General features: G+C 46.1%; 13 protein-coding genes and 1 long non-coding RNA gene across 34 annotated transcripts; 4 read left to right on the top strand and 10 right to left on the bottom strand.

The window, feature by feature from the left end:
- Positions 1–12,813: 12,813 nt before the first annotated feature.
- On the top strand, positions 12,814–15,262 carry LOC111834234 (uncharacterized). Its single transcript, XM_023793306.2, has 4 exons — positions 12,814–12,963; positions 13,892–14,233; positions 14,330–14,427; positions 14,808–15,262. The coding sequence occupies exons 1-4, from the start codon at positions 12,915–12,917 to the stop codon at positions 14,940–14,942; spliced, it is 624 nt and encodes a 207-aa protein (XP_023649074.1). The 5' UTR covers positions 12,814–12,914; the 3' UTR covers positions 14,943–15,262.
- Positions 15,263–15,852: 590 nt separating this feature from the next.
- LOC111834280 (trinucleotide repeat-containing gene 6C protein-like) lies at positions 15,853–43,621 on the bottom strand. 5 transcript variants are annotated; one of them, XM_072704646.1, is made up of 21 exons: positions 43,022–43,621; positions 38,587–38,689; positions 35,661–35,682; positions 32,951–33,244; positions 29,255–31,291; positions 28,029–28,232; positions 27,639–27,808; positions 27,489–27,566; positions 27,306–27,363; positions 27,043–27,188; positions 26,604–26,750; positions 25,863–25,982; positions 24,837–24,920; positions 24,497–24,719; positions 23,978–24,124; positions 23,714–23,893; positions 23,347–23,496; positions 21,649–21,852; positions 20,713–20,786; positions 20,460–20,599; positions 15,853–20,170 (listed from the first exon to the last, which is right to left on the bottom strand). In XM_072704646.1, the coding sequence occupies exons 2-21, from the start codon at positions 38,647–38,649 to the stop codon at positions 19,822–19,824; spliced, it is 4,890 nt and encodes a 1,629-aa protein (XP_072560747.1). In that variant the 5' UTR covers positions 38,650–38,689; positions 43,022–43,621; the 3' UTR covers positions 15,853–19,821. The 5 variants fall into 5 exon arrangements, with proteins under 5 accessions (XP_072560747.1, XP_072560748.1, XP_072560749.1 ...); XM_072704647.1 differs by having other exon boundaries at positions 20,713–20,783; XM_072704648.1 differs by having other exon boundaries at positions 27,648–27,808.
- A 16,075-nt stretch (positions 43,622–59,696) lies between these two features.
- On the bottom strand, positions 59,697–97,630 carry LOC111834036 (septin-9-like). Of its 7 annotated transcripts, XM_023792908.2 has the most exons (12): positions 97,219–97,630; positions 94,066–94,128; positions 82,021–82,470; positions 68,306–68,488; positions 67,439–67,567; positions 67,249–67,330; positions 66,953–67,090; positions 62,869–62,986; positions 62,542–62,637; positions 62,321–62,417; positions 61,591–61,642; positions 59,697–61,472 (listed from the first exon to the last, which is right to left on the bottom strand). In XM_023792908.2, the coding sequence occupies exons 1-12, from the start codon at positions 97,238–97,240 to the stop codon at positions 61,340–61,342; spliced, it is 1,563 nt and encodes a 520-aa protein (XP_023648676.1). In that variant the 5' UTR covers positions 97,241–97,630; the 3' UTR covers positions 59,697–61,339. The 7 variants fall into 7 exon arrangements, with proteins under 7 accessions (XP_023648676.1, XP_023648692.1, XP_023648682.1 ...); XM_023792924.2 differs by lacking the exons at positions 94,066–94,128; positions 97,219–97,630 and adding an exon at positions 92,806–93,008; XM_023792914.2 differs by lacking the exons at positions 94,066–94,128; positions 97,219–97,630 and adding an exon at positions 89,299–89,554.
- A 6,115-nt stretch (positions 97,631–103,745) lies between these two features.
- On the bottom strand, positions 103,746–115,361 carry LOC111834166 (uncharacterized). 5 transcript variants are annotated; one of them, XM_023793159.2, is made up of 12 exons: positions 115,050–115,361; positions 113,762–113,843; positions 113,575–113,667; positions 112,640–112,972; positions 110,619–110,933; positions 109,318–109,446; positions 109,062–109,103; positions 105,553–105,690; positions 104,880–105,182; positions 104,428–104,469; positions 104,179–104,273; positions 103,746–104,086 (listed from the first exon to the last, which is right to left on the bottom strand). In XM_023793159.2, the coding sequence occupies exons 3-12, from the start codon at positions 113,645–113,647 to the stop codon at positions 103,985–103,987; spliced, it is 1,572 nt and encodes a 523-aa protein (XP_023648927.1). In that variant the 5' UTR covers positions 113,648–113,667; positions 113,762–113,843; positions 115,050–115,361; the 3' UTR covers positions 103,746–103,984. The 5 variants fall into 5 exon arrangements, with proteins under 5 accessions (XP_023648927.1, XP_023648919.1, XP_023648936.1 ...); XM_023793151.2 differs by lacking the exon at positions 115,050–115,361 and adding an exon at positions 114,596–115,030; XM_023793168.2 differs by lacking the exon at positions 115,050–115,361 and adding an exon at positions 114,231–114,577.
- Positions 115,362–115,462: 101 nt separating this feature from the next.
- LOC111834197 (jupiter microtubule associated homolog 1-like) lies at positions 115,463–121,075 on the bottom strand. Its single transcript, XM_023793237.2, has 5 exons — positions 120,879–121,075; positions 119,091–119,233; positions 116,674–116,777; positions 116,293–116,320; positions 115,463–115,863 (listed from the first exon to the last, which is right to left on the bottom strand). Exons 1-5 carry the CDS (start codon positions 120,932–120,934, stop codon positions 115,724–115,726), a joined length of 471 nt encoding a protein of 156 aa, XP_023649005.2. The 5' UTR covers positions 120,935–121,075; the 3' UTR covers positions 115,463–115,723.
- Positions 121,076–121,662: 587 nt separating this feature from the next.
- Positions 121,663–125,514, bottom strand: LOC111834205 (small ubiquitin-related modifier 2-like). The gene is made up of 4 exons (XM_072704970.1): positions 125,357–125,514; positions 123,848–123,979; positions 122,708–122,779; positions 121,663–122,215 (listed from the first exon to the last, which is right to left on the bottom strand). Exons 1-4 carry the CDS (start codon positions 125,375–125,377, stop codon positions 122,153–122,155), a joined length of 288 nt encoding a protein of 95 aa, XP_072561071.1. The 5' UTR covers positions 125,378–125,514; the 3' UTR covers positions 121,663–122,152.
- A 292-nt stretch (positions 125,515–125,806) lies between these two features.
- Positions 125,807–131,305, top strand: nup85 (nucleoporin 85). The gene is made up of 19 exons (XM_023793142.2): positions 125,807–126,218; positions 126,658–126,751; positions 126,863–127,025; positions 127,271–127,341; positions 127,424–127,467; positions 127,569–127,638; positions 127,737–127,858; positions 128,344–128,478; positions 128,618–128,740; positions 128,832–128,963; positions 129,095–129,201; positions 129,578–129,661; positions 129,745–129,810; positions 129,947–130,098; positions 130,232–130,349; positions 130,426–130,526; positions 130,702–130,853; positions 130,945–131,040; positions 131,140–131,305. Exons 1-19 carry the CDS (start codon positions 126,186–126,188, stop codon positions 131,236–131,238), a joined length of 1,962 nt encoding a protein of 653 aa, XP_023648910.1. The 5' UTR covers positions 125,807–126,185; the 3' UTR covers positions 131,239–131,305.
- A 2,034-nt stretch (positions 131,306–133,339) lies between these two features.
- LOC111834191 (MIF4G domain-containing protein B) lies at positions 133,340–136,229 on the bottom strand. The gene is made up of 6 exons (XM_023793224.2): positions 136,097–136,229; positions 135,317–135,414; positions 135,080–135,189; positions 134,813–134,968; positions 134,391–134,483; positions 133,340–133,579 (listed from the first exon to the last, which is right to left on the bottom strand). Exons 2-6 carry the CDS (start codon positions 135,396–135,398, stop codon positions 133,352–133,354), a joined length of 669 nt encoding a protein of 222 aa, XP_023648992.1. The 5' UTR covers positions 135,399–135,414; positions 136,097–136,229; the 3' UTR covers positions 133,340–133,351.
- A 42-nt stretch (positions 136,230–136,271) lies between these two features.
- slc25a19 (solute carrier family 25 member 19) lies at positions 136,272–144,891 on the bottom strand. 2 transcript variants are annotated; one of them, XM_023793203.2, is made up of 7 exons: positions 144,541–144,888; positions 142,810–142,975; positions 141,982–142,137; positions 140,750–140,920; positions 139,601–139,781; positions 139,276–139,406; positions 136,272–138,635 (listed from the first exon to the last, which is right to left on the bottom strand). In XM_023793203.2, the coding sequence occupies exons 2-7, from the start codon at positions 142,939–142,941 to the stop codon at positions 138,456–138,458; spliced, it is 951 nt and encodes a 316-aa protein (XP_023648971.1). In that variant the 5' UTR covers positions 142,942–142,975; positions 144,541–144,888; the 3' UTR covers positions 136,272–138,455. The 2 variants fall into 2 exon arrangements, with proteins under 2 accessions (XP_023648971.1, XP_023648979.1); XM_023793211.2 differs by lacking the exon at positions 140,750–140,920 and having other exon boundaries at positions 144,541–144,891.
- Positions 144,892–148,312: 3,421 nt separating this feature from the next.
- grb2b (growth factor receptor-bound protein 2b) lies at positions 148,313–161,878 on the bottom strand. Of its 2 annotated transcripts, none has more exons than XM_023793253.2 (6): positions 161,713–161,878; positions 159,901–160,191; positions 151,509–151,606; positions 149,980–150,102; positions 149,424–149,592; positions 148,313–149,133 (listed from the first exon to the last, which is right to left on the bottom strand). In XM_023793253.2, exons 2-6 carry the CDS (start codon positions 159,976–159,978, stop codon positions 148,948–148,950), a joined length of 654 nt encoding a protein of 217 aa, XP_023649021.1. In that variant the 5' UTR covers positions 159,979–160,191; positions 161,713–161,878; the 3' UTR covers positions 148,313–148,947. The 2 variants fall into 2 exon arrangements, with proteins under 2 accessions (XP_023649021.1, XP_023649030.1); XM_023793262.2 differs by lacking the exon at positions 161,713–161,878 and adding an exon at positions 160,312–160,408.
- Positions 161,879–163,146: 1,268 nt separating this feature from the next.
- Positions 163,147–164,809, top strand: mchr1b (melanin-concentrating hormone receptor 1b). The gene is made up of 2 exons (XM_023793736.1): positions 163,147–163,269; positions 163,751–164,809. The coding sequence occupies exons 1-2, from the start codon at positions 163,215–163,217 to the stop codon at positions 164,791–164,793; spliced, it is 1,098 nt and encodes a 365-aa protein (XP_023649504.1). The 5' UTR covers positions 163,147–163,214; the 3' UTR covers positions 164,794–164,809.
- Positions 164,810–171,683: 6,874 nt separating this feature from the next.
- LOC111834304 (ubiquitin carboxyl-terminal hydrolase 43-like) lies at positions 171,684–211,113 on the bottom strand. Of its 3 annotated transcripts, XM_023793445.2 has the most exons (15): positions 209,819–211,112; positions 206,584–206,748; positions 196,903–197,006; positions 191,023–191,115; positions 187,714–187,849; positions 187,261–187,405; positions 184,442–184,604; positions 181,897–182,008; positions 180,185–180,288; positions 176,903–176,980; positions 176,441–176,558; positions 175,205–175,514; positions 174,968–175,126; positions 174,692–174,853; positions 171,684–174,082 (listed from the first exon to the last, which is right to left on the bottom strand). In XM_023793445.2, exons 1-15 carry the CDS (start codon positions 210,443–210,445, stop codon positions 173,277–173,279), a joined length of 3,282 nt encoding a protein of 1,093 aa, XP_023649213.1. In that variant the 5' UTR covers positions 210,446–211,112; the 3' UTR covers positions 171,684–173,276. The 3 variants fall into 3 exon arrangements, with proteins under 3 accessions (XP_023649213.1, XP_023649205.1, XP_072561003.1); XM_023793437.2 differs by having other exon boundaries at positions 174,968–175,514; positions 209,819–211,113; XM_072704902.1 differs by lacking the exons at positions 206,584–206,748; positions 209,819–211,112 and adding an exon at positions 205,427–205,543 and having other exon boundaries at positions 174,968–175,514.
- LOC140581622 (uncharacterized) lies at positions 206,097–208,457 on the top strand. The gene is made up of 3 exons (XR_011984723.1): positions 206,097–206,239; positions 206,592–206,799; positions 208,118–208,457. It is a non-coding gene; the product is annotated as an uncharacterized lncRNA (long non-coding RNA).
- A 21,547-nt stretch (positions 211,114–232,660) lies between the features above and the next one.
- LOC111833898 (netrin-1-like) lies at positions 232,661–267,571 on the bottom strand. Of its 3 annotated transcripts, none has more exons than XM_023792631.2 (7): positions 267,503–267,571; positions 263,269–264,313; positions 245,559–245,747; positions 240,052–240,201; positions 238,968–239,021; positions 237,118–237,192; positions 232,661–234,529 (listed from the first exon to the last, which is right to left on the bottom strand). In XM_023792631.2, the coding sequence occupies exons 2-7, from the start codon at positions 264,281–264,283 to the stop codon at positions 234,189–234,191; spliced, it is 1,824 nt and encodes a 607-aa protein (XP_023648399.1). In that variant the 5' UTR covers positions 264,284–264,313; positions 267,503–267,571; the 3' UTR covers positions 232,661–234,188. The 3 variants fall into 3 exon arrangements, with proteins under 3 accessions (XP_023648399.1, XP_023648390.1, XP_023648380.1); XM_023792622.2 differs by lacking the exon at positions 267,503–267,571 and adding an exon at positions 264,649–265,089; XM_023792612.2 differs by lacking the exon at positions 267,503–267,571 and adding an exon at positions 264,671–265,088.
- Between the last annotated feature and the right edge of the window lie 221 nt (positions 267,572–267,792).

Raw genomic sequence — 267,792 nt, 5'->3', positions numbered from 1 at the left:
CGCAGGGCTGCAGGGAGCTTATAGAGCCGCGGTTCTTAATCTTATTCGGGGGGGGGGGGGGGACTGTTGTATCCGTTTAGCAAAATTTGGTGGGATGTTTTTTTTTTTACCACCTAAGAAATGACTGCGACTGTAGTGGCAGGGTTAGTATGAGTAAATGGTAAAATTAATATGCATATACTTATGCAACTAAACCAATAAATTTTGCGAAGTAATAGTACGAATCTCCGCGAATACCATCAACATAACCAACACTGCTGTGTTTGTTTAGCTGTTTAAGTTCTTAAAGGTTACAGTCCTGCGGTTTGTGGAGATAAATGTCATTTTATCAACAAAATCAGTTTCAGGAGCAACTTTACAGGCAGAAGTTTGGGGGGGGAAATGCTGGGCTGGGCACTTTAAAAGAAAAAAAAAAGTGTTACATAGCTAAGAAAAAAAAGTTAAACTTAATCAATACAAGGTTTACGCTTAGCAACAGATGAAATCAACTGCAGCAGATACCAAGGTAATACACTTAACAGGGAAGAGTGGCAACTACAGGATTTCCACAACTAAAGGTAATTTTATTTGCCTCCTCTCTGCGTCTCCCTGCCTTGCATGGCTGTCTCATGGAGTGCATGATGAGGGGTGGGGGGTGTGGACTGTCGGGCTGTCCTCCCCTGTGCTGAGGTGCCCCAGAGCAGGGGGGGGGGGTGCGTGTAGCCGGCCTGCCTCACTCTCTCCACATCCCTCGAGAGTCATTTTAATTTGGCAGAAATGCTGACAGTGTGGAAGGCATTTTGACTCGTGGCGTTGCTTCCTGCACTAATGCATGTCATCAGAAGCATGTAGAGTGAGTGCTTCATCGTGATGGGGGACAGTGAGAGTCAGGCGCATGGACGAGGGATGGTGAGAGTCCAGCACAGAGATGAGGGGACGGTGAGAATCAGGCACAGAGATGTGGGGGGGGGACGGTGAGAATCAGGCACAGAGATGGGGGGGACGGTGAGAATCAGGGAGGGGGAGGGGGGGGGGGGGGCGGTGAGAGTCAGGCACATGGATGAGGGGTCCTGGAGTCAAATATCGCTTGATTATTATACATGATGCACTGAAGACTATGAAACAATCAAATATGAATAGTAACATTTAGATTGACATTTGACGTTGTATTATTATTATGAGTTTGTATCCATGTCCCACATGGACAGGTGGACTCTCACTGCCAATCTCACTGTCCCCCTGTTCATGTCCCTGACTCTCACCGTCTCCACATTGTGTTTGTCTTTGTTTACTGCTCATCTTCTGCTCAGTTAATTCAAAAGATATTTATCTGCGGATTCTACCTTGATCCAATTTATGCAGGTGGACGAGCATCATGCATTATGAAATGATCCAGCAACATTTCTGTAGTTCGGTTTGCTGACTGCGTGAAATGTCCTGTAAATATTCCCTGTGTCTCCCAAATCCTCCACGGTCTGCTTTCTACTTGGTTTGTATTTCTCCTTTGCTGGTTATTTTTGTCCTGCATGGGGTCAGATGAACAGTGCATGTATCCCTTCAATAAACAGCACTTGAGTCTACATGGGGAAAACATCAGGGACCCTGGCAGAGGAATGTCGGATTTTAGTATAAATAGCCTTTATTGAATTTGATGTGTAATTTTGCATTTTAAAACACCATGTCTCTCCCACTCAATCACAAGCTGTTTCCCTGAAGGAGCGCAGCCCTGAGACCAGACCAAGTAATGGCTAAACACATTTCTCACAAATATATATTTTGTGTAATACATTAACTATTTATATGATAATTTGACAAACTTGGCTTTAAATATTGTAGTAAATTCCTGTGATCATACACCTGCATCCTGCCTACATCATCACAGTCCACTTATCTCATCGTCACCTTGGAGCATGTTCTTGCAGGTGAGTACACTGGCAACCGAGGCCTTGCTCTGGGCCAGTCTGATATGAGCGATCCACCACCCTGGAAGGGCCCTATGGCTGCGGGCGTAGGTGTGCATGTGTGTGTGTGTGTGTGTGTGTGTGTGTGTGTGTGGTGGTGGGGGGGGGGGGGGAGCATAATTTACTCCTTAAGGCAAAACAGCTTCAAAGTGCGCGATTCCCTGGAGTGCAATGGCAAATGCTCGGAAGCTGGTGACGGCGACACAGAGCACCGAGCAGAAGCCGGAGTCCAGGATAACAAGGCCACCCCACCCCCCCACACTGCGCCTCATCCGACCCCAAAGTCTCCACCAGAGCTTGGGGAGGGGGAGGGACTGTGTGCCCCAGGTCAACCTGCCCCCCGATCCACGAGGCACTACCTCTACGTGTTTGGCAGCTGCGCCTCCTGTCGGTGATGATGTCCCCTTGACCTTGATGGTTCTTCGGGCACAGTTTCATTTTAATAGTTAATGAAATACAATATGCATTATTTTAACAGTATGAAGTGCTGTGATTTAAAATATATACATATTAAGTCAGGTAGTAACTTGATAAGTAATGTATAATGGACTCTGTAATAATGCAAAATAAAATGTGACATGCGACGCCTGCAAGGAGAGACCGCAACACCCGAGGCATCATCTGCAGCAAAACTGCAGCAGTTAGCTGCAGCAGTCAGACTTGCAGTGGCTTGGCAGTTGCCATGTTTTTCCTCAATGGATTTTAATGTTAACACAACCTTTTGACCTCCAGAATAAAGATGCGCCCCCGTTGTGTTAACCCTAACACTCTGCTGTGAATTCCTGTCATTTGGTATCACTTCGCCTTCCAGTCAGGCTCATTTAATGTAATGTCTCCATGTCGTTTGTGTTCTGCGACCTTATTAAAGGCATATCGAGTTCTTCTCAGCTTCTGTAAATGATAGGGAGAATCGATAAAACACTGATTTGCTGTGACAGTGTTTCTCAGTAAACATACAGGACAGTCACTTTCTGTGAGTGTGTTCATGAAATCGGATCTGGTTCGGGGAGTGGGATTTTCACCCAATATACAGAGACGTGTCACACCAGTGTGACAATCTGCCTCTTTCAGTTACTCTCTGAATATGTCATTGCTGTGACTCTATCACTCCGCTCACTGTTTAACTTGGTGTAGAGAAGAGGCTATTTCTCTATTCTGGGGGAACTAGGATGCCTTGCAGAGGTCTGCACATGTCCGTGTCGTACCCACCTGCCCGTCTGACCTGCACCCAGCCTGCTTGACGCAGGTCCATGGCTCTCGCACACACACCGAGAAGGATAAGTGCTGAAGTGATGTTGAGAGAGAGCTGGTGGTATGTCCTCCAGCCCATGACCAGGCATGTGGGACACTTTTATTGCGCTTGAATAATGTGCCCTGCTAATCTGCACCTCTGATTTACATGACTCACCTACACGAGCGAGGTGTGGACCTGGCAGAGTCCGAGATCTTCACCTGGACCGGATTCCATAATCAATAAACCCCAAGTGGTGTCAGCATCGATACGCTACATTCACAGGGCAGCCTTCGGGAGGCGTGATTCTCTAGCCGGACTGTGTTTTGTGAGAAGGGAATCTTTACCGAACCTCACTGACAGTGAAACATGCGAGAACAACTGTTATGGTTATAACTCTGCAAAGGGGCCGTTAGTGTACTGATGTTGTTTTTGCCTGATCTGGGGAATTGCATCATCATTTGTGCTGGAGGTTTAGAAGAGCGTAATTGTACAGGGTCAGTCTGGATTTAGGTAGGTTCTCTAAGTTTTATACACACAGCCAGACTGACAGCAAGCTGCCAACAGACCAGTGCCAAAAATGGAATGAATTCTGAAATCAGTAAGATTTCACATGCGATTTAAGAGTCATTTTGTTAGCAGGATTGTCAGTTTGACAAAAGAGAACCTCAGCTCCAACTTTCCCTGCTACATATAGACCACTAACTTTTTCAAAGGTGATTTTATGGTTATTGTTCAGATCAACATAACTCTTTTGTAATTTGTCTTTTTAGAGAGAGTCAAGACGTTTCCAGCTGATGCAGGACGAAGAAATCCGGGTCGATTCCCAGCTTGAGAGCAACACAAACTACATTTAGGGAACTCCATGCATCTATAATGCTCTACAGGTACAAATTGTGAATACAGACTGGCATACTTTAGATGGGCAATGTACACTTCTTTAATGAATGTAATTATGCTTCATTTTTGCACATAGTACAGATATATTTCTTCCCCCCCCCCCCCATGTATCCCAACTTGTTGACTCTTAAGACGCACAAGTATGCAGCTGAGAGACTGGGGTCTAAGCGCAGGGTCAGCCATTTATCTGCTGTCCCTGGAGCATTTCAGGGGCCCAAGGGCATTTCAGGGGGCCAAGCGCCTCACCCAAGGGCATTTCAGGGGGCCAAGCGCCTCTCCCAAGGGCATTTCAGGGGACCAAGCGCCTCGCCCGAGGGCATTTCAGGGGGCCAAGCGCCTCGCCCAAGGGCATTTCAGGGGCTGCCCCCTAGCAAGCGTAGTGTGGACATTTTTATATCGCGGATTTTCACCTATGGCTGATGGGTCTGGATCCCCCGCCTACGTTCCAGATCCATCAGCGGTAGGTGAATATCGGCGATATAGAAAGACCATATTCATAACCTTTTTTGTAGTTTAAGCCTTAAAATACCACTCCCACATGCTTTAAACACATGTGAACTTATTAAAACGCACTCTGTAAACACATATGATATGTGTATGTTGGACTAAGGATATGAGTGACATAAAATATGAGAATTTCTGGTATCATTCAAATGTTTCTAGTAATGCGTCATGCTGGTCTTAAATTTTTCTCATAATGGTCTTAAAAGGTCTTAAAAAGGTCTTAAATTTTACTTACTGAAACCCGCAAGAACCCTGTCTTAAGGGGCCTGGTTAGAAGCCTCCTGGCTCACTCTTGTGTGTATAATAAAATTTCGAGGACAGGATAAAAGGGTCACGTCACTGAAAGGATTACAAAACAAATCAGACAGAAAGAGGATGAAATGAAGTTCAGCTCCCCTGCATGGTGTGAGGTCACCGCTCTGCACACAGTGTGGACTGTGAAGGCACATCCTGCTCGACAGTTATTCCTTATCTGCAGCTTAAAAAGGTTCTGAGGTTGATTAACCTGCCTCTTTGCTGTTTATCAGGAAATGTACGTGATAACTGTAGGCAGCGTTTAACATCTGATTTCCTACGGTGTTTGCGGCTAACTGATCTTGCGGCTTTTTAATTAAGCGGGACTGCGCACCTTGCTGGGGTCATTGCCCGTCTGCCGGGCTCTGACGAGGGGTTTGGGATGAGGTCACGCACACGTTCCGCCATTCGCTCTCTCTGTTTTCCATTTTTACATCTAACCATTTCCCAGCCGCACTGCCTGTGTCTGTTCACAAGAAGAATGAACTCCATGGATTATCCTCCATGTATTTTAGATGTTTCCTACATACGTCAAAGTAGTAAAATCTCTGTTCATTGTGGTTGCACCTTGGAGGTAGTGTGATCCTGAGATGCTTGGCTGGATCAATATGGTTGAGTACAATCACTCTCCTTCACTCCTTTTGGAATAATACTTAGTTCTTTTATGATTCTGTCGTCACCCAGTAACAAGGTGTCTTGTTTAGTTTAGTGACCACCTAGCAGCTGCGTGCTTTATACAGACGGCAGCTACCTTGAGAAGGGGGGTGTGTATCAGGGCGAGAACAGATATTTTAGGTCCTGTGTTCAACACCGTTTGTTAAAGGGTAGATAATGAGCAAACGTGGTAAAGGGGATAAGGGAAAACCATCCCCAAGGCAGATAATGGAACGGGTGACTGGCCTGAGACTAAAGAAGGCTTGTAACACACAGTCTGACTGGGGGTAGATGACCAAAGGAGGGCACTCTAAACATACTGCAGCTAGAATGTTGTGAAACAATGCTGGAAAGCAGGGGAAATGGTTATTGTGGTAAGGGAATGTGCAGGCTAGAATATTACTATCAGTAATACTCTGAAGAGAGATAGGAAAGCTAGAGTGGGGCAGCGGAGAGGTAAAGTTAGCAGGGAGGAAAGGGGGCCGATCCGACTGCTGCTGTTTCTCTGCCTGAAGCTGGTGCTGAGGAGAGGAAAAAGCCTAATTCAGATCTCCTGTGTCCGGTCCTGCCTGAAGTGTCCCCTTCTCCACCACCGTCACCTGCACCTCATCCTCCTGCCTATGTTTCTCTTCCTTTGGGGAGAGCTGAGCCTCCTGCCCCTGATGCTGAAGAAGGGGGGGGCAGTGGGACTGATGCCACAGCCTTATGTGAAACAGGAAGACTTTCTCCACGCCGAGGATGAAGGTGGAAATGGGGGAAGACGATTTCGTTGTGACATCAGAGGCTTTGGGACTGTCGAAGAAAGATAACTTTGCCACTTGGTGGCTAATGGATGACACAATCCTGAGAGACTGTATCCCTGAAGGACAAGAACAGCCTGACAGATTGCATTGCACTGCTCAGTTTTCTGGACAAGGAGAACTGAGACAGACTGTTGTGCTTGATTTCCTCTATGTGGCAGAAGACAGGTCTGCTGCATCTGTCCATTTGTCAGCTGGCCAGGAACAGTGGTGTGTGGGAGGTTCGGTCCCCCATGTATCATATGGGAGAAAAGGGGTCATTAGAATGGAAGGATTTAGGACCCTGGGTCGCAGAGTCTGAGAAAGTGAGTGAGTGGTGTAGGTACAGAGAAAGAGGGATGTAGAAGGAGATAAAGAGAAAGTTGTTGATCCTCTGCCAGACTGGTTAGGGGAGGTACCAGATTGCTTGTGGGCAAAAGGGAAAAATGATTTTGGCCGAGTGGTGTCAGCTGAGCCGTTGGTGGTCCACCTCAAGTCTGACTCTCGGCCTCACAAGGCCCAGTATCCCTTATCTAGAGAAGCAGAGGAGGGAGTGAGAGAAGTACATGCAGATCTGATGAAAAGGGGGGCTATTAAGGAAATAGCCTATTCTCCACTTAATTATCCTATCTTACCTGTGAAAAAGGAGGTTTGTACAGGATTTGAAGGGTGTAAATGCAGCCATACACCCCAGAGCTCCTATTGTACCTAAACCAATTACGATTCTGGCTTCCATACCAGCGGAGGCTAAATGGTTCTCTGTCATTGACTTGGCTAATGCTTTCTTTTCTTTCCCAGTAGATCCAGATTCCCAGTACTGGTTCGCCTTCACCTTTCAGGGGAAGAGGTGGACTTGGACAGTGATGCCCCAGGGCTACGCAGAGTCACCTAGCATGAAAACCTTGAGTGTGGGTTGTGGACTGATGGTCATCAAGTGTTGACAATTTTCATTGTCATGACTCCGAGTATCTGCGAGACAGTTACACCTGATGCTTGTTAAGGCTGCAGCTGATTTGTTCCCTTTTAAAATGGCCAGGCTTTGGGGAAAATGGGGTTCGTGCTCAGGCGCCTGTTGCACATTGTCATTTGTTTTGTTTTTGTTATGGTTTTGTTTTGTATTTGATTTTCGTTTTCTGTATTTATTCTACACTACATGAACATGGCATGCCTGCACTACTGACTACTGACAACCATGTGTTATATATGTTGTGTAGCATTCTTTTTCTTTTATTCTTATTAAATTCTTTAATTATCTGGTAAGCTTGGGTCCCATGTCTTCTCTTGGATTTTCTTTTTCCTTTTCGTTACGGTTTTGAGCCAGATCGTAACACCTAGCATGTATGGACAGGAGCTGGCAAAAACATTTGGAGGGGTTCACTGTGCCTGGGGGTAGCACACTAGTACAGTATGTGGATGATTTGTTGCTTTGCTCTCACACTCGTGAGTCCTGTAAACAGGACACCATAGCTATGTTAGACTTCCTGGCAAAAAATGTGCACAAAGCCTACAAAGAAAAGCTGCAGCTCGTATCACAAAGGGTTAAATACCTTGGACACGTGTTATATGCGTTAAAGAGTTATAACTACAACTACTTTATTACCACACTTTAATTAAAGTAAGCGAATTAAAGTTTAAAGTAGAATCACTGTTGGTGTCCTCAATCCTTTAAATAAATATTTGACTGGGAGTCTTTTCAGTGTCAGCTCTGTGGTTAGCATGTTCATGTCACTGCCTCCTGGAACTGGCCTGTTTTGTGAATACCTCCTGTGTTTGGGGCGATCATGTGACCCTGATTTGATTGACATGATCATGTGACTGCCTCCTGCGGTCATATGACTTGCTCAAATGAAGGGTATAATTGCACAAATTCCTCCTGCATTTGCTGCGATCATATGACTGCCTCCTGTGATCATGTGACTGCCTCCTGTGATCATGTGACTGCCTCCTATGACCATGTGACTGCCTCCTGTGATCATGTGACTGCCTCCTGCGGTCATATGACTTGCTCAAATGAAGGGCATAATTGCACAAATTCCTCCTGCGTTTGGTGCGATCATATGACAGCCTCCTGTGATCATATGACTGCCTCCTGTGATCATGTGACTGCCTCCTGTGATCATGTGACTGCCTCCTTTGAATGGCATGATTGTAGAACTGCCTCCTGTGTTTGGTGCGATCATATGACTGCTTCCAGTGTTGAGAAGGGTACAGCTGCAAATGCCTATAGAGTGGAGCTCCACCGAAAATACGTCACCTCCACAGGAAACACGTGATCTTTAAGGGCGTACTCTGGTTAAGGTTAAGGTTAAGGTTAGTGAATTTAGTGTTTATTCGCTGTAACACAGAGTTGAGTCAGGTGTTTCCTGTGGAGGTGACATATTTCCGGTGGAGCTCCACTCTACAGGCGTCTGCAGCTAGACCCTCTTGCCAATGTTTGGAATGATCATGTGACTGCCTCCAGAGAGTGGTGTGATCATGTGACTGGTTCGATTGTGTAACTGCCCCCTTTGGTATGATCACATTACTGCCTCCTATGACTGACATGATCATGTGACTGCCTCCTATGATTGCCATGATCACTGCCACTGGTTTTTGTAAGAATTGTTTTTTTTCACAAGACAGGAGTATTTAGGTAGTAGAAGTATGTGGGGTGAGGGGGGGGGGGGGGGCTGGGCTTCAGTTCCACTTCGCACAGCTGCACTCATAACAGCGGGGACGTCACTGCAGCAGCCTCATGCGGCACCTGCACCTTCATACGCAGCAAGCAGGTGGCCATGATAATGACTGGCATCAAGTTACTGCTGCAGTCCGACACCAAAATTCATACAGATACAACGTATATCCAAACGCTGAATGATCTGGTGAAGTTTGTCTCCAGTGGCTACCCATACTTAAGCACCACTAGTGACGGTACAGAACACTAAGTGAGGACCCAAAGTGACTTGTGGCCAGATTTTCTGGAGAGCAGCCAAGACTTAAAACTCGTACCTTACGCTTGTGTCCCCAGCCTGAAATATGAAAACACTTCAGTTGTTCAAATACATGCTTGATTTATGCAGTCTTCAGAAAGCACCTGGATCACCTTAAATGAAGCATTAAAATGTAAATAATAGAGAGATACAGAAATCTTAACTTCTGGAGGGAACATTAATGAAATAACAACTAAGCTTGGATATCACACTCTGGATGATACCCCAGAGATCACTCCCTGGGAACACCCCAGAGATCACTCCCTGGGAACTCCCCAGAGATCTCTCTCTGAACAATACCTTGGACAGCACTTGGGCTGCTCTTACGAGAGCTAAAAGCAGAGATTAATATTACTCTGCTTATCTGCTATTGCGCTAAGACTCAATAGTTGTTTCAAATGGAAAGCAGAAAATCGGGTCATCAGCTCAGGAGCCACACATTCTCTGTATCTGGGACCCACAAGCATTTCAGCATGGACGAGGGTTTCCATGGAAGCGGCAGGACGTGTTGGGGCCACAGGGACGCAGCAGCAGCAGAGCTACCCATCCAAGCATCTCTAGAGACTTCCACAAGTACAGTGTGAAAGTAAGAGGCCTGGGGGTGGGGGGCAGTCATTCGGCCACGTGCCGGCGCAGGCTGGGGTTCTGGCTGTGCTGGTTGCAGCTCCGCGTCGAGGAAAATGTGAGGCTGCAGCCCGGAACCTTGCGGCGCTGCATCTGGCGCAGATGTACCGTCTTGAAGCGAGTGCCCTTGCAGCTGTATGGTTTGTGGCACAGCATGCACAGGACAGCACTCGGGTCGACCCCCTGGCCCGGCAGCTCTGGGAACCCCTACCTGGCACCACCCCTCACCCAGTCTGCCCTGTTTGAGCCACCCTCCCCTTCGCTGGCCCCCTCCACCTCTCGCTGGTAGTCGGAGCTTCATCCTGCTCCAGCTGGAGAATGCTCCTCAGTGCCAGCCCAGGTCTCACCTCATCCCGGCTGGGAGATGCTTGGCTGCTGCCCCCACTGTGGTTGCCGTTGTTGTAATGGTGGGAATGTGGATGGTGGCATCCCTGGGTGCTAGTCATTCCATTCAGGACCCTGCCCCCTTCCTCCTCCTCCTTCTCCTCCTCCTCTTTGTCGTCGAACACATCAGCCACGCTGATGACCTCCTTCTCAATTTTCACTGGCATGCTGGATTTGCGGGGCTTCTTCTTGGGTGTGGGGTCAACAGAATGTTCCTGGATGCCAGTACCAGGCAGCTTGTGGCTGACAAGCCCTGCCTCTGCCACTAGAGGATTGTGGGAGCCAGGGGCCGAGGCCTGCTGCTCAATGAGAGATGTGTTGTTAGAGGCCGGAGGGAGTATGGGGCTGGTGGGCAGGGAGACCGGTGAACTGACAAGATCCCCAGGGGACAACAGCGCACGATAGAATGGGGGTACCGGTTGTACTGGCTGGACTGATTTCAAGGACGGGAAGATCAGAGAACTTTGCAGGGGAGACTGCAGCATGGGCTCGAGCGATGGGGTAGTGAAGCCAAGAGGTGGCCGTCCCGGGCTGGTCAGAGTCAAACTGCTTTTGGTGCTGGAGATGACAGATGTGCCAGAGCCAACGCTGGAGCAGATGAGGTCCTCAGCATGGGCATGTGTAGTCGGGGGTTAGGGATGCCGCTGTGCCGGTTGCGGCTGCGCAGGGAGCTGAACGTCATGTTGCAGCCCTCGATAGTGCAGCGGTGCTTGATCTTCAGGTGCACAGCATTGTAGTGGATCTTCAGGGTTCCCTTGCCATAGAAGGTCTTGCCGCATGCGCTGCAGCACACTCGGCCCTTAAGAACATAAGAACTATACAAACGAGAGGAGGCCATTCGGCCCATCGAGCTCGCTTGGGGAGAACTTAACTAATAGCTCAGAGTTGTTAAAATCTTATCTAGCTCAGATTTAAAGGAACCCAAGGATTCAGCTTGCACTACGTTATCAGGAAGACTATTCCATACTCTGACTACATGCTGTCTAAAGAAGTGCTTCCTTAAATCCAGTTTGAAATGTTCTCCTGCTAATTTCCACCTATGGCCACGAGTTCTTGTATTTGAACTAATGCTGAAGTAACTATTTGGTTGAACAGCATCCAAACCTGTTAGAATCTTATAGACCTGGATCATGTCCCCCCTCAGTCTCCTTTGCTTGAGGCTGAACAGATTTAGCTCAACTAACCTTACCTAGTCCAGGTAATCTACCATTTTCTCTTTGATTATAGCCTCCATAACTTTACCAGTTATACAAGATATACTGATTGGCCTATAGTTTGACAAATTACTTATATCCCCTTTTTTGAAAATGGGCCAGATCTGAAGAGCCCTGGTTTAGAAAATGGATGTAGCCTATATACCAGGGGTCTCCAACTCCGGTCCTGGAGAGATACCATCCAGTAGGTTTTCTATCATACCGGCTTCTGATGAATCACACCTGGGCTCAGGTAAATACCAGGAACAGGTGTGGCTCATCAGAAGCCGGTATGATAGAACACCTACTGGATAGTATCTCTCCAGGACCAGAGTTGGAGACCCCTGCTGTAAAGATAGTAGGGCTGTAGGCCTTCCTTCACGGATATCTCAGCTCTGGACATCGTCCCTCACTTGACACCCCACCATGAAAAATATTTAGCAATATTGCCACCTTGTGGCAAATTCTATAAATTTAGTTCTGATTATGGGGTGGTGGACTCAGCCCCTCCCATCTATCTCAGGGGTGGCCAATCTTGTGCGGGTTTTCGCTGCAAAACACCGGCGTCTATTTCTGCGAGTTCAACCACTCGGCTCCGTGACTTGGGAGCACGGAAGTCTTCGTCTCCGTGGAGGTGACAGGTGGGCCATGTATGAGGAGAGATAGGCTTCAAGGTGTCACTAATTAGAGGACTGATTGGCTGAAGAGTCCTCACACCTGGGTTTATCCCAAAAACCTGCGTACACACCGGCCCTTCGCGGATAAGACTGGCCATCCCTGATCTATCTATTTACTATTTATCCTTATCGGGCTCCTGAGAGATTCAGCCCAATAAATAATAATGTTATTAATGTTAGTAATGTTCTCCCTTCACTGGTCTTTTCCGTCTGCATTTTCAGACTAAGAAGTTGTATTTTAACATAGTTGTCAACTTTGGTCAGCTGGCTGGCGTGCACACACATGCACACTCATTTACACGTATGTAACGATTTTATTGCCTCGTAAATAGTTCGTATGCTTTGCAAACTACCCCAACGCTTTTGATGTAGCTAATTTTAGGTTTATAACGGAATAATATATATATTTACCATAAGATTTCTTAGAACATAAGAAATTTACAAACGAGAGGGGGCCATTCGGCTCGTTTGCGTGAGAGTCGGAAAGCGGGAGCGTTGGCAAACATGTTTTAAACAATACAAAGGTTCCGCTAATATCACTAAAAATAAAACAATCAGATGGGAAACCACCTACCCTGGTGGTAAGAGGGGTGTCTCTGCCGCCCACTGAGTGACTGAGTATACAGCCGCACCAAAAACCGAGCTAGATGTCGTGCATCAGCGCTTCCTGCGTGAGAGAAGATCGCGAGCATACCGCCGCCTGCCCGGAGGTGCGGGCTCCTATCTGCAATACACGTATCATAATTATAAATAATTCATTTGAAAATGATGCTACATTTTGCTGAGTGGATATTTCTCATAATGCCTATTTTGGGTAAGTATTTGAGTGTTTTTCTCGTTGAGGTAAAACCAAAGCTTAAGTATCATTTAGGCAAATAGTAACAAAATATCTCTAAAATATATTAACTTCTGTGGCATTCTCAGATACGCTACGAAATTTTAAAATGAATGTTCTCCCCCTGCTTGTTCTCCCGGTCTTGTGCGTTCTTCCTCTGAGTACTTGCCTGAGAAATTGCCTCCCGAAATGCAATTGCATCAGATATATTTGACTTTAATGTCTTCAAGGTATTATTTACACTAGATTGTCAGCATTTAGAAGCAAAATACAATTTTGAAAACCAATAAGTTATTTATGCAATGCTTTGCAGTCACATTTTACAATTTTCACAAATACGTAACTCACTCATTTCTTGTTTAGACCTGAAGACTTTATTTTTTTGGTTCCACTTTACAATAAGGCTCCTGTCGTCACTTGCAAATGGCAGAAACTCAATAATAAAAAGAAAACTGTGTTATAAGTTAAAAAATTAAGTTTTAAATAGACTATTAATAATTTACAAAGTGTTACAACCTAATTAATAACCAGATTATAAAGCATTCATAAGCCCTTTATAAGGGTAGCCTTATTGTAAAGTGGGATCACAACTTCGCTTTTCACCAGCGGCAAGTCGACCACCCAGCTTTGAGTCTGTTACGAAAATCTGTTTACGTTTGTGTTTCGCCTCTTCCCAGTGCACAAGATTTTAGCCCACATATATTAATGTAAATAATGATAGTAATAATATTACATTTATATCAGATCCAAATAGTGTATATATTAAGGGGGGTGGGGGCACAGGGGGGGTCATGCATGTTGTCAAAGGCGCATTGCCCCCCCCCCCCCCCCACCGTCCCAGAACCCCCTCTGTGTCCTGTATAAGGGGTTAGAGGTATATCTCTCCTAATAGTCATCTCATGTTTAGGCTCCAGAGCTGTAATTTACATCCAGAGGCTAGAAGGCCAGTCGCTGGACATTCGCTGTGAGTCTGAACAGTCGGGGTCCACTGCCGTGGGCTTGTACCTGAAGCACAAGTTCCCCCACCCCGAGAGACACGTGGCCTCCATCTCAACCGACGGCAAGATGTCCGAGACCCCCCAGTACCTGGGCCGCGTGAATGCCCACGGGGGGCCGGGTGCCGGCCCGGTCAATATCACCGTGTCCCGGCTGCGGCACACAGACACCGGCGTCTATTTCTGCGAGTTCAACCACTCGGGCGTGACTGTGCTTGGGAGCACGGAAGTCTTCGTCTCCGTGGAAGTGACAGGTGGGCCATGTATGAGGAGAGATAGGCTTCAAGGTGACACCTATCTACAGAGCTGGGCTTGGGATTCGCAGTAATTATTTTTTTTTTACTTCGTAGGCTGCCACTGCTTGCGCTATCCTCTACTGCTGTACATCATTTGTGGGGCAGCGGTCTTCCTCTTCCTCACCGCCATGGGGTCTGGACTCATGAAGTTTGTGAGTACGCAGCTGATTTACTCTGCGGTACCGATACCTGGGCGTTCCTACACTACTCAAGGGGCCCGGTCGTGGAAAAATTATGTCTTCATGCTTGTGATGTCAAAGGCAGCATGTTTGATTGTTCAATCGAAATATGCTCATGGAAACTCCCAGAGGTGGACAGTTCAGCTCCAGAAAGTAAAGTTCAGATCTGATATAAATCCAGCCCAAGATTTTGATTCAGCCAACCAGTTGAGTATAAGGAGTCACAGTCACAGAGTACTCAGCTGGTTGGTTGGAATGAAATTTTGGTCTGGATTTTTACTTTCTGGACCTGAATTATCCACCTCCGGAAACTGCAGCAGTAGCGAAACGTGCATGACAAACTGTCTTTTTAGGGTAGAACGTGCTGCTGCAGGCAGCAAGCGGAGGCTCCCGTCTACGAGGACATGATGGGCATTCACAAGCGCCGCGTCCGCCGTGCTTCACAAAGCCACGGAGCCCAAGAGGCCAGAACACGTCCCCCTCTTTAAGCCTGAGGGGTTTCCCTTGTTAATTTGTAGTTATTTAATTATGTTCATTTAGTTCATTCATTTATAGCTTTCATATTTCATATTTTTATATTTCTTTCTCTCCTTGCTACTTGCTCATCATGTTCTTTGCCTCTCATACAACTTGCTCTCACCAAGGCCGTCTGACCCCCCCGGCTCCAGGAGTCTGTATGAAGACCATAGATAAAGGGGCTGCTTCCCTCAGGGGGGGCAGAGACAGACGCAGACTGACACTGAACCGGCCGTGTGAAACATCTTCCTGTAACATCTTCATTCTGTCTTAATAAACTGCTTAAGCTTAAGGAACCTGCCTCATCATTCGTCTAAAAGAACCTGAGGATTCGCTGAAGAAATTTATCAAGCCAGACTGGCATCCTATTACTTACATAGCCGAACCTCGGCTGCTTCATCTCTGAGGACATGGATGACTGCATGAGCCACATAACAGCTACCTTGAGTCGGCTGGATCAGGCTCCTCAGTCTCCTTGGGGAGGTCAGGTGACTGCTGCCTTGTTGAGGGTCACAGAGGCCAGATTCCCTTTAGACAGCAGGCTGTGTGTTTGTAGTTAGCATGCTAATGGACTGGGTCATCTGCATCTGTGTCCAGAATCAGACTTCTATAGTGTTTTTTTATTCTTCTATAGTTATTTTTATTAGGAGCTAGCATCACGTCAAGTTTTTTTCTTTAATAGCTAGATTGTTTTGTTACTGATTTTCCTCTATTTCTGTGTCTTTTCAGTCTTTCACTGACAGCACAATGAACTACTGGCTACAATAAAATCATCCGAATTCTCGTCAGCCCCGCCTTTCCAACGCTTTGCAGCCAACGTCAAATTTGAAACTGGCGAAAAGCAAAATCTGGGCGTCGACAAAAACGAACTGGGAAAACAAAAACAAAAAAACAGCTAATTTATTAATCGTTTGAGAGAAGTTCCACAGTTCATTAATCTCTTTGCTGCATGTTGACATGAACCACACCATTTTAGGTAATATGAAGAAAAACACTATTTTGATACAGTCAAAGTAAAAATTTAAAGGCGACCCTCCCCATTTCCCACAGAAAGTAGAGATATGACACTTTGATCACATGTGATAATACAAACAACCTCGGCACCATGTAGACGGAGACTCATTGGTTTTGGAATATACAGCATGGTAACCTAACATAGAGGCCAACAAGAGAAACTACAATGGAGCGGAAAGCGGGGCTAACATGCCGTTAGCATCTAGAAAGGCCCCGCCCCTCGAACCCTAACCGCTGTGCATAGATCGTGAGCTGTTTAACGTGACAAACCACACAGGTTTTTTTCCCTTTTTTTGAAGTGCATCCCAAAAAGACAATTCTGTCATTGAATTATCTGCCACATGAGGAAGAATGACAAAGGCGAGAAATATTAATGCACAAACTCCTAGTTTGACAGGAAGTACCTCATAATGAATTTAAAATGTACAGCCACCGAGTTTTCGCCAACTAGTGATTTAAAAATTTAAAGCAGTTTTATTACATAGATTTTATACAAAAGCAGTCACGTCACTTTTTAAATCCAATATTTGGTAAACATAACAATTTAGCATCTTTTATTCAGTTTCTTTACCTTTTTTTAAATTTTGATATTTTTTTAAATTATAAAAATTAATGGCGTGGAGTTTGTACTCTGGAACTTTTTCCTGAGACGTCCACTTTTTTCCTCTGTGCAAGCAATGCGGAATTTAAACTCCCCCCCCCACCCCCCCAAAAAAAAAAATGTACAGCTCAGAGAGGCTATTAAAGATGATTAACAGTAACACTGACATACGACATGAATCATTCCCAGAGTTCTGAAATTAGCACAATAACCTTCTTGTATAGTGTTTTTATTTGATGGAAGAGAACTTGTTTATTTTTCAACCGTTCCCGTCATAAAATCTCTTTCCTTGAATGTTAGAAATACCAAACGTTTGTAAACAACAGGTGGCCTTTGCAAAGATATGTTGAACAAACAAACAAAACACTAAGGTAGGCACCACTGAATGGAGTTTCATTACAAGCCTGGCTCCTACAGTCTTCTTGTCACGTGTCCTCAGACATGGAGAGCTGAAGTCCATCTAGTCTATTGCCACTTTTCACCAAAGTCCTTTTTTTTAAAAAAAAAAATTGATCTTTTGTGTATTCTTTTTGTAAAATGCATTCATCAGAGTCGCGACCTTTTCTGGAATTATTCTGCCAGGAAAGCCACAGCAAGGTAGAAGGTAAAACATCTGGCAGATTCTGCGAGAACGTCACTGTCCTTGAGTAAACAGAGACAAGCAAAGATGGCCGCCAAAACCCCCACCCCCCCCACCTCGAGTGCCGTGTGTCATTTGGGCCGGGGAGCCGATTGAGGGGAAGCACAGATTGAGTGCGGAGCCGGGCTCGAGGATCGCCGGTAAAGTCCGTCACACGAACACAGCGTGGCATCCACAGTCGATTCTCACGTCTCGAATAAGCACACACAAAAATGTGCAAACACTCACGTGACGTCAGTGTCATTCAGCATTTTTCCCCCAAAGATTTGTTAGTCTATTATTGTATTTTTTTTTATATATAAAAACCTGGAAGATTATGAATGAGAGAAAAAACTGTTAGAAAAACTTCACATTACAGTAATGTTGCTTTGTTAGATTCAAGTATGTTTTGTTTTTTTTAAATCAGTTTTTCTGTTGATATGTGTTTTCTTTTAATATGCGCGTAATGGGAAAAACCATTTTTGAGGCCCGTGCCCAACATGGGGGCAGGAGGGGGGCAACCTCGGGAGAAGGTCCTGCAAGACAAACGTTTGAGAAGGGCAACAGTGATTTCGGCGTTTGTGTTGCATGAAACCCAAGCTTCAGAATGCAGGCTATGAACCTCGCTTTGAAAATAGAGTCAGTGTTGATATCATTCCCTAAAGGTCCCCCACCCAAGACAACCCCCCACTACATTTCCTGGAGCCCTACAAACGTTCCGTGATGGGTGGGGCGTTACGGGTATGACACACTTTACAGAGAAAAACAAGGACAGTCACTAACTGCCTTCACCACTTTTGATATCAGTAAATCCAAAGTCACAGAAGGAAACACACAAGTGAGGTAGCAACGGCTGGGATTCTTTCTCCGGTCACCAGTAAGTGTGCAAGCCATCGAGATGTTCAGTGAAACGGTCATGCACTTCTGAAACCCTGCTTAACCACACGAGGGGAGTCACAGGAAGAAAATAAAACAGGAAATCAGTGTCACTGCTTTTCGAGAGATAAAGTTCGTTATTGGCGCTACCCTGCCATCGAGACGGAGCGGGTATTGTGGGGGTGCATTTCCTCAGGAGCGGCATCGCTCCTGAAGTGGGGGCACACGCTGATGACAGTTTGGCTTGTTGTCCCGTCCGAGGCGGGGCTGACCTTCAACAGGGGTCAGACAAGTGCTCGTCGTACATATCTTAACCATTGCATAGAGCAGCATTTCGCTACCTCCGGCCGGTCCACGTTTTTGCTCCCTCTCAGCTTCCTTACCAGACAGCAAAAACATAGACTGTCCGGGGGTCACTGGAGAAACACTGGCATAGAGACAGTGACATGCTGGACCCTCCTCTTTAAAAGTCTCTAAAACAGCACAGAGCAGAAACAAATTAAACCAGCTTCGGGGGTGGGGGTGTAAGAAATAGTGTGTAAGAAATCCAGTGACCAAAAACACTGGGGAAAAAAAAAGTCGACCACGACTGTCACATTTCACCGTGACTCTGTCACGTACATCCAAGTCCCCCACTAGCGCCCTCTATCTGCTCCCGGAAAAGCAAGCGAGACTGGGAGCAGAAGGCTGAAAAGCGCGTCGTGGGAACCTCCTCTGCCCATCAGCTGGGGCTGTGTTCCAGGGTAAGTGCTATGATGTAATTACAGGGGTAACGATTACCTCGTATTCATCGAAAAGCAGAAATGGCCGAAGGCGTTGCAGGTTCGTGGAGAAGCCTGCAGAGTCTGTATTAACACGAATCTTCGGATCTTCCTTCGAGGATATTGGTGAAGACTCTGGAATATATTGCACATGAACCGAAGGTGACATTTCTTGAGGAATATGGCAGCATGTGAGCTGATGGGAAAGTAACGGCCAACAGCAGTGTGTCCACCAGCAAGGTGCTGGCACTGCAGTGGGATTTTTTTTGTTTGTTTTTTTTTTTTTAACAGATCAGCAAGGCAGTGATTAACATCAACGGGCCCTCAGCCAAACCGACGGCATCCGGAGAATATCCTTATGGGAGCGACATATGCAAATCGAATAAACATTCAGAACAGACGCCGGTGTCAGTGCTCGAGAGTCATGGACACAAAGACCTCCGGGCCTGCGGGGGGCGATGTTGTCCTTTGGGTTCCATACAACGATTGTTGCCTCAGACGAAACTGTGCGATTTGTCCAAGAGTCTCTCAAGTCTCAAGTCAGTATAAAATCGTATGAAAGACCAAAAGCGTGAGATCATTTAAGGCCAATACTGCGGCACAGAAATAAACAATAGAACAGGCTGAGTGTTTTGGAACAATTTCTATTGTTTCCTGCTGTGTGAGGGAAGGAGGTCAAAGGTTGGTTTTTAACAGCAGTTCAGATCAGTTCTTCAAACGAAAAAAAAACAAATAAAAGACCATAAACTACCACAGGTCAGGCTGATCAGGGAAAGCCAAGGGAAAATTACAGGCCTCAGCGAGGTCACATCACATCCTCTGATGACGTCATGGAAGGAATGGCTGGCTGTGCAACAGACTGCTGACCAATCAGAGGGATACTGCTCACCAATCAGATGAGGGTGGCAACCAATCAGAAGAGGCCCGGTGATCCTACTATTAGCCGACCACCTTCCTCTGAAGCTGACTTGATCTGACTCCTACAAGGACTCTCCACTCAGCAGGTCCCCAGGAAGCAGCGTACTGATTGGAGCAGGGCTGCCAATGAGCCCGCCATCCTCCCGCCTGGGGCTTCCCCATAGGCTGGAATACTGGGAGGGGGCCCCTCCCCACAGAAGGTCTGTGCCAGATCCGCCACTTCCGCTGTCAGAAGCCTCGACCCGGCCGTCACTCCATTGGCCCGTGCTGTGCGATGGCCCCGCCCCCGCCAGCCCTAGCCGCCCCTGATTGGACGCTGGTGGTGTGAGCGAGCGGCCTTGTGCAAAGAAGCGATTCACCTCCTCCTCACCGGCAAATTCGGCCAGGATGGTGGTGTTCCCCAGAACACACCTGCATTAGCAGACAAAGACGAGATAATTCGTTTAATTGAACAGCTCTGTGAAAAGGGGTAAAACACACATACAACCAGATAAACCACACAAAAAACATTAATATGCAGGTATCTTCATTATCATTAATGAATAATGTAATTGAATTGAAATGAATGTTTTGTGCTGAAGTGCTTTGTGCTCAAAAGCACCCTGTTCTCCTAGTTCTCTTTGAAATATCTGTGAAAGTTTCCTCCAAATATAACATTGGGCCAATAGCAGGGCAGGAAGACGGGGTGGGCGTGGCCTACATGTGCAGGGACTTCTGGGCCTTGGCGGCCTCCTCGGAGGAGCTGTAGCGCACGACGGCGCTGCCCTGACTCAGGCTGAGGTGGAAGGTCAGCAGAGGACCGTGCTGCAGGCAGAGTGTGCGCAGGGTGGAGCCGTCGATCTGCGGAGCAGACGGGAGACAGCCCACCGGGGGGAGGAGACGGTGAGACCGAGCACTCGCTGAGCTGCCATCTTATTATCCGCCTGACTGGAGAAGGGGGGGGGGTAGCGTACCTGGGGGGTCAGGTTCCTCAACACCAACCAGCTGCTTGTTCTGGACGAGCTGTCTGAACCCCAGCTGCTACCTGCTGGGGGAGGGAACACAGCTCCGCTCAGAGTGGCACCCCCCACCACGCTCTCTGATGCCCCCCCCACCCGCCACGCTCGCTGATGCCCCCCCCCACCCGCCACGCTCGCTAACAGGCCCCCCCACCTACTGTGCTTGCAGACACCCCCCCACCCTCTGCCACGCTTGCCAACAGCACCCCCCCCCACCCACCATCACTGACAGCCCCCTCCCTCGTCGGCAGCCCCCACCACCTGCGCTTACTGACGGCGCCCCCCCACCCAGATCTGGTAAGCCACAGGAGTTTCAATCCAGGCATGCATTTGACCACACCTACAAGGCTCGGCCCCCCCTCGCTGAAACTAACACCTCCACCCCCCCAGCCAGGCTACCCTGGAGGTGTTGAGCAAACAAAGCTGCGCCCAGCAGCCATGCCAGCCCAAACACACCACTGTAAATGCACTGCATGTGTATGTGTATGTGCTGCATTAATACTTCACTGCAGTGTCAGTGCATTTATCTCACTAAGCGATTCGCTTGTGCTGGACTGGGAGCCCCAGGTAGTTAATGAAAACAGACTAGTTAACACATAACTAAGACAGAGTCAGGACTTCTCAGCCATACACTATGGGCTGTTTAGTGGATATTGACAAGAAGGTGTTCATTGAAACTGCACACTGCAAACCCTACGCTGTACACACATACTCATACAACTTAACCTGATTAAGGATTTCACCTGAAGTATTTCTCTAAAACACATGCTTCTCCTTAACTAGCTGTAAGTTATGCGTTGCTGTTTTAAACCCCTTCACAGTTAAGCAAAAAAAAAAAAAAAAGAAAATCATCATGGCTGCTGAGTGGGAGGTGTCCTCCTGGGGGCATACCTGAGTAGGAGGTGGTGCTCCATCCCACCGGCAGGCCCAGACCGCTGCCCCCCCATGCAGAGGAGGGCTTGGCATTAGCCAGGCCTGGAGGGGGGCGCGGGGGGGCTGTCGTGTTCCTGGGCACCTGCAGCCCCTTCCACAGCTCATGGGACAGCGAGGCCTTGGGTGGCACAGTGGACCAGCTGGGCTTGTCTGACATTTTCCCTGGGGGTGGGGGAGGAGCGGCAGGTTAAGGGGGCTTATCTAGGAGACATGAAAGCACCTGCAGGTCTTCTGAAATGGGGGGGGGGGGGGTTGGGGTGACGGAAGTCAAAACTCAGTTTCTCTTTATATACAGTGGTACCTCAGAAATCGAAATTAATCCGTTCAGAACTCCAGATCAAATCCTAAAAGGTTCGAGTTCTGATCGAATTTTCCCCATAAGAAATAATGGAAAACCAATTAATTGGTTCCCGGCCCCAAAAAATTACACCGAAATATGTTTGTTTTTTTTTGAACCGGATAAAACAAGAAGAGCATATACTGTACTAAACACATCTAAGCACATTTATCAAAACAGTAATTTTTAAAGTAAGAAAATAAATGTATCCAAACAATGTGTAAAGTTAAAAAAAAACAATGTGTCCTGCCCCGATCGCCCGCTCCTTCCGTGTGCCACGCCCCCTGTTACCCCCGTGTGGAATCCCCGTCTGATCAGCTGTTTCTGCTTGTTGTCATTAGTCCTCTGTATTTCGTCCGTGTTTCAGTTTGTTTCCCCAGTCCGGTCATTGTATTGTCCGTCTGCGTTTTGCCTGCCTTACCTGTAATTAAACCCCGTATTCCCCGATACCCTGACGTCTGCGCCATTGTCTCCGTTCCGTCCTCGCTCGGCACAACAATATTATTATAATTAAATGTATTAATGGTTTATTATTAATGATATTAAAATAATTAATAAGATTTTTTTTATTTTAAATGTATTTTATTATATAATAATTACTGTCTATCATTGTCTAAATGTATTTTTACTGTCTAAATATATGTATTCAGTTAGTGTAAACATGCACGATGCTATCACAGCGAATGCGAGGCTGAGACTGAAGCATTACCCTTTGTTTCCGCTAAGAGACATGCCGCGTGACTCATTTCCCCGCACGTACAAGTTATCTTAGGTCGGCGTTCATGGTTTGACTTCTGAGATTCAGATCGAGTTCTAGGTAATTTTTTTTTGCGAACCGGTTGTTTCAACTTAATAAATCTGAGTTCCAATGAGTTCGAGAACTGAGGTACCACTGTATTTCAATCTGCCTTTGAATTAACTAGGTTTCTGTGTGGCTTAATTAGTGTCCATTACTGTTTGTTTTAAAGATACATTTTTATTTAGTTCTTACATAATTCAGTTTAAGTTTGAGTAATTTTACTTTTAGGGATTGACTGATAGTTGCAGAGCAGTTTTTTGTGTTTGAGTTTTAGAGAATGCTACAAGAATAAAAAGTATACAAAATGGTTTTTGACATTTGTTTTTATTTCAGTTAGTTTTGGAAGCAATATGAGTAGTTTTAATTTAATTGTAGTTTTCGTTTTATTTAAAAAATTTAAGTTTATGAAAACGTTTGCTTCTAGTTTTAGTTTAAGGATAATAACTCTGATGCAGAGTAACACATAGCGACAGTCGGTTTAGTGATGGGACCCCCCCCCCCCAGGTCCGGACCCCCTCACCTGCGCTTGCATCCCTCAGCAAGTATCGATTGACATCGTGGATGCTGGTGTTGACGGTGGGCGCCATGGCGACGCTCCCCGGGGTGGCATCCGGGTCCGTCTCGGGGTCCACACTCTGCAGCCCTTTCCAGGGCACCCCGGGGCAGAACTCTGGGGGGGTGGGATTTGATAGGAGGCGGGGCTGTAACACAGCACCACACAGCGACACCCACATCCTCACCCACACCCACACCCACATCCACTCCCACATCCACACCCACACCCACACCCACACCCACATCCACACCCACATCCACACCCACACCCACATCCACATCCACACCCACACCCACACCCACACCCACACCCACATAATGGCGCTGCCTACCTGGTGGCCAGTTGACACTGGTCCCATTGGAGATCTTGTCACCGGTGCCCTTGACCTGAGCCCAGCCCTCAGAGGTCACCAGGGAGCTGGTGGGGGACTCGGCGCTGGGGTGCAGGTTGTAGCTGAAGGAGCTGTCCATCGTGGGCTTCCCCTGGGGGGGGCCCAGCTTGGACATAGAGCCTGCAGAAACATTGGTCATTTGTGGTTGTGTGTGCAGATCTAGGCGTGTGCTACATGTCCGTGTGCGTCTTCAGACTCTCATACCGTATTTACTGAAGCCTGGGTCCGAGACACCTTCCCGAGGACTGGGGTGCGTCCACTGGGACAGGCGAGACTGCGGCTGGGAGGGGTCCTTCACACACAGGCTGTCCGCCTCCATGCCGGTGACATTCATGTTCAGGTTCAGTCCGGCTGAAGGAAACACAGAATTAGGACCCATGGGGGGTATTTTATAGGCACTGCCACTCGTAAGGGAGGAGAATGGGGAAGACATTCAGGGGCCCAGACATTACAGGGAGCCCATGGGTGTGTGATTGTGGATTATGGTATTTTTTGGGGGTTTCAAACACTAGGGGGTGCCCATGAGCATGTGACTGTGGCCCTGTTCACGGGCTCATTAGGGCAGCAGCTGGGAGGTAAACAAACCGGTAACCTATGGTGACAATCATGGTGACTTACACGGGAGTGTTTTTCACAGCCTATCACGGCTCCCAACCTGGAGGTATAAAGGACTTCCTATCTTTCCTCTGTGGTATTGGTGGTAAGAATAAATGAGCGGCTCACCAAGAGAGTAGGGGGCGTAGGAGCTGGGAGCGGACTGCGGCTCTTTGGTCTGCATGTCGGCGAGGCCCGGAGCCGGGTGGTGGCCTGCAAAGCCATCCAGGGCTGATTTGGGGGCACCGGGGTGGGAGGGAGTCGGCGCCTGCTGCTTCTTCAGCAGGGCCTGGGCCAGCTGCCGCTGCTGCTGCTGGATCTGTTGCTGCATGCTGCTGATTGTACGTGCAACCTGGGGAACAGGTGCGCAGTGTGAGGGGAGGGGCATGGCGAGAGGGGCGGGGCATGAGGGGTGTGGCGTGAGAAGATGGGCGTGGCTTGTGGGGCAGGCGCAGGCGAGGCAGCTCACCTGTTGCTCCTGCTGCCTGGCCGGGCCGGACGCAGTGCGGTGGGTTTGCAGCATCTGCTGCTGGATCTGCAGACGCTGGTAAGTCTGCAGGAGTCACACGCAGGTGAGCAGCTGTGCATATATGCATCTGACAGCTCCATCTAATCTCCTTCATACTGTTTGAATTTTATTAATAGTGTGTTCTCCACAGAAAAGTTATCACCCCCCCCTTAAAGGATACATACCCCATGATTTTCTGTTTTTACCAAATATCTACCAGGGCTCCAGAGTGACGGCAATTTGGTCACACATGTGACCTAAAATCTGTCAAGTGCGATTAATTTTTTTTCATTGGTCGCAGTGGTGCTCTCTCTTTTTTCAGGGTCAGAGCCAATCAGAGGCAGAGAAGGGGTGGGTCTCTGCCACTTTAGACCAGTGTTTCTGAAACTATACACGTTTTAAAAAGGTGTAATTTTATTTACCAAGCATTTAACTGCAGACCTCAGCCTAATTATACTACACACACCTTTTAAAAACTGTACAGTTTCAGAAACACTGGTATAAGAAACACATCCTGTATCATGACAAGTTGTGTGACCGCCAGGGCAGCGTGGCAGCAGCAAACCAAAGCTTTTTCTGTATCTGGGAGCAGCAGACACTTATGAGTCATGTGAGTTTTTGAAATTTTGTTTGTGCTGCGATTCAAATAAGGGTAAACATTTACCTACCCCTTTATTCCTCTTTACAATCATTTACATAAACTATACATATCATACGGGAAGTGACGAAAAGAACCCTTAAAATGTATCTCTGTGGCGCTATAGGAACTGTGAAAAATGTGGGTGCACCTACATTTTGTGGCAGTGCACCTAAATGGAAAAGTTAGGTTCACCAGTGCAACCAGTACAAAAGGTTAGTCTGGAGCCCTGTGTACCACATCTGTAACCACTGTGGACAGATGTTTCCCTGACAATGAGGTGACCGATAACCTCCCCCCCGCACCAAGGACCCATCGGCCCTCATCTGCGGCCCTGACCGGTGACTCACCAGCTGTAGCTGGTATAACTGGTTGAGAAGGTTCGTGTGCTGGGGGTTGGCTGGGGAGCCCAGTAGCCCAGGGTTCAGACCGACGCTCTTGGCCGCTAACTGCAGGAGCTGCGCTTGGACCTGTGGAGATGTGGGCCCAGAGACACATCACGTAACTTCCTAGCCGACACATCACTGACACACCACTGACACAAAGTGAAATGTCTACAATGTCATTGCAGAGAAAAACAATCACTCGTATCCAGGCAACGGTCCAGCCGGAAGTCCTGAGGTTAGCACTTTAGCAAAGCTGTCACCTCCAGCATCTGTACCCAGAAATGCGTCTCGCACGTTGCTCTCTTGAGATGACTTCGTGCAGCTCTCTCTAGAAAATGTTTTGTTTTTTTTTTCCATTGTGCATGCTTGCTGATTATGAGCTCGTTCTGTGTGTGTGTGGATCATGTATATATTACATTGTGAGGACCACATGTCCCCACGATGTGATTAAGAAACTGAAATTCTGATGTTGCGGAGAAACTCAATTTTATAAAAGTCTGCGACTGCAATCAAAAAAACTGAAAATGCCAAAAGTCTTGTATTTTGTTTGGTTACTTATGATTAAGGTTAGGGCTGGGTGGGGGTTAAGGTTGTCAGATATGAATACAAAAGTGCGTGTATGTCTCCCCCTGATGGTATGAATACAAACGTGTGTGTGTGTGCGCGTGTGTGTGTGTGTCACCCCTGTTGGTATTCGAGGCTGACCTGAGGGGAGAGAAGCTGAGGCACTTGAGCACGGTGACCAGTCTGGGAGGAGCTGAGGGGCGTGGCCAGTGAGAGAGGGGGTGGAGCTTGATGCTGCGAATGGGCAGAGCGAGCTAATGCTGCCCCACTGCTGCCAAATACGCCACCCTGCATTTTTGTGTGTGTTTGGAGGGGGGGGTTAGCAAACACGTTAAAGTTGCTCATGATTCATTATCATTTTATATTTTTAGAGAACAGACATGGACCATATGCAGAAGTAGTATATTTAAGCAGTAATTTTTAAGTTATGATCTACGTTAAGTGCTTCGAATTAACGTAATGAATCTGCCCACTCAGCTGCAAATTCAGACGTAATGGGTCACAGAACAGTGTGACGTACGGTAACTGTGTGGTAAATCACAGAGCAAAGAGGCTACTGGCAGGAGACTACGACACCCACATTATCTCCGAAAGCAGGACGGTCTGGCGGGGGATCTTTGGGCAGGAGTGCCGTCCGTCCAGGCTTGGGAACCGGCCCGTTGCTGTAATCGGATCCACCCACCAGGCCTCGCTTGTCCAGGGCAGTCTTCTTTTCCAGCAGGACACCTGGGGGACGAAAGGAAAACGTATATAAACCTGGGGAAATCCATCCATTTATCAGGGCTTAATGTAATAAAAGATGAGAGCTGCACTACATGACCATAGCCAGCAGGGGGCACTCACTCATTGCTTGGTCCAGATTCATGCCAGTGCTCTTGAGCGCCTCCTCTGCCGGGTCCCTCTGAAAACACAAAGGACAAGATCAATCGATGGCTTATTCCATAGTAACGGTATGTAATCCAAGACAAACAGGCATCTCTGGTGGTTCTGACGGCATCATCAGCAGAGCAGGCAAGACTCGCTTACTGGAAATCCCATGTCCGTCAGCTGTTTGATCAGGTGACTCATGATCCAGGAGTCGTCCTGCTTATTTGCCGCTTTTCCCTGCCAATGGGAGGAAACCAGTCAGTCCGTCGACCAATAGCATGACAGTGATTTTGGTAAGAGCCCTCCCACCTCAGTCACCTTCTGTGGCACCTTTCTGGGCAGGTTTCCCCAGGAGCTGCTCTCCTGCTTGGCGGCGGTGCCACTCCACACGTCCACGTCCTTGGCCTCCCACGGGCCACCGGCCGAGGTCGGCTCTTCCGTGCTACGACCCCCCCAGCCTTCTTGCATAGGTTTGGGAGCTTGGCGGAAGGAGAAGAGGCAGTGAGACAGTAAATCCTCTGGAGAGCCAAGACACTAAAGTTAAGCTTCATCATGACCACTAGGGGGCATTAATATATTATAAGTGTGCTAGCTACCCAACTTAATATAAAAAGTTGAGTCTAACAATCTAAAACATGAAAACATGGCATCAAGATTTAAATATGCTCTGTCTACGCATGGCAGAGCGTGTCTGAGTACCTGGCTTGCGGCTGGCCGGTCCTGGGGGTACACCCCCTCTGCTGAAAGGCCCGGCCCCCTCGGGGCCCTCCGATCCCCAGCCCCCACAGCCAGCGGGGGGTTTGCCCCAAGCCGACGTCCCGTTGTCCACGGAGACGGAGGGGCAGGTTGGCTGCCCCCATGTGGATTCGGTTTTGGGGGGCACGGTCGGCTGCTCCGGCCACGCTACGGGACAGAGGTAACCATAAACAGATTTATTCGGGAGACTCGACAGAATCCAACAAAACCCAACTAGGTAAGTCCAAGATATCCCCTGGTTCAACAAATGGGACTTAAGTTTTGAACAGGTTAAAATTTTAGCTCTCTAGGAATGATTTTAAGGGTTTCAGAGCCAAAAACCAAACCGAAGCTAAATTCATACGATAAAAATTAGCGGTTAGCGATTATTATTACCTTCGGTTAAACTATTTTTGTGGTTTATCGGATTAGCGTTATCCAATTAAACTTTGGAGTTAGCCGATTAGTGGTTACAAAAGGTAACTTTTCAGTTAGCTGTGCCCAACACTGGCTATGAGGTAAGAATCACTCCTGTCTGCTGGATGGGTCACAAACAAACTGCACAAAGTTTAGCTTAAGGGGGCCGAGAAATACTAAACCAAGCTCTTAAAATCCCTAAAATTTGCACGCAACTTTTTTTTTTCTTTCCATTCTCCCAATTTGCTATTTTGGGCTCTTGAATTAATGAAGTTGTGTTCAGTTTTGGTTATTTGTGTCCCAAAGCCAGAAGCTTAAGTCTTGGGATTGTGTAGGTGAAAAATTGTTTGTGGTCCTTCCAGAGCTCCATAAAATGCATGTAATACTGATATTAAAATGCACAATGAGCAACTGAGTATTGATCATGAGCAATAACATTTTCCTTAAGTGAATTTACTATCACTTTGATCTGATAATTTGCTATGATTTTGCCAATGATGAGATCAAATGCAATACTCAAAACCTACAGCAGGGGGCACCAAACTATTCCAATAATAGCAACCAGTAACTACATATACGGCTTCCTAAAATTACACATTACAATCTGTAAATGTGCTCTGTTTCCATGGGGGGCTTTTACAAACGAAATTATTCTTGATTTTTCAGCCTCACTGCCTTCCCTTATAACTCACATATTCATTTCAGAAATACACACATCTGGGACCCCAGAATGAACTGGGCTCTATTATAATTCTAACATGTGCTGCCCTTACCTGCAGCTGCCATGGGGGGCCTGCCTGGTGCTCCTGGCTGCTGAGGCCTGCTTGGATTGGCTGGACCGCTGACAGGGGCGGGGCGGCCGTGGCAGGGGGCGGGTAACTGGCTGTGTCGCGAGACGCTGTGATGGGATTGGCTGCCATTGCCGGTGGGGGCAGAGCTCTGCTCCTGGTTGCCTGGAGGCTTGTTTTTGTCCCACAGGTTGATGGCCTTGCTGTAGATGTTGGGGTTGCCCCAGGCTGACGTGCCGTCGTCGATCTCCATCTTGTGACGGATGGAGGGGGAGCGGGGCTCCTCCCAGCCGGTGGGCTGCCCCGCAGCCGCCTCCCGCTGTGCTAAGGCTCTGCTGCCCCCACTGCCCCCGATCCAGCTGCCCGGCTTCACCGAGGTCGGGCCCCCCCTGCCTCCTGCTCTGCCTCCCCCTTCCTGGGATTTGCCTCCCCAGGTCTGCTCGGGGGACGGCAGCTGTTCCCCCCAGGCTCCGCCCACCTCCTGAGAGCCTGCCCCCCAGCCCAGGGAGCTCTCTTTCCAGCCGTCTCCTTCACCCTCCCAGGCCGGCTTTGCCGGACCGCTCTTACCCTCTTTGGACTCCCCACCCAGCGCCCCTCCTCTGCCGGCCCAGCCATGGGGGGGTGTGGCCTGGGGGCCGTCGCTCCAGCCCTGGACCGGCTTGGCCTTCCCCTGATAGCTGTGCCAGCTGCCAGTCATTTCCTCTCCAGCTCCGGCTGAGCTGCCCGCCCAGCCTGACGGCCCCGCGTGTACCTTTCTGTCGGTGTGCGGCTCGACCCGGCTGGGCCTGGGGTGCGGGTCGGGACCCCCCCAGCCCGTAGCCGTGGAGACCCCAGGCCCAGCTATTTCGCTCCTTTGCTCCGCCTCCGCTGCACGCCCGGTGGGGGGCTTGGGGTCGGAACCTTCTGCGCCCCCCTCCTCCGTCTCCCACACCGTGTGCTGTCTCACTGGCGTCTGGCCCCAGCCCGTGTTGCATAGCACGCGGGGATCCAGGTCCTGGGCAGGCACCGGGGGGTCCACCTCCTTCGTGGAGGGCTTCTTCCTGTGCCGGGGGGGGCCCTCGTGGCTGTCACTGCTGCCCTCGCTGGAGGGCGTCCCGGCTCCGCAGCCCCAGGACCCAGTGTGCTCCTGCTGGGGGCTCCCTGCCGACTCTGGCCCTTTAGCCTTGCTGGAGCTCTGGTCCCAGCCAGGTGTAGCCGCCCCCCTGTCGCTCCCACGGCCCCAGGCAGTTGTGCCCAGGTCCCAGGATGAGCCGCTCTCCTGATTGGCCGGTGTGGAGCCTGTGGTCCCACCCTCCCAGTCCGGAGCAGTGCGGACGGGGTTTGACGAGCCCCAGCTGCTGCGGATCGGCCCGTTGGCATTACAGTTCTGTGGTTTGCCTCCGGTGGGCATGTTCACGGAGGGGGAGGGCGGCTTCTCCAGACCATCAGGTGTCATTGTTCCTCCCCAGGAGCCAACGCCACCATTTCCTGCAGCATTACAACTGGCCCCACCCAACTGTGTGTTGGCCCCGCCCATATGCGCCATAGACCCTCCCACTGGGCCACAGAGCCCGGGGGGTGGGGCGTTCCCACTTAGTGACCCGCCGGCGCCATCCTGACCCAGCACGGGCCAGGCAGACGGGTTGGCACTCGGGTTCAGGTTCATGGCAGAGGAGCTCCAGCTGGGTTGGCCCCTCCCTCCTGTAGGCGGGGTCTCATGATTCCCATCTCCACCAATGGCAGCTGGACAGTGGGCAGGCCCAATGTCCCAGGCTTTGCCAGCCACCTCCAGGCCGGCGGTGCTGGTGACAGGGTGGTTGCCTGGGTAACAGGCTTGGGGGGAGCCCTCGGCGCCCCCGCTCATGCTGCTGCCTCCCTCGGCAGTGCTGTCGGCGTCCGCGGCTTGCTTCGAAAGGGCGTGGCCGTCGGCGCGTGAGACGCGGGGCCACGCCTCAGCGTCTCGGTCGTCCACGATCAGCTGGTCCCAGCTGGCGCTACCGGTGGGCGAGCCCCCGCCACGGGAATCCTCATACTGGGACGACACTGCGGCACAGAGAGATGGGGAGGGCAGGTCAGCTTCTCGAACCCTGGGTGAAACAGCAGTATGATAATTAGGTCAGAGCTGTACTTCTGTAAGCCATGCGCTGCTACACCCTAAGGCCTGGGGATAGAGACTGCGGTGGATGTTGCCGCCGCTGAGCGTTTCATTAGCCCGGTGGCAGCTCCGCAGCCCGGCACAGTCCTGCCGTGTCCCACCGCACCCCGACCCAGCAGCGGCCCCGATCAGATCCAGGGCTTCTTCATGGCCTGGAGATCGACCTCGGTCAACTGACCACTTGGGGCTTTTAAATTACAGCTGATACGTTTAGCAGTGGTATTAAAGGAACGCGGGGCTTCCACTGAGCCACTCACGGGGCACGGAGCCAGCAGCAGGGGCGTGTGTGTGTGTGTGTGTGTGTGTGTGTGCACGCGCAATTCCTGCTCTCCACACAAAACCCATTTTCAGCAAGAACAAGGAGGAATGGGGGCAGGTGGCTCAGCCACCTCCCCCCTCGCTGTTTACGAAGGACGCCATTTTGCAAAGCCGGGCCTTTCTGTCTCTCCTCCCTCCCTCCCTGTCTCCCTCCTGCACCCCCCCCTTTTTCTCTCTCTCTTGCACAGCGTCTCTGAAGAGCAGAAAAACACGCTGCAGGAGACATGAATCGTTACCAAACAGCATCTGGCTTCTTTAATCTTTCACAGCCTCATTGAGTCAGACAGGCTCAGCGGAGGGACTCTGCAAGCGAATGGGGCCAGAACAGTCCCATGCCACCCCCCCCTCCCTGGCCCCAGAAACACAGGACAGGTACATGGGGCTCCATCTGAGGGCACCACCCCTTGCTAGACCCCTAAGCTATACCCCACCCATTGTTTATAACTGTAGCAGCACTGTTGTGAGCAATGTATAAAATACACAGAAACACACACACACACACTCACAGACCCTCAGACACACACACTCATAGACACTCACAGACACATGCAGACACAGCAACACACAACGAGACTCACAGACACACACAAACGCACACACGCAAACGCACACACACAGTGATACATAACACTCACAGACGCATGCAGACACTCACAGACGCATGCAGACACTCACAGACGCATGCAGACACTCACAGACGCATGCAGACACTCACAGACGCATGCAGACACAAACAGACGCATGCAGACACTAAGAGTCTGTGCCCAGAACCCCACCATTACAATGAAACATACACTGACACAGTCTGTCAAGTTGCTGCAGAGAGCCAGACAGACATTAAACATGCCCCACATGCCGCATCGCGGCATTCCCTCTCATCCGCCGGGCGCCGAGATGAATAACTGTTTACCCCCATGTCTGCTAAGAGCCCCTCAAGCATAATGGCTCCAGTTTCTCTGATCAAAGTCCTGGTTCTGTTTCATTGGGTCTGAGATGGCACACCCTGCCCCCCCTCCGGACCCCCTATCTGGCTGGTCTCCATCAGAGTCTGGCTGGTGGTCACCGGCAGGTGGGCAGAGCCAGCGCTGGGACCTGGGCCATACACTCGCTATGATGGGAGCTTTAGGAAACCTATCCTCATGGGATAGTGCGGAAACACATGGAATCAGTGTGAACCAGTGTCAGCCACCCACCAATGAAACCTGTTAAAAGCATGAATGTAGAGTGACCTGCGTGCTGATTGGTGGACAGGGCTTGGGAGGCGGTCCCAAGGGGCGGGCTCCCGGCCGGCAGTGGCTGGCCCCTCCTTAGCAGCTGTTTGTGCTCTTGCTGGCGGAAGCGGGGCGGCAGCTCTCGCGGCGGGTGGCGGGAGGCCGGCGTCGGCGGCGGCTGCTGCTGGGGGGCACAGGGGGGGGGACGCTTGCCATCGCCTCCGCTGCTGGTGCCCGGGGTCACCGAGGGGGGTGCGGGGGCTGGCTCGGTGGGGGGTGCGGCGGCACACCGGGGTTTGGCCGACTCGGGCGCTGCGGAGACACGGACACGGCTAAGGGGCAGTTCGCAGGAATCAGCTGGACGCCGGCTTTTTACGGTATTAACAAAAGCAACGCTGTTCTGGTATTTTGAAATTTTGGCTAAAAATCAATGAGTGGGGGTGTGGGATTCCCAACACAATACAACTCGTAGAGTGGCACCCCGCAATAAATTTTCACCACACGGCTAATTTTGTCACCAAAATTTCAAAATACTGCGGTATACAAAACACCGCATCATGTCCAAAATACCATATTACCGATACAGGACCCAAACCTACTCCCCAGCACGAATTCCCTCTCTGCCAGTACTCCCTCTGAAATTCCTTTAAACCCCAAGAAGCATCTCTCAGATTGTCCACAATCCAGCCCCCCACCCCCAAAAAAGCACCTGACAGTCACCTGTCAGATGAACAAGACGGGGGGGTTGAGAAAAGTCAAGGTGTGTCCCTGGTGACAGGAAATGGGCCGTGATCTGCCACGCTGCTAACCCGGATGTTACTGCCAGGGACGACTCGGACCCGGTGCCAGCCGGGACGGGCTTCCCTCTGGTGTTTCTCCCATGGTGCCCCTTGGCTGCCCGTCGGCAGCAATCCTGCGCTAATTCAGTCAGCGAACCCAAGGCGTAACTGAGCTTAAGCTTCAGAGCTCCTACTTGGAACGACTACAACTGTTTGAGTTTAGCCCCCATGACGTAGATCTTTCTGGAAGCTCACAGGAGAGCCATCTGCCTAGCCCTCCTACACTCTGAATATATCGACTCGGGTGCATTATTCAGTAAATGTAGCAGGAGAGCAACATGCAGTCAGTGTCTGCAGCCACATGCAAATCTGCAGCAGAACTATCTCCCGGTGGTTCTACTCGCTGAAGCAATACACTATTTATTTTCCACTGATGGACCCCTGAAACACCAGCGACTTTCTGCCATATCTAGAGACTTCAGATCAGACTGTGATGCATGAAATGCGACAGGAGGGGCCACAATGACATGCTGTGCATTAAGCCAAATGACCGCGGCTTGGCTTTGGGGTAACGTTTCCTGGATGCAGTGCCCTCTGGTGGCGCCTTCTCTCTGCATGTCGTTTATCAGCCTCGCGCTTACAGAGGTCACATTAGAGTGACAGGTCCCCCGACCTGCTGAACGACATGCCTGCGCCTACGAAAATGGATGGCGTCGCACGTTGTGACCGCGGACGAGCTCAGCAGTGGAACCGGGCCAGCGGCCCAGATGCGTCCCGAGTCACTGAGGGCCTCTGTGCTCTGCAGTGACTCACAAAGGAAGCTCTGTGACATGCCGGCTTCTGTTCTCATGTTGAGTCTAAGCAAGGCGCGAACGCCGTCTTTAAAGGGCTCTCACCGTACAGCTCTTAATGACCTCTTAGCCTACATGAGAGCAGATAAAAACTGAACTTATTTTTTTTTTTTTTTAAAAAGGCATTTGTGGTTATTTAAAATGTTACAGGAAATAAAGCACACAGAAAGGCACATAAACAGACTATACGCCATTTCTGAATGTGTCAAATGTCATCCTAACTAGTCTCCTGACCACACCCACTAAACATGCCCACTGGCCACACCCACTGGCCACACCCACTGGCCACACCTACTCACTCTATCAACACCCCGATCCTCAGACAGACAGGCCTCCAGCAGTTGCTCTAATGGGATTTATAGCTACCTGTCGTCCCCAGGCGTGAGCTCTAGGCCCATCTGTCTCTCTGACAGCCTCGCTGAGAATCCGCCACGGGCTTTAGGAGGAGATTAATGCTCCTCACGCACGTAAACCCCCCTCCCCTTCCTGTTTCAGAGCAGGGAGGGCCTCTCCCCAGAGCTTTGGGTTCTTACAGCACCCCAAACCCCCACCTAAAAGAAGACTCTGCATGTCCGCTGAGTTGGCTTGGATATGCAAAAAAAGACGACTTGCAGATCATCACCACAGCATGTCCGTTTGACACCGGCCTCCGCCACCCGGTTAGAAACCAAACGAATACTCTGCACAAGCTCCATGTTGGCTTGTGGTCTCTGGTAATTCTGGCATGGACACTCACACCGCAGTGAAGCCATTTGGTACATTGCCAACCCAAAACACACTTCATCGGCCAGGGAACTTAATGTGGAAACACCATGACATCAGGAATATTTTACAGGTGGTTAAATAAGTCACAGGACTCTGATTTAAAACAGCTGAGTGTGCTACTAACCCCAGAATGCACTTGGGCTGCCTTAGGCCAACAATGCCAATAAAATCAACCAATAGAATTGTCGCACTGCAAGGACTGGTCTAGATCTGAGGGACTTTCTTCACTATTGACCCTTTTCACACAGAAGACATGAAGATTTAGGATTTTCTTCATGCCCCTGAAGCATTTAATGACACGCGAAGATCCGTCGGGCAGGCGGCTGCACTCACCCTGGTGCTTCGGTTCTGCCGCCTGGAAGGGAAGCAGAGAGACGTCAGCAGCTGAGGACGCACATGGTCGCAAGCAGAGAACATGGGAGTCAAGGATGGGGCGAGTAGTCATACCTTCAAATATGAGTGTGCTCAGTGCCCCGTTTTAACCCAGGATAGTGCGAGCCCCAGTGTGAGCACGCTCAGTGCCCCGTTTTAACCCAGGATAGTGCGAGCCCCAGTGTGAGCACGCTCAGTGCCCCGTTTTACCCCAGGGTGGTCGAGCCCCAGTGTGAGCACGCTCAGTGCCCCGTTTTAACCCAGGGTGGTGCGAGCCCCAGTGTGAGCACGCTCAGTGCCCCGTTTTAACCCGGGGTGGTCGAGCCCCAGTGTGAGCACGCTCAGTGCCCCGTTTTAACCCAGGGTGGTCGAGCCCCAGTGTGAGCACGCTCAGTGCCCCGTTTTAACCCAGGGTGGTCGAGCCCCAGTGTGAGCACGCTCAGTGCCCCGTTTTAACCCAGGGTGGTCGAGCCCCAGTGTGAGCACGCTCAGTGCCCCGTTTTAACCCAGGGTGGTCGAGCCCCAGTGTGAGCACGCTCAGTGCCCCGTTTTAACCCAGGGTGGTCGAGCCCCAGTGTGAGCACGCTCAGTGCCCCGTTTTAACCCAGGGTGGTCGAGCCCCAGTGTGAGCACGCTCAGTGCCCCGTTTTACCCCAGGGTGGTCGAGCCCCAGTGTGAGCACGCTCAGTGCCCCGTTTTACCCAGGGTGGTCGAGCCCCAGTGTGAGCACGCTCAGTGCCCCGTTTTAACCCAGGGTGGTGCGAGCCCCAGTGTGAGCACGCTCAGTGCCCCGTTTTAACCCAGGGTGGTGCGAGCCCCAGTGTGAGCACGCTCAGTGCCCCGTTTTAACCCAGGGTGGTGCGAGCCCCAGTGTGAGCACGCTCAGTGCCCCGTTTTAACCCAGGGTGGTCGAGCCCCAGTGTGAGCACGCTCAGTGCCCCGTTTTACCCAGGGTGGTGCGAGCCCCAGTGTGAGCACGCTCAGTGCCCCGTTTTAACCCAGGGTGGTCGAGCCCCAGTGTGAGCACGCTCAGTGCCCCGTTTTACCCAGGGTGGTGCGAGCCCCAGTGTGAGCACGCTCAGTGCCCCGTTTTAACCCAGGGTGGTCGAGCCCCAGTGTGAGCACGCTCAGTGCCCCGTTTTAACCCAGGGTGGTCGAGCCCCAGTGTGAGCACGCTCAGTGCCCCGTTTTACCCCAGGGTGGTCGAGCCCCAGTGTGAGCACGCTGATGCTGGTATTTGCTGCTCAACAAAAACATCTAAAATCGATAAGCTAAAAACAACAGGTAAAAACACGTATTGCTTGAGGAGTAACTGAATTATCACACTGACACAAATCCAATTAACACATCAAAGTTAAACAGCAGACACTGAGCTCGGTGTTGCGTCCAAATAATGGAAACATACAAAACACTATACAATGCCTGAAAAGTTAACTTTAGCACATTGTTCATGATTTCTTTGGATAAACCCTGTCAGTTAAGTTCATCCATCTGCAGTCATGCAGTGTGGTCCCTGTGTGTTTATGCATTAAAGCGACTGCACAGTTAAACAGATCTTAATATGCAGTAAAACTGTACAGTGCTCACCAGCAACCAGAAATGGCCATGAACTACGCATCCCAAAGCTTATTCAGCTCATGTGCCTAAGTGTCATTCCGATTATGGTTGCCACTTACAACTATTTTTCTATGAATTAATCTATTGACTATTTTGCCAATTGATCGATAAATCCAAACGATCAATTTTCCTCTAGAAAATCAAATAGATTTAGGTTTAATTTTATTTTGACAATAACAAACTGTATGTTATTGCAGGGCTTTAGATAAAGGACGCCGACTTGTCTGCAGTATACGGACTTTACTTATGGCCACAATTCAATAAGCACAGGCCTATTAGTAGTACGACTAAAATAATAATGGGATGCGTACTGTGAGATCCAAAAGGTAATAATTTGTATAAATAAAGCAGGTTACATGCGACCGTTTTGGTAAATCATGGAAGCGATAAGCACTTCAGTCAGGAAAGGAACAGCTCAGCAATCAGAAGATCTTTTATAAGAGGGGATATTGTACGTGGATAAACATGGTAAACGGATCTTGGGGGTGTGGCGCTACTTAATGCTGATTAAAGTCCGACACGTTTTTGTTTTCATATTTATTTATAGTTTAGGATAACAACACTGGTCCCAGTACAAGCCCAATACACACGAACACACACTGGCACCGTCAATCCATGTAGAATAAGTCCAGATTTTAGTCTAAAATTTTTCTGAAATATTTATTCAATGGAGATTCTAAAGTAGCAGGCAGATAACTTTATGGCTTTAATGATGAGTGTATTTAGCAGCTAGAATGACAAACGATATTTAAAAGCTCTCCATAGCCTACTAATGGTAAATTAATAACCATGAACAGACAACACTTACTGTAGGGTGGTTTTGCTTATTCTGGCGATCGAGGATAGTGGCAGGGCGCCCCTTCTGCTGCTCATGTGAAGGCTATGCCATCGAACTTCACACAGTGTAAAACCACCTTTTCATTTCGTGATAATTTGAATTTTAAATTATGTAGTGATTTTAAAGGAAAACATTTGTTATAAAACATTTGTTGAAACGTTTTAGACATCATAATGGTAATTTCATTATAATAATAATAATTAAAAAAAAAAAAAAAAAACGGTTTAAAATATTAATGTCGACGCATTTTTAGCGTCATCGAACACGTCGGCTAATTGCGGCAGCCGGAATTCTGATGCTTCTCAAAGTAACAGGCGGACAGTGATGACGTTCCCGTCTGCTCCTGACTCCAGAGATCAGGCCAGATCAGGACAGCTAGCTAACGACAGGACCAGAGGGGGGTGGGGGGGTTTGGGGGATGGGTTACTGCACCTTTTTCTGAGTGGCTTCCTTCTTTTTCTTTTCGTCTTGTTTCTTCTTTTTCTTTTCTTCCATCAAATGGTTCTCGTCATGTATTTTTGGATCCCTTTCTTGCCTGGAAGAAAAAAGAAAATCGGTTTTCAGAGCGGTCTGAATGAAGGTCACACTGCTTTAACACACACAGTTCATAATAAATCTGGTCCCCACAATGTAATGTACATCTGACCCACACACACACTCCCAGACTGTGTGTGTCGTGAATGCTATAAGGAGACTTCAAAAGGTATAAAGAAAGATTTCTGAAGCTCTATTCTCCGCAACGTATAAAGAAACGGGGTCTTAGGAGACCTCAGGAGGCGAGGGAATGGACAGCAGAGGTCACCTTCAGCTTCCTAAAGCCGCGCCAACAGCCATCACAGGAAACGCAGAGAGAGCGGTGATGTGATCGGCAGTGTTTCAGGATGAAAATGCTAGGAAGCTGCATGCTGGCCCCTCTGAGGACTGGCTATTTTAAGCTGCTAAGTTTTCAACTATGAGGTAAAAGAAGCTATACAGAGAGACTGAAAAGGCCCTGGTGCCTCACCAGCGGCCAGGGGCCACTTTTCTAGATGTTTATGTCTCCGGCCAGAGGAGCAGAGACCAGACGCAGCATGCCGAAGCAACACCTGCGCACAACGGCGAAGCAGCCCAGAGACGGCTCACCGAGAGAGCAGGTCTCCCCACGGGGACGGGACACACCTCTCCATGCACATGCCGTCTCTAAAAGTGGCCATAAATTTCAAACAAAATCACTGTTTCGGCTGTGCAGGGTGCCCAAGGCAAACTTTTTCATTGGTTCTGATCCCACCCCCTGTCCACGATTGGCTGATATAAACGTTACGACGTGGGGCTGTTCAGCAGGACCAATTATGCAGTTACCAGAATGCTTTGCACGATTTACAAAACTGTAAATTAATCTGTGTATTTGTACATTTTTATTAACAGTACAACAACTACGGAATGTGCCATGGAATGCTTGTGTTTTGTTTGCATGTAGCCGTGAGTGTCGTGTAAATTGTTGGCTTGCCAATCTGTGCTGCTGCTAGTATTAAACCAATAATGGCTGTTAATGAAGAGAGCAAGTTCCATTTAAAAGAGCTGTCACCTCCTTTATTAAAGTGACTCACGCACTTGCCACAATACACTTATTTGCCCTCTCTATGTGGGTCTGCTGCATCGAAAAAAAGATCCTGCGCACTCTAGGGTTGCGGCATGATGTAGACGAACGAGGTGGTGACGTCGTTTGAAGTATGCAAAGGATCGTTCTCACAGATGCACTTGATTTCTTTTTGTCTAGACGTCATTTGAAGTCTGCAGCCCAAAGGAAACACAAATTCCAGAGCAAACATTACACGGCTATGACATTTACTACTGACATAATGAATGCGTGAATACACATATTAATTTACACTATTAAGATACGTGCGATGCAGTGCAAAGCGTGACTGTGATGACATAATTAGTGCTGCAGACCAACCTCACTGCATCATATTATGTCAGCCAATCGTGGACAGGGGGTGGGATCAGAATGAATGAAAAGTATGCCTCAGAGACCCTGCACAGACGGTGATCAGTGCTCATACGACGTCGATTTCGTTTGAAATATATAGCCATCTTAACACAGGAACCAAGCGTGACTGCTTCAGTACGCTGATGCCCTGGAGATCTGAGGCAAACAGGAAGTGGAAGTTAATTAAGTGGCTCTTTGAATCTCTCCGGCCAAACCTGCCTGAACTGCTTTGCCGGGAAGAGGAGCTGCATGATAAAAAGCCAGTGACTGGAATCACAAAAATGTTTGCGTAAATGAAAATATAAGCGTAACATGCTATGATTCTTATACCCAATGCAGAATTTAATCTCAGGCAAAGAAAAATACTAAAAATATAGCATAAATAATACTATAAATATAGCATAATTGTGAAATCAAGTTGTTTTTTTATTTTATATAACACTTTTGCCGGCATGGCTTCCAAAAATAGTGATAGGAGATGTTGAGTCTGTGATACCCATAGTGGAGATGGTGGTAGATGGGAAGGTGTCATCATTCCCATGAGTGGTTTGACCCGCTTCCTGTTTGACCCATTGCATTACTGGTTAAACCGGGATGCGACTGGCTGCCCACGGAAGTCCCGTCCACCACAGACTTCAGAACTTTACTTCACAGTACTTAAGTTCTAAAGTCATGAAGTCCATACCAACTTTACTGATGGGCACAAAAGCAAAAGAATCGAGAAGATAAACCTAAATGTAGGTTTAGGAGGGTAAAAAACACCTCTGGAGGCACAAGGCCAGTTGCCCAGCCCCTCTGAGCACGTTGACCTGATTCGAGGCAGAAAGATGCACGAGAATAAAATTAGAACTGGCATGGAGGGTTTTTCCCGTCAGCCCTCCGTGAGGACGGCCGGGGACAGGCAGCGGTGCCGCACCTGTCCGTCAGTTTGAGTCAGGTTCCTGACAAACACAGAGGCAGAGGTCAGTTACCTCGCCGAGTGGTCATGGCACAGAGATGCTGTCACACTGGGGGCAATGAGCGAGATCTAGGAGCCCTGCGGCCGAGGCAGCGGCTGCGGTGCACGACGGCTGCAGTGCACAACGGCCTTCGACTTTAATTAGCAGAACACACTGTCGGCCATGTCCTCCTGTGTCACTGTGCCGCTTAAGTGTGACGATGGGCACAGAACAGCAGCACCAGCCACAAGCTAAAATCAACGGTGAACAAAATAAGCTTGCTGGAAAAATATCAAAACCCCCAAGCTAAACTGCAGCCAATTTTACCACATGGTAAAAAGATATTTGGTCTATTAATAGATAGGACGGCACTGTTCAAAATGCGTAGTTTTTATATTTAAAATATTCACGTAGATGTTTGTGGAGTTTGCATGTTCTCCACATGTACGTGTTTCTTTCTGCAGTCCAAAGGCAGTTAAGCTGACTTGCACTGCTAAATTGCTCGTAATGTCTTAAACACCTGGATAAGATGTCAGAAGATGCTTGGATTGACGTATGTAAATATGAGTATTTGAAAATGCCACTTAATGCATTCTTATTCACCAGCATTGTACAATTACACAATCAGTTCTACAGGGAAAATAAGAACCCTATTTCAGGCAGGCATCACTGCGTATTCGTTGGGGAAGAAAGAGAAAGATCCCGCGTCATAGCGGGGTTCACCTGTGACGTAATCCGATTAATCGGGGTGCTGCCTGGGTCACAAGCAAACGGTCCCGATAATGGCAGATTTGCTGTCAATGTATAAAGCGTCTGCTAATCAACAGAGACCTTTTAACACTGACACTTCAATCCATGCATGAGCTTGGTAAATGTGCCACCGCTTGATTCACACAAAAGTGCGCAAACCGTTATTTACCACAAATATGGAAAAATAACACCACGCACTTTATAAACCGCTCATTACATGTCATTTTCATGAAACTAAATTCTCTCTGGGGACTTGTTTAAAATAGTTTATGCAAGCATAATAACCCATAACCAGAAATTGTTTAATTGGCCACACAGGGGACGCGTCGTCTACTGTCGTTTTGCTTATTTTGAATTAGCTGAGTTTTGTTTTGAATAATTTATGAACTAGATAATTTTGGAAAGTCTTTAAATTTAAACATCTGCCTGAAACGTCCTGCACAATTAGCAAGTATAATCCCAAGATCTGTAGCTTTTTCGTGACGTTTCCCCTGAAGGTCACTGGAAAAATCTGCCAGACACCAAACAATTTCACTGCGTCAGCAAGCAGTATTTTTGGCCAGCTAAATATATGACCGAATCGTATTGTAATTATTCGATGCTCGCTGAAATGTCCGTCATTTGCCTTTTCCTGTGTTATGCATCAAAATTTATCTTTTATGCGCCGTACTAGTCTTACTAAGAGAATCTGGCCAATCCTCTTATCAATAAATAGGTTTGTATTAATACATCAATTATTTTAATGCAAATAGCACATCTGGACGACGCACGAAAAAGACTTAATAATCCAATTATAACGTCCTTTGTTAATGACAGACTAGATTAAAATAGGTAACTAGACATCCGCATCAGACCACATGACAACTTTGTTCCTAAATCACACATCAGAGAACTCAAATGCTGCATGGGATGAATTGCTATTAAACTGAAAACGTAAATACTACAATAATCAACAATAATGTGGATTAGTTATCCCTATCTAGTAACACAATTGACGGTAGGAATCGTTTGCCTTACTTGAACTAGTTGCATTATTTACGGTCGCAAGGCACGCTGGCAAACAAATGAAACGTTATAATAACCATTGCAATTCTGCCGACAATTTGAATCGCCAAGAGTGCTGTTAAAGTCGTTATCGAGTTTATGGATGCATATTAATTAATCAACCATCGTCATCAAAACCCTTGACAAATAAATGCGTGGTCATTACCTTATTCAGCGTGTCTGTTGCAGCTTTCAGTCGCGAAGGAGCGCGTATTACCCGTAATGACAGATGAAGAATTCAGCCGTAGTCCCTTTCGTACTATCACTGAGCAAACAGCCGCTGTCACTGCTTCAGTTTCTTTCTGGGGTCACTGTGTGGAGGTTTGGAGACGCCAGGAAAAACGAGCTATGCTTCCATATACAGTGCAGGCAAAAAAAAAAAATAAAAATCAATGATTCCCAAAAAATTTAGTGGTATACGAGCTGATTCGGCAGCTAGTTAACTAACCAAAAACAGACATAATATAGCAAAAACGACAAGCAGATGTAAAGTTTTTTTTAAACACCGAGAACTTGATTTCAATAGCAAGCTACGTTAAAGTGCAAATTAGAAAGGTTTTAAAGAGCCTAGCTATGAAACACAAATACAAAAAATAAGAAAATTCTTGAAATATCCAATTATTTGCAACGAACATTCTCCCTAAGATACAATATTGGCGTAAACATATTATTATGACTGTTATTAAAAACGTTCAATGAACTCCCGTTATCTGCGCCTTAGCAGCCATTTTGTTGTAAATGACAACAGCAGGGCTCCGTTTCTAAGCTAAAGTAAAACAGGAAGTGGACTCCTTGCCCCAGATGCTGGTCATGTGACATCAACTAACAAACACCCCCACCATCAGCTCCGCCCACACGTTTCCCTGACAACAGCAATCTGGCACCCCTTTCTCCTCCTTATTCAGTGACAATAAATGTGGCCACTTACCTTAGACCCAGTACGAGTAAGATCCGCGTCTGACTGTTCCTTATGTTATACAGTTCAGACATCTTTGAATTCTTATATCAAAGGTATCACAAGTATTACACAGGAAAGTGACATACAACAACGGCTTTTCTTTTGCTACGGTGAATATTAAATGAATTTTGCTTTGGCAGTAAATGCATCCACTAACACAGTAACAGGTTTTGCTTTTTTTTTTTTTACAATTCACTTAAAGCCTGATGTTTCATGAATCTGCAAAGAATGGACTTTTTTTTCTGGGATTTAAAACCTGCAACTTTTTAGTAACAAGTTCAGTTCTTTGAATCACTGAACTACCCTGCTGAGCACTCGGGTGCTGTGAAGAAATCATAGTTCATTAATGGAGGGCACATCTACTGTGTAACACTAACTCGGGGGCAATCGAAATGAAGGCAAGGAAATACGGCAGCGATGGCAATCTCTGGGGCAGCGAGAGGTCCCTCTGTCTGAGGGACCATTACAGAGCATGCCAGAGATCGTTAGGCAGTGCAGTGGAATAGGACAGTATCCCAGGCTTGTTTTAATTTCCCTAGAGAGCGCTGAACTGGTTAAGTGCAAAGACTTGGGGGAGGGGAGGGGGGGGGGGTGGGATGAGTGTGGGTGGTTATAATACGTCCCCAAATATCAAGAAAAAAAGGGAATACATTCATTTTACGTTATCAGGAGACAACTAAAACATGGAACATGGGGGAACATGGTAGAAAAAAAATGCCGTCGCTGCACTCATCTCTGCTGTTTCACGTGTAATACTTATGATAGATATGAAATATGTTTACTGATTATAAAGCTGGAAGTGCGAGTGGCTTTGCTGACCCAAGTTGTAGGGAAATATGTCCAAAAGGTGGCATTTATGCACGGTGGAAAGATGCAAAGCAGCAACATGAATGTTATATTCTACACATAAGCATTTCACCGAAAAGAATATGTTCAGATGTATCCCCTTTGGAAGCACCAACATTTTGATTTAATTAGATTTTATTTCTAAGTATCTGTAATGGATTACAATTACATTTATTTTGTAATTTAATTACATAACGCTATTACGTGTAACTAGTTACTACTCGACACTATTGCAAGTACATTGCCATGTATTTTTAATGATTGTTTTACTTTGGGTTATTGACAGATATACTCTGCCAAAGGAGACTGTCAGTCCTGCATGTCTTCAGACATCGGGGCCTATAAATGCATAATTCTCCATCTCAAAAGTATACTTTCAGGGAGCAGGATTCTAGCCGTAGTTTTAGGGTCTTCTTCATCCTCTTCCTCATCTACCACCCCAGGACCCTAGATATTATGGAAGATGTTTGGATGGACAGAGGAAACATTGCATTCCATGAATCTGAGAGTAAGATGTTCCAGTCGTGTCAAGGATTGAGAAGCAGAGCAGCCCCTTTAATGATTTTAATGGCACTACCTTTGGCATGGCTTAGATTTTGCATTAAATAATTACTGTACATTGCAGAAGCATTAAAAGATCTGTAGCCCTACTCCAACTACTTGCTCCACTTTGCAATCCAGCAAAACAGATCGGTGAATGATGCCGTCTCCCTCATACTGCACACTGCTGTAGGACATCTAGAAAAGAAGAACACATAAATCAGGATGCAGCTCCACTTTTAACACACTTACACCATCCACCCTAATGCCTAAGCTTAGAAACCTCAGTCAGAGCAACTCCACTTATGACTGGGTGTTTGACTTCCTTGAGAACTGGCAATGGGAGATCCATCCATCTATTTATTTTCCAACCCATTTATCCTACTGGGTCGCAGGGGGTCCGGAGCCTACCCCAGAAGCAATGGACACGAGGTGGGGAACAACCCTGGATGGGGGGCCAGCCCATCGCAGGGCACACTCACACACCATTCACTCACACATGCACAATTTAGTAACTCCAATTAGCCTCAGCATGTCTTTGGACTGTGGGGGGAAACCAGAGTACCTGGAGGAAACCCCACGACAACACGGGGAGAACATGCAAACTCCACACAGATGTAATCCAGGCGGGGACTTGAACCCAGGTCCTAGAAGTGTGAGGCAACAGTGCTAAACACTGCACCACCATGTCGCCAATGGGAGATCATCGACATTAATTGTCAGCACTTACATTCCACAAGCCTACTGCCTCCGCCTGCTGCCTCCGTCTGCTGCCTCGTGATTGTGAGGCAAACCACATGGGCGACACGGGAGGTAAAGAACCTGACTCCATGGTGTCACAACGACAACCTCTCCCTGAACGTCAACAAAAAAGGAGCTCATCACCTCCTACAGGATGATCAAAGCCATTCCCTGCCCACTATTCATCGATGGATCTCCCGTGGAGGCAGTCAATAGCTTCGGGTTCCTGGGAAACCAGATCACTGATTCCTTCTCACGGTCTCTTAAAACCAGCTGCATCCTCAACAAGGCTCAGCAGAGGCTGTTCATCCTGTAGGAGGCTGAAAAGCTTTGAGTTGGGAACCTAAACTTCTACTGCTGCACAATTGAGAGAATCCTAACTGGATATGTCACCGTGTGGTAAGATTACCTGATTGCTCAGGACCTCAAACTGCTGTAAAGGTCTGTCTGGACGGCTTTAAAGCACCTTCCACAATACTAGTCAATCTGCCTCTCCTGAGTCCCTCATCAGGGATGCCACACCCCCCCCCCTCATCACGCTCCTGCCCTCTGGAAAACACTACCAGTACATCAACACCTGCACCACCCGCTCCAAGCCATGCGGTCTTTAGACAACTGCTGATCAGTACCGGTCCACTGCACTGTACTGCACTGCACTGAATCCTTAATGTACTTCCTGCACCTTTTCAACATCATATTCATCTTATTTTATTGTGTCTTTCTACCCTGTGTTATATGTCTTGTCTATTACTGCACTGCTGTTTGTTTTATTCTTTCCATGCCCCCCCCATTTTCCAAATATACCCGACAATATAAAACTTGAAACTTGAGATCTGAAACTTGAACCTTTTGCGTTAGGTCAGCACGAAAGGAAACTAACTACTGAGAACAGCACCATTACACATGTACAAAATTTCAGAGGTCCATTGAAAGGCATCTCACCCAAGGTCATAGCTAAGAACCAAGTCACTCACAAATACCCACAACACTCTGAAAGCATCAGTTTTGTTCTATATAATAATAATATGGTCAGTCGCGTGACGGCCTGGTTAAAGGTCAGGACACCCAAAGGACATTCTGGATTGGCAGCTCTTGAAGTCAATTACTCTTCTTTTTTTTTTTTTTTTTTTACTTTTTTTACTTATTTCTTTCTCTTCCGCTTTCACCATTCAATACCCCCCCCCCCGTCATTTTCCCACCCGTTGCCAGCCCGTCTCGTCCCACTTCAGTTTACAGAGCACTAGCCCAACCCCCACACTGCACGCCCCGGCAGAAATGCCATCGATCTTCCACACTGACACTCTGCTCAACCCCCTACCCCACCTCCAGACCTCCACACCTCCAAGAACCACACGGCACATTCCCTGTCCACCACCGACAGAAGAGCATAAACGAAAAGAAACGAGAGAGAGAACAAAATCAGACTGGGTGCACCTTTACGTTCAAGAGGACCTTAAAAATAGGCGCGATTCTGGCCAGCGGTTAGCTTACGTGGCTTAGCGTAGTGTAATTAAACGCTGCTTAAATAAATAAAATAAAATAAAAATGTAAAAAATGATTGCCTCGTTTCATTACATACCATATATTTCAAAAAGTTTATTTGATTGCTTTGGATAATCTTTACATTGATACAGCAGGTTCTATATATATTGATCTCTCTGTGCAGTCACTTGTCACTAGCATTACTCACGCAACAGATCTATCAGTGACTCCTAGAATTAGGCTAGTATTTGTGCCACTACATCTACCGGTGAGTAACGATACGTTCATCTGTCCAGAAAAACAATCTGGGACCATTCAGGAAGTGCTTTTAATTTCAAATGGAGTTTCCACTAGGGAAAAGAATCACGCCCAATTTAATGCAAAACCTGTTTTCTTTAATTCGTTTAAAAAAAATCTGCGTTAACAGCGCATGACATGAGAAAATGAAACGCTCTGACAAAGCAATTATGACCTTGATGAAAGTGTCACCGTGAACAATTACAACAGTTTTCACCCCGTGTTCCTCTTTTCCGCAAATACCCGTCGAGTGGATCCGACGTGCTAAATGCAGCGGACTAATTCCTTTTCATTCATTTAGCGGAGACGCCCACCACGCGAGGGAGGTCCTCCCTTTTAAAACCAATGTAATTATAGACTCTACAGATAATTAATTAAACTCCAACATCCACCCTTTAATTCAATCGGAGACTAATTAGCGTGGGGATATTACAGGGAACCGAGCTGTTGAAATATGCGAGCTTTTCCACGGAAAACAGCGTTACTACCCAAACCTTTTAAACTCCTTTTCATCACCATTATTTAGTCTGATTACTACAAGGCAACCGATGCTTATTTCATAGTCTTAATAGGCACATTTAGCACAAGCACGTACATACAGCCAATATATTGATCATAATAGAATTTCTATTGTGTGATTAATTAGCCATCGCACGATTAAACGAGTACAATCCAAGACTGGCTGTTTTTATGCAAACTTTCACCTTTTGTCCCAGAGCCCCCCCCTCTCCCGCCCTCGCCTTTGTATAGCCATTCCCCAGCACTACCGCTAACTACTCGCTCCCGTGCGCTCTCTCCCCGAGTCCGCCTGCAGACACGTTTATAAATGCGCGCAAAGACTCACTTCTCCACCCACCCGCTCTAATTGATGCGTAGACGGAAATTAATTGTTATTTAACGTTGTGGATATTGGCTTAATGGACTCAATTTGGAAGCCCCGCTGCGCTGTCGGGGATGGGGACTGCGGCGCTGAGAAAGGCGGCCCCCGGGAACCAACCCCTCACTCTCTTATCGTTTCCTAGGTAACAGCAGACGAGAGATGCAGAGCCTGACAAATGGAGAGTGTCAGTTTCAGTAGATATGTAGGTATAATATACAGTAACACGGGCAGGGAGGCAGGCAAGTGATGAGGGGTTGTTAAGGGTGGGGGTGCACCTCTGACAGAGAATGGTTGCCTTTCTTCATTAAAAGGATGCTCCTACTGGAAGCATTGCTTACTGGAGCTTATCAGAATCTCTTCTGCTAACTAGCTACCATATAGCAATTTTCAGGTCCGGTTTCTGTCATCAGTTTGATCAGGTGTGAAACGTAAGACGGATGAAAGCACAAAGTGGCTTGGGCGGCGATTCCGTGTTCTGGATCAGACATTGACCTCGTCTCATCTGCAGACTGCTGATCAGCGCTAGCAATAAAATGAACGCAGCCCCCCCCCTTGAGAGACGGCAAAGTATGGAGAAGGAGCTGGGCGGGGCTGAGATTAGCAGCAGGACATCAGACAAAAATACGATCTAGATTTCACCAGCAGGTGGCGCAGTCATTAATGAACTTAGTGTAAAGCTTTAAAAAATAAAATAAATAATAATAATAAAAAATATATATATATATATATATATATAATATGAATGAATTATTAGTCTTAATCAGTCTAACTGAAACACATTTACCTTGAAATATTTGATTTATACTCACTGTTAAAATAAGTAGTCTTCGAAAGCCCGGAAGATCATTTGTGTGATTATAATTTTTGTTTACATCATTTTTTGTCTCACCAGGTGCGAAATTAGTGATTATTATAAACTTACTAAAAACCTCACCATCGTAATTTATACTCACTGATGTTGCTCATCAAAATAAGCCAAAGTGATGCAATACAGAAGGTACCTGCCTTGAAAAAAGATACTGAAAGACGGGGATTCTCTAAAAACATCAGAGGAGCATCAGACATTTAATTCCAGCCGAATCCCTTTTAATCTCCCCTCAGGATTTATGTGCCCAATTCCAAAGCGTGATTTACGAGATGGTTTGCACAAAGCCCAACAGCGCTTCTCTGCTAAGCTAATCCAATTAACAGGCATCCTGTATCTGCAGGAGAGCGAGATTGAACAGCGTCCATGTGAGTCGCTAACCAGGGCACGCGGCTGGGGACACAGTAAATACTCGCTGTGTAAATACACTCCATAATTCTGTTGTTTTAGTGTTTGGATTTATTAGTGACTTGTGTATTTAGGAGACTGTGTCCTTTGGCTACTCTTGAATGATCTAGTTTTTCATGCTCTGTCCAGATGTACATAGTCTTTGTGATGAATAGCAGTCTGTTTGTTGACCCCTTGATTAGATCAACACATCTTTTTGGTTAGTGCTTTCGCTCAAAGTTAGGGCATGGTTTTACACAAGGGGGGGATGAAGAGCCTTAATTCACGGCGATGCTGCTTTCTGTCCCTAAGCCAAGATGACAGCCTGAAACATCACTGTATTTGTGCGATTTTCAGTTGGAGAGACACTACTTGTGTGCAAAAACATCTATCCTGCGAATCGTTCTTTAGAACCGGTTCTTTCCAGTCAATCAGTCAAACTGGGTTTCAAATCTAAAAGAAGCGAACTTTTAGTACATCCACATATTGCAAAGGGCAATACTCAGAGGTTCAAAAGTCAAAAATAATTTTAACAAATCATCAGACAAATACACAGCAACATTTTAAAAATTTTTAATTTTTGTACACTCCCCATAGCTATGTTGCCTTCAGTGCCCCTCCGCATACCATAAGCAGCTGTATTTGTGCGGTGTGCACGCCTGGCCACATGGTGGCTGCGGCTCACTAACCCCTTACTAAAAATGGCAAAATGACACTTCATGAACCCTTTTCTGTCATGGTGATGGGGCACGGTGCAGGCGGGACAAGTGGGCGCCGATCCACTTAGCGGCTTCAAGAGAATAGGGGTTTGATGAACAAAAGGAGTCCATGGGGAAAAGCACCAAAACAACAGGACCACGAGGGATCAAAAACTGGGAAAAATAGGAATTAACTAGAAAACGAAAAAACAAGGAAAGACCTGGACCCACTGGGTAACACAGGGAGCAGACCTAGAAACAAAACATAGACATATACAGAGTAACATCGAACAATGACCAACTGGGGAAATGAACAAAGGCAGGCACTTAAATACACTGATAATGAGGACTAACAAAGGGCGGGTATGAACAATTAATCAACCATGGAACAACAAGACACAGGTGAAATAACTTAGAATTAACAAGACCAAGAACCAGGGAAGCTAACAAACACTAAGGTTTAACAACACTAGGAAAAGATTAGGAACAAGTACAAGCAAAAGCAAAATCAAACAGAACACAAGCAGGGCAAACTAAAACAGGGAACCAAAGATGACTAATAAACACTACAGAACAGAAAACCAATAAATACAAACTGGTGAGAGTGGGCTTGGATCCACGACAGGGGTATTATTACCTTTATACCACACATTCAACCAATTGAGCCATGTGGCACTCTAGGGAACAAGGGAAATACAATAGAGTCTAGTACAAAGACAGAAGAGGTAACAGGATGGCCAGCAACACCTGCTGGCCAAGCGGGGAATTGACATGAAGGGCAGGGAGGGGCATTGATCCTGACAATTTTCTGTATTTTCTAAGCCCACTAGATGGTGCTCTCTGTTCATAAAAGGGCTCAAAAGCATGCCTAAGTGCAAACCAAGTGCACCATCTAGTGGGACCAGAAAATACAGCAAATGGTTCATGAAGCGTCATTTGGTCATCATTGGCAATGAACAAGTGAGCGAGTTCAGCACATTCAGCTGCAGAGGTCACTAGGCAATTATCGTGGTACTCATAAGACCCACAGGAGATGTTATGATATAATGTATCAATATATTATTATTATTATTATTTCTTATTTAAAATGCATATAATTACATTATTGGCCACTAGCAGGACTGTTTTTATTATTTGATTAATTTTGTTTGGCATAAGTTACTAAGTTTTGGAGTCACGTTCTCCTAACCTTATTTTTCCCATTGGAGATGTGTATATTAGCACACAATTTCAGAGAACGCATCAGTCGCATTGTGGCAGGACTGAGTGAGTCCAGTACATAATACTTGGCACTGCTCCCTGGGCACTGAATTAGCTGCCCACTGCTATGTCATGATGTCACATATGGGTTAAATGCAGAGAACACATTTCATTGTTGTGGTGTGTCAACACTGATCACTAAATCCAATATTATACTGCACATTTGATCATTATATTAGAGTGTATTCTTCCTACTTATATAAAAAAGTTTAATGTAGCCTAAGTGTGTAGTAGGCTATACTAACTTGGTACAATCTATGACAAAATCACCTAACGACACATTTAGCGGAATGTATCCCTGTCGTTAAGTGACCAACCAGTTGTGTCACAGTCACTGAGTACTCAATTGGTTGGTTGAAACAAAATCTTGGTCTGGATTTGTTCCTTTCTGGACCTGAACTTTCCACCTCTGCTGTCCCGAGTAAACAGTACTCTAATGGGGAAGATGCCATCAGGCTACTGGAGCAAACAGAGGGTTTAAAGAGGCCCAAGGATGGCTAAGAAATGGGGCAGGTGGTCAGTCTGGCAGTCGTCATAGGTGTTGACTTCCTTTGGGTAAAACACTACAGTTAAATCGGTGCTGAGGGGGAAATTCATTCCCTGTTACCTGATTACGTTACTCCACTTTGCTCTGTTAAATACGGGCTCCTAGTTCTAAATGAGCAAATCGACGTGTGTGTACAGATTACTTAATAATCTGAGAACAGGGTCCCCATTTACACAGGTATGTGTGTGGAGCAGGGCATCAGGAACTCAGCGCAGGTCTACAAGGACATCATCGTGGGCAGAGACCACAGCAAAGACACAGCATCTCCCCATGTTCGATAAGCTGTTTTGTTTGGATTTCTTGACTCCTTCCACACGCGTGTTGTGCCGTTCCTGACTCGTGCCAGCAGTGTGTCACTGTTTCTCTGCCTTGGGGGCCAGAGTAAGGGCCAAGGAGGCTGTGGCAAGCAGAGCCACATCGTACGCGAAAACAGAGCCCGTTCCAGAACGACGTCTTGCCCTTAAATGCAGTAAGCAATCATCACAACACATTCACATGGTAATTATAGAAAATAGCAGGTTTGCATACGCCTCCATTATTCCTCCCACTCACTGCTTAATTAGCCTGCAGCCTAATGACTAGGTGTGCAGAGTATCTCCAATTAGGGCACGCAGACAAACTTCCTGGAGAACATCACTTGGTGAAGATTGCAGCATGTTTGTACCACCGCTCCTCTTACAGGTCTGGACCACACCTGAGGTAGCGAATGAAGCATCCCAATGGCCTGAAACTCATCTCCATCGAGGAAGGAGCAGGAAGTTTGCAGCACTCAGAACCTGTCAAATGCATGGTACCTATTCAGTCCCTAAAATCACCTTTTTTTAAATGTATAAACATAGTTGCCAGCTCTCACGCATCTGGCGTGATGCTCACGTTTTCAGACTGTCACGCTCACGCAAGAAATCTTACGGCAAATCTATATTATTTCATTATAAACCTAAAATTAGTTACATCAAAAGCATTAGCTACATCAAAAGCTATTGTAAATAGTACCTTGCACTATTTACAAGGTAATAAAACTCTTACATACATGTAAATGCGTGTGCATGTGTGTGCAAACTTGTCTCAAATTGAAAATCTCACTCCAACCGGCAGAGCAAAGCTGGAAACCCTGATTATCTGGTCACCCACATTTAGTCTCCCAGTTTTCCCTCCCCAAACCTCCTGATGTCAGACATATCACCCCATGTGGCTACTCTGTGTCCTCCTTTTCCCTTTCCCCTCCCATAGCAAAAGCCTGACAGCCCCCCATTCCACCACAAAAACTCCTGCCTTGACCTGCTTCTCCATCCCAGGGCTGCACTGGCGAGGTTTGGGGGATGGGTAATGAACCCCATCGCTGCTGTAAATTACCCCTGAACCACATCATTAGCCACAATATTATTGCTAGTTTCACATCAGTGTTCATTCTTGTGTCAAGGCGGTCATAAGTCAAATAAACACAAAAAAACAGAGAATGCACAAAATGTTCTCCAAGGTTTAAATGGGAAGGTTTAGTGATGGTAGCTATGTACAGTGCGAGAAAGGCAAAAAGCGAGGGATACATATTGGAAGAGTAAATGGTTTTTGAACTGCATTCATGAGCAGCACTTTGTACCTCGTGGGAGTTTTATTTACACAAACATGTCCTGAGGGCAGAAGAAAAATGATTGGTTCAAAGAGATGACCAATCAGATCATAGAGGAGGTGGTTCCAAGCAACCAGAAGACCTACCTTGGACCCACCTTCTCAACAGTCTGAATCTCTCTGAACCAATCATTTTTCCTTCTGCCCTCAGAACATTTTTGTGTAAGTAAAACTCCCGCAAGCCACTATGTAGGACACGAGGACTTGTTTCTTGAAATACACAGGACTTCAGTGGGACAGAATGGAGACCCGTGTCTCAGAGCATCACCCTTACACTGCCCGCTGAAATTCCACTAAATTAGATCTGCAGCCCCCAAAGAGGGGCTGAGTGAATTATTTGCTTGCTGTGACAAACCGGGCCATTGATAGATCTGTAACTAATTTGTGGTTTGGATGATGCGTGTTTCTAACAGGGGATTCTGGGTAATGAGTAATTATCAGCATTTTTTGCTGTAGACAGTCTGCAGTGAGAACAGACCTAAAGTTGCATTCGAAAGCAGTGTTATTGATATTACAGTTTTACTACAGTACATCCTATTCCGATTAATCGCAAGGTAATCTCAGCTACTGTCAGTCATAGACTTTACCTTTAACGTGTAGCTCTGAAATGGATGGCTTGTAGCTAACGATGCCTGCATTAGCATGCTGGGTTATCGGATTCTCCCACAATGCAAATGACAGCTGAACCGTTCATCAATGCTACATGTTTGTACTCAGCAATAGGCCGGATAGGTTTGCTCTGGTGTCATAACTCCAATGAATGCACAGCAGCCCTCTTCCTCTGTATGGGAGTGTAAAAAGTTGGCTCTTCTTGTTACAGACCCCCAGGATACACAGACTGGAGGATGGAATGAAAAGATTGTATTCCCCAGTTTCTTACTGGGATACTTTGTCCATGCAAACCAAACAGCATATTGTACCACTCAAAAGTGTAGGCATGCCTAGTCCCTCCTTCCTGACACACGGCAAACTTTTATATGCTTAATAATTACATTACATGCGTGTAGACGTGCTAATGTCCCATGACGTCACCCCTGCTCCAAAACATCCACACGCTCCCCCTGTCGCACAAGGACCTTCACCTGTACCTCACCGCCGGAAACCTGACCATACAGACGGAGCCAGTCTTAGGATATGAGATCAGAAATCAGCATAGAAAGTTGAAATGAGAATAATTGTAGTAGGAGCAGCAGTGAGTCTTCACTGGTGTGTACATGCAGTTTCTGATGGGTTAGCAGAAAAAAAAAAAAGAGTACCAATTTGTACCCTCAAGGGTCGGCCAATTGTACCCTAGCTATAGGTAATTGTACCTTTTAAAGTACAGAAATGAACTCTGAGGAACATTTGTACCTTTGGGATTACATTAATGTTGTTTGTACCTTGTGGATGTTCCTCAGTCCATTTCTGTACCTTCAATTCAATTTATTTTATATAGCGCCTTTCACAACAGAAATTAGACTAAAAGGCACATTTACCTACAGCTAGGGTACAACTGGCAGACCCTTGAGGGTACAGCCCCAGTGACGAGCAAAGGTACAAATCGGTACTCTCTCTTTTTCTGACAGTGCAGGATGGATCAGGGAGAGTGATACTGTGTTGTCATGATGCCTTCTGCTTGCTGTGGGTTCGACTGGACAGGCTAACAATGCCTGTGCCACACCGGCAAGAAAGCCAGAGCGAAGGAGAAACGATCCTGGACACCAGCGGGACTGATGGGAGAAGAGTCTGCCGGCCAGTTACTGCAGGTGTCCCTTGTGTATAAAACACTACAGCCAATGTGCAGCTGAGGGGAAAATTCATTTGCTGTTGCCTGATTACATTATAGCACTTTGCTCCAGGAGTCTCTTAAATATTCTGCATCAGCAGCGATATTCATAGGGACAGATTCTCATCCCATAGAATAAAGAACAGCATTGGCAATAAGGGGACAAAAAGCAATTTGCTCTGGAGATTTTGCTGGAAATTTGCCTCCAGCAAACCCAAGGCCATTAGGGCCTTTTTAAAGCCCGCTTACTGCTATCACAGCACCACACTAGGATGGCGAATGCCGTGTGGAGCGCTCAGCAAACGTTTAGAAAAAAACAGTCTGTAAACTGTCTCACCCCATGCAGGGAACGGACATTTGAATATGCGGCGCCTGGAATTAACGCGACAGAACAGCAAACTCAAAAGCCCCTCAGATGAAATCTGGATTTCACACACAGCCTTTCACACAACCTTGAACTCAAAATTAAACCCGCCGCTCGATTTTAAAGCGAGGACAGAGCGGAAGAAAACAGCCAATTTGGTTCTTTAAATAATGTGGCCCCAGTAATTTCAGGAATCTAGACGGGGTTAAGGGGAATAGTAAACAAAATATGATAATGGTTTAGCTCACAGTTAATTCATTTTCATCCTTCAGGGCAATTTTTATTGCCTCTTCACAACCAATCGCTGTGCTCATTGACCAAAGAGCATACCAGGGCAAAAACAGCATAATGGGGGTTAGGGAGAAAATGTGTTAATATAAATGTAAATAAGGTAATCTAAGACGACTTTTCCCTTAAAATGAACACAAAAAAATAACAGACAGCATTACTGGAGAGCAGGGCTGAGGTGTGGCCCACGTGCTTAGCGATGGATGATCCTGTTATCTCACGGTAAGGCCTCCACAGCAGGGAGACTCGGGGCTGCAGTGGGTGTTTTTGCACCAATTTTCATCAAGTGATCAATCGCGTAATCACTTATGTGCTAAGTGTGACAGAAGCCGCGGCCACATCGAGACACTGGTGCCTCTTGGTGAGCGAAGACCGCTCTGGATTTATTTCCGCGAAGCAAAATATGTTTTGTAGCAAAATTAGCCAGTTAGCAGCTAATAAGGACATCGTGAGAACAAAAGCCCAGCGCAGTGTGGCCCGGGGGGGGGGGGGGGGGGGGGGGGCGAACAGGCGTGTCGCAACACTGCTGACTGAAGGAAAAGAGAGACATGCGGGCGACAAGGAGCAACCGAGGCAGGTGTGTGGTGGAAAAATCTGTGCTGGAAAGATATTTGGCAGTATTTAGCCAAATAGAAGAGAGCAGTTTCACATGCTAGACATCCATTTATTGCAATAATGTACCTGTTCGGCTATTATAAAGACTATTATAAAGATTAAGTAATCTGACTGGCCCTGGCTCTGTAGCGGAGACACGTCTGGCTCCACGTGGGACCCCCCCGCCCTGCAATGTCTGAGATTCAAATCCATTTCTGGCATAAGATTAATTATTCCCAGTCTCCTACTGCCCTACATTCCACGGTCTGGATGCGTGCCAACAACTCTCTCCCTCTCTCCTTTTCCTTCTCTCTCGTTTCTTTTTTTTTTTTCCCTCCATCTCGCCCCTTCTTCTGCACATCCTGCCGTTTTTCGTTTCTGCTACGCGGCATCACGCGGCCATCCGGCGACGCTGAGACACACATCCCCAGTGCACATCCATTTGAACCCAAAGGCGTGAACGTGAAGCGGTGCAAAGACTATGAGTTGTGAATTTGCACTGGCTCCTTTCAGCGCTTTTCACTGTTTGCTATTATCTTTCCCAAATCCTTTGTGCTCACAGTATTTATAGACACAGAAACTTCCAGTGCCTGAAAAGCCAGACCAAACAAAACGATGCCAGAGGCAGGTTACGGCATGCACTGTAACACACTGCCTACCCCCCCCCCCCCACCACTCCTCAACCCACCCACCTCCTCCCCCAAAGAACTCCTCTCCCACATCCTCCCCAAGCTCCCTTACTTCCGCACACAGGCTCATGAGGGGAGAAAAAAATAAAGAGTTGTCACACTGCTTTCATCATGCAGACAGACACAGCGGTGTAACTGAGCGTCTGTGTCAGTCTTTCTGCAGGACATCCATGCTGAATTTTTTGGGAGGTTTTAATTTGTCCAGCTTGGCTCTACTTACCTCGACTGAACTCCCCCCCATATCAGTGTCGTCTTAGCGACCGCATGCCTACTGAGAACGCCACCCCCACCCCGTCTCCGTTGTTCTGTCGGTCTCCCACCCCCACGAAAGCACTCGCTAAACACTTTTATATTTACCGTATCCTATAACTGCGACCCCCAACACACACACCCATCCTAAGAGCCCCTACTCACCCACCCCCCCCCATGAATACAATTGCGTTTGCATCCACCTTTTAATCAATATGCACCCATTTGCATACAGGTGGAGCTGCGGACCCCCCTCCCATGTCGGAGGACTTGGCACGGGGCCAGGAAGCATGAAGCAGCCAGCAGCTGATAATGGTGTTGAAGGGCACAGAGAACTTAAATTATATATATAATGTTGGTGTGAGTTTTACATAAGAAAAAAAAATCCAGACGGAAATGTTTTTTGACACTGATCTTGGGGGAGGAGTGGGCAGAGAGGGGGCACAGAGACGAACACGAGCTCAGCTGCGTCCCGTCGACACCAAAATCAGCAACAGATTTTCTTACACTAATTAAAGATACGGAGGCAGAACGCATGCTGGCACGCGAGGCCCTTTTACAAACTGCCGTTAATTAACAACCCACTTTCCATCCCACAGATTAGCTTGAGGTGGAGGGGGGGGGGGGGGGCGCTTTCTCTGTTCCTTTGGGATGGCAGGACAGACGGGGCGATATTTCAGGTTAACAGGCTCTGTGGAAATCAGAAATCAGTCAGGACACGGGAAGCAGCATCACGTCACGTCAAGCAGGTGCTGTGTGGATCCTTTCATCCTTTCTCCGTCTCTGCTTGTCTTCCTTCCTTTCTCTATCTGTCTGTCTCTCTCTCTCTCTCCACGGAATAGTGAGAGAGAGGGAAGGAGAGAATGTGAGACAGCAGGAGAGCACATGGTCTGCCGCTGGTGGGAAGGGAAAATGGGCAGACGCCATTTTGAGAACACAAACATCATCTTAACAAAGTGTGTGACAATGGGGAGGCGTTCGAAGACACTGTGGCTTATACAGACAGAAAGAGACCCCCCCACATCAAAGTATGGCAAACAGCATCGGGCTCTATGTCAAATGTTCCCTGATCTTGGAGAGCAAGGGGGAGGTAGGCAAAAAGAGAATTTCCCCAGAGGGATCAATAAAGTGTCATTATTATTATTATTATTATTATATTATAAAATTATTATTATTATTAAGTATAATTTCCTAAAGCAATTTAGGTAAAATACTTCTTGGTCCAGTTCTTTAACTACTATGCTACTGCTTGGTCACATTCAGGTCACATCCATAACCTCACAAATGCTTCTGACCTCAACCTGTTCATATCCCCGTTTGACACATTTGCAGCAATAATGGAAAGTGACAGTGTAACACACAAGCCAACCGATTGGCTGTGAGGGCATCCAATCGGAACTCTGTTTTGAAACCGATAACTTCTGGGTTAGAAGGAGAACACTGCGAGGTGGATGAGGGTCGTGACCTTCCCTGGTGTCATCTGCTAACAACCATCCCACAGTCCCACTAGAGCAGTGAACTATGGCTGTCAGATACCCAACCACCCCCTGGACAAGCAAACAAAGCCAGCAGACACAAACATCACTGCCATCTGGTCTGGGGGAGAATGAGCTATCAGGTTTTTCATTTTAATATAATTAGTATTGTGTAGCCAAACACAAACACTGACTAATGACCAGGGGGCAATTACCTATGCAAATGTAGCCCTTTATTTTTAAAGCATGTTTGAATGCTTTGAAATCAAACTAATGAGAAGCAAAACAAATACAAAAGAATGTTGCTCTTTATTTTTGGAAGATATGTTAATCAAGTATTTCTGTAGTTTTTTCGTTTTTTTTTTTTTTTTAAAGCCAGTACAAAGGAATTTATCTGACAAAATGAACTTACATCAAAAGACACACAAATGTTTGACGCTTCAGAGAGCGGGAGAGTGACAGTTTCTGATCGTGGGGAGCTGCAATGTTCCCGCAGTACAGCATTTGCCAACCCGGTCGTCAGAGACCCCCAGACAGGCAGGGCACTGGGAGGGAGGAAAAACGGGGGCAACCGGGTCGGCAAACACTGCTGTAGTAAACTCTGTGTGTTGCAGCTCCCAGCAGAAGCACCAGCACCGGCTGACAGGAGTCAAACAGGACGTAGATAAAGGAAACAGAACGAAAAAGACATTATGAGCCCTGCCGTCTGTCAGCCCCCTAAAGTAATGTAGGCAGAAATTGTCTGGGTGCGGGGAGGGGGGGGGTGTTTGCTCTAGAATCTCCACCGGAGATCTGTGCAGCGCCTGGATCGTTCTAAATCCCGTTATTCTGCAGGCGTCTCAACTGGGGAACATTTAAAAGACACAGGAAAGCGCTTCTCCATCAGGCCGCGTGTCTTTGCCGCTGTGTGTGTCTGCCTGTATGTCTCTGTAGGGCTGCCTCTGTCTTGTCGCCAAGTCCTTTTAAATTTGCAATGTGAATAAATATTACTCAGATCGATTCCTATTACTCATCACAGAAACCGACTCCCGTTAATGTATGACAGAACAACAAAGAAGTATTTATTCCTTACGTTCCCCTCTCCCACGAGAAGCGGCACAACAAACAAAGCAGTAATCATTACATAAAAATCATTAAAAAATAAAGAATGTTGGAAGTACTCTTAAGGTGTGCCACTGCGAACACAAAAGAGAAACGACGGTGATGTCCAGGTGATTTTATCATAACTTTTAACACAAAGTTTTCAAAATAGCGAAAAAAATAAGCAACCCCATGTGCCTGGACCCCTTTATCGACAGACGAAAAAAGAGTAACGTCCACAAACGCCACAAAACAGCGAAGCGATCAGCCCCGTCTGTCCCAACACCATGTGATGATGAGTCTGCTTCCTCCCAAGGTTCTCTCCTTCTAGGGAGTTTTTCCTTGCCACTGTCATCTTTGGCTTGCTCATTGGGGGCTTTGGGTGGGCATAATGTAAAGCGCTTTGAGACAATGTAACATTGTGAAAATGCAGTATACAAATTGAATTGAATTGAAATAATTGAACTGATGATACCTAAAGAAGCTCCGTTTGGGCTTCATTTGGTTTAATTTATCATTGTAAAATAACTGAGGTTTCGTTCCGATGTATTTGAGGACATATCTTTTAAAAACCAGACTTTTAAAAAGCTCCTCTGATGCAGCCTGGCTTTACCCAGACAGGCTGCTTTTCTGTGACGGAGCCAGTTACGGTCTAAAGCGCCAGTCCCAAAACTGTTCAAGGTGGTTCATCTACCACACTCGGCGGGGGTCAGATGAAATAACACGAGGACAGGCGCTTAAAGGCACAAGGAGACACCAAGAAAAGCTCAGAGCCAGATCAGATGCGACCCCCGATGGCACGTGTGCTCGCTGGGGTGGGGGCTGGGGGTGCATATGGGGAGGGAGGGGGTTTCTACAGCTCATGGGAGGTGACGTCCTGCTCGTCAAAGCCGTTGGTCTGCGCGTTGCACTCGTTGAGCCTGCGGACACGGTATCCCTCATAGTGGATGCTGCTGGTGATGTCCTTGATGTTCTGCATGTGGGACCTGAACGACAGTGCAGGCGCAAACATAGATATACATGCGTGTGCAGATGGACACATGCTTGGAGGACCAAGTCTTTACAGCAGTGCGTTTAATATGAGGAAACTGGAGATTCACTTACCTAATGAGAAGGTCTCTCAAATAGGCAAATTCACAGTGGGCAATATTTTCAACTGCAAATTACACAACAAAGTCAAAGTTAGGAGCAAGTTCTCCTCAATATACATTTCTGGGCAAAAGACTTATAAATCATTACTCCAGTTACAAATCATTAATCGGCTATTCTAAAAATGATCAAACTAATACATTCTCTAGTACAGGATTGTGGAGGCAGGTAACTGCCAGTCTCACCAGGAGAACCAGTATGAAGATATACAGATGAAATGAGCCGTTATAGGAGATGCGCCTCGACAAGTGCAATTCTCCTGTTTTCCAGTAGGTGGCAGTGTTGCTATCAATGTTTTATATGACAGCTACAAGTAGATTATCATCTCTCAAGATAAGAAATCGCTCAGCGTGCCGCAGAGTTTAATTCATTTGAACCTCTTTAGGGAAGATAAGCCTGAGAGCTTGACAAATTATGGGTGAAGAACGGGAGCCGGGATGGTGGTGGAGATTGCGTGTAAATTACAGACTGGCCTGAGGTTCGAGGTAAGGAAAGCAGCTGTTTATGTGACTGAGATGCAGGCACTTGCTTGAAGAGGAAATTATACTTGTTTTGACTTCTATGGAAAGCGATTTTGTTTAATTATCAGTTTTCACATCTGGAATGCTGTAGTTAGTATGGAAAGATGGAGGGAGTAAGCAGTAAAGGGGCCCCCTCCCCCAGGCCCCGCCCTGAGCTCTCTCACCTTCTATGGTCCCCCATTTGGTCTTCCGCCCAAGCAGCCTCCGCCCGTTGACTTGGCACTCCTGGTCGCTGCCCACCACGGCAAATGGCACCATGCCCTATGGAGCCAGTGGGTGTTAACGGCACGGAAAGAAAGAAACTTCCACTGTTTTCTGAACGTGAGGAAAGAGACGTCAGGAAGTACGGAAAAGGTGGGGTGGCCGACTGGACCCCCCAGCTCACCCTGATCCTCTCGTTGATCGCCCGGTCCTCTGCGTCTTCGTCGAATTCCTTTTGGGGGTACACGTCAATGTCGTTGGCCTGTAGCTCCTCCCTGATCTGTGGGGATGCATTGAAAAATGAAACAGACGCAACTTGATGCAAGAGTGATGAGTCCGTACAATAATATATTCAAAGTAGAATTAATTTTTAATGTAGCCATTAGTATAGCCACAGCTGGTACCAGGCAGCCAATCACAGCTGATTCCAGGCTGGCTGTCTGTGCCCTGATTGGACACTGGTGACAGGTTGGCATACTACTGAAGCAGCGCTGCAGGGCGGCCGCTTCACCTTGTTTTTGAAGAAGTCCCTCTCCTCCAGGGTCAGGGTGTCGGCCTTGGCGATGACGGGGACGATGTTCACCACTTTGCTCAGGCGTCTCATGAACTCAACGTCAAGGGGCCTGAGGCTGCGCAAGGGCAGAGTCACGTGTCATGTGAAGCCTGTAATACTGCACGTCTGGATCCAATAAGCTTCAGGTTTAAAAGAAGCTAAGACCAGATGGTCTGTAAAACATAATGATTGCTGTGTTTGTGGGAGTTTTACTTACACAAAAATGTTCTGAGGGCAGAACAAAAAATGAGATTCCGAAAGATAACCAATCAGATTGTAGAGGAGGCGGGACCAATACTTCTGATTGGCTGGTCCTGTCTCCTGTAGTTGCTTGGACCTGCTTCCTCTACAATGTGATTGGTTATCTATCTGAACCAATAATTTTTTTTTTTGTGTAAGTAAAACTCCCTCGAGCGGCTACTGAACTCTGGAACAGGTCCAGGGGGCATGTATTGGGATGTTTTGGGATGCCTGGTCTGCAAATAATAAGGTCAAATATAATAAGGACAAAACATCTTGAGATCTTAAAAAGATATGAATGAAAAGAAAAAACAATCAATTAAAACAAAAAAAGCAGCTACTAAGAAATATTACCACTAACAGGAATACATCGGCTTCACATTCGGATTTAGTGCCTCTGCAACACATGAACACTGACAGGAAATCTACTCCCCTGTCCAGTTCTACGCTCGTAATTTCAGGCTCCAAATACAACACACAGCGGCTGACGTGAAGGACAGCCAGACGCACACTCTTTGCAAGAAAACAAAGGATCACCCCAAAGGGACAAGTTCATATGGGGTAGAGAGAGCTTTTCTCCGTGAACCGCAGACAGAGCAGAACTCAATAGGTGGCGCTGTTCGACCCCGAAAGGAAGGTTCGGAGACGAAATGCGAAGCGGCCTCCAGCTGCACCTTAAAAGTGGTTTATTAGCCAAACCGAGCTGTATAAGTGTGTATGATATGGTTAAAGTGTAGAAGCCATTTGCTGCTATTTTTTTTTTAAGTGGGAACATCATCAGGGAGAATACGTCGGCACGGCAACTCCGAACTCGGTGACAAATGAACCGTGCCGGCAGCTGGATAATTCCCCCCCCCGCACTCGGTGAGCAACGTGCGTATAGTTGAAGAGGCGGCTAAACAAAAGGGGGCACTGTAGCTGTCTGCAGCTCACCCAGGGACAAGGTGTCCTGCCCGCCTCTTCTCCAGTTACCACAGCTGTCTCCGGCTGCCCCAGGCCCCGCACAGAACGCTCATTGTCCGCTAATCCTCTGATTGCCGCGGCCCACTCTGCTGCCCCCTGGGTGCTTCAAAGCCGGACAGCAGCTGCGGACAGGCCCGGGGAGACACACACCGGCACCGCGCAGCCTGTTTCGGCACGCCAGACCGGATCACGCCAGACCGGATCACGGCAGACCGGATCACGCCAGACCGGATCACGCCACGGCCTCGTACCTCACATGTGCCCGTTCTGTGAGAGCTAAACCCGCCAGCACTACTCAGTCAGGCCTCCCCCGCATAAGTATTACCAGGACAAATCACACCACGGTGGTGGACAGGATCCATTTCCTGCACCAGCATTTCCTCTCTCAGCTAGAGGCTTTAGGGGGACAGATGTTGCTGGCTGGGGTGGGGGGGGGGGGGGGGTCGGCATGGCAATAACAGCTGACAAAATGTTTAAGGAAACAGGACTCCAGCAGAAGTGCGGACTCACCCTGCTACACCCAGGGAAGCTGACGGCCACTATGCGGATCTCAAAAGTTAAACCAAATGTGGGGGGTGGGGGGGGGGGCAGCCCCTGGCGCTCCCAAGCCCTAAAGAGCCAATATCTTTTGCCAAAGCATAACTGAAAACACACTGTACACTACATATAAACACACATTGGACACATTGCACATTCTACAAATCAAAATTGTAACTTTTACGTCCTTAATATTTTCTACATTAAGTAAATGAAATGAACATGACTTTATGTTCAAGTTTTGACAATAAAACTTTATCAGCATTTAAGATATTCTGTTGTTAGACATTAAAAATTCTGTCAAGCCGTCTCCGCCAAGCTCTCCTATAAATGTGTTGTGTAATGGCTTCACTTTTGGGTCAATATTCCCATAACTGAGGTGTGCAGCTGGGGAAATATTTACTTCTCATATTTCCGTAGCCACACTCCTCGCCGATGACTGATTATTTGCAGTCTGGGGGGGGGGACACTTGCCCTCAGGCACACAGGTAAGCTGACCGTCTAGCCATTTAGGTGAAGGCGGAGTTAATGTGGGGGGGGGGGGCGCACTCAGTGATCAGACCCAGATGTTTCTGGAGACGCCAAAGATTTGAGGTGGGGGGATTTTTAAGGCTGAGTGAGACCAGGCCATGATTGCAGTCGCCTATAAAACGTGGGCTCTGTTTATTAACTGTATAAACCTCTGCAGCGAAGCTACACACGCGCACACACACACACACACACGCACACGCACACACACACATGCACACGCACACACACACACGCGCACACACACACGCACACACACACACGCACGCACACACGCACACACACACACACACGCACACACACACACACACGTTTGTACTTATATCTTTGGGGGGACCGTCCTTTCATTTCTATTTGCAAAACCCTAATCCTAAACAATGACAACCTTAATTCCCACCCAGCCATAACCTTAACCATAAGTAACCAAACAAAATACAAAACTGCAGTCACAGAATTTTATAAAATTGAGTTTCCTCACATTTGGTCCCCACAAGGTAAGGTATATCTGGACCACACACACACACACACACACACACACATAAACATACGTTAGCAAAGACTGATCCAGAAGTATTAAAACCCTATCCACGATGGTTTTGTGAGACACACACTGACTGGGGCCCCGAGTACCACATGGAACCCGTCCTGGGGCCCGACGCGGCTCCTGTCCCGAGCCCCAAACACTCCCTGCCACCATAGCTTTGGAAACTGCTTAACCATAAGCCCACAGCTGGTCTTTGGCATCTCCTCCAGCAGTGCAGCACTCCATCACATTCTTACAGCTCCACACCGGACCTACACCCACTACCACTGCCGCGAGGCCTGCCAACCGGCCAATGCTGCATGAATTCACCATCAGCTATGGATTAGCTAGGGATACACCAAGAACCAAACCCTGAACAAAATACACGGTATCAGTGTCCTACACAGTGTAACAGCCCCACAAAATTAGACTGGAGCATGTTTAACATGACCAAAGGCATCCTATTCACAGGAACAGCCTGTTTTATAGAACACTGGTGTTATATACATCTTATGGTTATAATGACTGATGGTGGAATTCTAACATTAATAGTTATTTATATCAGAGGTACGAATACGAATTATATGGAAACTTCCGTATAAATATCCCCTAAACCCATAATGCATGCATAGATTCTAAAAAGTGCCAAGCATCACATTGACTTGGCATTGGTAAGGAAAGAAAATAAAGATTTTAAAATATATTTTATCTTGATGCTACAGTGCCAAACAATGGACTTTTTTAAAGAGGAAATGTGGAGCCAAAGAAGTCTGGCCGCCTTGGACATTCTGGGGGCAAAGCTGCTGTATGCTGCTTCCTTCACCCTTCCCACCCAAAAGCCAATTATTAGTGATGGGCAAATGCAGCATCATGAACCATTTGCTATATTTTTTGACCCCACTAGGTGGTGCTCTTGAGTTGCTTTGCGGCATGCTTTGAGCCCTTTTACGAACAGAGAGTACTATCTAGTGGGATAAAAAAAAAACAGCAAATCGTTCATGAAGCTTCATTTGGCCACAGTAGTGCAATGATATATTACTTGTAGTGCAATTATTAAGCAAAAGCAGGCATAACTAATCATACATAGAGCTGCCACAGAGAAGAACCCCTTACTTCTGTTTTTGACTCTAAACAAACAGGGACAGAACATAGCACAGAGCTCTTTACATTGTGTCCCACGTTAAAATCTCAGGCGTGTGATGGTGTGTGTGTGTGATATCACCGTGTGTCAGGGCAGTGATTGGTCCTTACCTGTGTCCAGTAGGCGGGATGAAATAGATGCAGCAGTGAACTCGAGAGTCCGGGATCCTTGTCTTCCTGTTGATGTTGATCTCCTCTTGCAAGTACTGCTCATACTGCTCGTTAATGAACCTCATGATGGGCTGCCAGCTGTGCAGGACACAGACACACACACACACACACACACACACACACACAGACACACACACACACGGACAGAGTCACACAGAAGCACAACCACAATGTCAATATCTCACACACAAGGTATGATCAGACACACATTCTGTTGTGTGGAAGACTGCACTGACCAATTTTCATTGTTGATATGATCTCCAAAGCCTGGGGTGTCAATGACAGTCAGTTTCATCCTCACACCTTTCTCCTCAATCTCTGAACGGAGGGAAAGTCCATGGTAAACCAGAGACTGTTGACCTGTCCTGAGGTCTCACTAGAGAGAAGGCTGAAGACACCCCTGCGGTATCGTTCCTCGCTGCTCACCGTGACTGATCGACTTGATCTCTACAGTCTTAGGAATCCTCTCGTCAGCAGAGCCCAGGCCTGTCCGTCGGCTCACCTTGGACTTGAAGAGGGTATTCATCAGTGTGGACTTTCCCAAGCCACTCTGCCCTGCATGGAACATCAGCAGAAGCAAAGGCACAGGACACATGGAATGAGAATATAACATGTTATGTTGCTGACAATAAGCATTCAACTATCTTTGGGAACAATTACGCACAGTGTGCAGATTCCGCCTTCCATGGTCACCTCCGTCATCTGTTATGTAGCTACATCATGTTGATTGATGTGTGTGTGTGTGTGTGTGTGTGTCTTTATGGTAGAAATATTCCAAACCCATGTAACAGCCAGTCAATCAGTGTAACAAAGCACAGTGTAGCACAAAGCGCAGACACATGGAACAGAATGATATCATCTCTAATAGCTATTGAGATGGAAGCTGAGAAACAATGAGCGAGGGGACCATGGCAAAAGGTGGAGCATGACTGGGCAGCCATATGCAGGCCTGAGTAGGGTTCATTGGCTGAGTCAGGTAAACCAATTAGTAACTAGGAAAAACTCAAGAAGCTGCTGAGCTCAATCTTCAAGTGATGAGCATAGAAGATTGACACAGATAAATGTCCCAGCGTGTCCTACTTAAACATCTTAAGCTAAGAAAGTTTAGGGACTTCAACAAGCACGGTTGTACTGGAGCCTCTGAAGTACTGTTTCCCCAATCCGATCCTGGGGGACTCACAGCCAGTCCGTGTTTTTGCTCCCTCCGAGCTCCCTGCCAGACTGTTTGAGGGTCCCCCAAGGTTGGGATCGGGAAACGCTGCTCTGAAGCACCAACACCGCACACTCACTCACCAACGACCATAATGTTGAGCTCAAAACCCTGCTTCATTGCTTTCCGCCTCATCTGCTCCAGGATGGCATCGATGCCCACGTAGCTGAAATCCACGCTGGGTTTCTCCATGCTGGCCGGGGATGGGGCTGGCTTCACTGGCTCCGACATTGTGCTGGCGATGTGGCTGGGGACGACCTCTGACCCTGGTGCAGCAGAGACACACGTGAGACTGGGATTTATTCATTAGTGCCAAGCAAAGTCAAAAATCCACAGTTCTGCATGGTTGACTAATGGTAGCTAATTTAGTGTAGTTGAAGGCCAAACTTGTATTATTCCCTGCTAAGGAAACCCTGAATTCCCCTATATGACCAGAGGTGGAAATTTCAGGTCCAGAAAGTAAAAATCCAGACCAGGATTTAGTTTCAACCAACCAGTGAGTATAAAGAGCCACAGTCACGGAGTACACACCTGGTTGGTTGAAACAAAATCTTGGCCTGGATTTTTACTTTCTGGACCTGAAATTTCTACCTCTGGCTAAATTGCATTTCCAAGCAAGAAATGAGAATTCTTTATGAAGCATTAAGTTCACAAAAACATATCGCGGCACTCCACCAGAGAAAGTCCAGCAAATCAAACACTGAAGCTGAACGATTATTACCGATAGAGGTTTTTTCAGATGTATTTCTACACGTCACAAGACAAAGCAACAGAAGAGCAAACCTGAGCTGATTAACACTTTGCATCGTGTTGAGAAGCTTCACTGCGGGCAGTTAGCTGATAACAGCAAAACCCACAGCTTAGCATCTAGGGCAGGTTTCCCTTTTGAGAAAAACATTCAGATCTAATCAGCTTTGACTTTTCAGCACGTTCTTCCAGCTCATTGACTTTAACTAAATAATCTGTATAGAATGCAACCCACAAAAATTCCTGAACGCGAAAATCATTTTTTGTTATCGCCAGCTTCTGCAACTCCCCCCCCCCCCCCCCCCAGGTGCCATCTCACCCCCACATATAAGGAACGAAAATGAAATCTGTGGCAAGGGAAACACCAGCTGTGTAGTAACAGCCACTCAGGACTTGATGGTAGACAACAGGAAGTTGGTTCCCTCAGGTGGAAAGACAGACAACGAGCTGAAGTCGCTCTGTTCTGCTGCGTTTCGGAGGCAGAACCTGCGCTGTGCTCAAACGAACTAGCGTTAATGACAGCACACTAAACAGCCGCATGGAGAATCCTCTCTGAGGGCTTGTTCCCGACATATATACACGTGCGTTAGGCCGAACGCTTCTCTTGAAGCCTCTTCGGCGAGGTCTGGCTGGCGGTGCGAGAACGTGCCGGCTGGGTCCTACCTGGGTGCAAATGTCTCCGGCGTGAGCCTGCAGCTTGGCCTGTACTTTTGCACGTCCGTGTACAGACCCTGAGCACTTGGCTCCTACAGAGGCAACCGGCAGAGCTTCCTACAGTCAAGCAGAGAGCGCCGTTCACGGGCTGCTGTTAACCACGAGGGCAGCACACACACACAGGCACACGCATACGCACAAGCAGACAAAGCACATACGCAGCGATCAGCGGGCGGAGTTCCTGCTACGAGGATCCTACAGGTCCCTGAGCAAGACAGGCAGACAGACACACGCTCACATAAACACGCTCACACACATACATTCATTCCTTTATTTTACTGCTCAGCATAAAAAAATCTGGGAGATTAATGACCCTAAAACCACAGGCATTCCAAATAAACCGAGCACCTCTCACTACAAGGGCGTGCTCACCCTGCACAGGCCTCTGTGATCCCCTCTCTCCCCTCTTCTTTTCTGCAAGCGGAGCGCAAAGAGATAAAGACAAAGACTGTAAACTGACTCAGCAGTTATGATGCATCACCTTACATCCTCTGAGGTTTTCCTAGAATTCTTTTCATATTATTATAGGTCACATCATAAATTGGCACAAGCAAATGCAAATATTTGGAAACATTTTTACCCTAACCCTTCTTGAATATTTAGCCCTGCCTTTCATGAATCTTTAGCCCTGCCCTACATGAATCTTTAGCCCCGCCCTACATGAATCTTTAGCCCTGCCCTACATGAATCTTTAGCCCTGCCCTACATGAATCTTTAGCCCCGCCCTTCATGAATCTTTAGCCCTGCCCTACATGAATCTTTAGCCCCGCCCTACATGAGTCTTTAGCCCTGCCCTACATGAAACTTTAGCCCCGCCCTACATGAGTCTTTAGCCCTGCCCTACATGAATCTTTAGCCCTGCCCTACATGAATCTTTAGCACGTGTATAGCCCCGCCCTACATGAATCTTTAGCCCCACCCTTCATGAATCTTTAGCCCTGCCCTACATGAATCTTTAGCCCTGCCCTACATGAATCTTTAGCCCCACCCTTCATGAATCTTTTGCCCTGCCCTACATGAAACTTTAGCCCTGCCCTACATGAGTCGTTAGCCCTGCCCTACATGAATCTTTAGCCCTGCCCTACATGAATCTTTAGTACGTGTATAGCCCCGCCCTACATGAATCTTTAGCCCTGCCTTACATGAATCTTTAGCCCTGCCCTACATGAAACTTTAGCCCTGCCCTACATGAATCTTTAGCCCTGCCCTACATGAATCTTTAGCACGTGTATAGCCCCGCCCTACATGAATCTTTAGCCCTGCCCTACATGAATCTTTAGCCCTGCCCTTCATAAATCATTAGCACGTGTATAGCCCCGCCCTACGTGAATCTTTAGCCCTGCCCTTCATGAATCTTTAGCCCTGCCCTTCATGAATCTTTAGCCCCACCCTACATGAATCTTTAGCCCCGCCCTACATGAATCTTTAGCCCTGCCCTACATGAATCTTTAGCCCTGCCCTACATGAATCTTTAGCCCTGCCCTACATGAATCTTTAGCACGTGTATAGCCCCGCCCTACATGAATCTTTAGCCCCACCCTTCATGAATCTTTAGCCCTGCCCTACATGAAACTTTAGCCCTGCCCTACATGAGTCTTTAGCCCTGCCCTACATGAAACTTTAGCCCCGCCCTACATGAGTCTTTAGCCCTGCCCTACATGAATCTTTAGCCCTGCCCTACATGAATCTTTAGCACGTGTATCGCCCCGCCCTACATGAATCTTTAGCCCCGCCCTTCATGAATCTTTAGCCCTGCCCTACATGAGTCTTTAGCCCTGCCCTACATGAATCTTTAGCCCTGCCCTACATGAATCTTTAGCACGTGTATAGCCCCGCCCTACATGAATATTTAGCCCCACCCTTCATGAATCTTTAGCACGTGTATAGCCCCGCCCTACATGAATATTTAGCCCCACCCTTCATGAATCTTTAGCCCTGCCTTACATGAAACTTTAGCCCTGCCCTTCATGAGTCTTTAGCCCTACATGAGTCTTTAGCCCCGCCCTACATGAATCTTTAGCCCTGCCCTTCATGAGTCTTTAGCCCTACATGAGTCTTTAGCCCCGCCCTACATGAATCTTTAGCCCTGCCCTACATGAATCTTTAGCCCTGCCCTACATGAATCTTTTTAGCCCCATCCTTCAGTGATTGACACCATTGTCAGCTAAGAATGGTTAAACTAGTTGATTAAGTGACACTTATATTCAAAGAAACAAGTCTGCATTGCTGGAATTCTACCAGAGGGATTCAGGTCAAATATCTCACTCAATGACCTTACAGCAAGGATCCTCCCAAGACTCAAACTTTAACCAAATCCATACTCTTACCCACTATGCTATCCCCTGTTACTCACACGAAAGTAACTTTATCTCTTTGCACAGATGTTTGTCTCAGTACTGATATAACGACAATGTGCTCCGGACAAACGTTCACATGAGCGTCCCCTGGAGGAATCGTCTAAAACTAAATTTAAAGAGATCATCAAAGTGTCCGTCCAGTCAACAGCCGGACACAGCTTAACTTCATATGAAAGAATTAGAAGGATTGATTTCTAAATTAATGACAATTTATGGCAGCACTTTGCTTGAGGGGACACAAGTAAGTTAGTAACTAAGTTGCTAATCAAGTACAAAACATTATCAAATATACTTCCTGCCGGAGATACATGAAGTGTGCAGATTGATCAATGCAGCGTGCTGCCGCACGACCGTCACATTCACCAGAACAGCGAGAAATAGACCAGCAGGCGAAGGTGCTGCCCCATCTCCACACAGGCGGGGGGGTTTACTGCACTCGCCATTCATGGCGGGGATGTTAGACATGCCAACGATAAGCCCTCCCTGCGACCTGGAGGGTCTGTCACCGCCATACAGACTGTTACTGATGACTTTTAATCTAATTCAATCTTGATGGTGGGAGCAGGGAGATTCTTAAACTGCAAAATGCACAGATAACCAAGATGTTATTGTCAAAAGGTCAGTCCCTTATGAGATTATGCTCAATCTCTCGATCAGGTTATATCCAGAGGGAAGTCAAGTATCTCCTCTATCTCAACAAAACATAGAATGACAGGTAACATTTGAAACAGAACAGATTCTTAGTAATAACTCAGTTACTACTGAAGTACAAACCTTGAACTAATCATTAACAATATAGTCGCTACTTGAGACAAAACATGCATCATGATTCATTAATAATAAACAAACATGAGATCAGCATTTCGCTTGAGTTCTTTCAGTGGTTCCTTCAGTCGTTCACAAAGGTTTACAGAATTAACAGATATGGGAACAAATACAGTTACTGCTTGAGATAGAATATGCAACATGATTCATTAATGATGAACAAACATGGTTAATTAATGCATTAATTAATGCATTAACTGTTCTCAGACAAACCCGGTGACCGTTATCCACAGAGTCGCTGTGCTTGTTCCGTTTCCACGGCGCCTTGGCTGACGTGGGTCCGGCCCACATTTCCCACGAGCTTGTGCCACTTGGTACACAGGACCCCCCCCGCCCCAAAGGTCTTATAATAAATTATTATGAGCTTGATTTTCCAGGACAACGAGGAGAGTGAGCTCACACACCACTGCATAAATCTGCTAGGGACAGAAGACAAACCTTTATCTGTGTTCTAACTACCCTTCACCGGCAGCCGTAGATCATCTCCCACACACTGCGACGGTTAAATACCACGTTAGTCAGCTTCTAGAGGTGACTGGTCCCAGCCAGCAAGCATGGCAGCTGACAACCAGTTCAAAGACTCTCAGGTCAACCACAGAATCGCTCATCCAGTGTGACGCACCAGCATGTGTCTTCAGCTCTGTGCCAAACGAGACTCTAAGTAGGTGAAAAACGCAGAAGCTGGGAAGAAGTTCTTAATACTAATACCATCACATTTTCTTTGGCCCGTCTATGAAGGGTTAACAGCAGAGCCGTAGGAACCACGGTCGATTCCTGTAAACGCACTTCGCTGAAATGCCCCGACGCGTGTCGCCAGTTACATGCTCAGGTTCCCCTTCCCTCGGTACCAGTTCCGGTAAAGTCGACACACTGGCCAGCCGCCAGTCGCTGCGTAGCACACTCACAAACTGCAGCGCACAGGGATGCAAAATCCTCTCAAAGGGCAAAGAGGAACAAAGAAACAAAATAGCTCGGCAAGATAGCCCTGTCCCTGCTGGAAACAAGAATCCGAGGAATTCTGGGGGTCAAAGACTAAGATCAGAAGCTGTTTGCTCATGACTTTATTTAATCAGGAAGATATCCCATGTTTTGTCATTCTTTCTCTCTTAAGGATTTTCCAAAGAAATGGTAATTGTAAGTCATCTTTATTTTAATTGCGTTGTATCCTCTTCTTTATAAAGTGAGGAATTCTGGTATGATATATATTATTACTATTTTGAAAGGCACCCAGGTGTGGTGAGCCCACTATCGGCTGCCACATCACAGCCCCCCGGAGGTGAAGTTCACAGGACCAGCGAATCTGACAGCGTGGTGAAGCAGGCAGCTCGCAGACGAAAGCCCCCCCCCTTTAAGTCGTCACTTGAGCTTCCGTTTCTCACTCAGAAAACACGTCACAAATAATACAGACAGACACCTGCAGGTTAGCAATAGTATCTCCGCCACCAATGAATCCACTTACTGCCCCAGAGCGGCAGAGAGCGCAGGATTCGCTGTGAGTGTGACATGTGGGTGAGTTAACGTGACACCAAACCACGAGAAAAACAACTGTGAGAAATACAGAGAGAAATATCTAGAATGTTCTTTTTTGGTGGCCGCTGTGTTTGTGGGTCAGAGGATCATTAAACACTGCAGGCCCCTAAAACAGGAATACCCGCCCCCGCCCCCCCTAAATCCCCAGCAGACCAGATCTGCTGATTCCTCCACCCCTGTCTCAGGCAGTTTTAGCAATGAGAAAACACCACACACACAAATGTAGGACTCCAAAATCGTTCAGCTGCGCCGTATCCTATGGCATCGCAGGCCGCTACCGTCCACAAGCCCCCAGGCTACGCTGCTCGGAGCCGCATGGTGACACATAGGTGTCAAACTCTGCTGTTCTCCCTTGTTGTTCAGCAAGACTTATACAGGTGCTGAAAACCTGCTCTTCTCATTCTTGGATAGAAGCCGATTCAAAGACACCCAGACAGAAGGCTTTCAACGCAGGATGGGTGTGGCCTGTCGTGCAGAGAGACAGTTACCCGCCACGCACTCGTGACGGACGGGCCCTGGTGCTCACGGAGAACTGAGGCAGCCTTAACAGAAGACGTGCCTCTCGTCACCATGTCCTCAACACCTTAAAAAGGTGCTGAATAGTCTGCGGGCAGCAGCCTACAGGAAGCCATTAAAATGAGCAACATGAAAAGGAGTGAAAGACGCCTGTCGTGGAATCAACATCAAAACCGAAAGGCTGGAAGTTCTGGGCGTATTAAAAATAAGCCAGGAATGTACAGCTCGTTTCAAACTACACGAGATCTCCAAGGAGAGCTTACCAAAGCAGACGGATGGAATCGGCCAAGATAAATTACCTTAGCTAACTTGCCCTGAAGTTTGGTAACGTGCTCCAGTCGATCAGAATGCAATGCAAACAATCCCAAGTGCAAGAGGAGGAAGACGGGAGAAAAAAGCGGCGAGGGGTTAAATGTCAAGCAGCTCCCAAAACACGAGCGGCGCTCGGAGCAAACGTGTCACGCAAACACTCCAGCGGCCTGAAGTGATCTCACACTTCAGGCAGACGGGGAGGTGAGAAAAAAAAGCGAAACATGACAGGGGAAGAAAGTGAGAGACAGGAAGAGAGTAAGACACAAAGAGACAGGCAGAGGCGCACAGACACACGCACACAACCTCCTTTTCTGACTCACATTCTCCAGCGCAAGGCTGAAATCTCCACAACAAAAGTTCCCCCACTAAACATGGTGCATGCCTGCTCCCTGCAAGATCTGCTTTCTCACCTCTCAAGCTGAGCACTCCCCTTTCAGGCCAGAGGACACCCCCTTCCGAACTGGCTCTGCTGCAGCGTGCCACTGGGATGGAGGGAGGGAGTGTCCCAATCAGTGGAGATATTGAAACCCCGCCCAGCTCCAATCCCTTTAGCTCCGCCCACACATGGCTCATGTGACACACAGAGCCAATCACGCCACACCCCTCATTCACTTTGAATAAAGGGAGGGCATTGTAGATGAAGCCGCAGACCGTTGTCATGCTGAATTACTGTTGTCATGCTTGTCAGCCCCGAGTGCTCTCTCTCTCTCTCTCTCTCTCTTTTTCTCTCTTTCTCACCCACACAGAGTATGCGCACACAAACTCTGCAGTCAGCCCAGGGCAGCTAAGGGCGTCTTCGGAAAATCTCAGTCCCCCCCCCGACTGACCGGGAAACATTTGCGCTTCACAGTGAGCTGACACAAGCTAGGCCCTGGCCGTGCTCGAGCTCCAGAGAATCTGGGCGCTGTTCCCCCAAAGCCGTTACCCTGCTCTGTGGTTAGTCGGCGGATGTGGGGGGGCGTGTCCCGCGTGCCCTTTTGTAGTTTACCCAGATGCTGGTCAGCACACATTACGGAGGCTTTCCCACCACTGAAAATACGATGACATCATCGCAAAGCCCACCGGGGGGCTGCACCACAGACTTTGCCTGTGTGATTCAGGGTGACTTCATATCACAGATTAACACTCTATAGCCTGTACCCCCCCCCCTCACCCCCAAGCTTCAGTGACTGTCAGCAGGTCTGTAGTGTCACAGTCTGCCCTCATCTGACGCTTCCTGAAAAGCCCTTTAAGGAGATTCTCGTGGTTTGAGGAACATGTTCTGAGAAATATCACAAAGCCTGTTTTATTGCTATTAATCAAAGGAGAACTTATAAAACTCGTGTTTTCCTTGAAAACTCCCATTACAGCAGGAAGAAACCATAAACCACTGGCATGATGATCTCTGTGAACGAGCGATACTCAGCCTTCTGAAACTGCACTCCCTGCAAACAGCCTAGCAATGGCTGCGAACAGAACTGTGAATAATTAGCTGTGTTTATGGGTATATTCTCTAAACAAGAATAATGCCTGAATATGTCTGGACCCAATTTATCGGTTTTTCATTTTTATTTTTTTCCTTTCGTGTCGTCTGCAAAGCACTATCGCTTTGCCGAGAACGAACAATGCTTTCAGAATGATCTCGATCCAACAGGCAACTGGAATCGAACCAGTACAGACCCTCCCCCGAGAGAGTGCGCCGATTGAACGAGGGAATTGAGATTGATTGTGGAAACATTTGGAGCGTTCCGGGTATGGAATAAATTACCGACGGCCCCCTAACGTTTCTTACTCACACATTTCTCAGAAAGATCAGGCTGAAGACTGAGCTGAATGCATGACTCCTAAGTACACAGGACTGAAGACCTTAACGCCTAAACTCTCGTTTCTATGACGACATCCTGGACCTGACATGAACAGTCTGAACTGTGAACACTAAGCATGTTCCATCACAAGCCTCCTCTAGCAAACAAGCCGTGGTAGCTGAGGGATCGGAAGAGTGCCTTGGAATTTTTAGTGGGGTTTTAAAATATTTTCCATGTTCTATTGTAACTATTCCCTAATTCTTTTCATTGACATACCAGTAAAAACTCAATTCTGCGTTTGAAATTCACTCTCCTGGCAATTTGGCAGAGCTTGCGGTCTGACAAACAAAAGCTTTGGTTTTAGCTCAAGGGTTTTTCGTTTGTTTTGTGACTGAATTGTTCCTGCTAGTTAAAGAACATTAAGGCTAAAAGGCGCCCCAGCCTTGTAGCTCTGCGTTTCTCGGGACGCCTGCGAGGGTCTCAGTGGTTTCTTTCACGACCCAAAGCGATGCAGCCTACGCAGAGCGACATAAACACCGTACTGCAGCTCCGCCCCCTACTGCTCATTCTTTACCCTCCTTCCAGAGGACAACAAGCATACTTACAACAGGGGGCTGGCTGGAAATCATTTGCAGGAAAAAAAAAAAGAGGGATGGCGAACAATGGAAAGAATGACAGATCTTCTCAATAACAATAAAGATAAACAATAGCTGCCAGTCAGGTTTGCAGTCGTTTTTGGCTACATCTTTCTCTTGAATTAAGGATTGGAAAGGTAACTCATTAAGAGCAGGAAAAACTTATGGTTGGCCGCCCTGGAATACCCCAACCCATCTGGTGGTCGGGGAGCAATCCCCTCGAACCCTACATCAACAGAACAGAGAAAACATGCGTTCTTTCATTTCATGAAAAGAATTCAATGAGCAGTGTTCTACCACACATTCCAGTAGATGTTTTCATCCAAACCAGCATGCTAAGGCTATGTTCATATTACAAGCCTCATTGCACAATTCTGATTTTTTGCTCGGATCGAATTTGCCAGTCCTGACAATTCGCATTCATAATTACAAGCCACCTGTATCTAACTGTGAAGTGAACGCATCTGTCCTTGAAAATGGTTCGCATGCGCACATTGATACATTTTTGTGCAAGTCATCTGTGTCATCAATAACGAAAAACGCCCGGCGCACGGCTATAGACAAAAAAATAAAACACATGAATTCCGATCTGACCATTTCATGTTCATGTCGCAAGGCCAGGAATCGGATATGCATCTAATCTAGGACCACATATGAAAGTGACTCAAATCTCATTTGAAAAGACCCTGATGAGACCCTAAAGAACACGAGAGGTTAATACCTGGTCATATAGAAACAAAAGATCCACTCTTAGCTATGTTCCACATTGCCTAACTGTGGCCTACATTACATACCTCTCCCTGTGACTGGCAGGAGAATTAATGGCTGTAATTGAAGATGGAAGCTATTAGTCACACTTAGAATCACTTGGGACGGTGTTTGATGGCCCTGAGAAGGCGGGCGAATGTTCCCTTGAGAAGCGGGGAATCTGTCGCGTTGCATTTATCATGGAAGCAGAGGGTCAGGAGGAGGACGGACTCTGGGAGACAGGAAATGCTCCCTCGCCACGTGGTTAATAAAAACGGGGGGGCGTAGCAGTTAGGGGAGGGGGACCGCCGGCCTCTGCGGGAACACTTTCCCTGTGCTTTTATGCTGTTGTCATGACAACCCAGGCGACACTTCACTCAAAGGTGTCTGCTGAATCACAACAAACACAAACAGCAAAAAATATACTAAACACACTAATATATTTGATATTATCACTGTGACACATTATGCCAGAGATGCTGTTTTTGTGCTTGTGTCATTGTATGGTGATGTCTTTACTACTTCCTGCACTTGTCTGTAGCAAGACATAGAATATCTGTATAACAGTGACTCCTACTGGTCATTGCTAAAGATGCAATGGATCAAGAACGGCTTACTCTAAGTCTGAGAAGTCAGAAGGGAGTGCATCCCTGCAGGTAGTACTTGGGACTGTCCAGGTACTTTGGGTAGTACTTGGGACTGTCCAGGTACTTGGGGTAGTACTTGGGACTGTCCAAGTACTTGGGGTAGTACTTGGGACTGTCCAAGTACTTGGGGTAGTACTAGGGACTGTCCAAGTACTTGGGGTAGTACTTGGGACTGTCCAAGTACTTGGGGTAGTACTAGGGACTGTCCAAGTACTTGGGGTAGTACTAGGGACTGTCCAGCTTGGTCTGGTTCTTCCTCTCACTTGACTGAATCACTGCGCTATTCTGACATTCATGGAGACTGTGCTGTAGACTCCCTGTCCGCTGGCTCTCAATCCCATTCCCTTATACGGCTCTCTCTGACCTGACACATTACACGTCCTTTTCATCTCTCCTTAATGGAGTATAATGTTCATGAACAGACAAGCATGTGTTTAAACATGACACGTCTCAAGCCAGACGGAGACGGCAGCCACTGAAAACTGCTGAGCTAAAACAAATGCTAGAATCACTGGATCTAGCATAAATATACTCAGGTAGTGTTATATACTTTGGACTGGCTGAGACGAGAAAGCAGGCTTTACCTTTCATTTGAGATTCAGAGTATGCATTCTTAAGATATCTGCAAGACAATAACTAGGGTTCGGTATCTACTGTCTTACGACACGGAAATGCTTCCGACCACAATGACATTCGACACAGCAGCAGGGACATCCTGTGCGTCTGATCCCTAACAGAAAGGTCAGAATCTAAATCCGTCAAGGACCATGAAGCAAGAAAACATACCACAGAAAATCTCCTTACAGTAATCAGAGAGTCATTCTTTGTCAGACTCAACTCCAGTTAATACACAGTTTATTTACATTTCTTTTTACATTTTAACTGTTTGACTTATAATTGTAGGTATTTGTTTAGGTTTAGGATTGTAATGAGAGCCAAAGTTTTCACTATAATGTGGCTCAAAAGCCAATAAATCAGAATCCTGGAAATGTCATGCGACACGTTCATACTAACATGCATGATTTTCCACTGCCTCAATGCTCAGTATTACTCCAAGTAACAAGGAGTTAGCTGAGCCCCCGCAGCAGAATGGAAGATGATGTCATACGGGATGCAGTCACACGGGGCTGCTAGCAGGTGGGCAATCAAAGCAAATGCAAGCGGCACATAGTGAAGCAGCCATGGGGATTAAAGGAATATGTGCACATACACATACGCACACAGAAATACACACGAACACACAAACCAGTCTCTGTGAAATACAACACAGTAGTGATGGACAAAATGACACCTAATGAACCACTTGCTGTATTTTCTGACCCCACTAGATGGTGCTCTTCGATTGCTTTGGGGCATGCTTTGAGCCCTTTTTTTAAACAGAGAGCACCATCTAGTGGGGTCAAAAAATATAGCAAATGGTTCATGAAGCGCCATTTTGTCCATCACTACAACACAGCCAATGAGCTAGAAGAATATTTATTATAGGGTACTAACCAAGTCAGTATTATACATCATGTGATGATTTCATCAACACACACAATGCCCTGTGTTTGAAAATGAAAAGGGGCCTTGAGACAGGTCACACTGGATCTGGCAAAGAGAGTCATGCAGCATTCTCAGAAGCATGGCATTGTGGGTAGGGCTCTCTGCGAGGCATGGCACTGTGGGTAGGGCTCTCTGAGAAGCATGGCACTGTGGGTAGGGCTCTCTGAGAAGCATGGCATTGTGGGTAGGGCTCTCTGAGAAGCATGGCACTGTGGGTAGGGCTCTCTGAGAAGCATGGCACTGTGGGTAGGGCTCTCTGAGAAGCATGGCACTGTGGGAAGGGCTCTCTGAGAAGGATATGGCAATAAATTTTCTTTCAATTGGCATTAAAATAATAATTTGAAATCTGTTCATTCAGTGGAAAACATAAAAAGTTATTCACTCTAAAACAGTGTAACCTCAGGGAGTTTTGCTTAACTGAACATTTTTTATCCTTGTATTTTTCGGCCATTTCTACAGCTGGGTGTTTTTTACTGGAGCGGCTCAGGTTAAGTAGCCCCCCCCCCCCGGGGGGTGACCGCCGGGTTACAGCTCCGTGTTGGAGCAGCACGCTACCTGCCGTGGGCTGGGAGGGGGGGGCCAGGGTCCAAACAGGAAACCAGGCAGGCCTTCTGGTTAACATAGGCAGGCCAGTGACCTTTGTTTAATTATAGAGGTCTCCAGTGCGGCCGGCATGCTGACACGCACACGCTGCCTCTCAAGCTGTGCAACCCAACCTGTGAGCCCCATCCTCCTGCAGGGGGGGTCTGACATCACACCCACACGTACCTGGGGGTACAGACTGCACGCTGAGATGTGACACTGTGGTTAACTAACGTCCTGCAGCCTGCAAAACAAACCCTGAAATAATGCCTTATGAGTACTTCGCCGAGGGCCGAATCTACAGTGCTAGCTAGATAACGGAATGAGATTTCAGCCGCACTCCTCGGGACACAAGACCGTCTCGTGAGACTGGGAAAGAGCGAAGGTCAGCAGCTGCTCTCTGTCCTTCGCTTGTACTCCAGCTAAGCTTATACTTAGATTTTGTTCACAAAAATTGGCGAAAATGCGAAACAATCGCATATTTCAAAACAATCAAAGGCTGGGATTCCATCTCCTCAAATTTCTCACGGCCCCCGAAACGAGCTGTATTATTAATTAGCATAACCTTCTGCAAGAGCATGGCTTCCTGTGGAAATGGCCCTGTTACGCTCATCACCGCTGCTGACGTGCAAACTCTCTGGCTGGCCCTGTGCACCAGCCGTGATTTGCGTTTCAAATTCAGAAACGTCTGCGGTCCGGCAGTGATCTGGCCTGTGGGGTAGTTCAGCAGGAGTTTAATGTGAGCCGTTGCCCTGCAGGGTATTCTTCACAAACAAATCTGTCTACAAAACATGCTGAGCGTGACGCTGTGCTGAAAGTCGCATGGGATGCTCTAGTGTGCCGGCATGGTGACTTACTGTCAGGACTCCTGGCGAATGCCTCAGGGATTGGGGACTGCGTCTTGGGTTCACTTAGTGTGGGGGAACTATTCTCTATCCTGGAAGTTCCTGTCAACTCTGGCCCTTTGGCTAGCGGAATATCTGGAAGCTTCCGTGGCGACTCCACCGGGCTTGGCGTCTCCGCTCTCCTCTGGGAGGCGCTGTGGCTGACGGGATCGGCCCGCCTGTTCGCCTGATCTGTGCCCCTGGTGACGCCGGACGTCTCCGGCCTCCTCAGACCGAAGCGCGATGCCACGGAGCCGGCGCTGCCGTCTACGGTCTTGGAGGAGAGGTCGATGGAGAGCTCCGCTCGCCGGGAAGACCCGGAGGGCTGCAGGCCAGGCTTCGCCGTCCGGGGGGGCACCGTCCGGCGAGCCTGAGGCAGTGCGGATGCTTCAGTCTCCTCAGTTTCAAACGACCTCTTCAGAGCTGAAGGAAAAAAGGTCAGATAAAGGTCAGGTAGGTCAGGTCAGATAAAGGTCAGGTAGGTCAGGTCAGATAAAGGTCAAATAAAGGTCAGATAAAGGTAAATAGGTCAGATAAAAGTGACAATCACAATCACAGACAACAAATGGATTTAATACTAGGGTACACATATTTTTAGTGAAAACGTCAAGTGTGAACTGTAACTGTGAATGGTTACTCAAATAATTTGAGGTTTATGTCCTTATATAAATTGAGTATTTAGAAATGTAGATGTAGAGGACGTACAAGGCAGGATGTCATCAATTAGCGCAAATGACAGCCACCCAAAATCAAATAATGTAGCATGACTTCAATGTATGCTTGTAATGAGGAGGCAGCAATAACTAACCGTGTTCCATCTACTTAAATTTTCCTCATTAGATACAGAACACAGTAACAACTACACTATAAAACGTTTATTCTCTTCGGCCAAGAAATACATCTACCAGTAAATATCTTGTGCATTTTTCAGGAGTATTTGAACCAGAACAGACTGGGTGGCAATTAAATCTGGACATGCTAGAAAACAGCTAGAAAACAGACCCAGCTCAAATTAAGACCAAATCTGCAGAGCTACACTTCAGTTAAATGTGTAAACAGAAAAAAATGAAAGTGCATCAGTCCCTGGAACACATTTGCTAAAATTGTAAGTGATCAGCACAAGCACCCGGCACTTTGTGGTGGGAGGGTTTTTTAAGGCAATCACTGCCACTGAGTACACAAGGAAGAACAACAAGTCTGTTTGTCCCTCTTTGGGCTCTGATAACTGGTGACATTACATCCACGAAACACAAGGCTCTTTTCTCTTCCCTTTGGCAAGTTTTCAGGTATCTGTGACTCAAACCACACATGCTTCTATTGGCTGGCAACAGGCATCTCCCCAAAGGAGCCGGTGTGGGCTTCATGCTAACTCGGGCTGAGACCTGACTATAGAGTCCAGAGAGCTACTGGAATGGGCGTTCTCCGAGTGGACCGGCTTTCACGCATGTGCTGAGAGGACTTCACGATCTGGTTTTCACTGCTGGATATTTTAATATATTATAATATAATGACATTTTCCTTTAAGGTAAGATTGCTACAAACAGGTTGTCAAAATGTAACTTCAAGATTATAGCATTCTGTAAGGTGTTACACCACAATGCAGTGCAGGATGTTACATTAAAGGGTGCTGTAAGGTGTTACACCACAATGCAGTGCAGGATGTTACATTAAAGGGTGCTGTAAGGTGTTACACCACAACGCAGTGCAGGATGTTACATTAAAGGGTGCTGTAAGGTGTTACACCACAACGCAGTGCAGGGTCCTACAATAAAGTGTGATGTAAGGCATTACACTGCAATGCAGTGCAGGGTGTTACACTGGAGTGTGATGTAAGGTACTACACTGCAATGCAGTGCAGGGTGTTACACTGGAGTGTGATGTAAGGTACTACACTGCAGTGCAGTGCAGGGTGTTACACTGGAGTGTGATGTAAGGTACTACACTGCAGTGCAGTGCAGGGTGTTACACTGGAGTGTGATGTAAGGTATTACACTGCAATGCAGTGCATGGTGTTACACTGGAGTGTGCTGTAAGGTACTACACTGCAGTGCAGTGCAGGGTGTTACACTGGAGTGTGATGTAAGGTACTACACTGCAGTGCAGTGCAGGGTGTTACACTGGAGTGTGATGTAAGGTATTACACTGCAATGCAGTGCATGGTGTTACACTGGAGTGTGCTGTAAGGTATTAAACCACGATGCTGTGCAAGGTGCTTTATTAAATTATGTTGTAATGGTGCAGTGGTTACCACTGTTTCCTCACACCTCTGGGACCTGGGTTCAAGTCTCAGTGTGTGCGGAGTTTGCATGTCCTCCCAATGTTGTCATGGGGTTTCCTCTGGGTTCTTCAGTTCCCCCCAAACAGTCCGAAAACATGTTAAGGTTAACTGGAGTTACCATAGGTGTATGTGCCCTGTGATGGGTTGGCACCCCATCCTGGGTTGTTCCCTGCATTGTGCCCATAGGCTCCGGACCCCCTGTGACCCTGAATAGGACAAGTGGTGATTGAAAATGGATGGAGGTGCCATAGGATGTTGCATTCAGATGCAGTGTGTTATAGTGCAGCACACTGTAGGTTGTTCTACTTTGATGCAGTGTAAGGTCTCATATTATTCCACAATAAAAGGCATTTCATTATGTTTCTGGCATTTCTGGCTGAGTGTTAAAGACTGTGCCCCAGGCTGGATGAGCTTCCTGAACGCCAGGCAAACACAGAGAAACAAAGAGCAGTGACGCGGGGCAGCCGTGAGCGCGGAGTGAGAACGCCGGCGGGAAAGCGAGCCACCATGGCAGCTGCAGAGTGATCAGGGGAAATAGCTGGCAAATGAAAGGAGGTGGATCAGAGACACGCAGCCCCTACAAAATCACACACGCTGGCTTTTACTTCCAAAGAGGAGGGTTTCTTAGTGTCTCCCTGCTACAGATAATTCCCTTAAGTCTGGCTCCAATCTTATTGTTTTTTAATACAAGGAGCCTCTTCTGGGACCGTGAGCTCTGTCTTTTCAGACAGCGGGAGAAACCCGGACTCTAAGAGAGCAGAAGAATCTCTGGGGGCCTTGTGGATGAAGATGCATGTTCAAGATCTCCTCATTCTCAACCACGTGCCAACAAAGTGACTGAATTCCACCCTCGCCCTTCAGGTCATCCCCCTCCCCTCCCTCCCTAATTACAGACCGACTGAGAGACAAAGACCAGCTTTATTTGGGCACCTATCCCATACCGTAAAAGGATCAGGTTTCCACCACGACAAGGAAACAGAGGCACACATATCACATGGGCCGCATGGCAGGACTCTAGCCAATCAAACGCCTGGGCATTCCGACATCATGGCCTCTGGTGTGTGATGTGACACACAAAAGAATCAAAAAATTTAAAAAAAGGGATTCAAGAACTATTAATAAAAATGTGGATGTTACAGATAGCATCATAATCAGTTGTCAGCCAAACAGAGGCTTAACTTGTGGTATCTTTTCCACACACAAGCTGAAGGGCATTTCTCCTGCCACCCCTGCAGGTAAGAGGCACAGACAAATAGGCAGACATATTGGTGAATTTTAACATGTAACATACAGCATCGCTGGCAGGTTATTTTAGGTCCAAAGTGAGCTGATTCTCTTGATAGAAATATTGAGATCTTCAGCTAAACAAGTAAAAAAGTGGAAATGTAATATTGAAATCTTTCCTGCTTTATCGATAAAAAATCTCTTTACCGGTAGCAGTGGCTGAGGGATTTTATATAAATACTCCCATTCTATTTGTTTGACTCTTAACCTGCTTATTGTCATTTCTATTCCTAAGGAAACGAGGTACAAGAGCAAGGCCAGGAACAGCCCAGGGTGGGGTGCCAACGCATCGCAGGGCACAAGGCCGGGAACAGCCCAGGGTGGGGTGCCAACGCATCGCAGGGCACAAGGCCGGGAACAGCCCAGGGTGGGGTGCCAACCCATCGCAGGGCACAAGGCCGGGAACAGCCCAGGGTGGGATGCCAACGCATCGCAGGGCACAAGGCCGGGAACAGCCCAGGGTGGGGTGCCAACCCATCGCAGGGCACAAGGCCGGGAACAGCCCAGGGTGGGATGCCAACGCATCGCAGGGCACAAGGCCGGGAACAGCCCAGGGTGGGGTGCCAACGCATCGCAGGGCACAAGGCCGGGAACAGACCAGGGTGGGGTGCCAACGCATCGCAGGGCACAAGGCCGGGAACAGCCCAGGGTGGGGTGCCAACGCATCGCAGGGCACAAGGCCGGGAACAGACCAGGGTGGGGTGCCAACCCATCGCAGGGCACAAGGCCAGGAACAGCCCAGGGTGGGGTGCCAACGCATCGCAGGGCACAAGGCCGGGAACAGCCCAGGGTGGGGTGCCAACGCATCGCAGGGCACAAGGCCGGGAACAGACCAGGGTGGGGTGCCAACGCATCGCAGGGCACAAGGCCGGGAACAGACCAGGGTGGGGTGCCAACGCATCGCAGGGCACAAGGCCGGGAACAGCCCAGGGTGGGGTGCCAACCCATCACAGGGCACAAGGCCGGGAACAGCCCAGGGTGGGGTGCCAACGCATCGCAGGGCACAAGGCCGGGAACAGACCAGGGTGGGGTGCCAACGCATTGCAGGGCACAAGGCCAGGAACAGACCAGGGTGGGGTGCCAACGCATTGCAGGGCACACTCAAGCACCATTCTGTCATTATTAAATAAAATGCAAATTTTGCCTCATTGTTTTACATCTTAACAACAGTTACACAAAGTAAAGATCACAGGTGTAATAATTTAGCAGATGACAAATGAGGAATGTTTTTGTTGTCAGACGGCAGAGTCAGTCAGGGTCCCCGGAAGGAGAGTCAAGGTTCTCTGATCACTCTGCTGGCCAAAGGATCCAAACCCATGATCTTCCAGACACAGATTCCTCATCCGCTCAGCTACACCCCACACATGCAAAAGGACTAAAACAACCTACGGAGAGCAAATGACAGGGAAACCACATTACAGGGCTGTTTAGGACATAAAAGACTGAACTAAAGACCAGAACAGAGTGTATCTTTGAAGCATCTTTTCCTTCCGACTAGGTGGCATATGCTGCAGAAGAATTTAACCAAAATTGGTTACTGTTAAAGCAGAGGGCCTCCTGCCAAGGAGAAGTCGTCAAGCAGGGCCCTGTCCCCAGGGCAAGAACTCATCACCAGGAACCACCACACCTGAGCTACAGGAACCTTTACACTCCCGTCCACCTCTGACACAACAATGGGTCTATAATGGTGATGATAAACAAGGCAACTTTTCCAGCAATGTTGCTGGGCAACTGCCAATCATATGAGACCAAGGCCAACTCATCTGCATCTGGGCAATCGTGAAAAGTAGCCAATGGCTGATCGAGGCTTTTCAAACAGAAATCTGTGGCCAAATATCAATGGGCAAGTGCCAAAGCAACGTTGCCCATAAAGTTGCCCTCGGTACCGTCACACTAACAGGGGTCCAAGTATGTTTTAAACTGATTTACAGATTGCCGAGAGAATATGATATACAGGATACGATATATGATACAATACACTCAATTATTCTGCACTCAAATGTAAGGATGACTGTATGAAACAAGAAACATTTACAAGACCACGAGGCAATTTTAAAGATAATAGAAGATAAAGATGATGAAAATGCACACAGAGAGCAGATACAGTAGTGGCTTCAGAGTGGTTTGTATCCTTGGCCAAGTTGTTTTACACTAACGTGCAATGCACACTTGCAGGAATTCTGGTGAAGGATTCACTGTAGTTGTGCGCCATGCTTCTCAGCTTTTGCCTCACTGGCCTCAGAAATGTTTTATGTGTCCTTTTGTACCCGAGAAGTTAGACGACACTGGGCATCATTGGGGTCTGCATGTGTTTTGGGAGCAAAAATAACTTCAAATAAACATGAAGACGGAAACTGAGACGACCACCTTCGGAAATGCAGCACACCTGGGGACGGGGCACCCTTACTGCACTGCCGCCCCCTCGTTAGCCATGTCGCAGGTCTGGGAGAGTGCACAGCGCCCATCCCCCCCAGCCCCCCCCAGTTCAGGCGGTTTGCCCGCAGGGCTGGGAAGTTAGACCCGACACTGGAAACTCAAGTTCTGTCTACCCAGACATTTTCGGCACCCGCAGAATTCGCGCTTTCCATGGAATTTCCTTCCTCTGCCCCAAAGTCCTGCTCGGTATCTGCGCTCGTCACGCCGGTGTTACCGGGCCAATCAGAGAGTCACTCTCTGTGCACTATTTGTCTCATGGAACCTGACACTGGGCAGCCAATTATTTGTATATTAAACTTTGTTACGGACCCCGAACCAGCAGTTCTTCAGGTGAAAATGTAATTTTTAAGCAGCCAAACATATGACAATATATACTACAAAGTTCCAGCAAATCTTTAGAGATACACCTGACCACAATTTAGAAAAAAGCGCTTTGAACTATTATTTTAATAAAAAACCCGGCAACAGCAGGTGTGTAGATGCAGTAGGCCGTGATACCCAGCTGGACAATGCTGGCAGAGCCAGGCTAATGATAAAGGGGGGGGCGGGGGGGTCACATGCAGGGCAGACTGACTGGAACAATGCAAAAACGTGCACAAGTCATTATGAAGCTTAACATTCAAGGACGACCAGTTTCAACAGAGTTTCCACTTTACCTGGCGCGTCAGATGTAAATCTATCGCTAAAGGTTTAACCGGCACAAACGGGACGCCTCCACCGAGCACAAGAATCCCTCTGCTTTCATTCACATGCCGGGGCAACCTTGAGGAGGCCTGATCACATACCGCAACTGCTAATGACAGGGAACGGAACCCAACATGTGCTGATGCACTTCAGACAGGAATCCGCCAAGACGCAAACGTCCAGGCAGAATGCACGGGGCGCGCTGATGAAAAGGCAGAAGAGGAACTGGGGGGGGGGGGGGGGGCGGTGGTGCAGAGGGTGGGGGCCGTGGATCACTCACCGGCAGGAAGGCAGAACCGGTGTTTTAAGAAGTGTCATAAGTCACCGTAAGGTGATGAATCATCTCTAGCAAAAGAATGAAGTATCACAAGCCAGAGGTACCAAGAGCCATCACAAGTCGACCGTCCAAAAATCAAGGGCAAGGAAGAATGTTCCAGACCCATGCAATATTACTGCATTGGTTACTGTTAATCTTAAATAAAAACAGCCACACAGAGAGCATTCAGTTAAGAGTACAAACAGGACAATCAAACAGGGAGCAGAAAGAAAGATCATATCACACAACCGACCTTCAAAATCTGATATAATTCCTTCCAGGTGAGAATTAACACTGGAGTCAGACATGTCGCTGAGCGGCACCATGGGACAGAGCCGCGCCTCGATCAAGGTGAAGCTTCCTGCCGGTTTCCTGGGTCTTTGGATCCCAGAGCAGCAGGAAAGAGGAAAAAAAAGTTCCTTTGCACAGATCCGAGCCCCGTGCTCTTAAAGGACCCGATTATTTAGCCTGACTTTCTCTCCCAGGCTCAACGTCACAGAACTGAGAATGAGAATGATGACAACCTCTCTCTCTCACTCCTTCTCTCACTCCCTCTCTCTCTTTCGCTATCTCTCTCTCTCTCAATCTCTCTTTTTCGGTCTCTCTCGCTCTCCCCCCCCCCCCCATCTCTCTCATACACGTCAACAAATTCTGTTGAACTCTGCTGTGGTGTTTTATTTATATCAGTTACAGTAATAACACCACTAATGAGCAGGAACACTGATGTCTTCATAAATAAATACTTGCACATCTTTCCTTAACCTCATAATGACATTTTTCACAGCTGAAGTCCCTAAATAGCAAGAAGGAGTTAAAAGTATGTATGTAACTGGAAAGAGAAATGGAATTCAACGTCCGTGCTCCTGAATTCCATACTGACTCTGATACTCACTTCACAGGGTCATCAGGACATTCTGCCTTTGAGAGACTAAGGCTGGCTTCAAACAGACAAAATTATATATAAGACTGTACTGAATATTATCTACATGTAAGTTCCTTGTTTGGCAACAAAATTTGTAACATGGAATCTTCCCTTACCAGCACAAGTATGACATTATGATGTTGAGATTAATCGAAACAATCTCTATTACCATGCACTTCTGTGTATGTTTTATTTTATTTTTTTACTTCCCGTAGCGTACAATACACCCAACTGACTGCTACTTTAATATTAACCACCAGGTGTCACTATGCAATCAAAACAGTATCCATAACCAAAACAGGGCAAATCACTCATCAGACAGGAAGCGGTGAAGTGGGATGGATCTTTTGATAAATATATCGATAGCTAGCTGTGTAAATGTGAGCTTTCAAACAGACGTATCAGCTAAGCTGCCACACCCAGACAGCGGACTACAAATTGCTAAATGAGGCTGAACGATGCAGGACATCAGTGCTGATCCAGGGTCAGAGGTCATGCACTGCAGGGTAGTGACAAGGGTGGCGTGTAGTCCCATAAGTTACAGATCCATTCCCGGTTGGTCATGGGTTCGGATTCTGTGTCTGGCAGAGTAATGAAATCTTGAGCCCTCGAGCGAGACCCTTATCCCCGACTCCCCCGGGAATGCTGGCTGGCCCTGTCTCTGACCCCCCCGAGTCTCCCTCACTCCTGCATCACTCTAAATAAATACACAAACGTGAACGTGTCTCCTGTGCACTGCTTCAAATGTGACGGGACTGTCACAGTTTATCCGACACAGCTGGACGGCCAGTCCGAACTAATTCTACACCCAACTGCTCATTCAGTGCAGGAATGTTATCCTGCAATGGAGAGACGCTGAACAGAAACACCAAGCTGCACTGGTCTTTCCCAGGGGTTTCATACAGCAAAGCACAATGTCGGGGGGACTGGGGGGGGGGGTTGTGCTGCCTGAGGGATTAAACAGCACTAATTGCTGCCGTCTTCCATACGGAGCACGCTTCTTAACAATTCAGCGCGGGACGGAGCTACAAAAAGCCCGCTGAATGCATTTTTTTCACAGCGCTGACAGGGCTATGCTTTGCCGGGGCACAGAAATCACTTGCAGACGATCCTTCTGGGGGCGGGATGGACAGAGGGACAGATACAGGAGTAGGGGTGTAATCCCAGACTCCGCTGCTCTCATCGCCGTCGTTATGAAATACAGGTGACCGCGCCAGTACATGCCCTCTGTGGCGGCCCAACCCAGGCTCCGTGTGTGAATTGGCTCCACAGCTCATCACTCCGGGGGCTGTTTACACGACGACCGTATAATAAGTGCTGTTTACATAGCAACCGCTCAGTAAGCTCATTAGTCTTCCTGCAGCTGCAAGCGAGGAGCTGGGGGACTGGAGCTGCCCGACTCTTCATCAAGCCTGACCTTTCGGAGGCGTTTTCAGCAGAGCTCAGCACATACGTCTGCCCCTCTCCGCTGCATTTACTGCACTTTACAAACTATGTCTGTCCACCATTTTGAATCACGTAACACTGATTGCAATGGAGATAATGGGACGCCAAGTAGATGAAGGTGACCCCGGATGTGAGCACTGGGAATACAGGCTGGACCGACAGTATCCCAGTATGTTACCGTTAAAGAACATTTCCATGCATAATGTCACCACCTTAACACTCAAAGGCAAATTTAATCAAATTCACGGACAGAAAATATTTGCACGAGCATGTGTGCTTGAATATGTGGGGAACCTCAAAAAAAAAAAAGCCAAGACTGCCATCCTCTGGCTCTCTCTGGAACTGCAATGGACCATAGAAGCAGTTTACAACAAAACAAGGTCCCAAAAGAAAGTTTCAGAAAAAAAGGGCTGCAATAGTCTTTAGTCGGCTTCTCAAGAATTAATGAATCAGCACTCGTATGATCTGACACAACTGAATCTTAACTACAGCACGAATACTAACTGCTACATCTTCTATAACAGTAACAGTTTACCTAGAACAGGGTCACAATCTAAACAAGATCAACCATCTTCATAAACCAAAACTTCAACTTAAATGAAACGTAATACAAAAGCAATCGGTGATCAAAATCTAGCTTCAACAACTTTTCTATGTTATGCAACATCCCGCTGAGTGTTACTGCAATGATGAAACACGGGAAGTATCTCTGATGACACAGCCTGACAGTCAAACAGCCAGCCCTGAGGCCCACAAATGCTGTGATTGCTGCCCCCTGCAGTTGTCTCTCATCCAGTAGGGACAGCTGGGAATGCCCCATGGCGGTCTCTCTGCATACCACACAGCTACTTGTCACACACTGACAGACCCACCACAGACCTGCCGAATCCACTGAAGGCACGGTAACTGTTTCTGAGGCGAGGCAGACGCCAGCCCTGCACAGCACAAGCCTGACACTTGCATTCCATCCCCCTTCTACTCATCCACGACAGGGTTACAGGGGGCTCGGAGCACACAGCAGCTGAGCTCTCCAGGTGTGGAAATGCTCCTTTATCTCGGTTAATCAGTAGCCTCTCATTACCCTGGCAGGAACTAGCAGCCCACAGTCGGAATGCTGCTCTCGCTAACTACAGATACAGGTCTGTAAAAGTACAACTCGAAAGCACTTACACTCCTGGTTAAGAGTTCCAGCTGTTGACAGTATGGCTGCAGGTCATAATAGGTACGACAAGCCGCGCTGATTTAACATGTAGCCCGTCTGTCAAACTCGCGAGCTGGGAAACCGCAGCTCAGTACTATGCTGCGGGGGGCACAATGGGACGGAGAGAAACCCCCCGCCCCCCTCATTACCGTTCTGCGGCTGAGCGAGACGGGAAACAAGCGATGACTTACCTAAAATTCTGCCTGCCTCCATTTCCTGAGACCCCTCATACAAGCACGCGCTACATGTGATCGCCGCAACCTCTTCTCTATTCGTTTAAAACTTCCCGTTCTGTCTGCTCTCTCTCCTAACTACAATTATACCAGAAATCCGAGGTCCTGCACAGCCATACACGAATGGCACGTGCTTTATTACAGTCTCCCCGTTTTATTTTACAAGGTTTTGTTTCTGCATTCATGCCTCAGATGTATGACGCATTTGAAATGGAAACTCCTGTTTATATGACTTATATTCATTACTTGCCCCCTCATTAGTAAATATGCTTCATAATGCTCAGTTTAAGCTGTACATACAATGTTCCCTTTATCAGCCAAGAAACTATAAGCGTTTTTTTGACAGCTAACAAGCCAAAACATAAACCTGTGACAGCTAACAAGCATTAACAGGCATCGCCAAAGACAGAAGGGAGGGGTCCTTCTGTAGACGCTGGGAATGAGTGCCACAAATGTGGTTTACATATGAACATTTTACTGTCGTCCATCTAAATGAAGGAAACCAGGAAGACCTCCTTGCTCCCCTAAACTGCAGTAAACACGGATGGATAAACTGCTGTCTGAGAAGAGGACTACCCGGTGGGGTGGGGGTTAAGAAAACAGTGCAGGGAGGGGGGAGCCCGATGAATAAACCACAGTGAGGTTTTGGTTATGAATGGCGCTAGTCGGATTTGATTCTCACAGACTGAGGCGTGTTTTTCTGAGGTTGTGTTAAGATACCTGCCCCGCGGGGTCAGTGCGCAGGGCAGAGCTGAGGTTCGGGGCAGTATGAAGCCACAAGCCTGTGCCTTTCAGCACCTCTCGGCAGCCTGATCCATCCTCTCGTACGGACCACCCAGCTTCCAGCACCAGGCCCCAGGGAAGGGGCGGGTAACAAATGTTGGCTGCTCAGTCTCTACACAAACACACGTGCACACACACACACACACACAAACAAGCGCGAGAAGTGAAGGGCTGTGTGACTGAAATGTTGCAGACTGAAGCTTCCTTGGGCATGTAAAGTGAACGGGCTGGAAAAGGAGACGTCCCAGAGGGTGTGGAACTCCATATCTACAAAAATGGCCCTCCTGGAAGAAAATGTCGCTTTTCCTGGAACACAGGAACCAGGCCATAGCCAAGCCATACCGTGAGTTCTTGGTGCCACTGGACAAGCACCATAAGCCAATCCCCTGTCGCTAAGCTGAATCCATGCTTGGGTTGAGATGGAAGGGTACTCACTGGGACTGGTAGGGTCCGAGGGCTCCACTCTCCTCAACCTGCCACTGGCAGTTCTGGCTATACCTGATGGAGAGAGAGGGATTAGCACAGACGGACAGCAATGGGATGATAGCTTAACATCAGACAGCTTTGCCTGCCTCTGCAAGGACCACAATGTCGTCATCAAACATAAACACACAGAGAATGTGTCCTCTCCTCCATTTTGAAATCCAGTTCTTACACCAATCCAACGGTTATCAAACCATTCGATCGAAAGTTTCGCCACAATTCCACAGCTCCAGACTAAGTGATGGTTGATGCAGAGAACGTTTTTCAGCGTTGACTAAACAAAGCTTAATGGTTGGAGGAGTCGTCACTACATATCATTCCCAGGGTCAATGTAAACTTGACTCTTAAATGTTCTATGAAAATCTGCACCACACTGAATAAATGCAGAAGGAATTTTGCATCTATTCAGTCAAAGACTTGACAAACATGCCAGTCGCCATGGTAACGAAAGATGGCACTTAGAGGGCTGCGACACTTCAACCACACAGCGAGAAACTGGAAGCCACATACGGTGATTCTGGCTGTATGAATGTTCACCGATGCCTGTGGGCTGAGGAATGAAACCACAGGGAAACCTTACTTTCCAGCTTGCCCTAAAAGAAGGACAATGGCTGTGCAGTAGCAAAACAGTAACGCTGCACAGATTTACACGTGCTTCCCCACAGGAATACAAAGCTCATTTTTAGACATTCCTTGAGGAAATTTATTACATTACTACGATTTTTCTTTATACTTTTCTTATCCGATATTTACTTTAGGAAACTGTTAAGGTTTCATTTGTCGTGTTTGAATGGTTAATTTTTTTTGTGGAAGAACAGATTTAAAAAATAAATTAAGAAATACCTTGTACCGTGATTAAATGCGAGGGAATCTGAGTATCGATGAAATAAGGGGTTTCGACAAAGTGCACCCCCTAGAGGTAGCCTGTGGACATGACGAGAGGACGCAAAAATGAAGGGCCATTTGAGCAAGCATGCTGCTAACGGAACTACTGACCAATCAACAGCCACATAATGACCTATTGACCAATGAGGAGACGACCTATCCCTAGCTGTGAACAAATAAAGGCGAAGCAGGTCCCGCTTGCCAGAGGGCAGCTCCTGGGTGTGGACTTGGCCGAAGAGCGGATTAATACTAAATCACTACTGTCTCTTAACTTCACTGCATTCATTGTTTTGCAGTTATATGAAGCCTGTTTCAACACTTACGTGTACTCTTCTCTGCTCAGTTTCGCAACCCTTCCATAAATGACATTTCAGATGCTGGGGGTTGGTATTACATGTTGAGACAGTCTTGCAATGTTGCAGCATTATTATCCAGGCGAAGAACTTGCCTACTCTAAGTACACGTCAAGGTGGCGTGCCAACACGGGAAACAAGCCCCACACGAAAAGGTGATTATGACAAATTAATAATTTCCAGCTCGTGTTATTCAGAAAAAAATTAAGTAGCATATCCTTGTCAGTCCCCATATTGCACAGAACTGTAGAAAATAGTTTTGGCTATAATGTTCCAATCCGACTCTACGTTAGTTTAATCAATTGAGTAACACTACATCCACATCGAGCGTACAAACTGGACAGGTGGGAAGGCATGGTAATTGCTCATAGCGAACTGAACCTAGCAAAACAGTATCCAGATAAACTCAAAAACATGTCACAAGTCTGAAAATCAGCAAAGTACAACATAAAGTACCAAAACATTAAATAAAACTAACGTTAAAGCGTGAATTTGTACATCTTTTCCCTCTTAGTTCAATGTTTGTAAACGAAAAAAAATCAACACTGCCAAGGCTAAGTTAAATACTGTAGAGTATGAAGTAAGTTCGTGACGCGGATTTCCGCTGTTCTGAGACACTGCTCCCGGCATTTATTACTCACATATGAGTTAATGGTTGACTACAGGTACCCGTGGGTGTGTCAGGCTGTCTGAACCAGTGGTCATGAATCACACGACCGGCCACAGGAACACCAAGACCCATGGCAGTGTTAAAAGGAAATTTAGTTACCCCTTATGCTAGCTGATACTTGCTTATCTGTTTAGGACCGTGCAAATCCCAGTCTTCAGTTATGCGCATCGGAGGAGAAGTAGTGAGATTTTTGCAAGATCCAGCATGCCTTCGCTCAGACAATGCAGAACGATATGCGAAGGTGACTCAGGCGATATCGGGAAAGCCCAGCATTCCTGCTTTCGCACAGTGAGAAGACCTGAGCTCAAATCAAAATCATAAAACAGCTGCACATCTCAAAGAAAAAGTAAACTATTACACTTGTAGATATCCAGTGGAAGAAACCTGCCCTTGAACGTAAAGGCTTCTAATGTTCTGAAATTCACGTGATCATTTTTTTTAATTGCTTCTACTTTTCTTGCTAGAACTTTGTTTATATGCAGACGTCGGCTCAAAGGTTCCCCTCTAACTTTCTGTGACCTACTTATTTCAACCAATGCTAACTTTTAACCAGAAATTTAATATGGTAAAAATGTCATTAGTTAGAGTAAGTTGCGACCGGGATAACTAGTTTGTCAACAGTTTAATCCAAATTCATAATGCAGACTGCTATTAAACATAATTTACCGTTTACACCACAAAACCGCAAAGCTCTCGTTTGTTCTGCTAGTTTGCTAAAAGATTTCACAACTGGTGACGCATAAAGTAGGCTACTAGATATTCTGGATGGCAACGAGTACAAACTGTTATAAACTTTATACATATATAATTGCCATGTATATAAATGAAAAGATGGGATAAGGAATAAAATGTCAGGCAGCAGAAAATGAACAATATATAAATGCAAAGCAAAACAGCGTCCTTAGAATAAAAATCGCGTATGATGAGGACAACTGAGCAGCATGCTTATCCCCGTAGGCTGTGATTTCGCTTAGGCGTGTATTCATTCCCAATGGAGAGCTGTACCACATTAGGAACACGCCTGCTCCCCCCTGTATGTCCGTCTGCGCAAAGTACGCGGCTAGGAGGTCAACGCACCCCAGGATCTGAACAACTACTTTTACTGGCACTGAGTTCATTAACACCGAGCACGTTTCAAAATGAGCCAAAGTATCAATAGATATACAAAACGCAGATCTTTCCAGGCAAATACGGCACCTGTATATCCCGATTTCCTCATGTTCCGTCTTGATCGTAGTGAAGAAGAAACTTTAAGATCTGATTTCACTTTTCTTTTAATTTTCCAGAAACACAGTATTCTTGAGTATAATCGTCTTCATTAAATGCTCGGATTTCCAGAAGCAACTTGGCGGTGCTGTATTAATTTTCGTGAAAGTTTCCTTTGTTCATTCTACGTGCTTTCCCGGAGACACCTCTGTGCATGGAGTACTTTACTGATCCGCACTTGGACGAACAAAGTTCATTGTCATTTAACCTGTACTTATAAATGAATTGGGCACTTCAACTAATTGAACTGTCTGCGTGCCGACAAAAAGAAAAATCAGGAGCGTGGACAGGCTTGTACCTGACCTTTTTACGCACATCCTATTTTGAGGCGGGACCACGTCTGTACAGTAATCCTTCTCTCAATAAAGAAAATTCCCAAGTTGCATACGTTTTGTCCTAGTCTCCAGGTCGGCATTTTAAGGAGGTTATAGTTTAAACCAGGTAAACCATGTAGTTCCGATAGCTCCTTTAAGCAATTTTGTTAACTACATGGTTAATAAATACGAACAAGTATCACGCAGTTACAATACTTGTGCGGAGAAAAAAAAACATATTCACTGAAGTAATCAGTGCTAATTATGCGCAACGTGAATTTGCTTTCTTGTTAAGATGCAAATATCTACACACTAAATCCGTTTTGATATAATCACAGGTGGCATAGTGGCCATTGAACACAGATTAACAAACAGTTAATCAGTAGCCCAGTAATAAGGGGCTATTGGCGACTGGGTATTTATGGCACAAGCATAGTAGCACGAAAGAGAATATAGGGGGAAAGGGAGGACCCGTAACTAACTTTGGTGGACTAAGCACATTTACTTTTTCCAAGAAAAGTTAATTCCACATGAACATCATGCAGCGGAATATGATGCAACAGGTTTTTATTCATAAATATTAGCATTATTAACGGGGTTAATAAAGAGCAGAGCTACTTGCATGTAAGAGCATGTGGCACGCTTATAGGTGTTGACAGCTATATCATAGAAGGTATGCCATGCATCAGCTCACAGATGACGCCGTCTCCATCCCCTCCTGTGACCCTGAGGCCCTGGTGCCGCACGCCCTCGCGGCACCAGCCACAGCCAATCAGCAGGCTTCGCCATCGGAATCAAGCGGAGTCGGAGAGTCAGTGCGGCCCAGTCAGCAGTCACCCAGGACCACGCTGTTTTTACAGACACAGCCCCTATAATGTGCCCTATAATCTTCTGGCCTGTGAAGGGAGCTCACATAAATACCGATGTCTTCGCCTGTATTTTTCATCCGCTCTGTGAAAATGGCCATAACGCCGGACAATGGCGATGACGTGTCAGTGCTGGCGAGCTTTTAAAGACTGTGGTTTTCCTGTGACTGGCTGGATTTGCTGGAACACGTTGCCAGGTCTGAAGCTATTCTGGTTTACTTCGGAGATAGACTGTACAGACTTCACATTTCTCCCAGCATACTGACAATTTAAAACTACTTATCCTCTTACGAACAGGACCTTCTATATTTCAACAAACCGCCATATGTAGCGTGTGCCAAATTAAATCCTAATTTCAAATTGTGCTTTTGATATAAAGTAACGTAAGCATACTACTGTCAACTAAGTTAAGGTACAAAAACATTCCAACTGAGGATATTTTTAAAAATAAGAAGGTTAATTGTGTAGAAACTGACCCCTAGTGGCCCCATGATGCATAGCAGATTGTGACATTTATTCCTAACCACGGGCGCCGCCCCCCGTGAAAGCATATCACCCCCCACCCCCCTTTACAGTGCCCCAGCTACTAACCTTGACTTTTCTTTGGTAGAGCTGAGTATATATTTCCAGATGCTTTCATCCAACATGATGTGCAGTTGAGACATCAGGGTCAGCTAGTGCCTGAATCGGGGAAGGTTTTCACTCTGCTAACCAGTGACCTTCCAATCGCAGACCGGATATTAACCTACACACTACCTCACAGCTCACACTACAGCATGGGCGTCGCCGCCATTAAATCGAAGGGGACGTGCCCCCCTTACATTTCATAATTATTCGTTTGGACCCCCCACGTTTAACATAAAATATTAGTTTTATGCCAGTGTGTCCCCCCCACATTCAAAATGCTTCTGATGCCCCTGTTCTACAGGCATTTGCAATCAAAATAAACCCAACCTGTGTCTCCACCGGTCTGAAACTCAGTTAGAAGACTGAGACACTATGATTCCGTAATAAGTTTGATAATCTGGTGTTTAGCTCATGAGAGAATGCCGTATCATACCATCTAGAAAGAGTGAACCAGAATATCAGAAATCAGAATCAGAAATCTTGCACCACAGGATAAACATGATAACTGTCTCAGTGACTTGGTACTGTATATACTGGAATTGCCCTTGTGGCTGTGATTGTGTCAGTGTGTGTGTGTGTGTATGTATGTATATATACACACATACACACACAGTGTTGGGGAGTAGCTTACTACAATTAGTGAAAAAGGTGAAAAACACCAAACAATATGACCTAAAGATGATATAATTTTATTATACAGTATACTATACACTCTTGGTTTACGCAAAAGAAACTTTTTTTGAAACCTTATTGCAATTTGACAGTACATTGTTAAAAAAATAGATATTCGTATTATAAATAGCTTCGATATAGTTGAATACTTTTTCTCTGTAGCTTGTAGTGTAGCTAACTACTATATTAAAGCAGTACTTTGTTCAAAAGCAGCTTCCCCAACACTGTGTGTTATTCCTCATCGTGAGTGTAATTCGAATAAAATGTACGCAAGGCCCCTTACAGCGTACCACAGCCAAAGGTCAAATCATCAGCTCTCTGAAAGGTCAAATCATCAGCGCTTAAATTGTGTGATACACTCATAGACATAACATTATGGTATCAGCTCGCACATAAGGAAACGGTTCAATAAAACGTTTATTTTATTTTGCTGGTACATCTCTTGTTTCGACTATCTGAAATGCCCGTCTCTCTTCTGAGGATCACAAAACAAGTTTTTAAGACACATATGGTTTTGTCTTTACTTTTTAAATGAATGACTTTACAATTCACATCCTGTCACAATGCATTATATAATACTACTGCATGAATGCCACATTAATACCTGCAGTAATAACTGGACAGAATGCAACAAATTGAATGATGATAATAATAATATGTTCTTACACAGTGTGTAGGCCTAATTATGTAATAACATCGCATGTGATGAAAATGTGTTACATTTTAGCCAAGTTATTACATAATGCATTGTTACACATCCACAGATCCATCTTCGACGGCTGCCTATCCAGTACATAGCTGTGAGCCAGATTTAATGTTATTAAAATACGATTAAATTTTAGCAATTTAAGAAACATACAATAGAGTGACCATCCCTTCTCTTTTTGCTGGACTTTTTGGTACATAAAACATCTGAAATGCCTGGGATTTTGCCTTTTTTCATGTTGACATATGCTTTCTACAGCCAAAATACTTTGTGTGTATATACATATGCGCTGTTTTGATGCCAACCTTTGCATCCTGTCCCGGGTGTGCTCATTTTTTCAAAGCACAATATAGTAAAGTCTACCTACCTTATTGGATTTAAGGTAGTCTGGGCTAAATGCAAATGCAAGTGTATGAAGATAAAGTGCATTTAAACGGGGGTAACTTAAATCCAAGAAGTTATCCAGCTTAGCAAGAAATCCTGCTCTGTGATACAGACCCCTGTAGTTGTTACAACAGTGCTACTCAACAAACCACGTGGCACCCAGACCAGAATTATACTAAAATAATTTGAAAATGGGTCTATATACTACAATTTTCATATCTCAAATTTAGGTCTTAATGGGCAAAAGGCAACTTGGAAAAATGTTTTGTTTATTCTGTTGTTGAATGTCTTTACATGAGAAACTGCCCACGTCCTGTCAACTGAGAAGGGCCTCAAAAACCACAATCAACATGTTTACATGCTGCATTCAGGCCAACGTGCAAAACTTGCAAAGATGCCTTTGTACTGACTTACCTAATTACACTGATATGCATTCTGAAAAAAAGTGTCAGATGTCTCTGTGTTTGAAGGTGATTCTATGCAATTTTGACATGCTGATTTCAAATAAGTAGCTGAAATTTGGCTATAATGTCAGGAATTTTCACAAATAAAATGTTAATTTTAATGAGGTAATAAAAAAATAAAAAAAAACAAACTTTTAAAAGTTAAATAAAATTTAATAACTTTTGAAAGCGACCAGGCACAGTAAAATGGGAAACAATATCGGAATAAGCTTGAGACACTGCAAATAACTGTATTTTCAAACTTGATCAGTTTTATTTTGCAAAAAACTGATTGACAATACAGATGATTTCAGGAGTTCACAGCGACAGTCAAATCATACGCAGACCAATAAGCAGCACGGGAACTTCAGCATGGCTTTCATTTCCAACTATATGTTCCTATGGACAGAAACGTTCCATTTTCTTCTGTGTTCCCTGTGCTCCTCATCACCTGAAGCCTCTTTTTAACATCCAGCAATAGTCCACCATCACGGTGGGTTCATGACAGATTGTCGGAATGCTAAAATTGTCATTTTTTCACACCCTTGCCTCAGTATCGAACCACAACCCCGCCCCCCCCGTCTCGCATACTATACGAGGGGCCTTTATAGGCTTATATTATAGGCTTTTTCTCTTTGTCTCTGTAGAGCTGGGGGGTCAAACACCAGTCCTGGGGGCCGGAGCCCTGTGTAGCTTAGTTTATTTCCTTGTTCCACCACAAATGATTCAGATCAAGAGCTGGGTGGTAACTAGCACAAGGACCTGAATGAGGTTTGTTAAATGAGGGGAAACCCAAAAATGTGCAGGGCTCTGGCCCACTGCAGGACTGTGGTTTGACACCCCTGCTGTAGAGTGTAGCTTCCATGGAGGTAGCAAAATGAATCTGGGAAATCAACAGAACTTTTTTTAGATGAACAGCTTTTCATAATTACAGCCGCCGTGGTGCTTAAAATATCTTTATAATAAGCAACGCACTACAGTTTAAGGTGCATCCAGCATTGATGTTAATATCTCACATAAAACATAAAAATTGAGCCTTGCTGATTTGGTCGAGCATATTATATATGAAAAGTTTTATGCAACGGGTAATTTCATCAAATATAGAATGGATACTAATTTTGATGTTCCGATTTCAAAAACAAGTACAAAAACATGCTTTTTGCAAAACATCAGAAATCATGTATAGCAGTGTTATCCAGCAAAAGAAATGATGAGAGCAGACTATGGTGCCACATTCATGTATGGAGAGATACAATTTAAGAGGCATTAAGAGAAGCACTAAGAGCAGTATTAAGAAGTCACTCCTCAGAACGTTACAGGGTATTTGCTGCCGGATTCAAGGTCAGATCTCTCCCATGCCTGCTGTTGAGTCAAGACCGCTTCAATTCTCACCCATACTTTCACCACAGAGGAAAGCCCCACCCACCATTATACACCACTTCTGACCTCAGAGCAAGCATGTACTCATATAAGTCACCATGCCGTCACCTATTTCAGTAGAAATAAAAACAGTACTATGATGTTAGACCAGTGTTTCCCAGTACGGTTCTGGGGGACCTTCATACAGTCCATGTTTTTCAGGAGCTGGGAGGGAGCAAAAACGTGGACTGTCTGTGGGTCGCAGGGACCGGATTCGGAAACACTGCATTAGATGGTGATTTCACCCTTTACACTCCTAGATGTAATTATGGCCAGCATTTTTCATATTTGTCAGCATTGTGACTGCATGTGTGGTCCAGGTATACCTTACCTTGTGGGGACCAAATGTCCCCACAATGTGAATACCTGTTTTTTTTTAACCTTTTGGGGTCCCTACATGGGAAAACTCTATTTTACAAAAATCTGTGACTGCAATGAAAAAACTAAAAATGCAAAAAGTCTTGTATTTTGTTTGGTTACTTATGGTTATGTTTGGGTAGTCCGGAAAAAGATATGATTACACGACAGAGTGTGTGTGTGTGGAGTTTTCCGGTTCTCCAAATATTGTGTGGGTTTCTGGCTGCATTCCAAACACATGCATCTCTTAATCGCTCACAGTATGACTGTACATGCTCTGCGGTAACCTGGCACCTCGTCCATCGTCTGCCCCCTGCTGAGGTGGAAATTTCAAGTCGAGAAAGTAAAAATCCAGACCAACTAGCTGAGTACTCTGTGACTGAGACTCTTCAACTGGATGGTTGAAACAAAATCTTGGTCTGGATTTCTACATTCTGGACTGGAAATGTCCACCTCTGGGCTTCTGCTACCAGGGGAACAGGCTCTAGGATCCCTGCAACCTTGACTAGGACAAGCGATTAGAAAGTGGACAGAATATTCTTTTTCCACTTTCTATTGCAGTATTTCTCACACAGGTATTCTGGGACCTATGAGACCTTTTGGGCATGAAGTACACACAAATTGAAAATGTCATACATATGTTAAAACAAGGAAGTACTCAACCCTTCAATAATCTTTTACGTTTTTATTATTTTAAATATTATTTCTATTAAAATGTACATATTAATGTAGAAAATGGGATGAAAAACAAGATATGGCTTGTCCCAGAATGATTGTTCTGTAATACGGTAATATAACAGGTAATGCATCAGATGTTCCTAACTAGTACTTAGCTTTAAACTTTCTGTTGTCAGCATTATTGCTGCTGCATATTGCAGCTGTATAATCTGCCACCTACAGTTTTGCCTACTAGCGTTTCGAAGCTTCAGCACGTCTCACGTGCATCTGCATCACTTCATAAACGCTGTCGGAACATCTGCCCGGCGCCTTTCTCTCGCGGAACTTCTTTACCTGCCAAATAAATCAACGAAGACATCACAGAATTTAAAACGCACAGGAAAGTAGGCACCATACCTGACCTCTCTTCAACCAGTAATAATCACCTTAGGAATGAGCCAGATGATGAGTAGGACTATATATATGAAGACCGACAGCACTGAGAACACAGTGGTAAGGATGAGGAAAATTCCTTGGTCACCTGAGTTTCAGAATAAGCGGGAAAACAAACGTATGTCAATCATGGTTTTATGCATGTCAGTAGCAACACTTTCCGACTCATGTAAATATTTTGTTTCGGAGCAGTTACATCAAATAACTACAATAAAGGACTGCAGAACCAGTCTGACACCTACCAGCAGCTGAAACACTTGAATGGGCTGGGCTGCAATTTTCACCTGTTCGGCACATTAAATGCAGTAACATTACGCTCCTGTAATCTGACACTTCGTCGCTTTATTCTCAGACTCTACCTCTGTGTTGCATGTGTATATATGCAGTGTCTACAGTGGTTTGTCATATTTTTCGCATTAATCTTAAGTATTTAAATACACAACATTCACATAATAATAAAACCAGAAGACTTGTAGCTGCATTCACGAGCTTTGCCGAATTCTATTACCGTAATATAGGATTAGGCGCATGACTGGTCAACGTAGGGACCAGGATAGTAAAAATGTTCCCAAAAGAAAATTTGCTGGCGATTAATACTATTGGTATGGCACTGCAGGCTACAGTAGCTGTAATCTGGCATTACATATGTCTTTCTTCGTATTTTTGTGAAAGGTCGGCATCAGAATAAACTTACCGCTGACCGCAACTAGCGTGGCATTGCCGTTTGAAGCGCCGCTCGCGGATGTGTATTTGCAGTAGTAAATTCCAGAGTGGAAGTCGTTTATTTCGGTCAGCGTGAAGCGGAGGCTCTGCAGGGTCCCCGAGATTCTCACTCTGCTGGCTTCCCGCGTTTCACGCATAGGATCAGAAGACCCATCGTAGGAGAACAAAAGGTCGTCCTCTCTATACAGATTTACTGATTGAATGTCCCGATCACTGTCCGAGCAATTGATGGAAAACCCATCTCCAGGCCTCAGGTACAAAAACTTCCTTTGCGCTGTGGATACAAATAAAACTCCGGAATTATCATTCAGCTAACGAATATATACAATCAATCACACAGATGAATAGACATCAGCCTACATAATGCATGGAAAAGCGGGACAGAAGATAGATGGATGATTTAGAAATACCTCAGTACACTTCATCCATTTTAAACAATGCTAGATGTTTCTCTTAAAGCTGCGCCGCGCAGCATAAAATTTGCACTAGTTTACAAAAGTTCAACTTATAACTTTAAAATATTATATTTTAAAATTTAAAAAGGATTCTTAAAGTCGATTTAAACACATTATAACACATTTTTTTAATGATGATAAATGAATTAATGAAACAAAAAGACAACATAGCGATATATTCATACTCACCTTTACTAGACAGAGTTAGGGAAGAAAATACGAGTAAAATGAGAGACTCCCGAGAGGCGACCATCGCGTTAGGTGGGAAGGCAAACAGCAGTAGGCAGGTAACGCTGTTCGGCCGGCGACTGACGCCCTGCGGCCAGCCTAGCGAGTTATTTAGGTTTGCGGCATGAACATTTCCAGGAAACAGAAAAAGACAGAAACAACATTAAAATATTTTGCTAGTAAAACAAAACCTTATATTTTGCTAGTAAAACACCTTGTATAGAAAACACGAATTTACGAGCGTAAATACCCTTTATGATGTTTCATTTATAATAAGATCTCAAACCACTGAAGTAGATGATAAAGAATATAGAACAAGAAAAATCAATACTAGTACATACTCTTCCTTCGGTTAAAGAAAAGCGCTTTAGTTCCGAGCAGATGCTCTCCCAGTGCCCGGTAATGGCGTTTTCAGACGATTGTACTACCCACGGAGTACCTTGGAGCAAACAGAACAGCGAAAGATACAGACACTAGTGCTGCCATTCAGCGGAGACTGACAGTCACCTCCTGTCTCAGATCAGCCTGGGAGCGTTTGGGTCGAAGTCGTTTTTTTTTTGTTTTTCTTCCCCCAGAGCGTAACAGAGCCGCTGCTTACTTTTACTTTACAAGACTATCATCCAAAACTTTTTATTCATGATTTAACTAAAATAACTTACACAGCTCCGCCAACACATTAAAATCATAAAGGCAAAAATAAATATTTAAAACATATGTAAAAATACATATTAAATATATATATATATGTAAAAATACATATTATATATATATATATATATATATATATATATATATATATATTTATTAACTATATACACTCACCTAAAGGATTATTAGGAACACCTGTTCAATTTCTCATTAATGCAATTATCTAATCAATCAATCACATGGCAGTTGCTTCAATGCATTTAGGGGTGTGGTCCTGGTCAAGACAATCTCCTGAACTCCAAACTGAATGTCAGAATGGGAAAGAAAGGTGATTTAAACAATTTTGAGCGTGGCATGGTTGTTGGTGCCAGACGGGCCGGTCTGAGTATTTCACAATCTGCTCAGTTACTGGGATTTTCACGTACAACCATTTCTAGGGTTTACAAAGAATGGTGTGCAAAGGGAAAAACATCCAGTATGCGGCAGTCCTGTGGGCGAAAATGCCTTGTTGATGCTAGAGGTCAGAGGAGAATGGGCCGACTGATTCAAGCTGATAGAAGAGCAACTTTGACTGAAATAACCACTCGTTACAACCGAGGTATGCAGCAAAGCATTTGTGAAGCCACAGGACGCACAACCTTGAGGCGGATGGGCTACAACAGCAGAAGACCCCACCGGGTACCACTCATCTCTACTACAAATAGGAAAAAGAGGCTACAATTTGCACGAGCTCACCAAAATTGGACAGTTGAAGACTGGAAAAATGTTGCCTGGTCTGATGAGTCTCGATTTCTGTTGAGACATTCAAATGGTAGAGTCAGAATTTGGCGTAAACAGAATGAGAACATGGATCCATCATGCCTTGTTACCACTGTGCAGGCTGGTGGTGGTGGTGTAATGGTGTGGGGGATGTTTTCTTGGCACACTTTTGGCCCCTTAGTGCCAATTGGGCATCGTTTAAATGCCACGGCCTACCTGAGCATTGTTTCTGACCATGTCCATCCCTTTATGACCACCATGTACCCATCCTCTGATGGCTACTTCCAGCAGGATAATGTACCATGTCACAAAGCTCGAATCCTTTCAAATTGGTTTCTTGAACATGACAATGAGTTCACTGTACTAAAATGGCCCCCACAGTCACCAGATCTCAACCCAATAGAGCATCTTTGGGATGTGGTGGAACGGGAGCTTCGTGCCCTGGATGTGCATCCCACAAATCTCCATCAACTGCAAGATGCTATCCTATCAATATGGGCCAACATTTCTAAAGAATGCTTTCAGCACCTTGTTGAATCAATGCCACATAGAATTAAGGCAGTTCTGAAGGCGAAAGGGGGTCAAACACCGTATTAGTATGGTGTTCCTAATAATCCTTTAGGTGAGTGTATATTTGCACAAGTTATGTTCGCATGTTCAGTTTTCTCACATTGCATTTAACGCGTGAAAACCTTGTGTTAATTTGGTAAGAGTTACATCCCTCTAACAGGCAGAAACTTACCACTTTTTCAATTTGATTCTGTTTATTTTATATAGTGCCTTTCACAAGCGGACCCAAAGCACTTCACTAGAGCGCAGCAATCCATTACGGCACCGCTTATACGAAATTGTGCACGAATCAGCGACAAGGGACGAGGAAGTTAAAGAAAGTCAGATGACAGGGGAGGAGAGGAACCAAGAACTTGGTAGAAAAAAACCTCCGTGGGTCCAAAGTAAAATAGCAGCCCCCCCCCCCGCATACCAGCATTACAGAGGACACAGTTCACCCTGTTCTAGCGAGATGGAAACTGTGGTCGTAGTCCGTTAGCGATCCAGTGCTCTGAGCAGCACTGTGCACCGAGCTCCGTGTTAGTCGTGGGTCGCACCCATGATGTCACAGTTTGTGAGCGGCGTCAACGATGTCACACTTCCATGGGACAGAACCAGCACTCCAGTTTAGATGGCATCCACCCTGTGCACCATCTGGCTCTGTGGACGTCTCACACCATTATCCCTCTTTTGCGCTGTATGTGGAGCTTGCAGTCTTTCCCCCCAGTTTCTCCAGTACCCCAAGGTGCAAAGACATGCAGTGACACTAACTGGTGTGTCTAAATTGCGCAGTGAGTGTGAATATGACATGTTCCATAAAATGGACCAGCATCCCATCCAGGGTATGCCCTCACAGCCTCATACCCTCTTCAAATCTGAACCTCGCTTCCAAATCCAGGCCTTGTTTTCAGTTCTCCCAGTTAGTTTAATAATTACTGATTCTGATTGGCCGGAGGCTTCACACCTGGCTCACGGGTAAAGGAAGGCTGGAAAACCACCAGTGTTCGGACCTCGAAGGACCGTGATTTGAATATTAGGGCCCTAGGATATGGTCCCGGATAAGCACTCGGAAGATGGACTGATGGATGACAGCCAACGTTAGATTTTAATCCAAAATTTTAACCCAACACTTCAAACAGCCCTAAAAATGAAGGCAGACAGGAAATGGAAAAGAATCCTGTAGTCTCACACCCGATGCCTGAATAAGGAAATTCCCTCTCGAGATTGAAAAGACAAACATTTGTGCTTATCGACATAATCCCCTGCAGGGCAGAGCAGAATTTACTTGGGAGACTGAAATATGCCAACTTTAGCAGTGATCATCCACTGGGAATCGATGATGCATTTTTAAGGCTCTGTATGATTTTCTTCTATATTCCCCAAACCTGTTCAAAAAATAAACGTTACATCCTGTAGAATCCCTAGCTGATTTCTGTGATCACAGTCGCTTCAGTCTTGCTTGCAGTATAAAGAACAAGTGTGTGCATTAAGGACACTAAATGCCTGAAACTTACCATCCGTCACCCTGACAGGTTCTTCATCAAAGTGCCGCTGAGCTAAGGACAATAGATGGTGGGATCAGGGTCACATCAAGGTCATCTATGCCATGCTACGGTAGGAATCCCCACAACCCCACATTGAATAGAAAACGATAGGTAAGAGTTGAAGTTGAAGTGAGGTGTTGTTTCGAGGTGATGATGATGGATGAGGACAGGATGCAAAACTGAAGAGCTGGGTTCTGTCTCCCCACGCTGATCTCAGGCGGCTCACCTGCAGTGCAGCCCTCACACCTCTGAAGGAGAACGAGGACCAGAGAGCCACAGACCAGTGACCCCAGAACGATGACGCTCGCTGTGACGGCTTTGTGGCTCCTTCCTGCTGCCGCCACCTTTTCTTGACCTGCAAACATGTCAAAATTCGCTTCAACCGGTTATTTATAGAAGGTTACTGGAAGACTCAAATTAATCATGCATCCATTTTCTGAAACCGCATATCCTGTTCAGGGTTGCGAGTGGTCCGGAGCCGATCCCAGTGGTTAGAGGCGCGAGGCAGGGAACAACCCAGGACGGGGCGCCAACCCATCACAGGGCAGGGAACAACCCAGGACGGGGCGCCAACCCATCACAGGGCAGGGAACAACCCAGGACGGGGCGCCAACCCATCACAGGGCAGGGAACAACCCAGGACGGGGCGCCAACCCATCACAGGGCAGGGAACAACCCAGGACGGGGCGCCAACCCATCACAGGGCAGGGAACAACCCAGGACGGGGCGCCAACCCATCACAGGGCACACACACATCATTCACTCATGCACACCCACGGGCAATTTGCCAACTCTAATTAGCCCGTGGGGGTGAATCTGGAGAACCCAGATGAAATCCCATGACGACATGGGGAGAACATGCAAACGCCACACACATGGAACCCTAGCGGAGACTGAAACCCTCGTCCCAGAGGTGTGAGGAGACAGTGCTAACCACTGCATCCCCATGCTAACCACTGCATCCCCATGCCGCCCCCTCAAACTAACAAACATAACTTTTTGTATTATTCAATGTATACAGCAGTTTGTTTGACTTGGGGTAATTATACAAGCACTACAAGTCCTCAAACCTTCAACCACAACCTTTCCATCCATCCAGGTCAGGGTCATTGGGTAAGCTTGGTGTCCATCTAAGGCAGCATAGGGCACAAGGCTGGGTGACACCCTGGATGGGACATGCTTCCCAGAGCGCACGCACACACACACACACACACACACACTTAATCATACAATATGGGCAATTCAGAGATGCCAATGTACCAACTAGAGGTCTTTAGGCTGTGGGGGAAACTGGAGCACTTAGGAGGAAGGAGCCTTTGTGACAAACTAATCATGAAGAGCTGGGGCAAGATTTCAGCCCTCAGCCCTGGAGCTGGGAGGCAACAGTACGACTATTCATTTATACAAGTTCCTCCTAAATGGTAATCATTGTGTATTATTTTTGTCACTCTATTCCTTTAAGCTAATGCACAGAAGTAGCTCACAGGCCAGAAGGGCATTCCGCATAAAAATAAGGCCCAGATGTACCTGGAAGAGCAAAGCTCAGACGAAGTCCAGCCTCGGCCTCCTTGTCCCCAGCTCCGTTGAGCAGACAGCACCGGTACCTGGGGGAGGCGGAGGACGCTCTCCTCACGGCAAGCTTGCTGACAATGTTGAAGCGCCCATCTGCGGTTCCCCTCGCCACAGTCTCAGCGCTGCGGGACCAATCTGTGCCATACTGGTCGAACCACCGAATGGCGCCCATTGGATAACCGCCCTGGGCACTGCAGAACATGTCCACTGCCGTCTTGTCTTGAATGTTACTCTCTGGGACGGAGGACATGATTAGCCCAGTGTACCTGGCTGGAAGGAGAGTATATGGAACAAGAAGAAACAGAGAGAGACCTCAAACATTTTAGAACAGGACAGCCAATTTCCTTACTAATTTATTCAGCAGCTTCTTGCTTATCCTGAATGCTTCTTTTTGTTTTTTAAAAAAGTGATTTTGCCTTTTAACCAGGACACTGTTCTTTTGATAAAACACTTTTTTGATCCCAGGAAGGCATCTGACTGCATACAGCAGCAAAGGAACACGAATAGTGCAAAGATACAAACACACATTATAAAAACTGCGACGTGCAAAGCCAGTAGGCACCACAACAAATGCTGCTCAGCGTTAAAAAATAAATAGATGTAAATAAGTTACTGGGGGCTGTACGTTGTCCGGCAATAGCCGTTTTGAAACAGAAATGCTGTCTTGACATGCATTATGGCTGAAGGTAAGGGTTGAGTGGCAGACTCAAATAACAGATTATGATTTGGGGAAAAGAAAAGCAGCCAAGCAGCATCTGTATGAGGAGATACATTTCTCAGGAAGGCCCTCGGAGAGTAACAGTAAAATTACCAGGTAAAAAGCTACAATAACACTAACAATAACTAACAATCAAAACGACCTGGATTTCGCTTAAGCTGAGTTCTTGCTGCATGCTGATTGGTCAGTCTCCTATAATCACGCACGTGTCACTAATGTTAATATGAAACAGCTGGATGAGTCTTTCAATCAAGGAAACAAACCAGTCAAAGCGCAAGAACAACTGAACTCTTTAGCCAAGCATGGGACCCTTTCAGCTCAAGTAGTTTGTAAACCGTGAAGTAGCTCATAGTGTCCCCCCCCCCATGGATTAGGTGGTCTCCCCAGAAACAGTGCTACTCCAGGCTTCAGTACCGACCTATGTGGTAAGCTTTGGGGGCACAGACACTCAGCAGTCTTTCATGCGTCTCGCGATCTGCTCTCCAAACAACAAGTTCATACATCTTTTATAGCCAAAAATGCGACAATTTACAGAGGGGTCGGATATCTGTAGACAGTTACTTCTGTTGAACTTGATCCATTATCAGGTAAAGGCAGGGTTGATCTTTTCATGATTGCTGTTGTGATTACATCACCCTGCTCAACCAAATTCATCTCCCTCTCCCCCTTACGTTCCTTTAGTTCTCTTTTCCCAAATCTTGACTCCCAACATAAACACTTTTCTTATAAATGTTTACTGCAGCAGCCTTACATCTTGAATCAGGTCTGTACCTTGACCTTTTGCAAAACAAGCTCTTATGCCAAAATATGTTAGTATCTCTTACCTAAACGAAAACCTATTACTTAAGCAAGCTTGCATTATATGTTTAGTATATTAAATGTCTCAAGGCAAAAGTCAATCATTACAATCATCATGTTTGAATCAACAGTGTTATCATAAGTCTCATTATTAATTACTGATTGAATCTGCATTGGATTTGCATAATCATGGATTTTTCTTTCACACCTAAACAGCCATATCTTGATGCTTTGATCTACAGTAACTCGCCCATATTCAGCCATCTATACAATATAGTGTATTACTGGAGCAATTCACAGGTAGCAAAGCCTCTTCCCTGGGCTTAAACTGGCTACAGCTGCTGCCCCCCCATGCATAAAATGAAACTCCGCACAACTGTGGCATTACATATTCCTTCTCTGATGGGTCCCCTGACGGGATATGGGCATTTTGCCACTCTCTGGACGACCGGAGCAGTACCTGTGACTCGCAGGCGTGCCGTTTTCTCAGCGTACCCATGGTCCGTCAGCACCAAACAATGGTAAAGCCCTTCATCGGCCACACGGGTGGCCCTCACCAGCAGGGATACCACGGCACGGCTCTCATCCCAGCCAGGCTCGGCCAGTTGGAAACGGGGGCTCTGCTTCAGCACGCCCCCGATGAAGGAAAGCAGGGGGGGGGACGGTCCCAGCCTCCTCCACACCACCGCCACGATTCTCACGTTCGGGTAGCCAGATTTCACCCAACACTGAATCACAGAGTCCATGCCATGCAGTCCGCGATTCTCTGGAAGGCAGTTTAAACTTACAGATCCTGTTAGAGACACAGAGAATGAATCTAATGGACTGAAACTTAGCCCACAATTTGCATAAAGGCATATTTAGCTACTATACTTTGTAATAAAACATTTGCTCAAATGGGAAGTCCTTAATTATTCCTTATTTATTCTTATGGAAAATGGGAGTTCACCAGCAGCCTCAGCAAAACAGACGCATTACACCTGCAATCAGGGACGGATTACGGACAGGGCCAGCGGGGCCGCTGCCCAGGGGCCCTTGGGGTGCAGGGGGCCTGTGGGGCCCCTAGCCCAAAACAATTTGCAACGCTTATCAACAATGTATTTTCGTTTGTCTATTTTAGAGGGCCTACATTCTTTGATCCTCTGCCTACAAGGGCCCCTGACCCTATAGGGCCTCTGATGGAAACATGGAGGGAGGGCGTTTGGCTGCCAAGGGCCCTTGAATGGTGGTGGTGGTGGTGGGGGGGCCCTCGCGGACGTTTTGCCCAGGGGCCCACACAACCCATAATCCGTCCCTGCCTGCAATGAGGGAGCCCTTTCCTGTAAGAATGAGGAACTGGGCTCCCAAACGTCACTGGGATCCTTCATCGCTAAAGCTCGCAGAGCCGCTACTCGCCATTAGAGGGCATAGTCCTCAAGGTACAGCTGAAATACACCAAAACAGCAAAGAGTTTGACTGCTGTGGCCATGATTGGGTCTCCGGGTTGATCTGTGAGAGAGCGATGCAGGGAAGCATCAGCCCCAGGAACAGCAAGCGGTCTGTTTGGAAAGGATGGTCATTCTGGGCAGGTCTGAAGACTAACCTCAGCTGTGATAGAATCTGCGCGTCCTTGCAGCCCAACTTCGGTCGCTATAGGTACCCTCCAGTGTCAAGAGTGGGACATTCTGTCCTCAGAAAAATCAAATCACCAGCTGGTTACTTAAATGTAATTAATAGAGGACTGAACTACGGCTTTCATTTCAAATATTAGGATGGCTGATGTTTGAGGAGTTTTTTTTTTTTTTTTTTGACCACGGGCTCTTAACCGCCACCGCACTCGTACAAATAGACGTGAAAATCACACACAAAAAAGCGAAAGTATACTAACAAGGTTAGAAGACACACTTAAAAAGCTATCAGAAAAAGGATTTTATAATAATTAGATTAGCTTATCTTTCGGCTGCTGCGGCCGCTGTTACTAAATTTGTAACATAGCAGAACATTTAACAGTGCAGCATGTCTGTATGTTTAGAGGGGAGCAAAAAAAAAAAAGACCAACAAGCCAGCCTTACCGTAAGGAAGACAATTTGCATAACCAACGAGTGCTCGGTAATATAAACACTGAATTAACATTCTTAATTAGACTAAATCCGTGTTGGTATAGGCCAATGTCAATAGTCTGCTAAGAGCAAAACGTACAAAGAAAATATACAAAGTGAATAAACAGTGACTCAGAAATACGTAGATCGATTGAACACATAATGAACACATTCATCTTATTGCGTTATTACTCGTATGTCAACTAAATGCATATCACGAAATGTATAATCATCTACGTAATACACTTCCAAGACAACTCTGAAGTACGAAATCAATCTCCCAAAAATACCGCCGACTCTCACATCCCAAATACCGCGGCCGACAGCTTTCTTTATACCTAAGATGGACTTGTTTCCTTGTGTTCGCTTAATTACCTCCCTAATACATTGACTCGCAAAATGTGGGGCTTTAATGCACTTCTGCCATCCCGTCATCCAAAAGTCTCCCTGCTCATCAGGAGCCAGATGCCAGCCTTAATCAGCCGGCATAATTGATTTCCTAGAAGTCTCTGCGCCAGTATGCAAATCTCAGTATACCGATATACCAAATCTAAAATATGCATTCGCCCCAAAGACCGTTTGGAAAATTCTTAGTAATAAGAGATTATGTAGAAATCCTTGAGCGTTTTATAAATTTTGAGTAACAGTATGAGTTTTCCCTCGCCAGAACGGTTTACATGTCCTGTGCGGGATTAACGCAAGTTTGCTAGTTTTGGTTACATGGCTGGCGTGAGATTTTCAATTCGACACAACTTTGCACACACATTTACATGTATAAAAGAGTTTTATTACCTTGTAAATAGTCGGTAGGGTTTGCAAACTGCCCCAACGTGTTTGATGTGGCTAATTTTAGGTTTACAATGGAATTATACAGATTTGCCGTAAGATTACTTGCGTAAGCGTGAGTCTGAAAGCGTGTCACGTCAGATGCGTGAGAGCTGGCAGCCCTCGGATAAGCGCTAGAAAAGCGATGGACACAAATCGGTACGTACACTTAAGGGTTAATTCACAGCTGGGGGAATTTCCATAAAAGGCCGTAATAACAGTGGGAATATGCTTCACAGTTGCACCAGATCAGGCGTTTTTGTAAATAGCCCTCTGCCATTTTTGGTAACTCCTTTCAAGCAGCTGTGGGGTGAGAGCGGCTGTCCGCGACGGCATGGTTTAATACCTCAGATGGATAACAAAACAGAACGCACAGCGACGACCTTATATCAATCTTTATTTTATTTAGAAATTTGCACATCAGGCATTTAACCATTTACACCGGGGTAGAATGAAAGACAAGCAGAAATTCATGCCTTTTCCAGATGGGCTGATATGGGAGGGGGGATAAAGTGCTTCTCTCAATGCTTTAGAAAAAAAGGGGACTTTTTATATATAAAAAACTAAATTCCATGGCTCACACGTAAGTGGGGGATGAAAAATACTTTGTGGAGGAAGGGAGAGGGGGGGGGGCGGACACCTCAACCCAGGATCAGACTGGATTTCCCCCCTGGAGGGTTTTTCCGGCTCGTGGGGGCTGGCGCAGGTACTGTGGTGGGCCAGGGCTGGGGGGCTTCTTCGTCCTTTGGCTCCTCTGCACTCTCTCCTTCCTCTGCGTATTCTGGGGACACGTGGCAGACGAACCGCTCAGCACGACGGCTTTTAACCGCACGAGCTAACCTGGTCTGGCGTGTGGTGCCGCCGCCCAAGGTCACATCTGCTCAGCGAAACAGAGCTAAACTCTTATCACTACACCCACGAGGAATGTTGTCCGATTAAACGCCACAATCCCTGCTGCATACAGCACAGGAACCAACTAATGACCCCTAACTGCCCATTGCTTTCAAGTTGAAAGCTTCAAAGGGTGACTCGCATCTTACCAAACTCATTCCTTTAATAGTAGTCATGCACTCCTGTTTAGAGGCTGAAAAGAGACTGGGGAATGTTAAGAGCACCGTTCAGCACCCCTCTGCCCTGTCATTACGTCCCGGCAGACAGGACGGCTTCCCCAATTCCTTCTGCTGCAGCACCGGCGATACAGCGCACTCACCAGCCTCCGTATCCTCTCTCTCTCCATCCTAGAAAAACAAACAGTCAGGCTTTCAAAGGGAATGTGTTCAAATCTCTAAAGCATCTGGTAACGGTTTAGAACAAACAGACGGCCTGCTTAGTTCCTGCATTTACCCTGTTTGCGCGGCCAGTGTGAAGCCAAAAAGCCACAAAGTGATATAGGATATTTACAGATGCCTGCAACTGGACAAGCAAAAAGGTTTCTGCCAATCAGAGCAGATGTAGGGAATAGATATGGACGGCATTACCATGCCCCAACAATCCTAGTGGATTAAAATTGCTGCAGCTTCTACTCAAATGTATTCCTCACAGACTGCTGACGTCTCGCTAGTAGGTTCGCTCTTCGAGCAGCATCTCTTACCAAAGTTGGAGCTTCGGAAACAGAGTTCTTCTGGACGGTCTGCTGGTGGCACCTTCTCAGGGGGGCTGACGACTCCCCACACAGCACACCGCTGGCTTTTCCACCTGCAGAGAAATATTTGGTTGTGGCCAGAACTGACAAACACCCGCTGAGCAGCCAGATTCACTTTGATGCACTTTAAAAAGGCAGGCCTCCACATGGCACCAATCGTACACTAACCATCCCTGCTCATATTGCAGGCCGCTAACCCCACCCCACCCCTACATACTGACGCCAGCTGACGAATACCAGCCTTCCATCGTAGTCCAAGCACATCCCCTGTAAGCGTGCTGGCTCACAGCCAAATCGTGAATCTAATCCAGACATCACCCATTGGACAGTGAGCCAGAACTCCATTGATGGAGAACAACATTTGCTCTCCGGGAATGCGGCCTAACTTCTACACAAAGAACCTCAGCAGAGTGCATAGCTATCCATCCAAAAGCAGCCATTGGGTTTGTCGTTTCAGTTTGCCACAGAACTTCACAAACAGGTCTGCTGGACGTTCCCAACGCAACACAAACACCTTGGTCTGCTTCAGTAGTTCAGCAGCCTGAAAAGCTTTTTAATAGTTCCTTCTGGGATCAAAGCGGGTTCTGATCTGGCAGCCAGGCGTGTGAGCCGTGTCACAGGGGACTCTGGGAGCCGCGTCACCACCTCAGCCAGGTGCCCTTCCGCAGCAGCACTATACCAGAAGCTTCCACATGCTGTGAATCTCACCTAAGCCGTCAACACACAGGATTGTAAACTTTTTCTTTAAAAGCTTGCTGCACAATCAGGGTGGAAATAAAATGCTATGCATTTGCAAGTTTATAGTCCTTATCACATTAAGATCTAGCTGCGCATTTGTGCACTGGACCATAGGGCATCCCGAACAGGACGGTACTACATGCACCCTCACACCGAATATAGAAAGTGCCCTGAAAGCAGACTAGCTAAGCGACTAAATTTAACCAATATCTGTATATATCAATCCTTCAAGCAGGTTTCCTGGTCAGGACTTCATGCAATTTAATTTTTAGTTTTTGGTCTTGGATTCTTGTCCCGAGTTCAGCAGGTATGGTGTCACCTAATCACTGTACAAAGGCTAGCTCTATGAGCATGTGACTCAATAATGAGACAGCCAACAATTAGGTCATCGCCTTACACATAACCCCAGTGTGTATTCCTGATAGTAATGAGGGCAGGAAGAGACGGGGAGGGGGGGGAACCCCGCTTGAATTACTCCTCATTCCGGTTTAGTACAGTAATGGAAAAAAAAAAATGGAGAAAAGTGCAGACAACTCAGTATAGGTTTCAGCGTGGACATTCCTTTGTCTAGTCAACCCCACCCCACGCGGCGAGTGCCGAGCTGAAGCTTTACTGGCCCGGATGAGCTGCTTCTCGTGCGAAACGTGCCAGCAGACGCCTGAAAAGCTGCGGCAGGCCCGGAGCACAAAGATACCCGTGCTGTACCCACCACCGAAGCAACGCAAGCCTGCTATTTATTAAGAATTCAAGGTAAAACTAGCAACGACACATACTTCCTCATACCCACCCGCTTACTGAACAAGCCTCAATCGTTTGATGTGCACCGATGAATACAGATCACAAAAACATCAAGGCCAGTGTTTGGCAGAGTAATATGACCCGTGATGTCAGAGGGTGAAGTCTGCAGTCATAAAACATGTGGTAACTTCCTGTGATTCAACGGACAACAACTGATTAAAATCCATGCAAAACCTAAAACATCCTGTCAGGATGCTGTTTTTTAATTAAACTCGGAGGAAGCCAATGGCACGCTTTGGGGGTTGGGTGAGGTCAAAACATCACCCCAGCAGCTGCAACCTGGTCTGCCACGCCTCCTACACGTGTCCATGTCTCATACAGTACGAGTGAGCAAACGCCAATCCACGCAACAGGTCTGTCGGCTCTTCTGGCACCTTCCAATCTGAGGCTCCTTTAAAGCTGGAAATTGGTTTAAATTTTTTATTTTTTTTTTACTCTCTAACCAATAGGTTGGGGCTCTTCTGCAGAACACTGTCCCTCACGCATGCTTTGAATCCCCAATTATCTTTTTGTACATCAGATTCAAAGAGATTTACGAAAAAGCAACCAGTCACAACAGTAACAAACTGAATCACAAGTGATCTTTCATCATTGCTGTAAGATGAATCTAAGGCTACAGAGACCATACAAAGAAATTACTTCATGAGAAACAGGCAGTAAGTCACTTGCCACATTATAATAACACCAATTTAAATTTTAACCCGAAGCAAGTACATTCAGCTCACAAGCAGTGACAACAATGAGAACGGGGTGGTTCCCCGTCCAACGGATCCAGTTCTTTAGAATTTAGTAAATATGGCCATAACATGGTGAACATGGTGGTTTGTTACCTGGTGGGTTGTTCCGTCGATGGGCGTGGGGGTCGTCAGGTCCAGCGAAGATATTGGAGGCCATTCTGTTCTTGCGGGCCGGTGACTTGTCCTCATCCGTGCCGAAGGATATGTTTGAGGCTCCCCCGGGGGGGCACAGCACCCTGAGGAGAGCAAGTAGGCTGGTAATTTATACACATGGGCGTATATAAAGCCCCCCCCATGAAAGGTCACGTCATGATGGACAGCTGTCATCCAGGTCTCATTTCCAATACGAACATGCGCGCCTATGCGGCACATTGTGAAGAGTCACCTGACCAAGACAAGGCAAACTAATGGAGAGGAAACGCCTTCTCCTTTAAACACAGTATCTGGTCACATTTCCATCTGACAATCGCATGGTGCCTAAACTTTCCGCCGCCACTCCCTATCACCCACCCTCCGCCCATGTAGGGTTTAATAATAAAAAAAAAGGCTGGAGACCAACAGCTGACATCGAACAGCTGTTTAGGTCGGATTGGAGACTGAAAAAAAAACACAAGTGCCCGAAGGAAATAAAAGAAACCGAGAGGAGAGAAGAGAGACGGGGGATTAGAGAGCCTTACTGTCAGGGAAGCGTCCGCTGCGCTGTTAATGTCTAAACCAGACCGAACCTCCTAAACAAACCCGGCTTTTTTTTGACAGACTAGAGGATTAAAGAAAAAAAACGTATTTTTAAAGACCCCACCCAATAATGAACCAGCAAATACTATACTGCGAGCGTGAGACGGTGAAACTTAATATAATTCTTACTGCATTATCTGCAAAAAATAGGAGAAAAGCCGACAGGAGATATTGATGGTTTAGGTCTCCGACGGCTTCAAACAGTTTTATTAACACAAAAATCTAGACACCTTTGAATTAAAGGCTGTCGAGTTAGTGGTCTAGCTGGACATCAGAGACAGATGAGGCCGAAAAAGGTGGTTTCTCAGCGTGGGGAACCGCGCTGCTTACCGGCAGCGGGGGATGCCCCGTCGCGCACGGATGCTGCAGCGTCGCCCATCATTTCGCTACTGTTTCAGTCTCATTTGACCAATGGACCTGGACCTCCGGACGGTGTCAGTTCGTATCCCGCGGTTCATTTTCATTTTACCGTACCACGGTGAGGACAGCGGGCCGACCGTCCACAGGGGCACCCATGCGACACGGCGTGCCCGGGCGGCTCCTCCGACCCGGACGACCCGCTATCTGTCCTCCGAAACTAAAGTTTAACCAGGAGACATTCCGCTTAATTAGCCGGAGAGCCGCCCTGAGTGACAGCACAGACGCAAGCCAGGCAGATCCAGATAAAAGCCAAGCACATATCCAGCGAAAGCTGAAATCCAGCTGCAATCAGAAAACTTAAATCAAATATAGCAAAAGACACAAACAAGAACTTAAAGACCGAAATTACACCCATTTCTTTAGAGTCAACTGTTTATCAGGCGGTTGAATGAACTTGGGTGCCAACCAACTAACTGCACCTTTCACGGAAATTAAAAAAATAACTGTAGTTGAGATTCCACAGTACCACAGGAATGCAAAAAAAAAAAAATCTGGACACAGACCACGCGTGCGGAAAGGCTGTATTTCCAAATAAATACAAATCATTTAACATCAGCAGGCCGTTTCCTGAAAATTTTACTTTAAAAATACCAGCCACCAATCCAGCTGCCCAGTCTTAGTCACTCAGCTAAACGTTAATAGAACCGGGCTAAGCAGCCAACTAGACAGCTAACTGGGATCCATTTTCCTTTTGTTTGTCGGTATATCCGTGACTATTTTATTTACCTGGAACTATTTTTTGAACTCGGATCCATTCCCTGGAAGGTAGTGGTCGTCGTCATCTTACGAGATAACCAGTTTATAACGATAACGATGCTAAAAAGTATTAAATACTTATTATAACGCTAAGAATATCCTATCAACCTCCCTACACCTCGCCAGCTCCACCCGACTCCCTCTAAATTGAAGTCGGAGAGGGAATGGGAATGTGGTTCGCACGAGGTCCCACCCACAATGAAACGTCTCCTTATGATTGGACAGGTCTTTCTCTTGATTGATTGCGGATTGGCTGTTTACCCCGCCGGTCACCGTAAAAGGTCATTTTGCAGCTTTTTCATCGATCCACCGCATGTTGGAAAAAACGTATCCCTACAGTTTTTCAGTGGTACCGTAATGCTAATTTACTGCAGTTTAGGATAATATATTACCGGCCACATTTTATCAATGAGAATTCTGGAGATGTTCACGAAAGCAGAACGTGTATCACGCTATACTTAACTGGAAGGAAACACTTTTTATTTTTACCGTGTAGATGCTCAAAATGAGAACAAATACTTATGGAACTAACTGAAAAGTAAAACATTTCACAGGGAAGGCTTTAGCTATAACTTAGGTAGCTTATTCTAATACAATAGTCCTACTGTCCTCTCACTGCTGTTTTTCTTTTGTATACTAATCATACTTATTTCTTATAAACCCTTTATAAACTGATTGTTATAATTTGCACAATACATCAAAACCATAAAATGTGAAAAAACAAACATTTAACGCCAGGCAAAGCTGCAGAAGATAACTTTTTTTAAACAAGAATTTTATTAGACAATACAGATGTTTAACTTAAAACCCCATAATCAGGGTTCTTACATAAAGTTGGGCTAGTCAAACTTTACCACAATGCCTTTTCTACACATATACTACTACAATATAAAAAAAAGATATAAAATCAATTTTCTAAATAGGGAACAGAAAATTAGGTCAGATAACCAGGCTACTTCTTGATGTGGATCAGGACCTACTCGAGTTCCAGGGGTCTCTTTGTGTTGGAGGGTTTGCCCATCTGGCAGTATTGCGCTTCACCAGTAACTTTCAGTGTTTAATGCCACTTCTACTAACTATATGGTTTTTTACAGTTGTTTATGTACAAAAAGAATGAAAGCAAGACTGAGCACTATACAACAGCAGTTATGTATAACTGAAAACTAAGTGATACCGTTGAGTGGTAAGAGCGGAGGTGTGTAATATCGGAAAAGCGGGGGTGAGGGGGGGGACAAAGGATGACTTTAGCAGAGGCCTCCTGTCTGTTGCTGAAACACGTCGATCGTATCTTCATCCTCCATTTCCAACTGTTGTGGCAGAGTAAAATAAATCACAGCTGCAGTCAGAACACCACTATAAACATGAGGAATATCCACATTACCAGGCATAAGCAACCGGCTTGCTGCCCAAACACATGATCTGCTGCTGAAGGTACAGTCTCGGGACTGAACACTAGTGTTTGGAGTCATTTTTGAAATCACAACTACATAAACGATAAACTACATAAAAGATAAGATTAACTCTATTAATCCCATGAAGGGAAATTTCGGTGTTATCCTGTCCATACCTGCTGCCATCAGACAACATGAGCACAGTATGAAAGAACAGAAATATATAAACAATGAACAAACAACCAAATGGCAGCCGTAGTCGAAGTCCTGGGATTGTAAATATTTATGTAAACATTTCCATTCATCTCCCATCACCATTAATTCAGGGTCACGGTGCTTCTAAGCACATGGAAAAATCAAACTTGTCCAGGTGTGTTTATGCACTCCGATGTAAACACTGACACATACCTGTGCTGGTGTGTCTGTCTCATTTATCGGCTGGCCGTCAAACCGGAAGCGAATCTGCCTCATCGTCAGCCCCTGTAGAGAAGCGGTGTCTGTTTATTGAAGTCTCCCTAAATGGATATTCAATTGCTCTTATTACTGTAACATGGAAACCTAAAAAGGTAAGGCAATGTGAACCGGGACACATAAAGGGACATCAGGCAGGTATACCATCATCGGGTTAACTAGAACAAGAATGCCTGTTGTCACTAGTCTACAATTATACATTTTTCACTATTGTGGCCAACCTATATACTAAAATGAGAATGCTATAAATATTTCACTGTTTCATATAAAGGGGGAAATGCTTTTTTCCTCCCCTTTCTTTTTCTGGAAATTCATATCTATTTTTATGTCTTAAAGGAAAATCGGATACCATAGTGCTACAATGAAATGTCTAAAAGTAATAACCACAGATAAAATGCTGTGTCTGTCAAGCAATTTACCGGTGTGTCTTTATAGTACACAACAAATGTCAATTTGTCTCGAGATGCCACTGACCCACCCAGTAACACTAAAGTGCTACGAGGTGGTCAAAAATGTAAAGGCAGGTTTAAGAGAAATGCAGTGTGAATCAGAACACAATCCTGGCTTACAGCAGAGGCAGAGACAGCCATGCTGGAAAGGACAGCCTAACTTCTGCCACTGAGAAGGCAAAATGCCCAGAACTGCTACAGAGCCGTGCCAATCAGCCATAGGAAACAGCCCATCCGTAAAGAGCAACTGCTATTCCCAGTTACTGACCAAGGTATGTTTCCTGCCTCAAAGGCTCCTAAGAATGAAACATATAAGCAGTTTCTTATCTATGCCTTTAACGATATGCATTATCTCTAGAAAAAGAGCCAACAGTAGGACTTGTATCCTTCCCTTTAATGATTAAAAACAAACTAGTCAGCTGTGTATCATTTCGCAGCGCATCATGCCTGCGAATTGAGCTGCATGTGTCAGTGGACACTCATATCTTCACATTCATTTATTTGCAGCTTATTGAAACTGTGGGGTGGATGTTATTGGAAATGTTTAAACATCAACTGTTAAGACGGCAGGATTTTTTTTAAACAAAAACAGGTTTTGGTTTGATGAGGCCAGGAAGCCAAATCTTACCTGCCTCTCGCAGTACGCCTTCATCAGCTTGTTGAGTGGCGTGTGCCTCTTGATCTTAAACTGCACCACAGAGCCGTCCTGACCTGCCACCTTCAGGTTAATGTGGTCATTGTTTTCCGTCTTCACCCCTTCCTAGAAGGAATGCAACTGGCGATGAGCTTCCTTATCAAAATCACAACATGGAGGGGAATCAAAGCTCTACATACAGGTACAATCAGAAAGAACTGATGACAATGTGTTACCTCTTACAGCTCTATTACTAAAATGTTCAGGAAAGATTCTTTATAAAATGAATAAAGGCCTATACAAACCAATGGACAGTAGGTAAAAAAAAAAAGATCAGAACTGATGGCTGGGTTTAAACACGTATAATGATTTCATATACAGAATAACTAAAATTATTCTGTATATGCATTTCCAAAAAAATGATTCAGAATGATTCTCTTCGGCTGCAGCAAAACGACCATTTAATAGCATAGCGTGGCTGTCCATCTTTTTCCGATTTAAACAATTAACTTGGAAAATTCCAAAAAGCATCAAACAAAAACAAATGGATTTTCCCCACACAAGCAGAAGTCTTCCCACTTCTCCAGCTTCTTTTAAATAGTACAGAAGGTTGAAAATTCATTTAACAGCAACAGAGCGGACACACCCCCTCATAATTGAAATGCCCAGTCCTGTAGGTGGCACTACATAGGAGGCAACGTTAGGGGACAAGGATAAAAGCAACTGTTGCGTGAGCTCCGCTTCATAAAAACAATTATAGTACAGAACTGAGGCCGGGAAACTTCATCTACGTTATGTAAATAGAACTATAAAAGCAATATTTTCAGCTTTCACGTCAATAGATTTGATCACAATGCGTGCTGTATATGTACAATTAGATACAAAGCGATTTAAAACATACATTGAACACAGAATAAAAATGAGGGAAAACTTAGCTGCAAATTTATCTTGGTCACAGTTAGATTACAGATATACTTTTCTACTTTACGTTTTTAAGCAGTGAATTAATTACTAAACAACAGTGTAAAATGAAGAGAAAAAATAATAATCAAGCAAAATGCGCCAAACGTCAACTGGTGAACAATTACAATCGTTGCCAGGTACTTCAATATTTAATAAGTAATTGCATGCTTCAGTATTAACAGATTTAAGTATTATTGTACTTGTTAACCAAGGCCTGCGAGATACAATTAGATGAGAGCATGATTCAAAGTGATTCAACTATTAAGCTTTTGAATGAAATGGCTGCAACTCACTTAGCATGTATTTATAAACATGTACACTGTAAACTTAGTTTTTCACTCAATTTTAAAATTTGCCAACTACATAGGACAGCAATTTAGCTAACAAGCTACCCAGCCGATTGTGAAGGCGCGTTCACAATTCTTCCGGTATTTCATAATTTATTTAGTCAGCTGTTAACCGCCCTACACACAATACAGAAACATTGTATTACTTTTACAATATTTCTACAGCGCTCCGTCATTTAATTTAGTTACTCACCTTGGGTTTTTCGTCCGCCATGGTTATTCTCTGCGCGGTTCTTTACGCCGCCACACAAAGAGTTTGCGTGAACGCGCACGTCACCGCCCACGTTCAAGAAGCCGGTCTTACGTGCGCGGGCATGATTATTGACGCCGCCTTAGCATTCAAATGAAATTGGTCGAATTAGGTCACGAGGAAATGTAATCGGCGTTGGCCTGGGCGGGAGTGACTTCATGCGCGTCGACATGGCATTCGCCAGATCGCGGAATATCACGTGCACGCGCACACAGAAGCTGGGTTTTTAAAAAAACGTCTCTCTGATTTTTTAAATAGCAAATAGAAACATATGATTGTTATGTTAACACTAAACACGCCATACTGTTATTTAAAATACTAATTACATTAATTTGTAGGAAGTATGCGTTGTACAATTATTTTATGGAAAGGAGAAGGTTGAAAGCAACAGTGGCCATCTTGTTTTCATGTCATGGTTACAAACGTTTCACCCATACCCCACCTGTTGCAAATGTTGTTAATGACTATATTGAGTATTGACGCGGCACGATGGATCTAATACTGTGGAAAAATTTATTTGGGTTTAATAGAAAATGTTTTTATGTGTTGATATTCATGCTATTAAATTAAATACCAGCACATGAATAATTTTCTAAATATTTTACTCAGGCATATGATTAGTCTCCCGTCAAAGCCCGGGTAGAGGTCCTTCAAGCACCGCACCAGCGGCGCGCAAATCCTGTAGTCTTTCATTTAAACTGCCTATATGTGTAGTTTACACATTCGTTAAAACCCAGGGATTTTTGAAGTGGAATACTGTATTTCCATTAGGATGGGGGAGGTTGATGTCGATCCGATAATTACGGTACGTTTTTCTCCCGCATGTGTGACTGTGTCCATGCTTCGCTTCAGCATTCTTGCATGCCGCCGCCACAGAATCAGGTTTCTTGCTGTTGTGTAGATGTTGGCTAAAAATTTGAACATAGAGACAAGAAAAAGTTAAACTGTCCCCCTTTAGAAAAATTATTACAACTGTTATAATATCGTAAGATTATTTAAAATAACTTTAGAACACTGTTATTAATCGCTTTTCAGAATTAATAACATTTTACAGTGCTTGTGGTTTAGTTACGGAAATAGCAATTGTTAGTAAGTTTTAGCGAGATTTCCTTTAAAGGTAAAAATAATGATTAAAAAACTAACCCGTTTTCCACTAGTGCGCCGAACTTTCCGATTTAAAACAATAAAACGTGATCGGCACTTAATGCTGATGCGTATGACATTCCGTTTGCTTTACTGCATAGCTCATCCCCGGCATCGATTCCGGTCAGAGACACCTGGGGTTCGCCTGGGGACCGGGAGACCTTCTCACCTATGAGACACAGTACAAATCACAAGGTACCTGTCTGCACCTTCGACATTCACGAACACAGCACCCGTGTTTCGCGTGGTTCACATATTATCATTGTCTTTTCTCCCATTACGCATCACTGCCATTTGTTCTAATAGGAGCTGGAAGTGTCGGTCAAGCCTGTCCGTTTGTCCACGTGGTTCGGAAAGATGAAGACATATACTCTCCGATCCTACGTAAACTTTTTAATGAATCCCATTACATCTTCGTGGGGCTACAGAGGATCAAGGAAGAGGTCCCCAGCAAAAACAAGAAACCTCAGTATGTCATCAGTTCATTTTCTGAGTGGTGTCTGATTGTTCTAATCCAAATACAAACCAAACTATAAATTGGCCCATTATAGAACTGAAAAAAACACTAAGGGTAGTTTTTAAATGTGCAAAATGTTTAAGAGTACCTGTTTTGTGTTCAGTGTGGGGGAAAATGCGGTTTTACAGCTAAGCGGGCACCATCATTTGATATGTTCAAAACAAGGAGGCTCTTTATAGCCTGTTCTTTACTTTTAGGTTTATCAGTATAAGCAAGAACTATAGATCGGTGATCAGAGCGTGCATGGAGGAGCTGCAGCAAGCTGCAGGTATGTACACATGCCTTACCCAGACTCTGCCTTTAACGACATGCTGTCTGGCAAACGCTGATGCAATGCTGTCCTTACCCAGTGTCCACCCATGACACAACGTTGGCAACACAGTATGGAAATCAGGTAAGAATAATCGGCCGCATTCTTAGACAGGGTGTACTTAGCAAACAAGGTCACTTATGTGATTTATTTAAAAAAAAAAAAAAAAAACCTCGTCTTCACAGGTATCAATCCTACTGGCCGTGGAGCTGATCTGGAACCTCTGCGAGGTGCTGTTCATCGAGGCAGCTCCGGGTAAGCTCTGTCCACCCCGGGCAGGCCGCCCACGGTGAGCTCCTTCTGGCGTGTGTGTCCGCGCTGCGCTGTTTCTGAGGGGCTGCGTGACTTTGCAGCCGGAGCCTTGCTGCGCCACCTGCTGGACTGGGTGCGGCTACACAAGGCCGACGTGGACGAGAAGGCACAAGAGGTGCTGCAGAGTGAGAGCCCAGTGCAGCACCAGGCCTACTGGGATGTGGTACGTGGTACAAAAGCCCCGTTTTGCCTCACCTTGTTACACAAGTACTGCTTTGATGGTATGTCGTTGAATGGACCGAGACTAGGGCTGGGTAATTACTTGAATTTGAATTACGATTTAGGGTTCCAGTGATTATCAAAACAAAATGATCAAGATAAAAACGATTATCGTGCCACATTTCATTTTACAGTGATGCTCCTGCATTGTTTTGCGTTATAAATTCAGCGTGTCCCTTTCCAGCCCCCTTTTGTTTGTTTCTCAGGTGAATTTCATTTAGAGTTTAAGGAAATACTTTTAAAAAAGACAAGTTTTTTTAAGCTCAATAAATGTATGATATTTGCAAAGTCACTGATTAATCGTGATAAATAATTGTGATCTTAGTATTGGCCAAAATAATCACGATTATTTTTGCCATAATCGAGCAGCCTTGACACAGCCACTTGGTGACTCAGGGTACCTTGCACCTGCTGTCTGCCCCCACACAGGTAGTGTGCTACGTGCTTCAGGGCCGGATGGAGGAGGCGGCACAGATGCTGATGAAGCAGGCCTCCCAGCAGCCTGCAGCCAGGGCTGCGTACAAGCTGATGGACACCCTCCTCACGAAGATGCCTGTGTACAGCGTACGTTGCCAGAAGCTTCGTAGAGCCATGCAGTACTGCTCGCCATTCCAGAGCCCCCTCTCCCAGTCACCTAAACATCCCACGCTGCTGCGCGGAGGTGCGTCTAAAAGCCTGTGGTGTTTGTCACGTGACCTCACAGCCTGGCGGGACGCAGACGCAGACGGAGTTTGATGTCAGGTGGCGGCAGTGGCACCAGGAGTGTAACCGATGCTTGGAAGATGGATCTTTTGCCAGCTACTCGCAGTTGGAGCTTATCTGCAGGGTAAAGCCTGAGTGTTGCGACTGAAAGCAAAAGCATCACGGTATCAGTCTGTGGTTCTGGATGATAATGATGATGATGATGATCTGCGCAGATCTTGGTCGGGGATGAGGATACCCTCCTGGCCCAGAGGGAGCGCCTCAGTACATGGTACCATTTCCTGGTGACACGTCTGCTATACTGCCATCCCATCGTGAAGCCTACAGAGCTGCATTACTATGCACAGGTACGGTCTGTGTGCAGCCGTGACTGCCGGCCCCGACTGAGTGCGTGACTGACGTTCCGGCGTGTGAGACACTGTTGCTGTTATGAGCAGCCGAGGTGTAGACGCTGGGTAAAAGCCTTCTCTGGCTCCAGGCGAGTATGGACATGTTCCTCGATGCCCGGAGCGGCCCGGAGCCCCTGGACAGCATTCTGCTCGCTGCCTTCGAGTTCGACATTCACCAGGTCATCAAGGACTGCAGGTCAGAGGCTTTGTGGCCGTTCAGATCACAGCGATTTCAGATACAGCCGCTCCCCAGGTTATGATGGGATTATGTTCCGATAAATCTTATCGTAAGGTGAAAATGCATTTTAATGCACTACACCTAACCTAATAAACATCATAGCCTAGCCTAGCCTACCTTAAACATGCTTAGAACACTTACATTAGCCTACAGTTGGGCAAAGTCATTTAACCATCATAAAGTCGAAATATCGTAACACGGACCGTCGTAACCCGGGGAGCGTCTGTATTCCCAGGCTGATGGTCTCCCATGGTGGATATGCAGTTCTGCAGGATGGACGTGGGGACCTTCTCCCAGGTTTAACGGTTTTGTTTCTTTTTTTTTCCCGCACCAGCATTGCCCTGAATAACTGGTGGTTCGTAGCTCACCTCACCGACCTTCTGGATCACTGCAAGCTGCTGCAGTCTCACAACCTCCAGTGAGTGGCCCCGTCGTCACTCCACAGCCGCACTGCGCCGCCACGTCGTCCGTCTATAACCGTTTGTCGTTCTCGTCACGCAGCTTCGGCTCGAATCTGAGGGAGTTCCTCCTGCTGGAATACGCGTCTGGCCTCTTCACTCATCACAGGTTCGCTTCTCAGTGTCCCTCCGCTCAAATTGCTGAGCAGTCGGACTTTGTCTGAACTCCCCTGTGATGCATACACACGTATATGTAGCACGTGCTTGTGGCTCCACTTAATGGACGGCACCTTCCGTCCTCTCAGCCTGTGGCAGCTGGCAGTGGACTACTTCGACCACTGCCCCGAGTTTGGCAGGGTCTACCTGGAGCTTCAGATAGAGCGGGTGCCTCTGGACACTGAGCACAAGGCTGTGAAAGTGCTGCGCATCTGCGAGCAGCGGCAGATGGCTGAGCAAGGTGTGTCTCACACACGGATACCCGTCTACGTGTCTGAGAGCCTCTGTGTGTATGAACTGATATTTTGGTCGTGCCCCAATCAGTCATCACCACCCCCCCCCCCCCCCCCGTCACTCCTCTCCCCCACCGCCAGTGCGCAGCATCTGCAAGATCATGGCCAAGAAGGCACTGAGGAACAGCCGGCTGGGCTCGGCTCTCTCCTGGAGCATCCGGGCCAAGGATGCCGCCTTCGCCACGCTCATCTCCGAGAGGTGGGCTCCCCCTACAGGCCGCCGCTCTCCCCGCACACAGGCGCCGCCTCACTCCCGCCATTCCCTCGTTTGCCAGGTTCTTGCAGGAGTACTGCAGCCACGGGACCTTCTCTGACCTGGACCTGATAGACAACCTGGGCTCAGCCATGCTGCTGAGTGACCGGCTCACCTTCCTGGGTATGAACCCCTGGACGCTCTGGGTCTCTCTCGCACACTTCTCAAGCTCCTCCACTGTCATACACAATTTGTCACAGAATTGTGCATAACCCTCCCCCCCCCTCCGCAGTACCAGAGATTCCCCGTGTTTCCCTGCTCGCCTCCCGTCTCTATCGCTGTCTATTCACTCACGCAGGGAAGTACCGCGAATTCCACAAGCTGTACGGCGAGAAGCGCTTCGCCGAGGGTGCCCGGCTCCTCTTATCGCTCATGACGGCCAAGATCGCCCCCCGCAACTTCTGGATGACCCTGTTGACAGATGCACTGCCCCTTCTGGAGCAGAAACAGGTCAGCAGTGAACACCCCCCCCCCTGCTCATCGTGGAGGAATTACTCTCACTGACACAGCCTCCTCACTTTTTTTTTTCCCCCTCCCCAAGGTGATCTTTTCGGCGGAGCAGACCTACGAGTTGATGCGTTGCTTGGAGGAGCTCACGGCGGACAAGGCAGCACAGGACGCTGATCGCCCCCTGCAGGTAGGCCGACTAAGTGCGGGGAGAACAGGCCGCATGTGGGAGACCTGGAGAGCGGGCCGATGGGATCTTAACGGGCCTTCGTGCTCACGCATCTTGCAGGAGGACGACATAGAAGCCACCAAGGTGGAGCTGCTGCGACTGGCACTTGCCCGAAACTTGGCGCTGGCTATCGTGAAGGAGGGCACCATCGAAGTCTAGGCATACAGCCTCACATGTACATAAAGAGACCACTGGCTTTTCCATAATAAACATTTGCTATTATCTGCATGGGTTCCGCCTCCATTTGAAAATGCTTCATAGCACATCGACTCTCCGAACTGCCCTCAGCCTACATAAAAGATTTTGTGAAATTTGGAACAAAGAAAAAAAAATCTCCCATATGACATTGATATCACTTCTGCATTAGTGGGCAAAGATCATCCAATGCTTTAACACACATACTAAATAATTTCACTGCACAACCACACAGTATATTACTGATCGTTTAAGACCGGTACAAAACATCTTTATTCAAACAGTTGCAATTTCAACATCAATTAAGATACAAATTCTGTAGTACAAAAGTGGTTTTCTTCTTAACTTAAACTTTGACTTTCTATTAAATGTACATCAAGACCCAGGTTATAATGGAAAAAAAAAAATGCTAAATGTACTCAAACTCCTGGTCATATTCGAAATGTAACTCAAAATATTTGGTCATCACAATAAAGCAGCCTGCGTGAAAGGCCTGTAAATGTAATACTGAAAACACCGTTTGCTTAACCTAAAATGTGCATTACACATTTAAGTTTGGCAGCCTGGAGGTGATAGTAACCTATAATATGAAAACAGTCGTTACAGGCAGGATACGCACATCTTGGGAATGAGAGTAAGGTGCTCAGCAAACAGGCTTTTTATCCACGCTGGTGAAGGCAATTCTGTAGAGTATGCGTATACGTGAACGGAAGACATGTCGGTCTCCTGCGGGTCGGCAGACTCCACACACCGCTCTATCCTCAGAGGTCAAGGGGTCCTGCCTCCCCCTCTAACAGTCTAAGCACAAAGAGCCTGAGAACCAGACAGAAGGTGGAATCAAAGCTAAATCTATGCAGCTCTGCTGCAATCTTCCCTGCCTTGTGGTGTGTGGATAAAGCTCAACAGTCATGAACCTGCCCTAGGCTCAGAGCACTTCATTAAAATAATCACCATTAGCACCAAATACGTTGTCACACCCTGGAAGACGAGGGGAAGAAAATACTTCTGTCTTATGGTAAAAATAATGTGATGCTACTGAAAGTATTTGTCAGAGTAGAACACAGCTGAAGATCAGCTTTCAGGCTTGGAGTAACACCGGCTGAGACGGAGTACAGGGTGGTAGGTAGGGCCACGGAAGGCTGTACTTATTCGACCTCTGGCTGACCTATAATAATGTAACAGCAACTTAAATGCCCCAATTCTGTAGCATTAACATGTAGTTTAAAAACCCCGCCCAGGTTGGGGTAACGCGGGCGTTTCCGAATCACGTTATTGCTGCTCTTGTATCGCCACTGGGTGTTTGCAGCCGGCTCATCTTACCGCACCTTCCCGGGCGAAAGCTGACGCTGCCCTCAAGCCGTCACGCTACCGACCGCATCCTGTAGCCCGAGAGTCTCCCCTGCTGCGTGTCGCCAGTGTGCGGGTTGTGTGAGCTCTGCCCGTGGCCGAGAGGACGCCAGAACATCGTCAGCCCTCTCTCGCTCACCTAAAACGCTCTTAACTAATACCGAAAGTTTAGCCCAGTTCGGTATCCTATCGGCAAACTGCTGAGAATCACAAAGTCGGAGGCTGAACTGCATATGAGGCCAGAAATACGAAGCAAAACCACCATGACTTACACATCCCAGTTGACTTTCACGCTTCTCACGAGTAGCACTGCACCTCTTCACTGGAAATGTTCCTTTCCAATCGGTCTGGAGATAAATACTCTACATTTCATGACCAGTTGCTGGCGGATTCCGCCACCCAAACAACGTTCTCCGGAGGTTCCGGCTGGGGTGTTAAATCTTCAGATACACTGTTGGTCTCTCCCCAATAACTCTGAATAATTCTATTTCATATGCAAAGCAAACTTCTCCACACTCCCACCTTCCGGGTACAGATGCCAGCCAATCCGAGGCCAAGACACGGATACGTAAAGGTTAGAGAGGAATACACCCCTAAACTAAACCGGCACCTGGCAAATGGACACTGACACAGCAGGGCCTCTTGGGTGGCCTCCCCTCTTACCCAGGCGTCTCTCTCTCACCCACCCCCCCTCCCTCCCCTGCCCCCTCACCCCGCCCGTCCCATCCCGTCAGTCGGCCACCTCGCTGTAATAGTACTTCTGCGCCGTGTCCGTCAGCCTCCAGCCACCGGCCCGGAACTCCAGGATCTCCAGCAGCAGCAGTCTGGCCATGGAGCTCAGGCCTTCCTGCAGCAGGAAGCCGTCCCGCAGCAGGCAGAAGAGCTCGTCCATGCGCTGCTCGTTCATGCGCTCCAGCTGATCGCCGATGCGGTGCAGCTGCAGCACCAGGCAGTCCACCTGACAGACGGGCCGCAGGAACACCAGGGACCGTTAGAAACCCGCTCTGCCAGGCAGCCACTCTCTTTGGCAGATACGCTAATCCAGATATTGGTCAGGGTTTTTTTTTTTTTTTTTTAAAAAGAGGATTTACAAACTCAAAGGACTCTAAAGCTGAAATTTGGACGGTGTAAATTAGGATTTTGCCATCTTGCTCATTTGACTTCCTCTGCCGGCCCCTTTTGGGTCCGGTTCCTCCCAAGGTTTCTCTCTTCTAGGGAGCTTTCCTTGCCACTAATGCCTCTGGCTTGCTCACTGGGGGCTTTCAGCGGGGATAATGTAATATTGTGAAAATGCACATCACAAAATAAAATTGAATGATTGACTTCCACGCTATCGTGCCCAAATGTTTCAGTGAAATAAAAAAATCTCTCACGAGTAACACAGGGAGAATGCTGAAGTGCACATCTCTCGTTCTTGCTGATGATTTTAAATATTTCGGCAGAACAAGTCAAAATACACAATGGGGAGAAAAAAAAAATCTTATTGCAAGTGGTGATATTGAGAAAATGCCTGCGACCATAGTGTATTAACCAGGCATTAATGCAAAGAACTCTACTTAGCTCAACTCAGGGACCTGTATCACAAAGCCAGATTTGGTTAGCTAGAAAAACTTATTTTTTAAGGTGGTATGGGCTAATTGTTATCGAAAGAAGATTAAGTCCATTTAAACTGGGGGACCTTAAATCTGACAAGTTATCCGGCTAAAGAAGAAATCTGGCTTTGTGATACAGGCCCCAGATGTGTCTAAGATTCCCAGCGTGGTTCTCACCTCCTCCTCGTTCTGCAGAGCGTCTGACTGGGTGAGTCTGAAGAGGCAGTCATAAACGGGATGCACCAGTGCCATCATGGGCATGTTGTTTACCTGGTAACAGGAGACAGTTGATCAGTCCAATCTACTTTCCAAACAAAAATCCATCAATGTTAAAAATAAGTGGAAAGTTCAGGTTACAGAGAGAAAAAAAAACCAAGGGACTATGTCATGAAGCTGAATTTTTGGGTTAGCTAGATAACTTGTCAGATTTGAGGTAGTCTGGGCTAAATGTGAGAACAAAGAAAAAATCTTAAATCCTTAAATACGACACGTTATCTAGCTAACAAACCAACAAATCTCGCTTTGTGATACAGGTCTCAGAGCACTGAATCCAGTTACATCCTTATTGACCTGAGACTTCTTAAAGGGCCGGTCGGTACCTTGAGGTAGTCGAAGATGTTGCAGATGAAGGTGACATAGCACACCCACTCCTGAATCGAGCGGCTGCGAGTCTCTTCCCGGACACTGAACTCCTGCTGCAGTCTGTTCAGGAGGTTACGGCGAAACACGTTTCCGTTGTTCAGTTTGGCCTCTGCCTGCAGGGGGCAGTTTCACAGAAATGCATCAATCACATGGCACACTAAAATGTTGGTCATTATCTTAAGCTTCAAAATTGAGGATTTCAAAAAAGTCAGTAGATTGCTCACCTGGACAATGGTGTAGCAAATGCGCCCCGCCTCTTTACTGAACACTGGGTCTTTTAGGGACTGATCTATGATGACGCTGGACACCTTCTCCAGATCCACTGTGCTTGGCTCTGATGTGGAAGAATAAGTTTGAATTAAAGCTTCAAGGACTGTTTTTGCTGTGATTATATATGATTATGTAGGTGATTATATATGCTCTGGCAAACTCCTTGTTTAATTAAATGTTACACAACTTACCTTTCAGTGCCGTTTTAAGCAAACTTTGAGTTTCAGTGTCAAAGGACTGGATCTTGTACTCATCTTTAAGAGAGTTATCCATTGTCTCACAAAACACTCTAAGATAAAAAGAAGCACAGCTAATTAACCCACAGTTACCTCATATTTAAAATATTATTTTTCTTCACTTGCCTGAAAGACAACTAAATGTATCATGTATTTACTGAAGCCCAGGAAATCCAGTGAAATAAGTAGATGTCACCGAAAAAGGATTTCAGAGGAAACACGTGTACGGTCTGCAGCGATTGTGACACCGAGAAACGCGCAGTCGTTATAATGCTGCTTCTATTTCATGCACAAAGGCAAATCGCATGTACACTGCAGCATATAACGTACAGATAAATTTTATGTGCAGCCAAACGTGCGTCTGTGAATACGTTACGGAATTTACATGGTTACATTCCCATGTCTACATTTACCCTGCAAAATCTGACATAACCTATTGTGTACGTATTTTATTTAGCACAGATTTGATCAAAAGGAAAAATGTAATGCCAACACCAAGTCTACCGTAATTCTACACGTCGATTCCCGTTCGTTGTTAGCCTTGTAGCGACAAGAAGATTATTGGTAAACCGATAAAACTGCGATTCTCTGACGGAGTAAGAAAACAGATACAGGAAACAATATAAAACACGCAAATCCTCTTATTTAAAATATGCACAAATTAAATGCATGTTTAAAAGCTCAATATACAGAAAAATATCTAAACTGATAACTTTAAAAAGTGCAAACGCTTACTTCTGCTCAACTTCTGCCGACGCGATGTTTACATTCCGCCTTTCCTCATTGCCTTCATTTCCGCTACGTCACGTCCGGTCCGATGATGTCTTTATCGTGATTATTTCATGAGTAAAGTTTCCTACATTTGACTTTTCAATTAAAAAAAAATGAAACGGACGCGTCCCCTCTTGGGCATTCTTCAATAAAATACATTTTTAATGAACATATCACACAAAACACGACATTTCAGTGCCAACACTCCCATCTTCTCCTTGTTGGATTATACACCAGAAAAAAATCAAGGTACTCCAGATATTCTTAAATAAAACAATGCACCATTCACAGCAACACACGCGTAACATAGTGGCGTTAAGGCCGTATAGTGCTGCACACTACTTAAGGCCTTTAAGTTTTAAATTTAAGACCAAGTCGAGTTCACTCCGTAAAAGGTAACAAAGAAATAAAAGTGTAAACTCGATAAATTGTCAGGTCGTCACTTTATAAAACATAGAGTTTGCCATTTGGGGCATTACTGGTTGTTAAAAGGTTACAATATCCTTCTGTTATATTCTTTGGTGAAGTACGGTACTGTGCAGAAGTCTTAGGAAGTCAAATTAGGCTATGTATAAATTATCTTCATGTTCGTGTAAAAATTTGTCTGCCAAAGTGCATCAGCTTAGCCATTTCTCTCCTAGTCACCCCAGTGTTTGTGGCCAAATACACCAAAGTATTTTTTGACTGAACCACAAGCACACTTCGCTGACTTTTAAACAGCAATTTAGATACTTAATTTACAGAGCAGGTTGTGAATCTTAAATGCATGGAGTGGCTGAGGTGCCCCTGAGGAGAGGTTTGGGAACTGAAGCCGTGTCCATCTATAGATGTCAGTAACCTCTTGGAAAAAAGAAGTTGCTCTTGTTACTTTTTGTTGTGTTACTTTTAATTTTCAGGTTATAATTAGGTTAGAATGTTAAATTGTGTGTTTTTTTAGTATCCAGAAAAATAGCTTCCTTTTACTGCCTAAGACTTTTGCACAGTACTGTATAAGACAATTATCAGCATCCTTACAAAACCAGATTACACTGGACCTTTAAACTAAATATTTTAAATCATAAGTCATAATAATCTTAGATACCAAATGACCAGCAAATTATGTTTTACCAACATTAAATTAGTTTTCATTATATCCAACCTCTGCACTGTCAAATCCACCTACTGCTGCATTAAGTTGTAAATAAAAATAGTGATTATTATAATTTTGTAAAATAAAACCTGAAGCTAAATCCCTGACAGGAGTAAATTTAAAATTAGATACATTCGGTCAGACGATGTCGCCTTTATCGTGATTATTTCATGGAGTAAATGTCCTACATTTGACTTGTAAATCAAAAAAAAAAATCCAAACTTTCCAGATTTCTATATGCAGTTACATTTAATCCCCAACCACACTGTAAATACATTTAACATAGAGAGTAATAAATGTGGCTGATATGCTGTAGATTTCTCAGGATAAGCTATTTTCATAGCAGCTCTATTATTATATATCAAGTGAAACCTGTTTAAACCTTTTTTTAAATCAAGGCTTTAATGTGGAGGGTTTCTCTGTTAATTGCCGTGCAATGTATCTTTAGCACTAACCAGTAATGGTTTCTGAGTAATAGCCAAGTACGACATCAGTTATTCCCACAAGCCATATTTAACTGGCAAGTGTCTCGTCTAAAAACCCCACCATCGATAAAACATTCTAAGGAGAAAATTAAAAAATAAATCAGATTATATAATACATGCTTTCCTACTTCCAAATCATAGTTTGCAGATATATAAATGCTGTGAAAAGAGATTTGGAAAAGTATGTCATCTCTAAAGTTGCCACAGAGCATAAAAAGCAAGGCATACCCTATGCAACATTTAAATATTCGCTCAGTGAGATTTCACTTAGCTGCCTCGCGTGTTCATGGTAAGACGCTACATACTTCCTGGATATTCTGCCGTAGCGTCAGAGATCGAGTCTCCACATGGAGGAATTTTGGTTAAAACATGAGGAGCCCTGCACTGAAAAACAGCCCCACCTGCTGGCCGAAAGGTACAAGATAGAAGAGACGTAAACTACGTACAAAGCGTTGTGCGTCTTTCCAGGACTAGCCTGCACTAGACTGCTGATGCAGGCGTAACATAATTCCATCCTGTTGCATGTAAACTGGCTGTCAAGCTGCCATAGTTTGACCCATAGAACTGGATGGACAGGAGTGAGAATTGCTCTCATGGGTTTGTCCATCTTGAGTGCCTGATTCAGGCCCCTCCTCCTTTCCAAAGGTTAGTGTTCTGCCCCTTTCCTATTCCCACTACCACCCCCCCCCATATCCCAGAATCCAACACTTCATTGCTTCCCATTCTGGTTGCTCAAGAGGCCACAGAAAAGCTCATACCAGAAGAATGTGAATCCAGTAGATAGTGCAGCTTTTACTAAGCTGGGGGAGAGCCCCTTAAAAAACCCCTGAGGACCCTCCTCGCGGGCGATCCGCACCATGCAGTCCACCAATCCCTGGTAAGAGCGAACCTGCGGGTGTTACACACAGACACGCATCACTGGCAGCAAGCCGCTGGACTGCAGAGTGTATAAACTGCGAGAAAAACCTGAGACTTTTACATGTCTGCCTGCTTGTCTCTTACTGAACTTCTCAACTGCATGCAGGTTAATTTCACCACACTGGTCACCAATGTACATGACCAGTCAAATGTTTTTCACTCAAAAACTCAAAGTTTTTACCACTTTTCCATTTCTATCATAAACCGCCAATTTTTTAGTCTTATTAAGCATTGAAAAGTTGAGTAGACTACTATAAATGAAAATATAGGTCAAATAAAACAAATTCCATGTTATAAAGGACAAGAGTATGTAACAGTGCATGTCTGACATCCCATTGACTGGTCATGTGGTGATAGAGTCAAATTCTCGGCTGTCCTTTAACTTTAAATGAACTAGTTAACCATTTCATCCCATGAAACAGTGCAGTATGTAATGTTACGTATAGAAAGAACGCCTCAAATTTTCTCTGCTGTTGTACCTGCTAGATGAGGTTACTGTGATGAATCAAAGATATGACATTGACTTGCTAATCAATGGCAACATGCAAATGTAGAAAATCTCAGTGTGTGCAAAAATGTCCGACTGGTGGTGTAGAGCTTAAGAGTCCCACCTGTCCAAACGGGGCCCTGGCCTCTTCAAAGCCCCCGACTTGCAGCCTCTTCTTGATGAGGTCAAAGGGATATGTGATGGTCTTACTGATGATACCAGCACAGCTTCCACACAGCAATTTCCGGAAGCTACCTACAAAAAATAAAAAAAAGACAAGTCAGCCTGTCAGAGAGCGAAGGGAAGAAGCACCACGACACAAAGGAACGGGCCAGAACATGGAGATCAGGTCAAACCCAAAGGCTGAACCGCGGCCCTAAGGCAGGGCGCCTTCCTAAGAACCCGGCCTCCTGCGTTTCGCTACGTCTCACATATCCTGCGGTCTCCACCTGTAGGGTTGGCTTCTTTGGACTGAACCAACAGGATGTCCTTCAGGATGTTGTAGAAGAAGAACTGAAGGCCGGCGTAGGGGAAGATGGCCACCACAGTTGGTGCCAGGCCGCGGTAGAAAGTCAGGACGCCCCCCTTGCGGTACATGGTGGACGTCGCATGCCGGAGACTGCGATACACCTGCGTGGGACACACAGGCCAAGCTCAGCTCAGCTCGGTTCCACGTCAGTAACACTACCTGATGGGGCATAAATGCTTAGTAATAACTCAGTTACTACTGAAGTACAAATCATGAACAAATATAGTCACTAATAAGATGCGTCATGATTCATTAATGATGAACAAACATGAGATCAGTATTTCACCTCTTATTCATTACTTATTCATTCAATAATTCACAAAGGTTTACAGAATTAAAATACAGTAAATATAGTAACGGCTTGAGATAAAATATGCATAAGAATTAATGTATGATGAATTAACATGAGATTAGTATGGAAATGAGTTAATTAATTAATACATAAGTAATAGCATAATACTATATTATACTATATTAGTGTCACATGTCAGTGGGCCCTTGAGCAAGGCCCTTAACCCCCAGCTCCAGGGGCCCTGCTCGTCGGCTGACCCTGCACCAAGAGAAGAGAAGCCCTCCAACACACATGTACCTGTGCAAATAGCAAATAAAGCATGTTTGTTTTGTTGTTATTTGTGCCGCCTAAAGTAAAGTGTCACCAGCATGTCCTCCAGTTCAACTCCAGACTCACAAGTACAGCCAAAGAAGTCCACACTATTCTGGGTATTTCATAAATAATTACATTTACAATTACATATGGCACCATTTATAATTACATGTATAATTACATCTATAAATTACATATGGCACCTTACCAAGGCAGCATCTATTCACCATGGGCTGATGTATCAAAAGATATCTAAACAAACTCAAATATTACAGCACCAACTTTCGTCCCACTTAATGTAAAGATGTGTGTGTGTGGCAGGTAACAGAGGAACATTTACACAAACACCAGTGGCTTCACCATCACCCTAAATGCACTCAGGTCCACATGCCGCTGTGGTACACAGCAGTGCTTTATTCCCCCCCATTTGTCTGTTCTCCTCTGAAGGGGGCGGGGCCTTCTCACCCGCGGCTCCCCCTGAGCGGCGAAGCGCGTCCGCAGAGTGTCCAGCGGCTGGCAGGCCACGGTGGCGCAGCAGGCTGACAGACCCCCGCACACGAAGTGCACTGCTGGCATCTGGCTGTGGTAGGTGGTGCCGTTATGCACCAGCTCTGTCAGGAGCTCGAAGCTGGTAAACTGGAGGGGGGAGGGGGGCGATTCTGAAGTTCATTGTTCCATTTCGGCCACAGATTGAGGAACATAAATATACAGGACCAGCCAAAAGTTTGGACACACCTACCCATAGAAAGGTTTTTTTTGTACTTTTGTACTACATTTTAGAATAATTATAAGACATCAAAACTATACTCTAACAGACGGAATTATACATTAACCAAAAAAGTATTAAACAAAAAAATAATAATTTGTTTGGGGGGGGGGAGTGGGGCAGCTCTGTGGGTCGGCAGTGTGGTCCCACCACTGGGCCCTTGAGTGAGGCCCTTAACTCCAGTTGCTCCAGGGACTGGCTGCCCCTACTGTCCCCTTTACACCAGCTTCATGAGGTGGCCTCCTGGGATGCTTTTCCAGCTGTCTGAAGGACGTCCCACATATATGCTCAGCACCCATTGGCCTCTGTTCCTTCACACTCTGGTCAATCTCCTAAACCATTTCTACTGTGTTTAGGTCAGGTGGCCAGGTCATGTGATGCGGCATGGTCAGGTGGCCAGGTCATGTGATGCGGCATGGTCAGGTGGCCAGGTCATGTGATGCGGCATGGTCAGGTGGCCAGACTTTTGAGTGGTACTGTACTTAATAAACGGTATAACATAAACAATAACAGTCCCCTTCCTGCTTTCTTTGTAACATTCATTATTTCCATCAGACTTCCTGCTATTCAGTCCTTTCCCAGTTCATCACCTAGGCCAGGGGTGGCCAATCTTATCCGCAAAGGGCTGGTGTGTATGCAGGTTTTTGGGATAACCTCTAGGTCAGCTATTCAAACCCAGGTGTGAGGACTCTTCAGCCAATCAGTCCTCTAATTAGTAATCTAATTAGGGAGTTGCAGCGAAAACCTGCACACACACTGGCCCTTTGTGGATAAGATTGGCCACCCCTGACCTAGGCCCTTGAAAAGCCTTTGGCATGTGGAGGAACTCAAACTGGTCACAGGCAGTAAAATGTTTCGCACTGTTAGGACATCACCTGGACCCCTTAGCCCAGCCATGGTGGTTTGCACGCTAAACGGCGATCGAACGTGCCTGGACAGCCCCGTAGCAGATCGACAGCAGCTGGGCAGGGACATGACCCTTCCAGAAGGCGGTGGTGCCCTCTTCTGACAGGATGCGGCATGACGCCTGCCACAGGCCCCAGTACTTCCCCTGCTTACTCTGGGACGAGAGCTTCTCGATCTGAAGCTGGGGAAACGGGCAGAGGAATGTGCATCACCACAACTGCACCCGACAGAGCCGCCCCCCCCCACCCCAGAAGCTTCCTGCACAGGGTTCTCTGTTATGCCCGTGACAGTAAGATGACAGACAGCTAGGTTTGCAGAATTCTGGGAAACTTTTCATGGAATCAGGAATATACTGGAAATTTGCACAATTGCAGGTTAACCTATAACAGGGAACTTAAATGTAGTTGAAAAGAAAAAAAAAAACATCTTGATGGCACTAATAGTGATATCATTGTGTATCCAAGTGCTTGTGAATAATTATGTGCATAAAAACACCCAAAAATAAGCATCTGCATTAAAATGCATTGCTTATATATTATATTCTATGTCGTATTATTCATACAATTTGCTTTCTTTGCCATATCTGACAGCTCATGTGGAGTTTCATGGAGTTCAGTATTTCCAATATTCCCCAGCTTAACTTCCCATGGAAAGTTTCTGGAAAGTTTCCTTCCCTTTGCAACACTACAGACAGCCAAAGACAGAACTACAGGAATAGCTACAGAGATCATGACAGGGTGGCATCTGTGCGTGTTTCTCATTATACAGTGTGTGTTCCCAGGCCTATCTGTGTGTGCAGGTGACTGTTCATCAAAAGGACACGTCATGGCTCACCCCACTGCACCCAACACACCTGAAACCTGATTTTGATGACATCCAGGGGGCTGATCATGGCTCGGGTCACCATGCCGGACAGCGACCCCGCTAAGGCCGCCTTCTCTGGTGGCAAGACCTTGCGCTGGTTATCCGGGTCATAGCCCACCATCGCTGTGTCGCCGCCCTAGTGGCGGTAGCTGTGTCTGTGTGACAAGAAGCAGAATCTCACACATCGTTCCACAAATATTGTACCCACAAAACTTCCAGCATTGTGGAAGGCCCTTTCCACTGACTTTTTCTCCTGCTCCCATCTGGCAATCGGTACAGGAACATCCAAACCAGTTCTGCCAGATTCAGAAACAGTTTCCCCCCAGAGGCTGTCAGGACATTTACTCAGCTACCTCCCTGACCACCTACCCATTCCTAAGAACAGCCACACCCCCCTTGCGTCCAGCCCCCATGTTTTACACGGTCCTGCATTTTGCACTTTAAGTACCACAAAACTCTCTCATTGTCACGTGCTATTTATTGTCGCACAGTAGCCCTGGTCTCACCCTATATTACAATTACGTATGTTTCATTCACATTGTATACGTGTATATAGAGGGTATGACATTGAAGTCCACTTGATTAGATTTCAAACAGCCTGTAACTATTAAGTACACTGATTTTTCTTTACCTAAACGTTTAATTGCTTATCTGTGTTTAATGTGCAGATCCTCTGTTAATTAAAACTTTGTAAAGTCTGTGGGTCGGCGACTTGTTATTTATGGTCTGGCCAGCACTGATCTAGCTGCTTATTTAGAGATTCCTTCGCTACAGCTCTTTCCATTGCATCTGCGCGATGCAGCTGTCAGAACGTCACCGTCTCGTCCAGCTAAATACTATGTGCAAATACTATTCGAGTGTCTGTAAATGAGTATCACGAGTAATGTATCTTTCTGCAACTGCAAGTAAAATATCAAGAAACCTTCAACGAGATACTGAATTTCTATCGTTTTAAAGATATGGGAACTACATTGTCTGGCCAAAAAAAGTCACCGATTGAATTTAAATCAAGTATTTAAGAGCCAATGATTGGATCATTATTACAGCTCAGCAACATTATAAAGTGAAGTCAGCTGAGTACCTGAATCTACTGAACAGCCAGATTACCCCATCAATGGATTTTTGTCTTTCCTAATGGCACGGGCATATTCCAGGACGATAATGCAAAGATTCATCGGGTTCGAATTGTCAAAGAGCGGTTCAGGGAGCATGAGCAATAATTTTCACACGTGAATAGGCCACCACAAATTCTTGATCTTAACCCCAGTGAAAGTGTTTGAGATGTGCTGAATAAGACTTTGCGGAGTGGTTCAACTCCCCTGTCATCAATTCAAGACCCCAACAAGAAATTAATGCATATCCGGATGAACAAAAAATGTTGAGGTGTTACATGAGCACCAAGAAACAATGCATTGACGAGAGTGCACCCTCAAAGCTAAATGCGGTCCAACGAAATATTAAAATGTACAACTTTTTTGACCAGGCAGTGTATCTCAGTCACTAGAGGGCATAACGTGGTCGCCCTATAATCTAGTCTGTCCTTGTCCACTTAACAGTTTCCGTGAAAGCACAGCTACCCACCTTTACCCGAGCTCTGCTGCAGAAAACCAACTAACTATAACCTAAAGTCTATCGCATATTAAATTAAAAGTGGACAAACATGACACACCAAATAAAATCGCTGTATACTTTCTCCCCGGTCTGCCGGGGACAAACTCACCCTCGGGCTAGCGGCGTGACGCTGGCAGCATGACCGCACCGATGGGCGGGCCGGAACGGCGTGCAGCTGCTCAACGAAAGCGGCTTCACAACCTGCTGTTTATCATACGATCACCAACGAACTGCTAATAAACCGTTTTTAGCTAAATAAAGTACAACAAACGATTGCCAGCTGCTTCCTAGGTTGACAGAGGCGGCCGATGATTGGCCGGAGAGGCGACCGCTGATTGGCCGAAGAAGCCCCAAACCGGCGTGACGTCACGTTTCTGCTTCACACGCACAACGGAGTCCAGAATCGACCAGGAAAACGAACAAAGTGGCAGTACGGCTTGTCCTTTGTGTTCTTTCTCCCGGAACACAGCATTTGCTTTTCGCCGTTAGTGCGGCAGGACTGCATACGCCCCAGATCCGCGGCGATTTAACACAGTAAATGAGGAACCCCTGCGGAGAAAACCACGAGTACTCGGTCTTATGTAGTGAGGCATTTCTGACGCCAGATGGCGACACGGCACCGCGCAGCGTCGGCATTCAGCGTGACACGAAAGTGCTCAAGGGATGCGTCTGTTTCAGTGCCTTTCAGTACAGTGTTCTGGGAGCGCATAGGTCAGATCACTCTGGGTTATACCGACGTGTATTTTAGCTCCGATGCCAATCCTTTTCTTTAGAAAAAAGTAAAAGTCAAGCCCCAGGTAAACTTGATCTAGCCCCTGATCTTTAAAATAGCCAGAAACTCCTCTGGTAAACACTGCAACCCTTTCTCATATTTTTAAAGTATCATATCATTTATAATTATCGATTCTAGGGACTTTGGGGGCCCTAGACAAAGAATTCCATGAAGCCCTCCAACTCCCCCTCCCCCAGCATGGTAAGATTTATTACATTAATATCAACAAAGAATTTAATGAATACACGACCTTTCACTTTTGTGAAAAATACAATACACAAATAAAGCTGATTTGTCGTTGCAGCGTACTATGTAATTGGCCGCCCTCGGCGGGGCCCCTCCCAGCTCGGGGCCGCAGGCCTTGCTGCTGCGCCTTGGCGTATCACCAGTGAACGGACGGGGGATTTTTCTCAGTTAACTACGTATTTAGTATTGTTAAAATGGGACACTTTCTGAAAAACTGCTTTATGGAAAAATTCATAGAATCATCTCAATGTCTTGAATCCCAAATTGATACCATTCGAAATACATTAATGCCCTCTGAACACTATACAGAAGGAAAAATAAATATATTAACTGCAAATTTTAACTGTCCTGTTTTGCCAGGTGTCTCACCCTATATTACAATTACGTATGTCTCCGATTTCCTAAACATACTTATTTTGTTATTACAAACAGTTTCCTTTCCAAAATGATCCAAAAGTTAGGAAAAAGCCTTGCTTTACCGATCCGTTTTGCTACAAGTACACACGAAGGAAGCTGGATTGCGACAGAAGGCTTAGGTCTCAATTGTTTGGCGTTCCCGTTGAGCACCGTGAAAGAACGCAAACACAGATATCCCATTTAGATAAGATTAGGTAACGGGACAAAAAAGTCAACGTTTGCATTCAGGAATGTTCCCATTTGCGTAGATTTGCATGAGGCGAGCGTGCACGACATAACGGAGGGTGTTTCCCGTTCTCGCGCATTTGACTGGGGACGCGCATAATACTGGAGGCGACTGTCTGTTGTGAAATACTCGCATATGAGAAATCGTTTTGCATATAATATATGGGAAAACAAGTAGGCCACAGGTATGATTTGGGGGGGGGGGGGAATCTGTTCGGAAAACATTTTACACATGCTGGTCAGTCATTACAGACAGTTAATGTGTTGTTACCCATCTTATAAGACCCGTGTCAAAATAAATGTATTATATTTCCTGTACGTGTGAAATCAAAAAACTTGGGATTGTCTTAAGCCAGCCAAATGCCAACATTTTAATTCTGGGGCTCTGATGGGAGAAAAATAAATGACTGTAGCTTCCTTCTGCCTCCTATTCAGTAACTGAATCTGAATCAGATGAAATGCTGAAAATGACAGCCTGAGAGCGCTGACAGCGTGATGATAAAATCAGCGTTGGAAATACACAACCTCAGTCCAAGAACAAGTACCACTGGAGTCCACACGCTAACTAACAGGACAGGGGCTTCAGTTTTTAACTTTTATTTTAGATGTCTATCACGTTGAAGGAGAAAAGGGGAACACAAAATGAGCTTGCTTGGGAAAACAGCGCATTTGCTCCAGCAGCTCAGGACTGTCGGCGGTGAGTCAGAGATCAGCTGACAGGCAGCCGGCTGCTCTTACGCCACACGCCGCAAAGGGATGGAGCCCCCGCGGCGAGGAGGCACCCCAGCAAGGAAGGACCTGGAGGTGCAAACCCCAGAAGTCCAGCTGTGCGAGCCGCAGGGAAGCATAGCCTGCTTCCAGGGGAATAATGAAGTCAGGGATGAGGTTTGACGTGCACCACGTGTTCAGTCACAGAACAGGCCTCATCATGCTTAAAGGGAAAATGTCAAGCATAAACAATCAAGGAGGAATGCAAAAAGTTATTACTGCCTCAACTTCTATGTTTTCCTCTAAAGGAAAATCTTTTACCCATTTAAATGTCCCACTTATACTGCTGTCATCACCCTCCCACCCAACTACCTGTAAACTTTGCCCCATATGCTTATCAGTAATTGACATCAGTTCATTCCATTTCATATGTATCGTTGTCCCAGTCGACACACCACAGCACATAAGGCACAAGGAAATGTATCCTCTGCATGTAACCCGAATGAAGAGCCATTATCCCTCATGGCTGCCTGGAGACCTTTAACCTGGATGAAGACGCTCCAGAGATAGACCGAGCTCTACTGGGAGGAAGGGGAGGAGGCTGGAATTTGCAGGATAGAAACACTACAGTCTTGAACACCAGGAAAATGTTAGCGCTTTGCTTTTCTCTCAAGCACTCCGCCTACAGACAAGCGCTAAAGGAAGGGCACAGATCAACACGGCAATAGCTCTTGTTCCCTTCAGTTTAAAAGAAGAAAAAAAAAAAAAGTTGCTGATCCATGGACTGACATACGCTTCCCAAATCCACTCAATCTTTGCACACAAAACCCACAATTGGTTTTGGAATCATCTTTATTAATAGGAAAACAAAAACTAAACAAAAGTGCAAAAAAAAAAAAAAAAAAAAAAAAGTATCCTAACAGTAAGTGAAGGCAGAAAACAAATTAAATAAAAAGTGTTCTTGGATGGCAACAGGAGGACTTTTCGGGGGGGGGGGCACAGGGCAGGATGCTTACGCACAGTGTTCCGCACCGCTGGGACTCCTGACCGACCCGATACCGGAGAGGGGCGACGGCGCCGAAATGGCAGAAGTGGGAAAGGCACTATCCGGAGGCGGGTGGGGTGCGTGGCGCCGTGTCTCAGAGGGAGCGCAGAAGCTTCCAGAAGGGCCGGGTAGCACGACAGCATCACGAACATCGGCGCCCGTAACGGCGTTCGGCTGGTCGGTCTGCGGCTCCGGCTGCCATCAATACACTGGATAAACTGGGCTGATGGCTCTGGGTGCACTGGGGCGGAGGGGTCCCAAGATGGAACAGATCAGGCCGATCATTAATTACTCCACGGTATCTGAAGGCTGTCAGATAATCCAGAACAATCACACCGACAATTAGTCATATTCAAGGCCTAAGAGGTCTTTTCCAGACTATCGTGGGTGAACATAATTTACATATTCAGGGGAGACGGGGGGGGCGGGTGAAAGACATACACATACAAATATATATATATTTATATATTCTTAAAAAAAAAAAAGGAATCTCTCTATGTATTTTCTTTACAGAGCAGAAGGCCAATGTTAAATCCCCACACCCCCTTGCTCTACACGGCACAATTCAGCTGTCATTCAAAACTGTATCTTAATTGCATTTTAATCTTTTAACACAGCGTTAGAATTTACTGGAATTTCCTGAAGGTGATTAAAACATGCGCGAAAGAAAAAAAAAAGGAACAAAATGGGGGAGGAAAAGCAGAAGCGGTTTAGAGATAAATTAAGAGAAACCATTTTAAGTTACGATTTCGGTGCACTATGCGAGTTTCTCTGTCTCCATTTATGCATTCTTTTTTAATATCATTTAAATGTTTTATTGTTATCGACAGTTCACCGGTGAGCGCGGTGTTTGCCGGGCTGGCAAACATTCTCAGGCAGCTTCTCTCAAACGGCACAGCCGGGTCACACAGGACCCATTCTCACTCGTTCTTTGTTTCCTTTCTGTTCTCAGTTCCAGGCTCTACCGTTGTGTTGGGTCTCTTCAGAAGAGGGGGTGGGATGGGGTGAGAGTGAGGGAGGGATTGTGGGCAGGAACTGGGGAGCGGGGCACTTGGAAAGGGAGGGTGGGAGAGGCTGGGGTTGGGGAGCGGGCTTTATTTCTTTTACATGTTCCGGTTGACAGGGGTGACGTAGTTGCGGGGGAACATGCCAGTGAGGCTGTGGCACGCCCCCTTCCACCAGTTGGGGTCGGAGTTGTCCAAAACCTGGATGAAATCTCCACGCCGGAAGCCCAGCTCGCCATCCTCCTGAGGGTCGAAGTCAAACAGCGCCTGCACATACGTTGGATTCTGCGGGGGGAGGGGGGGGAGGACATGCTAAGGAGCAGGAGCGGCACGCCACGAGCCTGTATTTGCCAGTGCTCTACAGCGCCCCCTTTTGGCAGCGCCAGCTAATTAAAATCGCCCGAACCGTTTGGGGACACCATGGCATCCACAACACCCACCAACCAACCAATGAAGATGCAAGAGAACAGGCACTCAGGAAATGCAAGGGTGCGGACTGATGACCAAGTTGCCCCTGTGCTCTAAGTCTATGGTGGCCTAGCTGTGCTGGAAGGGTGGGGGGGAGACTGCCTCACCTGAGGAACCTGCTCGATGTCCCGCAGGAAGATCTGCTGGTTCCGTGACACAGACGTGGACCGGTGATAGTCCACCAGCTCGTTGAGAGAGTTGAACTTGACTACCCACAGGAAGTACTTTCCAGCTCCATCCCGCAGGACCTTGAAGTGCTGGACGTCATTCCCAAACCTACAGATGGCGTACAGCTTGCTATTAGAGTGGGTGACTGGATGGCAGTCATGTGACTTGTGGCTTGATTTGTCAAGATCAGAAGTCAAACCTTGATAAGTTCTAAATTATTACAGAAGTAGTATAGATATGGCAATTAAGTCCCCCACGGTTTTTATTTTAGAACTAGGAATACTAGAAAAAATACAATTATATGAACTGTGCTCAGTAAAAAAAATAATGTAACAGTAATAAAAAAAGCAATTACAGGGATGAGAGCAGGTGCCCAAAGAAGCCACCAGGGGGAAGCACTGTGCAAGCCTCCCAGACCTATGGCATCATCACGCCCCCACATGACCACATGAGCCAGGGCAGGAGAGAATGTGCACGCATGAACCAAGCACTCACTTGACAGACAGGCTGAAGTCGCCGGGGGCGCTCTCGCTCTCGCGGATGAGGAAAGCCCCATCGTGCCTCTGTTTGTTCAGTATCTCCTCTGCTTTGGCCCGCGGGATCTTCCCGAAAAACCACCTGTGACAGAACAGGCGTCCATCAAATGGGGACTCATGCAGCTCCAAGGTGCCATCGCTCATCACTGACTCTGTACAAGCTCCTCCCCCTTATCCGGGCTACCCTGCCGCGTCCCCCGGGGGATGCACGCCGGCCCGCTGCCCCAAGAGGACGACGCAGAGACGCCGCTCCGCTCCTTTGCATAGGGCTGGAGAGCGACAGTGAAATGAAAGATTTTAATCCTGGCGGAGGCGCCGTGGTGGCACTTCCTGGTGTGACAGCGGGCCGGAGTGTTACAGGAGTCACACAGGGAGGCTGAACAGCAGGTAGCCCAGGAGGAGGAGAGGCCCTGGCACAGCGAGAGAGAATTCCCCGGCTGGGTCGGCACCAGCTTCTCCGCGTCCCCAGAAAGGCAGGTGACCCTGCAGGCTGCGTGTGAACATCCTGGTTGAGCCTGATGACATCGTGATGAAAATCGATAAGTCAGGAGGCCGTGAGAGGAGGAGACCTACGAAGGACCGACTCCCTTGACGTTGTAACATCATCTAAACAGGGCTGTGTGTCAACTCCGGGCAGACGTCCCAGCAGTGTGGCTGGATTCCGTAACGGATGAATGCAGCTTCTTTTATGACAGTCATCCGATACTACAGCTGCTGATAGAAGCGTGCCCAGCGCAGCTCCTGATGATACCTGGGGCAGACGGGGGAACGTGCACGGAGGTGCGGGGGGGGACGTGGTGGGGAGACCATGGGAGGTGTGAGGAGGCACGGGGTGTGAGGAGGCACAGGGGGAGGCGGGAGGTGTGAGAGGAGGCGTGGGGTGGAGATGGGAGGTGCGGGGGAGACGAGAGAGAAGGCACGTGGGGGAGATGGAAGGCGCGAGGGGGAGACAGGAGGCGCAGAAGGAGACAGGAGGTGTGAGAGGAGGCGTGGGGTGGAGATGGGAGGCGCGAGAGGAGACGAGAGAGGAGGCACGTGGGGAGATGGGAGGCGCGAGAGGAGGCGCGTGGGGGAGACAGGAGGCGCAGGAGGAGACGGGAGGTGTGAGAGGAGACGTGAGGGGAGGTGGGAGGAGACGGGAAAGATAGCGGACAGGCCAATTACTGTTCAAAAGATGATGGCGGACCCTGTGGGCAGACCTCCTTCCCTCTGCTGCACAGCTCAGACATCGTCAGGGTGAGGCCCCCAAAATGTCTCCAAAAAGTGCATATTGGGATGAACCATTACTGTAGCTGGGAAGCAGAGGAGGAGCCTGTACAGCAGTCAGCCAGGGCACATGTAGCGGATACATGCACAGACACTAACTGAGTGAGTACAAGAGAAAACTGCACTTTGGGTAAGTTTGCTAAAAGGCCTCCAACACATGCACACACACGTACTCATGCACACACACATGTGACACATGTGCAACATCCAAGCTGTACTCACGGATGTGCTTTCATTTCAATGTAGTTCTTGGGTATGAAGCCGTCTTTGCCGTTGAGCTCGGCCTTGTACCAGTTCTGGTCGCACTCCTCATTGAGAACCTGCCCAGGACACAGAGCAAAGGCAGGGTTGGGGTCGGATGCCGCAGCAAAGCAGCCAGCACTGAGCTCAGCGTGTGGACGTCCGGCACCACGCCCAGGCCGCTGAACGCCAGCGGTGGCTATGACATCAGCTGACCAGCAAAGGTTAGAAAAGGCTTCTGCACATGTACACCGGGTCTGGAAGACTTTCGGTTCGAATAAAGGCTTAGAGTGCTGCAGATAGATCTTTTAAAACAAACACACAGGGTTTAACTTGCAGTGCGTCAGTGAACCAGCATCAGTGAAAAACGCTGGCATCAGCAGATCAGCACTTTCGACTTCCAGAAAGCTGGTCAGAGAGGAGCCCCTAAGTCAACCAGAAACATTTAGAGGGTTTTTTTTCTTAAAAAATAAAAGCGACAAGCTTAAAAGCCGAGCACATCTTCCCCAGGCCGTGTAATCTGTACCGACTGGATTTGAATACGGTCACAGTGCCCCCCCCCCTCCAGTCTGAATAATTGTTTTACTGGCAATTCAAAGGAGCCACACCGTGACCAGGGATGTTATCGCTCTCCAGTGACACGACTCCGTCATGCACATGTGCAAATTTGCGGGCATGAAACGTTCAGTTGGGCTATTGTTAGAAAACAAGGGGTACTTAGTCCAAACCCAAGCACTTAACTGAGCACTTTAGAACATGCCGGAACAAGAGCTTATAGGTCACCGATGATACCCGTGATCCCATAGTGGCCCGTAAGCACAGCGTGGAACATGGGAGGCCAATTCTAGCGACACTCACTCTGCGGTGTCAAGTTAAATCATTCATTTTTAAATGTGCTGTACAAACAGGACCAGACCCAAAGTGTTCTCCAGTCTAGAGAGAAGTAATTAACTGTCCCACATTCATACATACGTGCATACAAGAAATAAAGTAAAAATGAGAACAAACATTCAAGGAAATGTAATACAATAAGGAACAGATTTTTTTTTTTTTTTTTTTTTTTAAAAGAGGGTAATTAAAAGTGTTACTAAAACAATTAAAAGTAAAAATAGTGGACTTGACAAAAACCACATGGGAACCTCAAAGTGCTTTCAAAGCAAGAGAAAAAAGGTGGTTTTTAAACGCATCTAATATTAAGATGATGAGAGACTAAGTCTGGGAGCAGCTAGAGAGGAAGCCTTCGGTTTAGTGGAGGACTGGGAAGAGCTGTTGTGAGGACGACCAAAGGGATCGGGGGGCTGAATATGCAAATAGCAGATCCGAAATGTATTGTGGGGCAGTGTACATCACCGACAGAGGAAAACCCAGACAGACAAAGCGGTTTTCTTGCAGCAGATCTGTTGCATTACAGCGGCACAGAGGCCAGTCCAGGAGCTCTGGCAGCCATGAGGGAGAGAGAGACAACAAAACGACACGTCAGCCTGTCAGAGACGCAGTTGAATGGCAGCTGTCATATCCTGAATCAGAGTGATGTCAGCGGCAGCCGATTGGCTAATCAGCTACGGCACAGCAGGGCTTTCGGGCGGGGTCTCACCACCATGGCGCATGGACACAGGCCGAGCCCGGCCAGGGGATCTTCGGTCCAGAACCATCACACCACCTGGTGGTGTTTCACAGCGAGACAAATTTCTCTCAACAAACTGACCCTTGAGGCAGCATTTACACAGGAAAACACCATGTAACACAAAGGCTTCTGCTTCTCCAGTCATGCACATGGATCCAGGACCTGGGATGCAGGGCCTGGACGTGAGCCCGCACTGTCACCCCGTGGCCTGTACGGGACGAGCTGCGTTCTTCTGGCTGAAGCCCACTGACACGCGTCACAAAAGGCAGGAAAAAGTTCACAAAGGAGGAGCTGAAAAGCAGCAGCCACAGGATCGAGCGGAGAAAGTGCTCCAGCAGGCAGTGCGGTGGACGCAGTGGTACCAGGGTCACATCACCTGCATGGGTATTTCACAGGGGACCCCAAAATGGGGTGGGGGGCAGCCAAAAGGTGCTAAATTAAACAAAATGAGGACGAGCGGGTCCCAGGCGGGACAGCAGCAGGCTGCCAGGTTTCACAAACGTCTCTGTTGCAGAAGCAGCCACTTAGAGATAATGACGCTTGTTTTGCTGTACGGCCTGACTGCTAGGGAGTACGGAGTCGGCACACGGCCACTCCAATGCGGAGTGGCAGAACCGCAGAGGATGCATGCAGAGGGTGCATGCAGAGGGCTGACTCAAACTGCAACTGCTCTGCCCCACCAGCAGGGAAACGGGAGTGGGTGGACAGGAAGAGAGAGGAGCACGAGGGCCCGGCCTGCCCCCGATCATACACCATACAGATGACCCCCTCCGTGCAGTCGCCTCGTACTTCACGGTGCTGTCAGATGCGGCAAGGAGGAGGCCCGTTGCTCACCGCAGCGAAAACACCTTAGAGGCAGATTAATGGTGTAGATCGGCATGCGCTCGTGGGAAAAAACAAAGCAGCACTCACTGCTTCAACAGCCACACCTGGCAAAGATCAGTGACCCCACTCTAGGGTACAAGAGCAGGCCCGAGGAAACACAAGCTCCTTAATAGCCGGCGTCCCCATTCAGCTTCATCACTTAACATCCACAGGTTGCGTAGGATGGGCTAGAAGGCTGAACGAGGGAGGTGATGCTCGAAATCCTACCTGATCGCGTGAACAGAGTGATCTGGTTGGGGGAGGCGGCAGATCTTGGGTTTGCTCCACTTAAGCTTTGGAGTTCGGAGGGAAAGTTTGGGGGGGGGGGGGGGGAATCAAACAGGAGGAGCCCACGCAGGCGAGCGTGTCAACACCGAGGAAGCAGGTATTAATGGCGGGAAGAGATGAGGTGAGAAAAGCGCAAAGACGTGGTTACTGTTAGCCTTGATAGACTCCTGATCCGTGGCATCAGACGTTGCTCGTCGGGTTTACCTGGCAACATGATGCTCTGCGGGGCTCTGAGGATGCAGCCACCAGCCAGAGTGAGGGAACCACCCCACCACAGACAGAGAGAGACATCTCACACTGTAAGCATGGCTGTCAATAAAGCAGACTAGAAGCACAGTTGGCCCAATTTATCTTTTGGCTATAACCCACAATGGCGTCTGCCGAGAGAGACTGCATCTGGCTGCACTAACAGCTCAGCTCACAGCGCACACATGCACAGCTGAATGCGCACATGCCACAGACATGCACACGAAAGCAGCCACTCATTTACACCAGCACCGGTGCCCTGCATGTGGAGCACACCAACCTGTCACCCAGCGCATGCCACCAAGACGCGTAACTGCGGCAGGCCGTGCACAGACGCGTAACTGCGGCAGGCCTTGCACAGACGCGTAACTGCGGCAGGCCTTGCACAGACGCGTAACTGCGGCAGGCCTTGCACAGACGCGTAACTGCGGCAGGCCTTGCACAGACGCGTAACTGCGGCAGGCCTTGCACAGACGCGTAACTGCGGCAGGCCATGCACAGACGCGTAACTGCGGCAGGCCATGCACAGACGCGTAACTGCGGCAGGCCATGCACAGACGCGTAACTGCGGCAGGCCATGCACAGACGCGTAACTGCGGCAGGCCATGCACAGACGCGTAACTGCGGCAGGCCATGCACAGACGCGCAACTCATCCAGATGATGTTTATTGCACAGCAGGCTGTGGCTGGCAGACGTGCAAATATTACCATCAACGAGCAAAGTGTAAGAGACATGAAACTAATCCCTAATGGTCTGAAAGCGACGCCAGCCTCACCGTGGAAGCCAGAGGCGCGCGGTCCTTGACCAGGGCGGGGCCAATCAGGCACTGCCTTACCGAGCCAGTGGAGCTGGTGAAAACGCCAAGTCAGCAGGTCCTGAGGCTCAGCAGGGAAACTCAGATACGGGTCCGGCCGTTCGAGGCCTTCACAACGCACAGGCCACAGGTGCTCAAAGGCACGTGACCCACATTTAGACAAGCTTACACACGGGACTTCTGAATATTTCTAGAATCTTCCGGGAGCAGTTGGGTGGAAGCCAGAATTACGCAACGCACCGTCGCATTCACACGCGCAAATGTAAAAACGTTCATTCCCAGCTTACACACACATGTGCTGACCATGCTCAGCTGGGTCTGTGGCAGCCTGATAAGCGGGAACCAGACACCGATACACACAGACACACGCGTCATGATCAAGGCGATAAACCGCACTTGGGCCCAAACAGACACACGGCTGGCGGGCGAGAGCTACACAGGATCCGAAAGCGGCCCGGTACAGGGGAACCCGCCCCTGAGCTCCAAAGCCATACAACGCGTTTGAAAGAGCTTTTTCGCCACGTTTAACTGTCCCAAAATTCAGCAGTGAAAAGAAAAAAGAAAAAAAAACCTGACCACCACACGGAGAGGCCGCAGCAGTGAAGCGAGACGGCAAGAAGCAAGACGATGCGGCTGTGGTGAAGATCAAAGCGAGGATGGCGGATGTGGCTGATGCCAGGGCTGACACGCGACCCCCACTCTTCCACCAGGGGACAGTCCTCCACTCGTGTGCAAGGTCACGGCTGTGCAGGGTCCCTCGTATTCCCCCATCCCTTCCCTCGAAAGCTTCACGTGGGACACATCGAGGTCCTGTGGGACACGCACCAACATCGAGATCTTTATATGCTGCCTACCGCTGCCGTTTCAGACCAGTGCTCTGGAGATGCCGCTCTGGGGCTGGTGGGTGTTGTAAGGACAGATGGCCCAGTCAGCAGATTCACATCCCTACAGACATCCACATCTCTCTTAAGCACATTCGGCCGCCTGTTAAGATGGCTGCCTTTGCAATCGGCTTCATCAGCCACGTCTGTTTACCGCCTCAAACATCCCGGTGAACAGCTCGCCACCGCTGGCGCGTACATGCAGATGGCGCCTCCCTTCTCGACCCGCCGACGTGTGATGATTAGATAAACAAGACTGAGGGAGCCTCTCAGTAAGTAGGGTGCCAGCAAAATCCAAGATGGCAACAAGCAGTACAACCAGACACAGATACACACGAGTTAACGCTAGTTACCAGAAAACTTTAACCAACTACAGAAACAAGGGATTCTTTAAAAGACACATTAGGGTCTGTTCAGATGCATTCGGAGGTCTGCATGTCGCCACAGTTGTGCAGCCAGACATCGGCAGAGGGGGGCTGACAGAGCAGGCCTGCTCCATCGCCACCGCTGCAGGCGGGAAACGTCCCTTTGAACACCGACAACACGCTTCCTTCCACCAGGCTGGTGAAACAGACCCCCCCCCCCAAAATCAAGCAAGAGCAGGATCAAAGATAAAAATAGAAACTAGAACATGCTGGTAGAACTTCGGGGTGAATGATTCTCACACAATGAATCCATCCAGGCAAATTTTTTAAAAAAAAGGAAGTTTTCCAGGAGGAAAATACCAGACGATAGATGAGACAACAATCAGAAAGAACGTTGGTCAGAAAGTCACCCCCTGCTCATGAAATCCCCCCAGGGACCCATGAGAGGCCCTCCGAGGCTGCCAGACCTGCGGTTACAAGCGGAAGTTTCAACAACCCATTACGACTCATGGCCTCTTCCTGAAATGTGACACACGGCTTAGAGAAGAGCAAACTGGACCCATGAGCCAGGCCCAACTCAGCCCAGCACACCTTCGCACTGTAAGGGGCTTTGAGGTCGAACTCCCCAGCTGTCCCCAGGGCAGTCTGCCCTTGCAGCTTCATTAGGACACAATCACCCCGTCCTCGGAACCTTGGAGCAGCCCGGCGTCCTTTCAGCAGGAGCTCTGGGCCACGTCTAAATAAACCCAAGTGCCCGCTAGACTCTCAGCGTCCGATAAACCCAGAAAAAACAGCGGCCTGCCAACAGCCCAGTGCGTTTCACCAGGCCTGGGCTGAGGGGGGACTGAGGAAAAACAATAGAGGCAGGTGCCCTAGAAAGCAACAAGTTAAGCAAAAGGAACAGAGACTGGCAGGTCCACGTTCTGAAGGCCAGAAGGCGGCTGCTCTCAGGATAGCTGGGTTCTGCCATGCAGCAGGTTTCCGGTGCATATATGTGTGTGTGTGTGTGTGTGTGTGTGTGTGTGTGTGTGTGTCTGCACACAAACTACAAACCAACTTTGCAAAAAAAAAGAAACATCAAAACAACCTGCAAACCTGCAGCTGCGTGAACTGCTATGTGACTCATAGTGTCATTCTACCTTCTCCCTGGGCAAGACAGCAAAGAGAAAACAAAAAGCAAAAAAAAAACACGTTTTCTGAGTCACTAGGACTGTTTGCTGGGGGGGGGGGGGGGGGGGGGGGGAGACCTGAGATCCGCTACCCAGAGAGAATGTAAACCTGGCGGCTTGACATTCAGCTACAAGTAAAAATCAGTGAAACCTGAAAAAGAGGAGGAGGGGAAGAAAACAAGGTCTTACAGTCATTATGTGAAAAGCTGCTTCTCTGGTAGACACTCTGACGCCGATTTCCCTTAAAAAGAGGAGCACGTCACACAGAAAACTAGGCTTCAGCATGTGGCGCGAGCTGAAAATATCCCGAGAGGCATAAAGGACGAGAGCACATGTGGGATGGCACGGGCGAAGCCCTCACGGCACACGGGCACGCCGTGGAACCCTCTTCCACTCCGGAGAATTTCCGCGCCACAAGCTCAAACTGCAGCTACACAGTGAAATCTGCCGCAGAGAGGAGCGTCCTGCTCGCAGTTCCCGAGTTCTCAGCTGTGAAGACAGCATTGAGAGCAGCAGCTAGAGGGCAGGAACTGGCTAAAAGGTGTGGGTGACTTGTTCAAAACCCAGGGGGCTCTGCATGTGGTCACCACCCCCTGCAGGTCAAAAGGTGATCAACTACAACTATATGGGTCAGGCAGGAGGGCACCTGCTGCAAATCACAGGAGAGACTGACTGCAAATTCATACATTTCAGCAGGTCATCTGAAGGTCTAGGGGTCAACCACTATCACCACTATCAAACAGACTGCTTTACCAAAGTCTTATGGCAACAACTGACATGGGGTAACATTACCATATGCACGCACGTGCACGCACGCACACTAGATGCAAAGTACAGTTGCCCAGCAACCTCTTTAAATATTAGGCAATTAAAAAAAAAATTTGGTGGGGGGCATTCCATATAAAGAAATGTTATTTGTATTATATATTTTCATATTAAAGAGGCAGGCCAAAGATGATTAGGATGATTATAGCACTTGCGTTAACAAAAAATCCACTTTGATACCACAAAATCCCATACAGGTCAAGGCTCAGAGGAAGACACACAACCACAAGTCAGCAAGAAAAAGGGGGAGAGAGAAAAAATAGCCTGGATGTCCCAGTAAAACACCTAAATTAGACAAAAGATAGTTCTAAAACGAATCCTCCATTTTTCATGCGTTAACTGACCCACTCAAATCTAGTGTTCAGAGAGCATATTGTAAGCAAAGTAGAAAATAAACACCAACACCGTCCTGGGAGAGAGCAGCAAGTCCCTGTCAACACAGGAAGCCAATACGGACCAAAAAAATCCACTTCCTGTGACATCAGCCATTTGTTTTTTTATTTCTCCATTCCTGCACTGAAGAGGTTTAATTTCTTGTGTCTATCGGCTGCCATTTTTTCAAAGCACGCTTAGTCACTGACAATTCTAAAGAAAGTTTTATGCAATCTATGAAAAAGTGCCAAACCAGAGTGAAGACATAGTAAAAACCTTAAGCTGTAGTCCTACAAGAGGAAACGACTTGTGCACTTGATATGTGCTGATAAGATCGCCGAACTTTTCCTTGAAAACCTACAACAAACATTTCCTTGTAACTGACTTGCAGTAAAAACATGGCTCATTGGGTCAGACTGTAACTTACAGGTCATCCAGGCATGTTCTAGGATCACAGATGCCCCAAAATAGATGCTCTTATTATCCATCCATTGCCCCCAACTGGGTTTCAACCGACACATTTACTAGTTAAAACAAGAAAGAGTTGACCATTTCATTTAAAATCAATTTTAATTTGTTTCCTAAAGCTGTAATGCACAAAACGCAAGCTGTTTAATAAACAAATGTGATATCCAATCAGAAGTTCATAAAAAAGTATATATTATTAAAAAAACTCACTAAACACCTAGTTGTATAGACTAGAAAGTGCGTTTCTAAATGGAAAATTTAGCAACAATTCTCTGCGGAAATTATAAAAAGTTGCAATTAAAATACTGGAACAATGTAGCCTGAAGAAGACAGAACGAGATAAAAGTATTTTAAAGCGATTTAAGTTGTAGTTACAATTTTGTCATGAATAAGCCTATAAACCAAGCATCGTATATTATAAACATTTATTATTACTGCGACAAAAGAAAAAAATTACCTTAAGGACTTCTCCACGTTTGAAACTTAATTCGTCGTCTGCAGTGGCTTTAAAGTCGTATTTGGCAATGGCTTCCATAGTGCAGGATCCGGTACTTCTTTATGTACAGTTCAGGGTACAAGCAAAGGATTTCCGCGATTTCTAGCGGTTCACTCCTTACTGGCAGGTGCTGCCAAACGCTTTTTATTGAAATCAATCACAAGTTCAAATCCCGTGGCTTGGTCTCCCCACGTCTCTCTCCTCCGGTCTGTGACCCGATGGTCCTTAACATAAAAGGCCGCGCCAATTTACCTGGAAAAGGAAATATGCGTTAATAATCACTGGCCTAGTAACTGCGCTACGCTCGCAAATACACTATATATGGAAAAACTATATTTAACCCTGATATACAAGTGTTAGATAGAACCCCACCCTGAGCTGCGACTGGTATTAAAACGCAAAGAGTCCTCAATAGAGGAAGGAAACCATTCGGCTGACATTCCGCATGGCCAACTACCACCGTCCTTTACCACAAAACAGCCAATCGGACCGAGGGAGCGAAATATCGACCAATAGGAACGTGCTTAATCGCAAACAACCATTACTATTCCTGCGATGGCTGCGATCCAATGACCGTAGAGCATTTGGTACCGTTGTCAAATATAAAGAGACAGTCCTCAATCATCAGGATAAAATCTGATGCATGTTACTTCCTAACATTGTAATGTGAACAAAGCAGAGACTAATCAGTACTAAAATTTCGACAATACTTTATACACTGTACAATTGTTGCAGAACTGCAGCCTTGTCAATGCATTCAAATAATCAGATTTGTTTCATTAAATATCTAAATGCATCCGCGTCCGAACCGTTTAGTTTCATGCACATTTTTTAGGTGCTTAATAGTTAGCTATTGGGGTTACAGTCAATTGTGCGTGTCAAAATACTATTCCATACTAAAAAGCATGTATAAAGTGTCACTTGCCACACAAAGGAAAACCGAACTGACACGAACCTTTTCGCCTTATTACGCATAATCGGCGGTACTCGGAGGCATAGCAACACGGAAAGGATGCAAAACCTACAAGCCACATGAGACTCCCAAACACATTCAGAAGTACATGTATCGACAAACATTTGCTAGGGTTGCATGTCATACAAGTCCTCTACAAACTTTAAGCATTTGATGGGTCCAACAGTTCGGTATATTTACTAACAAAAAATGTTAACTGCCCAGTATCGTCGCCACGCCATAAACGTCAACAAAGAACAACTACAAACTAATAAATATAGTTTACAATGGTGATTAAAAAACAGCCGCCCAGCAGATAAGTAACTATATGCAGATATTAATAGCATCTTTGATTTAAAAGTTACTCCTTTCTGGACTGTTCTAGAAAAAAACCTTTACAGCTGAACACGCTCAAGAATACCCTAATCTACCAATTTCGCCAGTTTTCAAAGGACTCAATAGGCTCGTACAAAGAGCCTTATTTTTATAATCAGTTACCTTATAAAGCGAGCCAGCTAAAAACGTACGCGTCGACATCATGAAGAGCTACCCCCAAACATCCAGAAATAACCCACCCAGTGGACTACCTGATTATGCACCATGTCTTAGTAATTCGCGTATAATTAACGCGTTAAACCGTAAGAAACATTAGACAGTGCTTTCATAAGACAAGCGCCCCACTTCGGCGATACTAATCCTTTTGTTGGTAACTTGGTCGCATCGAAAAAGGGCAAACAGACAGGCCCCGTACGCGTCACGCACAGAAAAACCCATTTTTCCCTCTTCTGTGCCTCGGTCAGCTAAAATGAAGAAAAACTCACCCTTCTGCCTACTGGCTTAACTCAGCCCTCCTCAGGATTTTGGTTTTCGGATCTACCGTTGACACTAAACGTTTCCAGTTGTTATATGTACTCTTGCTAACTAGCTAGCTAAATGTCTTAATGTTTTTTTTTCTTTAAAAAAATCCCACATTATTTCCGCTTCCGCCCAGATGTCGCGTGCTCCTTACGGCCTCGCGCTGCGCTGACAAAGCTCGCGATATCTCTCTCATCATTTCGCATAGTTCAGAAACTTTGCTTGTAATGAGAAATTATTTAATGACGAATACACTAAGACATTTTATCTGGCTTAACATTGTGCTTTTCTATCCAGTAATAAACCAGGAAAATATTTATACATACTTATATATAGCTCATACATATTTATATATAACTCATTTTGGCAAAATTAGATTTCCTCTTTCTTTACATAGCCTATACTTATAGCATACCAGAATAACTATCTTAGGTAATAAACCACGACATAGTGACTTTTCCGTGCTCTAATCAGCTGCAAGAACTGTCCAGTATATAAAATACCACGTGGACATAACATTTTTGGTAAAACCGTGAAATGTGCGACATCTTGTGGTATTCCTGTAAAAAGCGAATAGTTTAACTAGCAATCCACAGAAAATGGATGGATGGATGGACAATCCACCCTTCTTCTAAAGCTTAATTATTTTATTTTCGTGAGGGATATGCAACGATACACCTGGGAACCAATTCTATCGTAGCACGCCGTGCTACATATTATATTAGCAATTAAGATTTGCTAATTAACCTACAGTAATTGTACGTCCAGGGACAGTGTGGGGGGTGCAAACTCAGCACAACCAGTACGAAAATGCGTTTCTAACCCGAGACACGGGAGTTACGAGGCAACCGGGATACCCCGTAAATCACAATTTTTTAAAACAAAAATTTTGATAAACTTTGTTCATGAATTTCTCAGATCGTAGGCCCATGTGCTTGGAAAAGTTCAAGAAAATACCACTCCGGTCCTTTTAGAAACAATATTACTTTTAAAAATGTAAAATGTAATGTAAATGTAAAATGTTACCGGGTACCTGCTTATATCAAGTTCCAGACAAAGAACGTTTGCAGAAAATAATGTATAAAATGAAATGGAATTCATGTAAATGCGATGCTGCAGCGCTTGGCTTTGCGGGTGAGTGTCCACCCCGCGTGCCTAGTGACGCCTTTTCTGAAGCATACAGCTGAGCATGAACCTTCATGCAGACCATTACCACAGCAGCAGCTCTCCGCACCATATTGATGTCTCTTTGAAAATACTTTTACTATAAGTGTTTTGAAAACGGATTTGAAAATTGTAGGAGCCAACAGAAGAACAGCATTTACCAGAGTACGATGAACCATATTATTTAGATTTAGCGTTAGCTGCTAGATCCCTGTTGTTTTTATTTTTTTCGAAATTGCAGCTCTGAGATGTAACTCTTTTTCCCGGCCATTTTTGCTTGGCAAATAACCATATCTGAAAGAAAATGTCGTGTGACAACTCGTTGGTTTCTTTGTATAATTCAACTGGAAATCTGGAAGGTAGGTGTTTTATATTGTGACAGAGAGCATATAATAATTGGGGCGCCCAAAGAGTCTGGGTGTCATGTAGTCCGTGCGCTTGAAAAACAAGTCAAAGAATGTTTGAATTTGGAGACACTCGTCAGATAAGCAAGTTCATTATGATAATAGTACGGTGACAATTACTCAGTTGACATTTCGTAGAATAAACAATACAACAAAAAAAAATCGCCCAATATGTTCTAAAACAAACCTCAGTTGTACGACAAATATATCAGGAATTAAATGTATTTAATTTGATATTTACTTTTCGTTGTTTTAAAAATTTCCTTATTCAGCACCACAGTGATGAACAGCACCGTTTGTTTTTAGAGGAACAATCTTGTATTTCGTGATGGCATTTCATAGAAAAGTCGGGTTGCTCGGATGAAAGCAACCCAGTATATTTCAAATTGCTCAGGGTTACAGTTGCTTTATTTTCGCTTTCTCTTCTCACCTGTAGAATATCAAGCGGCCAATCACAACATCCTGTTACCAAGCATTTTCGCGGTCATCTGTTTCCTGGGCATAACCGGGAACTGCACTGTGATCTACACCATCTTGAAGAACACCAAGTTCTGTGTCTGGCAGACCGTGCCAGATATCTTCATCTTCAGCCTGTCTGTTGTGGATTTACTATTTCTGCTTGGCATGCCTTTCCTCATCCACCAACTCCTTGGCAACGGCTCATGGCTCTTTGGCGCGACTATGTGTACGGTCATCAGCGCGCTGGATTCCAACAGCCAGATCGTCAGCACCTACATCCTCACCGTCATGACCCTGGATCGCTACCTGGCCACCGTGCACCCCATTCGCTTCAGCCGCGTCCGCACACCGCGCCTTGCCGCCTCCGCTGTGGGCCTTGTGTGGTTCGTGTCTCCGCTCACTGTCGCCCCCGTGTGGCTGTATGCGGGCCTCATGCCCCTGCAGGATGGCTCAGTGGGTTGCGCTCTGCTGCTGCCCGACCCAGCCAGAGATACCTACTGGTTCACCCTGTACCAATTCATTCTAGCCTTCGCCCTGCCCTTGGCGATCATCAGCGTGGCCTTTTCGCGCATCCTCCGTAGCCTGTCTTCGGCTGTAGTGCCGTTGCCCGTGTTGAGCCTGCGGGCACGGACGCGTAAGGTGACCCGGACGGCCATTGCTGTCTGCCTGGCGTTCTTCATCTGCTGGGCACCCTACCATGCCCTGCAGTTGGCCCATCTGGGTGTGCAGAGGCCCGGACGTGCCTTCCTGTATGCCTACCACGTAGCTATTAGCCTGGGCTACGCCAACAGCTGTGTCAACCCCTTCCTGTACGTGGCGCTCAGCAAGACATTCCGGAGGCGGCTGGCGACGGCTGTGCGGCGCACCAGGAGGGGAACCCGGGGGCTCCGCATTCACCCTGCTGTGGGGGCAGCGGACGGCAGTCTCTGTCTGCAGCTGGCACCCGACAACACGCAGCAGTCCAGGTCTTCAAGAGAGCTCCTCCACAACATGCTGCCTCTAACTGTTGCTGTACCCTAAGCCCTCAGTCACCATCGGCAACGAGCTCATCCCAGGAAAGGACTTTACTGTTATGCCTAAGAACACTGAATTAATTTATTGCCCATTAATAGCTTTTGCTTGCCCATAGCTTCACGGTTGGATACAGGAAACATCTCTTACTGGGACTTAATGGGACTCATGAAGCATTTTTGTGTTGTTTCTTTGTTGAAGACTGTAATAAAAAGTGAAATAAACTCTGAAGTTAGATGGCTACAGTTTGAGGACTGTTATGTGCCGCAAGTTTGGGGTAAATGAGCGTTCTTCATCTGCTGGGCACCCTACCATGCCCTACATGGTACTACGTAGTACGAGACTCTATGCCTTGCATTGTTTTACATATATAGAACACTGATTTAGAGCAGTCTGACACATGTACCCTTTGGTAATTTCATGATATGTGTAGGGTTTGTCTTAACTCTCTGAAGGCTGAGCCCTAAACATCCCCGGGCAAATAGTGTGCTCTCATTGTTAATGATAGGTCAGAACTGCTGAATATCACAGAAACACAGCAAGTACCAAATCACGACATTGAACATTGATTAGTCCTCAGAAATTCTGACTTCATGTCCACGTTATAACCTCCACAAAATAGTGTCAGGGCCTGCTCTGTTAGTCCGCCATGTTTCCATTTGGCCAGCAGAGGTCGCTGGCCATCCTGTAATTACCTCATTGTTTTTAGCCTAATATGCTAACCATCCACACCTGTCTTAATTAGGTCATTAACACTTGATTTAATGCCCTGTTTTTAGTTATTTATAAACACATTTATAATGCATTATAATGGTAGGTATAAGCATTAAGGATGCTTTGTACTGCATTATAATGGTATTTATGGGGTATTATAGATGAGACCTCCATAAGGCAGTCATAATGCATCATAAACACGACTATAATATGTTATGCCCTTTTTATCAATATTTATAGCCATGTTTATAATGTTTTACGAATGCATTATTTGCTATGAATGTGTTTATAAATGACTAAAAACAGCCATAACTAAAGTGCTGCTGCTAGGTCCTCGTTAGCTCTCTATACGTGTGTCTGCCCTCGCCTGATTGGCTAGCTCGACCACCAATTAGGTTGTAGAAGGTTCCGGTGTTAGTGTTTGAGTTCAATGTTGCTGTACCTTAGCTATTTTGCCCTAGTCCTGTCCATTTGGATCCTCCCCTTGTCTGTAATTATGTGTGCTTATGTACATAATAAAGTCCCCTCCAGTGTCGCCCAAGCTGAGCATGGATTGTCCCTCATTCATACATGCCATGCACATTGATGTATATTTAAAGTGTTTAATTGAAAACCAAATTGCCCTGATTGTATTGTCTGTCGACTGTGAATCTTGCTCTATTGCAGTGCGATTGCATTAGCTGGCGTGGCAAATGCTTCTGGTATGTACATTTAGGTCTGTGTAGTGGGAAGCACTATCCTGAAAGACATTTTGTCCTCTGTAGAAAAAAAAAGTTATTTTCCCCACAGCTCCATCACTTACTGTGGATCTGGATATAAACATTTATGGTGCCGGATAGCAAATGCTGTCGCTTTTATGCTTTATCTTGAGGCTAAAAGAAGACCTGCTTTAAAATGCATCATACGTGTGGCACCCGGAATGATATCGGGTGTCTCTGTACTCATGCAACACATTAATAAAAGGCCAAGCAGGGTGGAGGGAGGGTTTGCAATATATTGTACTTTGTACGCAGGACACTGCGCTGACTGCCTTATCTGTGAAGTCCCATAGGAAGCCTACAGACAAAGCCACAGTGTGAGTGCCCAGTGATGCAGTGACAGTGGTGGGGTGGAGAAAGACAGCAGTGATGGATAGGAGCTGGCCAAAGGAGAGGCCAGGCATTCAGCGGCCTATGACACCCAACAGCCATGGCAAAAACATTAACCGAGTATTTACAAAATGAAGGGGGGGGGGGCACGGTGCTGCAGTGGTTAGCCCTCACACCTCTGGGATGAGGGTTCGAGTCTCTGCCAGGGTTTCATGTGTGTCGAGTTTGTGTCATCGTGGGGTTTCCTCTGGGTATTGCAGCCCCCCCCCCCCCAGTCAAAAAACATGCTGAGGTTAATTGGAGTCACAAGATTGCCCCTAGGTGTGCTTGTGTAAGTGTGCCCTGTGATGGGTTGGTGTCCCATTCCGGGTTGTTCTCTGCTTTGAGCCCATAGGCTCTACACCCCCTGTGACCCCAAACTGGAGGTTCAAATCCCGCCTCTGAGTTTGCACGCTCTCCTCATGTCATAAAGGTTTCTTAAAATTGCCTTTCTTTCCTCCCACAGTCTAAAGTAGGGCAGCCATGTGACTTAGCACCTCTAGACTGTGTGTTATGTGTGTACGTGTGAAATAAGATCAACTGGAGTGCTGTCCAGGGTGAACCCCTTTCTACACGTTCTATATAGATACATATTTCCTAAACATTCACAGAAATTATTGTTTCTTGTTAGACTTCAACAATGACTATTGAATATAGCGTCACTGAAAATGTATTGCCCTGAGATCGCATTAAACAAGAAGAAAACCTGCAGCATGACTCAAAGTCTGGCTTACAGATGGCTGTATCACTTAAAATACATGACACAAGGGGGGAAGTGAGGCACAACTAATCTCCTGTCATTCTGAGAAAAATGAAATTGCACACAGTGATGGAGAAATAATGAAAACCAAATGTAAATACTATATACACAATACATTTCAAGGCACACAGACCACGGTGACTAATTCCAACAACCAAATATCAAGAGTGAGGAAGATGGGAAACGGATGTGACTCGTCATCGATGTGGCAAAAAGCGTGAACAATGGCCGTGCTTGGCAAGAACGGGCGAACAGTAGCTGTCATGATAGGAGGCGGGAAGGGAGAAATGATCCATTGGCTGACGTGAAAATGAAGGGGCTTATTTAGGGAAGTTAAAAACACATAACAGTAGAAAGCAAAATGATCACGATCAAAACAAAGGCATGTGGGTTAAACAAGAACAACATAGGTTGGGACCCAACCTAGGTGGGGAAACACAGGAAGACTCAACAGAACATCATGCAGGAGACTAACATGCAACAATAACATCTACAATGACTGACAAAGGAACAGGGCAAGGGAGGGCACATGTATCTTCTGATCTGGTAACGAGGACTACATGAGGGACAGGTGTGAACAATGAACCAACTGGGTAGGAAATAAGGAAGAAATGGGATGGCTAGTGACATCTGCTGGCCAAACAGGGACATGACAGACACAGTAGGAACAGATGCTGACAGTGGCACCCTGATGTTTGTGATTGCCATGGAATGATTCTGAATCATCACAAACTAATGAACTGAGTAGGTCAACGAGATGGCACACTGTCTGATGCTGGTGTGACCGTGCAGATTCACTCAGTTTAAACTGTGCATAATGAGTGTTATCATAATAAAAATGTAAATAATCCCCCATGCAGCACAATGAAATGCACTAGGGCAAAACTGTGTTTTCAAATACACAAGATATTGTATCTTCAGCTGCTTCTGAAAATTCAAACTGGAACAATGCAGGCAAATAATTCCCGGTAATGTCCCTGAAAAATATTACGTAAAGTGAAATAAATCTGCAAAAATGTATATGTGCATAATGTAAACACTCAGTCACAGCTCACAAATCTGAAGACACAGAAACGTCAATTCTCCCCATTTCAGAAAAAACATAAATCTATATTTTTGGTCAGTAACAAGACCTGAGACACTGTTAGTTGGCCACTTCTCTGTGAAGAAGCACTGCTTAACACAGTACGCAGACTTAAGGGCTAAATTGCATAAAGCCCTCTAGAGATGAAGAGCTATTTGCTTAGACACAAAGAAAGGTTGCTGAGGTGGCCCAAACTCCCATGGCAACAGAGAGGCTTGGAGCGATCAGAACCACTACTCCACATTTCCTTGGTACACACCTCTAGGCTAACATTATATGCATTAATTATTGCCTTCTCAGTTACACCAATTGCTTTTAGACTTCATTAACTTCAGCTCTTATCAGTAAAATCATTGTATACCATATAATGATGAAAATCAGTTCAATAAACTTACAGACAAGAGTCCAAAATGAAGATGTGGCTGGTTAGAAATTTCAGTGTGAAGCATTTAACTTTAGCGATTTTGATTGTATAGTTTAAGCATATGAACAGCTCTAAATTCTACTTTGTTTTTATTTCTTTTAGTGAGAGCCTGCTTTGCAGTTTGCAGTGTCAGATTCCACTAATCTTTGGTAAATAAATCGAAAGATACCCCATAAGGATTATCGAATGAACAGAATACAAATCCAGGAATATTCCATGAGCCTGGATTAGAATCTGGGATGATGGATGCATACGTGAAGTTGCATAAGAAGATATACTGAGGTGGAGAGGAAAGATCTTGGCTGTAAGGAGGATATGGGTTGCAGTTAAATCACAAACAAATAGATATTCAGAGGCCAGAAAAGCCATAACCGCTAAAATGCAGGCCTGTTTATAAATGGCCACAGAACAAGGAGCTATTCAAGGCCCAAGATGCAGGTGATACTATTTATAGTAAACAGCCAACATCAAAAGCAGAAAATTGCATTCCATGCACGTGAAGATGAAAGGGATGCGGGCAACTGTTATCATGTTCTTAATGCTCATATGCTTTTGACTTGAACAATCTCTTTCCCTGACACTTGCTATGACCACAACTGGCATGAGGGTCACACATCAAATATCTGCACCAGACAGATTCTGAGAAGGAGCAAACTGCACCAGGCACCCAAACGTCAGTACTCTCACAGCGAAACATAGATCAAGGCTTCACGAGGAACAAAACGGGTACAGAAACCGTCTTTAACATTCAAGATGAGAACTGAGAAGTATTTTGAGGGTTACTCGGCAGTCCTGACAATGCAAATATTCCCTGCCTCACGTTTCGAGAATTGCCAACTTTGGTCAGCTGGCTGGCGTGAGATTGTCAGTTCCAGACAAGTTTGCACACACATGCACACTCATTCACATGTATGTAAGAGTTTTATTACCTTGTAAATAGTCTGTAGGTTTTGCAGACTGTTCCAACGCCTTCGATGTGGTTAATTTTAAGTTTATAATAGAGTAATATTGATTTGCCGTAAGATTTCTTGCGTGAGCGTGAGAGTCTGATAGCTTGAGTGTCACAACAGATGCATGAGTTGGCAGCCCTGGTTTAGTCTATTGTTTCCAGCACTTCTTTTCCAATCATCAGGTAGAGAAAGAATATTAATTATGAATACAAGCCCTTGCAGACTGGATTTTTATTGTGGCACACGCTCCTTTGATAATGACAGCGGAGCAAATCACAGCCCACTGCGCCTCTTCGGCACTAGACCGCGAAACAGCAGAGACTCTGGCCCGTGAGGAGGGGGGGACTTCAGGCAGAGCTTTCAGAAGCGAACCCGCTGTTTTCACATGCAGTTTTAGAACTGAATATATACTGTATGAGCTCTTTATTAGCAAAATCAAGGCTAATAACAAGGATATTACCCCAGTGAAATAATATGGGGAGATTCTGTTTCAGAGTTTAGCTGTGGCTCCCTCTCACTGCAACTGAATATTCTGACTCCTCCGTCAATCCAGACACATTAATATTCTTTTAGCATCCTTGCTGGGGAGGTAGGACAGCTCCTGCACGTAGCACACGTTTAGCCTTCGCGACTGAAGGAAATTTAAATTTATTTATATCTCGGCAGAGCACCAGAGTCATATTTAAGTACAAAATGCCAGGAACCATCTACAGAAGAGCCCTGTAATTATGAAGATGAATGCATTCAGACAGGAGAAAATAAGATACCCCCGAGTGCTGTTCGTGGTGGACTGTTTCAGAAAATTGTGTTCCGAAACACCACTTCTCTATAGAAACGTAGTGTTGCACAACCAAATTCATAATGTGTCCAAATAGAAAAAAACAACACCTCGAATCTATTTTCTGGCTTCCGGAAAAGTCTCATATAACTTTTCCTTTGTGAGTGTGTCGTATATACCTGTTCACACGCACGCCTCTGAACCCTTTCGCCTCGCTTTCTGTCTGCGGCGGAGATGGACGCCGCGGGGACAGAGACTCCTGCGGGGAACTCATTAGTTTTCCGGGGGGAAGGGTAATCCAGCGCCGGCGCCGTTTTATTCTGAAATGTGTTCTGCGAGACAGCCATTGATCTGGTGGAGCTGTACCGCTGCCAAGCGGCACCTTGCTGTCGTGCGGCGAGTGTTGCCGAAAGATGAGAACATGAGGTAGACGAGAGACGCAAATAAATAACATGTTTCTGAGCCGCAGATAAGAACTCGGCATGAGACAGGATGGTGCAGGAGGACGTGTCAAGTGAACGAAACACGGCTCAATTAGCTCAACATCAACAGCCAAAGACAGTCATGTAGCTCAGCCTATTTTTTTAGGAGATGTGTGTCATGTTTACCTAAAGCGGGCGTCGTATCACGAAGCCGGATTTCGTGCATAGCCGGATAACATCGGATTTAAAGTTCCCCAGTTTAAATACTCTATCTTCGTTCACTTATATTAACCCCAAACTGCCTTAAATGCGGCTAAGCAAGAAATCCTGCTTCGTGATACAGCCCCCTGCTTGCAAGGTGGAAGCTGTAATTGTTTAAGCACTTAGGGTCCTGGGTGGGTATTTGCACCCAAGGCTACAGATACCTCCTCAGTCTTAGTGCCATGCTGCCACCTGCAGGTCAAGTAGTGCATTCATTAAGACAAAATATGTTTCTGGGTCAGTTACCATAATGATTGTAATGTTACAGCGACAACCACTATTAGTAGCAGCAATGGTAGCTATAAAGCTTTATATTTCTTTAAAGTGCATACAGTGAATAACGGCATACGGAGCTTTAGTTTCACAATTTATACACATGTTCTGACAAACGATGTTTTATTGACAGGTAATAAGAAGAAAACTGCACTCGCAGCAGCGTATTTGGCACGCGCACCGCCTCTGCATCGTGGCAGGGTTTGCCGCACGAACTCCACCAGAGAGTGTCACTCGAATGAGAACTGCAGCTCCACACACAGAGCCACCGCAGTGAGGGCCCGTCGCCTTTGACAGAAATCGAAGGTGCAGCCGCAGAATGGTTGAAGTCCATCAGTGTCATGTCTGTGTTCCCACATGCTGGTCTTTACCATCACAGGCGTAACGTCATTTGACGTCGATCCGGGACAGGTTATATGTAATAACAGAAAACATTATAAATATTGCACCTAAAAGCTTGGCCGTGAATGAAGCATTAAAGGTGGAAGAAATTAAACTGCTAACTTGGATATTTTGTGCTTTTTAAAAAAAAAAAAAAAAAAAAAAAAAAAACAACAATATTTCCAGCAGCACTAGTCAGCAGAGAATCAGTCTGGAAATTGTCTGCATATGAGCTGTATTCCAATGAAGGTGATCCTGTCTTTCTGAGGTCACCGTGTCACTACTTCCTGCTAAAAGCCGTTATTTTAATCAATATTATACTATTTAATAACCCAGCCTCACCCTTCTAACTCAACTTCATCAGCTACATTCGGAGGTCAAGCTCTCACACTCCCGCACAAACGTTCGCTTGAATCGCCGACTCGACAATCCCCTCATTGTGCCGAATAACCGCTGCTGCCACTCACAATTCCCGTTACGGCCCTCTTGCGATTCGGACATGATCCTGTGTGGCTGCGTCAGCGGCCTGCCCTCACGTGAGAGAGCAGGCGTGGGCAAATGGCCAATTGGAGCCTTACAAAAATGTCCTGAGGGCAGAACGAAAAATGATTGGTTCAGAGAGATAACCAATCAGATTGTAGAGCTGGTCAGTCCAAACAACTAGAGGAGGGGGGACCAACTAATCATTTTTCGTTCTGCCCTCAGAACATTTCTGTGTAAATAAAATTCCCACAAGCAAGTAAATGTTTCTAACCACCAGTGTTTGGGGAAAGTGCCATAGACAACAATATAAATACCTCTTTGTCCAGCACAAGGAAATTCTTTAAAAGCTTTAATGGTTTGCTACTAAAACTGCAGCTCTGAACCCGATCATTCACCTCCTCCCTCCTTCCATCTTTCTAAAGCTGGAAGTAGCTGAACTGAATTTTTCATTGGAAATGACACTGTTGAAAGTGACAGCAATGTGCAGTAAATAATGGCTTTTTCATTGCTTAAAATCTACAAATGCTTTAGTCAGTGTATACCAGTGTTCTGTTAGAGAACCTCAGCTCCGCTATCATGAAAAAGAGAACAAAAGGAATTCCAATAAGATGCGTTAATCTTAATAATACGTCCTTGATTTCCATAACACATAAGTAAAATGTTCATGTGACACCTCTACAATGGCCTCTGACCTGGCTGACCTTTGACCCCAATGCCATCACTGCAGCCTGTACCTGTGAGCATCCAGCAGTCTCTGTGTGGTCACTCTCTGGAGAAGCTTGGGGGTGGTTCTGGCCTATGTGAAATGGATCTGGCAGACTAGGACAGGATGTCACTAGAAGATGGACTCGGGAACCGGCCTCTTCCGGCCCAGCGAGGTGGAGGAGTAGCATGTCGTGTTTAAGGCGGTGTGGGTGGGGCTTTCTGCCATCGGGACCTGGGGGAGGAGTCTTCGCACGGCTGGGACTGAGCGGGCCTGGATGCTGGAGGGGCTGTAGGGAGGGAGGACTTCCCCATCCCCCAGGACTCTGTTTTCCTTGTCGCCCGCCACCCCGCCCTCAGGATCCCTCCTCAGGAAACCCAGGTGGATGAAAGACCGCCGGCCCTCCAGACTCCTTGCCACCAGCACTTTACTGCCCCTCCCCTCCTCGAGAGGCAGGGCTGAGGGCTGCTCGCCACGCCCGCCCACTCTCTTATCCGATGGCCCTGATTGGCTGTTGGATCGGCTCCTGAAGGGATCCCAGCCAAGGGGAGGGGTGGGGCTGGGGATGGGCCCCACACTAGAGCCCCTCCAGGATGGGGAGCCTTGAGCCCCACCCTGTGCCTGAAGGCTCTTTAGGGTCACGCCCCCTGTTGGGGCACCTTCACTGCACCTGTCGGCGGAGTCCCGACGCTGGGGGGAGTCTGGGAGGGTTTTTTCCTTCCACAGAGGAATGATGGGTTCCTGGGTGCACCGTGGCCGCCGGCCAGACTCCAGGTACTCCACCAGCTGCCCTGTGCACGGTCTGCGGTTCCCCCTGGAGCCCAGAGACCAGCGCAGGGGCAGCACTTTGCTCAGGCCTTCCCTGGCCTTGGGGGGCGTCCTCAAGCTCACACTCCGGCCCTGGGTCTCCCGCACGATTGGCTTTTCCAAGGATTCTCCTATAGCAAAAGTGATGGTAGTGTTACATTCCACTCATGAAGCTAACAGCCAATCACAGAACGGCAAATATTAACAGCCAATCAGAGAACGGCAATTAATAACATTAAGGAACCAATCACACTGCCTGCAGTGAAGACAGAGGGTGTTTCTCAATACGCATACTTGACCCTGCTTGTGTTCTCGTGTACCTACTGAAGACCAGATCCAATACTCAAGAACACAAGTACAGAGAAGGGTAAAAATTCCCGGATGTCATTCTTGCCCCAGCTCAAATGTCATGGATGCATTGTTTGCATCCTCACCAAACTAGAACAATCCCATGATTCATTGTGTCCCAAGTTCGTTCTTGGGAGGCAAGACGGCACGGCCGCTCTTGCCAAGACCACAAGTATGATCTTTGGGTTCTTGGCATTGAGAAACACCTGAAGTCTGAGGATCCTTATGATGTTCTGAATTCCGGAATTACTCAGACATAATATGTAATAAATATGACACATTAATCATCGATCGTTATTGAATACATCACTGTAGCTACTACTGAAATGACAACCATAAAGAGGAAACTGTACTGAGCCTGAATGACACAGGATACCATGGTGAGGACTCACCTGTTTGCTCTAGGGGGGGCTCCTCTTGGAAGACGAGGGACACGGGTGATTCAGGTGGCGCAGACACATAGTTCGTGCAAACCCTAGACACCTGGCTGCCCTTCTTATCATCCCCCCCCAGGCGGGCCAGCCAGTGGTCAGACAGGGATGAGCTGGTGGAGCCTAAGATGGGAGGAGTCCAGTACAGACAGTCACATGTATAGCGACACCCACTGGATGCTCCACCTGCCACACAAATTCCTGAGCCAATCAGAATGGGCTCTCCAGAAGACCCACCTCTAACAGAGCAGCTGGCAGACCAGGGTGGGATGGCGTTGCGTCTCTGGTAGAAAAGGATGTAGGCATCGCGGGTGCACACCTCCGCCTCAGGCAGCAGATCCACGGCGCTGTCATCGTACCGGTACCACTTCCCATCTACCGAGTTCCTACAGTACGCTGCATGTGCGAGACACGCGCCAATCACAACCGGCCAATGAAAACGTTGCTTTCGGCGTGGACTCCGCCCACCAGTACCTGTGTAGTGGCCGCCATGCATGCCCCCGTGGTGGTTGCAGACCGCGTAGAGGTCGTACAGGAACTCCGGGGAAGGTGTTTGGTCGGCCAGTGGGGCGCGGCCGCCCCGGCGCTCCACGTGGGGCGCGGTGTCCAAGCCGGCCAGTGGGAAGCGCACCAGAGCGGGCAGCTTGTGCCGCCGGCCTCCCGCCTGCCGGAATCGCTTCAGATGTAGCACCAGGATGTCGGGCAGCGTCCACAAGCTCACCTGCACCGTGCCCTGCTGCAGCCGCTGGCAGTGGGGGCACCTCCAGGCGTCTTCGGGCGCCAGCTTCCCAGGGCGGCCCGCGGAAAACAAACGGGCGGTTCATCCAAGAGCAACCAGCTCCCTCTACACTCAACACTACCAGTCGAATGTTTGTGCAAACACTGACATTTTCTTCATTTGCATGTCACTCACTTAACATTTACTAATAATACACTCGATATTCTTTGCTAACAAATAAATTCACAGTATGTTCATCATTTGAGTACCTTTATTACCAAGAAAATCTCATTAATCAAAGTAACCTCCTCTAGCAGTTATAACAGCAAAACAAATTCAAGGGACATTAAATTCTGCTCTGATTCATGGGATGAAACAGTACATTTAAAGTTAAAGGACAGCCTAGAATGTGACTAAGCCATCACCACATGACCAGTTAATAGGATGTCAAACATGCACTTTCTAGGTTGTCTGAGGTTGTTCTAGTTACATACTCTTTCCATGGCTTAAAGGAAACTTGTTTTATTTGACTTGTATTTCCATTTATAGAGGTTCACTCAGCACAGCAGGGATGATGGCCCTCAGAGTTGATTAACCCCAAATCGAGCCGTCATTGTTTGCCTGTCCCTCTCAGTCTCACTGTATCCATAGCGGGTGAACAGACAATAGTGGAAAGACTTGGAGTTTACAGAGAAGGACTGGAAGGAAAGGCTGAGAAGGCGGCAGCCCGCCACGTGTCTGCGGAGGCAGTCTGCCACGTGTCTATAAAGGCAGCCTGCTACATGTCCGCAGAGGCAGCCGGCTACATGTCTACAGAGACAGCCTGCTATTTACTCTACTCAAGTACTTCAGTCAATTACCAAACTTAAACACTCAGCCCAGTAATTTACTGAAGCCCTCGATCGAAGTACTCAAATAAATCACCCTGATTATGGTATGGAGCTAAAGCGCTGACCCGGCGCCGTGACCCGTGCCGCCAGCCAAGCTCTCACCTGCTCCTCCTTGGTGTAGAGCTGGAAGCAGTCGTCCAACGTGCAGCTCTGCTGCTGCTGCTGGGCCCTGACACTCTCGCAGTCCTGCACCACCTCCTCGCGGATGTTCCCGAACAGCCTGGAGGATCAAGGCCAGTCAGGCGTTGTCGTCACCCCATTATATAATATCTGTGCCCTTAGAATGCAGCCTCATTTAAGGAGCTCAAAGGAGCTTTACTTACACAAAAATGTTCTGAGGGCAGGAGGGAAAATGATTGGTTCAGAGAGATAACCAATCAGATCTTAGAGGAGGGGTGTCCAAGCAACTAGAACCAGTAGGACCAACCAATCAGATATCTTGGTCCCACCTCCTCTAACATCTGATTGATTATCTCTCAGAACCAAACATTTTTCTTTCTGCCCTCTGAACATTTTTGTGTAAGTAAAACTCCCAGGAGTGTTTAAGGGGTGACAGTGGCTCACCTCTCCTTCACCCTGTGGTCCCATTCAATAATGAGCTTCACGTGGGGGGGGCCCCCTGGCCCACAGAACCTAAGGACCCTAGGAAAGAAATGGGGGTCATCAGAAAGGACCCTAGACTAGGTAGGCACCTATCTCCTCAACGTAAAAACAGGTCACTATCGCTACACACAGGGAAACATTTAAAATACTGTAACAGCTGTCATGACCTCAGCACTTCCAAACTGAGCACAGTGTAGCTAAGACTGCAACTGCAAAGGTTCCCAGGGCAGTGCTGAAATGCCAACCTGCGATTTAACACAGGAAGGAGGAGGATTAAAATGGCCACAAGGTGGCAGCATTCTAGAGGGAATACAATACACTGGCATGATGCTTTATAGACAAAAACAGAAGGAGGTAAATGTAGGTGTTTAATTGTCTACCCAAATCTCACTGTCTCATTATTACTTTCTGCTGACCATCTGAAAAGTATGACAAAGGTAACATTAAAAGATAAGAACTGCAAACCAGGGTACGGAGTCAGATTCATTTTGACAGGCGATCTCGTCACCATAATTGCCTTTGTCTCTCAAGAGATTTAAACTCAGGCAGGAATAATTCTGGGACGTGGGAGGGATTTAGGATTTATGCTTGCCAGCTCTTCTTGAATGTCAGCAAAAGGACTGGAGGGAGGGAAAAGGGCGAAGGAAAAAAAAACCTCTTTTCTGTGTCTCGAGCCCCCGGTGCTGTAAATTCTCGTGAATGGCTTTGCGTTAAAGTGTCCCAGGCAGACTCCCGTCCTGAATAGAAGGCTGTACTTCAGCAAATCAATACCCGTTTGTTTTAAAAGTGGAATCTTCACAAAACTATGCTGAGGACTGTGCTCTTGCGTGGTCCGTGGATGACTGGACAATACATTACTTAATTGCTTGGCGAAGCATCTTTCTGAAAGGTACGAGGAGAAGTTCTCTGTCCCGGTACCCAGACCTGCAGCCCCTGGGCCACAAGCCCAGGCCCTAAGTCACCGCATCATCTGTGGCTCCCTGGGTTATCCAATCACAATCAGCCCTTTCATCCATCATAAATGCCACACATCTCCTCTGACTATGCAGGCATGGCCGTGTTTAAATATGCACCGCATGGAGGAAAACCGCTCATTTTAAGGCCATCTTCCTCAGTGCTGCTTCTCTCCTGCTGCCATTTCAGCTAGTTTTCGTCAAAGGTGGGAAATGGTGTGTTTTCACCAACGTGCTCAATGAAAATCTGCTGAGACACACTGCAAGGTCTCACGCTGCGCTTATGTATCTGTATTTGTTGTGTGTGGGGGATAAACAGCTTGAAGTGGGAACTTCATCAGCTCAATCTAGTGCTTAAATGGCATGGAGCACAATCTAGCATATACACTATATGTACAAAAGTACTGGGACACCTGGCCATTACACCCACAGGAACTTTTATGACATCACATTCTAAACCCATGGACATCAGTATGGAGCTGGTCCCCCTATTTGCAGCTATAACAGCTGCCAGTCATCTGGAAAGGCTGTCCACAAGATTTTGGGTTTCGTCTGTGGGAATTTTTGTACATTCATCCAGAAGAGCATTTGTGACGTCAGGCACTGATGTTGGATGCGCATATCAAACATTTTGGACAATTGTATTTTTCCAACTTTGAGGTAACAGTTTGGGGAAGGCCCTTTTCTGTTCCAGCATGACTGTGCCCCAGTGCACAAAGCAAGGTCCATAAAGACATGGTTGGGTAAGTTTGGTGTGGAAGAACTTGACTGGCCCACACACAGCCCTGACCTCAACCCTATCAAAGATCTTTGCGACGAACTCGAACTGAGATTACAAGCCAGACCTTCACGTCTAACATCAGTACCTGACCTTCTGGATGAATGGGCAAAAATTCCCACAGACACACTCCAAAATCTTGTGGAAAGCCTCCCCAGAAGAGTGGCAGCTGTTATAGCTGCAAGGGGGGACCAGCTCCATACTGATGCCTATGGATTTAGAATGTCATGTCATAAAAGTTCCTGAGGGTGAAATGGCCAGGTGTCCCAGTACTTTTGTCCATATAGTGCAGGGTTCTTCAACTCAAGACCTCGATTCCAAATCCAGGCCGTGTTTTCAGTTATCCCAGGTAGTTGTTTAATAATTGCTAATTCTGATTGGTCAGAGGCTTCACACCTGACTGACAGGTAAAGGAAGGCTGGAAAACCAGCAGTGCTCGGACCTCGAGGACCGTGAGTTGAATAACACTGATATAGTGTATCTAGCGACCAGCACAGAACTGCGTGCTGCTGCCCTTTGAAGGATCAGCGGGGCGCTTCTGCCAGTTCTAGCTGAGATTTGTACCACCGTGACGCTGATCCCCGAAGGCACCAGATAGAGGGGGAAAGCGAGTCACGTTGCAAAGATCGCCCACAGATCACATCCTCGCAGACCGTCTGGGCGAGCGTTTCTCCGCGAGCCGTGAGTCTCAGCCAAGGCACACATGGGCTCTGGACCTGCTCCATGACGGAAAGGCTTCGGAAGGCTTAAGGAATCAGGCGGCAGAATCAGCTGACCGTTTGTGCCCGAGCCTTAGCTGCTGTCCCGTGGGAATCGTCGTCAACAAATATTGACTCAATCTGCTTGATCAAGATGAGGTCATATACAGCTTGACAGAAGAGAGCTGGGGTTTGTGGGGGTGGGGGGTAATTCACATGCTGGTAACTCGCACAAACACGTATTTGCTCAGAACATCTCTGGGTCTTGTATATAATGCTGCTGTACTAACCATAAGCAGTTTGCTTAACCTCTCTTAGATCAGTATGCACTGATCAGCTAGTGAAATGGACAGACAATCTCCTTCCAACCATAAATAATGTCCGAAGTGTTATTACAATTTAAGTCGTTGCTAAAAACAGTTTTATTCTCTTCGGCTTTCACGTGATTTATGTGAGCTGCACTTTCTCATTTTTAATATGTTTTTAAATGTTTTATGTACTTCTGATTGTCATTTTCAATTTCCATATTTTATGTCCGTTGAACCATATGCATTTTATTTATTTCATTTTCTGTGAAAGCACTTTGAATGACCTCTGTGTGTCAAAATGTGCCATTCAGATTAACTTGGCTTGACTTGACTGTTAAGCTTCTGTAACGGATCCAGCAGCATAAATGTGGAAGAGTGAAGGACCTTTGGAAACTGTAGGGAGCTCTGCAACAGAAACCAGCACAGGAAGACTGTGGACAGGATAACCAGTTACTGGTCTCCACCCAGAATTAATCCGGCCCGAGTGAAGGTGATGCCGACCTCACCTGTCCACCACTGGGTGGTAGAGTGGACGTCTGTCCTGGGGGGACAGGTAGCTTTGGGACATGGAAGCCCCCACCACCCGTATCCGGAACAGCATGCCCCCGGCCTGCGGGGCACACGCAGACATGTGAGCAGCTCAGTGCCTGGGGGGGAGGAGATCATCAAGGAAAGCATAGAGCATGTGGGTGTGGCCAAGAATGACCAATGAGATCCCAGCGATCTCAGAGCTGAATTACCCAACAGGACGAGGCCTTAAACCTATAAGTCGTTCACGCAGAAGGCCTCTAGCGCTGACCAGGAAGCAGAAGAGCGCAGGATGGCGGTGGCGGTTACGGTCAGTGCCTCCCGAACGCCTGGCCCTCGCAGAGCAGACCCGCCCCTGCTGCCCTTCTGCATTCAGGGCGCCACATCAAAGCCGGCAGGCTGTGAGAGTCCCTGCCAGGGAGCCAGGTGGCAGCATCTGCTCCTCAATGCAGGAACCGGCTAAGCGCAGACTCTGCTCTCTGCAGCCAAGTCGGCACAGTCCAAAGCGGCCCTCTGTGACCTCTCTGCGGCATGCACTGAATTTGGGTCAAGGTCTTGGCTCTTCCCAGTCTCATCTGTCCCCTCATTTACACACCGCCATTAATGTTGTTTATTAAAATTCAATCCTTGTGTACCATAAAAAACCTGCTTACCGAGAGGGAAGTCATATATAACCTGATAGCACTAGGACCTGGGAGACGAGACCTGGTTTAGGGAGGGTACAGAGCCCCACCTTCCTGGAACAATTAGCAAAATCAAAGAAGCTCATTGGCTGGAGGCCTTCTCGTTCGTTTGTAAACCTCAATGTCAATACTTCTCATTTAATATCACCCACTAAACATGTCTGAACTTTGGGTTATTTAGGTTATTGATTTTAAAGTTTTATTTATTAAGAATGAAAAGATTTAAAAAAAAAAACACACTCACACATTGCTTCATCAAAACATTAGCACTCACATCACGTTCAGTGCGATATACCTGAATCTCACAGTGTCAGTGAGCCCGGTGCAGCGAGCACGCCACAGGCCTACTCGTCACTGCAGGCCGGTGCAGCGAGCACGCCACAGGCCTACTCGTCACTGCAGGCCGGTGCAGCGAGCACGCCACAGGCCTACTCGTCACTGCAGACAGGTGCAGGGAGCACGCCACAGGCCTACTCGTCACTGCAGGCCGGTGCAGCGAGCACGCCACAGGCCTACTCGTCACTGCAGGCTGGTGCAGGGAGCACGCCACAGGCCTACTCGTCACTGCAGGCCGGTGCAGCGAGCACGCCACAGGCCTACTCGTCACTGCAGGCAGGTGCAGGGAGCACGCCACAGGCCTACTCGTCACTGCAGGCCGGTGCAGCGAGCACGCCACAGGCCTACTCGTCACTGCAGGCAGGTGCAGGGAGCACGCCACAGGCCTACTCGTCACTGCAGGCCGGTGCAGCGAGCACGCCACAGGCCTACTCGTCACTGCAGGCCGGTGCAGCGAGCACGCCACAGGCCTACTCGTCACTGCAGGCCGGTGCAGCGAGCACGCCACAGGCCTACTCGTCACTGCAGGCCGGTGCAGCGAGCACGCCACAGGCCTACTCGTCACTGCAGGCCGGTGTTCCCAAAACAGCTCAACACCCAAATTATACTGCACAGAACTGCTGAGAGTAAAATCTGTCAGTGTGTGCAGGAAAGCCAGAGGGACGGCCTACCAGCGTCTGGGCACCACGGATCATCAGGTACGAGAGCCGGCTGAGAATGGTCTGCTGGAGCTGCTCCCAGGACACGCCGCGGTCCTCGCGCATGAGGAACGGGGGTCCAAACCTGCGGCAAGGGGGGGGGGGGGGCGTGACTTTGCCAAAGTGCGTATAACTGGCTTCACATACAACAGAGCCATAGTTAGAAACAAATGACACCAACAGGGACTAAACAGATACTGGCGTTCACACAAAAATCGGAAGGACAGAATAGGGATGGCGTTTCCCGGGCAACCGGAACCGGCAGCGTGCGACTGCGAGTCCAATGTAACCTGAAAGTCAAACTCCGGAGATGGACAGTCTCATCTACGGCAACCAGCCTTTTTTACAAGGCAAGCTGCTTTTACAAATAAAATACTCTGGCCAGCTCCTGAATCACTGCGCTATATGTGCTGAGCAGAGGGAGCCCCCCCCTCGGTATATTTTGCCAATAGAGGGGTTTGGAAATTGCACCTTGATCGACTATAAATGCCTTGGCAATCGGCCACTGCCTTACAGGGTCTTACGGGCGTGACCCTTTCAGTAGGTGCTTATAATGAGTCACAGTAGTGAATCTCTAAGTAAAAAAATAACAATGATAACAAACACCAATCAGCTGTATTGGGAAGAAAGTACCTCATCCATAGTGATGTCAGCAGAACATGGTCCCACATTCCTACTGGCTGAAACATATGGATGCACTACTGCATAAGGGCACAGCTCATTCCAAGAAACACTTTCGTCCCACGGGAACACAAACATAAAAAGATGAGTATCGAGGGACGCAAATAATAATACAGAATTGAGTGTTCTTCTTAAAAGGGATTTATTTGGGTTCCGTTTCGGATCGATTTCTCTCTCTTCGACCTTTTTCCACTATCAAGGCAAATAAATGAATTTCTCTGAGATATTAAAACAAAAAAAAAAAATCAGTCCTACGGTTTTGACCAGTAAAGATAAGATGAAAACAAATAAATATTACGAGCTTCAGGCTTCTTAATTCATTTTCTACCATAAAGTCTTGAAATTATTCTTGGTAATGTTCCATTTTAAATTAAAGGTATTCTCTGATGCCGTCATCTTAGATGAAAAGTAACAAAGCTTGTCTGGATTTTAAATATTATCAGATGAATCGGCCTCAGTGTGTCTATCACAAGCACACATGCACTGGCATAAAAGCCGGAGACAGACTCAGCAACCCAAGCACCTGCCTCCCTGCAGTTACCTGACAGCCTGCAGTTATCTGCCTCCCTGCAGTTACCTGCCTCCCTGCAGTTACCTGCCGCCCTGCAGTTACCTGCCAGCCTGCAGTTACCTGACAGCCTGCAGTTATCTGCCTCCCTGCAGTTACCTGCCTCCCTGCAGTTACCTGCCAGCCTGCAGTTACCTGCCGCCCTGCAGTTACCTGCCTCCCTGCAGTTACCTGCCGCCCTGCAGTTACCTGACTCCCTGCAGTTACCTGCCACCCTGCAGTTACCTGCCTCCATGCAGTTACCTGACAGCCTGCAGTTACCTGCCGCCCTGCAGTTACCTGCCAGCCTGCAGTTACCTGCCAGCCTGCAGTTACCTGCCGCCCTGCAGTTACCTGCCAGCCTGCAGTTACCTGCCGCCCTGCAGTTACCTGCCAGCCTGCAGTTACCTGCCGCCCTGCAGTTACCTGCCAGCCTGCAGTTACCTGCCGCCCTGCAGTTACCTGCCGCCCTGCAGTTACCTGCCGCCCTGCAGTTACCTGACTCCCTGCAGTTACCTGACTCCCTGCAGTTACCTGCCACCCTGCAGTTACCTGCCTCCATGCAGTTACCTGACAGCCTGCAGTTACCTGCCGCCCTGCAGTTACCTGCCGCCCTGCAGTTACCTGCCGCCCTGCAGTTACCTGACAGCCTGCAGTTACCTGCCGCCCTGCAGTTACCTGACAGCCTGCAGTTACCTGCCGCCCTGCAGTTACCTGACAGCCTGCAGTTACCTGACAGCCTGCAGTTACCTGCCGCCCTGCAGTTACCTGCCTCCCTGCAGTTACCTGCCGCCCTGCAGTTACCTGCCTCCCTGCAGTTACCTGACAGCCTGCAGTTACCTGCCGCCCTGCAGTTACCTGCCTCCCTGCAGTTACCTGACAGCCTGCAGTTACCTGCCGCCCTGCAGTTACCTGCCGCCCTGCAGTTACCTGCCGCCCTGCAGTTACCTGCCTCCCTGCAGTTACCTGCCGCCCTGCAGTTACCTGCCTCCCTGCAGTTACCTGCCGCCCTGCAGTTACCTGACAGCCTGCAGTTACCTGACAGCCTGCAGTTACCTGCCGCCCTGCAGTTACCTGCCGCCCTGCAGTTACCTGACTCCCTGCAGTTACCTGACTCCCTGCAGTTACCTGCCACCCTGCAGTTACCTGCCTCCATGCAGTTACCTGACAGCCTGCAGTTACCTGCCGCCCTGCAGTTACCTGCCGCCCTGCAGTTACCTGACAGCCTGCAGTTACCTGCCGCCCTGCAGTTACCTGACAGCCTGCAGTTACCTGCCGCCCTGCAGTTACCTGACAGCCTGCTGACCCACGCCGGCAGCGTTACACACCAGCAGGACGACCTTCACAGAGGGCACCTGGTTCAGGAACTCGGATGACAGGGTGCCGAGGGGAGGTAACCTTTGACCCCCGGGGCCGGCGGAGTAAGGTGACGATGGGAGGCTGTGGTGATACCCTAGAAGGCAGAATGTACGAGTCAGGTACCATTCATTCATTGAGCAGGAGCTTTTATCGAAAGTACCATGCAATTGAGGGGTTAGACCGGGGGTGTCAAGCTCCAGTCCTGGGGGGGGGGCAGAGCCCTGTATAGCTAAAGTTCTTTCCCGGTTCCACCACAAATGATTCAGGTCAAGAGCTCTGTGGTAATTAGCACAAGGACCCGGATCAGGTGTGTTAAAAATGTGCTGGGCTCCGGCCCCCCAGGACTGCAGTTTGACAACCCCCCCCCCCAATATACAAAACCGGCCAATACAACCTCCTGGACAACCTTAAATGGGAGGAGACCTCAACCCCCAAACCCTGCCCCCCCCCAATGCTCAACCCAAAGCTATGCCCTTGGGGTTAAGGGTCTTGCTCAGGAACCCAATGGTGAAATCACTTTACCGTCTCTGGGACTTGAGCCAACAACCTTCCAATTACAAGCATACATACAAGTTCTAACCCACTAAGCCAGACGCAGCCCCCACCTTTATGGGAAACCTATCTGTCCACCATGTTCTGTTTAGAGGAGGAGTAAGCCTTAAAGGGTTAAGATGGGTTTGCTGCCATCGGAAATGTTTCTGACTCATCATACGCCACCTTGAGGCCACCAGCAGTATTTTTGTCACGTCCCAAAAGGAGCCCAGATTAGAGACTGTATCAGTAAGAGAGAAGCAGGTTCGGATCTGATAGCGGCTGGCAATGCGCCGGCCCGTCTCCTCATGGGACCGCAATCGCCGCCTTCTTTTTATATCGCGGCAGCTGAATGCTCACTCCCTGGCAGGTGTGGGCGCCTCTGCCGAAATCCGGCATCTCATCCGAGCCCTGGGCCGACTCGAACGGTCGTGCCAACAGCCAGCTGCATTATAACCCAACTGCAAACAGACTGCGCAGACGCACAGGAGGAATCAGGCTCACGGAGACATTACTCACTCTCAGGACAGTCTCACACTGTGGGGGGGGGAGGGCACGAGGCTGACAGAACGCCGCATGTAACCATCACGAATCAGCTACCCTGCTGGCTGCGGCAGGAAGCGTCTCAGAGTCCCTACTGCCCAAGACGACCTTGACACACAGCAATGACCTCTAAATAAGTCATGATTAACGGTGTTTCGAGTAAGAGATACAAGCCTGCTTTAAATAATAACTAGCGTCTAGGAGTAACAGCAACAGACAGGCTGTAGGCATGATAATTCAGATGAATAAATCTCCCCGACGAGGAAAAGCATGATGTACATGTGTTGATAGACCTCTGACCAGAACCCATGGAGAAGATTAGTATCGCCATCACTTCATGTGTGAATGCAAAAAAGAAAACAAACTCAAAGTTAAGAAGATGCCCAGCTGAGGAATTGAATCTTTGAATGGGGGGGGGGGGAGAGGGGGGCGATACTGAACAAATTATCACAGGCAATCATACACGGCTGTTATGTTCAAAGGGCCTTTGGACGTCACCGCGGCAACGACCCGGCTAAGGGCCACATGCGTTCCATTGTCAGGAAGACGTGAGCTTCAAGCAAACTCATTATTTTATTTTATGGCTTTTATGAAATCTGCTGTTTCATCTGAAAACAGAAGATGATGAACGAGCGGTATCACGGCTTTCATAAGAACCACTGCCTGCTATCCAGCGTGTGACAAAATAATAATAATTTTAAACACAGTCAGCCTGCTTGTTAGCAGAAACGGCTGTGGGTTATGGGAAGTAAATGCATTGGTCTGGCCATGAAAGTAATCTCACCATGCAAAATTACCATTCTGCTTTTTCACAGTGAGAATGACAAAAAAACAGGATATATTCCAGGTGCTTTTCTAATGTGTTAGCAAGTATTCAGTCTGAATAATGCAGAATACCGTGGTACTGGGACAGAGAACATCTGTTTGTACGACTGCTTTCATCAGATTCACAGCAGAAGCTCGCAAAAGACCAAAGAACCTTGCCTCAGATTTCTTCTCCTTTAAGAACCGACTTCCTGGCTTTGGCAGTGCAATTCGAGAGGAATGGGACACGCAGCACACAATTAACACCTCTGGACAAAAAAAACAATAATATCATATAGAAAGATGAACTTACTCATTGATTCATCCAATAACTGTAACCGCTTATCCATAGGTGGAGATTTCAGGTCCAGAAAGTACAAATCCAGAAGACGATTTTGTTTCAATCAACCAGTTGAGTACTCTGTGACTGTCACTCTTTATACTTAACTGGTTGATTGAAACAAAATCTTGGTCCAGATTTGTACTCTCTGGACTTAAAATCTCCACCTCTGTGCTCATCTTATTCAAGGTTACGGGGGGGTCCGGAGCCCATCCCACAGCCTATGGTTGCAAGGCAGGGAACAACCCAGGATGGGGCGCCCTTGCTCATTCAGAAGATGCTTTTATCCGGAGTGATATACAGTTGAGAAATGAGGGTCATCCCGTCCTGATTCCCAATCAGCCAACTACAGGATTTGAACCAGCAACCTTCTGATCAGAGACACACCGTCCATCAAACATGAGCATGGAACTGAACTTGATGCCAATGACTACTGAAGGTCAGTCCTGGTTAAGAACCGTGGTACCACCGTCCCAGAACCTATTGTCAAAAATTAAAAGTGGAAAGAGCTTGGATGAGCTGCTAGGATTACCTGAGAACTGCAAGAGCCCCCCTTTCCAATAAAGGGGGGGAGCCTGAAAGGCGTAAATGATATCGGTCTCTACGACGTTGGTCAAATCCTCGTCGTCGAAAAAGGAGCGGTGGAACCCCGTGGAGTAAACCTCTGTGAGGATTATCTGTGGGGGGGGGGAGGGGGGGGCACCATCAGAACACAATCCTGTCATTACACAACAGGACACAACCTGCTTCTGCAGCATCACAATAGCAATAATTTGGCACATGCATCAAAACACTGGTAGCTTTGCTGAAATGACTCATGTCATCAATGTTACAGCGGATACTTTGTGTTCTGGGAAAAGGGGGCCAGTTTCTCATTGGCCTTAATCAGATTCAGTCCTTCATGCTGGAGCAATTCAAAGCGGCAGAAAATCTCTGGCCACCAGGGGGCAGCAACACTGGGCTCTTACGTCGGGACCTCTCCTACCTGGTCTGGGGAGAGCTTGCCCTCATCAGCTACCATCCTGCGCAGGCAAGCAATTGGGCCTGATAGCGGCACTTCCAGGCCGACCCGCAAGAATCGCTGGGCCTTGGTGCTGAAGACCAGCGTGATGTACAGAGGCCTGTGGACAGTGAGATGCATAAGGAAATCTGTGCATAACATTAGTTTTCAAATGGCGTGTATTATTTCTGACGATGATGGAAACTAAAACCAGTCTGCACCAGAGTTTCCCAACCCAGTCCTTGGGGACCCTCAGACAGGCCACATTTTTGCTCCCTTCCAGCTCCCAGCCAATAAGAAACACCAAAAACCTGGTACTGGTGTGTTGAGAGCTGGCAGAGAACAAAAACGTGGATTGTCTGAGGATCCCCTAGGACTGGGTTGGAAAAACACTGGTTTACACACTGTCATTATACCGCACGTCGGTCTCTGTGGCCACACAAACCCAGATGCCAAGGTTTACTGGATTTTTGGGAGAAACTGGGACATGAGAAATTCATTGGTCATGGATATAGGTGCCATACCACTACACCACTGACCGGGTCAGGCAGAAGCACAGACGGCTTACTGGAGTAAATCAGTCACGACCGACGCCCCTTACCCCCCCTCCCCCCGCCCCAGATCCCTCTCGGTCCAGCAGCAAAGATGATATTCCCTCTTTTTTGGAACTGTGACCAACTCTCATCTCAGGAGATATTCTGCAATCACACCCTTGAGCAAATTTCTTAACTTGAATGGGTTCTGTGGAAATATATCTCAACACATAAAATATAAGTAGTACATTTTTTTGGATGAACCAAGGTAACAGGCCATATTAATTACAATCTTTTACAGATTGTTTGAACCAAGGCAGCATTACGGGAAGCAAACCGCAGCCAGACAGTCTCTCGTTTTCACTGCAGGGCTGTTCAGTCGCGATGATAATCGGTATGTTTCCCAGGTTACGGCTCCGGCTCGGTTAAACTGCTCAGCACCAGGGAGCACAGAACCTCACACCTTCACAGTCCCCTCCGTCAACAGACTAAGGGTCCAGGTCGCGGCTCACTGGGCTGTGTCCACCGATGCAGGCATTCCTGATTCATATTAATGGCCCACTTTGTTTTCGAACGACCGATCCTATCACACAGAAGCGTCCTAACCCTCATTACCTCAGATGTCACATTGTTAAAAGCCACTTATACACTCTGACGAGCTGCAGTTGCACCCTTGAGCGCAGCACTTAACCCGAATTGTAAATATCAAGGTTCTTGTTTAAAAGCTTCCTCTAAGCGCGCAGCATTAGGTGGATAAGTTGCCCTGACGGTGTCTTGATGACGAACGTTGTTGTTGCCACGGTGTCTCTCTCGATTCACTCAGACCCAGGGCCAGTCAAGGTCGTGTATGGCCCCTGGGCACCTGCCTTTTAGGCCCCCCCTGGTCACCGGGGGGGGGGGGGGGCATGTGTGTACAGCGCACATACGGCATAAAGGGTCTAGATCCTCACACCATGTACGCTGACAGGCCTGAGGGCCTGATGGGTGACTTGTGCTGTGTATGTCAAAGGGCCCTTGTGGTCATCACTTGCTGTATATTCAAAGGGTCTAGGTGGTCAGCTTGTGTCATATATGAGGGTCAAAGTGTTTTGCACTATAAATGTTGTGACTCACAGCCAATAGTGCTCTAACGCCGTGTTTCCCAATGCGGTCCCTGGGGACCCACAGCCGATCTACCTTTTCACTCCCTCTCAGCCTGAGAGCTGGGCTGCTCCATAGTCCGGCCATGTTTAAACCTGTAACACCACTGCTACTTCAGTGATTCAGCCGCCCATGACAGTAATCGAGTGGCTTTCTGCCGGGGGGGGGGCGCATAACTCAATCTGTCAGCTGCATGGGGTGGAGACCAGGATCGCTCCAGCACCTCAGACGGGCGGGGGGAAAAGGTCTCTCCAACACAGGGATGCAGAAACATGCAACTTGCCTGTCAACAGGAGTCCTCAACATGCACGGATCCACAGATGTAGCGCGAGGTGCTAATTAAAATGTATTTCTAAGCTCTCTGAGGCCTGGGGCTACCAAACCTGAGGTACATGACTGGAAGTAGCGTGACGAATAAGGTGCGAGTCCTGTGATCACATGATTCATGGCTCAAATGCTAGGAGGGTAACATCTGTTCTAGTCTTAAAAACAGTATTTAAAGTGAATAAACTTGAAGCACATTTGTGATCTATGTGTCCTTAACTGCCTTAAATAAGGAGACCTTTCTTTATTCTCCTGTCAGCAACAGGAATGCTTCTTTGTCTCTTTGTCGTTCGCTAGTCTTGACTTATGAATAGGACTCATTTAAAGCCTTACTGTCTCAGCATTCCGGACGGCGCTTTAGGGAACCCGGAGATCTGATGCCCATACAAGGGCAAAAAAACACCTACGGAGAATGGGGCAACCGAGGGGTCAGGATCTCCTCAGTGGTGCTCCAGCTGTGATGAGAGAACGTGCTACGTGATCGGGGTATAAACGTCCCCCAGCTTCACACTGTCTGCTGGGGCTCTGGGGTTTTCCCCTCACTGGACGCTGGACCACTGCCATCGAATGGAGGACCTCATGCTGCCCCTTGGAAGAGCTCGGTGATGAACTGCCAATTTAACCCACACCACTATCTGCACCCGCTCAGAATAGGAGCTCCACCTACCTGGCTGACGCAGCATTACACTTGTACACAGTAACTCCAGTCGCTGCGCTGTAGTCTTCATTTAATTACCCTCCTACTCTAACATTCGATACCTTAACTGTGGTGCTGTAACTGCAGCTCTCCATAGAGTACAGGAGTACGGTGCTCCAGAATCTTCCACAACCCACAGCAATACTCCAGCATTCTAGATCCGTGCATGAGATGACGTTCAGGACACTGATATAGAAGTGTCTATTTACTTTGCATACAAACTTAACCCCCAACCTGATGTATCCTTTAAATAATGCCTAGATTATAGAACTGTACCTATACAATGTAAATTCTATTTAAAAACAGTACAGTAGCTGTTACAATGTTACAATTTTCTCTATAGCAAATACTATAGTACAGTACACAAGTAGGGAGTGCAGATCTGCCAACAACCAGTGCTAGACAACGATTCTGGTGCCGGCCAGTGGATGTTTGAACGCTCAAGCGTGCTAACACACACCACGCTCAATCCATGCTCATGCAGTCTGCATGCCAGTTTCAAACTGGTTTCTTTATAAATTCATTTCATGTATATAAACCGGCGATCATTCAAAACCGCACTATGAAAGCCTACGTAAGATGTGCGCTGACTGTACGTACCTGGTCTGCTGCAGAGGGATTGGCAGGGATATGCAGAGGAAGGGGTCAAAGGTGTTGCTCTGTTTAAGGCAGTGAGGGCATGTGAGGCAGGACCTGAGGAGATAGAACCGGGAGCATGAGGGCAGAGAGCCAAGGACCATGTTCACTCTGCTCTTCACTTGCCGGTTTCATAGACACTGAATTGCTTAACACTGAATTGTCTCATGTTACACGTGTTCAAAGGCGGCAGTCCTTCGAATGCTTAGGCTACATTCCAAAACCGTCGTTTGACGGCTCCCTCGCCACCTTCCTTGACGACTCACTGTCTGAAGTTGAAAGTTCATGAAGCTAACGAGCGAAGGAATGAGTGAGTGAGGAAGGTAGAGTGACAATAAAGCGGTATCGGGACACACTTTCATCCTCGATGACTTACCGTGCTCCGCCTGTATGTAGAAGTCATCACTGATGTAGAAGTTTTTCTGCTACGTCGTGCATAGGTGTCACCAAGGGTAGTCTTGGCTAGGCTTCCATATGCGCCTGGCGAAGGGGTGATTTGAGCGAAAAGCGGCCCTCAATGACTAAGGTAATGGAACAGCACTTCAGCATCAAGAAATCGGAAAACCTTCTGGGGTGCAGGAAAGGTAGCGAGGGAGGGCGGCACAAACAGCGGTTTTGTGATGTAGCCTTTGTCTAGCCAACAGACACGCGACTCCAGAAAAAGACAAACAAGAAAAAATAAAAATAAATGTCGATAGAAATCTCTCTGTGAGGGGGACTTGACAGGAAGAATTCCCCATGAATGACAGCAAGAGACTCCTGTCCCTCTATGACCACCTCAGGCCAGACACTTAGGATTCATCCTGGTGTGTTCACACCACACTGCATTCTCACTTTGTCTGCTGTAAACAAGAGTTGCAGGAAAGAGGCTGCCAGAATCCATCTACTGATCCACGCCGCCTGCTCAAGCAGAAAGGAAACCAAACGGTCCATTTACATGATTCATAATCACACAAACCTAACTCAGTCACTGGAGAAAAAAAAAGATGTTCTCATCTTAGGCTACGGGCTTCCAGACTTCTGACGACTGCGAATGGCACAATCTTCATGGGGCGGTAAAATTCATCAACTGGGAGGGGGTTCAGATTGAGTGATGAGCCAGATTTAGCCAGGAAGCTTTTATTTTTTTCCAGATGCAATCAGCATGCACAAACATCCGGGGCCATGAAAGATGCCTGAAAATGTACAGCTTATTTTGGGAAATTAAGCAAACCCCCACACACAGCATCAGTAGTTTGGAACCCCTGACCTACAGTGTTTTAATGAGAAGAAATAGCCCAGCTGTCTGATTTTTTCCATGTGTCTGAAACACATTTTGAGCTGCACCACGGAGAACTTCCCTGTGTCTCACCATCCCAAAAACAGCCCAGAAGAAAGCCAGAAGTTCACTTGCTTGCCACCTAATGGGTCTTGAGAATCGCCTCAATCACAGCGTTTCATCTTCCATTCTCCTCTGATGATGAAGCGACGAGGTCTGATTCATTTGCCTGATTGACGGACAGCTGAGGACTCAGCTATGTGTCTTCAACGTCCAAGGGGGCCAGCTGTTTAGGCATGATTCCACAAAGCTCCTTAGTCACTGTGAGGTAGGAACGGGTTTGCGTGGGGTGGATTAGCCAGTTTGGGACCTGCAGAGCCGCTTCCTCTGCTGGCAACGTGAAAGTCTCCACTGGAGCTCGGAATAACAGCTCAGGTGGAGCCGTGCTTGGATCAAAGGCTGTGTCTGCCCAGAAGACATGAGCCAGGAAAAAATAAGAACAAATAAAAGTAATTGCTATCCAGAAGTGGAGAAGAATTTAAGTAAACAAGCCAGATACCCAGAAGGTGCAGGTAAACGGATGAGGCGTCAAGTGAACAGCTGAAATGGTCTCCTTAGCTGGGGACTGGAGTTTTTACCCCAAGAACCTGATCCTGCTGCCTGGACATTCTGCTCTACAGCCGTCACTGAACAGGCTCTTTTCCAGGACCCGTTTTCCAGTAATAATCTGAAATAGCATACTGTCAGGCCCCCATCGCCACATCAGCTCATCGTGTCTCATAAGCAAGCACAGTGAATCACGACGTGATGCAGTCATCGTCGCCGTCACGGGCTCACATCTCTGTAACCCTGAATTAGCCACCAGCGCCATATAACAAAGCATAATGAGATATAACCTTATAGTAGCTGCTTGATCAGGAAACAGTCAATATTTCTCTTGGCAAAGACAAAGAACCTGAAGTTATAGTTCAGCCAAAAGCGTAAAACAGAAGAAGGGCCTGTTCCCCGATATGGAGAAAAGGCCACCAAATGCGTGCTGACTGAACCACTGAAGTCAGACAGAGAAGAGTCTGAAACACCAGTCTGGGATTGGGTGGGTGCTGCCCCTGCTAAGCACTAATTACGTCTGTCTGCCTCCATAAAATGTCACCTGGCGCACCTCCAGACGTATCCAGCAGGGGGCGCCACGATGGAAACCTGACAGAGCGCCGGGTTTTACCGCCAACTCCAATCAGCAGTCCCTCTGGCTCAGCAGCTTGGCTCCAAATAACATTTAAAAACAACAGAGCGGCCTTTCAGGGGAGCCTAGCGCTATGGTTACTGCGGAACGTTCTGGAACATCCCGCGTAATTCCTCTTTCAGTCTGTATCGCGGCCCAGCATGGACACACGGAACGAGCCCACGAAGCATCTGTGCTACAGACTGTCTCCTTCACACTCCTCCCATTTGGGCTGCATCTCACAGGAAAATACAGCAGTAGGACAATGATCAGGGCGGCAAGAAGCTTGTTAGGATGGAATCAGCCTCTGTGAGGAAAGCAAGCAGATATTTCGAAACCCACTAGAACCTGACTCACGGTACATAATTTGTTTAAAAGTATATGTGAAGAAAGAAGACAGAAAGATACATGCTCTCTCTCACTGAAAACACAGGAAGGTCTGTCCATGCTTAATAAAATGTGATTTATTAAATTAAAACTGAGTACCCTAGCTACAAAATAAGCGCAAGGCTTCAAATGGCCATAGTTATAACGTCAGTTACCTGTAAGGCAAATGCCGCTGAATACGAGGCACCTAGCAGATGAATGGACATAGAAAGTTGTTTTTTTTGGGAATCACTTGACGCCAGAGAGACTCTCATATGTTTACATGATGAATAAGCCCAGAATGAGAGTTTATACGAGGTTTTGCTCCGGGACAAACTCAGGCTCACTGAGACCTTGCAATTATAGGATCCTAACATTTACACTAAACAATGAGATACTGGCATTCATTGGTACATTATATCTGTTAGCTAAAAGTGAACCTACATATACAGTGCTCACAGAAAACCTTGGGACTTAATTCTGAAAAATGTTGCAAATGTATTGGTTTGAAACAAATGTCCAAGCAATGTTTAACACATCTGCACATATATTACGCAAAGACATTTCCGTTTGTATTAAGTGTCATACTTAATACATTTTGCTATTAATAGCAGTTGTAGTCACTGGCTCCCAAAGGGATATTAAACACGAATGTTTGGTGTTTTATGTTACCGTAAAAGGTGTTACTAATTAAAAAGCTCCCAATGAGACTGTTTGTCAATGAACTGTCAATGAACTCTGAGCAGCTCTTTTAGAGTCATAATTTAGGTTTCAATTTATTACTACTTGAAATTATAAATACATACAGACACACCTCTACTTACGAATGAATTGAGTTCCGAACGGCCGTTCGTAACTTGAAATGTTCGCAAGTCGTTATTCAACATCATTTCAAGGGTATATGCAAGTACAAAGAGCTAGGATGCTGGGAGTACGCACGCTACGCTGCTGCGCGGTGGGATAAGTGACCAGAAGTCATACTAGGCGGAACTTGAGCACAGAAAAAAAAATTGTTGCGGACAGGAAACAGGAGCCCAATGAACACAATTTGGACTTAGTCCTCTTCGTGCATAATATATATATATATATATATTAGTGTACAAAAAAATAAGATCATGATTTTATTATGGAACCGATATATTTGCAGTATTCTTACTGAATTAAACAAGTGTCCCAAGACTTTCTGTGAGCACAGTATATAAAGCAGAATTTACTAGTGACATCCTCAGACTTTACTTCGCTGATTCTATGAGAGCTGTTGTTCATTCTGTGCTCCTATACTGACTCAAGGTATTAAGTTAATTGGCTTTGGGAGAGTACAGACAAAAACTGGTTTGTTGACAAACATCACCGATAATGATAATGTGACATAATGATGATGTTGCTATCAGTGACAAAGACGGAAATTACACCGTTATGGCCGCGATGACGCTAATGCTAATTATAGCGGTGGCGATGACCATAACAGTTTTGGGGATTAGAACGTCATTAGTCATCGCGGTGATGATGGTCCAGGTGCCGATCTGCCACTAGATACCTTCTCCCCACATTCTTCCTTGGGACCACGTCGGCTTTTAGTCTGTTGCCTCCTAACGTACAGACACGGTGCGCTTCAAGCAGTTAGCGGCTATTGACGTGAAAGTAAGTCTCAAGTTTATTTTCCGTCAGGCCTTGTCATTTTTAATGTATCCGAATGATAATTACCATGGCAACTGGAATGAAATAAGTAGACTATTCTCTATTCTTTCAATTTATAAATTTTCCACAAAAGGAACAGTCACTTCCATATTACATAAAGTACATATAGAACCTGAAACTGTCATCCAAGCAAACAGAAGAGGATATTAAAATAACTTGAAGGGGCAACAGAGAAGAAAACAACCTGCCAATTTTGGCTGTTCTAAATTAGGAACCCTAACCAGCAAAAAAGTTACGCAACCGAACACACTGAGGGGTAAGTAGCAGACACACAGTGTCACATTGTCCTTACACCTCTGGAGAGGGGCGAGGAGAAAGGAATGATGTTTGCAATCAATGATGCAAGACTCGAGAAAATACGGAAGAAAATATGTTTGTTTCCTCCAGTGCCTGTGATTATTTAACAAGTAATTATAAGCGGGAACAAGACACATCTAGTGTCCCATTTACCAGCCCCAGGGGCTGATGGGAAATCCTACATCACCGGCAAAATCCATAACTACCGCGGGGGAACTTTATATATGTGGAATCGAGGAAAATGGATCACTTCTGGCCCACCTAATGTAAGAGGTAAATGGTTTGTTTATCTTTAGACGGTATTTTTTTCTCACAGCAAAGAGTTTGGCGAGTAACCATAGATCTCCTGAAAGGGGGAGGGTTTAATGCCGGCTACTGGGCTCAGAGCAAAAGCAGGGCATGTCCGAGCCAGAGGAGGCCCAAGCTGAGGGCACACTCGCCTCGTTTCGGGTAGATAACACATCCTCTCCCCTTTGTAAAGCTATTGTAGGAATAACTTGCTGGTATATGTGTGTGTGTGTGGGTCATATATATATTATGTTGTGGGGACCAAATGTCCCCAGAATATGATAAGAACGTGTAATTTTGACATTGTGGGGACCACCATTTTGATCCCCACAACGGCAAACAACTTGTATTTTGTTTGGTTACTTATAGTTACGGTTAAGGCTGGGTAGGGGTTAAGGTTGTCATTGTTGGGATTAGGGATTTCCCAATTGAAAATGAATGGAGAGTCCCCATAAAGATATAATTACAAACCTGTGTTTGTGTATGTGTGTGTGTGTGCATGCGTGTGTGTGTGTGTGCTTGTGTGTGTGTGCGTGTTGGTTTCAACCTTTAATTTTTCCACTAGATCTTTTGTTTGGTGCTTTGGGGAAACTATTTCGGGAAGGACATTATTTAAAAATAAACAGAATAAAGCAGCATAGCGTTTCTCACTTAGAGCCCACAAAGCGAATAAAGCACAAACTGCTACAGTGCCCTGCGGAGGTGGTTCTGGTCTTACTTGTACTGGGCCTGGAAGTGCTCCTGCACAAAGCTGGGCCGCTCAGCCGCTCGCAGCGAGATCGCCATCCCGGCCACCGGGGGCTCCACCGCTCCAGCAGGACCCTAAAGCAGCAAAGGGCACGGCGTCAGCACCAGCGCAGGCCTGCGGCAAACCGCACCTTAGCAACCCCGACAAAAACCTTAAACACACTGGCAGTGAAGCAGTGGAGGAACCATTCCTACCAAACACAAGTCCTCTGTAGCCATTACTAATTTGAGAAAATATTATAGTACATCTAGGATTATTTATTTGGGTGGGAAAAAAGAAAAAGATAGTTAGTCCTAGAATTAGACTTGACACAAGAAATTGTTCTCATTTTCAGTGCACAGAAGCCACTTAACATTGTAAACAAAGCTACCACTGTCATAGTGTAACCAAACACAGCTCACCTGAGCCAAATTTATTTGTTTGCATTGGGAATTTTCATTTCATGAATCAGTAACGTCCTTGAAGAAAGATAACAGTTAGGAAATGGCAAGGGAATTAAGGATAATCAAGACTGATTGTGAGAGCCAGTGAGGCCCAGCAGATACATTAGAATATAACATTAATAATCACTGCAAAGCTGAATGACGCCTTTGTTAAGAGAGAATCGTCTATAGATCATTAGCATCTTTAAAGAGCCAATCAGCTAGTCCTTGTGCTCAGAGTAGCAAATATGATTTCCGCTTTTATCCTTCGATTCTTCTGCCATTCTCTGCTCTGACTGACAGACCTTTATAATGCACAGCGTAACAGTAAAGCACATTTAGGGGATTTAGGGAGGTGCACTGGGAGAAAGTATCTAACCATGGTGCATAGCAGGTAATTAAAATTAGTGGATAATGGTATCCTGCCTCATTCCCTGTGAGCACAAGGCTATAATCTGATAATGCCCTATAATCACAAGAAAAAGAATGCTTATGATGTGCTACAGGTATAATCTACTGATGTTCTGCTGTATAATATAGAGATTTTTAAACATACAGCATACTCCATACATGCAGACACATAAGCAAAGCGTGTGTAGCTGAATCGGCCCTGCACAATGCAGCATTAGAGATGACGGCTGGTGAATTCTCAGTCGACAGTGCAGAGACCTAGACCACATGCTTCACCGTCCCTGAACTGGACTTGGATTGAAGTGTTTCCAGGCTGGCAGCTGAAGTACAAACGATTCCCACAAGCGAAAGGACAAAGCGGTTTCATTTAACAGCAGCACAAAACCTTAAAACGTCTCCTTGCTGCGTGGGCCCCCACCCCATTCGCCAGACTCCTCTGCTTTGGACTCACTGACTAGGAACCGGCATCACCTCTGAATTTCTTCTGCTCTCTAGCACTAACCGCCCACTGGAAAGGCACTCTCTCCCGCTACTGTCCTTTGTTTTACTTCCTCAAGTTCGCTCTCACCCTCTGCAGCACCGGGGAAGACCCAGCCAGGGACGAAGTGAGCTTTTCCCTGGCCTGGGTCTGCTGAGAAGTTAAAGCCAGCGCTCAGTGCTTGCTCAGGCCTCACCAATTACCCAAGCTCTCTTCACTGCTGGTTATGTAAGCGACTTTGACAGCGCTGGCAATCTTCTTTTCAGAGCTAGAGCTCTGCATAACTCCTGAGGTGCAGCACTGTGCTCATATTCAGACACTGACACCAGGACGGGTGAGTAATAGCCAACAAGGCCGACTGACAGCCACTATTTACATCTACGTCCCGCAGTAAAAGTGAAGGAAACCCGGCATTGGCGTCAAGCTCCCTTCTGCGTCAATGCCTCTCCATACCAGAAAGGCTAACAAGGGAGTCTGTGATTGGACACTGCAGGATACACGCTCAAATTTACTGGGGCATTTAAGTAGGCGCCTTGGGATTGGCGGTGCTCTCGTCCACCTTCGGAGAATGTCGTAGTAAGATGTGCAACCACAGAAATTTCCGAGGAGAAACTTCCTTACATAAAACTATGTGCTAAGCCCTATAATCCAGTCATATATCAGCATGAGGTGATTTAATCAAAGGCTGAAAATAAGAGCTTATGGTCATAATTCTTGGAAATACTTCTGTAGAGGTAAAGATTTTCTCGTTCACGCCTCACTTGAGGGGACATGATTGATGCAGTAGTAGACACTTACTTAATGCATTAATTGACCAGTAATTAGTGTTAGTTACGTACTGATCCCATGTTCATTCATCATTAATCAATCATCACACACACAGTTCATGTATTCCATTCAGGCACTATATTAGTTAACAGTTAACTAATTAGTTAATAATGGTAAGACTTCACTTGAGGGGGCAAAAATGAACTCATTTACTACTCAAGAACAAATCATAAACTAATATAGGTTTCCCCATAAAATACATGAACTGTCATGATTGATTAATGACTTTTAATTAATTAATTAATGCATTAAGTGTGTACTACAAAATCATTCATGTCCCCTCAAGTAAAGTGTGACCAAGATTTCTTGTTTCAAAAATTGCACTTTAATTAAACAGAGAAGCAGGCATTCTGGGAAATGAAGCTCTTCCCTTTTGTCTCACTCTGATCAAAGCACAATATTTACACCTCAGAAGCAGGGCAAAGGTCACATAGGTGGATTCCAAACGAGCTTTTAACGCACTGCTGAAAAGCAGGGGTGACAGACTGCTAGAGCCTTTCTACTCCTGTCTCTAAGCTTTTCCTGCCCAAAACAGCACTTTCCAGTGGATGCCTGTATCCAGGTTACATTAAGCTTTTAAATGGCTGCATTGAGCGTAATTAAACCCTTTACGCTGAGGACAGTACGTCCAGAACTGTGCTTCTTGGAGGAAATTAAAACCTCCGCGAGAAGGATGAGTAAGCATAGTGCATGGGCCCTATCAGCGGAGTCCCGGCCCCCGCGGCTGGCTGGGTCGGGGCTCAGTCACCAGCACCATTCGGGAGCCGGCGCTGTACAGCTGGGGAAATCACGCAAAATAAAGAAATAAATTAATCACACCGGACCGTTTGGTTCACCCTCAGGCAATTATTGGACTGAGTAAACTGTCCGGGAGGAAGAATGACGTCACGTCACACTCGATCCATCCCAAGCAGCTTCCGGAAGCTAGATGTGTTGTCATCATAGGGGTCTATGGCCACCGGGGCCTGCAGTGTAAATAATTTAACAGCAAAGACTAAGAACAGGAGAGGAAGGCCTGTTTTTGCAGAGCCCTGTAGAGAAGCTGCTTAAACCAGATCTGCAGTGATGTACCTGGAGCCAGGCCTAGGACAGGACAGGGTCCCTCGAAACACATACTGGCACACACTCGCACAACAAGCACACACACGCACAAGCACGCACACTCACAACAAGCACACACACGCACAACAAGCACACACTCACAACAAGCACACACATGCACACCGACTTCGGTCTTGTGCCGTGACCGGCGCTGCTGCAAAACCGTCGTAAACAAGCCTCGGAAAAAGGAAACAAATTAAGTAATGGGTAAATTCGACCGGTAGCGTCTGAGATAGAATATAAAGTGTAAAAGTATCCTTTCGGGAACATCCCCTTCTGTAACCAGCCCACTGGTTTGGCTCTAATAAGCGACAGCGTGCTGGTTTGGTGGCATCAGCATTCTGCATCTAAACATCAAGCCTCAGAATGCCGTCTCACATCGACGTTACACCCACGTCTCAGCACAGATACTGCAATATTACAGCAAGGTTTCTGCAACGTCTCATTCACAAATCTACTTTACTGCTTTCTGCTTTCATTTGAAAACACACACAGATCTGGGTCTTTGAGAATAAGCAGAACTGAGCAGGAAAAGCCTGTGGTTTTAGAGCACTGTTTCCCAATCCGGTCCTCTGAAACCCACAGTCGGTCCATGTTTTTGCTCCTTCCATGCTCCCTATTAGGCAGTTCACATTTTTGCTTCCTCCCAGCTCCAAGATACGTGGACTGTCTGTGGATCCCAAGGATCGGACTGGGAAACAGTGCTCTAGAGTGAAATCCCTGTCCTAAAAAACCAGCCACTGTTGCTGTCGGCATAAGAAGGGCCACAGTGGACCGTTTCCCCTGATTGGATGCAGTTTTCTAAGGAGACACTGCATTTGCAGTGCAGATCACTGCTTTGCGCCGCAGCCAAGCCGGCGCTGATTGCTTGCGTAATCTTCCTAAAACCGAGCTCTGCTCAGAATCTGACAGCTTGACTGCAGTCTGTGAGCACCCCCCCCCCCCCCCCCACCACATGTGTCGTCAGATCAGAAACAGAAAAATGCTTCAAGTTGCAGACAATAAGAACACATCCAAGACATCACATTAAAAACATGACAGAACAAATAGCGGGGAAATGACGCAGAGCTTTAACCCACTTTGGTTTTCATGCCTTCTGGCCGTCGACTGTTAAAGTATTTGACGAGTTGTTTTAGTCAGCAGTCCTTTTGTGACTTTCCTTTTTAATTCTGACATCTTTTCAAAATTCTTAATTAAACCTCACTGTCTAGAGGTCAAAAAACGAGAAACAGGCCAGCCGAGGTATTTGCGATGCGACGGAGTCTACAAAGGACGTGAACACCCTGAAGCCTCGGATTAATTTTATCCCCTGCAAAACCCTCTCACAGTTACTCAAAGGCAATTATCCCTTTATGGTAATGCGGGCCAGGAGGAGTGTTTGGCACGGGGAAGTGACAGGATGCTGAAGCAATAAGGAGTCATTAAAATCAACAGGATATACGTGAGCATAGGGGGGCTTGGATAATCGATACGTTCCTGGTGGTTCAAATTACACGTACGGCTCCATGGCACCCTTGATCGGATTGGTGAGCCACCTCGGCACTGGCAAAGACGCAGATCCCAAACCGGAGGGCAGGTGGTTCAGAAGGAGCACATGGTACAAAGGATCTGTACCCAGGTGGTGCGGTAACACTTTACCTGACGGGGCACAAATACTTACTACTGAAGTACAAGTCAAAGAACAAATACTGCTACTTGAGATAAAACACGCTTCAGCATTCGTTACTGATAAACAAACGTGAGATCGGTATTTCACTTGTGTTATTCACTGCTTGTTCCTTCAGTAGTTCACAAAGGTTTACAGAATTAACAAATACAGTAACAAATATTGTAACTGCTTCAGACCGAAGATGAGTCACGATTTATTAATGAGGATCGAACATGAGATCAGTATGTAACTAAGACTTAATTTGTGGTTAATTAATACATAAGTATGAGCTTAATACTACATTATCTGTGCCGCCTCAGGTAAAGGGTTATCGGTGGTTATTTGAGATCACACTTTACTTGATGGGACACAAATAATGTAGTAATACACGCTTTCTTAAGGTATCACTAGACCAGTAACAAAGTGGTAGTTATGTACTGATCTCATACTTGTTAACTAATTATTGGTTAACTAATTAATTAATAATTAACTAATAGTTCCAGCATGGAATACATGAACCATTGTAACTGATTAATGATGAACTAGCACTTAGTTAATGGCTAATTAATGCATTAAGTAAGTGTGTGCTACTACATTATTCGCATCCCCTCAAGTAAAGTGCTATCGGTGATGTTGTGTGGTTATTATTTCATTTTGTGCAGTCCATACATCTCTGATCCCATAACTGGAGGACCGATGATGAGTTTTACTCTGACTGGCCTGTTCCCTGAAGCACCGGCCACAAAAGTCATATCCCTGTGCATTTCCACGTCCTGTTGGACCAACATGTAACATAGATCAGTATTTAAAAAAGCCTTCAGATGGGGTGATGAAGGTCCCCTTCTTGGATGCCAAAAAGAAGCTGATGATAGCAAACTGTTATTGAGCAGGCTCTGGAGAAGTACTTTCACAAAAGACATCTTTCAAATGCAGTGACAAGCCTGATGGAGCATTCGGGGCTACAAGCAGAACTCTTCTATACATGACATCATAATAAATGTACTTTAAAAGCCTACTGGAAATCTACTTTCCTGCACACACAGCCACTTATTTTCTTGATACCTTATTACATCTCAGAGATGCAATTAACTCTCCAGATCAGACAACGGTTTCTATTAATGTTCATTTTCATAAATCAGTTTAAGCTGTTCTGAAAATCCCCTTCTGTTATCTCGCAAAAACATTAATTATTTAATAATAACAATAATAACTTAAAAGTCAGCGGACAAAAAAAATAAATAAACGACGATAGATGCTGTCTGCTACAGGTCAGTGTGAGAAATGAGTAACGCCAGCAAACGGCAAAGGCGAAGCGGGAGATACCCACAGCAGGGAAACGGCAGAATTACGCACCTCCAACGTGTCGATCGCACACTCAGAAGCGCAAGGCGCTATTGAGTGCGTCATGAATCGGCCGGGCTAATTTCAGCAATTGTAGCGAGATTATAGTGTACAGTAAACTGCACCAAGTATGGGCCGGCATAAGCGAGTACCATCTGAAACCCACAGCAAGCTGCTAAAAGCTATAAAAGTATCTGAATATTGTGACGACACAATAAATTGACGTTTCATCGATTGCACATTACCATGGGAACAAGGTCGGGTGCTGGAGCTTAAACAGATATGCATGAGTAATTAATGAGGCAAATTTATGAGCAATATTGTATAAGGCAAATATTTTAAAAAGCTTCCTCAGTGCATAAATACTATTACTTTTTTTTTTTTTTTTCCCGACCCTGGATGCAGAATATTACTCTTCAGGGCTCTGGCCCGCTGCTCTATGATGCTGAATGACCCAGTTTTTTTTACATTAAAAATAAAGGTAAATCAACACGTAGCCTCAAATGGCGCCAACATCTGTCACAAACGGCGTTGCCTTTCCTTGGCAGGACAGTGCATTCCAGGTGCCCACTGCATTCCAGGTGCCCACTGCATTCCAGGGGCCCACTGTCGGCAAAGTTCACTGGGGCTTAAATCTCGCTTTCGGTTTCAGTTCCTTCACCACCGACAAAGGACTTTGAGGTTGAATGATCGGCAGCGTTCTGCTTTCACAAAGACACGGAGACGCTTCGCTCCCGATAGGGAACAGGCCAGGAAGGTAACAGCATGGTTTGCTGGTTCCCAGGGATTTCTCTTCTCCCTCATCACTGCTAGACCATTTCTTCGAAGACCATTCTGTACACGACGCTGGCGCCCTGGAGATCGCCGGCCAGTGCCCTCGGAGCTGCGTGTAACCTGAGAAAGATCAGTGGAGCAGAAACATCTCGTCTACGGCCTCAGGCCCCAATCTGACCCCTGCCACTGCACATCGAAGGATCCCAATTCACCCCCACCAAAAGCTAAAGAGCTGCATCAATCAATTGGTATTGATGGCTTGATCCCGTCAAGGCCTGATGACAGCCATCAATCATGCCGTGTCCATTTTCCACGCCTGGTGCCACCAAAACTATGGAGGTGCACTCGTGCCCTTTTCCCCCAACTGTCAATTACAAATGGCTGCGTTTCCATTTCAGATGTCACACACAGATCTCCTGCAGCCACTCTGCAGGTCAAACAGCAAGATCTAAGGCAGGGGTGGCCAATCTTATCCGCAAAGGGCCGCTGTGTGTGCGGGTTTTCGCTGCAGCTCCCTAATTATATTACTAATTGGAGGACTGATTGGCGGAAGAGTCCTCACACCTGGGTTTGAACAGCTGACCTACAGGTTATCCCAAAAACCTGCATACACACCGGCCCTTTGTGGATAAGATTGGCCACCACTGATCTAAGGAATCTCCTTTTAACGCCTAATGGAGTAGTCAGTTGCTATCAACATTCAAGCTGGAGTAATGCATTTTTAATCCAGTGGTGGGAACCATACATTATTTATTTTTAATGATTTACTGATATGTTGAAAGTCAAGCCCCACCCCCAAAGGCTGGAAAGTACTACCCCCAAAGGATGACAAGCTCCACCCCCAAAGGCTGAGAAGTACCACTTGCCTCCTGGGACCTCTCGATTAAACAAACCATAGAAGCTTGAACCTCAGGTCTTGACCTGCACTTGGGATAAGCCTTAAAGGCATTCTGCCCTTCACATCCGGCTGCCCTTGGTACGACAGACCAAGATAAAACACAGCAGGGGTCATGCTCTAACCTGGTCCCATTACATCCATGGGGGCCCATTCATGATAAGGTCATTAGCCTCTCGGTATGGACTTCAACATCGCAGCATTTTTGGGCAAGAGAAATCTGGGTAATTCAGCACTGTCCTTAGAAACCTTCTACACTTGAAATTAGGGGTGCACCGATCGATCGGCGCACCGATCGATCGGCCTCGATCACGTTAACTTGAGGGGATCAGAAATCGACCATATTCCCATGAGATCCACCGATCTTAGTTATATGCTTTTAACTCTTTGGGGTCGAGTATGTCGTCGACGACATCGCGTACTTTTCGCGTCTATTTCAGTTTATAAATATCTCGCTGAAATCTTAATGTATAATCATGAAAAAAACGCTGGCTAAATCCGTAATCTGTCTTCTTTTCAAAACGTCCATTGTCGGAAGTATTAAAGTTTTTTTTAATTAGGTTAAATCGGCAAAAAAGTAAACCATGTCATCTTACTTTGTTTTACCTGCATCGGGGGCGTGTAGTACCGCTCTCACCCGAAGATCGCTATTCACATTCTAAATAGCCGCATTAGCGCGTATTCAAATCGCATTCGCATGGTAATTTGATTAACAGCGCAACGGTGAAACTATTCCCTCCCTATTTTTTGGACAAGTGTGTCATAACAGCTATATATATATTTTTTTTTTACAAAATTAGAGAAATTAAAGTCTGGAAGAAAAAATATGATTTTGTAGTTCAAACAGCAATGCTCATTTATATGTTCATTTATATTTGAGGACACTACCTCATGTTTTGTGAGTATTCATATCAATTTACTCAATAAAAATGGAAACATTGAAGTAACTGTCTTTTAGTTATGAAAGAAACAAGATCGGCAAAAAAAAATCGAGATCGGCAGGTAAGGTTGCCTAAGGATCGGTGATCGTTGATCGGCCAGAAAACTGCAATCGGTGCACCCCTACTTGAAATCCTTTTGGAGGACTTCAGGCAATCTATATGCATGGGAAGCTTGCCTGAATTCTCCCAGCATGCTCTGGGGTCATGGAGGAATACTGTGTACATGGGTCTATGGCTTACATCTGTTCCTTTACCTCATATTATACTGGTACAGATTATACTGGAAGAGAATTTTCCAAACTTCACTTTCTTTACCCAGAATTCTCTCCTGTAAGGACTGAGACTTGGAATGCCCAGGAAATAAACAGCACAGGTCTGACACTCAATGTTTCAATGGGCCAAGACCAGAGCCAGCAGTGGTTTGGTGGAAAGAGAACTGACCCTAAAAGATCTGCATCCTAATTCAAGGTTTGTGGTTAGTAAACAGACAGGGTGCTCTGTGCAGGTAAAACCACAATGAATGGCATAACGCGACGTTTCCCAATCCGGTCCTCGGGAATCCCCAGACCGAGCTCCGGTAGGAAGCAAAAATGTGGAATTTCTGGAAGGGAGCAAAAACATGGACCGTCTGGGGATCCCCTAGGACTGGGTTGGAAAACACTGGTGTAATGCACGATTACACAGCAACATAACTACTACACCAACACCAGCTTCAAAATAAACTACAACACAGCACACCTGGTTGCTTGGGAACCCTGGGTACACGATGCGATTCATTACTTTAGATAATAGCGGCTAAAAGCTTATTTTACCTTTCCAGGCACTTTTGTCCCACTGCTGTTGCCATGGCTGCTGCCGTTGGCACACGGGGAGGAGCTGATGTCCTCGTGCAGACGGTTGAGGAGCCAAAGCAGGAACTCCAGGGCGTCGTGCTGGGAGTTTCCCCGGAACTGGGAGCTGTACTTGGATACAGTCGTCTAGAAAAGGGAGTCAGGAAGAGAGGAGACTGTAAGGGACGGCATCATAAGGTGACAGGCAAGAATCCAGGAGGTTCTGCTGTTGTACCTTTGGTACTTTAGTATTTATTATATTTTATTAAGGCTGTTTAGATTGTGCTCAGTCTGGGCCAACAAACAGGAGGTGTGACAGAAGTAAACAAACCAGTGACAGGTCAGCCCTCTCCAAAGCCCCTTTGTAATAAAACACAAAAGTTTGATTTTGATTCACTGGTTTATTTAATCTGGTATTTTCCTCCCTCCACATCTCTGTTCAATAGCAGGCACACTGTGCAATTCCGCCCTCTTTGGAGTCACATATCAGGCGGTTCAAAATACTGAATTCTGATCCTTACTCATTACTAATTCATTCCTGCTAAGTGAGCGCCTCTCACAGATGGCCGGGCGTGAAATTCACCTTACTATCCCCAGACATGAGGGCAGAGTAGTTTGCAGAAGACCTCCGCTTATTGATCTGGTGATGACCTTGGACCGAATTCAGCACTAGAGCTAACAACATAGACTACCGCGTATGACCTACAAACACCAAGCAAAACAGTGCTTCACTGTCAAGGATGTCATTTCTGTGTTTCTCACCAGCAGTTCCACTGAAGGAGTTCAGCAGAAGATAAAAGATAAGAGATAAAAAAAACAAACTGCAAGCTACTTCAATAACATGTGACTTTCATTCTTAAGTCTGAGATGGGTGACTGAGACCTAATGAGGTCATGTGGACGTCCTCAGGAATTGCTACACTGAAGCTATGATTTGGATTGTAATGTAGGCCTTTACCAAAAGTATCACCCGGAATCATGGGGAACTAACCTGGGACAAGTCTGTTCCTCAAAATAACTTTAGTTAGGCCTATTGCAAAGTTAAGATGGTCACTTAGCCTTATTCATGGCCGCGATGATGTAATCCTCTCTACGGTCTGAGGCGGCAACGCCATTTGTCTTAAACATTCCCCAGTCACTTCCCAGTAGGTCACCTTATTACCAGGCCGAAAGAACATCAGGGCAGAAGCCATCATTCAATGGGAGTTGGCTGGTATTTTTAAACACAGAGGACACACAGATAAGCAACTGAACGATGGGGAAAATGCTTACTGCAGAACACCTGGGGCGGGGGTTCCCGTATCAGAATCAGTTGTAAGCTATAGAAGTTATTTTGGATATTGCATAACAGCTTCAACAACCTAAGCTGAACTCAGGGGTGATGTTTTCATATCTGTAACATGATGTTTTGCAATTTCTTTCTCAATTTGCAAAGGCAGATCAGTAGAGTTCTCCGCATTCTTTCCCCAAGGCTAGACACGCTCAGATATCCACGCTTTTCACTCGACGTTGTGCAGGTTTCATCAAGCAGTGCAACACACTCCGATCCGAGCTCCATTGGCTCAAGTCCACCTTCAGGAGACCGACCAGCCTTCACACGGCTGCAGATGATGAGAAGAGGTACAGAGAAGGTGTATGAACCATCTGACGGAACATCAACTCGACTCTGTGTCTTCATCTTACCATCACAAGATTAAAAACTCACTGTAACCACTGATTATCTGTGACTAGCCGACTAATCACACCTTTCTATGAGGTTCACCTATAATTGGTTAATTTATGGTTAACTTCACTTTGAGGCTTAGCTTTGACAAAACGCAAAGGCACCAATCTATTTTATTGCCAGGACATTCATGCCAATACCACATGCCAAGAAATCTTTGGGAGTTGTACAGACTTGAATTACAGCTGATTTATTTTCACTTTATTGACCGAATTCATAACAGTTCATTGAAGTATTATTAAAAAAATATCACCTACTTGGTCAGTGTGGCCCTCATCTTAACATCAAACAGTCCTCTTTTGGATTTGCCAACTTCAGAATAATTTTATAGATCCAATTTATCAGACAAACAAGACTGATACATGAGCAACATAAATTCACCTATAATAAATGCACCTAAACATCTGTTTTCACCAGTAATCCTAGTTATGTTTATCGGTGCTGGTCCTACTATCTCAGCCATTTAATTAGGGGCATTTCTGACCCAATTGTACTGCAGTGTATGGTACTCTCTACTCTGTCCTTCCAGTATGAAATCATATTAATACAGCCAGAGAAATAAGAGATATTATGAAAGAGGAGGCCAGTCCCCAAAGCAGGGTTTATATTCGGCGCTACAATCATTCACATATCACTTTGCTCTCAAAAAACACTCAGATGTTGCCATTTCATTCCCACTAGGGCAGGAGGACATGCGGTGGTTGATGAAACAGCAGTTTTAAATCCTGGGATGGGTTTGACTGTTATATAGCCTTAAGTAAGGTGCTTCAATAAATACACACAACCGTTTCTGCAATTTATGTTATGGAATTTTAAAATTGAAATGTCTGATGAGCAGCAAACTAAAAGTGAGGTTACAGTACCTGTCACCATCAGAACTTATAGTTACCCGTATAACTCATAACTGCATGGAAGTTAAACAATACGGGATACTGGGGGGTCTTGTTCATATCATAAACACCATTGCCCTCCCAACACAGCAGGTATAATCTGGCGTTTTCGGCCTCTCTCTCCACTCGTTAGCACCAGTACTCACCACCTCCGCATCTGCGCTCAGGTTTGCTAAACCCCTGCGCCAAACCAGAGGTCGACAAACCAGCAGAAGTTAACAAGGATCCACTCTAAACCAAACAAATGTACAAGTAACTAATCAACTAAATAAGCTCGAGTTAATCATTGTGAGGCATTTATTTAATAGCGCTCGGTAGTAAATCAAAAAATACCATGCCACGTGTGCCACTCTGGAACATCTTTAAAAAAGCAAGGAGCAGATAATGAATGGATTTCCAAGTTCCAGTTGATAACCTTCTCCTAGATGAGCTACAAACATTACGATGGTTCTGGGAGGTAATGATGAGCGTAATTCTCCCGTGAAAACGGCTTAAATAGCCATAATGAATCCCATGCGGGCGTACTTTAGAGTACATTTACTGTGCATAGAGACCCCATTAGTGGGAGCCCATGCATGCACGGCCGCACAAAATGCTCAACCCACCTTGAAGTCCACAGACAGCTGGGGTGTGTATTCCAGTGTCCAAAGCGCTCGTATCAAGGCAGCCAGCTGCTCGGTCACCTCACCCCTAACACATTGCGCGTCTTCACTTTTCACAATCCCATTTACAGCTGGCCGATTTAAATCCGATCTGTATTTTTCCAAGCCGAGGTATTCAGCCAGAAGGTCCGTGTTACTCAGACACTGGACCACTGCATTCATGAAGCAGGTGTTGCCATGATTTTTCAAGCCCAGAACCCCTGGGATTTTGTCACCACAGCACCAAGACGATCTCGCTTTGCTGGACGCATGGTGATAGAGCGTCGCGTTGTTGTTGGTTGTCTGCTCCGCGATGACCGAGTCCTCTTTGAACTGTCCCGTATTGGCGCTTGATGTGCATGGTGTACAGTCTCTAAATCCGCCGTCATCATCCTCCGCATCTGGCAAGCTAATGTCCCCAAAGCGAGCTAAAGTGCCCAAAGTTTTAAAAACCTTGTCCACGAAGCTCCCGACGGACCTCATTGATTTACCCCGGTTGAGCTTCCTCGGTTTCGGCTTCTTCTCTTTGCGCTTTGTCATTTTGCCTTTCGCCTTGTGATTCTTCATTTCCTCCTCCATTTGGTTAGCCATGGGTTGTTCACCGATGGATAAGAGAAGTACAGCCGGCGGACACGGGACTCCTATCTAATGACCGAGACGGACCTACTGTGAACCACAATCACACCACTGACAAGTGGCACTGCCGCGGTGCCAAGGCAGGGAAAAACATCCGGTCCTGCTAGAACGATGTGTCCCAGGCATTCCGATAATTACGATTTGCACGCAGTCTGCAATATCTAAAACGAAAGGTACGGCAAGTTAACTCAAAACTCCGTCATTACTCACTAGTGATAATGAGCACCTTCTCCTCCGATGCTCAAGGCTACAAACTCTGTGCTGTCGCTCTAGATTTCTCTGTCTCCCACAAGTCCCACTCTGAAAATGTATATGGCCTGGTTTAGTTTGTAAATATGCTGCCGTATTGATGTCAAATTTATATATGACGATAGCCCGTTCCTCCTTAGAGAAGAGAATTACAAATATACATGGCAACAAATATAATTGTCATCATTATTTCATTTAAATAATGACTCGCCTCATTTTCCCTTATAGAAACACATATAGCGTAAGATTTAAATAATCTATACCGTTATACTATTAACAGAGCATTAGATATATTAAGGAACATATAGGACGGAAATAGCAAACTGTTTTACAGGGTCATAGCGCACGGGAATTTGAACACAAGAGCCTCCTACCGTTCATTAGATGTAATAACAGATGAATAACAAAAACTTGCATGAAGTTCCCTTTGTACGTTACGTTAGATAAGCAGGTTGCGTTAAAAACCGTACTTGCAAGTTTGTGAGTTTGAATCTGGTCACGTGTGCACGGAATTTTTTTTATGCTGTTCTCATGAGTTTCTTCTCGTTTTTCCAAGTGAATTAATGACTACGTCAGTCCTGGCACTGGTGTGTGATCTGCAATGGCCTTGTATTCTGTGCAGTATGAAAAGGCAACAAGTGGCAGTGGAAGGAGTTGTGTGTATGGCCAAAATGATGAAAATGATCCACAACGTTTAATGAAACTAAATCCATTTTACTCACCTGTTGTTGGTTCCTCTCAGCGGTGTCACCAGCATGCCATCCTGTGGGGGGCATTTGTATGCCGGGTGGGCACCAGTGTTCCAATTGTGTCAGTGGTGGTGGTGGTGGTGGTGGTGGTGGGGGGGGGGGGTCACTCCAACCATGATGTGAAAGTGCAACGAGTTTGTGTAAAAGTAGGACGGGGTCCTGAACCTTATTTTCTGTGAAAGCCACTCCAACAAAAAAAAAAAATTAGAGGAGCTACACAGAATAAAAGATTATTTTTGGGGGGGTGACACTGACTCATATTCACTGACTCATTTTCCCAGCTGGACCCATGACGTTAGACTCTGTGGCCCCTATAAAGTCTTGCCAGGGCATCCGTGCCCCCCTGGTCCTAGTGCGATTCTGTTAAATCAATAATGATTGGATGAACTGGTTCAGACTCTGCTGATTGGGTGGGCAGGCTGTTTGCCCGCCCCCTGCCCACCTGTAGCCACACCCCTGGTACCTATAAGTGAAAATGGCGTTTATTTCTTGTTTTGTTTACTTTCATGTATCGCTTTGGCCAAACTGGACCTAGCACTAATGTTCGGCATTAAGGAAGCACTCTTTTTTTTCATCTTGACAGATGCTTGGGGTCAGCGAGCTGGGCCAGTCTGCATCCAACCCCCCGTGAGCATGCGGGGGTTGGGAAGCCTTGCACAGCAGTGATGGAGCTCTTTTGCGAGCCACAAGATTAAACCCAGAACCTTCCAGACATCGCCACAAATCCCTACCCCACCGAGACCCCCCCACCCCATAGTCAAGGAGAGTGCCATAAGGATTGAGGACAGGACAAGCTTAAAATGTGCTGATGCTACCTGCTAAGCCACCACCAATCTTGACAATTTTTCAACTATGTAACAATATAGCAACAATCGTGTCGTCAATTGGCTGTGAAATGCCTTGAGAATTACTGTGGCAGATAAGACAGGGATTTGTGCTGCTTACTGAAATCCATAAAGTCACATCAGTTTGCTTTGATGCATCAACACTGACAGATGAAGTCAGCAGCAGACATGTTCTCATGGTGAACAGGACAGCAGACAGCAGAGTTCTCATTTTTAGATTGTTTTGGGAAGAATATGAAAAGAGACTTTTTAAAAACAACTTCGATTCCAATCTTTGAACAGGTATAATACCGGAGTTTCTTCTACGGCATAAAATACATGATCTGAATTGTCTGAGTGACGTTGCAGTGAAATGGTCAAAGCTGGCAGCAGTGAGTTTGTGGTTGTTGAGGGAAAGTAGGAGCAGAGTAACAAGTCAATGCTGGAAGCTATAAAATACACAGAAATTTATAATGTAAAAGATTTAAACAAATGCATGTACACTTGTCTACACTGCAAAATCTTCCACTGAACAGGAAGTGACAGTCTGCTCGTTTGTGCTCTAAGCGAAGGCTCACGGTCAGTCTGATCAAAAATCCACTTGTTCCCTTTATTTGAAGTCTTAGAAGTCTGTGACAGCACAAAAGTTCAAAAGCATCAATACTCTTCTTGTCTATGACTTTACTCATTGTTCAACTTTCACAATTGTTTCGTCAAAAGAAAATACGATATTCTCTACGCTTCTGGTCCTTATTTTTAGAGACACACACTGTCACACTGAGACATTTCATCTAGGCCAGTCTGCAATGTATTTCTTGACTGCTGGAAGCTTTGTGGTTGGTGGCTGTTACAAAATCAAGCTCATTTGTTTATACAGAGTATGCAGGAATCACAAGACCTACCCATTCTTTCTTCATATATATATACTAATTAGTATTTTTTTTCCTTCAATAAAATGTTTAAACACTTGATTGTTGATTGTGTAAAACAGCAACTATGAGTCAAGGTTATAATTTCAGACTGGCAGAAAGTTTCCAGTCATAGTGAAGAATAACCTGTTTTAGCTCTTTCATCTTTCTTTAATTTTATTCTCTTTTGCACATGCGGGGTTTTAGAGTGGTGAGGATTGGGGAAAGCGAATCGTTCTGTGTGTGAACCTGAAGGGGCCCGAGAGCAGAGAGCCTGAGAAAGGTGTCCTGCCTCTCGCGCGCAGATTCCTCGCGTAGCTACACAAACAACGTACGGACCGAACGTAGGATGAACGTGGCGGCTGTGATACGCGAGCAGACACGTTGCGAGCGTCAAGTTTAAGCGCAATTTTACCGTAGGACCCCGCTATGCGTGTGGTATCGTTCCCCCTGCCGTAATATTTAATTCTGGGTTTTGAGATGCAGATCGATCCTTGTGCTTCGCATTTGCTGAATTGAATCCTTTAAAGTTATTTTTTTCTGCATAACAAACACAGGCAACCAATGCATTTGTCACCGCAACCACATATTTAATAAGCAGTTACAGAGGATGGATCGGCGACTGTATTTGGATGCTCTGTCATGGTATTTGCTCAACTGCCCCGTGCGTGTCGGTTTTGTTTTCCCACAGTGTCACTGTCCTTTACAAGCGGGAGAAAACATATCATGTCTGGTTATAGTTTATAACACAAAGAAATGATGTAGAAGACACTAATGCGAATGATGTACCCAGAACCATTTACTTAATGGTTTCCACATCAGCCTCTGGAACTGAAGCATGATGACACACCCCTGGATAGATTATTAAGGGGTGATTGTCGGATCTCACATCATTCCAGGCTGGGAAAAGGAAATAAGTACTGTAGCATTCTGGGTATGAAAAGAAATGCAAAAATGATTTGAAAATGTTTCATTTTGACGACCTACAGCTTGAGTGAGGATTAAATGTAAACAGCCCCAGAATGTGAGCAGTGAGGAGCTCAGAGCCACTGCTGTCGCGCGGAGACTTATCACCCTTCATACTGAGTTACATGGCTAACAGCCCCCGCTTTACCTGTATTGCGATCCACTAGTCGCTAAAGTATTTTGACTAATGTTTTAATAATTTCAATATGAAACCAAAGAATTGTTCATTACGAACAATTTAATCTACGGCAGGTAAAATAATGCAGTAGGCCTATTCGAACTGCATAAACTTACAATAAAATTTCCGCGAAAATATATGAATAGTTGGTATTGCGCATGTCAGTTGAAATGTTATATACACACTACCAAGTCAGTTATTACGTCAAATGTTCTTGACTATGAATATTTTACGTTCAACCTCTTTTTTCAGGCAACCAAACTCGAGAGATTAATTTCGGGATGTAGGCTATATAGCCAAGGAGTCTGCTCGAGTTGCAAAATGTATTTTGAGTTAGAATAGATCACATCTATTTATTTTAGACTTTAAAGATATTTTTACTGTTCTTTAAAAAACCATGACGTTTGTGGCTCGATGAAAAATGGTCATGTGAACGGGCTCTTTGCATTTTTTGTTCACCATCATCGCCACCAGGGGGCAGTACTTTTCCAGAAAAGGCAGTATATTCATACGGGTTTTGCTCGTGTTCGCCCCTTTATTTCGGTAATACGGATCATTCGGGGGTGGGGGTCATTCAGATAGTCAGAGGGAACGATAATTAAATTAGTAAAGAAGTACATTCTCATACAGTGTTTTCAAAAATGCGGGAGATGTATATTGACAGCGGATGAAAACAGACTTTCTTTAGGCTAAATGTTGCGGCTCCCTGGTGTTATGTTATGCATTGTTATTTGGCTACATTGTTTTGGTTTAAGATTGTATTGGACTGTCTGTTATCCAGCTTGTGATCACGGGTGCCCCGCAACATAGTGCGGTAGAAACGTCTAGCTGACCTACCCTACTGATACAAGTCGATGCGAAGTCTTTAAAAGACTGATTTTTTAAAATGACTTTGTTCATTAAATGTCTGGCTCCGTTGATCACACGTTTGCCCCCCACGGGAGCTTGGAGCGGAGGGTGGGTGCCCTGGTTTATAGTTCAGCACTGTCCGCTGAGTCCACATCCTCCATCCGGTGGGGAAAATTAAGACCTTGGCGCCGTCTTCGGTATCCCATGTATGATTTCGTGTTAATCTAATTGACAGCTCTCGGAAACAGCCTGGCTTTATTTTGCACTTCTGATCTAGCTTGACCTATCCCGTGTGACGTGAACTTGAACCTCCTCAGGTAACCAAATCCTCTAATGCAGGAGGGTCTCGCTGCTTTAACAACGTCCGCCGCGGGCCACAGTACCAGTGATGACGTGATGAATCTGCAAACGCCGATAACAAACTCACACATTCAAACCTGTTCGTATTCCTGTTAATAAAAGACTATTGCAATAGGTTCTACTTTTCATATTAAATCACTATACATTTTACATGACAGCACAATCTTAATGTGCGGGCTTTGTGTCCGCTGTGGGTGCTACACTTGCTTGAATGATAGCGCACACTTTTTTTCTGCCGGGTAGAGGGCTTTGCATTTTTATTAAACTACGTTTTTTTGGAAGCGCAGCGCCTAGTCAATAGGGGAAGAGAGTGACGCATGTGTCTAAAAGCTCAAACAGCCCCTCGCAGACCTCTTCTTTTGTATTTAGTCGTAATGCAAGAAGCTGTAATTAGTTAAATCTGGCTCCTGTAATCAGGGCCCATCTTTGGGCAGCACTGTAGTGTGACGGTGCTCCGGGATCAGCCCGATTAACTCGGCGGGTGGTTAATTGGATAAAGTTTAATCTTCACACCGCTGAAAATCGCAAGATCAGAGACGAGAGGAAGCGGAGGGGAGAGATAGTTACCAAACATGTCAGGGCGATTAACGCAGCGGACGCCAGTGGATTAATGGCAAACTTGCTGCTTTAGAGAGACAGTCCTTCAAATTGGCCCAAATTGCTTCTACTTCTGTTTGATCCTGGGGAGAAGAGGGAAATACGCTTGTAACGGGGGCGGGGGGTGGTTAAATGACCCCGATTAACGCTAATGTAGGACAACGTGCCCTAAAACAACATGAGGAGGTACTTAATTTATTTTAATTGGGATCCAAAATTGGCGACTAACCTTTATCTCTGTGTGTCCGGGAAAATGTTTGAACTCAGGTGAAAATATTTCCGTCAAATCGATTAACTCATGCGTTGGTGGTGTAGGAATTATTACAGAAACATGATTCTGAAATGCATGTTGTGGCAAGATAAGTAGTTTTAAAATAGATTAAAATGAGTAATAAAATCATATAATTTAAAAGTTAGTGTAGGAAGAGTCAGGAGACTTAAACTCAACAGGTTGATAGGAGATGGTGAAGCAGAGGAAAGCAGGTGGCTGATTGGCTAGCTAAGCATCACCTACATGCTGCCTTATACAATGAATAGCGAGCGTGTTACATTTTGCATGGATGCATGTCACTCCAGGCCTCAGCGTCCTGTTGCGTTCGACAGCCATGATGCACGCGTTCAGGTCCTCGTTCTTTGACATCTGTACATGATTCTTTGCATCAAGCGTCACTCTCTCGTCTCCCCATTTTATGGGAATCACTCTGAGCCCCAAACATGGCTGCCGACTTCGGTCAGCTGGCTGGTGTGAGATTTTCATTTCGAGACAAGTCTGCACACGCATTCACATGCATGTAACCATTTTACTACCTGGCAAATAGTTTGTAGGGTTTGCAAACTGCCCCAACACTTTTGATGTAGCTCATTTTAGGTTTATAATGGAATAATATTGATTTTCCGTAACATTTTTTGCAAGAGCGTGAGAGTTAGAAAGCGTGAGCGTCATGCCAGATGCTGGAGAGTTGGCAGCCCTGCCCTAGTATGGTCAGGGCAGAGGGTGACAGGCGATGTGGGGCTGACAGAGGCCCTTGGATGGCTAGGGCCCCACCTCAGAGCGCTGTGGGGATCCAGGGGGCCCGAGGGAGTCCGATGTTCGCCTGCGCCTCTCAGGAGCAGTTGTGGGCTGATCTGAGAACAGTTCACAGTCACGGCTTTGAAAATAAAGGGCGTGCGAGGCGAGCACCGTGAGGGCTGCCGGGGAGGGGAGCGCCAAAAGCAGCCCGAGAGGAATGCGAGGGGACTGAATGCGAGGGGACGGAATGCGAGGGGACTGAATGCGAGGGGACGGAATGCGAGGGGACGGAATGCGAGGGGACTGAATGCGAGGGGACTGAATGCGAGGGGACGGAATGCGAGGGGACTGAATGCGAGGGGACTGAATGCGAGGGGACGGAATGCGAGGGGACTGAATGCGATGGGACTGAATGCGAGGGGACTGAATGCGAGGGGACGGAATGCGAGGGGACGGAATGCAAGGGGACAGCCTTATCGTTCTTGGCTTTGTGCTCCTCTTCCCAAACCTGGCCATGCTAGAGGCTTGAAGAGAGCTGAAAACATCACACATACCCGGACAAGCACTGTGAAGCTCCGAGACAGACCGATGAGTTTAGGTTGGGGAAGTTACTCACAAAGCTAATCCATTATAGACAGAGGTCGTCAGGGTCAGCTCCTGTTCCACTCTGTGTCCCGTCCCCGTTTGGCCAGCAGGCTTGCTGGTTATCCCGTCCCTCGTTGTTTCTTTTTAGTAAGCCGTCCAAACCTCTGCCTGCACTATGCCTTGTCCCCGCTCCAAACCCGCCCGAGTCCATGACAGAGGTAGAACGTTCAGGTTCAGAAAGTCTAAATCCAGACCAGAGTTTTGTTCCAACCAACCAGTCGAGCGTAAAGAGTCACAGAGTACTCAACTGGTTGGTTGGAACAGAACATTGGTCTGGATTTGTACTTTCAGGACCTGAAATTTCCACTTCTGCTTCAAATGGATTACGTTTTTGAGTAAATTCCCCAACACTGAGGTTGCACAGTACACAGTCCAGTCAACTCATTTCATTAGGCGTTTTATCTTTGTCTGTCATGGTTTTTATAAAAGGTTGATACATGCTATAGCCTTGCAGCTTAATTATTAGCTCTCTGGAAATGTAATTTCTTTTTAATGCACTGGGTGCTATATATAATGTATAAGTGCAATTTATAGAGCTCCTTTGGAGTTGGAAACCCCAGTTGACCTGATCCGCTTATGTCTGAACGGCGGAAGGAAACGCAGGCAGCAGGAGAATGTGGAATGTGGGTCAGGAACCCAACCTACAGCCCAGAAGGCGTGAGGCTGCCATCTTCTTCAGAATGCGTCCAGCAAGAGAAAACATCAACAAGCGTCGCTGTAAGAATGGCCTTTGAAATAGGCGGGCTATGCGAAAGTTCTTGTGTTATGGCAAATTCATAACAAATGAGATTTTTTTTCTTCTCAAGAGATCTGGAACAAAAAGACACAGCGGCAAAAGGAACAAAATGAACTTGGGGAGACAGGAAGCTGGGTGGTCGCCCTCACTCTCTTCGGGGATCGGGACTCTGAGGTATCTCACTTGTTCGTGCCAAGAAGGAGCCCCACACATGTATCTAAGGAAAACACGAGCGATGCGGGACAGGTGTGAATAATTATGGGCTGGAATGGAATGTAAATGGAGCACAAAGACAGGCCACACCCCCTTCCTTAATGATGTATAATTGTAAGGTCTTATTATGTTACTTGGGCCAGAAGGTAGCATAATGGTTAAGGAAATGTATTCAAAACCTGAAGATAAAATGAATAAGCTGAATTGCTTCATTAAAGTAATCCAGCGATGTAAAATAAGAAGAAACAGCTCTGGATAGAAGCAGCATATAAACACAATTTTACTACTCATTGGCGTTTGTGTTTTGGCATCTTGTATGAAGGCTGAGAATGACATCCCATCATAAACGGGCTCTTCGGAAAAGTCGCCCCAGGGAGCCCCCCAGTTTCATTCAGTGGGGGCTCGTCTGCTTTCACAGTCGCGCTAAAAAGGGCCTCGTGTGCCACTCGGCTCGATCCCATGGACTGATTTCCAGCCCTTTAGCTGCTCCGTGTTATTTAATCAACATCACTTTACATCGAAACCCGGCCTTCTCAACTTCTGCGGCATTTCTCATTTTGTCCTCTTTCTCCTCCATATATTTTGTAAACAAACTTTGCATTTTCCAGTTTTTACATTTTGAAGAGCTGGTCATTGATGCACTTACAAGGCAGAGCCAGTGACCAGCCACATTCCTTTCATAAAGAGGATTTCTCCAGTTTGTGTGACGTTATTTCGGACGGTTGGCCGCCACAAAAACATAAAGTATCAAGTCATCAGAAGCAATTAGTGGGTGTTAAACTTTACTGCGAATGCAAAGATTTGTAAAGTTGGACAGTAAAGTTTAATTAATAAACGTAACTGCAAATGTAGCTGTTATAAAGTTTAAAGCTTTATTCAAGCAGATAATATACTAATTAATAAACAGGAATTATGCTGTTTTTTATTGACATGACTAGGAAAAAATTAGGTAGCGTTGAACACATCATGTTTCACATTGTAGGACTCATCAGTTCATTCATTTTCAAGTTAAATTGATTTTTTTATTTAATAGGTCTATGAAAGTACCCCAAATGAAATTAAATACTTTGGATATCCACGGTATTTTCTCAGGAGTGCTATAAACTCATTCAACTGATTTCCTCTTGAATGAGGATTTCCGCATTGACAGTTCACTAACATGCGTTTCTTGGCTCTGGCTGGCTAAAAATATAAAATACTGTAGGAAACACTTAACAGTTTTATATCACCCAGCCGGCAAAGTCTGGGGTTATTGTCGACATGTGCATCAGCTACTTTGGAAGTCCCCGTTTATATCGGTCTGTCCGAAACGCTGGGCATTTCCTGAATATATGAATCACCCATCTATCCATCCATCCCTCTCCTAAACGCTTATCCTGCTCTGGGTCGTGGGACATATGAATCAGACCGCCAGTGTTTATTTTACCTTTCTGACAAGTAGGAGAGATGCTATTCTTAATTGTAGGTAATCTCTATGGTGTTATGCATGTTCTGTAAAATATTGAACCGGATTCGTCTGTCGACTTGTGAAAACCAACAGTGTCAGCATTCTTTCCTTTAACTCCCAATCAACAGGATGATAGGGACTGGATTGATCTCTACCCAGCATTGTGGAAACTTTTCACGATGGCGTTGTAAATCAGAGAGGTTATACCCTTAGGAGAAGATATATGCTGAGGTGTGATGTTTAAATAGAACCTTTTGGAGCTACTGGGATCGAGCAGGATGTTGTTTTTTTTGCCCAGTGCTGAAGCCGTAAATATTTTTGAAAAATTGTGGTTGAAATTTTTTCTTATATCTGCCTCAAGGTAAAGACAGGACTGTTAACATAAAGATCCCCTGCAGGTTTCATCCTTTGTACCACCCAAGAAGTAAAAATTAATATCCTATGAGGGACAATAGGATTGTCAAAGAAAGGAGTCGTCACACATCCATCCATTTCCTGTAACCGCTTGTAGTATATACAGGGTCGCGGGGGGGTCGGACCCTATCTGGAGGCTACGGGCGCAAGACAGGGAACAACTCAGGACGGGGCACCAACCCGTCGTACAAAAGAGTAGTTTTGTAGTCAAAACGTAGACATACAAATACTTGTTCCCATCCATCACGTGTTAAGAAAGAGACAGGTTCTTATTTTCATTCAATTGATGCAGCCTTCAAGCGCAGGGTGGGAATGACCAGCATAGGAATGTGATTCATTTGGGATGAATGTCGCAGGCATGCAGTGAAATCCATATAGACCGGAATGTGTGAGGCTAAGCGATAGACTGATGTTTGAGTTCCCCACCTCAGAAATATAATAATGGCTTTATATATTTTTATAAAATATATCGTATGGCGTAGTGACCGAAAGAACGAGATCGCGAGTACAAGCGGCCGATATGGGTTTCCTCCGCAGAGTGGCTGCGCTCTCCCTTAGAGAGGGTGAGGAGCTCGGTCATTCGGGAGGGACTCAGAGGAGAGCCGCTGCTCCTCCGCATCGAGAGGAGCCAGATGAGGTGGCTCGGGCATCTGATTAGGATGCTGGACGCCTCCCTGGTGAGGTGTTCCGGGCATGTCCCACTGGGAGGAGGCCCCGGGGAAGACCCAGGACACGCTGGAGGGACTATGTCTCTCGGCTGGCCTGGGAACGCCTCGGGATTCCCCCAGAGGAGCTGGATGAAGTGGCCGGGGAGAGGGAAGTCTGGGTTTCCCTGCTGAGACAGCTGGCCCCGCGACCCGACCTTGGATAAGTGGGAGATAATGGATGGATGGATGGATGGATATCGTATGGCATTTTAGACACTTCTAATAATTCTATTTGCTGAGAATGTTTATCCTTATTACATTAATTCTTACTATCAATGACTGTGGTTGATCCTTCCGTTGCTGGATATCTGTCTTACCTTTTTATTTTGATAACTGCATTGGAAAGTCTCTTTAACTGAGCAGACTGTTAATGCCCAGTTATGTACATCGATTTAAAGGGCCGGTTGCCTGTAATAATGAATCGTTAAAATCTCCTGCTCTTGGTGCTCTTGTTGCAGGCCAGAGGATCGCAAACTTTTTGGTCAAAGGTCTGCATCAGATTTTCGTTCAAAGTCAGAGGTCCAGAACAAATTTCAATAATAAACCAGCATTTAATGAACTTTAATGAATTAATAATAACCTTTGCTATAGACATCAATATATAACAATAATGGAGACTACGCAACAGTTGCTAATCATTTTGACACTCTGTCATGCGGTGGGGGGGGGGGGGGGGTGTTTATGGAGGTTCTACATTGTGTTTTTGAACTTCAAACCGCTTGAAGCCTTTTTACATTAATTTACATGAACCATTTTGATTCATAAGGCCCATCAACGGCTGGGTCTGGATTAACTTGTGGTTCGGTCTGGACTTTGAGAACCCCTGTTGTAGGGAGATGTTGGGTGGTGCCATTGATTGAGGCATGATGCATGAACCAAGGGTGTGTCCCCCCCCCCCCGGGTGATTGGCGGCTGCTTGCAGGTGGCTTCCTCAGCCACATAAAGGAGCCTCCCATCCCCTATGCTCCTCCTCACGCTCCTGCTGCACCTCCCCCTTCCAGGGTCGGCAGACGGCCACGTTCAGCCGTCTTGAGCCTGTTCGGTTCTTTCCTAAGTGATTCTGACAGAAGTTTCTAGGCTCTGCACGTGAGGACACCGACCAAGCTAAACTGGCCGAGACATCGGCCTTGAGGTTCGATTCATGCTGGAAATGAAGGCCTGATCTCATTTTTTCCCTCTAATTTTTGGAAAAGTTGTTCTAGAGTCAAAAAACATGGAACAATGTGGCCAAAAACATGAACTGAATGATATGGATGCTATGCAGCAGCTGGCCATTATGTGAAAGTTTATTACGACTTGTTCTTGGAGGGCGATAAGGTCGGTGACCATAAGCCTTGTGAAGCCCAGCTGTCAGAGATGGATAGTTCAGGTCCCGAAGATAAAAATCCAGACCAAGATTTTGCTGCAACCAACCAGTTGAGTATAAAGAGTCACAGTTATGTAATATTCATCTGGTTGGTTGAAACTAAATCTGGCCTGGATTTGTACTTTCACTACATGAACTATCCACCTCTGGCATCTATACATTCAGAATTGACCTTGAAAACTGTAACTGACCTTTGGGGGTTGCAGGGAAAGGCCAGTTCATCTTACTGTTCTCCTGTGAAGCGTCTCCTTAGGGATGTGACCCGGGATGTGACCCGGGACGTGACCCCAATCAGGCTCTCAGCTTTGCTTGACCTTTTTGCACCTAGAAAGACTGTAAACCTGACGCTGCTGCTGACTGAAGATCCACGTATTAACTTAACTTCAGCTATGTGGATATTGGATTGAGTTACGAAAGCCTGTCATTTATTGTCATACTTAATATTTCTGTTACCTGTAAGGAAGGTATAAATCTTTCAGTTGTTTCTTTTGGTGATACCTTCATTTTTGACACGTTGAAATAAGTCATATTGCTATCCGCTTTCTGTATAAATATTATGCTTCTTGACTGAAAGGTGCTATGAACTTGGGTCTCTACATACTGTACATGGTGAGGTTGGTGAGACACAAGTTGGGTGTAGCACGTTCCTGTGGTAGTTCACAGAGGTTCACAGGACGATACTGATAGACTGTGAATGATAGACTGTGAAAAATACACTGTGAATTATAAACTGCATGTATATAAAACCCTCAAAACTACTTCTGCATCTGGCGTGTAACTTTTTGATCTAATACTCCATGGACACATAAGAGGATATATGAAGACAACCTGAGAGCGACGTATCAAAGCTGGCAGGAATCTCTTAGGTGAAGTGTATGAGAATGTGTACACATCTATCAGCAGGTACACATCTATCAGCAGGTACACATCTATCAGCAGAATCACAGGCCCTCGGTTAAAGATGCTGGCTAAATTGCCAGGGATATAAAGTAAATGAGAAAAATACAGTGTCTTTCTGTGAAAAGACCGGTGTGTGACTGTATGGGGGCGGGGGATACTGCAGAGTACATGGAGAGAGATGATATCATGTGTTTTAGCTGTCATATCAAACCATGGTAGTATCACCTGGCATGATAGGGTGTGGACTATATTGTAAAAAGACCATACAGTTTTTAATTATGAGGCATTTTTGTGCATGTTTTAGAAAGCTGGATCAGTCAGTCCCTGTAGCAATTCAGGGTTAGAAGGGCCCAGAGGTGAAATCATTCTGCTATCCGTGGGATTTGAACCAACAACGATCACAGGCATAACCTCCTAACCTGCTGAGCCACACACCAGTAAGCCTGGTTCCTTTGGCATTTTTATACTTTTCTATTTTTAATATTTTAAATGTGTATTTATACATTTTCTATAACTGTGCAGCACTGACATGCCAGCCCATCACTGTCCTCAAGTCATTTAAAGTATATTTTTTGTTATGCGTGAAACAACAAACTACCGTTGTTTTGGCGCTGCTGGCTAACGCTGGGGGTCTTGGTCATTTTGCTGTAGAAGAGTGAGGGGCAGTTGATGAGGGGCAGTCCCCTACATCTGCTTCCTCATTGTCTGTGTGCTGATACATCGGCACGGCCACGGAGTGTTGGGGTGGGACGGGCTGTGAGTTCTGACCACCTCGACGACGGGTGGGCCAGCTGTCGGACGGCTGGGTGAGTCGCTGTGCTTTGCATCATCTGCAGGCCTGTGCGCCGTCCGTCTGTCTGCAGACTGGAGATTACCTCCAGATGTTCTCCCTAACACGCTGTAGCCTCACGGAGCTCCACATGGGCGGTATGAGGATGAGGGGTTACGCACCCGGTCGCTTTCGTACACATGCGTGCATCACCGCCATTTCTCTCCAGATGCACTTACCTAACCGCCATGGTATTTCTTATGACTGAATCGCAAGCCGTCCATAAAACCGAAGCACTTTGGCCGTAACTTTGCTCTGGAGAGCGCTTGCCTAGACGTGAGGCCGTGGCCTGCGGTTTCAGCCGCGCATCTCATTGTACATGCGGCAGCGCCGGGGGGGGGGGGGGCGTGGCTCAGAGGAGCTGCGCTGGTGACTGTTATAGCTGCGGTGTGGCGACGTGGTTTGTCACCAGGCTGATGCTCTTATTTAGCATGACATTGTTTCCGTCCGTCGATGGCTGCAACACCCTGGCTCCCCCGTGACGTTAAGTACCAACTTTTCAGCTCGTTTAATCACCGACCTGCGGCAAGTCGCTGTGGCGCGACTGCTAAAAGAATACGCATCGTACAAGGCCGTCCTCTCTGTATGACAAGGCCATGCTCGCTCAGTGCCTCTCGTCTTCTCTGGCATCCCTGTTGCAAGCGGCAGCAAACTTCTGCACAGAAGGTCCTTCTTGCAAGCAATCAAAACACTCGGATCGTGGAGACATTTCACCCTGCTTTTTTTGTGCCATTTACCATCTGCCATCATGCCTTCTGTCCCACGGCATTTTCCGTTACGGCTACGGTTTCTCTGGTCAGGAATGATCCCTTTAAGCAGCGTCCAGCCGCTTGTGGTCTCTCCCGGCGTGACAGTGTGAGGAGGCCAAGAAGAAGCAGCCCATTGCTATTGTGGTTCTGTGCTGCCGTGGAAGGTTTCCGCACCACTGTTCTGGTGCTGACTGTCCCCCCCGCCCCCCCCACACACTACCCTACCAGATTATGTGTGGGAGCGGAGCGCTGCGTTTCCTGCCAGTCTGCATGCCTTTGTGGTCGGGCTCTGCGTCTTACACTGAGCTGACAGGAAGTCCTACCCAGTAGCTGGTTCATCCAATCCCCACCTCTCATTCGATGTCATTTCCTTGTAATGACATTCAAAACTTCTGTCACTGACATCACAACACAGCTACATTTGGACCTCAGTTTCCGAGCTCCGCAGGGGACACAAGGCAGGGGACATAGTGTATGAGACCAAATGCTGGGGGACACAAGGCAGGGGACTTGCATGCTCTATGTCTTTTCTTGGAACGTCACAGCTCTGTGAGAAAGGGCCCGCACTTTGACCGTTCTGTATGGAAAAATGTTCTGAGAGACAGTGTGCGGCAGTGCTGTGTGTGATCTGCATAGTTAAAACGCAATGTTACGTCTTGGACTAGAGATTTGGAAGTCAAAGGCATGGAAAAGCAGATTCTGGCGTCCTGCTATACTGCTCGCTGTCTTTCAAAATATCCCTAGACCATCCATCGCAAGGCAGAGCCAAAAAGGACGTTTCACTCTCAAGTTCACCTCTCTGCCAATGAAGGGACAGGAATCTGTATCTGAGGCTTAGCTTTCAGCATGTAGTCTGTAGTCCACCATGGTAGATTATGTCCGCACATTGAGCCTTGGAGAAACGCAATTTCGTTCTGCCTGCATCCGTCTTTGTACTGCTGTATGGTGTGAATGACAATAAAGTTTCACTTTACTTTACTTTACTTTAATGGACACTACATTGCGGAGTGAATTAAGAGTTACTGTAGATTAGGAAGTTTGGCCGGACTGCTAATTGTTATTAGCTAGGGAACATCCATAATGTCTAGACAATCGGTTTATATCAACAAGAAAGACTTGTTAATGGATGGATGGACAGACGGACAGACATCGCATGTCCAATATGAACCTAAGATCATTTAGGAATAGTGGACAGTCCAGGTACAGAAAGTAAAAATCCAGACCAAGATTTTGTTTCAGCCAACCAGGTGAGCATAACGAATTACAGTCACAGAGTACTCAACTGGTTGGTTGAAACAAAATCTTGGTCTGGATTTTTACTTTCCGGACCTAAACTGTCCATATCTGTTTAGGATGGAAGATACTACAGTGATTAAAAACTCTTAGCTCTTGAAGTGCTTATTTAACCAGTCGTATAATCCCAATATAAGCAGGTAAATTCTGAGTTGCCATGGCTAAATATTTCAGACATGCAATAAATAAAAGTATGTGTATGTGACCTGTTTAAACGCGTAAAAATGAATTAGTGAGGCAGTTCTGGGTAAGAACTTTATTGGGGGCTATCTATTGAGTTTAGGGTGGTGCCCTCAAATCAGAAATGTATTGACCCTCACACCACCAGCTGCCACCCCGTTCATGGGGGCACTTCACGTTAAAAATGGCCGTTTTAAACTGTGTGACTTCTCATAACAGTTCATTCAGTCAGAGGAACTTGCCACAGACCGTGCACATAGATCACGCCGCTGTTTGTGGGCTAAGGACTTTTGGGTGGGAAATGCTTTTGTCCCGGTCAACAAAATCCTCCTATAGCTGGCTGCGGTGCCCTGTGAGGATGGAAGGTTCAGGATGAAGCAAACGTCCACTACAATCGCCGAGGCCTAATCTTGACACTATGTTCTAATGGCTTGTTTCTCTGCCTCCATGGAAGTTTGGTGAGAAAGAAACCCCCGACCCAGGCCAGGAATGTAGCAGAGAAGCCCTGGTCTGGCCCAGCACTGTTTGCCCAGTAAACCCAGTGCTGTGTGGGCTGGGAGATGCTCTTGTGGTCAGGCCCCGAGACCCTGGTAACGGCTAATGTGGTGCTCTAGCAATCGCATCGGGCGGGACAAAGAGACGAAGGTCAGCGAATACGAGAGCCGACTCCCCTTCCTCGTCCCCATGGCGCCCAGTGAGGGTTTATTTGAATATCCCAGACCTCAAGAAACTGGGCACATTGTTCTGGCCATGAGTGTATCGACTGCGCCAACACTCCAGGATATTAATCCACTTTGGGAAAGGAGGGGGGTGGGGTGAATGGAAAATTCCCTTCTCCCCCCCATCTCTGTTTTCGTTTTGCCCATCACTCCTTCCCCGTCACTGACACTTGTCTTCGTCTTTCACCAGAGGAGAATAAAAAAAAAAAAAAAAATCACAAACATGTTGTAAAAGGTGCCGCAATGCGCTTGCTGTGAAATCCGGTCCGAGGTTTTTGTACGGCTTCATTGTTCGTCGGACAGTGTTTGCCGAAGACGTAATGTTGGTCTAAGGGTTGTTTACCCGCTTCTGCGCGTGGGAAATACGATTAACAAATCCACGTACATTTCACCGTGATTCTTTTGATCTTAGGCTATCTTAAGTACATGATCTTTTAAGCAGTCATAGGGAGAAATCAGCTGTTGTATATGGTGACTGCCGATTAAATGCGATAATACAATCCGTCGCCGGAATGCCCCCTGCTGGCAGGAAACGGAACATTTCTCGGGTTTACACCCAGATCAGCTGTTCTTCCTGCCGCCTCAAGAGGTTTGCAAGCCCGTGTTTTTAAGTGAAGCAGGAGTGGCAGAAATGTAGAGAAAGCAGGCGGCCACTTTACTGCGGCAGAGCCTCCGCGCAGATTTCGGTCCTGGGGTGCACGAACGGACATTAAAACTGACGGTTCACAAGACGATTGTCAAAACACTGCCTACCACAGTGACTAGCGAAAAAAAAAAGCATTGGGGGTTGGGGGGGTGGGTGGGGGGTGTGGAGAGAATGCATTTCTCAAGGCTGGGGAATTAATCCCGTATGGAAATGTTAATGAGTTGCTTCTGTGCTTTGGAGGGTTGAGGATGGAACTTTAATGGTGAGGGCTTCTCCAGGATGGGTATGAAAGCCTTTGTCCCCACGTGCAAGAAAGCAGGAGCCCAGCTTTAACCCCAGAAAGAGCACTGCTGAAAGGGCAGCAGGAAAGAGCTGAATGAGTGAGCGACAGGAAGGGAGAGGTGGAGAGGGAGAGGACAAGGGGACAGCTGTCAAAGTGCACGGAGATTAGAAACGTGCTCATGGAAGGACATGGGTATGAAGGTGGGGCTGCAAGGGTTCTTTGAGGCAGAGGCCTATGAAACCTAATTCAGGAAGCAGTCACAGGGAAGGTCTCTGTTTAAGCAGACAAGGGCGAGTCCCTCGTCCATGTTGACTTCATTAATCAACTTAGGCTTTTGTTCCCGTGAGGGCAAGCTTCTGGACCTTCATGAGGGGCACAGGGATTTGGGAGGTCTGCCAGCTGGTTATAGGTTTGAAATATTGACACGATTTTTTGTCATCGGAGGTTCAGGTGAATTCAGCACTCTCTGCAAATTAATACAGATATCTGGATCTATGGAACCACACCAATATAATGAATTTCAAGGAACTGTGCTATAATGCTATAAAGATCCTTTGAAAGAAGATCTTTGCTCCTCAGAGGAGAAGTGGTTGCTTTTAAATGCTGTGAGTGTCTCGGATAAAAATGGCTTCAGGCTGGACTGAAGGCTCACTTGATGCCTCTGATTAGCCTGGTTATACGGTAGTCACCCATGTGGAACGTTATGGCCACAGCGTGGCAATGTGGACCATCGATCACCAGGGTGTAGATTGAGCAGTTGGGCTTTGCTGGTTGCCACCAGAAAGTGTTATACCACATAAATAGATGTTGGTCCATCCCAGGCTGGAAAAATACCCTGTTTTTTTCTGGGTTGCCTAGGAGAGAATGAGACAGAACCCAAGGTCTGCTCAAGCCAGCATTGTAGAGAAGTATGGGTAGGTCTGTAAGGACGTGAGAACGCGAGGGTTGAGGGCGAATAGATGCTCAATGAAAGGCTTGATTGCATATAATTTACAGCAGAAAAGGGAGCCTTTGAACTTCAAAACAAAGACAGGCTTAGATTAGCCCACTTAACAGCTTTTAAGCCCACGTTGACTAAAATTAAAAGTTGGGCAACCCTTGAAAAGTTAAATGGAGGGGCCCATTCATGGAGTCACTTCCCCAACATGATGAGAGAAGAGATAGATTAGCCGAGTGTGGCTAAAGCACTATAGCTGCCAGTGACAAAGGACCAAAGGACGCAGAATGGGTGGCATGAGTTTCCCATGGTTCAATCATCTCAGTGGGGTGAGACCCCCCTACTCTTTGCTAACCTCTCCTGCACCTCACAGGCTAGCAGGTGGTTCGCATCTCAAGTAGGCCTGGATTGTCGGAGCCATTGGATTTGCTTTGGAGAGTAAGGGTGTATGTTGGCGGAAAGTCGGGGGGTTTGGGCTTGAAGGTTGATGTAGAGATAGTTCTTCCCTGTTACCAGATGGGCTAAATCAGCAAGGTTGGGGCCACAGACACACACAAAGACCCCATAATGCTAAAAAGGGCCAACAACCAGTGTCGGCTAACAACCTACCAGTGACCTTACATCCTGAATGTAAGGGGACAGAGCTAACTCACCTGGTCCACAAACAATCATTAATGACAAGCATTTTCTGAAGCTCAGACCTTGAAGGAAATACGTCATCACTCCTTTCTTGTCTACTTGTCTGTATCTGTCTGTCTCTCTCATGGTCTGACTGGCCAGTGTAGCAACATGGGTAACATCAGGTCCTGGAGTCAAGGCGTGAGTTTGATTGATTGAATACAGTATAATTTGGGTTGCGTTGATATTACCAGACGTTCAGAAGACCTTCAGAAGAAGAGATGGTAGCAGATAAGAACATAAGAACATAAGAACATAAGAACTATACAAACGAGAGGAGGCCATTTGGCCCATCGAGCTCGCTTGGGGAGAACTTAACTAATAGCTCAGAGTTGTTAAAATCTTATCTAGCTCAGATTTAAAGGAACCCAAGGATTCAGCTTGCACTACGTTATCAGGAAGACTATTCCATACTCTGACTACACGCTGTGTAAAGAAGTGCTTCCTTAAATCCAGTTTGAAATGTTCTCCCGCTAATTTCCACCTATGGCCACGAGTTCTTGTATTTGAACTAATGCTGAAGTAACTATTCGGTTGAACAGCATCCAAACCTGTTAGAATCTTATAGACCTGGATCATGTCCCCCCTCAGTCTCCTTTGCTTGAGGCTGAACAGATTTAGCTCAATTAACCTTTCCTCGTAGGACATTCCTCTAAGACCAGGAGTCATTCTTGTGGCCCAGATATGTGGTAGAGGGGAGCAGTGTTGGGGGCAGTGATGGCACAGCAAGAGTGGAGGAGTGTGTTGGTAATGAAATGCAGACTGTTCAGGAATAACAATACACTGATACTAAATGGCAGCCATTTTCATATAAGTGTGTCTGGCAGCTATCAGACCTGTGAACCTGCAGCAGGGCCCTAGTCATGCAAATGAGTCTGAAATCTCCGTCAGGCTTCTTCCAGAAAGTGGGAAACAAATACCTTTTAGATTAGCACTTGGAAACGTCTTTTCTCCTCTGCCTGACTCGAGCTGATTCACTAGAGGAGCTGCCATTGGCTTTGATAAGTGTCAGTCAGACACGTGATCCGGAGTCACGCCCACGTTCCCTGGCTTGTTAGAAAGAATTTAGAATTTGAAACAGCTGAGGGTGCAGCTGCCTTTCCTTTGAAGGAGGACGTGTTCTGGCTGACACACTAGCTGTAAACCGCTATAGTTTCTAAGATCTTTCTAAAATCAATAATATATATTGAATGTTCTTGCTATGCTAACATACCTTGACTGTTATTGTCTTAGGTATCCATTGATTTTACAGATGCCATTATTACTCATAATACACAGTGTGGATTATTAAAATATCTTAATGTTTTTTTTTTATATCCATAATCACACTTTTCTTTGAGTTTCTCTTCCGATTGTGAGGCTAAAACTCATTTAAACTTCTGGGGTCTCATGAAAACATTCTGTTGGGATACTGAACACAGTCCTTTTCTCTCCAGCGTTTTGTTCCCACGATTTGGTCAATCTGCTCGGTGCCAAGTTATGGGAAAGGGACTGTGACTTCCTTTTGACCTAGCCAGAGTGGCTGCCCGCACGGCACAGAAGCTGCGGCCCCTGCAGCGCCCGATCGGGAGGCCCCGTCGATGCTGGGGAAGGCTGGCACTATTTCGAAGCATGTAAATGAAGGAGGCGGGATCTGCTGATCTCTGCTGCGGTATTCCCTTCAGAATTTCAGAGCACTTAGCTATAGTGTCCCACAATGCAATACTTTATTGAATAAATGTCACAGTGATGCAGACTATTATGAATTGAGCCTGAGGCTACAGATAGAAAAGTTTTTTTTTTCCCCTAAAAAAACTGTGACTGAATTGGTTTCCCACACCACAAGAGGGAAAACGAAGGGGAATTAAAGTCAATCAGTGCAGTGCACTGCAAAATAACAAACTGCGTGCCAATGCCGCGATTACGTTTGCACATCTATTCCTCCTAGCTGTCTACATGAATAGCTTGGAAAAATAACTTTCTTAACCCTGTTCACAAATATTTACACCTTGGCTGTTATACATTGTGTCCATTGCTGAATTGTTTACGGGAGGATTGATACTGTGCAAAGCAATACTCACCGTTTTGCTTTGCGGTAAATGAAAGCTAAAAAGCTGTGTTTTAAAATAAATTATGTGTAATCCTAACAAAAATTTGGCGCCACCCTTTGTCCTGTACTTACCCATAATGCACTGCTACATGGTCGTGGATACAGAGCCGAGTCTTGACCTTTTATTTAGGTGAGAAATGATGAATCTGTTATTCCTAGACAATGTTGACTTTATGATTTGTTGCACTGGATCTTCTTGTTATTACTTCATCATGCCAAATTCCCCGCAAAGGAAATTCTAAGCTTTATATGGCATATATTTTATGGTTTCTGGATCCTGGTGTTTGAGCTAGAAGCAGAAGCCATTCAGCGCAACATCGATACGGTTAGCTGGGTGCTGTTTTACGCCCTATGCACCTTCACACTTTGAATCTCTTGTTGCCACCTACTAACCTACAGCGTGCAGGTGCCTTGGTTCCATTCAAAGCCTGTTTCGACATGCAGGCATAGTTATAAGATGCAACAGTTTTTTAAAAAATCGTTAATTTGACTTTGGCAAGTAACCCGATATGTGGAAAATGTATATCAGACATGGCTTATCGTGTTCGTGGATGAAGAGCAACTGATCCCCAGTGTTTGGCTGTTCCAGAAGTAAAAGTACAGAGGTATTTTAGCATCACAATGGAAGAACTGCATAACACTGCCTTTTCCGGAACTTTATTTCAATAGATTTCTCGATTTAGCACTACCCAGTTGGTGTTCAGTAGTTAGAAACCTTGTTGTTTATTTTTAATCACAGCCTTCTAATAATCAAAACAACAAAAAATATAAAACAGATGGAAAAAATGAGCCATATGTACTTGATTTGTCATTAAATATATTCATACATCGTTATCATAATATATTAGTCGTAATATGCATCACAGAACACATAATGGCCTTCTGTAGTGGCCACAACTAAATCTCGTTTAGTGAATTTATTGAGAAAACAACAAGAATTCAAACATCTGTGCTGTAAAGGTTTGGTCATGGAGTGAGCTGTTCTAAAATAACCCTCTACTGTCTACTAAAAACTGAAAATATAGCTTTGCTGCATCTCTACTTGAAATTGTGTCTGAATTTGTATGTGGAAACACTGATAAGCAGGAAAATAACATTTTTCTTTTCTTTTGATTGTTTGCATGCCGACGGAATTGATGGAAGGCGTCTATTATTGTTTTAGTCAGCAGTGGTGTCTATGCTCACATGTTTAAAATAGTGAATGTGGACTCAACAAATCTGGGAAGTGCAGTGTAGTGCGGAAATTGTGCACAGAGAGTGTATTCCTCTGAACTGGGAGCTTGTACAAGGAAAACATTTACAGAAGGGTGATCAGGGTTTGTCAAACTTTTGAGTAGTTTATCAGAGGCACAGTCAGTCTGTTTATTTACATCAGCACTAGATAAAATTCTGTTAACCCTTTGCTTGCCGCATATCCAAACAAGCAGGACCGGCTGAATCGTTTTCTTTTTCATCTATTTATATCCTTAATGCCTATGTCAATGTGGACTAATGTCAGCTCAAAATCCCACGAACAAAAATTTGTTAGAGTTTCTTTGAAAAGTTACACAAGATGAGTTAAAAGGTCTGAGGCATTGTTTACTCCAAGGGTCGTTGATCAAAGGGAAGTTGAGTAGTGACTGAATTTTTTTTCTCCCTCGTCTTGTCACCTGACACGGAAACTGAAGTCAACTCTGAGGTTTCTTTTTTAGGTTTTGAGTTTTACATGCCATTACTGTTGGAACAGCTTATTGGCAGCGATTCCCGGTACCCAAAGGTCACTGAGAAAGGACACTTGATTTTCCTCAGTCCCCGATTCTATAGGAAAATTCTCAATGCTATGTATTCATGATGTATTTAAATAGATATAACTAAGAAACAGAAATGCGATACAGCAGCTTGATTCATTCCAATAACGCATTATGTGATTCTGTAAAATGCGCTGGTTTATATACTGGTAATATTAGGTGCAAACTCAGCAAGTCCACGAAAGTGAATTCCCAAAGAGAAGAACAACAAAGCCACATAGAGAAACTCCTTCACAAAAGGTACTAACAAAATCTCCCTAAAATTCTCTTCATGTTTCTACACAAGGCAGTGGAATGCGTCTCCTCCTGTGCCTGCACTCCTGTCTCCTCCTGTCTCTCCCCCCCTTGCTCCTGGCCTCCCCTGGCTCGCTCTGGGCCGGTTCCGTCACCTTTAGGCTCTCTTGCACTTGCCTTTCTTCTCTCGTTGCTGGAACTTCCTGAGACGCCGTGCCCACGTGTCCTTCCACTGGACCAACAGGCTTCCTTTGTCGGCCACGACGCCCCCGCCGCGCTCAAGAGAGCCGTCCCCCCCCTCATCACTGCCCAGAAGGAGGTACTTGGTCCCGTGCTTGATTTTGGGGCATCGACAGGCCACATCCTTGGCCCTCAACCACAGGGGCTGGTCGCCGCGCCGGATGCGGCTGCTGCCTTGCTTGTAGACGGAGATCACATTGACGATGAACTTCCACCATTCGCCAATTTTGTCTCCCTTCAGGACGTGCACCTGAAGAGCTGCGAGTCGGCAGAGAGGGAGAGATGGGCGGGGCAGTTAGAGAAGATCATCTCGCAGAAACACTGGCACCTGTCGTTCTCAGAGGGATTAACCTGTGTCAGAGCTGTCAGTCTCAAACCGAACAGAAGGTTAAACCAATGAAGTCCGAGGTGACTGAGACTGAGAATGGAACACAATTCACCACCCTGAGACAATACAAACAAATAGTTGACCGGTTGTATTTTAACGAGTTTTTTTTTTCCCATTTTGACCTTTGCCACTTTGATTTTGGGAAGAATTTGGAGGGGGGAGGTAAAAAGTCCAGAATGAGGAATTTTTAGCTCAGGGTTTGAGTGGTGTTGGATGCACTCAACAGCGACCCCACTAAGGAGCGTCTGGCTGGCCTAGCGTTGTCACGGGGCATAATCTGAACCCGCTACAGGAAGTTGGTGTCTTTGTCCCCAGATGAATACAAACAGCTGCTTTTTAAGGTTCTTCGCCTGTCCCAATAGCGGTGCGCAGAGCATTCAGGAGCGAGGGAGGGGTGGGCAAAGGAGGGCAAATTGCTTGTAATTTCTGGATGAATAGAGGCTGTTGGAATCAGTGCGGCCCTCTTTCACAGTACTGCCTTTCACCAGCTGTGTGTCTTTAGGCTGAAGGCGGCTTGTTTCCTCTAAAGAAAAGGAAGCAGGGTTGGGGTTGGGGTGGGGGGGGGGCAGGCTTTTTTATTTGCCAACTGAGCAGTAGGAAAAAATAGTTCCACAGACTTCCAAGAAGCTCTGTGACACAGCGAGGTGTCGCGGGCCGGGCGTGTCCGCGGCGATAATGTTCGCCGGCGAGGATTTGGCTGAATAGTCACCCTCTAGGTCGGCTGACAAATTCCCCATCTGTTTTGGCGAACCGTGCGGCATTGTCCGAAGTTCGCCTCACGGTCCCTTCGGGAAAAATGCCCAGAAACGACAGACTCGCTGCCACGGGACCGAAATCCCCCCCCCCACCACCACCCACAGCAGTGGTTCTCTTACTGGGGGCTGAAACCTTTAACATTATGATCCAGTTACTAGGGTACCTGCTGTCCAGATGAATGGGAAGAAAGACTCTCGCTGTTTTCGCTTGTTCGGCTGAGCCCCCCCCCCCCCCCCAACCCAAGGTGCTTGGTGAGGGAGGCCGGTACGACAATGGCCTGTCAGAGCGGCACTCGCCGGAGGAATGGTGGGGGGGGGGGGGGGGGTGGGGGCGTGAAAAGAATGGGGAAATTGGCCAGTGAAAGACCTATTGAAGCATGGAATTGGCTCAGCTTTTGTCCGAATGGACAATATGGGGGGGGGGGCGGGGGGTTGTGCAGCTTGGTGACAGTGTGGCTTCCACTGTGTTTCTCCCCCCCACAGTGTGCCGATCATGCTCGCTGCTCACCGAAGGAGGGGGGGCAGGTCAGATTAAACCGAGCTCCCTGTGTTTCGCAAATCCCCCCACCCTGGCCTCGGTTCAGCTGACTGTCCAGGTCACTGGTACAGTGGAGCCAGCTGGGAATGGCCAGTGTCAGCTGTGGACGTCCAGCAGGAATTCCACCATCTCTCTCAGCGGGACCCCAGGCTGACCTTGTTGCTCTTGGAGTCCCAGAAACATCAGTGACCTTTAATGGGTTTCCCTGTCCCTTCATAGGAAAACGCGGCGAGCGGCCTCAGTGAGTGAAATATACCGAGTGCATGAGGTCACACGACGCTGCCACGCACAGCCACAGTGAGCCCCCCCGCTGCCATTTACACGCTCGACAGGAGCTGACTGCTCACGAAACAAAACCTCACACTTGTTAAGCAGATAATAAATCCACAGCCAGTCCAATTTGTTTTCTTAAACAAGCTGATAAAAACAGGCCTTTGTATTTCCTGGCTTGTGCCTGCCACGTTCAGACCCCGCTTCTGTTTATGCGACGCAAACTCAACGCAAAGCTTTTGCATGCTGGTTGGTTCCGTGTAAGAAAGGTACATATTTTCCAACATGCAAAGAGGCTCCATTGCGGGCAAACGTCAGTTTTCTTGCAGGTTAATTAAGGTTGGAAAAAAAATACACTTAGAAATCTGTGTTGTGTGTAAATGATCTGTGTCGGAGTCTGTGAAACATTTTTCATACTGATTGCACAGTAGAAAACACCAGCTTGTAACTGATTTTGCTCTTTACTGGGAGAGAACCCCCCCCCCCCCCCCCGATGTGCCAATTGTATGATACCCACACTCAAAAGCTCGAGTCCTCATAGACCCCTGCTGCATGCACCCCCACTCACAAATTCTGGTTTAGGAAACGCGGGAATTGCTTGCCACCAGCAGGGGGTGCACACAGCACTCTAAAACAGTGTTTCCCTATTCGATCCTTCGGGACCTGCAGACAGTCCATGGTTTTGTTCCCTCCCAGCTCCCCCGTGGACTGTCCGTGGGCCCCTGAGGACCAGGTTACATGGCTCTAAAAGGTATATTGGGATCAAGGTCCAGGTGTGGATAGTAGCCTTCAGGAACCTTTGTTGTCATTTTCTGTTTCGAGATGGCGTGGTGCCCCCCTCCTCCGGGGCTCCATCTCGTGCGCCTTCAAACTCCCACCCCCAAAATGAACTCACCGTAATCTTTCTTGCAGTACTTTTTCATGTTGATCTTCATTTTCCCCTTGGTCACCTTGCAGTAGGTGTCACAGTCTGCCCGTGGGAGTAGAGCAGAGCAGGACATGCGTTAGGTTGTCATAAAAATAAGCAGGTAAAGGGAGGAACAGGGATTCCTGCATCTACCACAGACCAGGCTGCCTGGTCGGTGTTGAATTGTGTTGTCAAGTATAACTGAGCTGTGGCGCGACCAGAATTTTCAATCAGGGGTTTACAAACCCTGCGGCCACTCTTTACTATGGAACCGCAGTTATTTTGCCATAATACGCCCCCCAAGCCACCCCTGACCCCCCTGGCCTCCCAAGCACAAAGACTCATATAGGAAAATTAGCCACCCATGAAGAAAAGCTTTTTTTAGTGCCCGCTGGTGTAGGACCAAGTAGGAAAATAACTCCCACTGGCCAAGCAGCACTGTGATCAAAGAGGCCGGGGTCCTACCCAGAGTCACCAAGGGTGACGCTTGCGGACCTGCTGTAATCAGGCCAGCGTTTGGGGACGTCATACTCAGGTCTAAAGCGAAGGCTGCAAGCTCTGAGGGTGACAATACACAGGGCAACTTTTGTTGCCAGCCGATGACTTTCCTACTGATATTGGGCAACAAATTTCTGTTTAAAAAACTTTGATCGGCAGTGTGGGCAATTTTTCGCGATCATCCGGACCCAGTTGCCCCTTGTCTCACCTGGTTGGCAATTGCCCGGCAACATTGTTCAAAAAATTGCCCTGTGTATTATTACTCTTAGAGTGCTGCTCCCAAACTGGGTTGACATGAAACAGGAAGGATTAGCCAACCATGGCCGAAAGCTACTAATGTATGAATCTATTACTCTGATGCCAGTAGCGTAGCACTGTGATTATGATTATGATATGAAGGATTGTACATTCTGAACCTAAAAGAGAACTCACAAGTTAAAGAATGTAATTGCATTCTGTGATATCAGTTGTTGACTCATTAAAAAGTCTATCGATTCTTGTTTTAGGCCACAGTAAATATCATGTTTCTTTGGGTCATTCATTGATGTGGCTCTTTGCTTCCATTCATGAATAGCATTCCTAAAAAATAAAATTTGTAATCTGTCCTAGGCTTCAAAAATTCTCTTCAATCAATATTTTTGGTTTTGTATCGTACCTCTGTCTCCGTCCCCATGAGGTGGAGGGCTGGGTGCAGAGGAGGGCTATTCCTGCCTATCTGGCTCTCAACAAGCTGTTCCTGCACTAATTCAAGAGCCATAGGTATGGAGGTTCCCCTGTAACAACACATACGTGTGGATGTGGAACCTTAACTCACATGGTCTCATTTCACAGTGCTGTTTATCCCTTCCTGGGTCATATTGACCCATTTGAAACTGGCATGAGTTGTCCACCCTGAAGAACATCTGCCTCCATCTCGCTCTTGAACCACAAGTCAAGGTAGACACATCGGGGAACCACCTGGTTCTAAGGACCCCTCCAAGACCCAAAAGAGGAATGTCTCTCACAAGCTGAGCAAACATTTGTTCTGAAAAGTGTCTTCAAGAAATGCAAGTCCTGCATGATTTAAATGAGTCACCGTCCCGCTAGGCAGTTAACCCTGTACATCTGATTTGGTTTCACTTATGCGTGGCAGTGCACAGGCTTCTGTCCGCCGTGAATTTGCAGCTCCATGTTGTGACCGTAGTCAGATTCTCTCACGAGTGTCTGTGTAACTTTTCGTCACAGCATGCACATTTACGCCAATGGCCCTGAGGTGCTTTTTCATTCTGTTTCCTGTTCCTGCACAGAAAGCCATTGAGACAGACCGCGACAGAGAGGTTAGAGCTCAGGAAAATGGTTACCTGAAGGCTCCACCGTGCTGCTCACCGAGGTCGAGGGGGGGCCCGTCGGGATTTCTGCACACAAAGAAAAGCAGAGACGTTACCGTCGCAAACGGAAAAAAAACAGAGCAAGATGCAGCAGCCGGAGGCTCGGTGGTTAGTTGCTTTTTGCTAAAAAGACAAGGGGTCGTGCTCTTGGACCTTCTAGAAGTTCCAGGTCCCCTTCAGTTAAATATCCATTGGATTCTACAAATGATTCCTAACACCTACAAATTATGTCAGTCTTTAAGCATCCGCCTGGTAATTATATCACGAGGGATACATTGTGGAAGAAACAATGGTGAAATGTAATTGAGCGTTGCTGGAAGAGAAGCAGGCAAATGGGAGATTTCAGGGGGCACCTCCCTGTTCTTTTTGTGTCCATTTGTCATTGGATAGTTCCTGTACCAGTTCGGATGTGAAAACTTGGTTCTTTCTGTCACCTCTGAGTGGTTCAGGAAGCTTAACGCCATTGAGATGCAAGGGAAGCAAGGACCAAAGGCAGGAGCAATTCTGGGATTTTTTTAAGGTTGGGGGCATAATTCATGCAGACGGGCCAACCTTATCATTAGCCAATGATATGTTTTGAATTGATGAGTGACAGGTGAGGGGGCACAGCGGGGGCCAATCAGTACTTAGTGGGGGCCAGTACTCCTGTGGGCCCGCCCCTGTATTCACCCCTGACCAAAGAATATAGAAATAATGAATGTGATTAACGGAGAATGCACACAACGGGGGTCAATCCCAAGGAGAAAGAAGGAATCAGGTTTCCTTATGGTTTGCTCAGGTGAAATGTCATTGGCTGATTGTCTTTTGTAATGATGTAATAATATTGTAGAGCAGTGTTTCCCAACCCAGTCCTCGTGGACCTACAGACGGTCCATGTTTTTGCTCCCTCCAAGCTCTCTTCAGGGAACTGGGAGGGAGAAAACTTTGACCATCTATGGGTCCCCAAGTACCAGACTGGGAAACCCTGATGTAGAGTAATGATAATGAGCAGTGTGTACATGGGTCTGAGAGGAATGTGACTGTAGCTGCGCTGGTGAGATGAGGCCGGCCCACGTACTTATACAGGGCGCGATGGGCGAGCGGCTCTGCTGGTAACCCTTAGCACATCGGTTGCAGGTGATTCCGGTCACGCCGTCTTTGCAGGGACACTGGCCCGTGGTCTGGTTGCAGGTCTTGCCGGCAGCTCCCACTGGGTGGCACTCGCACGCTGAGAGGGACGAGATGAGAGAAGAGGCGAGGGAAACGGGAGCACAAAGGGTAGATCAGTAAACGGCAACGGGGGCAGGAGACAGGAGGGCGGCAGGGGCACGGGGGCCACCCTGGGCTCGTGTTCCCTGTTTTACGTCATCCTCCATTTCCGAAAACCAGATCCAACACTCAAGAATAGAAGTACGGAGGACGGTAAAAATCCTCGGATGTCATTCTTGCCCCAAATATTAAGGACACATCGGTTGCATCCTCACCGAATGAGACCAGTCCCATGATTCATTGCGCCCCAAGTTTGTTCTTGGAAGTCAAGTTAGCAAGACCGGTCTTACCAAGACCTCAAGAGCGATATTCGCGTTCTTGGTATTGAGAAACACCCAGTATTCAGTGTGGACTTGTTAGAGGTAATAGTGTGAGCATCATGAGACATTCTTCAGTTCTTAAGAATCAGGCCATTGGCCATTTCGTCGTGTCCCCATGGGCTCCTGTTCCATGTGATAATTCACTCTCTTCCCCCTGGTTCTCAGCACCCAGCTTCCCCCTAAGCCCTTAAGCACATTTGCTGATTTCCACGGCCGCGATGCAGCTCATAGCGGCTCTCGGAGCTCGACCAGAGACAAAGTCCTTTATTTTTTGCCCGGCATCCAAGTCCCCATGTCCTTGAGACTCAAAACGTCACCCTTCATTTTCTTGATAATCCTCGATAGGGGTTTTCATGCCCCCATGCAGCGTGTGACCCTGCACCCCCGAACGGCAACCCCTAATTAGTTGTATGTCTTCATGGTCTCTGAGGTGCTCCCATCGTTCCCAGTTTGGCGATGTGCCCTATGCCCCCCCCCCCCCCAACACAAGCATAGGAAACATTTGTAGTGGAAGCTTTTGTGGGTGTCCATGTAACGAGTGTGGAAATCCTGCGGGAGGTGCCATCTGCAGCTCCCCGAAAACCCCGACACCAGAGTGTCGTCAGTTCACATCTACAGTCTACTTTCCAAAAATATGAAACAGTGTTTATTTTTGGGTACGAAAACACCAACTCTAGCATACGACTTAATTCCCAGAGCACTAGTGATGGACAAAATGAGGCTTCATGAACCACCTGCTGTATTTTTTGACACCACTGGATGGAGCTCTTGGTGAAAGCAGCCTGCTTTGTGCCCTTTGTCATTCAAAGAGCTCCAAATACGGCGAGTGGTTCATGAACCTTCATTTTGTCCATCACTACAGAGCATTAAATTTCATAACGGAAAACATCTTATATATTTATAACATTTATAACAGAAATGAGCTTATCATCAAGCGTGATAAACTCTGCACTGAATTTTCTTTTGCTATCAAACGCTTGAGTTACTGATGGACTCACGTTATTCGGCAAGATTGCAGCCTTCTTCACCGGAATGGGTTTGTTTTTTAGAAACTCTTCATACTCTTTACTGTCTTGGCTTAAATTTGTTGTGTTGAAATGTTTATTGTTAGATCCGCCTCTTGGAATCTCAGCAGAGCAATGTTTGCAAAATGCATTTCTAACAACATTAAAATAATTCCACACAGCAGACATTTTTCTAACTGTTTAGTTCAGGAGTGTGCAAAGTACTATGCGTCACTAGTGAATTATCGGCGGTATTAGCTCATTTTTAACCACTGGCCGGCGGCCGATTGTCACTGTATCAGCCGAAACCGACAGATAGCTGATACAATCGGTGCAGGGGCACCGATTTACCCTGGCGGGTCTCGACCCGGTTCTGTACTGTGAGCCCTTTGACTGGAAGTCTAGAAGAGACCATCCCCACTGAGAGCCTTTCAATCTTTCTTCCATGTAAATTTTATCGCTGCAAAAAATGACTTCATTTAGAAAAGCAAAATACATAAATCATTCATTCAAAGGCCCACACTGACGTGTTTCATAAAATGACAATAAGTATTAAATCAGTGAAGTCACCAGAAAAAGCGTATTTTTAAAATCCCTAACCAGAATAGATTATTGTGGTCTGTGAAGCCTGACTGTGTCAATATAAGCCATATTTTGGAGGTCGTGTAATCTGTTTGTGTGTTTTTGTGTGTTTTTACAAAAACATCATTGGTCCTCAGTTATATTCTCCCTGTTTTTAAAAATATATTTCCCATTAACTGAGCAACAAAACGTTTTCTGAACACGGGTGTGACTGGACTGCTTAGAAGCTGAAGATGGGTGCCCTATTCCTCTCCGGAGGAGGTGCAGAGCATGCTGTCTTTGCGCTGAGACCTTCCTCAGCAGGAGATGTGTACCAGAGTGAGAGAGACGGGACGGAGCATCATTACGTAATTCAGCCAAAGAACGAGAGACGATGCTCAGGGGTTCGGGGGCCGAAACGAAACTGAAACATATTTAGCTAATTCAAGCTGATTTAAAACATTTAACTGCGATTGAAAGAAGTGGCTGCGGGACTGTATCTATATTTGGATGAAAGGGGGGTGGATTTGTTGAGAAAATGAGGATAAATGATGTTAAAATAGACCCCACCCCCCAGCCATTAACTCATCAGGAGTCCAGATCGCCATGCGATCAAACTGGGGGGGGGCACAGCTGGAGCAGAGCCCTGGGGGGCTCGAACCCTGCCCCAGGCCCGCTGAGCTTCCCGGGGGGCGCTGACTGCTCCGTGATGAAGTGCATGACAAAATGGAACAAAATAAAAGCCAGCGAGGGTTCCCCATATTTACACCACAGTCGATGAGGGATGAAGCCGTAAACCTAGGAAACATAGCCGTAAGCATTCCTGACCCCCCACCGGGGGCGCTTCCCCTTCAACTTAATGGCTTTCCTCCTACTCAATGAACTCCTGTGCAAATGAGGTGAGCATTAGAGGTTTATTTCCAGAGTAAAATATCTTCCAAGCGGTGCTGTTCTCATCTGACCGTGTCTTTTCAGTCCAAGCCCTTTCCCGAAAACCCCGCAGGGAGCCCGTTCTCCTGACTCAAAAAAATAAACAGAGCCCCCACACCGATGGCACGGGGCAGAGTGCGTGTGCACGTCACCTGAAAAGAGCGCGGCTGCGATGCCGGATTGCGACACACAGGGCCGGCTGGTGCCCCCAGTCGTGCTGGAACGTTCCATCAATACGCATCATAATGTTTCAGAAACGCGTGTGGTTTATTCATTAGGAGGTCGGAGCCAGTCACAGGCTCGTTCCTAGTGGTGCTCTGTTGTCCACCGCGCTTCAATTATAGTTTGTCAAAATATTTAAGCTGGCAAGCAGGGAGGCTGTGCTGCCTGGCGTTTGTCTCCACTGGGTCATAGAAACAGATTATTTATTGTGACTCTGTTCTGATGCAGTCATGCTAAAGTGAAACTGAGGCTACATTAGCCGTAATTAAATTAGCGCCAGGACCCTGGACATTGTCAGGGTCAGAACTGACCTCGGACTGGAATTTGTTTACACTTTTATTATGAGACATAGCGCTGGCCGTGAAGAAGTCGAGAGTAAACTGAGAGGGGAAGTCCCTTTTTAGGAACGGCAGGGTGCGTGTGTGAGCGTGTGTGTGTGTGTGCGCGTGTGTGTGTGTGTGCGTGTGTGTGTGCGTGTGTGTGTGCATCGCGACTTGGCACCGGGTGCGTGAACCCAGCACTCCTAATGTCACCGAAAGGACACTGGAAGGTGTCAGGTTCAGATCCCAGGTGCTTTTCTTTGTAAGTGTTTGTTCTGTTTTCAGAGAAGAGCTGTGAGAGAGAGAGAATGTTCACACAGTGACTGACACGCCACTGAAGGCCAAATTCTAGGATGGGGATTTCTGTCTAATCCGTACGATACGCTGAATGCTCCCAGACCACATCAGACAGGCTGCAGAATCAGCCATTAAGCCATCTTACTCCTCCGGGCAACTAATTGAGAGATCAAGTTTGTGATGTTACCTACCATAATAACTGCTGGGTTAGTTCAAATGACACCCCCCAGAGATAATTCGTGGGAGGGGAATTATACAGGTGAACTGACAGAGAAATAGTTACCCTTGAGCACGGGGCTCTGGTGAGAGGACGCTGTCTGTGGAATGTCAGGCGGAGAGCTGTGTCCCAGCTGCCTGGGAGTCGAGACGCAGCGAGGATGTGGGAAAAGCGGCGGATTACGGAATGGGGTGGGGACGAGGTCACCAGGAATCCGGACAATTCGGCGGGCTTGGGAATTCTGCCCTGTCTACCGTTTCCATTTACACCGAAGTTTCCGAGTGATGGCATTTTTCAGTGTCTATTGGCCAGCTCTTAATCCGTAAGAGAAGCACAGAGTATGTGTCACATCTGAAAGAATATCGCAGACTAGATCCAGCAAACCGTATGGTGCAGGAGAGAGATCCTGGACCAGGTCTGTCGGGTATTAAAGCCCACAGTGTCTCACAGCCCAGCTTTAGAAAGAAAGGTTTAAAGTCTCAGTCAATGTCAGCTTACAGGTGAAGTGGTTTCTCTTTGTTAAGTTGCAGGCTTCTGCCGCTGCATGTGAATATTTGCGTCTCTTTGACTAGTTCTGCTGGCTCTGTTCAGGCCACAGAAAAAATGCACCCCCCTCTTCCCCCACAACTATAGCCGAAAGACCTATGGAGTCTAAGAGCTGAATGCATCACATCCACAAAATGGACCCTTAAAGGCATCTTGCATATAACAACATGCATGGTCCACGCAGGGATAAATACCTCTTTGCACTGCAATTAAGCTGGATGTCAGGGCCGCCCTTGACTTGATGGGCCTGTTTGTAAAATCTGCTTCCGGTTGCTCCCATTAGCTCAGAAATGCTGCCATATCTGTGCTTTTTTTCTTTTTTTAAACCTCCACACTGGGTAATACTCAAGGGCAATACTCAAGGGTAATACTCAAGGGTAATAGTGAATTAATATTTCAAAATAATTAATTCTGTCAGCAATGATCATTTGGGGGGGAAGTTGATCTATTTTCTCTTAAGCACTTCCTTAAAAGAATGTCAACACTGGATACCGGGGAGACTGTGAAAATGGTTATATGTCGTTATGGCCCCTCATACATTGGGTGTCTCTCAATATGCATACTCGACTGTTCTTGTGTTCTCGTGTAGCCATTTTACGTCATCTTCCATTGCCGAAGACCAGTTCCAATACTAAGAACAGGAGCACAGAGGAGGGTAAAAATCCCTTTGTGTCGTTGATCTTGCCCCAGCCCCAAATATGAAGGATGCACCAGTTGCATGCTGGCCAAGCGAGATCAATCCCACGATTCTCTGCACCATTAGTCTGTTCTTGGGAGGTAAGTTAGCCAAACCACTCTTGTCAAGACTGTGAGTACGATCTTTGCGTTCTTGGTGTTGAGAAACGCCCAGTGTCCCGTGTGTCTGTGTGCGACAGCGCGAGTCGGAGGCAGCGCGGTACCTTTGCAGGCCTTGCGGTGCGAGATGTTCTTGGCCAGGTCCCGGTAGTAGCCCTCCTTGCAGTAGTGACAGTGCCGGCCCGCAGTGTTGTGCCGGCAGTTGAGGCAGACGCCCCCACTGCGCCGACCCGACAGCTTGTACAGCTCCATGTTGAAGCGGCAGCGGCGAGCGTGCAGGTTGCAGTTGCAGGCTGTAGGAGAGATTGAGGGGGGGGGGGGGGGCGGGGGGCCTGTTAGTGCAACGGCCTCACTATCGCTGAAAGGCTCTCTGGCTGAGAAACTGAGGCACCATACTTGTGAAGTAGCAGAGTGATGCAGGGCTGGCAACTCTCGTGCATCTGATGTAACACTCACGCTATCAGACTCTCACGCGCACGCAAGAAATCTTACGTCAAAGCTATATAATTCCATTATAAACCTAAAATTAGCTACATCAAAAGCATTGGGGTAGGTCACAAACCCTACAGACTATTTACAAGGTAGTAAAACTCTCACATACATGTAAATGCGTGTGCGTGTGTGAGTGCAGACTCGTCTCGGATTGAAAATCTCACGCCAGCCAGCTGACCGAATTTTGCCGACGTCGGTAACGTGACGCCAGGTGTAACGTAGCTATGAGGATGAAAGTGGCAGAGCCCAGCCTCAGAAACACCACAGGATCCACGTAACGTGGTGTTTATAGGTATAAACTTCAATGTTGGTCATCCAGCAACCGGCTCGACATATACGTGTGGAACTAAAACAGACTGACATAAACCAGACCGGGTTTAGCAGCGTACAGATTTTTCTGTGTAAAAACTGGAAAAATAACTAACAACATTAACCCAGTAGGAGGGGGCCGCACACTCCGCCACCCCTACCTACACAAAACCCTCCTTTATTTTTTGCGTACCTTGCGTGCTACGCATTACCAGCCCTTAAAGGGGCAGTGACGTCCACAAGGCGTCCATTACGTAGCGTTACGCGGGGGAATCCCCATCCTCGTTTGAGCCCCACAAGCGGACGGAATCGTGTAGGACTCGGTGATGTTACAGATCATGGCTGCTGCCCATGTTCATAACCACCATCCGATTTCTGTCTCTGCTTTAAAGGGCTAGCCCAGTGCGGATATTTTAAAAAAAAAAAAAGTGATAGAAATCATGATTGTACAGGTCGTGAGAACACCCGTGTTATTCGAATGACATCACCGCTTACGAGAGCTTGTTCCAGTGTTTCATTAGGAAATAATGGATTTCTAAAACAGATGGCTGGTGTTGAGGGAAGACAGGAGGGTGTTTGGCGAAAATTTGGAATGATCTGGTTTCCTGGATTGGAGAAGCAGTTGTGGTTTTCCCTCACTGCGCTTTCACATGCAGTGTCACGCCCAGACGGAGCAAGCAACACGAACAGGGGCTCATCCTGCCTACAGCCCCTTGTGAAATCAACAGTTACCACAAAGACCATCCTTTGGGTTAAGGGTTAGAACCGTGTTCCGCAACCCGGTCCTTGGGGACTCCCAGACCACCCCCCCATGAAATCAACAGGGAGCTGGATGGGAGCAAAAACATGGACCAAGGTCAGTCAGTAGTTAAGGAACTTCATTCAACTAGAGCTCTGCCATTGGCTAGAATACGTGGCTCAGCACGTTAGTGTTCGCAAGGTCATTGGATTAGATCCCGTGTTTGGCAGAATAGCCACATAGCCATTGGGCCTTTGAGCAAGACCCTTAACACCTGCAAAATGTTACTGGGGTGACAGATAAATGCCTGACCCCAAGCAAGTATACAGTATGTCTTAAAGGAGAGCAAGATGGGATATGCAAAAAAATGAAAGCATTCCAAAGTACCTGTACTTCTGCAAATAAAGCACTGTTTCATTCAGCCTGTTTGCTATTGTAAAATTATCCAGATGCATGATGGGTGACCCATGTCTCTCAGGTTATCTGTCTACTGATCAAATACTAAGTGTAATGTCATGGAAATTGAGTGTAAATTAATAACATGGTTCACTGTGTGCCCTTATAAGTACTTAGGTTTACTTTTGACTGAAATTGACTGTTTGACTGTAAGTAACCTCCCCCTCTTATGTCTGCACCCCAGAGAGAAGGATTAGCGATTCACATCAGCAGAAATGTTGACGGACACGTGCAACTTAAAAAATGCCAGTCAAATTATTGTTTTTCTGCTAGCCACTTAACGTTCCACTACTCAGCCTTTGTCCTATACTAACTCGGCATGAGTCAAATCGCAATTTCTGCATCTTCCTCGCTGGACTTCTTACAAGACATTTGTATGTCAAATTCCCTTTAATGTATTGACTACGTTGTGCTCAAGGTAGAGTTGGATGTCTCGAGACCGCAGACATCAAGATGCCAGAATCTTTTAAGCATTTGTCCTTATTCTTATTAATGCACAATTTGATGTACAGTTTGTAATGGTATATAGTATTTGTAGTTTGCATTTGATTCATGTGACGTGTGTGCATGTCTTTGTATTGTTTGATTACAGTATTTTACTTAAAATGGTGTTTGACTAAATAAATGTGACCATTGACTTTTAAATAACATCTGCATATCACGTTGTGTTGACTTAACAGGCCTAATCCATTTCAGGGAAGTTGATATCATACAGTGTCATTTGGCTAGTACTGCTACAATGGGACATGATGCAATTTCAAGTTTATAATTGTAATTATAATCTTCAATTTGATGTTATACTTAATTTGTAGATGAAATTGTAACTGAAATCGGTTACATATTTCCCATCCTTTAGACAGTTGTCTGAGGTGTTAGCTGTTTTGTCAGATGACTTTGGGACCAGTCAGTTCCCGTCATGTCAGTCCTCAACAGCACACAAAAGTTAAGGGGGTCTTTTTTTTCGGTCTCTGTCTCGTCTCGACTTTGTCTTGGTCTTGACTAGGTCTGTCTTGGTCTTAGTCTTGGTCTCGATACCCTCTGGTCTTGGTAGTGTCTTGGTTTTGGTTTAGGCGGTCTTGACTGCAAGTCTAGCTCAAGGTAATAGCCAGTTTAATGTTTCAGTTTTTAAATTTCTGTGGCACGCTTTACTGTAAACAAGCGTGTGCAATAAGACTTCTCCTTTGAGCAGATTTGAACTGGGGAGAGGGACGAGTACCAGCATGAAAAATCTTGTTATGCCACGAAAAGAGAGTGCCTGGAATTCTTCAAGATGGCAGAATAATTAATATGTCCACAGGGAATTTAAAGACTGGAGTAGAATATGATCCATTGTTCCTTACAATACGGGCATCAGATAATTCCAATCAGTTGAGGAAAAGGCTATTTACTCAGAGAAAAGAGGCCACACGTTCATGTTGTAGAATTCCTCGACATCATTTGGCTGGACCGTCTAAGCCGATCCATCCCACCAAGGCAGCGATTTAGCCCGCCACGTGCGGTCAAGCGCAATGGGCTCCGCCTACCTGATCTTGCTTTCTTGGCTGGTCAATTTCAGCATTTTTCTAAAATAAATATTTCGAGTACGAATTTCAAGGCCGGCTGCTGTCCTGGATGAATAAACAGTCAGGAGTGCTGGGCACTAGCGACGCGTGATGGATTCTTTGATGAGTTTCTGGAACGCTTTTCACGGTCTGTGCAGAACATAAACACTTCAGACTAGCGATATCAGGATACCTCCTACTGGGAAAGGTTGATTGAATTTTTTATACGTCACTCATAAGTTATTTACCAGTTTGGCAGTGCATACATACTGGAAACTTGTATATCAGTTATCCACCTATTTATTTTGAAGTTTGTTATTTCTTTGTGACCAGTTAGCGAAACAATTCCCTTCAGTAATACTCAAGGGGGCACAAGTAACTTAGTAACTCAGTTGCTACCCAAGTACAAATCATCAACAAATATAGTAACTGCATGAAATACATGAACCAATATGATTGATTGCCTCTGATGGATCAGCAAGAAACTAACACTTAATTAATGCATTAAGTAAGAGTGTAGTACTACATTAAGTAAGAGTGTAGTACTACATTAAGTAAGAGTGTAGTACTACATTAAGTAAGAGTGTAGTACTACATTATTTGTGCCCCCTGAAGTAAAGTGTTACCATATTCGTCTGTCAGACCCCACTGGCCTAGAATAGCTTTAGATTTCACTCCGAAGGCATTCTGTGCTTCACTCCCTGGAATGCCGTCATGCAAATCCCGAACTGTGTGTGGTAGGAGACCCAGCCATCTCCATCTTTGCTGGATGATGCTGGTGGAAATACTCTTTGCAAAATGTTCTCCAGAACCTCCCATAAATGTCGTATGGTGTTTAGGTCTGATGACTGAGGATGCCATGAAAGGCTTTGATCTTCATCCTGGAGCTCGTCAAGGCACCGTTGAATTTGTTTAGCAGAGTGTTTAAGGGAATTATCGTCTTGGAATGCGGGACCATCATGAGGGAGAGTGATTGTAGCACTGGGAGGAACTGGGCCAGTAAAACAGCCTCCTATCCCTTTATATGACCATGCTGAGCCATCATGGATCCTAAACACTCCCCCGACACCAGGAGGCGCTGTGTGGGCCGAAGGTATCATTCTGCTTTCTCTAATCCTACACTGATGTAGAGAAACGTTATTGCCCTGGGTCTATGCTCCTTACACCAGGCTATGTGTCCTTGTGAAGCTCAGGGTGCGCAGTTTTTGTTGTGATCGCATCACAGGAGTCCCTGTGTCAGTTCAATAGTGACGTTTTGTCTGACACTATATCTTTTTGTCTGACACTATATCTTTTTGTCTGACACTATATCTTTTTGTCTGACACTATATCTTTTTGTCTGAGGCAATCTTTATGTCTGGTGATTGACTAACCTGTCAAGTGTCCATCTGTTCCAGTGAGTGAGCTTTGACTTTACAGCAGCGGTTCCTCTTTGCCAATGCAGTTTGTTCATGTTTGGCATATTGCTGTCATGTTCCCTTTAGTAAATAATTTCACAGTTTTGTGAATGATGCACAAACTGCATGGCGTCTCTGGAGCTCTGTTAGTTGTGTCATGTTGCTTTGAAAACTCATATGTCAAAGTGCTGATCATCAGTCCTCATTTATAACTGACCTATGCCGCTAACTGACACTCGACCCATGACTCACTTTAGTAGCTGTGTTTGTAATTGTGATTTAATTGCTTCAAAGTCCTTTTTCATGCATTTGCCGTTATTTTGTCTGCTGCCTATATTTTTACACGTGTATCATACTAATTTGTCATTATAACTGTGGTTTTTATCGTTATACTACAGCAGATGCTGCACAGTTGTTATTGTTCAAATTATATTTCTTTCATCAGCCATTTTTTAGTGAATCACAGTGCAAACAGGGTAATTCCTACTTTTACTTCTGAGTTTTTTGTCTTTGCATTTTCCATCTTTTATATAAGGTGACTTTTTAAGCATACTGCAATTATTTTGTACATAATCACACAGCTCATCATGTTACACATAATCGCAGCACACTGTGGCCAAATACAGTATGGTCAATTTATATGTTTAATTATATGTCTTAAATGAGTTAAACCATCATGCTATATTTTTCAAGGCTTTTAATTTATTAATTATCTGCAGACATTGAAGGAAGTACCTCAGAGAAAACCAGCTTGCTCTTAACAAAGAAACCCCCCCAGCACAGAGCTGATTAAGCTGCCATTTGTGTTCAAGGCGAACCTCCCCCCCCTCACCCACCCCCTCCGGCACTTTATCACCAGTTACATGCATCTACAGGCGAAAAAAGCACAGCCATGTCTCCATTCCCACTGGGCGTAATCGCGATGCAGCCTCGCTCTGTGCCAAGCCTTATTATAGGTGGGAAAAGTGTCTCATTAAAATGTTATGCTGTCAAAGAAGTCCCGAGACAGTCAGCATCATTACTGGCCGTTTACGCTGCATAGCACTTGTCGGGAAAGTAGACGAGGGTTTTGAGGATGATAGTTTAAACCCTGGGGCAGGAAACATTTCCTGTCTTGTCTCTTTGTGTCTAGGAGAAATCTGCCTGGGGCGCAGTTTCCAGGGGCTGTTACATAAACTCCATCAGAATGATGCCCAATTTCAGGCTTAAGCCCCACAGATGGACCCCCCCTTTACGCGGCGGCTCCTGCGCACGGCTCACTGTGCGTGACACTCCCCAACTGCCTGGCTGAGACGTCCAGTTCAATCATGTTTCTGTGCTTGGGACGGCTTTCCTGGGGAGACAGTCTGGGCCCATGCTGCAGGCTTTGGGGATTCCACGTGGTTGTGCTTACCCTTTAACACTCATGCGTGGAGGTGACACGGTGCTGTGGGGGGACGGCGCCATGTCCACCCACTGCACATTTGTTCCACGTGGAGGGTGACCCTCAAACTTGCCTTGAACTGCATGTTACAGAAATGTTCCAGAATATGAGGTGAGCCCATCTGCCAGAAGTATAAACTATCTGCAAATAGTGACTCGACTCTGTTGGGGCAGCACTACTGTAATACCTTCATGGTTGAGGGTTGGAATCTCACATCTGCTGTGTGTGTGATTTCTATGTTCCACTTATGTCTTCCTGCTGTCCAAAGATACGCCCTTAGGCTAACTGCTGTCTGAATTTCCCATAATAATTCTATGCCTTTGCCCAATGAGCTTACGGTTCCAAGCTATGGAATGGCTATAATGTCTAAATTGCTGGAAAAATCTAAGCCCATGTTATGCCATGAAGTGCAATGATCCTTTGTTTGCCCTGGGATGGGCTGGCTGTCTATGAAGGGTGTACCCCTGTTTTGTATCCTGTGCTGCCTGGGGCAGGTTCCCCCCCCCCCACCCCCATCCCCCCCCCGACCCTGACCAGGACATGCGCTTAGAATAAGCATGGATACACTGTCAGTGTGACGTCAAGGATGTTTCCCTGTCCTTCATACAGATTTGAGGGTAACACCTTACCTGACGGGACACAGAAACTTAGTAGTAACTCAGTTACTACTGAAGTGCAAATCACAAACAAATATAGTAACTACTAATGATAAAAGATGCATCACAATTCATTAATTATGAACGAACATGACATCAGTATGTAACTAAGACTTAGTTTGTGGTTAATTAATACATAAGTAATAGCATAATACTAATTTATTTGTGCCCTCTCTAGTAAAGTGTTACCAATTTCAATAAATACTACACAGCTGAACTCCCTGTAGCTGCAATGCAGATTCTCGAGGTCAGTTAATGCTGGCTAGTGCTGACTTCAAGCTGAAATCCCCGATCTCTGGGTGGTCCTCAAGAGTGGTATTACTGAATTAGTGACTGTGCCGGTTCAATATGGCTTAACACAGGCGGGGGGGGGGGGGGGGGGGGACTCCATGCAGAGAGCTCTCTCCGTCATCCCCCCTCACAAATTAAGAACAGCTCATCCACACTGACTTCATAAAGGCTTATTATTGTAACCCGGCCCGCTTTGAATCAGATGCCATCTGCGGGTTTGTGGTTCCGAGCTGCGGAATGACTTTAGCGACTGTTTTGGGATTTTGAGTGATTTCAAGGGAACATTTGGAGGCAAAATTAAGCAGATCACTGTCTGCTGTGAATTCTAGAAAAATATAAGCCCATATTATGTCGAGAAATTATCTTCTATTTGCCATTTGCATAGTACAGGGACACTGGCATCTTCTCTTTGCCTACTCTGTCATGCTCTCCATGAGACACATGTGCAGGTGAGAACAAGCCTGGGGGTCACAGCAAAGGGTCAGCAATCGTGCGGCACCCCTGGAATTGGGTGGCGTGTTAAGGGCCTTGCTCAAGGGTCCACAGACATGTGACTGTTCTGCCAAAGCTTGAGCCGACAACCTTTTAATCACAGACACAGAGGCCTAGCTCACCGAGCCACTCACCGCCCCCTTTGGGGTGTGACAGGATAAACGCCTCCTGTTGCCCCTGGTAAGGTAGAAATGGGAGAAATGCTAAAGGAACCACCCTTCCTGACTCCAAACACTTTCACACTGTTTCATATTATCTATTTGTATTAGTCTCTCTAATTTATCTGTGTATATAGCTAACAAACACGATGGAACAGGAAATTCGCACCACTACAGGGGAAGCATTAACCGTAACAACAGTCACAGCAGAGGTCAGATACAGGTCAGACACGGGTCAGATACTCAGATCCAGGTCAGATACAGGTCAGACATTCAGATCCAGGTCAGATACAGGTCAGACACTCAGATCCAGGTCAGATACAGGTCAGACATTCAGATCCAGGTCAGATACAGGTCAGATATTCAGATAAAGGTAAGATACAGATCAGATATTGGTCAGATACTCAGATACAGATCAGATACTCAGATACAGATACTCAGATACAGGTCAGATACTCAGATACAAGTCAGATAATGGTCAGATACTCAGATACAGGTCAGATAATGGTCAGATACTCAGATACAGGTTAGATTGGAGCACTACCTGTTGAGCCACCAGAAGGCCATCAGACTGTATGGAGCATGGTGGAGAACCAAAAGGTAAAGCATTTCTGGGGTAGGCCAGGGGCAAGTGCTGTAAGCCTGGTTTTAAGTGTAACTCTGGCTGGGGCGGCAGGGGGGCTAATTTGTTAACCTGCAGCTCAGAAGGCTTTCTCCCTCAATCAGTCAGGCAGCATTACATGTTCAGAGGTTAATTAAGCACTGTTATTTCTGTTGGTCCACCTTTTCAAAGGCCTCCGCCATGCGCCGGCTGGCATGGGGACCCTGAGGACATCAGGTTAGCGCTGACCTGAGACGGCAATAAAATACAGCATTTAAATCAAATTATAGCTCCATTTAGCAACCAAACAAACCTGAAAAGGCACAATAACTGCATTTAGTCCTAAAAATTTCATGTTATTGACTCTTGAAATAAAAGTTCTTAACCTTTACAGATCGGTACCAATTTGTGTGCCGGAATCTCCATTTTTTTCCCTCCCATCCTTCTGTGAATTTATTATTAGCAATATAAAATGTGTTTCCTATCTCGTATCCTCGGCCATATCATCGGGCGTCTTCTGTCACAGTGGGTGTGATTTCCTCCCCCGGGTAAGGAAGCGGTTCTGGCCTCCAGGCAGGAGAGGCTGAGGTCCCATACTCACACGCCATGGGAGGGGTTTAATCGCAGCTGAACAAAGGTCTGCCGTCAAATGTCTCCATCTCACTATGCAAAAGACTTTCTGCCGCATGTCAATCCCTGTCCTTTCCACTGTACAGTGGGATAGATCCGGCAATGAACCACCAGTAAATAATTATTTTTTTCGCGTGTATATACAGCTATACATACAGGTACACATTTTTTTCTTGAGCTTGTGTGCACAGGACACACTGCTGTGTGTTGTTTTGAAATGGTTGTGGAGACTTCTGGGTATTGTTGATTTAGCTTGTGCTGTTGTTGGCTTGCTAACATCTGTGCATGGTAACTGTGCTCATTAACCAGTTACAGAGCTGTTTAGTAGCTAAAACCCTGAAGGCCAAAACAAAGTCCTGTTCTTCCTGCATGCAAGCATCAACTATTCGTACTGACCCAGTGTTAGGTCAGTATGCTAAATAGGTAATATTTCCTATAGCCTTATATTTCCTTTAGCGTTAGAAATATGCCGTGAAATTTCCGCACTAAAATACATTTTATGCAATGCAAAATGTGTTGTATGCAAAATGCATCTGCTTCTTCTAATTTATTTTAGGCTACAGTAGAACCATAGGTGAGCAGCTTGACTGACACTGCAGCGTATCTCCAGGATGGCTGCAAGTCAGACTCAGTTTCATTCTCTGCTCTGTATCTTGTGCAGCTTGCGGGTCTGAGTGGGTCCTTCAGATTCCGCCTGTAGTCCAAAGACAAGCGACTTGGCTGAACTGGTACCTCTGAATTCTCATAATTCCATGGCCTGTGCCCTGCCTTGGACCATCCTTGTGTGGACATTGTCATCTGTCTTGCACTTTCTGAGATGGATTCCTGGCTCATCCGGAGCCCACATTGGATAAGCAGTTTAGGAAACTGGGTGAATGAACCATCATGAAATTTTTGGGTATTGGGCCTTTGTTTACTCCCTGTTGGAGTACAATGCGGTTCTAGCTTTATGGGTGTTGGGCCTTTTAGGATCACTTGTTTACTCCCTGTTGGAGTACAATGCGGTTCTAGCTTTATGGGTGTTGGGCCTTTTAGGATCACTTGTTTACTCCCTGTTGGAGTACAATGCGGTTCTAGCTTTAGGGGTGTTGGGCCTTTTAGGATCACTTGTTTGCTCCCTGTTGGAGTACAATGCGGTTCTAGCTTTAGGGGTGTAATTTATGGCTCCATGAGGGACAGATTGTAGGACCCACTGGTAAATGATCCTGTTGCATTTATTTATCATATTTTCCTGTTAAGATTCTCAGAAATAGACACATCCTTGAAGAAGGTCCACACTGTGAATAAGCAGGCAGCCATTTTAACTGTTATACATTGGGGGGGGGGTTCACACACGCACTGTATGATAAAACAAACACTAATGACACTGACTCTTTTATCTTCTGGTTTAATCTAATTCCTCTATTCTGTGAGTGTCTTACTGGGTCTTCTAACTTGTGACATTTTCCACCCTCTCCTTCTTGGGATCTCCGGCTCTTGGGAAAACCAGGTACCGTATCTCAGGATAGGCCATCCTGTGGAACCAGCCCTCGCTGTCTGAACGAATAAACCAGTGGTTCTGCTCGCAGCCTGCGGTGGACCCCAGTGCAGACGTTAAGCCCCGAGGAAAGGCTGCACACCCCCAGTGCAATTTTAAGCACAGATATTGTTATACTTGCTTATATACTTGCTTATATGGTTGATTATATGCTTGCTCCGAGCTTCCCATCATCAGCTTTTCCTCTAAGCTACATCGGCTTGAAGTCAAATCAAGTCACTTTATTTGACAGCTTTTGTGCAAAAGTCCCAAGGCATCAGCAATGAAGTCGTGCAAATAAGTCAAAGCATAATTAAACAAGAGAAGACAATAGTGCAATCTGAGCACAAGTCTGTCACAATCCAAGGGTCCCGGCTTTGCAGGGCATGGGATTCTTGCAGCTCAGTAGGGAAAGACAACAGTCCACCACCCAACAAACTGTTGTCCATCTTTTCGTCAAAAACGGACATTCTGAGAAGTCGAAGTCTTCACCCAGGGACTTCAAGGTGGGGTGATGTGAAACTGCCCCCTGTTGGTAGTTTCAGCCATCTGATGGCATCTGATTCAAAAGTTTTCTTTTTGCACCAACAAGTTTGATATTGAGTCAAAGGCTGGGTATCAGATGTTACTCACAATAGACAAACGCAAACCACAAGATAAGTAAAATCCAGAAGCCTGGAAATCATAACAGATAGAGTCCAGTCAGACTTATTTAATATCCTTTCTGTTCAAAACGTGCTTTTTTCCTGCAGTGCTGCACCCGTCCTGAATGTGTTGTACTTCACCAGCAAAACAACAAAAATCTGCCAAAATAAAGGCTGGTAACCTTTTTACTGAGGAGGATTCTCTAAAACACTGGACGCCCCAGATCTCACATGTGAAACGTGTTTGAATTATGTAGAACATACGGATACGCTTGTTGAATTCAGGGCAAGGAGTGGAGAGTGTGCCTTACCACCTGACATATAATAACGTACGTGAACGGTTGTTCCGTGTCTCAGGATGTCCTTTCACCATTGATGTAAGGCCTGTCTCAATTTATTTTGCGACACGGATCATGGTTTAAAAACACAAAACCTTCTTAAACTAATGAGAGAAAGAGGAGTTAAATTTCATCACTCTGTTGCAGAAAATATGAAGCATGACCTCAGATTTCAGCTGATTGCTTTTATGAAAAGGGCAGAACGTCACTAAACAAGGGACTGGTGGCCTCAGGGCCCATTCTAACTGTTTTATATTATTTCCGGTACTTACATTTGTTAGCGACAGCGCTGACAAATGAAGGCTTTTCAAGGATATGGTTTACAGCTGGGCATTTAAAGGACACTGAGTAAATCGCTTGTGGGAGTTTTACTTACATTAAATGTTCAGAGGGCAGAATGAAAAAATGATTGGTTCAGAGAGATGACCAATCAGATCATAGAGGAGGTGGGTCCAAGCACGTAGAGAAGGCAGGACCAAGACATCTGATTGGTTGGGCCCACCTCATCTAATTGCTTGGGCCCATCTCCTCTATAATCTGATTGGTTACCTCTCTGAACCAATAATTCTTCATTCTACCCTCAGCACATTTATTTTGCAAGTAAAACATGTAAATCATGGAAGGTAGAACAGTGGTATGAATTCTACTGTAGGAGCAGATGGTGGAGCAGTGGAGTTTTCTGTGGGCTGTGAATTTATTGTTATCCTGTGTGTGGATGAGGGTTACTTCATCCACAGATTAAGGACCATAAAACAAGTCTTTGCTCATAAATATTTATTTTATAAGATGGATATCTTGAACTCAGTGGCAATTTCATTGTCCTTGTCAATCTGTTTAATTTTTTATCCTAACATTTTGCTACAACGTAGCCTAATTCATCCACAATTCATTCATAGTTTTTCTGGTATCGGATTGTGTGACTACTTGCCACGATTGTTTTATGGCCCTTAGGAGGGAGATATTCTGGCTATATGATATGGGGGCAGCATGTGGCCCAGCAGGTTCAGCTTGTGTGGCTGCGACGGGGGGGGGGGGGGGGGGTCGCCGGTTTGAGCTCAGCCCTGGCCGTGGCCTAACAGTCGCATGTCTGTGGGCGCTTGAGCGAGGCCCTTAACCCCCCCGCTCCACGGTGTCACTGCTGGCAGCTGCCCATCACTGCCCAGTTTGCCCTCACCTACATGTGTCATGGCGAGCAAGATGGGGGTCAGTGGAAAGAGAATTATATACTCAGAGGGCGACTCAGCCTGACTTCACGCAGCACCCTGCATAAATGTCACAAAGCTTTTATAAAACAAGCGGTAAATGCAGATAAGAGTCAGCAACAAGAACATCCAATGGGAAAGTTTCTCAAGAAAGGAAACTTTTCCCTATCACCATAAAGAGATCTCGTGTATAATCAAAATTTTTTAAAGAATTTAATTTCGCTGCAGCAGTACTGCACTGAAGGAGTAATATTAATGAGGAGTATAGGAGTATAAGTAATATTTCTCATTGAATGCTCAAAATGTTAAATGATATACAAACTGCAAGTATGTGGCAGGGGGAATGTGGGGCTATTGGCATTAACATCACTGAGCTCCTGGCCTGACTCAGGGCTGATTCGCTCTCCGTGTCAGTCAGCGATAGAGAAGCATGCTTTGATCCACTCTGCCGCATCTACGTGGTGTTCGCTCTGTGCGTGATGCCCGAAGCAGCTCAGTGAACTACAGGATTAGGTTGGGTGTTTCTCATTTGGATGGGATGTGATTCCCCACAGCAAGAATCCTAGCCAGACACAAACACTAATCCAACAGAAGTTGGTTGAGTTTCACTTGACCTTTGCAGAACATCACAACATTTGATAGTATCCTTTTTTCCCCAAAATGACGGAGATATACACCCTGCTCTGCAGTTGGATATTTTTACCGAATCACGTTCTGGATGGATCTCTCAGTTAGTCAGTGATACTGGGAATGCCCTGAAACAACGACGACACGACTTTAAGCACTGTGCCTAGTCACAGATCACACACGTCTTCCCCAAAAGCCATAGAGAAGATAAAGATGCATTCATGGAGATATGTCCCAAATCAGAGAGACTGGCAGCAGAGTCACATTCCTGACCTACAATAAGTGTGAGTAAACTCCATGTACAGCCAGAGTTTGCATGGGGTCCGCACTCTGAATACGTACCTATTATATATAAAAAAAAAAACTTTAATCATTACTAAGATTCTTCTCTCTGCTTTCTATACCAGCAGGCAAGCCTGTTCAGGGAAAACAGTTCAGCGATTGACTTCTCTTCCCATTCATGGGGAAGATATCTTTAACTGAAAGTAAACACCTGCATTTCTAATTGTGATTAGTTGATGCAACATTACCTTCCCACAGTACAGCTTAACTGCCAGATCGTTTCTGGTTATTGGCGTGGTGTATATACCAACAGTGAGACAAATAGCTTTTTTGTGTTATTGTCTTATTTCATTAGGCACAGAGTTTTACGTGGCTTCCCTTCAGGCCAGTAACTCAGAATTTGAAACGAATAGAAGGACGAGTGCCTGTGATCTCCCGAACAGGAAAAGCAGTTCCTGTAGTGAGTCTGACAGTTAATATGGAATTCTATAAGACTGTTACCTCAAGCTAAAAAGCACAAAGTCATTAATGTACCATTTAATGTTAAGTTCTCTCCTAATGGAGGGAGCAGCAGTTTAGTGACAGTTTTTTTACTAACTTTTGGAATCATATTATTTAACTTCCATAGTATATAACATCACAAATCCTTCCATCGGCACAGTGTCTGTTTGCACTCGCTGACTGAGTTCACATAGAGTGTATTTTACTTCTGCTTCTTTTTCCCGTTGATGGATTACTCCCCCCCCCACATGAAAATGCTTTAACACGCAAAATACTACCCCCACTTTGCATGAGAAATGACAGATATTATTGATTTTGACTTCTGTTTTGACTTGGATCAAATGCACTTGGCAAGGAGCTTTTCATATATCGCCATTAGCATTGTACCCGGGCTACTTTTTAAAAATGTAGTTCTCACAAAGGGATGAGCTCTGTTTCTACAAACGTACAAGATGAAGCTGTTCTGATGCTCCTACTGGGAGAGACGCCTGAAGAGTTTGGGGAAACGTCATTTTCTTCATCCCCTTTTTTGTTAGTGTCCTGGAGTCGCCGATCTCCCATGATGCTGTGCTCACAGAATCGTCCGGATTCCCCATTCGTCTGCAGCCTCCTGCCGGGGAAACTCCATTCCACAGGGACCACTGGGTCTACTGGCTCATCTGCCTGCCTAATTGCAGTTATTACTGGGACAAGAATCATCTCAGGATGTGTGTGAACAGCCTCACGACACTGTAAAATCAATTTATGCTCCTGCTAGTCACAGCCTTGTGTTTTTTTCTTGTCTTCACTTACTTTTATTTCAAAGCAATTGCATTTTTATCCATTAGTACATATGGGTATTTACAGGGTTTTACGTTTAATCCCTCTGCTGAATGGCGACAAAGTGGTCTCCAATGACACTTAAATAAGCAACTTTTAGGGTGAAAGTGAACACTATACTGGTTAAAGCCCATGCTTTTGTTGTTGTTATAGGAGAAGTACTATCCTGAGTCACTTCTGAGGCCATAAATCATTTTTTTTTTTATTATAAAGAAAAATATTAATGCTTCCCTTTTCAAGAACATTGTGTACCCCATGATGAAAACGATTCGGGTTGCATTACACCTACGTAGGCTGAGGAAAAACTGTACTTAAACCTTCAATAGACCTTCTAGTCTATTGGAGTAGCACTTGATTTACTGGAATCTGTTCCTTACCCCGGTACCTGCAAGTGTGCGCGCATGCGCAAATGTCTTCCAGAAAGAAGTGAGATTTACCGAAACGCCCGAATACTAACATGCTGCAGGCACAATCGAAACGTAATTTGTAAATTACCCCGTTTGTCCAGCAGAAATGGCCTTTAAGCAATGAATTCTAGATATTTATTGTACTCTACTAATGAACAGTGAAAGTAATTCAAAAGTTTCGAATTTTGGAGTTTAAATCGTCTTTAACTCGCACTTCATGGTTCTTCATTTAACGTACGTATTGTTGGCGCCTGATAATCCCAGATGTCTTTTATAGAATTTACGCCAGCTTTTCAATTATAAAAAAATCATGTTCTGTGCCAAGAAATGAAAGAAAGAATTCGGGGGTTTAAATGACACTAAATAAAACGTGTAAAAATATCTTTCTAATCTCTCCGTCGTTAAATAAAATCCCTAGAGTACTGTAGTTTCGTACACAGACGAAATTATCTAAGCTGTTTAGATAATATTTCAAATTACATATTTACCTTGATAATGTGTTAATACATTTAGTTAGTTAAGTGTTATTATTTTAATAATAAGCAGAAGAAGATTTGCATTTTATTTTGCATTCAGTTTGAAGTGTTTTCTTCGATTTAATTAACGTGCCTCTTATACTGATTCGTATACTCTGCCATCCACACTATTATGTTTTAATACTGGTAGGTGAAATTGTAGAAACAAATAATAGGAATTAAATCTGTACAATTAGGACTTCTGTACAATTAAAATGGCATACAGTTAACGCGATTTAAATTGGCATCTATTTTGGAAGTTGAACGGAACTGTACAATGTGAATGGCCATCCCTGGGAAACCGATGACTGACTGTCCGGTTCGCCCGCGACCGGAATTGCATTGTCTGAGCCCCGCCATTATTTAACTGCTTTCATCATCGCTGAACAAACACCTGCAGTTACGGCGCTGCAGTGGAAGCGCCGCCTTCCTCTCCTGTAGCTGATCGGGCTGTGGGGAGCATAGCTGTAAGGCACGCACTCGCGAGCCAATAAAATATCGCCGAGAGAATTATTATTTATTTATTATTATTATTATTATTATTATTATTATTATTATAGAGTGACGTCTATTTGAGAGGGACCTTGACTGATTAACCATCCAATAGGCACTGAATGCATCACAAAAGCGAACTTGAACTATGGGGTACTGATTGTAAATATTTAATTTCATCAATAGTCACGGTATTATGCATATTGGTTTTCGAGTTGCATGTGAAAAGCCACGATATTATTTAGTCTCTTTTAGGCCAACTGTCACATTCATTTATCAGACCAGCTACACGGCCGAGATTTGCAATATTCGACTTGTCTATGTGCTTATTTTTATATTATACTGCTTGATGTTGCACCTGTACGGTCGTTTCCCCCTAGTTGCATCCTGTTTACTCCAGTTAAACGGCAGAACTCCTGCAGAAGCTTTTGATTAATTATTAAGATAAATAATAAGTAAACAAAACAAAGCCCTTTGAACTGTGAACACAAAGGTATTGACGTAAAGAAAATGTTTTCTTCAAGTTTTTTGTATTAATTTGATGCACTGATAAATTACTGTGTGGTGATATTAATCAGTTTGCCGGAAAATGCAATGCAGTTGCGGCACAAACTATTATATCCGTGTTTATATTATGACTTAAGGATTTTTATAATGCGTAAATATGAAAGGAGTATATTCCATTTTCAAAGTTTAATAAAGGTACTGGCCTACATCACAAGATCATTCAATCATGACTGAAGTAATAGATAGTTAAATAGCATGTAATCACCCTGCCGGACACGTGTAAATACCAGTTATAATTTTACCCCATGTATTAGGCTATTTATTTTACGACTAAAAGTTAACCGCCTGAGCTACAAGAATTAAAAACGAAACATAATTTCCAAATTTGATCTTTTATAAACTTACGAATTCCGATTTCTCATTCTACTTCTAAATCAATCGGTTCATTTACGAACGAAAAATGTGTCCATCTAAAAAGAAAATTGCTTTTATTTGCAAAATAGTGCAACATCGCAATTTTATCTTTAATCATACATTATATACATTATACAAAACAAACTATCAATTAGGCCTATACCTAGGCTACTGATGTCCATGAATCCCAACGTTTCTTACTTTAGTTTAAACGCAAAAATCTTATGTATAGCGTCCTGCATGGGGTGCGGGTCAGGATAATTTGATATAAAATGGTCTGCTGCTTGTGGAGTTTTGCTGAAAATAAATCTAGCTGGGAATGCTAACAAATAAAGAGAGGGAAGTAAACAATTTGACGGACTTACCGACACATTCGTTAGCTTCTCTAGCGGTTGCACGTTGCCATGGACGGTCATAATGGAAAGGTTTGCATCTGTCACACTCCGGCCCAGCGGTGTTATGCTTGCACTCACAAACCAGGTTTCCGTCGCGGTCTTTTACACACCTTGAAGCGTGTCCATTGCATTTACATCGCCCGCCGACCTGCAGGTCTGAAACTGCATAGAAATAAGAGTCTCGCGCCAATTCCGAGTCGTCTTCATTCTCATCGCCAAAAGTGTGCAACCGGTTGAATGTCACCTTTATGTCGGTGGCTGTCACCCAGTCCTGAAGGACGGGAGAGTTGTCAAAGTCATGCGCCGAGGGTCGACCATCCAAGGTACTAAACGCTATAAGACCCCCTGAAAGAGGATGCATTTCCGTATGAGAGTCCGTGCAAACGGCTTCTTGTTCGTTCTGCTTAGTGATTGTTGCTTTGTTCGCTTTGTTGTACATCTTCTTACACTGTGTTGAGTAGAACTGGAAGGGCACCCACGACTTTCCATAGTCCATTGATTTATAGATGGCCATGGACTCAGGTCGTGGGGAACAAAACTGAAGGCTCACATAGGTGACCTCAAACTTCTTGCCCAGCGACAATGACAAGGTGACGTTTTGTGGGTACTGCACGTAGTTTTCCGACTGCCAGCACGTGAGGTTGTGGGGGTTGTTGAGGTCCGTCAAATATGCCGGTGGGTGAGACTTCTTGGGGTCCTGGGCATCGCAAGTGTAGCAGTTCCTGTTCCGTTCGTCGCCTTTCTCGGTCACCACACAGTATCTACTCGCGGGCATCCCGCAGGTGCTGGAAACGCGCACTTCCTTTCCGAAAGCGGAGTTCACGAAATCAGGGATGCACCTCCGGGGGTTGCCGTTCTCGTCGTAGCATGGATCCGGCGGAGACGTCTGGGCGGCGAACACGCTCATCCCGTAGCCACAAAGCGCCCTTTCGGCCATTAGGGACACAGCCACCAAAGTGACCCAGGGCTCCAGGATCCTTAACATTGTAATCCCCGTTCTTCAGTGTCTCTTGCGCTGAAATACACAGCCGTGGAAAAAGGTATTCTTTATTCTTATATTCACAATCTTACCGGATAACTCTACGCGTATATTTTAAACATAAAACGCAAAGAATATGAAATAATAAACTATAAGCATTGTACATTTGACTTCGATGATATATATTTTAAAAACGCTAATAAATAATACCGTATAGGTGATGACAGATAAACACGAATGAACAATTTGGTAGAAGTTTTCACACAATTACAAACATAAAAGCAACATTGGATAGTATATACTACAAATAACAAGCTGTACCATTTGCTTAAAATACATAATCAGATACAGGTACTAAACGCTCTTCATACATTGTCAATTAAATCTTCTTACGAGGTCAAGAAATGTCCACATAGGGCACTTTACGCAGAATTAACAGTTCAGCTTGGCGGAATGGTATAATTCTGTAGTCAGTTTTTTAAAAAGTCTCTTCTTTCACAAGTTGTCTTAACGCTTTTATTCGTGTTTCTCTCTGGGAACTTGGATTCGAAACTACAGTATTAATCCCGATGTAGCCTCCCCGTGTCCCTCAAACTCGACACCCCCTCCTTCCCTTTGCTCCCTCTTTCTACCTCTAGGTGTCTTGCCGCCAACACAATCACTATAGAATGTCAAGAACCAGTTAGGTCACAGTAGCGTTTGAGGTCCTTTTAATGGAGTGACACCCAAAACGGAAAAGGAACGAACAACGACATCCACTGGTAGCTTATCAACAGAAAAAAATCTAAATCGAACATACTTCACAATTCATCACTGGATGGCAGTACTTTGCTATCCGTTTATTGCTATCATTTTCGGTGAAGTAGTTTCTTATTCTTAATTGATTTAAACGCTCGAAAGATTAATGATGTGAATTATTATGTTGTCACGCGTGCATGACTGCAATAAGTTTATTTCAGAGACTGAACTATATACCTTTAAATCAGACGGTGTAACAACATCATGCACAATTTATGCGTGAATGACTTAGTCAGCTGTTTCACGTATGAGCAATATGCATATTTAAAAAAATTGAAATGCTTATTTCTAGAATAGCAGTGTTAAAGGAAACGGAACGTAGAACTTAATATGGAATAGATACAATGCGATTTAGTTATAACCAAAAAGCTAGAATGAACTCCGTTTAGAATGTCGACGTTTTATTTTGGTTTACCTCCAGTTCAAAGTAAACCATAAAAAAGGCAAGTTATTTTGTATATTTTTCTTCTAAATCAAATTGTCCATGCGTAAACAGCAGGCCCAATATCACATTACTAATAAAATCTGCATATACATCATTAAAAAGCAAACACATTTCAAACCAACATTTCATTTTATTCTATATAATAAATATTTCAGTGTTTATATTTATCAACACGATTCGTTTATAAACAAAAAACGCTGTGTGTATATTATATATAGCCTATATTCCTTACATTTCTGTGTTGTTGGTATGCGACTTAAAATCCTCGAGGACACAGCATTCAAAAGAAAATCGCTCACAACACAGAGTAAAGGTAAGCGAATGGTATTTAATTTATCGAAACATAACGTATGCAAACTTAACCAGAAGTATGTTCAGCTAAACCCCTTACGCGGCGCTGACGCGTGTATTTTATTGACTCGTGATAGGTGCCAGTTCATTGAAAAACATAATTGCAAAGGATGATACTGCCACCAAAAGGGTATTTGTATATTTAAATATTCAGATTATTGGAGTACAGTGTTATGCGTGCCCGCTAACTTAGTAATTGTTCTGAACACTAAAACACATACATTAATTAATAAAATTAATATAATTGATAATCATAAAGAAGCTGACGATTAAAATTTATTATTGCTGCCGATTGTGATATTCAAATTGTACTGATGTATCACTATTTTCTAGGAATCTCACCTACATGAAACCGTTATATATTTTAATGCTAAAGTAAGCAAACGATGGGTGTCTTTAGACAACAAACCAGCAACAGTATTATAACTAAAATAGCTTAAATAAGTAAACCTTAAATAGATATTTTCCTTCCCGAAGACGTGAAGAAATATTGACTTATAGTCACGTGCTAATAAATTAAAGAGGAAATTATAACTTGCAAACTAACAGTGTTAGTAGGCGTACGTGAGTGATTTTAATCTTCAGAAGATATTCCAATAAAAATCACTTTCAGCTATCATTTAGATTAATCCTAATATGTTCTATTGTGGAAAGGGAATTAAGAATTCTTTAGCGTTTATCTATATTTTTGTCTGATCCCACTGAGCAGAGATACGTCAAAAACAGGGCACTTGAACGTCTTGTCGGAAATTGAAATTACGTGCCCTGAGGAGCCAGAATGAACGTTTTGTGACGTCTTTTTATGACATCTTCTGAAAGTCCAATATTGGGTCCTGCACCTGTCCTGCACATGCACAGACGGCCAAAAAATCTCTAAGATTTTGAACTTTATATCAGTGCTTTAGAGGGGTCGTAGTCAGACGTCCAAATGATGAAGCTGATTTGCGCGTCATGCGGACATACAGACACCGACCGTCGCAATACAGACATAATCCACAAGTCTGGCAGCTGTTTCGTGTTTGCTGGGATTATGACAAAGCAATAATAACGATATTCTCATCCGCTTTAAAGATATTTTCTTTTGTGGCAGTTAAGTATATAAAACGCAAAAATGGTTTAATAAGCACTAGAATGGCGACGAATGCATCAATTTCCGTTTCTTGTGTATAAATCCTAGGGTCTTCGTGATAAAACGCGTAGATTAATCGTAAAGAATTTAAATATCCGAATGGTACGTATAACATGTTTTCTACTCAGCAGACAGAGTTTATATTAAGTATATGAAACGTATGGATCATGAGATGTGGCACTTAATACTGATCTGAAGTTTGTAGGCTAGACACCTCGCAGCTTTGGCCTACGTGTAGCGGAGACCTGGGATGATTGTAACATGGGTTAATTGTAACAAAGCCTTTTTCTCAAATTAGGAACGAGGTACAAATGACATGTCACTCAGCACATGCTCAGTTTAATCTTTATTTTATACGTGAACTATTCATGGGGTAAACCGTAACATTTCACTCCACGTGTTTGAGGCTAAACCATTCATTTTCTGTTTGTGATACAGAGATAAAACCGTTTAAATAAAGACATATGTTTGTTGGTGTGTAGTCATATTTTAAGGCACTTACCTTGAAAAGCTAACTATAAGCAGAAGTGAATGAAGTCTTCCCTTTACCTGTGTACAGGGCTGCTCTCCCGCACGTGATGTCACTCACGCTCTCACGCTCACGCAAGAAATCTTACGTCAATCTATATTATTCCATTATAAACTATAAAATTAGCAACAGCAAAAGCGTTGGGGCAGTCTGCAAACCCTACAGACTTTTTACAATGTAATAAAATTGTTACATACACGCAAATGTGTGCGCAGACTTGTCTCGAATTGAAAATCTCACGCAAGCCATCTGACCAAAGCTGG

This window comes from Paramormyrops kingsleyae, chromosome 22, assembly GCF_048594095.1.
Source record: "Paramormyrops kingsleyae isolate MSU_618 chromosome 22, PKINGS_0.4, whole genome shotgun sequence".
Classification (NCBI taxonomy): Eukaryota; Metazoa; Chordata; class Actinopteri; order Osteoglossiformes; family Mormyridae; genus Paramormyrops; species Paramormyrops kingsleyae.
This window is presented reverse-complemented; position numbering and strand designations above follow the sequence as displayed.

What these genes read in the sequence shown, in the direction of transcription:
- LOC111834197 (XM_023793237.2), bottom strand. Translation starts at nt 120,934, where the DNA reads ATGACGACGACCACTACCTTCCAGGGAATGGATCCGAGTTCAAAAAAT. An exon ending in AGTTCAAAAAATAGTTCCAG is followed by an intron (nt 119,234 to 120,878) that starts GTAAATAAAATA and finishes TGCTCTCCTCAG; the next exon opens with GGTGCTGTGCCCCCCCGGGG. An exon ending in TCGACGGAACAACCCACCAG is followed by an intron (nt 116,778 to 119,090) that starts GTAACAAACCAC and finishes ATTTCTCTGCAG; the next exon opens with GTGGAAAAGCCAGCGGTGTG.
- nup85 (XM_023793142.2), top strand. Translation starts at nt 126,186, where the DNA reads ATGGGGGAGGTTGATGTCGATCCGATAATTACG. An exon ending in AGTTGGAGCTTATCTGCAGG is followed by an intron (nt 128,741 to 128,831) that starts GTAAAGCCTGAG and finishes TGATCTGCGCAG; the next exon opens with ATCTTGGTCGGGGATGAGGA. An exon ending in CCCTTCTGGAGCAGAAACAG is followed by an intron (nt 130,854 to 130,944) that starts GTCAGCAGTGAA and finishes CCCCTCCCCAAG; the next exon opens with GTGATCTTTTCGGCGGAGCA.
- LOC111834205 (XM_072704970.1), bottom strand. Translation starts at nt 125,377, where the DNA reads ATGGCGGACGAAAAACCCAAG. An exon ending in AGGCGTACTGCGAGAGGCAG is followed by an intron (nt 122,780 to 123,847) that starts GTAAGATTTGGC and finishes GCTTCTCTACAG; the next exon opens with GGGCTGACGATGAGGCAGAT. An exon ending in AGACAGACACACCAGCACAG is followed by an intron (nt 122,216 to 122,707) that starts GTATGTGTCAGT and finishes CTGCCACAACAG; the next exon opens with TTGGAAATGGAGGATGAAGA.
- LOC111834036 (XM_023792908.2), bottom strand. Translation starts at nt 97,240, where the DNA reads ATGAGGAAATCGGGATATACAG. An exon ending in GAGGAAATCGGGATATACAG is followed by an intron (nt 94,129 to 97,218) that starts GTGCCGTATTTG and finishes TCTCTCCATCAG; the next exon opens with GTATAGCCAGAACTGCCAGT. An exon ending in CATATCAACAATGAAAATTG is followed by an intron (nt 67,091 to 67,248) that starts GTCAGTGCAGTC and finishes TGTCCTGCACAG; the next exon opens with CTGGCAGCCCATCATGAGGT.
- slc25a19 (XM_023793203.2), bottom strand. Translation starts at nt 142,941, where the DNA reads ATGGTGGGCTATGACCCGGATAACCAGCGCAAGGTCTTGCCACCAGAG. An exon ending in CCGCTCAGGGGGAGCCGCGG is followed by an intron (nt 139,782 to 140,749) that starts GTGAGAAGGCCC and finishes TGTCCCACGCAG; the next exon opens with GTGTATCGCAGTCTCCGGCA. An exon ending in CCAGGGCCCCGTTTGGACAG is followed by an intron (nt 138,636 to 139,275) that starts GTGGGACTCTTA and finishes TAACACCCGCAG; the next exon opens with GTTCGCTCTTACCAGGGATT.
- LOC111834280 (XM_072704646.1), bottom strand. Translation starts at nt 38,649, where the DNA reads ATGGAAGAAAAGAAAAAGAAGAAACAAGACGAAAAGAAAAAGAAGGAA. An exon ending in TGCCACAGAAGGTGACTGAG is followed by an intron (nt 27,567 to 27,638) that starts GTGGGAGGGCTC and finishes TCCCATTGGCAG; the next exon opens with GGAAAAGCGGCAAATAAGCA. An exon ending in CCAGGCAGCAGGAGCAACAG is followed by an intron (nt 24,720 to 24,836) that starts GTGAGCTGCCTC and finishes CCTGTTCCCCAG; the next exon opens with GTTGCACGTACAATCAGCAG.
- mchr1b (XM_023793736.1), top strand. Translation starts at nt 163,215, where the DNA reads ATGTCGTGTGACAACTCGTTGGTTTCTTTGTATAATTCAACTGGAAAT. An exon ending in TTCAACTGGAAATCTGGAAG is followed by an intron (nt 163,270 to 163,750) that starts GTAGGTGTTTTA and finishes TCTCACCTGTAG; the next exon opens with AATATCAAGCGGCCAATCAC.
- grb2b (XM_023793253.2), bottom strand. Translation starts at nt 159,978, where the DNA reads ATGGAAGCCATTGCCAAATACGACTTTAAAGCCACTGCAGACGACGAA. An exon ending in ATTGAAATGAAAGCACATCC is followed by an intron (nt 150,103 to 151,508) that starts GTGAGTACAGCT and finishes GTTCTGTCACAG; the next exon opens with GTGGTTTTTCGGGAAGATCC. An exon ending in GACTTCAGCCTGTCTGTCAA is followed by an intron (nt 149,593 to 149,979) that starts GTGAGTGCTTGG and finishes CGCCATCTGTAG; the next exon opens with GTTTGGGAATGACGTCCAGC.
- LOC111834304 (XM_023793437.2), bottom strand. Translation starts at nt 210,445, where the DNA reads ATGGCTAACCAAATGGAGGAGGAAATGAAGAATCACAAGGCGAAAGGC. An exon ending in TACCACCCAGTGGTGGACAG is followed by an intron (nt 176,981 to 180,184) that starts GTGAGGTCGGCA and finishes TTTCTTTCCTAG; the next exon opens with GGTCCTTAGGTTCTGTGGGC. An exon ending in TCTACACCAAGGAGGAGCAG is followed by an intron (nt 175,515 to 176,440) that starts GTGAGAGCTTGG and finishes CGCCCTGGGAAG; the next exon opens with CTGGCGCCCGAAGACGCCTG.
- LOC111833898 (XM_023792631.2), bottom strand. Translation starts at nt 264,283, where the DNA reads ATGTTAAGGATCCTGGAGCCCTGGGTCACTTTGGTGGCTGTGTCCCTA. An exon ending in AGAAGCTAACGAATGTGTCG is followed by an intron (nt 245,748 to 263,268) that starts GTAAGTCCGTCA and finishes TCTCTCCTACAG; the next exon opens with CCTGCAACTGCAACCTGCAC. An exon ending in GTACTGCAAGAAAGATTACG is followed by an intron (nt 234,530 to 237,117) that starts GTGAGTTCATTT and finishes GCCGACTCGCAG; the next exon opens with CTCTTCAGGTGCACGTCCTG.
- LOC111834191 (XM_023793224.2), bottom strand. Translation starts at nt 135,398, where the DNA reads ATGGATAACTCTCTTAAAGATGAGTACAAGATCCAGTCCTTTGACACT. An exon ending in GCTTAAAACGGCACTGAAAG is followed by an intron (nt 135,190 to 135,316) that starts GTAAGTTGTGTA and finishes CTTCCACATCAG; the next exon opens with AGCCAAGCACAGTGGATCTG. An exon ending in CTCTGCAGAACGAGGAGGAG is followed by an intron (nt 133,580 to 134,390) that starts GTGAGAACCACG and finishes CCCGTCTGTCAG; the next exon opens with GTGGACTGCCTGGTGCTGCA.
- LOC111834166 (XM_023793159.2), bottom strand. Translation starts at nt 113,647, where the DNA reads ATGGCCACAGCAGTCAAACTCTTTGCTGTTTTGGTGTATTTCAGCTGT. An exon ending in TCTGAGCTTTGCTCTTCCAG is followed by an intron (nt 109,447 to 110,618) that starts GTACATCTGGGC and finishes ACATGTTTGCAG; the next exon opens with GTCAAGAAAAGGTGGCGGCA. An exon ending in CACGCTAGTTGCGGTCAGCG is followed by an intron (nt 104,470 to 104,879) that starts GTAAGTTTATTC and finishes TGTGCCGAACAG; the next exon opens with GTGAAAATTGCAGCCCAGCC.
- LOC111834234 (XM_023793306.2), top strand. Translation starts at nt 12,915, where the DNA reads ATGATGCTACATTTTGCTGAGTGGATATTTCTCATAATGCCTATTTTG. An exon ending in TCTCATAATGCCTATTTTGG is followed by an intron (nt 12,964 to 13,891) that starts GTAAGTATTTGA and finishes TCTCATGTTTAG; the next exon opens with GCTCCAGAGCTGTAATTTAC. An exon ending in GGTCTGGACTCATGAAGTTT is followed by an intron (nt 14,428 to 14,807) that starts GTGAGTACGCAG and finishes CTGTCTTTTTAG; the next exon opens with GGTAGAACGTGCTGCTGCAG.